Here is a 288,358-nt window from a genome sequence, read left to right as displayed (position 1 = left end):
ACTCATAGGTACAGAATTTTTTTTTTTTTGTTATGAGAACTTTTACGATCTATTCTCTTAGCAACTTTCAAATAAGCAAAACAGGATTGTTAACTGTAGTTCCAGGCTGCACATGACATCCCAAGGAATTATTTATTTTATACCTGTGTGGTCATGTTTTTTGATAATGTTCCCTGTTCACTGATAGATCACCCAATACTAACCTTTGTTCAGATATCAACTTATTGCCTAAAAGAGAAGAAAATAGAGGCAGAATACAATTGAATAACTTACCCAGGTCACGTAGCTAATAAGTGGTTTAAATGAGGATTGATCCCATTGCTGTGACCTCAGGGTCTGTGTTGTCAACCACCATGCCATGTCGACTCAGTTTACCTGGCTGCACCTCTCCCTAGGCATCTGTCAGCTTGAAGAAACTTGGGGAATGGTGTTCTGCCTGTTTCGAGCATGTCCTGAGTTGAATTTCACGACTGGAGAAACATGGTGTTTGTTCTCCCATAGTGACACCCAGAAGCTGTGCTTTTGGAGGGACCTCTGCTCAGTGTTCACCACCAGCAGGAACTTCCAGGTGTTGGATTTGGACAACTGTACCTTTGATGAGGCCTCGCAGACCATCCTCTGTAAAGCGCTGGCTCAGCCCATTTGCAGACTCCAAAAACTGGTGTAAGTTAGATGTCAATCTGTTCTTTAAAGCAGAGTTTCATTCTCTCTACTCTGGCTTTAAAAAAATTTACATAAGTAGAGTTGGTATACAGTATCATATTAGTGCCAGGTATACAATATAGTGATTCAATGTTTCTATACCTTATAGTGTGATCGCTTCACTAATTCTAGTAATCATTTGTCACCATGAAAACTTAACACAATATTATTGATTATGTTCCCTTTCTCCTTTTCACCTGCCCTCCACCCCTTCTCATCTGGCAACCACCAGTTTGTTCTGTGTATCTATGAGTCTGTTTCTGTTTTGTTCGTTTGTTAATTTTGTTCTTTAGATTCCACATATACGTGAAATCATATGCTATGTTTTTTCTTTCTGACTTATTTCCCTCAGCATAATACCCTCTAGGTCCATCTATGTTGTCGCAAATGGCAAGATTTCCTTTTTAATGGCTGAGTAATATTCTGTTATATATATGTACCACCTCATCTTTATCCATTTGCCAATTGATGGACACTTAGGTTGCTTCCATATCTTGGCTATTGTAAATAATGCTACAGTGAACATAAAGGTGCATATATATTTTCAAATTAGTGCTTCATTTTCTTTGGATAAATACCCAGAAGTGCAATTGCTAGGTTCTATTTCTAATTTATCTGGAGAAACTACAAACTGTTTTTCATAGTGGCTGCACCAATTTGTAGTTCCACCAACAGTGTATGAAGGTTCCCTTTTCTCCACATCCTCACTATCACGGGTTGTTTGTTGATTTATTGATGATAGCCATTCTGACAGATGTGAGGTGATATCTCACTGTGGTTTTAATTTGCATTTCTCTGGTGGTTAGGGATGAACATCTTTTCATATGTCTATTGGCCATCTGTATGTCCTCTTTGAAAAAATGCCTATTCAAGTCATCTGCCCATTTTTCGATTGGATTGTTTATTTTTTTTTGTTATTGAGTTGTATCAGTTCCTTATATATTTTAGATGTCAACCCTTTATCTGATGTATCATTGGTGAATATCTTCTCCCACTCAGTAGGCTCTCTTTTTCATTGATTTCCTTTGCTGTGCCCAAACTTTTTATTTTTATATTTCTAGTATGTTATTTCTTTGAATATGTACAAATATTTTAATAAACTAAAATATTCAATGAACAAGTAAGAATGACTAGAAATAAGAGTAATGTTAGGTTCTTTTCCAGAAATAATAAGCCATCACTTTTTCATAAGCCTTAATTTCCTCATATTTTCCCCTTTTGTAATTTTTTAAAAATTAAATTTATTTAAAAAATTTTTCAATTATAGTTGATATTCAATATTAAGCTTTTTGGCTTGATAAATCAATGTGTCAACACAGAGCTACAATCTAATATGTCAAAAGTGAACTCAGAAAGCATTACGTGATACAAATTTGTAGGAAAAACAAAATATATTGCTTGCTTCTACATGTGGTCACAAGAACTGTATGTGCCGTCTTGTTGGATCCGTTCACCTGTGTGCAGCTGATTAGCTAGGAATCTTCAAGGTCACCCTGACATGAAGAAAGCTTAAGTTTTGTTTAAGATTAGCACCCACATTTGGGGAAAATCGAGGTCACACTTGGATTTAGAGACTGTGCGTATTTTGGTCCAGCGGTACATTCAAACAAATGTGGCCTCTATTGTGGTTTTTGCCTAATGAATGTTTAAAAAAAATTTTTAGAATTTATTTTTCAATTGCAGTTGACATTCAATATTATGTTAGTTTCAGGTGTACAGCATAGTGGTTAGACATTTATATAATTTATGAAGTGATCACTCTGATTAGTACTTACCTGGCACCATCTATAGTTATAATATTATTGACTATATTCTCTGTGCTGTAATTACATCCCCAAGACTATTTTGTAACTGCCAATTTGTACTTCTTTATCCCTCCCCCTTTGTCACCCAGTCCCCCAACCCCCCTCCCAATCTGTAAATCATCAAAGTGTTCTCTGTATCTATGAGTCTGTCTCTGTTTTGTTTGTTCATTTATTTTATTCTTGAGATTCCACATGTAAATGAGATCACATGGTGTTTGTCTTCCTTTGCTTGAGTTATTTCCCACTAACACTTCATCTTAGTTTGTCTCCTTTCCCTGAGGTTGTTGATCCTTCACTGGTGATGAGTCTTGATTGCACATTCACTCAGTGGTCATCTTCTCACCCTACTGTCCACTGACTCAGGACCTCTTGCTGGCCTGGAGTCCGAGTCCTTTGCAGCTGCCTGCCCTGTGAATCACAGTGTTTTCAGTGGCAAAGTCCTTGGGGGGCCTGACCTTGCTGTCCTGATGCCCTCATTTCTCAGAGATCTCTGGCTATCAAGGGCATTCCCTGTCTTTCTATGGTAGCACTTCTCCTTGTTAGCAGGCTCAGCCTATCTCATCCTGACTGTGACTGACCCTGTCCCTTTGTTCCCTCAATATCTGGGCTGGAAGTGCCATGGATGTTGCCCACACAATTAGGGGGCCCCTCTGCCCGGAATGGCCACAATGCTTCCAGGCTGCCACTTTCTCGTCAGTTCATTCTCCTCTATTTTTTCTTTCTTCCTATTCATAATTCCCACTGTGGTGTTTGAACATGGCAGAACATTTACTTGTTTTAGTCTCTGTCATTTCTCAAAGTTGATTGGTTGGGGAGAAGTCAGGGTGTGCTCAAGTCTGCTGTCATGACACTGAGAGTCACAGATTGTGTGGCATGTATTTATAAATCATGTAAATAATAAATATATAAATAAGATAGAAAAATAGAAATACATAAAAGCATATAGAAATATATGAGTATATATAAATATAAATATAAGCACATATAAATATATAAATTCATAAGAGTATAATTGCGGAAATCACTTTATAAATTATATAACTGTCTAACCACTATGCTGTACATCTGAAACTAATATAAAATAACATTGAATATCAACTCTAATTGAAAAATAAAAATTAAAGTATATAAAATATATAAATATAAAAATTATATATAAATATATAATTTCTAAAAATCTTTTTCAAATCCCTTCTCCTTTTTCTCCCAATCCCCCAATCCCGATTTCATCTGGCAACCATCGGTTTGTTCTCTGTGAGTCTGTTTCTGCCTTGTTCATTTGTTCATTTTATTTTTTAGTTTCCACATTTAAGTGAGATCATACACTATTTGTCTTTCTCTGTCTGAGAAAGACAAATAGTGTATGATCTCACTTAAATTTCTCTGTCTGAATTATTTCACTTAGCATAAAACTCTCTAGTTCCATCCATGTTGTAGGAAATATCAGGATTTCATTGTATATACGTGCCACATCTTCTTTATCCACTTTTCTATTGTTGAGCACTTAGGTTGCTTCCATATCTTGGATATTGTGTAAATAGCACTGCAGTGAACATAGGGGTGCATATGTCTTTTTGAATTAGTGTTTTGGTTTTCTTTGGATAAATACTCATAAGTGATTTGGTTTTCTTTGGATAAATACCCATAAGTGAATTGATGGGTCATAAGGTAGTTCTATTTTTAATTTTTTGAGGAACCTCCATACTGTTTTCCATAGATGCTGCGCCAATTTATATTCCTACCAACAGTGCACAAGGGTTCCCTTTTCTCCACGTTGGTTCTTTTTTTGGTAACACAGTCTTGCTTGGAGCATTAATTCAACTTTGTACATCTCTGCTGAATGTGAGGCACTGTGCTAGCTTAGGGATGCACAGAGGCACAAATATGGTGCTGAGAGGTCTCTGTCCTGGTGCTGAGAATTCAATACAATGAATTTGAGAGATGACTTTGGGTCCCCTCCATTATAGAGTGAGAAGTGGTGGGTAGAATAGGAAGGACTAGGAAACAGGAGAGATCCATGCCATGGAGCCTCTGAGCTTGTCAGGTGTCTGAAGATCCCAAAGAAAAATAATTTATAGGCAAGAGTAACCAGAGATCTAAAAACAGCTTCATAAGCCTCTGCAGGGATGTAGGAAGAATTTGGTACAAAGTACCTTGCTTTGTGCTTAGGCTTCATCACATAGGTTCCAATATCTCATCTCTTGTAGGTATAATTTTGCTTCCAGCCTTGGGAATGGTCTTGACTTCTTCAAGGCTGTTCTTCACAACCCTCATCTGAAATACCTGAACCTGCATGGCACCAGCCTCTCCCCCGTAGAAGTCCGGCAGCTGTGTGAGATGCTGAAACACCCTATGTGCAATGTAGAGCAGCTGATGTAAGTCTTGGGGTTGTCTGTGATGAGTGACAGTGGACTTGGCATTTGAGTAGGCCCATTTCCTTTCCCGTGTCAGCCTTTGTCTCCCAGATTTCCCCTAATGTCCATCTGAGCATCTGCAGACCACCTAGTAAGGTGGGGATGGATTCTAATGGGCAAGGCGTTCTGTCAGCAGAGTTGTCCCATTGGTCCCTTCTGTGTTACTCAGTTGACTGACTTCTCATGGACACCTAACCTGACTCTTCTTGCTTCTGCCTTTGACCAACCATGCCCAAAACACAACTCCAAATACTTCCTCTTGGAGATATTCCTATAAAGGTAAAATGAGAAAGCATATCAATGACCACAATTGTGATTGTCTAATCTGCCTGATGGCAAAATATGGTCCAAAGAGAAAGTGGTTAGTTGGCCCCCAAATTCTTTCTTCCTCTTAAAAGTTACCCAGGGTGACCCCACCATGGCTGGGTGATTTCTGGACAGGCTCAATCCATTTTTTTTTTTTTTTTTTTTTGCTGAAAGAACAAACGGAAGTAATAGAGGTAGGAATAAACAAAACCAACTTATTAAACTCGCCAAGAAAACATGCTCTTCTCTCTCTTGGCTTAGCGCCTCTTTTTTGCAGGAACGATCACAAATACAATGGTTGGATTCACACATATCCAGTTAGCTGCACCCATCAAGATGCATCAGGAGAAGGAGGAGGGTTCCTTGCATAAGAGTTGCTTGAACATTTAGGAGGGTTCCTTGCATAAGAGTTTGCTTGAACATTGCTGTGAATCCTAGTCATTGTTCAGAGAATTTCCACATCACCACAATTTCCTCTGTTCTAGCTTTCTCTATTCAGAGGGAACTTACAGAATTCCTGAATATTTTGCCCCACTTCATGTTATGCCATTTGCATAGGGTTTTATATGTTATATGTTAGCTTCAGAATAGGGTAACAGAGCTAGGAAACCAGGAGTCAATTGTAGACGTTTTATACCTGGAAGGTTTGCCTCTTTGGGGCTGTACTCTTGAGTCCTGTTTGGTATTGGGGTGAGAGGGCCTCAAAATCTGGGTCTCTCTAGCCAGTAGTTCTCAATGGACAGTAGTTTTGTGCCTTGGGAGACGTCAGTGTCCAAAGACATTTTTGATGATTACAATTGCATGGGGAGCATGCTACAGGCATCTAGTGGGGGGAGACCAAGGGTGCTGCTCAGCTTCCTGCAACAGCCAGCCCCAAAAGTCAGCAGCACAGAAAGTGAGAGACCTGCTCTAGCCTGTGAGATGCTCTTTTAAGCTGCATTAGGGCTTAGACCGGGGGTTTTTCAACCTCAGAACTATTGACGAGTAATCAGATGATCAGACTGATTGAGTTCCCAGATAATGCTTTGTTGTGGAGGGCTGTCCACAACATTGTAGGGTGTTGAGCTGCATCCCTGGCCTCCACCCACTGGATGCTAGGAGCACCCTGCTCCCCAGCCACGACCACCACAAATGTCTCCACACACTGACAAATGTCCTCTCGAGGTCAGCAGTCACCCCTGTTGAGAACCACTGGCTCAGACATTTTCCTAACTTCAGTGAAAAGCAATCAAAGATTAATTTTGTTTGTGCTTTTGAAAAGTGTGGAACATAGACATTGGATTGGCAGGTGTGAGATTAGAAACTGGGGTGTGGTCCACAGCCAAAAAAATTTTTTTTTCAGTTACAGTTGACATACAATATTATATTAGTTTCAGGTGTATAGCATAGTGCTTAGACATTTATATAATTTATGAATTGATCACCCAGATTAGTTTAGTACTCACCTGGCACCATACACAGTTATTATAATATTATTGACCATATTCCTTGTGCTGTACTTTACCTCTCTGTGACTGTTTTGTAACTGCCAATTTGTACTTCTTCATCCCTTCCCCTTTGTCATCCAGCCCCTCAAGTCCCCTCCTATCTGGCAACCATCAGTTTGTTCTTAGCGTCTATGAGTCTGTCTCTGTTTGCCAACTTAGCACAAGCCATTGGATACCTCTGCTCATGTCCCTCAACACATGTCTAATATGCAGGTTGGGCAAGTGCAACATCACAGTTGAAGCCTGCAGAGAGATCACCTCTGTCCTGGTCTGCAACCAGAGGCTCAAGCTCCTCTCCTTGATAGAAAACCCCGTGATGAATGACGGTGTGATGTTACTATGTAATGCCCTGAAGCACCCACACTGTGCCCTGGAGACACTGCTGTAAGTCGGCGGGAGGGGTGGGTGTGTGCTCGTGGACCCCTCAGCTATCAGGACAACCACATGCTCATGGGGAAGGCTGAGAAGGTGGAGTGTGCACACGAGAGACAGTGTTAAATCAAGCAGAGAGATTCAGTGCCTTAAATTGGGAGCAGGTACAAGAACACCTAAGCCTGTGGAAGCAGATGAGTTGTCTGGGAGCAAAATTTCTGTTTGTGTGTACATGCATGTGTATGTACATATGCATCATACACAGGCACCATGGAATTTAAAATAGAACAGAGTGAGGATGCTAACTGTCACTGAGATGACTTTTCAGACTGTAAAAGAAATTCAGCAGTACAATAAATACCAGGAACATTAAATACTAAAACCAAACTATTTCAAAAAGAAAGAAAAGGGAAAAAACTCCCAAAACTTCAAGCTATAAAAATTAGTATGAAGCATCTTTGGAGGTACAAAAGAAGTGACATACTGGAAGATAAAAAATTTAGCTATTAACTGACATTATACAATAAATAGAATTAGAGAGGAGTCTCCAACCCCCGGGCTGCATACTGGTACTATCCGTGGCTTGTTAAAAATCCAGGCCGCACTACAAGAGGTGAGTGGTGGGCCAGCGAGTGAAACTTCATCTGTATTTGCAGCTGCTCCCCAGTGCTAACATCAATGCCTCCGCTCCACCAGGCATTGAACATCAGGCATTAGATTCTCATAGGACCACCAGTCCCTGGTGCCAAAAAGGTTAGGGACCGCTGAATTATACTGTATGCAATGACTGGTAATTAAAGAGTTGTGTTTATCAAAAGAGCTCTTTAAAATACATCATTTAACATTATTTTCTTTTACTCTTAAATCTTTATTCATTGAAAGAAAGATTACCAAAGATGCAAGAATGTTTAGTCATTTTTAATTTTTAATTTATATTTATTTTTAAAGAATGTCACTAGTAATTTAAAAAGCAAAAATGTTCAACAAAACACACTTTTTAACAAATGTGTACAATTTTAAGATAGCCTTCACTTGGCCTGGATTCTGCAAAATGGGCAAATTTATGCTATGGTTGAAGTTTTAATTTGTTGGTTTTTTTTGCAAGGTAAGTTGGTATATAAACCAAAATGAAATATCTGTTAATAGTAAACCTCAGCACTTCAAATAAAATTTTTTTGATGCAAAATGGTAATTTAGTATAATTTAAAATGGCGGGAAGTGAAAGAATACATGTGGAAATATTCAGAGAATGTGTGATCATAGCATAGTGAGCCTTTGGAGATTACAGCATGCAACCATTAAAGTACTGACAAATCTTCGAAATATTGGAAAATGCTTATTTTATTGAGAAAAGTATAAATTAAGTGCTTATTGTTTGATCTCAAAAATGAGAACACTAGAAGGGAAGACCCATCGCAAGTGAGTAGTGTTTGCTTATCAAGGACTTGTGTATTCTTCCTGTAAGATGTCACATTCATGGGTGTTCCTGAAGGGTAATGGGCAGATAAGTGGAGTGAGCAAGGGCTGGGTGAGGATGACAGTGAGCTGGACACTGCCTGCCCCACCCAAGAGGAAATTTCTGTTCCCTTCTCCTGTGTGACCATCTGCTGTGAAATTCCAGGTGTCTGGCTTATCTGGTGGTAGCTGGAAAGCATAGAATTCCATGTGAAATCTCTTAATTAAACATGATGTCAACTAAACCAGCTACATTCAAGGTGTCATATTCAGTTGTTGGCTACCAGGTAGAGAAACTTCTCTCTTATGCCTCCCCTTATTTTTCAAATTTCCAATACCGTGTATACAAGCACCAAAACCACAAATATTGTTAATTTTTAAATAATAGTTAAAGAACATAATTTTTAAGTAATATTTTTGAAAGAAAAATTATGTTAAATAGGATGTCATCTAGCACATTCCACCAAATAAATAAGCACACTGTGTGCTTGGACAAAGGATGACTTTGTCCAAGGTTGTCCAGCTGGTGACGTTCTGACGTGGATCTGAGATTCTGTTTCTCAGTTTGGGACACCATATTACACGTTCTTGCTTCTGTATTTCCACAGGTGTTACGCATTTTAATTCTCTTATTTTTTTCAAGTGACTTTGGAGTATGAAGAATGACAAAGTTTTTGCATGTGGTTTTATGAAAATATTACCATATAGAATTTAAGCAGGCTGACAGATTAAGTGTGTATGTCCTTTTCTCTGCAGGTTAACATACTGTTGCCTCAACTCTGTTGCTTGTGACTACATATCTCAAGCACTTTTGTGTAACAAATCCCTGTCCCTTCTCGATCTGGGGTCCAACTTCCTGGAAGACGATGGAGTGATGTCTCTATGTGAAACATTGAAGCACCCAACCTGCAACTTACAGCAGCTATGGTAGGTCTGGCTATGATTTGCTTGAATGTCAGGGTTTTTTTCTGGGTATTGTCATCCTGCAAGGGAAATGGGACGGGAGAAAAGCAGGGAGTCTGCTGAAAAAAATGAGGCTAAATGTTGGCTCCGCCTGATACTTCTAGGAAGGTCCAGCAGTGCATTGATGTTTGTGTGTCTTAAAGGACTTTTCATAACTTTTGGGACCTGCTACTCTGTAGAACAGTCTCTGGCCTCAGGAAGACTGGAAATAGAGTTCCCTGTTCTCTTGACTAGACTAGCTAGATGAACTTGTGAAGATGCCTTACCTCTCCTGGAATGGAGATTGAGGATAATTATATTCCCCACCTCAAAAAACTGAGGCAGCTAGCGGGAGTAAGGCACATACAGAATTATTATCAGTGACTTGCCTATAGCAAGCACTCGGTAAACGGTGGTAGGAGACACAACAGGAGGATCATTCATTCCCCCTAGTAGGTACTGGGAACTCTTCTGGGTAGATGAGATAAATTGGTAAATGAACTGCTCCATGGATGTTGGTTTTATGGAGTGTCATATATGTACATAGATACACGTACACATAGATGCGTGCACACATGCGTGAGTGAGGTTGCAAGTATGTGTGTATAAGTGTATATATCGTAGTTTCTCAATTTTAGCACTATTGACATTTTGGCCCAGATCATTCTTTGGTTAGGGGGCTCTGTCTTGTGCCTGGTAGGGTGTTTAGCAGCATCCCTGGATTCTACCCAGTGTGGCAACTAAAAATGTCTCCAGGCATTGCCTAATGTGCCCTGCTTGAGAACCACAAATACGCATACCCACACCACACAAATTATCTGATATATATGTGTGTGTGTATATATGTGCCTATATATGTCTGTGACCATATACATATGTCAAACTTATGCACAGGTGTGTATGTATACACATATATATGTGCATGTGTATACAGACACATGTTAGTGGTAAGAAGTACTGTGGGGAATCATGAGCTTAAATGTAGGAGAGTGATTGAGGACATGATATTATATAAAATATAAAGGGAAGTCCTCACCAAAAGGTGACATTTGTGCAGACATTTGAAGGTAGTGAGAGGTAGCCCTGCTGGTATTTGGGCCAGGAGCATTCCAACCAGTGGAAACAATAAGGGCAGAGGCCCTGGGATGGGGAGAACACACAGGGTAGGAGGATTACAGGGAGCCCAGGGTGTTGGGCTGAGAAGGAGGAACTGAGAAGTTGTTGGATCTTTCCTACCATCATCTTCATTATCATCAGTCACCACCACCACCATCACCATCATCATCACCATCATCACCACCACTAACATCATCATCACAATCATCATCAATCATCATCACCATCATCCTCATCATCTCAGAAGTACTTGGGAATTTTGTTCTTCATATCAATAAATCAAATAAGGTAGGCCATTAAGCATTCAATCTCATGACTATATCTATTTGTGTGTATTTTTACCGCAGGTTGGCAGGTTGTTACCTCACTCCTGTTTGCTGTAAGGACCTCTCTGTTGTTCTTAGTAGCAATGAAAAACTAAAGACCCTGAAACTAGGGGACAATAAAATACAAGATTCTGGTGTCAAACAGTTATGTGAAGCTTTGAAGCACCCTAACTGTAAACTAGAGAATCTTGGGTGAGTGTCCACAGATTATCTTTATGGGAAGGCTTTCCTATTTCAAGAATATAAAAATCTGAAGGATTAATGGGACTGAAGGGGAGCGGTTTAAAAGCCAGGGTGTCTGGAGCAATTTGATAAGTAAAATGCTGTCCTGTAAGACCAGGGTTCTCAACTTTGGGACTATTGACATTTGGACTGGGTGGTTCTTTGCTGTGATGGGGAGCAGGGACTGACCTGTGCATTGTAAATGTTTATCTGCATCCCTGGCCTCTTTCTACCCATGAGATGCTGGTAGCACTCTCCAGTAGTGTCAAACATCTCCAGACATTGTCACATGTCCCCCAGGAAATACAGTGGCCCCAGTTGAGAACCACTGCTCTAGAACATAAAGTCTCCTCAGAGGCATGGAATTGGTATCTCACAATGGTGTGCCATCCAGCCCACCCAAAGCTGGGGATGGCTTCTCATATGTTTCCTTATTGCAGGCTGGAAATATGTCAGCTCACCTCTGCCTGTTGTAAGGACCTGGCCTCAGCTCTCACTGTCTGCAAATCACTGAGAGGCCTGAACCTGGACTGGAATAGCTTGGACCATGATGGGTTGGTGGTGCTGTGTGAAGCCTTGAGCCACCCAGACTGTGCCCTGCAGCTGCTTGGGTGAGTGGTGAGGGACCTCAGAGTGAGGTTAATTTACAATAGATAGGTTTGCCTAGCCTCCATATGATCGACATGTGGGCTACAGAGTTCTTTGCTGTGAGTGGCTGTCCTGTGCATTGAAGGATGTTGAGTGGCGTCCCTGGCTTCCACCTGTACATTATGTGACCGTAGCACCTCCTTCCAATCATGATGATCAAAAATGGAAACTTTAAAGTTGCTGAGAGACTAGATCTTAATTGTTTTCACCATGAAAAAGAAATTATAATTAAGAGACATGATGGAGGTCATTGTATTGCAATACACGGATGTGTCAAACAAACACATTGTACACCTTAAATTTATACAACGTTATATGTCAATCACATCTCAACAAAAAAATTAAAGAACAGCTATCACACTTATTCCCTGAAATAAAAAAAATGTCTTCAGATATTGTCAAATGTCTCTTGAGAGGCTTGGTTGCCCCAGGTGAGAACCACTTGTTTACCAGCAACACCATTTTCTACTTACATTGCCCATAAATATGTAATCCCAGCTCTGAGGTGGGAGGGATTCTATAAAGAGTTGAGTGGAACATTGACCCAAAGTACATTCCTGGCACAGTTGCAGTTAATATTGTTCTAAACATTGTATTTGCATTGTCAAATATTTGTATATATTTGATACCTGTAGAATGAATATTTGAATACCTTTTAGATGCCAGGCCCCTGGCTGACATGCTGAGGGTGAACAAAATGGTTCATGTTCCCATTCCTCACATTCCTGTTCTATAGGAAAGACTCATGCTTTCTCTCCACTTTCAATGCAATTCTTCCAGTTGTTTCTAAGAAAGAATGGAGAGGAAAGTATAGGCATTGTGCTGAATAGAGACCAAATATTTCTATCTTCCCAGACTGGACAAATCTGCATTTGATGAGGAATCTCAGCTGCTGTTGACAGCCATGGAAGACAGAAGTCCTCACCTGACCATTTTACATCAACCCTGGGGCAAGGATGAGTACATGATCAAAGGTGTTCTCCTCTGATGGGGGATATCCTGAAGTAATCTTCTCACAATGGTTGTTTACCCTCCTGGCATATCCTGTCCTATGAATTAATTGTCCATCATGGCAGTAGGGACTGTGATGTCATAGCTACTCCTTCAAAATGATCATGGAATATGACTCAGTATGCATGTCTGTGCCTAAGACCTCCGTCCCCATCTCTAAAATCCCCATCCTACCTTGTAATACTTAGAACAATTGCATTAAAGGGATAGATGCTTTGGAAATCATGACTTTATTATCTTACTGGATGTCCTGGAATATAGGAGCTTAGGTTTGAAGGAACCACAGTCCTCTGAAACTTCTGACTTAGAAGCAATGCTAAGAATGTGTCTATTGATTTTAGGTTTTATTGTTAGTGCTACTCCTAACATCCCCCCAAATTTTCCATTTTTAGTTTGTCAAAATTTGTCCATTGGTTATTAATATTATAGAAATTTCAGGTGTACAACCTTATAATTTGATATCTATATACTCTATTAATAATCTAGAAACTAGATGCAATGTCTAGTTTCCTTCTGTCACCATATGTTTGACCCCCTTTATCAAATTTGCCTTCTCCCCACCCACTTCCCCTCTGGTAACCACCATTCTATTATCTGTATCTATGAGTTTGTTTTTGTTTTACTGGTTCATTTGTTACTTTTTTGTTTTATATTTCACATATGAGTGAAGTCGTAAGGTTTTTGTCTCTTTCCATCTGACTTATTTCACTTAGTATGATATTCTCAAGATCCATCTATGTTCTAATAAATGGCAATTTTTTTGATATCTGAATAATATTCCATCATGTGTGTGTATGTGCATATATGTATGTCTTCTTTATCCAGTCATTCGTCGATGACACTTAGATTGTTTCCATGTCTTGGCTATTGTAAATAAAGGTGCAATGAAAATAGGGGTGCATGTAATTTTATGAATTAGTATTTTCATATTTTTTTTTAGTATCCAGACATGGAATTTCTGGTTCATGTGGTAGTTCTATTTTTGATTTTTTGAGAAACCTCCATATAGTTCTCCGTAGTAGCTGTACCAATTTGCAATCCCACCAACAGTGCATGAGATTTCCTTTTTCTCCACGTCCTCACCAACATTTATTTGTTGATTTGTTGAAGACAGCCATTCTGACAAGTGTGAGGTGATATCTCATTGTGGTTTTGATTTGCATTTCTCTGATGATTAATGATGATGAACATCTTTTTCTATGTCGGTTGACCATTTGTATGTCCTCTTTGGAGAAATGTCAATTCAGACTCTGCCCATTTTTTAATTTGGATTTGTTTTGATATTGAGTTGTACATATTTTAAAATATATTTTGGCTATTAACTCCTTATTGAACATATCATTTGGAAATATTTTCTCCCATTCAGTAGGTTGCCTCTTCATCTTGTAGATGGTTTCCTTTGCTGTGCAAAAACCTTTTAGTTTTATGTAGTTACAGTTGTTTGTTTTTGCTTTTGTTGCCCTTGCCCAAAGAGACATATCTAAAAAACTATTGCTAGGGTCGGGCCTGGTTAGTACTTGGGTGGGAGACCACCTAGGAGGACTAGGTGCTGTAGGCGTAAAAAAAATATATTGCTAAAGCTAATATCAGAGAGTTTACTGCCTATGTTTTCTTCTAGGAGTTTTATGGTTTCAGGTCTTACGTTTAAGTTTTTAATCCATTCTGAGTTTATTTTTGTATATGGTATAAGAAAATGGTCTACTTTTATTATTTTTTTGCATGTATCTGTCCAGTTTTTTCAATAACATATATTGGAGAGACTATCTTTACTCTATTGTATATTCTTGCCTCATTTGTCATAGATTAAATGACCATATAATTATGGATTATTTCTGGGCTATTTTGATCCATTGATCCATGTGTCTGTTTTTATGCCAGCACCATGCTGTTTTGATTACAACAGCTTTTATTTTTTTTTGAGAATTTTTATATGAGTTTATTTGAGCCAAACTGATGACCTATGTATGCCAGGGACCAAGATCTCAAATGCTTCTGAGAATAACAGTTTTGCAATTTTTTGATTACTATGTATAGTATAGAATCAGGGAGCATGACACCTTCAGCTTTGTTCTTCTTTCTCAAGCTTGCTTTAGATATTCAGGATATTTTTGTGGTTCCATACTGATTTTAGAATTTTTTGCCATCTGCAAATAGTGAAAATTTTACTTCTTCCTTTCCAATTTGGTTACCTTTAATTTCTCTTTTCTGATGGCTGTGGCTAGGACTTCTAATAATATGTTCAATAAGAGTAGTTAGAGTGAGCATCCTTGTCTTGTTTCTAACCTTAGAGAAAAAGTTTTCAGCTTTTCACCATTGAATATGATGTTAGCTGTGTATTTTAGCTATAGTTATTTTTCCATGTTTCCACCTTCGATCTTTATGTTATAATTGTGTTTAATACCCCATTCTGAAATAGATTTGCAATTTCTTGCTTCGGTCTGTCTGTCACCTTACTCAAAGTTTTGTACACTTTTGTCTTTTAGCTTCAGGTAGAATAGTTCCTTTTAATGTTTCTTGTAATGCAGGTCCTGTGGTGGTAAATTTCCTAGCTTTTGTTTGTCTAGGAAAGCCTTATTTCTCCTTCATAGCTAAAGGATAGCTGCTAAATTATTATTATTGGCTTGTGGGTTTTTTTCCAATATTTTGAATGTATTATTCCACTTTCTCCTGGCCTATATGTTTTTTTACTGATAACCTTATTTGTAGATTACTGTCTTTTTCCTTGCTGGCTGCCTTGAGAATTCTTTCTTTCTTATTAACATTTTCCCTTTTTTTTTTTTTTCCTTACTTTCAGTCTGTGTGTGTCTTTCAATCTGAAGTGGGTCTCTTATGGGCAGCATATGTAAGGGTCTTGTTTTCTTATTCATTCAGCCACCCTATATCTTTTGATTGAAGCATTTAACTCATTTACACTTAGTGATTATTGGCAGGTACAGAGTTATTGCCATTTTATCATTCATATTTGTGTTATTTTTTACCCCTTCTTTTTAAGAAATCTCTTTAACAGTTCTTGATTTTAACAGTTCTTGATTTTAACAGTTCTTGATTTTAACAGTTCTTGATTTTAGCTTTTTCTTGTTTGGGATATCATTAACTTTTGACAGCTTTAATATGTGTCTTGGAGAAGGACTTTTTGTGTCAAGATAATAGCTTTAAGTTAGCTTTTTGCACTCGAATGTCTAATTCCTTCCCTAGGTTTGGGTAGTTCTTGTCAATTATTTCTTTGAGTAGGCTCTCTGTTCCCATCTCCTCCTCTTCTCCTTCCAGGAATCCATATCCTTATTTTGTTCTTTCTAATGGAGTCCGATAGTTAGAATTATTTAATGTATTTTTAAACTCTCAGTTCTCTTTTTTTGTTCTACTTGGGTCATTTCTAGATTTCTATCTTCAAGCTCACTAATTCTGTCTTTCATCTGGCCTGTTTCATTTCCAGTGCTTTCTGAAGTTTTCTTCATCTCATTTATTGAGTTCTTCAGCTCCAGAATTTGATTCTCTCCTAGTTTCCATCTCTTTGGTAAAGTACTCCTTCTGTTCACTTATTTTATTTCTGAGCTCATTGAACTGCCTTTCGAAGTTTTCTTGTATTTCAGCGAGTTTTATTCATGACAGCAATCTTGAATTCTGTCATTTAGATTACACTCTTCCATGACTTTGAGTTTGGTGTCATTTTCTTTCTCTGTTACCATGTTACCTTGGTTGTTCATGGTACTTGATGGATCATTCTTCTCCTACGCATTTGAAGTAGTGAACTCTTTTCCTGTTTAGATGCCATTTTTATCTTAACACTTTAGCAGGTTGGTAAGTAGAGGCATTTCTCTCATTTTCCAGTAGATTTAGCTCAGTTTTTGTTTTCTCTCACCTGCTGTACTTGCTCCTCTGGGAGTTGTGTGGGGGAGGTTGTCACTGTGATCATGGAAATTGATGTCTGGGTAATTGGGATGGTGGGTATCCCTGCTGTGTCTGTGTTACCTCAGTGTCTTGGGGCACCACAATCATGGTGGGGGGATGTGGCAGGTGGGGAGGAGCTGGGTTCACAAGCTCGCAGTGCTGCTTCCTTGTTTCTTATGGCCAACTGCACTGCTGTGCTATAGCAGGTGGCCTCAGACACATTTCCACAGCAGTGGGATTGGGGGGATGGAGAGAGATTCTTGGGCACTGACCTTGCTTCTGCCCTTCTTACCCTCCAGTGGACCATAGTGTGGGGGCTGCACCCCAACTCCTCCGCTGCTACTGCATTAGTTGGAGCTGCAGTGGCCACCAACCTGCATCTGAGGACACTATCCCTGTCCTTCCCCTGTCTGGCCTTTCCTACACATTCCAATAGTCCTGCTTTCAGATATCCCGATGAGTGAATCTCTCAGGTGTGTTTGTGTGTTGAGCAGAGGAACCTGTGTTGCATTTATAGATGCCTGATTTGTTGTAAATGTAAGGGGAGACAGAATGGGGTCCTCTCACTCCATCATGATGCTGACATCACCCTCCCAAATTTAGATTCGAACTGTTTTCTGACCTAATTAAAAAATATATCTTCAATCTCCACTTATTCTTTAGCTTATACTACTCTAATGATGTTTTAAACATTCAGTATTATCCTTTAATTATTATCAGTTTAATTCAATGTTTTATTTTTCAAATATACTTAAATATCTCACTGTCATAATTAAACATTGCTTGGTTCTCCATTGCCTGTATGATAAATTATTCCTGCCTTACTGATCCTATATAAAAATTTATTTTTGAGTATAATTTCAACATTTTTAAATTAAACTTTAGTTTTTGGGCAGTTTTAGGCTGACAGCAGAGTTGAGAGAAAGGCACTGAGATTTATTTCCTATGTACCCTCTGTCCCTACACAAGCCCCTAGTTGATCTGAACAATTAATATATCTTAATCAGGGTCCTGTCCTATTGGTGCTGTCATCATTGTTGCCCTGGAACACTTACTCTAAAAATAGTACTAACTGCAAATAATATAGACTCTCTGAATCAGTCTCGATAAACAACGAATTGAATGACTTACCATACTTAACATTCCTATGATTCAAGGTCATCTTTTCATCAATTTGTGAATTTTTAAAATATATTGCTCAATTTTCTATTTGTTTTTTGGCTTTTTCTTTGATTTTAAAGCATTCTGATGCCATTCCTCTTTCTGTCTTATGTTTTACTTTCTCCTGAATTCTGTCTGTATGTCAGGAATTCTTCACAGGGAACACCCTCAAAGGACAGCTAGTTGGTTGTCCAATGAGGGACAAGGGAGCAGGGTCCTGAGGGTGATTAGAAAGCATATCACCATCTCCTGCAGCATCATGTGGACATCAGGGATACCCAGGGATTCTGAGGTGGGTTAGACGAGCTTCCAATGAGATGTTCTCCAGGCTTAAAAGAACTTGGCACTGTGAGTAACAAGAATTATAGCATTTAAATCAAGGGAGAGACAAGATGACAGATCAAATGGAGATGTTCAGTAAGAGCCAATCTTGGGTGTCAGCCAGATTTTGGAAACACAAGGGCATTGAAGACAGTGCCATTTGTGAATATTGTATAATTGCCTAATAAGCAGTGTAAATGGAATGCTTGACCCAGCCTTGAGTTTCAGATCTACCACAGATTATAGCTTCAACTCTGAGCTTAGCTTCTTCCACGGGGAACATAGAAAACTTCTGCTGCCTGTGGTTCACTTGCTCACTGGGGCCTTCTCATTAATTGCAAAACTTAATAAAGTCTCCATTAATCCCCAGAAGGGGCCGGTAGTGATTAGCAGTGGGGATAAAGTTTGCTTCTCACTGAAGATGCCCCAGCCTCTCCATGCAGACTGTGTCACTAAAGCTCTGGGTGATGTGATAATGGTATCTGTGGAGAGATCAGGTCCAGGAACCCTGTCCCTATAACTATGGCCTTGGCTACCCTGGGCTGATCTCGACTGACACTTCATTGCACAAACTCTGGAGCAAAGACCAGCCAGGTGAGGTTGTCCTTATGTCCTGTCTTGGGGCAGACATCAGGAGAGGAAGAGTCTCTTTAGGAGAGGTCTCAGAACTGGGTTTGTGCAGCACCACTGGGCAGGATGGGTGCTAACCCCATCTGGGTCTGAGTAGCCCCTCTGTGCTCTGGCTGGGCTGGTGGATGGGGAGCTTGTGCTGGAAACCATCACTGGGTGAGACCCTAGTGGTGGGATTCACTGCAAATCTGTGTACCCTATAGTTTCCAATAATTGGAGAACAAAGCATTGAGGTCCCTTTGGAATCTGAGCTAGGCCTTGGATGCCCAGTGCCATGATATCCTCAAGCAGGTGTGCGACAGTTTTCTAATTTTCTCAAACTTGACAGATTGTTAGGCTTGGAGTTGAATACAAGTGGAAACCTGGTGTACAGAGTTTGGATTGCAACTTCAAAATCCTGACATATAAAATGAGGTCCCTTAACACACACGTACAGAAAGATATTCACAGAGAAGAATAGTCTGTGGTGTAATGATGTGATATAATGACCATTTTTTTTTCCCTTTCTGAAATCCTGCGGTGGGATGCATTGGTCTCAGTATCCCTCCAAAGATTTTGTGGGTCATTATTTTGTATTATGTGTATGTTGTTTTGTAGATGTGAGGCAGCAAGGGAGAGAAAAAAATGTTAGCGAGATGACTTCTATTTCATTGTCAAGTCTCAGAAATAGTTTGGTGGAACATACCTGATCTCTTCTTCTCATTTTATGTTTTAATATCCTTTCCTCATATCCCAGGTGGTGATAGATAATCAAAACAAGGAAATGAGTGGTATCTACCATCAACCGTAGTCTCTGCTATGACTACTACTGCTGCCTCTGTGATGTCATTGAGAACAACTTTGTTTGGTCATTGTGACCAACGGTTAATGTGAAAAGCACACTGTGTGTTCACACCAGGCTTTGGACCTAAGCTCTGTATTAGTGCCTACTTTACTTTTTAAAAAGAGAAAGCAGAGGCACAGAGTGGTAAGCAAAATTCCCCAGAGTGGACTAAACTATTACATGTGTGACTTGATACAGAGTGAGAGCTGTCTAGTGCATAGGCTGGAATTTTAACAACCTACCTCATGGCTTTCACCCATGGTCCTGTTATCATACCATATTACAATGAGGAAAACAAGGTTTTGAGAACTTAAGGGAGAGGAGTTCTAATGTTCCACTCCAGTGAGTGGGGAGTTAAGAAAAAGAATAGATCTGGTGATTTCCAAGCTGAGAGTTATCAGCTTATATGTTCATGGTGCTACTTCCTGTGTTCTCTGCATATGGTGGACCCAATTTTCCCAAAGAGAAAGGAATTTTGGTAATTCCAGGCTTATTGTTTCAAACTTACATTCCCTCTCCTGTACCTGTCAGTGGCTTCAGAGTCCTACAGGAATAATAAAGATGATTGCCTCTGGGAGACATGACCCGTTTAACCAGAATATGTCACTCTTTGTGTTGTTTCTGACAGAACCTTGTCATTCGCTCATGAGAGCTTTGATGAGACTTTACTGTGATACCACATGAGCTTCGGGTGTTTTGGAGCTGAGACAGCTAGCCCAACACTTGTTTATGAAATCCAGAGCTTAGTAAGGAGTCAGATAAGACACAGGAGCCCCAAAGAAAATGAAGATGTAGGACAGTCTGCTGTGCCATGGGTGTGACAATCATTTTTTTCATGTGAACTGAGGCAGGTGGAGGCCACTCAGAAAAAGCTCTATAGAACTTCACTTCTCAGTGAGTTTAAACAATAATTAAATGTTCTGGTCCTTGGGGAGTTTATTCTCTATACTGAGTAGAATATCAAAAGATATTTTAGGATCATCTTTTATATTTAGAAAACTACTTTTGTTAATTTTTTATTTATTTCAGTCAGAGTTGATATTCAATATTATATTGGATTCAGGTAAACAGCATTGATGTTAGACATTTATATAACTTATAAGTGATCACTCTGAGTATTCTAGTCCCTACCTGGCACCATACATAGTTATTACAATATTATTAACTATGTTCTTGGTGCTTCACTTTATATCCGTGTGACTATTTTGTAACTGCCAATTTGCATTTCTTAATGCAGTCACCATTCTTACCCAACACCCCCTGCTGATGGACCTAGAAGATTACTGATTTTTTTCCTGGAAGGTATTTTATATCCAGTCACGCTGATGAAGAACATTGAATTCTCAAAGTTGACAATTGATTCCCTTGCAATTCTAATGAGTCAGATAATATTATACTTTGAACATTAGTTTGTATTTTTTTTCATTTTATAATGTTACAATAAATTGTGATGACAGATAATTCTTATTTCTAAGAGGAGTATGGTGTACCTGTCTCACTGATTCACTTAAAGTACATATTTATTTGATACCCTTTATGTGTTCATCATAGTTTTGACTGACAGGCATTGTCCTAAGTTCAAAGTACCTTACATTCTGTTGGGGAGTCAGAATGTCAAAATTAATACAAACAAATACAGAGCAATAACAGTAAAATGTGAAGTTGGTTCCAGGTGTGTGTTCTCCAGGTTAAATCTCTCCTGTGGAAGATGACACAGTCTTCCTCTTCAGGAGAAGAGCAGGCCCAGACTCCTTTCTCAAGGTCACATTGCTGAGAAGCACCCCTGCCCACACTTGCAGACCTGTTCTCTAATCCAGGCCACTCAAAAGCCCTCACCATGTCTTCTCAGAAGAGTGCTCTAAGGACCACGGGGGAGGTGGCTCTGAAAACCATCTTCCTTCTGCAGGTGGGGATTGGGGCTCTGGCCAATGTCACTCTCTTCTGCCATAATGTGTCCCCACTCTTGGCCACAGTCAGAGGCCGACACACATGATTCTCAACCACATGGCGCTGGCCAATCTCTTGGTGCTTCTGTCCACTGCGATTCCCCACACAATGGCAGCTTTTGTGGTGAGGAACCCCCTATCCAGTCTTGGGTATAAGCTTGCCTATTACATACACTGGGTGGCTCACAGCACCATCCTGTGCTCCACCTGTGTCCTGAATATCTACCAGTTCTTCATGCTTGCCCCTGGGAAAGTGGGCTGGCTGAAGCTCTGAGGAGGAGTCCTCAAGGTCATTGGTCCTTCCTGCTGCATCTGGTGTTCAGTGTCTTAATGAATGTTTATATTCTCATGATATTAAATGGTCCACAGGATATAGGAAATGATACTGATGCCCAAGGGAATTGGTTCTGTTTGGGCTTGAATCCCAGTGCTGACATCATCATCTTGTGCTCCATCTCTGATGCCATGTTCATTGGCCTCATGATCTGGTCCAGTGGCTCCATTATGCTTCTCCTGCACTGACACCAACAGAGAGTGCAGCCAGTGGCCACAACAGATGCCTCCCGGAGAACAGAGCCACCCACACCATCCAGATGCTGGTAGTCACCTTCGTCACCTTCTACATGCTGAATTCTGGGTTTCCATTGTATATCACTGCCTTCTTGGATTTCTGTCTGTGGTTGATGCAGACCACTCATGCTGTGGTTTCATGTTTCCCACTTTTAGCCCCTTTCTACTGGTCCTTAGGGATCCTCAAGCCCCCAGGTCTGCTCTTGAGTTGTTGACCTCACAGTTGAAATGCTAAATATGTAGAAGACAGCTTCAATAATAATTGTCGTTACTCTATTCAGTAATCATTTACTCAGCACCATTTTTTTTGAGATAGACATGACATGTAACATATTTATTCTAGATATATAACATTGTGGTTCAATATTTATGTATATTACACAATGGTCATCGCAGTAAGTCAACATTCATTACCACATTCAGTTACAAAAAATTTTTTTCTTTGATGAGAACTTTTAAGATCTACTCTTTTAGCAACTTTCAAATATATGATGCACTATTATTAACTAAAGTCACCAGGCTGTATATCACATCCCGAGGGCTCATTGACTTATAACTAGAAGTTTTACCTTTGGCTGTTTGTACTCAGTACCAACCTTTTCCATAAAATCCAATGATCCTAGGTTGATTTAATGCTGATGCTGCATTGGGAGATCTGAAAGTCACTCCATCAAATGATCATCTCAAAAAAGATACATACAATCATTGAGGAAACCAGTTTCTCCCTTGATCAGTGTAGCTTTCTGAGAGAATTCTCCTTCCTTCAGGAATATTTAAAGTATTTCTACAAAATTTCTCTTAATGTGGGTATGGGTGATACCTGGCATACACTGGCACATATCTCAATATTGAGGAGATTTGCTTTCAAGGACAAAGATAAGAAACTTGGCAGATGGAAGATATTTTTCTACGTTATTTTGTGTCTTTATCTCATTTGCACTTCTCCAATATCATGTAGAGTTACTCAGAAAACTGAGGTCATCCCCTAGGTAGCTTTCCCTTTAAGCCTGGATTTTCTTTACATGCTTGACCCTCTGGAAGCTTTATTGATTGGGTGGGTGAAGTCAAATGAAGAAGGGGTTTGGGACTCTGGCCAATGTCACTCTCTTCTACCATAATGTGTCTCTACTCTTGCTTGGCCACAGCCAGAGGCCAACGCACATGATTCTCACCCACATGGCACTGGCCAATCTCTTGGTGCTTCTGTCCACTGTGATTCCCCACATGCTGGCAGCTTTGTGGTGGGGAACCCCCTGTCCAGTCTTGGGTATAAGCTTGTTATATTTACTCAGTTTCTACTGTCTTTTGGCAGTAGAAGCTGCCATATTTGTCACTTGAATGTTTACTTTTTATCATTGAAATATGGAAACTGGGGACTTAGTTTTCTATTTGTCCAATTGGCTTTTTATTTTCTTTATTTCTGCTGCACTTTGGGATAGTCTGCTATTTGTAATATTCCATTTAAAAAATTAATAGTGTGGAGGTATAACTGTTTTTATTGATTGTTGCAGCCAGAGTCTTATATTCTGGTTAGAACTACTGTTGCTGGTGGGAATGCATCATGCTCCAAAAACCAGTTTATTAATTTCTCAAGAGAACAAAAACCTAACCCAATTAAACATATGTTAGCATATGATCTAGTAGTTGTTCTCCTGAGCTTTTGTCTCAGAGAAATTAAAATACATGTCCACATAAATATCTGTACACAATTGTGAATAGCAGATTTATTTGTCATAGCAAAAAAATAAAAATGTAAATACTCCAAATGTGTCTTTCTTTGCATTCTTATCTTTTTAAAATTTTATAAAATGTATGTATTTGGGTCACAATGGTTAATAACTATATAAGTTTCAGGTGTACAACTTTATAATATGACATCTTTAAAGTCCATTGTGTGCTCCTACCCCAAGTCTAGTCTCCTTCCGTGACCATGTATTTGACTCCCTTTATCCATTTCCTCCCCCACCTCCTCCTTTCCTTCTGGTCACCACTAAACTGTTGTCTCTGTCTATGAGCTTGTATATTTTTTGTGTGCTTGTTCATTTGTTACTTTCAGTTTTATATCCCACATGTGAGTGAAATCACATGGTTCTCAACTTTTTCTGTCTGACTTTTCTTGCTTAGCATGATAATTTCAAGATTCATCGAAGTTGCCACAAATGGCAATATTTCATCTTTTCTTATGGCTGAATAATATTCTATTGTATATATGTACCACCTCTTCTTTATCTAATCATCTATCAAAGGACACATTGGTTGTGCCCATGTCTTGGCCACCGTGAATAATGCTGCTGTGAACATCAGGGTGCATATATCTTTACAAATAAATGTTTTCAATTTTTTTGGGTAGATACCCAGAAGAGGAATTACTGGGTCATGTGGTAATTCTAGTCTTAGTTTCTTGAGGAAGCTCCATATTATTTTCCATAGTGGCTGAACCAATTTACATTCCCGCTAGCAGTGTATGAGGGTTCTTTTTTCCCCCACAACCTTTCCAACACTTGTTATTATTTGTCCTGTCAATGACAGCCATTCTAACAGGTGCGAGGTGGTATCTCATTGGGGTTTTGATTTGCATTTCCCTAATAGCTAGTGAAGTTGAGCATCTTTTCATATATCCGTTGGCTGTTTGTACTTCTTGGGAGAAGAGTCTGTTCAGATCTTCTGCCCATTTTTTAATTGGATTGTTTGTTTTTAGTTGTTGAGCTGTATGAGTTTTTATATATTTTCATTTGCCAGTATCTCATTCTATTCAGTTGGCTGCTTTTTGTTTTGTTGATGGTTTCTTTTGCTGTGCAGAAGCTTTTTAGCTTGATGTAGTCCCATTAATTTATTATTATTATTTTTACTTCCCTTGCCTTTGGGGTCAAGTTCACAAAAACCCCTCTGAGACCAAGGTCCATAAATTTAGAGCCTATGGCTTCTTCTGTGTATTTTATTGTTTTGAGACTTATATTCAAGTGTTTAATGTGTTTTGAGTTAATTTTTGTATATGGTATCAGACAGCAGTCTATATTATAATATTCTTTACTATATTAGTCTCAGGTGTACAACATACTGATTCGACATTAATGTATTTTTCGAAGCGATCACCAAGCAACATCTGTCACCATGCAGAGTTATCACACTATTATTAACTATATTCCCCTTCACCTATCACACTATTATTAACTATATCCCTCTACCCCTGTCCCCTCAGGCAACCATCAGTTTGTTCTTTGTTCCTGTGAGTCTGTTTTTGTTTTCTTTGCTTGGCCTTTTTCATTTCTTGCGGTACTTTGAATATATCATCCTGTTCTCTTGTGGCCTACGAGGCTTCTGCCGACAGTTCACTGATAGTTGTATTGGGGTTCCCTTTGAATGTAACAGGTCGCTTTTGTCCCGCTACCATCAACATTCTCTTTGTCTACGACTTTTGACACTTTGATTATCATGTGTCCTTTGAGCATTCTAAGATAGGCAGAGCAGAAGCTAGTCCCTTGGGAAGCTTGTAGAGAAGTGAAAATGCTAATTATGTCATCTGGTGCTTCCTTCCCCAGAGAAAAGTCAGGAGCTGGAGTTTCTGTGCTGGGCTGGAGATAGGGTCTGTGGTGAGTGTCAGACTCTTGTTCAAGCCACTGTTTTGTTCTCTGCACTCCCAAGGGAATAGCATGTATACCAGGCTCCATCAGTTTTCTGGGCAGGAGAGAGAAGCCAGTCCCTTGAGTGAAACTTGGAAAAGCTGGGATGCTAGTTGCATGGTCTAGATCTTTTGCGGTCGGGGAGAGGCTGGGCATCCTTTCCAATTGTGTTTTGCTGTACCAAGGGTGGAGATTATGGCAAGAAGGTGTGTCTGCTCTCCCTACTAGTTCTGCTGTGGCTGGTGTCACACTCAGCTGTGTGCAGCAAACTAGCCACTAGTTTCTGGATTTCTTGTAGAGAGAATTGACATGTGTGCTACTGTCGAATCACTGTGAATGAGAGTCCAGGATGAAGCCCCATATGTTCCCGATGTCACCCCTCAGTGGATTTTAAATAATAAAATGGATTCATAAGATTCTGTACACTCAGTATTTTGAGGTGTCGATACACAGGAAGTTGCAAAATGAGCACAGGTCTCATGTGTCCTTCACCAAGTTTCTTCCAAAGTTTCATCTTACCTAAGTCTAGTGCAATGTCAAGGCCAGAAAATTGACAGCAGTACTAGGTGTGTGTATAGATCTGTGCTATTTGACTCCAGGTGTATATTCATGTAAGCGATCGCATTCAAGGTGAAAAATATACTTTATTGCCAGAAAGATCTCTCTTGTGCTCCTATTCTCTATTTATACCCAAACCTCCACCCCACAGTCATAATCCCTGACAGTGACAATTCTGTTCTCCATCTCTACACATTTATTATAACATTTTTATGGTATGTTTTTATCATGGTATGTGACACATGGGCAACAGTGTGGCCACCAGCTGTCATTCATGTATGGGTTGTTTCTGAATCCACAGAACTCTGAGGTGGGGACTGTCCTTACTGGGACCAGGTCAACCTTGGTCTCCTGTGGACTTGAACAAAGTCACACAGAGACCAACAGGCAATGCCCACATGAGAACACAGACTTCCTTAATTCCACATGCTGGCCTTTACATTATTCTCTGTGGCTTCTCAGCGATGTAGGGATTCATGAGAGACCTTACAAAGGGCTCGGATCTTTAAGGCACTGCCCCAGTGGACACTCCTTGTAACATCCTGAATAAATGATTGGTACCTTCAAACATCCTTTGTGGTGTTTGTCATCTATAATGTCAGGAGGCCCTTCTCCAAAGCTGGACGGGTTTTGTTGTTGCAAAAACCTTTCTCTGATTTACAGAAAATATCTGAGTGCATATTCACATCATAGTCTTTGTTGGATCTCCAAGAAATTGTTTATGGGAGAAGCCCTTCTGCTACACAACTCCTTTTTGGGGGTCAAATGACTGCATGACTAAGGCTAACTTTTTTGAAGTTAATTTCCAGGATTCCCTAAGTTTTGTGTTCAGCAAGTGAGAGATGAGACATTTATTGTTTAGCCTACAGCAACTGAGATAGGAGAACAGGCAGGTCTGCTCCCTCCACTGGAAGCTACATGGGGGTGGGGCAGGGGCTTGGCTGCTTCTAGAGCTGCATTATAGGCTTCACAGAGATTTGTAAGATAATAACTGCTCTCAAAGTGTGGCCTGTAACTTAAGGGATGTCATAGGCAGATCTACCTGCCTGACTGCACAATTCCTAATTTGTTTCACTTTTTCTTTGTAAAAATTAAAAAAAATTAAAATTACTGTTGACATTCAGTATTATTTAATATTAGTTTTATATCAGTTTCAGGTGTACAACAGAGTCGCCAGACATTTATATAATTTACAAAGTGATCTCGTAATTAGTCCCCAACTGGCACCACACATAGTTATTACAATATTATTGACTATATTCCTTGTGCTGTATTTCACATCCCCATGACTTTTTTTTTATGGCTGAGTAATATTTCATTGTATATATGTACCACATCTTCTCTATCCATTCGTCTGTTAATGGAAACTTAGGTTGCCTCCATATCTTGGCTATTGTAAATAGTGCTGCAGTGAACATAGGAGTGCACATATCTTTTTGAATTAGTGTTTTGGTTTTCTGTGGATAAAAACCCAGAAGTGGAATTGCTGGGTCATTAGTTATATTTTTAATGTTTTGAGGAATAAGACAATTTTAAATTGCATATAGGACTCACTGGCCTGGAACAATGATTCTCAGAGTTGAGTGCATATGAGTTCCCCAAGGATCTTGTTTAAATGCAGATTCTTGGCCCTGGCATGGGGCTGGCCTGTGAGTCTGGATTTGTGATAAGAGTAAGGCAGATAGTTGCATTGATTTTTTTAGGGAGCACGTGGTTAGACCTAATTGAAGATGGCACTGGGCCAGCTAAGTACCTGTGTCCAGCCCCAATCTGGCCACTGATTGAGCACATATATCTTGAGTTTAGTTCTGAGTCTGGAATTGGGGGCAACAGCATTAGTCCTGCCTGCCTCCTGCAGTGGCGTGGGTCACCCCAAGACCATGTGTGCTAATGCTGTAGACGTGAGGGGGTACTGATGAGGGGGTGATGCAGTGACCATTCTTGCACAAATAGGTGATTGGAGGGAGCCACCTGTAGTGCAGTGGCTCCCTGTCTCTCAGGACCTGTCCCAGAGCAGGTGAGGTGCCTCAAAGGCGAATTGTCGAGTAGTGTTCTGAATAACTTACCTATTCTCAAAGGTATCTCAATTCATGTGAGGAGCCGAGGAGCACCACGCACCACACCCCAGTGTCCATCTGAACTGGAGGGAGGAACACCAATCCCAGACAGAGCCACCTTCCTGGGGTGCAAGGACCCAAACAAACTGATTCAGTCCCAAGGGCTAGAAATAAAGGCAAGGGTGACATGCTTGGACGTGACCTGTACAGATGTGTACATCACCAGGTGCCAGTGTGTTTGCTTGATAAGGAGAATTTGCCTTTATTCATGTGAGATTGAGGTCAAACCTTCAAATGAATGTGCAGGAAAACTGGAGCCATGCAGCCAATGACCACTCTGAAGAGCTTGGATTTTGCAACATGCACATTTCAAAGAGACCTGACTGGTGACTCTTCATTGATGTCAACAGGTCTGTCTCCTTCGGCCAGACTGCAGTTTCTCCAGAAAGCATTACTCTGAGGGTGTTCTAGAATACTTGTGAGAAGATTATTCTAAGGGACTGTTCTGCATCAACCAAAGGCAGGAGATGGAGTCCATTCAAAACCGAGAACCATGGCTGTGTGAAGATGTCTCCTTTAGAGTTTAGAAGGTACTGAAACTGAACATAGAAGAATGGATTACGTCACAAGTGGTCCATCCTGGGGATCAAACCATGCTAGTCTGATTGATTTCACAAGGTGACTGAGAATGACAAAGGTGTTCATGGTTCTGGCCTCTTTGTGAGGTGTGAGGGGCTTGGTCTTCCCAAGGGATGTTTCCCTAATACGTGTGACCTGTCCCAACAAAAACAAGGTGTCTTTAAACGAAGACTTTGTGAACCAGGTTTGCATCCTGTCCTTTGAATGACAAGATGATTGTTATGTAATCTCAGGCCCTGGGAGTCCTTTCTCTCCGGCTTCTTTTGGTGGGTGCGTCATCTGTTACCCCAATAATAAATCAAATGCTTGTGACCAAGTGAGTGAGGAACAAAAAATCATCTGAGTTCTTCAATTTGTTTTCTGTTCTATGTTTTGTTCTATGATACAACTTTATGAATCTGATAAAACAGTAGGAAAATTCAAGTTGGAAAATATGACTCAGGCTTTAGAAGTAAACCCAGGCACTTCTTAAATGTGGCAGAATTTTCATTCACATCAACTCTATAGTGCCATATTGAATTCTCCTGGCATAAGGAGAAAAGCGATGGCACCAAAGAAAAAATACATTTGATGGTATAGTATCTTATGTAGGTAGTTAGTAGCTGCATGAATCCCTGCTTTTCCTCACTAGGTTCCTACTTAGGTAGTTAGTAGCCTGACTCCCTGCCTGCCCTCATTAGATTTCTATTTAAGTAGTTAATCTGCCTGCCTCCCTGCCTGCCCTCACTAGGTTCCGACTCAGGTAGTTACTAGTCTGTTTGCCTCCCTGCCTGCCCTTACTAGGTTCCTCACTAGGAGGCAGGCAGACTACTAACTAAGTAGGAACCTAGTGAGGGCAGGCAGGCAGGAGACTAACTACCTACGTAGGAACCTAGTGAGGGCAGGCAGGCAGGAGACTAACTACCTACGTAGGAATCTAGTGAGGGCAGGCAGGCTATTAACTACCTAAGTAGGGATCTAGTAAAGGCAAGCAGGGAGTCATGCAGGCCACTAACTTTGTGGAAACTCATCGAGGGACTGTGAGACAGAACAGGTTAGTGGAGATGGGCTCTAGAAAGGACCACTTTTTATTTTCACATGCATGCACGAACGCACACATGCACACACGCACACAACCATCGCAGGAACTACACAGTTATCCAAACTAGGAAGGAAAGCAGAAAGTCATGGAATAATGAATGGTCTGTGACAACTTATCCACAGAAGTAAGATGCCAAAGAGAAGGGCAAATTTTTGTCAGTCTTGAATATAAACATGATTTTTTTTTAAGCAATTACATTTACCAAGCAGAAGTTCAACTCAGGGATATAAGAAGTCATGGAAAGATGATTAGACAACAAAAGAGATTGAATAATATAGAAATAAAGAATATGTGATCATTTAGGCATGTAAAAAATGTCTTTCACATATCGATTCTCTGAATAAAAATTAATAGGATGAGAATGAGATTATCTCTGCCTTCCCACTAAACCCTATGACATTGGGAAAAATTTTTAAAATAAGTTTTGATTTTTTATGTTCCTTTTTTTCAACTTTACTTTTTAAATTAAATTTATTGGGGTGATATTGGTTAATAAAGTTATATAGGTTTCCAGTGTACAATTCCATAAGACATCATCTGTATGTTGCATTGTGTCTTCACCCCCCAGTCTAGTCTCCTTCTGTCACCATATATTTCATCCCTGGAAAATTTAAAACTATTGAGTCACAGACTTACTCCTTTTTAAAAAATGCAGAGATGGTCATATCTTTGACATTACTCTGATTATCATCCCAAAATGTAAAATGAGAGGTCTAGGTCCCACTCACCAGTGCATGTATTCATCAAGATCCTTTGACATTCTTTGAACGGGGAACCTTTGTGATAAACAATTAAGTGATATAATGACATCTCTTTGATTTTTTGTAATACAGACTATGGCGAAATGTGAAGTCATGAGGTGTGGTCCATTATGGTTCACACCAAGATGTGGACTCATGGGGACCTGGAGTAATTTGGAACAGTTTGGACCCAACTATCCTACCCTATGGAGTTGATCCATAACACTCTTAAGCAACCAGTGTGTTCCCGGGTGTGCCATAAAGAGGGCAACCACATTTTTTATGTTCCATTAACATTATGGAAAAGATGTTTTATGGATTGAGTATCAAGTGTTCTTTAATCTTACATGGGCCATCACAATCTTGGCCAAAGATTTCATAGTATTGGCTCTCAGTTCTCCTCTCACTGCACACTTTCACAGTGATGCTCACAGTTTTTAGCTGAAAATGACATTGGAAAGTTGAAGAATCCAAAATCGATTATCCCCAGGCTGGGCGCTTCCTGTGCTTTGGTTTTCTAAGTATAACTTAGACTCCTAGTATTTTTTCATTAGGGAGTCCCATGAACTAAGTCCCCATGCATAAAGCCCAAATCACCTCCCTTACCCCAACACCTGCTCCTTCTTCTGGAGTCAGGAAATAAATCCAGCTCTTATCAGATTAATGTGGGAGTTGTCTTCACCTCTTCTGAACTCTCCAAGGCTTATAGAGTGCATGCTCTATCAATGTCTCACATCAGTCACCTCCAGTTTAATCCATCTTCTCACTTCTGATCTAAATATGGAAAGATTAATGTGGCATGTCCTGTTTTTGAGGTTCTGATTTTCATAGAAGGAAAAAGTCTTATCTTTTTTCATATTCGTTCCATGACTGATCATATTTACTTTGATTGATTTGATTAATATATGCAACATCTGTATTCCAGATACTGAAGTCTGTTGTTAATCTTCAGTATCAGGCACTTAAGCTACTGTGTCCTGAAAGGCAAACTGGAAATTATTATGTGAGAAATAATATTATACTATTGTTTTAATTTTGATGTACTTGATTATTGTAATATTGAACAATTGCCATTATATAAATTCATGACTGCCATTCTCCTGTTTGAAAACAGTGTCTTAGAGTTTTAATCTTTTTTCTTATTTACTTGAGGAAAATTTTCATAATTTCATAAATTAAAGGCAAATAATATTTTTATTGTTTGTTAGTATAATCATAGAACATTCTCCTTTACTTTCCAGAATTTAGAAAAATATTAATTTTATTGTTCTAGCTTTTTTCTCTTAGTTTATTATCAGTTATTTCACCCATTTCACATGAGGATTGAATTAGATAAAGCATATAAAACCCTTGAAAAAATACTATATATGTTTTAAGTGCTAGGCAGATGTCACCTGTTATTATTTGTCATCAGAGAGAATATCATCATCATCATCATCATCATCATCATCATCATCATCATCATTACTATTATATTCTAGTCTCTGTAGGAAGACATTTTCTGCATGAAATACATGAAGTCTTCCTATTAAGAGAGGCCTCACCTGAAGAACCTGCACAGGTATGCATAGGTGCATTTCCTCACACATACACACTCTCCTTCCCTGGCCTGGGACAGCTCTATATGACATCATCTCTCACCACAAGCTCTTCCCAGGCAAAGCACAAGACTCTATGGTGGTCTAAATGCAATGTACTGGGAGCCCCTTAAACAACAGTTGACTAGGCACCTTGACACAGTCCTGGCAGAGTGAGGTGTGGTCTCCTGAAGCTCAGAAAGAGCAGATCTTAAGAGTGGGAGTCAAGGTATGTGGAGCTTGACAGAGAGTCAAGACTTGAACAAGCCTTGAGAAATGAAAAAGGGAACATGTAACTGGATGAGGGATGGGGGTGAGCCATGGGAGAACAGTCAGTCAGTGTTTTCCAGTGGAAGAAAATTAGATTCTCTCTTGGAGAGATGCCCTTGAGTCTCTCTGAAGGTCAGTGGCACTGCTAGAGCCTCACTGAGTTCCTGCCCCTCACTTGCCTGGACCTGTGTGGCCTTGCCTCCCTCAAGCCCTCCTGGTGGGGTGTTTCTGGTACAGTAAGGGGAGATCCCAGTAATGTCTGATGCATCACACGAAAAGGTGTCCTGATACCCTAGCTTCAGCTCTGTCTTGCTGAAGGCTGGAAAGAGCACTACTCTTGTCCCAACCTTATAGTGAAAAATGAACTGGGCTAGCTTCAAATTCCATTTTTGGGGGGAACTCATCAGGGACCTAGGGGTGCAGAATAAACAGCTCACCTAAAATCGGAGGAGAGACTGTGCCTGAAGGGAAGAGGGGACATGAACATGTACTCCTCTAGGTGGACACAACTGGATACCTGCTAGGGGAGTCACACTGGAGTAGCTGTCACTCTGCCAGCGAAGGCAGAGTACAGGCTGGGGGCAGTGTGAAAACCCTGAGGGCTTCAGACGTTGACCAAGTGTGCACCCAGGTTCAGGCACATTCTCCATGAATCCTACCAAACACCCATGGAAAAGATCTTAGAGTTGTCACAACAAATGCTATTGGTTCCTAAATTACACATGGGGGTGAGTTTTTCTCTCCAAAGATAGGAGGCATTTGTTTCCTTTGACCTTTAAATATTCCCAGTTGGTGTCTGGATTCATTGTCTGAGAAGTCCAGTGACCTCATAGAGGAGAAAAACCCCTAAAACTATGAGGGTGATTTTTTTCACTTTAAAGACAAAGAGTCACTCTCTTAATAACGGGAAGTCAAAACTCCAAACTGTCCTTGGCTCTCTCTTTCAAGAATGCCAACTGACATATTTGAAATAATGGGGACTAATCACACACTTCAATTTTGTCAACATTAAGATGGAAAAATATCAAGTAAATATCTCATGCTTTTGTTGGTTTCCATTCATAGTAGGTACAGAAAAATACCTGTGTGTCTCCACCAGCAGTTGGTTTTATAGAAAGCACCATGGCAGGGTGGAAAAGCTTTGAACCCATACAACTGAGTTTGGCTTCCTCTTTTTTCATGAACATGCTGCATATTCTTGTATTAAAGATTTAACTTTGTTCCAAGTCATTCATAAGGTTGCAGTATAGGTAAATGCTGTGCCTGCCTCCTCCAATGACCACATCAAAATTGCACCTAAATTATAGAATAATCACCCTTTAGAACCACCAGAAGACTAGCTGAACAGAAGTCTTATAACTAAGGATATAAAGAGGGAGCCACCGGTAGGAATGGGTGGAGATGCAGAATGGGCATGTCCCACATCCATGTGTAGCAATTAAGAATCAGGAGGTATACCTCAGCTGCAGAAGTGACCCCATGAGGAACGAGGAGTCCCAGCCTAGGGTTCCAGTGCTAGGAAGAGGAGTCATAACTTCTGGCTATGAAAACCAGTGGCGATGACAGCTGAGTGAGCAGGAGGGCTTCTGGAGTATCAGGCTTCCTCCTGAGGGGACCGTGCACAGACTCATTGGCTCACAGGCTCACTCTCTCTGAGCTTGAGTGCAGGGGAAGCAGATGGAAAAGTTCCAGGAACATATGGGGAGGACAAGGGCTGGAGGAGAAGGAGGCAGGGCAATTCCCTCTAGGGGCAGAAGTGCTGAAAAGTGCCATTGTTCCTCTGTTGAGCCCTCCTCTCACCCAGCTGGAAGATATAGGTGGGAACCAAATATGATTCTCCATTAACCTGGCTAACACTGTTCTCCTCACTCTAGTGATTCCCTGAGGTCCCACTCCACCTAACTTGGCACCTAACTTGTACTTCTTCCATAGTCTTTTTCACACTAGAATGCCTTCACACATACTGTGGGCTTTCCTAAAATCTCCCAGAGGCCCGCAAACTCCCAACAAGCTGGCATCAGCATGCCCCGTACTTCTTGCTGAGTGACCCCAAGCCTGACACAAGCAGTGACCAGTCTCAACTTGCATTGTAACCCCCATCAGGTGGCCCCACATCTGGCATAAGCAGTGGCCAATGTCAGCTTGGAACATAGCTTCAACTAAGTGGCAACAAGCCTAGTACAAGTAGCAGCCAGCCTCGGTCCATAGCATAGCCTCTCCCAAGCACCTCCAAGTACAGCACAAGTGGCAACCAACCATAGTCAAATTTGTGCTAAGCTGGGCACAAATGGCAGCTGATCTTGGTCTGCACTGCAGCCCCTCCCAAGAGGCTCTAGAATTAATGCATCTGGTGGTCAGTTTCAGACCACACCTGAGCACCACCCAACCAGCTCCACAAATGACACACCCACGGGTGGACTTGGCTGGCATCACCAGAGCTGCACTAAAATGACTCCTGCTTCAGGGAGTCAGCCCCCACACAATAGCTTGTCCACTATAGTCATGGCCAGCCTTCATGGCCAGTCAGCCTGAGAGTCAATTCTACCCACAAAAGTTCTCAATAAAATATTGGCAAACTGAATTGAACAGCATATTAAAAGGATCATACGCCATGATCAAGTGGGATTTATGTCTGGGATGCAAGGATAGTTCAACATAAACCAATCAATGTGATTGATAGAAAGATTAAGAACCACACGACAATCTCAACAGATGTATTTTTATATACCAATAATGAACTATTACAAAGAGAAATTAAGAAAACCATCCCATTTACAATTGAAGCAAAAAGAAAAAAATACCTAGGAATAAATTTAACCAAGAAGGTAAAAGACCCAAAAAACTATAGGGCATTGAAGAAAGAACTAACAAGAGACACAAATAAATGGAAGGATATACCATGGTTATGGATATGAATAATTAATATTATTAAAATTTCCATACTACTCAAAGCAATTTACATATTCAATACAAGCCCTGTCAAAATACCAATGGCACTTTTTACAGAACTAGAACAAATAATCCTAATTTATATGGAACAACAAAGACCCCCAAATACCCAAAGTAATCTTGAGAAATAACAAAGTTGGAGGTAACACACTACCTGATATGAACTATACTACAAAGCTATAGTAATTAAAATGGCATGGTAGTGGCATAAAAACAGACACATTGATCAATGAAACAAAAAAGAGAGCCCAGAAATAAACTCACACCTATATGGTCAATTAATCTATGATGAAGAAGGCAAGAATATACAATGGGGTAAAGACAGTCTCTTCAATAAACGGTCTTGGGAAAACTGAACAGATTCATGCAAAAAACTGAAACTAGACCACCTTACACCATATATAAAAATAAACTAAAAATAGATTAAAAACTTAAATGTAAGACTCGAAACCATAAAACTCCTAGAAGAAAACATAGGCAGTAAACTCTCTGACATCACTCTTAGTAATAATTTTTTGGATATGTCTCCTTCGGTAAGGAAAACAAAAGAAAAAATGAACAAATGGGGCTATATCAAAATAAAGAGTTTTTGCACAGCAAAGGAAACCAACAAAACAAAAAGACAATCTACTGAATGGGAGAAGATATTTATCAATGATAAGTTTTATATTTTATATATTTAAAATATATAAGAAACATATAAATCTTAACACCAAGTAAACAAACTGATTAAAAATTGGGTAGAGGACCTGAATAGACATGTCTCCAAATACGACATACAGATGAGCAATAGATATATGAAAAGATGCCCAATGTCACTAATCATCAGAGAAATGCAAATTAAAACAACATTGAGATACCATCTCTCATCAGTCAGAATGGCTACCATCAAAAATTAAAAAAAACAAGTGCTGGTGAAGATTTGGAGAAAAGAAAACCCTTGTACACTATTGGGATTGCAAATTGGTGGAGCCACTATGGAAAACAGTCTGGTTCCTCAAAAACTTAAAAATAGATCTACCTTATGACCCAGCAATTCTACTTCTGGGTATTTATCCAAAGAAATCCAAAACACTAATTCCAAAAGATAAATGCATCCTTATTTCTTAAAAAAATTTTTTTTTATTATGATGACATTGGTTAATGAAATCTAGTAAGTTTCAAGTGTACAATTAAACAGTAAGGCATATATATTGCATTGTGTGTTCCCATATTTAGATTTTTGTCTGTCACCACATATTTGACTCACTTTACCTTGTCTACTTCCGTCATCCCCCTTACCCTCTGGTAACCACTAGTCTATAGTCCATGTCCATGAGCCTCTGTTTGTTTGTCATGTTCATTTGTTGCTTTTTGGTTTATATCCCACATAGCCCACATATTATGTGGTTTTCAACTTTTTCTGTCTGGCTTATTTCGCTTAGCATGATTATCTAAAGGTTTATCCATGTTGTCACAAATGACAGTATTTCATCTCTTCTTATGGCTGAATAATATTCCATTGTATATATGTATCACAGCTTCTTTATTCAATTATCTATTGTAGGACACTTCGGTCGCTTCCATGTCCTGTCCACTGTGAATAATGCTGCTATGAACATCAGTGTGTGAATATCTTTTCGGATATGGATTTTCAAGTCTTTGGGGGTAAATACCCAGTAGAGGGATCGCTGGATCATATGGTAGGTCAGTTCTTAGTTATTTGAGGAAGCTCCATACTGTTTTCCATAGTGTCTGCTCTAATTTTGATTGTTTCTTTCCTTCTGCTGACATTAGGCTTCATTTGTTCTTCCTTTTCTAGTTTTTTAAGATGAAGTGTTGGGTTGTTTATTTAGGCTTGTTCTTATTTTTGGAGATAGGCCTGTAATGATATGAACTTTCCTCTCATGACTGCTTTTGCCATGTCCTAAAAGTTTCGATATGTTGCACTATCATTATCATTTGTTTCTATGTATCACTTGATCTCTCTTTTTTATTTCTTCTCTGATCCAGTCATTCTTCAATAGCATGTTGTTTAATCTCCATGTATTTGTGGTTCTTCCTGATTTCTTTTTGCAGTTGATTTCCAGTTTTAAAGCATTATGATCAGAGAATGTGGTTGGTATAATTTCAAACCTCTCATATTTGTTGAGGCTACCTCTGTGTCCAGTATGTGGTCAATCCTTGAGAATGTTCCATGCGCACTAGAGAAGAATGTATAAGCAGCTGTTTTGGGATGAAAGGCTCTGTAAATGTCAATTATGTCCAGTTGGTCTAATGTGTCATTTAAGGATGTTATTTCCTGATTGAGTTTCTGTTTGGATGATCTGTCCATATCTGACAGTGGGTATTTAGGTCCCCTACTATGATAGTGTTTTGGTCTGTTTCTCCCTTTAGTTCTGTTAGTAATTGCCTTACATATTTCAGAGCTCTGTGATAGGGAGCATAGATATTAATGTGTTATGTCTTCTTGGTGTGTGATTCCTTTTATCATTATGAAGTGTTCCTCAGTATCTTTCTTTACCTTTTTTATTTTGAAGTCTATTTCATCTGATATTAGTACTGCTACTCCTGCTTTTCTCTGAATGCCATTTGACATAGCATTTTCTACTCTTGCACTTTGAGTCTATATTTGTCTTTGGAGCTGAGATGTGTCTCCTGGAGGCAGCATATGGTAGGGTTTAATTTTTTGATCCAATCTGCAACTCTGTGCCTTTCTATTGGTGAGTTCAGTCCATTTACATTTAGGATGATTATTGAAATGTGAGGTTTTCCTATAGCTATTTTATCTTTTGTTTTCTGGTAGCTTGGTGTTTCCATTGCTTCCTTGTCCTTGTGTGTCTGTTCTTTGTATTTTGGTTGGGTTTTGTGGGCTTTCCCTCTGGTACTTCTTGTTTTATGTTATATACTTCAGTTCTGAATCTTTGGTGTGTAGTTACCATTACAAATATGTAGAGGATAGTTATATATATATATAGTAGTCCATTTTCTTCCACATGTGCCTTATCTCCATTTCCCTTTGTGAATTTGGATCTTTGAGTCCTCCCCTTTTCAGTCATTGTTGTCTCAGTTTGTCCCTATGTGTCCTGAATGTTCATTATAATCTTGCTATAGCAAATTTCTCCTTACTGTTTAAGCTTATAATGCCCTGTTCCCAGTAAGGGTTGCACTCCTCTGCTTTTATCTGCCTCCTAGTCACCTTACTTCTAGTTATGTATTTTTTTTGTCATTTCTTTCTAGGTAGGCTAACTCCTTTCAGTATTTCCTGTAGTGCAGGCCTTGTAGTGAAGAATTCCCTCAGTTTTTATATGTCTGGAAAGGTCTTTATGTCTCCTTCATATCTAAAGGAGAGCTTAGCTGGATACATTATTCTTGCCTGGTAATTCCTTTCATTTAATAGCTTCAGTATTTGATTCCACTCCTTTCTGGCTTGTAAGGTTTGTGCTGAGAAGTCTAATGATAACCTAATGGGTTTTCCTTTATGGGTTACCATCTCCTTTACTCTGGCTGTCCTGAGAATTCTGTCTTTGTCATTTACTTTTGATAATTTTAATACAATGTGTCTTGGTGAAGGCCTTTTTGGGTTGAGATAATTGGGTGTTCTGTTGACTTCTTGAATTCCAAGCTCCAGCTCATTCCTTAGATTTGGGAAATTCTCAACTATTTGTCTGAAAATGCTCTCTAATTCCTGCTCCTTTTCCTCACCTTCAGTAATGCCCATTATTCTTATGTTTCCTCTCCTGATGGTATCAGCTAGTTCTTGTATTTCTCTTTCATTATTTTTCATTCTTTGGGTTCTCTCTTCTTCGTTCTGATTTATTTCTAATTTTCTGTCTTAGATGTCACTGATCCTTTCCTCCACTGATCCTTTTTTCCATTTGGTCGACTCTATTTCCCAAGCTTGCTATTTCATATTTCATCTCTTGCAGTGTGTTCTTTATCTCCAGAAGTTCCATTTGGTTCCTTTTAAGGTTTTCAATCTCCTTGCTAAAGAACTCATTCTGCTCATCCAATTGTTATTTTCAATTCTTGAAATTGTTGACACGGGTTGTTTTGGATCTCATTGAGCCTTTTCAGAAGTACCATCCTGAATTCTCTGTCATTTCAGTCACATATTTCTATATTTTAAGCTTATTTTATGGAGATTTTTCTCTTTCTTTCTGAGCTGCCTTGTCACCTTGGTTGTTCATGGTGTTTAATGGACTATTTATCCACCTGGGCATTAATGGAAGTATTAATTCAGCTTTTTTTTTTCCAGAAAGAAGATTTGTTATATAAAGGTCTCTTTAGCCTGTTGCTAAGATGATATTTTTCATTTGGTTTCCAGTAGGTGGTGTCTAAGCCTCTTGGATCCCTGCTTTATATAAAGTCTTAATAATGCCTTTTTTTCCCTTATAAATATTCAATCACACTTGCTACCCTCAGTCTCAGTCCATGTCAGTTTAAGTGACAGTTTCAGTAGCATTTGCTTAGATTCCCTTGGGTCCCCATGCTGTTTGATCTTGGAGGATATGAGGGGAGGGGCTCTCTGGGTTGGTGGTTGAGGGATGGGGATTGTGGCTCAACTTCGCATCTTGCAACAGCGGCAGGTAATAATCGACTGTTGCTTCTCTGCTTTCCCTACTTCTCTGCTTTCTGCCCTGATCCCTGGGCTCTGCTGTGGGGTGGAGCTCACAGCTCTCTCAGGCAGGGCTGTTCAGAGAACCCGTGGCACCTTTTCCCGTGCCCCTCCTTCTGCAAGGTGCTCCAGCTGCGAGAAGCAGCTTCGTTATTGCTCCCAGTCTGCTGCCCAACTCCCATGGTTCTGATCTGTGTTAGCTCTTATTTGCAGATCCCTCACTCAGATGAGCTTGTGTGCCGGTTGGGTGTTTTTCATTGAGTTTTAGATTTAAAAGATATAAAAGGAATCCAAATAGGAAATGAAGAAGTCAAACTGTCACTATTCGAGGATGACATGATTCTCTATATAGAAAACTCTAAGGCCTCCACAAGAACACTACTAGAAATGATAAGCAAATGCAGTAAAGTTTCTGGATACAAAATCAATGTTAAAAAACCTATAGCATTCCTATACTCTAATAATGAAGTGTCAGAAAAATAAGTGGAAAATATAATTCCTTTTGCAATTGCAACAAGAAGAATAAAATACTTAGGAATAAAAAAAGAAATAAAATACCTAGGAATAAATCTAACAAAACATGTGAAGGACCTGTATCATGAAAACTATAAGACTCTATGAAAAGAAATTGAAGAAGATACAAATAAATGGAAAGATATCCCCTGTTCTTGGATTGGAAGAATCAACTTTGTTAAAGTGACCTTATTACCTAAAGCATTATACAGATTTAACACAATCCTCATCAAAATTCCATCCACATTTTTAAAGAAATAGAACAAAAAATCATCAGATTTGTATGGAAGCACAAAAGATCTCAAATTGTCAAAACCATCCTGAGAAAAATGAACGAGGCTGGAGGCATCACTCTGCCTAACTTAAATTATATAGCAAAGTGACAATATTCAAAATGGCATTGTATTGGCAGAAAAACAGGCACACCGACCAGTGGAACAGAATCGAGAGTCTAGAAATAAGCCCATGTTTATATGGGCAAATAATTTTTGACAAAATGCCAAAAACATACAGTGGATAAAGGAAAGCCACCTTCAAAAGAATGAAACTAGACTGTTGTCTATCACCATACACCAAAATTAACTCAGAATGGATTAAAGACCTGAATATAAGACCCAAAACAATAAATTGCACAGAAGAAAACACAGTAACTAAATTTGAGGACCTTGGACTTAAAGAGGATTTTATAAATTTGACATCAAAGGCAAGGGAAGTAAAAGCAAAGATAAATGAATGGGACTACATCAAACTAAAAAGCTTTTGCACCGCAGTAGAAACCATCAACAAGGTAAAGAGACAACCGTCTGAATGGGAAAATATATTTGTAAGCAATGCCTCTGATAAGGGCCTAATATCCAGTATATACAAAGAACTCATACAACTCAATAACAAAAAACAAACAATCCAATCAAAAAATGGGCAGAGGACCTGAACAGACATTTCTCCCAAGAAGACATGCAAATGGCCAGCAAACATATGAAAAGATGCTCATCATCGCTAGCTATTAGGGAAATGCAAGTCAAAACCACAATGAGATACCATCTCATACCTGTTAGAATAGCTGTTATCAACAAGACAAGTAATAACAAATGTTAGAGAGGATGCGGAGAAAAAGGAGCCCTCATATACTGCTAGTGAGACTGCAAAATGGTGCAGCCACTATGGAAAACAGTATGGAGATTCCTCAAAAAACTAAGAACTGATCTACCGTATGATCTAGCAATCCTTCTACTGGATACTTACTCCAAAGACTCAAAAATATCTGAAAAGATATTTGCACACCGATGTTCATAGCAGCACTTTCATAGTGGACAGAACATGGAAGCAACCAAAGTGTCCTACAATAGATGATTGGCTAAAGAAGCTGTGGTATATATATATATAAATAAATAAATATATATATATATAGAGGTATATATATATATGTGGTGTGTGTGTGTATATATATATATATATATATATATATATATATATATATATATATTCAATAGAATATTATTCAGCCATAAGAAGAGATGAAATACTGCCATTTGTGATAACATGGATGGGCCTTTAGATAATCATGCTAAGTGAAATAAGCCGGACAGAGAAAGTTGAAAACCACATGATAGGTGGGATATGTGGGATATAAACCAAAAAGAAACAAAGAAACATGACAAACAAACAGAGGTTCATGGATACAGGCAATAGACCAGTGGTTACCAGAGGGTGGGTGGGAAGGGGGAAGTAGATGGGGTAAAAGGGCTCAAATGTGTCATGACAGAAAAAAATCTAACTATGGGTGGTGAACACTAATGTGTATAATATATATATGTCTTACTGTTTAATTATACACTTGAAACTTACTAAATTTCGTTAACCAATGTCACTGTAATAAAAAAATAAAAAAAGAAAGGCTTTGAAACAAATTAAAAATAAATAAATGACAAGATAGATATTAAGTAAGTTATCTTACTTTGCACTTCAAGGAACTAGAAAAAGAACTAAGCTCAAAGCTCGCAGAAGGAAGGAAATAAAGATCAGAGCAGAAATATATCAAATAGAGAATATGAAAACACTAAAAAAAAAATCAAAACTAAGAGTTCTTTTTTGAAAAGATAGACAAACTCAACAAACCCTTATGTAGACTAAGAAATAAAGAGAAGACTCAATATCAGAAATGAAAAAGGAGACCTTACGATGAATGCCTCACATAAAAAGGATCATAAGAGACTATTGTGAACAATTATATGCCAATGAATTGGATAACCTAAAAGAATGAATAAATTACAAGACACACATAAACTACCAAGATAGAGTCAAGAAGAAATAGAAAGCCTAAACGAACCAATAATAAATAAGGAGATTGAATCAGTAATCAAAAACTTCTCAAGAAAGAAAATTTCGAAACCAGATGGCTTAACAGATGAATTGTGCCAAACATTCAAAGAAGAATCAAAATCAATTTTTCTTACACTTCCAAAAAATAAAAGAGAGGGAATACTTCCATATTCATTTTATGATGTCAACATCATCCTGACACTAAAGTCAGTTGAGACACCACAAGAAAATAAAACCACAGGCCAATATTTCTAATGAACACAGATGCAAAAATTCTCAATAAAATACTAGCAAACTGAATTGAACAACATATTTAAAGGCTCATACACCATGACCAAGTGGGATTTATTTCTGGGATGCAAGGTTGGTTAAATATAAACTAATGAATGTGATAGATTGAAAATCACAATATTGTCTCAAAAGACGCAGAAAAAATCTTTTTGCAAAATTCAATAACCATTCACGATTAAAAACTCTCAAACAACTGAGTACAGAAAAACTTAGAACAACAAAATTAAGGCCACATATGAAAATCCCACAGCTAATATCATAATCAGTGGTTACTGAAAGCTTTTCCTCTTAGATCTGGTACAAGGTAAAGATGCCCACTCTCACCACTTCTATTCAACATGGTATTGAAAGTCCTAGCCAGAACAATTGGACAAGAAAAATAAGAGGCATTTAAACTGGAAAAGAAGTAAAATTATCTATTGGCAAATGACATGGTCACATATGTAGAAAACCCTGAAGATGCAAAACCAACAACAATTCTATACACAATCAATCAACTTCTTATAAAGGAAATTAACAAAACAACTCCATTTACAATAACAACAAAAAGAATAAAATACTTAGAAATAAACTTAACCAAAGAAATGAAAGATTTGTACACTGAAAATTACAAAATATTGATGAAGGAAGTTAAAGAAAACAGGTAAATGGAAAGACATTCTGTGCTCATTGATTGGAAGAATTACAACTGTTAAAATGTCCATACTGCCCAAAGTGATCTACAGATGCATTGCAATCTGTATCAAAAAGACCTCGAATAGCCCAAAGTAATCTTAAGAACAAAGCTGAAGGCCTCATACTTCCTCATTTCAAAACACTTACAAAGCTACAGTAATCAAAACAGTATGCTACTGGCTATTAAAAGAGATATGGAAACAGAAAAGAAAGGCCAGAAATAAATCCAGACATATGTGGTCAACTAACCTTCCACAAGGGTGTCAGGAATGGGAAAAAGATAGGCTCTTCAATAAATGGTATTGGGAAAACTAGACATTCACAGTAAGAATGAAATTGGACCCTTATCTCACACCACATACAACTTTAAATGGTTTAAAGACTTAAATGTAAGGTCAGAAACTCTAAAACTACAAGAAGAAGACACAAGGAAAATGGTATTGGTCTTGGTAATGATTTTTTTTTGGATGTGATATCAAAAACACAATCTACAAAAGCAAAAAAAAAAAAGAACAAGTGGGACTGCATCAAACAAAAAAGCTTCTGCACAGCAAAGGAAACCATCAACAAAGTGAAAAGGCAACCTACAGAATGGGAGAGAATATTTGCAAGCCATACATCTGATAAAGGGTTAAATCCAAAATACATAAGGAACTCCTACAACTCAGTAGCAAAAAACAAAACAAAACAAAACAAACCCAAATAACCTAATTAACAAATGAGCTAAGGAACTGAATAGACATTTTTCAAAAGATGACGTACAGATGGCCAACGGGTACATGAAAAGGTGCTCAACATCACTAATAATCAGGGAAATACATATCAAAATGACAAGGAGGTATCAATTCACACCTGTTAGGATGGCTATTATTTAAAAAATCATAAGAGATAAGTGCAGAAAAGGGAACCCCCATGCATCATTGGTGGGAATGTAAATTGGTTCAGTTACTACGGAAAACAGTACTTGTACTCCAGAAAAAAGATTTTCATCCCCTAATTACTGCATAACTACTCAACTTAATTGTCCACTTTTACTTCTGAGTCTATCTTAGATACAGTAGCTCCAAATGCTTAGAAATAGGGTACTGTAAATATGGTGTCAGAGCTGGAAAAGTTATTCAAGGATGCCCAATGTCAAGCTCCCTCCTTTGAAAGAAATAATAAAAGGGAGAAGATTTTCTGAGATCACACATACGTCACATTGCTCTGCAGCTTAGGGGGAAGTCACCCTTCACCCTATAGGACACTCTGGTGAATTTGGGAGCAGAGAAGTGTAAGAGAAGGGAACAAATACCAGTAGAGGCATAAGCAAATCAGGGATGGAAGTTGACATAGAAATACAAAGGAAAGAAGGAAAGATAACAATTTCTTTTCACGGGACACCTTGGGATACTCTTGATAACTCCATCTAGACAAAAGAATGAAAGGATTATGAGTCTCCAATTCAATTTCTTACTTCACATTGCCCTTTGATAAACAGAAACTTTTTCTCAATGCAATTTGACTTTTTATTACTTCATATAATGCTTTCATTACTCTTGTGGACAGTGTAGAAACTTTTATAAAGTCATTGACTTGATCAAGTCACAAAACAAATACAAATGAGAAACCATAACTCTGATTTTCCTGCATCCCAGCCATGGTCATGATTTATGTCAAATACATTTTAGGTAGAACATGACTGAGGGAGTTGCTGAGAAACTGTAGTAGACTTCTTCACCAGTCTAAACTTTTTCTGGGCATGTGGCGAGAGATTAGATGCCAAGTCAGGTTGGGCACCATTGGAATTGACTGAGGAAGACTTAGATGACCAAGCTTACTGCTGACTTCTCTGCCTTCCTTTTTAGCCCAAGATTGAGAAATGAAGACCAGTTTGGTATTTTTCTTTTTTACAGTCAGTAGTAGCTTCATGGTTTCTACATCCATATCATTTATTTGAAGCCTGAGGAAAATACAGAGGGAGAATTCTGTGAATACTACATATTGTATTTTGACTTTGTGGCATCAACGACTCATTCCCCATATGTTAATCTTTGGGTATTCTTGGGAGTCTCTCACGTGACCTCTGAGGAAAAAGGAAAATCTGGTCTAGATTGAAAACCCTCATTCTTAAAGTAGACAGAGCGGTCTCCATTAAGCATTGATGAGGCAAGAATTCCACTTGGAGTACAGATTCAAGTCAACATGAACTACATAGGTACTGTGCAACTCAATGCTCAATACTTAACATGCACATGCAATTATATCCTCACAACAGATGATACCATGAGTGATTTTACAGACTACAACACCAAAGGTCAAAGTTTTTAACTAAAATATGTTTACATGGTTAATGTATAGAGGGCCACTTATCCAGAGACCATGATCATCACATTGTACCCAATTTCTTCAAATCAAAGAGGGGGATTCAGAGTCACTTTTGTTTCCTTTGTGCCCTCTCTGCATGTGAACATTTCAGTTAGCGTGTAGATACAGATACCATTACAATCTGAAATATATTTATTTCTCCAATTTACTTTTATTGAGCACCCAGGTTGTAAGGTATAACATTGAAGTGGGGAATACTTGTCATCATGGAACTTACATTTTAGTGAAAGGAGATGGACAATAGGAAGAATAAATACTTATGTCTATGAGGATTAAGATCCAAAGCACATAAAGAACCCATACGACTCAATAGCAAAAACAAAACAAAACAAAAAAACTCGGTTAAAAAATGGGCAAAGGACCAAAACAGACATTTTCCCAAAGAAGATATTAAAATTTCCAACAAATACATGAAAAGGTACTCGACATCACCAATCATCAAGAAAATGCAAATCAAGGAGAAAGAAAAAAGGGACATAAATGATAGAGGCTTTGTTCATTCCTCCTGTGACCAAATCAAAGTTGTGACAGAAACACAGAGCAAACAGCAAGGAAAGTTGACTGGGATCTAGATAAACAGAAGCACTACAAGTAGGGAGAAAAATAATTAATCAGCCTACAGTGGTAGAAGGTAGGAGGGGTGGCTAAGTGGGACAGAGACTATGGCAGCAGCAGCTGGCAGCTGCAGACACCTCTTAACGGGGCTGTGTCTGTGAGCAGACTTTTGCAGCGACAGATCTGCTCACTCTGAGCACCAGTGCTGGGTTAGTTGCACAGGGGGCACCAGGGACTTCCAAGAGAGACTCTGAGTTGTCGGAGTGAGGGCCGGAGGTGAGGCTGTCTTCCAGGCAGAAGTGCCAGAGGTGTCCATTGTTCCTCTGGTGAGCCCACCTCCCTCCCAGTGTGAGGGTGTATAGATGAACTCAATGAGAATTTTAACAAAGAGATCAAAAAACCCATAAAAAATGGAAATGGAAACTATAAAAGGGAGCCAGTCAGAACAAAGAACACATCTGAGATGAAGAGTATATTAGATAGAATAAACAGAGTGGATAAAGAAGAGGGTTGAACCACCGATATACAGGATGGGGAAGATATTCAATAGAATGGCAAGAAAAAAGCAGCCAAGACTATAATAATAACTTAAGGATCTATGGGACACTATTAAATGTAAAAATATCTGTGTCATAGGAATATTGGAAGAAAAACAAGATGTTGAGAACTATTTGAAGAAATAATGATGGAAAACTTTCCTAACCTGGTGAAGGAAACAGACATAAAATCCCATGAAGCTCAGAGAGCCCCCCAAACTAGGAACCCAAAGAGGCCCACACCAAAACACATCATAATTCAAATGCCAAATGTTAAATACAAAGAGAGAATCTTAAAAGCAGCAAGAGAAAAGTGGTTAGTTACCTACAAGGGAGCACCCATAAGAATGGCAGGTGATTTCTCAAAAGAAACTATGCAGGACAGAAGGGCTTGATACATAATATTCAATGTGCTGAAAACCCAGGATGTACAACCAAGAATACCTTATCCAGAAAAACTATCATTTGGAGTCAAAAGACAGATAAAGAGCTTCCAAGACAAAATAAGCTAAAAGAATTTATCGATGCCAAGTTAGTATTACAGGAAATGTTGGAGGGACTTCTTTAAGAAGAAAAAACATGTATCGAAAACAAGAATAAAAATGGTAATAACTACATTTCTATCAACAAGTATCTCAAATGGAAAAGAATTAAGTGCTCCAACAAAAAGATAGAGTGGCTGAATGGATAAGAAAACAAGAGCCCTACATATGCTGCCTACAAGAGACTCACTTCAGATTAAAAGACACACACAGACTAAAAGGAAGAGGATAGAAAAAGATATTGCCTTGATGGACCTAGATAGTATTGTGCTGAATGAAATAAGGCATGTGGAGAAAGACAAATATCACATTATTTCACATACATGTGGCGTCGAAGGAAAAAAATAAATAACAGCAATAACAGAAACAGAAATAAACATAGATACAGAGAATATTTTGAGGGCTACTAGATAGGATGGGGGTTGTGGGAATGGTGAAAAAGGAGATTAAGAAGTACAAATGGATAGTTGCAGAATAGACATGGAGATGTTGAGTGTAGCATGGGGAAGATGGTTAATGTTGTAATAAATATGTAAAGGGGAAGAAGGGTATTAGGTTTAGTGGGGTGATTGTGAGTTATGTGGATCTCTGATCAGTATGCTCAACTGAAACTGGTATATTATCATATGCCAACTATAATTGAAAAAAAAACCTCATTGAATTGTACAATATAAATACGAGCAACTAATTGTCTATTATATTTCAATAAAACTGGAAAAAATGTAAATTGAAACAAAAAAGAAAATGCAAATCAAAACCACACAAAGTATCTCACAGCTGTCAGAATGGCAGTTATCAAAAAGACAAGTGGTAACTTCTGTGCACTGTCAGTGGGAATGGATTTTGGTGCAGTCACCAAATCTGTGGTAATTTGTTACACAGCAATAGTCACCAAATACAGAAAGGCAGAGGATTTTTGCTCTATGAGAAAGCATTGGATGGCCCAGGATTTAAAGCTACACAATGACATCCTGAAAATGGACTCCCCCCTGCCCTTTTCTAGTAATAAAAGATACATCCAAGCAGGAGAAAGTAGGAAGATGGGATTAAAAATATCGTATATTTAAGTATTTCCTATGCTAAGCATGACAAGTCATACCAACTGTCACTTTTTACTCAGCATCGACTGGGTCCTCTGGTCTAAATACCCTATGGATATTTTTAACATTCCAACAGAGACCATTCTTATTCTTTTAGGTATTTGAAGCTGGAAACATTTGTCATCATCTTGCATGTCTGTCTTGGACCACCCATCTCAACATGGAATTGTCCCCATCACCAAGGAAGATAAGAGTCCAACTTACCCAACTGTCTGGAGTATACAATCTGGGTGTCCCAAGCCCTCTAGAAGTTTCACAATTCCCTCATCACCCAACTTATTTCCAAGCAGATTGAGTTTTTTCAGAGTTTTGCTGCTCTTAAGAACGGAGGTGAGAGATGCACAGCAGGCACTGGTTAACATACACTCTTCCAGCCTGTAGTAATGAGATGCACAGTGATATTGGGCCTCATCCTTGGAGAGGCATGGCAGGTAGAGCACATGGGTGTGAACTCTTTTACCAAATATCTGCACAAGTTCTTGACAAAATAACCTGCCAACCCATAGAGCAGCCTTTCAAACACCAGATCGTTACGTCTGAGAGTTTTCATTTCTCAACCCACTTCCTTTTATCCCTTAAGTTTTTCCAAACTCCAAACAAGGAGCTTCCCTCCACCCCCAGAGACCTACCCAATGTTCTCTAACTTGCAGCTGGGATGTTTCAAAGCATTACACAGCACCTCCATTCCTGAATCCCCTATATTGTTGCTCCCGAGCTCCAGGCTCCTGAAGTTTGGATTATTAATCATAGCTGAAGCAATATGTTGACAGACATCATTGGTAAAAAAGCAACCAGAAAGCCTGCAGAAGAGAAATATGAGATGGAATCACGACCACCTTTCTCAAAGGTTCGATATCATAAAGTGATAAATATTCTTGTACCTCTCTCATGATGTCCATGAACAGGGGACTCATTGTGGGGACAAGAGCAATATTGTTTATAGAAAACTTATATCAGCAGTATTCAAGGTTGTTAGTCATATTAACTCACACAGTAGTCACAGGGCTCTTGTCATCCTGATTTTACAAACAGGAAAGCCAAAGCCAGAACACTAAGTGTTGTCTAAAGACACAGATGACATTTTTAATCCATGTTTTTGTGACACTGAGCTTGAGCTCCAAAGAGTTATTTTAGGCAATCACTTCCATTGTTCATTTTTCTGCCTTCCCGTACTCATGTCAAAAACCAATGTCACTGAGAAGAACTGAACATATCATTTTTATAACTAAGAGCATATCACATGGCTCTTCCTCTCACTCAGAGGAAGTCCTTACAATTGCTCATATGCTCCTTTGTGATCTGCCACTTCATGTCCCTTCTTCCACATTGTCTATTACTGCAGTTCTCCTCACTGCCTCACCACATTGGCCTTCTTAATATACCTTGAGCAAAGCAGGCTGTTCCCATGTTAGCGCCTCTACTCTGGCTATTTATTTTGCTTGAAGACACCCCTCTGTTGATCTGTATGACCGTCTCTTAATTCCTCCAAGTTTTTGCTCAAATTTCCTTGACACCAAGGGTTACGTTGACTGACTTTGCTTAAGATGGCCACACTCCACCATTAGCACTCCTGAACACATATGCTGATCTACTTTAACAAAATTTTAAAAATTTCATAGCAATTTTTACTATCTGATGCAAGAGTTGACAACTCTTTCCTATGAAGGGCCAAATAATATTTTACGCTGTATGGACCACACAGCTTCTGTCACAATAACTAAACTTTGCCATGGTAGCACAAATGCAATTATAGACAACATGTAAGTGAATGGTTGTATTCTAATAAAACTATATTTACAAAAACGAGCAGAGGGGGCAGATTAGGCCCCTGGGCCACAGTTTGCTGGTCCCTGGTCTAACACAATGCATGGTTTACTTATGTTTTGTTTGTTTTCTATCTCCTCAAGCCAACACAAAATCCATTAGGAAATGGATATTTGTTTTGTTTACTGAGGTATCCCAACCACCTACAAGAGTCATAAAATAGTGACATTATGGCCCCTGACTCCTGCACTAGATCACTTAATAGACGTGTCAGAAAATAACCAAAACTATGGCCTAGGACTGATCTTAAATTTCTTTCTGCTTTGCAGTTATAATCTAAATCCATGGTTCTATCTAATTTGGTGTGACCAATACACATTCAGTCATTGTTTGTTGAATACTTGGAGACTGAAGCAGATACCGGGAAATCCAGTTTATTCATTCAATAGTTATGGAGCATCGAAGGCTTGCCAACTACTGTTGTAATTTTAAAATAAAGATAACATATATCTGTTATCTTTATTTTAAACTTAGAGGGATGGGAATTATGATGAACAATGCAGGGTTTTATTGGCCCTGTGACAGCTCCAACATAGGTTAGGGTAGGCAATAGAAGAAATAGAAAGTTATAGTAAAGGTGCCTTTGGAAGGGTGACAGAAGAGAGCTTGGAATCTATAGCAGACTACAGCCTATGAGCCAAATTGGGCCAACTTACTGCCCTTATAAATAAAGTTTTTTGGAATGCAGCCATATCCACTCATTTATGTATTATCCATGGCTGCTATTGAGGTATAACAGCTAGGTTGAGTAGTTGTGACAGAGACCACATAATCCACAGCCCAAGATATTTACCATCTAACTCATAACAGACAAAGTGTACAGCATTGAGTCAATTTACCTCAAACTACTGAGCACAAAGTAAAGGCCAAAGCAAGAAAAAATGAGAGTTATTTTCCCCCAGAATTTTCTGTTATCCTCAACCTGCCTATCCCCACAAAATTAGATAGAACCTTGGATTTAAATTATAAGTGCAAGGCAGAAAGAAATTCGAGATAAACGCCATATACCATAGTGTTGGTTATGTTATGATACAAACCTATGAAGGACTTGGTTCAGGAGGCTCACAGGCCACGGTGTTACTGCTTTATGAACAGGAGATGGTCTAGCTTTCTCATATTTATGAGCCAAAAAAAAGAAAAACACATTCGAGATGGAACATTTTCAAAGAACTACTTCAAAGTCAATAACTCTAAAGAATAAACAAAATTTAAAAACTTTTCAGACAAACGACAGCTCAGCATCTCTGGAGGAATATGAAAAAGTTGTCTGTTTAGCATCATGGAGGACAAACACTCAGAAGGCTGGAGAAGGCTATTAATTATTTCATCCTGGAAATTTTGGTCAAAGGCCATCCCAATCCAACTGAGTTAGCTTCACAGAGAGGCATAGTATTATTGGCCCATATTAGTGGCTCAGGCATGACCACCTCCCCCAGCTGTACTCCCAACATACCCCTTTTCCAATGTCTATTTCTCAATAAAGATGCCCTCACTAAAGCCTGCTTCAAAAGATGTTGCCTTCCCCACAAATATGTAAGCCAGGTCAGAGCTGAGTCTCTGGATGCCCTCCTTCTGCAGCACCTCCCCATGGCATGTCCAGCTGGGCCTGGCCCAGGAACACCTCTCCATGTGACGAATGACAATCTAAGGGATTTTGCAGATTCTGCTACTTCTCAGCTAAAAGATTTTGCCAGAAAAAATCTTACCCTGCTCTTATGCTGCATACTGTAGAGAGCACACATTCTCACATCCCTTATATAACACTTGTCATCCCTGACACCACTGTCAATGACTTTTCTCATTTCTGTTGCCAACACCACCCAAAACCCTTACATGGTAGCAACAGTCATCCAAGAAAGCCATGGCAAGACTTACTCCAGCTCCTGTAATTGACAGGTTGGAAACAGTAAGGGCAGAGTTAGAACCAATACTTCATGATTCTGTAGGTAATTTGCACTCAGATCTAGATGTTTAAGAGTCTTGCTGAACATGAGGGCTCTCCCAAGGGAGCTGCAACAGTTTTTAGTGAGACAACAGAAGAGTAGCCTGCGTGGAATTACAAGGGAAAAAAAAGCACTGAGTCAATAACACAGTTTAACTGTGTGAAAGAGGATCATATCTGACCATCTGTCCCAAATCCACACATGTCTCTATGCCTTCTGCTGGATAGCCCAGATCTCTATCCATAAATTTCTTCCTGGGAAGAAAAATTTGAAAGACCTGAAATAGTACAGAGAGGGAGACATGGGGCTGGATAATATAGAATGGGGCATGAAAAAAATCAAACTCCTACTAATTGGATAACCCTATAGAAATTACTTCTACAACTTGGTATCCTCATTGTTCGATATATTTGGTTACATTTAATCCACCTATTCTTTACAGTTTTTAAATTGCATTATTCTAAAAGGGTGACTTTGCTGCTTACAACATAGGAACTGTGGAAATTTTTGAAAACAGAGGAAAGGTAAACACAGAAGGCATTCCTAATGCCTTTTGGTCCTAGATTTGAAATGCACTTTGTAGTATACACAGTTTAAATTTTAATTTTCTCCCATTAATCAGAAGTTTACTCATTTCCAACCTGGATCTCTAGCTTCTATGTAAAAAAAAAAAAAGGTTTTTGTTCTCACATGAGAAAAAGGCATGCAAAACACATCCTAGGGATTGAATCTAGTTATCTGCTTGTTTTGTACAGCTATCAGCTAAGAATGGTATTTATGCTTTCAAATGATTGAAAAAAATTTAAAGAAAAATGTTTCATATCTAAGTGCCCTTCAACGAATGATTGGATAAAGAGGTGGTGGTATATACATACAATGGAATATTACTCAGCCATAAGAAAAGATGAAATACTACCATTTGTGACAAAATAAATGGATCTTGAGGTAATCATGTTAAGTGAAATAAGTCAGACAGAATAAGTTGAGAAACATATGTTTTCACTCATTTGTGGGATATTAAATTGAAAGCAAAAAACCAACAAGACAAACAGACTCATGAGAAGGTACATTTTTAATGCATTGCTTTTATTACACTTAAAAATGTACTGGGCTACTTAGTCTCTTTTGTTTCCTTTAGTATTTTTGTAGTTTTATGCCTTACTTTTGCCATATTTTCCCCATCTTTTGCCATGTCTCAACCATGTGAGATAGTCTGCTTTTCTAGCAACTTTTCCAGAACAGAGAAAAAGATTCTCTTATGTAATTGGAACAAATAAGAAACATAGACACAGCCCATCGTCTGCCAACCTGAAAGAAGTAGAAATTAGAAAACAGAAGTCCCTATTTCAAGGCAATCTAGCACCATACCTTCTTCTTTCCTTGGCATTCTTCCTTGTGCTCTCAATAACATCACATCCCACGAGACATCAATCATAGTTACTTATTGTTAAAGTAACTATAAATTTCCTGTTCTTATCAAGTCAGTTGCTATGGCCCAGATATGTTTGGAACCTACCTGGCACCATATTTAACTCTCTCCCCAAAGACAGAAGATTGAGAGTGTTGTGACTCCATCCCATGACAGCGAGATGCAAGCTGAGAAAAGCTACATATATTTTTGCCAACATTGTGGTGAAAATTGGTTGCCCAACAAGAATAATAACACAGATACTCCAAGAAGTGCAAACTAAAAGACAAACAAACAAAAATAGTGAAATACCAAAAAAAAAAAGTATGATAACTCAGACCTGGCTGACTCTAAATACCATGTTTTCAGCCACTATACTTTCTCTCTCATTATGTTTTGACCACAAGCTTGGACATTAATGCTCAGGACCAAACTTCTACATAATGGGCTTATCTAAGCTGGCTTACACCAGTGACTCAAGACCACAGTCTGGATGGAGCAAAGCATCACATAGGATTTTCACCCCATTGTTCTTCAGTGGGTTTTTGGATAGGGTCAGTTTCTTCAGCTTGCTGCTGATGAGGAGAGAGGCGATTTCTTTACATGCATGAGTTTCCAAGTCACATTTCATCAAGCTATGAGAAAAATACACAGAGATAAAATGAGGCTGCCCAGTTTCCCAGGTCATCCCACTTTTAAGGAAAACTAACTACAAACAAGTGAGAGGTCACCTACTTAAAATGGGCAATGAATGGATCCTCCTGAATCTAAATCTTGCCCTGTGCCAGTTCTCAAAGTTCACACTTGGGTAAGTTTGAAGATATGCATGGGCGGTTGGTTCTTCCCCCTCTTGCAACGTCTTCACATGGCATCCATGGCTGTGCTTCAGAACTCAATAGCAGGGATCAAGTAATTCACCTGATCAGGACACTCAGCTTACCATCACATTTCAAGCGACTTTCAGTGTTTTCTCCTATATAGCCTATAATGACCTGCGTAATCTGGCTCTCAACTACCTTACTGGCTTTGTCTAATTTTCTACTCATTGCTCATACTATGCCATCTGCCTGTCTCCTCACTCTTTCTTAGGTTCTCCAAGCATATTCATATGTTGGCTCTCATGCTCCTGCTGTCATTTCTGATTAACATGCTTCCTCCACATATCTGTGTGGTTCTCTCTCACTTCCTTTAGCTTGTCACTCAAAGTTCACTTCTTTAGTGAGGACTTTGCTGACCATCATATAGTCAACTAACCAATACTGTCTACCATATTTTAGGCATTATGCTAGGTTCCTAGGATACAATAAAGAAACAGAGGAAATATGATGGAATTCTGGAGGGCGTAAATAAAGAAATGACCAATTGTGTAATGTGTCTCGTAAGTGGTCAGTTCTATTTAAAAAAAAAAAAAGGGATAAATTGTAGAGAAAGGAAAGGAGATGTTCAACTTTTATATGAAGTAGTTAGTGAGAGAAGTACCAACTAATAAAGTGGCATCTGAGCAGAAATGTGAGAGATGTGGTGGCATGCTCTGAATCTCTAGGGAAGAGAATTTATGGTGGAGGAAAGGAGTAGGCTTGGTGGTTCAAAGGGTAAGTGAATAGAACATGAGTGGAAGACATGTCATAGTGTTAACCAGGGCCACCCATGGTGAAATGATGGGTTTTATTTTGAGTGAGAGTGGAAGCCATTTAAGTTTGGAGATCAAAGGGCAGAATCATGGCAAGATCTGACTTAAATTGAAAACTAAAGTTTCCCTTCTACTTTTTTTTCATGTATCAGGCAAAGGTGGGGACAGAGACAACAGACAGCAGGGTACTGGAATAGCTAAGGTGAGAGATGACCATGGCTTGGTTACCATGCAGAGCAGCAAATGAAGGAGCAAAGTAGTCAGGTGGATCCATTCTGATTGTCTACCTACCTAATTTGTCTAAACCACGCCACTAGAAAATCTATATCTGAAATGCCCATAAGATATCAAAGTAGAGACATTGAGAAGTTTGTTAGGTACAAGGCTGAAACCAGAAGAAATATACGGCTGTAAACAGACATCTAGGATGCTATAATGCCATGGAATGGAATGAGCATAGAGATAGAATGAGCATAGAGATAATACGTTTAGGATGAGCACAGAGAGCATAGAGATAGCATAGAGATAGAATGAACACATAGATAGAATGAGCATAGAGATAGAATGAGCATAGAGATAATATGTTTAGGATGACTTTGAAACATCCTAATGATGTCGTGGATCAACTTTTTCAATTGTATATTTTATAAAATCAAAATAAAGTGTTTATGATGGGAATTTAGCATGAGCGGAGATATTCTGTGAATAGAAAACACACAGTGGATTTTGAAGACTCAACGCTCCCCCCAACACCCACACAAAGAAGGTAAAATGTCACTAATAGTTTTTTATATCAATTACATGTTGATATAATTTGATATATTAGGTTAAGGTATATTATTGAAATTAATTTTGCCTGTTTCCTTCTACCCTTTTTTTTTTTTAAAATGTGGCTACTCAAAGATTTCAAATTATCTTTGTGGCTTGCATAATATTTCTATCAGGCAGACTCTTAGCTTTGACCAGGCTGGTCTATACCCAAGAATGGGCAGAGAGGGTTGAGATCATTAGAGAACTATAAGTAAAGGGAATACAAAGTCACGTTAGAGAAAAGACCATCCACACAGAAATTGAAAGCACTCAGAATGACAGGAATAATGCTAGTGGAAGAGAAATGAGCCATGTGCTAAAAATCTTCAAGGAACATGGCATCCAGAAGTAGCAGGTAGTGTCACTCATGCACATTGACACCCAGTTCTTCCCTTCATACACAATGAATGTTCAGCTGAGCAGTGACTCACCTCAGGTGCTGTATGCTGCACATTGAACTTTCTAAGACCTCATGCAGAAGTGAAAACATCTTTAAAGAAATAGGCATACAATTCAGACTCAAAAAAGTAAGGTTCTGGTTATAAACAATAGCCTTGAATACGTCTTCAAATGTGGTGCCAACTGAGAGATAGGTCAACCTGCAGAAGATAAAATAGTGGAGGGGGGGCATTACACTCCAGTTTCCACAGAGTGTGCACACCTTCTCTGCAATTTTTTCTACCTGCCCTACTTCATTCCAGAACAGAGTCTGAGTGTTGACTATTTCTTTACACAGGACTCTCAATCTTAGATTCCCAGTCAGGTCAAATGACCTCTGCTAATCCCCAAATCAGGCTGCTGACTTGGAAATAATTCTCTGGGTCTTTACCTCATTGATCTTCCTCTAAGAGGTACCCATGAGTGATGCTGAGAAATCACACCCACCCCCATGCAAAACTGAGCCATGCTTCTATCTCTCGAGAGCAAAGATCATGACATGCTCATGGCTAATAGATCCACAGGATCTGGTGCGCATTAATAATTCAAAATTTTACTGAAGAAAAAATGTTGTCCCAGAGTCTCTAAGCACCTATCCTGAAGGAGAATACCCCTTCCCCAAGAGAAGAATGCCACAAATCAGGCAGATCCTGTCAGCTCTACCTCCAAAATAAATGCAGAATTAGATTATTTCTCTCCATCTCAACCTCTACCACCTATATGGGCCACCATTTTCTCTCTCCCAGATCCTCATAAGAGCCTTTTAATTAGTGTTTCTCCTTAAACCTTCCTCCCGTGAGCTTGCATCTATCCACAAGGATGCTGTTACACACAAGATCTTGCTCGTCTGCTCAAAGCTTTGAAATGGGTTTTCACTTAGAAAATCCAGCATCTTGAATGGACAACATGGCTCTTCAAGAATGTCGGTCACCACCTTTCTAAGGGCCATATGGAGAGAAGAGTTAGGAACCCACGATGGCCCCCCTGGGCCCACTGGTGGACTTGAGACTTCCAGGGAGGAAAGCTAATTATCTTTGAAGCAATTTGAAGTTAGTCATCTTTGAAGCAACTTGCTTTCTTTGTCCTCCTTTGCAATTAGGTGACAAGATGAACAGGTTAATGAGAGGCAAGCAGAAGTGACACAAAAATAGAGCTCTGGAAAGGCTCCATAAAGGAAGCTCCAAAGCCAAGAGGTGTCCCTTTCCCTCTCCTCCCCCTTTTTCCTGCCTGGAAGGGATCATAATTGCTGGGGTTTCAATAGTCGTCATGGCCCAAAGTCATGTTGATCGAGGAAGCATTAAAGATGGCTGAGAAAAAGTACAAAGGGATTTAGTTCAAGATGAATCTGAAAGCATATCTGTCATGGGCTTCTGACCTCCAGACTTTTCATGTGAGTGGAAAATTAAGCTTTGTTATGCTTAGGCCATTTTGGGGGTAGGTGTGGAAGGAGGTGGTTCTGTTGTATGTGGACGAACATAATGCAGAGTGTTATAGCTTCTACTTTTCACTGGGACAACTTGCATCAATTATCTTTTCCTGAAAAAATTATCATGAAATTCGGAGATCCTCAGCCCTCCTCCCACCTTCCCTGCTTTAGGTACATGCATCAGAATTACTTTTATCACATGGGGTTATTATTTTCTTGTAATGCTCTCCCCCAGAGAAGGTAGCACTATTATTTCCAGAGGGATCTCCAAGGTAGGGTTTGAGATATTACCTACTTGAGTGTTCGAAGTTGACAGCTGGGATGTCTCAGGGCTTTACACAGAACCCTTTCTGAGGTATCATCAAGTTCGCTGTTACAAATTTCCAGCTCCTGGAGGTTCTCTCTGGTGTGAAGTAGATTGCAGATGTCTCTCCAGTAAACAAGGCTCTTCATTTTACTACATGGAAGAAAAATGTAATTCTTCAGCCATTTGGAAGATAATACATTTATTAAAATACCTTTTGAGGACCAGACTCAATATAAGGCAGGAAGAAATAAAGTTCGGCCAAGTGTGAAATGCAACACTCAGACTCACAAAAGTAGTTGGTGAGTTTGTAGATGGGCAAAACACAATGTATTGAGTGTAGTGCCTTTGACTGAGAAGATGTGACTCTTAAGAAATATTAGTATTGATGGTAAACGTTGAATGGTCTGTGCTATTATGAATGTCTCTAAGCAATCTGCAAGAATTATTTCAGTTAATCCACACAACAGGTCTGAAAAACTAAGGTTAAACTGGTGGTTCTCAATTAGGGGCCATTTTTGACATTTGGCAAGGTCCAAAGACTGGGGGAGGAGATAAAGTTCTAATGGTGTCTAATATATGTGGGTGGGTGTCTACAAAACAGCTTAAAATTATTTGCACAGGACAGCAAAGAATTATCTGGCCCCAATGTCAACCCAGAAACCTTGAATTAAACTGAAGCAGAGAGATTTGAGACAAGATTGGACATAAAGTTCTGTATGGTCTTCGGTTTTGGTCTTGTGATGGTAAATAAGCAGTAGAACTATGGGCAGGTCTTAGGGATATAGGAAATACAAAAAATGTTAAGACTCACCCAGAAGTTAGCATCACATTAGGCTTCTTGTTTTCAAAGATGCATTGAATACTCAACCTAAGTTTCTGTAGAAAATGGCAGCACTTCAGACAATATGATGAAGCCATCAGATCTCTGTTGTTTTGAATGTAAACACTGGCTTCTGAAAAAGAATCCATGACTTGTTTCACAAATTCTTCCTCCTGATTCTCAAAGAGGCAATGAAACAAAGGTGTGTGGTGTTCCATGGCTTTTGAATTATTACCAAAACATTTCATTTTCTGTAGAAAGTATTGCCTGAGCTCTCCTGTCAATAAGTGACAGCCAAAGGATGTCTCAAGAATATTTCTTCTCTTCTCATTAAGAAGACCAAAAATGGAAGTAGTTATTGGACTAAAATCATTGTATCTTTCCCTTCTTTCTTTATATCTTTTACTGGCCGAGGGGATTGGGCACTTGGTTAATACCATCATGTATGCTATAGCTGCACAAAACTCCTGGATTTTCAAGTGTATAAATGTGTAATGATCTTTATGGTTACTGCTTGGCAAAAGTATCTTGAGGGTCTGCAATGTGGACACATCAGCACGAGTGAGCCCAACACATCTGAGGTCCTTCTCGCTAAAATGCAGTGTGTCATGGGACAGTCCTTCTAAAGCCAATGAACACAGACGTTCCAGTAGGACTAGGGGGTACTGATTAGCAGGAACTCCAGCCTCAAATGTCAGTGTATGGGCAAGAAAATGGGCATATATATCTGTGAGTGTTTGGCAGAAGTGTTGCAAATCATCCTCCATGTCCATCTGCCAATTGAGGGCAACGCAAGTGACCCAGCATAAGATGGGGACTTGGCACAGGTCCATGAACATTTCATTCTCTTGTACAAGCTTGAAGGCTGTCGTAGCCCTGTGACTGTCCTTGAAGAAGAAGGTAAAATACTTCTGCCTCATTTCATTGGAGAACTGCAGGGTCATAAACTTGTCTGTCGTCTTCATTAGTGCTCTTACAGCAGCCTCACAATCTGGCCTTGATGAGATGAGGAAGGAGCACCCTGGAGCCATCTTTCTCATCAGCAAACTGGCGAGCAGTTCCCATCCTGGCACCTGCTGCCTGCTGTCACCGCACAGAGCAGATTCGTTCATGTTGAGGTTGACTTCTATGTTGTCCAGGTCCTCGAGAATAAAGAGGACCTTCTGGGGATCAGAGAGGATATCTGCAATGGGAGCTTGGCCTTTGGGCCAGCCCTTGGAGATCAGATCCACCAAGCTGCTATTGGCCATCTGATTGATTTCCTGAGAAGTGAGGTAAATGACATATGAGATGACATCCTTCCAAATCTTGCCATCTGCCCACTCTGACACTGCCATTTCAATAGCCATTGTTTTCCCAGCTGCTTTCTCTCCCACCAGAAACACATTCAAGTCCTTTGGAGACACAGTGGTTGTAGGGTTATATGCAACATCAAGTTGGTTGAGAATTTCTATGATCATTCCTCTACAGAATTCATTATGAACATCCTTATGAAGGCACCTCCCCCACTGAAGTAAGAAAGTTTTCTTTACAAGGACTTTGTGTGTTTCTCTGTTACCTGTTGGTGAGTACAAGGCAGAAGAAAGGCAGAACATAGATAAAAATTCAAGATACAAACAAACAAACAAATTCACCCAGAGTCTCTACTTATTAGCAACACAGCTATATTTACCATCACATTGTTTTAGAAGACTGCATAGACCCAGGTTTCATCAATAGAATTAAATAATGTAAAATTCGCCCAGACAATAGTATTTGTAGGTACCTTTTCCCATCACTTGTGGATCCCTCAACATCTTCCCTCTCATGGGTCTTGGCATCTGAAACACCTTATTTCTTTTTCTGTTTGTGGTTCCACAATATGTTATACAGCCTTTAGTTATAACACATTATTTTACATCAAATTTTTTCTTTGAGGGAATGATTCTTGAGATCAGAGACTGTTTCTAGTCTGTATGTGGCTCACAGCAGCTATTACATCAACCGTTAATTATACGTTAATCTTTTCTCTGTTTTCTTGGTCACACGCATTATTACCTTATTCCTGATCATTTAGTGAGTCACAAGGTAAAGTGATATATGGACTAAACTTTACATCTTTATCATAGAGGCATTTCCATTTCTCCTGAGAATATATAAGGGTACACACTCACTATAATAAGAAAACATCAGATTAAAAAGAAAAACATTTAAAGTGATCACAGAGCTGTGGATATAAAAATGAATCTAAATAAATGAATTTCTAGAGAAAGATGAGCTCCTCCTTGGTAAGCAGACACCTAAAGGTGATTTTATTTCTGGAGCAATGGTGGACACAAGAGGAAGGAGAATTTTGTTGGAGTAAAAGTCAATTGCACCAGGGCTGATGTGGCAGACTGCAGTGTTACAGATGTGGCTCTCCCCAGATGAAATATCTCCAATGGATAGAGAGGCCTGATACCACCCTCAGCTGACTAAACGGCTTCCAGGTCCTGACCCAGCTCATCTGAGCCTAAACACCCTGGTAGAAGAAAGTACAAATCTTTTCAGGGATAAATTATGTTTCTTTTTCTACTGTTTTTATAGACAATGTTTGGCATGCCATAAAAAAATTGAGATTTAAAGACGCAGGAAACCATATGGTTCTTGTCCTTTTCCACTGACTTATTTCACTTAGCATGGTACTTAAGATCACATCTAATTAAAACCCTTAAAATCCCAGAGGGAAAAAGAAAACCATGATTCATCATCAAGAAGGAAAAAAAGTGATACAACACACTCACCTATGACCTAGGTTTTGGAATTAAGAATTCAAGATTTTATAATAATTTTCTTATGTAATAAAAATTATATTGCATGCATTATGGATTATATATAAATACTAGTTCTTGGAGGAAAAAAGCCAATATGAGTGAATAGAGAGAATCTTAGCAGAAAAAGGGAAACCACAGAAGGAATCAAATGGAAGCACTATAACTAAAACACACAATATTTGGAATGAAGAATTCATTGGAATGGCTTAACAGAAGATGGCACACAGCAGAAGAAAAGATTGGGGAACACCAACATGGAATTTGTCTCTATCCTGATTTAAGTGCACACACATACACACACACAAAAAGATCAACAAACTCCATAAACCATCAGCGTACAGTGGCACAAAAGCAAGGAATATGAGTATAAAATACATATAATTACAGTTCCAGAAGACGGTGTAAGAGGACAACTACAGAAAAGATATGAGAGACTAACTAATGACTTAGAAGTTACAGATGTTGAAAGATATTCAAGTTACCATTATCATGTGTCCTGGCTCCCTTTCACCATGGTGCCCTCCAGGTGAACTTCCTTATGTGATGGCTCAGGGTACCACACACACCTCCCCCAAGTGAAGGTGGAGACCCACCACCTTGGAAGTCAGGGGGTCACTTCTGCTGTACCCTATTATCCCAAATAGTCAACGCCCCCTGTGCTATAGGGAGAAGTGACACGAATGCCACCTCTCAGTGGCAGGAATGTCAAGACCTTGCAGACATTTAAAAACTGTCACAGCCTGCTCTAGCCACTACTTAATTCCTCCTGTGTGTACTCCTCACTCACCCCCAATGTACATACAAAAAGTCTCATTTTTACAGTACTGGGCTTGAGGTCCAGGGTTGCATCTACACAGGTCCAGGCATAGATGAGGTTCAGATTCAGATCCTATTTCTCTGAGGACCAATGAGTTAAAAGACAGTGTATCCACCTGCCCCAAACCCAACATCAAACAGTGACATGAGGATGGGACAATCAAAATAGATACTCTTACTCAAAAAGGAGAGCAAGGGTGGGAAGTAGACAGGAATAATTTGTCTGTAGCAATTCTGAAATACAGCCTGATGTCTTTCCAGTTTTGCTATTAGGACCCAATGTTACTTCTTGGTTCTCTATGGTTCTTGCTTCCAGCCACTGAGATCTCCATTCTGCCCAGAATCATCCTTCCCTTCCCATGAATATTCTCTATATTTGCATCTTATTGACTCTTAGACTATTGCCTGCTCATAGAAGTTTAGGGGTACACAAGTCTCTTTCATTTCAGATTGCCTCTGTTCCTTCCAGTCCAAGTTGATTTTTTTTAAAAAAACTTGTGGCTTTCTTATATATCAGTTTATAACCCATTTTATTACACAAAAGCCATGTCCACAGTTTTTAGAGACAAGCTTTTCTCTCCTCTGCGAGGCTGCTGGTGGACAACAGTCCTCAAAATGATAGAGTCTCTGCTATTAATAGAGAGGGTTGTGGGCTTAAACATGAGATAAACATGAAACCTGCAGGTATGCCTTCAGGATGCTTAACCCTTTTCCTGTTTAGAGAAAAAAATGCAGCTCTCTGCCAGCGTTAATTTAACATCATGCATAGGAATGCTACATTTTCTAGGATTTGACATTTTCAGCAATTGTGAATTACTATATTTTGTAAATGGAAATATCACTACTAAAAACAGAATATTATAAATAGAATGATGTCATTTGTTTCCAAAGACTATTAATATACCAGAATGATGCTAATAATAATAATAATAATAATAATAATAATAATAATAATAATAAAAGCAAGATATTTTATGGCAACCTTTGCGGGTAAATTTATGACTATAATCCATGAGTTATCTTGGGGTAAATGCTGCAGCTGCAGGTGCCACCAGCAAGTATTCTCAGGGCAAATGGAAAATGGGTTAAAACCTCTGTAGCTGATTTAAAGCACTCATCAGGCATGACCTTAAATTTCTCCCAAGTTTTAATAAGGAGTTTTAGCATTACATCCTGAATTTGATCTTTTCCCAAAGCCCTTTCATGAACATCCTCTGTGGTCAGCAAAACCTATCTGAGAAATCGTATTTCCTCTAAAACTTAACAGTTTGTTCTTTAGTTCATGTATCTATTCTCTTTAATCATGAGCAGAAGAAATGAGGTCACATTTTTATTCTTCCAGAAACATCCTCATCTTCAAGGTCATAATGTACATTTCCTACCACACATTACTTGAGGCAACCAGCTTGCTAAGCATTCCACCACTGTATAGGAAGTAGTCTGTCCCTCCATATTTCAATAACATCTCTCTCTTACTTGCATTTATGTAAGCCATCACTGAAAGCTTTATTGAAAACTTCCGCAGGGTTCATCACATCCTCCTAACAATTTCATCTCCAATTCAGTGTTACATGTTCTAGTTTCTTTCTTTAATGGCAGCAGTCTATTTATCTTACACACACACACACACACACACACACACACACACACGTTCAAAATGTATTAAAGAATTAAATGTAAGAACTGAAACTGTAAAATTGGTGAACAGAAACATATGAGAAATGCTTCTTGACATCATTCTTGACAATGATTTATTGAATATGACACCAAAAGCAAAGACTGACAACTGAGACATCAACCCAAAAAGCTTTTGCATATCAAATGAAACAATTGACAAAATGAAAAGGCAGCCTTCAAAATAGGAGAAAATATTTGCAAACCACCTACTGATAAGGGTTAACATATAAAATACAGAACTCATACAACTCAATAGCAAAAAACAAATAACTTAATTAAAAAAAGGGTAGAGGACTTGAATAGACATGTTTCCAAAGATGACATACAAATGGCCAACAGGTATGTAAAAAAATGTTTAACATCACTAGTCATTAGGAAAATGCAAATCAAAACCACAATTAAATGTCATTTCACACCTCTTATGAGAGCTATTATTTAAAAAAAAAGTGAAAGGTAACTGTGTTGGTGAGTATGTGAACAAATTGGAACCCTTGTGCACTGTTGGTGGGACCATAAATGGGTGCAGCCACTATGCAAAACAGTATGAAGTTTCCTCAAAAAATTAAAAATAGAGCTGCCATATGATCTAGCAATTCTACTGAGAATATATTGGAAAGAATTAAAGCCAGGGTTTCATAGAGATATCTGTACCCCTAAGTTCATTGCAGCATTATTTACAATAGCCAAGATATGAAAACAATCTAAATTTCCATAAACTAATGGGTAGAGAAAAAGTGGCATATACCTGCATCGGAAGATTATTCAGCCTTAAAGAAGAAAATTCTATTGTATGTTACAACATAATGAGCACTGAAGGCATTATGCTAGGAGAGAAATAAGCCAGCCACAGTGGGACAGACACCTCATGTAAGTAGAATCATACAATATGTAAAATAGTCAAACTCATAGAAGCAGAGATTAGAATGGTGGTTGCCAGAGGATGGGGGGAGGGGAAACAGAATAGTTGCTTATCAGATATAAAATTTCAAGATGGATATAAAATTTGCAAAATGAATAAGTTCTAGAGATCTGTTGTACAATACACTATACTTAATAGTACTACTGTTTTACACATTAAAAATTTGTTAGAAGGGTAGATCTCATGTTAAGTGTTCTCATCATAATAAAACATAGATAGATAAAAGATAGTTCTAAGGGGAAAAAAAGAAAATGACAGGACAATTACAAAACATAAAAATAAAGAAAAAAATTACCAGGAATTGATTCTGAAAAGAAACACAAGGAAATAAAATGAGCTTCCCACCATTTCTTCAAACTGCTTAAATAGAGTTAACTTACAAAATCCAACATTTAAAATAGTGACCTAAATTGATATGGGATATTGTGGAACTAAGGAAACTAACAAACGAGATCACATGATTACAGATTTAATCAATATTAGAAATGAGGACATGACTGGCAGGTAAATGTAGACTATATAAAAAATGTCTAAACAAATGAGAAACAGCCTTTGAAGAAAAAGATATTAGTATATAAGGATCATTTATCTCCTCAAAATAGGGCATATGAACAAAGATAAAATGTTAGAGAAAAAAATCCTTGCAAGTAAGGACTGAATGTATAAATATGGATGATAAAACTTAAAAAAAGAGAAAATGATCAACACTGAGGCACATTCCTATTAAGGTCCCAAACTTCAAAGAAAAAGGAGAAATGTGAGGATTCAGTAGGAAGAAAGTGTACGAAAAAGGAAAATGACCTGTAACATGTTTTTCTATGATTTCTCCAGAAAGGTTTGATGCCAGAGAAATAGATGCAATTCTACAATAAGGAGCAGCTGAAGAGTTGTCTGTCCAGTCAAGGTGTCATTTGTATATTCAAATGGCTTTAAACATAAAATGACATCAGGGAATCAAGAACCCACAAATTCTTGGGGATAAAGTTGAGAGAAGTATCCATGGAGTCTGGTCAACTACAACAATGAAATGAGCCCTTCGCCTGGGCAGGGACAGGGTACGCAAAGGGTTAAGCACAGGTTACAATGCAGAATTGAATTCAAACACGAAGATGCCTACAATGGCCACCAAGAGTCAACATTACGAACTTTGGCAGTATAAATTCTACATGAGCAAGGCAAAGGTTGGGAAGGAAAAACAGAAAATGTCTTTCAGAGCAAGGTGTGAATCCACACTTTAAGGTCTAATCAAGAATTGTAGCCTGATGAGTCATTTCACTATGTATACGTATATCAGGTCATTGTGTTGTATATCTTAAATATAAACAATTTTTGTCATTATATCATAAAGCTAGGAAAAACAGAAGGCATACAAGTTTGAACAACTTAATATCTTATAACTTTTTTCTTCAGATTTAGAAGGAACTTTTAAAGACTGAACTCTTTGTTCATTACTAAAAAAAAGATCTGTAGTATAATTTCTTCAGTTCCATATTAGTTTACTTCTGAAGTTAAATATTTTAGTAAAGATTTTTATTTAGCAGTCACATTGCCAGCATGCTACTATGATTACCTAAATTGATGTTTAGAGGTAAAATATTAATCCTAGTGATATTTTGAAGGTATAGCTTGGAAAATTATTTTTTGATATATTTTTGTTCCCTGACATTTTAAGTAGTGAGCTTATATAATTTCATTTTAAATGATGTAAAAACAAAGTCACAGTTATGCAAGATGAATCAGTTCTAGAGATCCTCTATAATGCACGGTGCCCGAAGCCAATGACGCTGTGTTGTACACTTAAAAGTTTGTTAAGATTCAGGAGATTTTGGAGAAACATGGAGGAGTGAGAGATGTCCCCAGATCTCTCCCCTTGAAACGACAATAAGCTAAACATTTAAAACTCAACAAAAACACCTAAACTGCCCACCAGCACGTCTAAGCGTGGGATCTGCGCATAAGAGCTACTACAGGTCAGAACCCCGGGTGTTAGGTGGTAGAGTGGAGAAAATAAAGAAGCTACCTCTTGCAGCCGGAGCTCCCTGCAGGAGAAGGGGGAGGGGAGTAGGTGCAGCAGGTTCCTTGAACAGCCCTGCCTGGGAGTGTTGTGACTTTCACGTGGACAGTGGCAGGGCCCAGTCATGAAGGCAGAAAGCAGAGAATCGGGATGGCAGAGAAACAACAGTTGATATTTACCAGCCATAGTTGCAAAAGCAAGGCTGAGCTGCAGTCCCCAACCCACTACCCCCAACCCAGAGGGCCTCTCCCCCGATACCCTCCGAAACCAAACACCGCGGAGCCCCAGGAGAATCTGAGCAAATGCTACCAAAACTGTCGCTAACACTGACAAAACTGAGCCTGAAAGTACTGAGCATAATTAAACAATCATAAGAAAGAAAAAGCATTGATAAGATTTATATAAAGCAGGGATCCAAGAGGCTTAGATGCCTTAGACCTACTGGAAAACAAAAGAGAAGTGCCTTCTTTGCAACAGGCTTAAGAGAGACCTTTATATAACAAATCTTTGTGGAAAAAAAAAGAGCTAAATACACTTCCATTAATGCTCAGGCAGAGAAATAGTTCATTAAACACCCTGAACAACCAAGGTGACAAGGCAGCTCAGAAAGAAAAAGAAAAATCTCCAGAAAATAAGCTTACAGACATAGAAATATACAACTTAAATGACAGAATTCAAATGGTACTTCTGAAAAACTCAGTAAGTTCTGAAACAAATCATACTAACACTTTCAGGAATTGAAAAAACAACTAGATGAGCAGAGCAAGGAGACTGAAACCCTCAAAAAGAACCAAATAGAACCTCTGGAGATAAAAAACACACTGCAAGAGTTGAAATATGAAATAGCAAGCTTGAGAAAGTGAACCGACTAAATGGAGGAAAGGATCAGTGATAGTGAAGACAGAAATCTAGAAATAAATCAGAAGGAAGAAGAGAGAACCCAAAGAATGAAAAATAATGAAAGAAATACAAGAGCTAGCTGATAACATCAGGAGAGGAAACATAAGAATAATGGACATTCTCAAAGGCGAGGAAAAGGAGCAGGGACTACAAAGCATTTTCAGACAAATAGTGGAAGAGAATTTCCCAAATCTAAGGAATGAGCTGGAGCTTGGAATTCAAGAAGTCAACAGAACACTCAATTATCTCAACCCAAAAGGCCTTTTCCAAGACACATTGTATTAAATTTATCAAAAATAAATGACAGACAGAATTCTCAGGACAGCCAGAGAAAAGAAGATGGTAACCCATAAAGGAAAACCCATTAGATTATCATTGGACTTCTCAGGACAAACCTTACAAGCCAAGAAGGAGTGGAATCAAATACTGAAGCTATTAAATGAAAGGAATTACCAGGCAAGAATAATGTATCCAGCTAAGCTCTCCTTTAGATATGAAGGAGACATAAAGACCTTTCCAGACATACAAAAAATTGAGGGAATTCTCCACTACGAGGCCTGCACTACAGAAATACTGAAAGAGGTCAGCTCACTTAAATGAAATGACGACAACAGCAACAACAAAAACATAATTAGGAGTAAAGTGTCTATCAGGCAAATAGAAACAGTGCAACCCTTACTAAGAACAGGACATTATAAACTTAAACAATAAGAATAGAATTGCTATAGCAAGATAGTAATGAACATACAGCATACATAGAGACAAAATGAGACAACAATGACTGAAAAGGGGAGGATTCAAAGATCCAAATTCGCAAAGGGGAATGAAGATAAAGCATGTGCCGAAGAAAATGAATGACTGTATATATATAACTATCCTTTCCATATTTGTAATGGTAACCACACACCAAAGATTCAGAACTGAAGTATATAGCATAAAACAAGAAGAACCAGAGGGAAAACCCACAAGAGCTAACCAATATAAAGAAAAGAGAAACACAAGGACAAGGAAGCAATGGAAGTATCAAGTTACCAGAAAGCAAAAGATAAAATGGTTATAAGAAGACCTCATATTTCAATAATCGTGCTAAATGTAGATGGACTGAACTCACCAATAAAAAGGCACAAAGTTTCAGAAAGGATTAAAAAACAAAACCCAATCATATGTTGCCTCTAGGAGACATATCTCAGCTCTAAAGACAAATATAGACTCAAAGTGTAAGGGTGGGAAATGATATTTCAAGAAAATGGCATTCAGAGAAAAGCAGGAGTGGTACTAATATCAGATGAAATAGACTTCAAAATAAAAAAGGCAAAGAAAGATACTAAAGGACAGTTCATAATGATAAAAGGAATCACACACCAAGACATAAGACTCATTAATATCTATGCTCCCTATCACAGAGCCCTGAAATATGTAAGGCAATTACTAACAGAACTAAAGGGAGAAACAGACCAAAACACTATCGTAGTAGGGGACCTAAATACCCCACTGTCAGATATGGACAGATCATCCAAACAGAAACTCAATCAGGAAATAACATCCTTAAATGACACATTAGACCAACTGGACATAATTGACATTTACAGAGCCTTTCATCCCAAAACAGCTGCTTATACATTCTTCTCTAGTGCGCATGGAACATTCTCAAGGATTGACCACATACTGGACACAGAGGTAGCCTCAACAAATATGAGAGGTTTGAAATCATACCAACCACATTCTCTGATCATAATGCTTTAAAACTGGAAATCAACTGCAAAAAGAAATCAGGAAGAACCACAAATACATGGAGATTAAACAACATGCTATTGAAGAATGACTGGGTCAGAGAAGAAATAAAAAGAGAGATCAAGTGATACATAGAAACGAATTATAATGATAGTACAACATATCAAAACTTTTAGGACATGGCAAAATCAGTCATAAGAGGAAGTTCATGTCATTACAGGCCTATCTCCAAAAACAAAAGCGAGCCCAAATAAACAACCTAATGCTTCATCTTAAAAAACTAGAAAGGAAGAACAAATGAAGCCTAAAGTCAGCAGAAGGAAAGAAATAATCAAAAGTAGAGCAGACATTAATGAAATTGAAAACAAACAAACAAAAAAAATAGAAAAAATAAATTCAATAAAGAACTGGTTCTTTGAGCAGGTTAATAAAATTGGCAAACCCCTGGCTAGACTCACTAAGGGAAAAAGAGAAAGGACACAAATAAACAAAGTCAGAGATGAAAGAAAAGAAATTATGACAGACATTGCAGAAAGACAAGGGATCATACAAGAATACTATGAAAAAGTATATAACACCAAATTTAATAACCTAGAAGAAATGAACCAGTACTTAGAAAAATACAACCTTCCAAGACTGAATCAAGAGGAACTGGAAAATATGAATAGATCAATCATCAGTATGGAAATTGAATCAATCATTAAAAACCTACCAAAAAGTAAAAGTTCAGGACCAGATGACTTCACCAGTGAATTCTACCAAACATTCAAAGATTTAATATCTATTCTCCTCAAAATCTTCCAAAAAATCAAAAAGGAGGCAATACTTCCCAACTCATTTTATGAGGTCTATATCACTCTAATACCAAAATCTGGTAAAGATAACACACACACAAAAAAAACTATAGACCAATATCTCTCATGAACACAGATGCAAAGATCCTTAATAAGATTCTAGCAAACCGAATACAGCAACATATTGAAAAAATTATGCACTACAATCAAGTGGGCTTCATCCCAGAGGCATAGGGATGGTTCAACATACACAAATCGATTAATGTGATACACCACATAAACCAATTAAAAAATAAGAATCATATGATCATATCAATAGATGCAGAAAATGCCTTCGACAAGATACAACATCGATTTATGATCAAAACACCAAATTTGGTATAGAAGGAAAGTACCTTAACATAATATAGGCCATCTATGACAAACTCTCAGCCAATATTATACTGAATGATGAAAAACTAAAAACCTTGCCTCTAAGATCAAGAGGGAACAAGACAAGGCTGTCCAATATCGCCACTGTTATTCAATATAACGTTAGAGATCCTAGCGAGTGCAATCAGATGAGAGAAAGATATAAAAGGCATCGAAATAGGAAACAAAGAAGTCAAACTGTCACTATTTGCAGATGACATGATTCTCTATATAAAAAACCCTAAAGACTCCACAAGAACACTACTAGAAACAATAAGCAAATACAGTAAAGTTTCTGGATACAAAATCAGTGTTCAAAATTCCATAGCGTTCCTATACTCTAATAATGAAGTGTCAGAAAAAGAAGTTGGAAATATAATTCCTTTTGCAATTGCAACAAAAAGAATAAAATACCTAGGAATAAATTTAATGAAACACGTGAAGGACCTGTATAATAAAAACTGTAAGACCCTATGAAAAGAAATCGAAGAAGATACAAAGAAATGGAAAGATATCCCCTGTTCTTGGATTGGAAGAATCAACATAGTTAAAATGACCATATTACCTAAAGCATTAAACAGATTTAATGCAATCCCCATCAAAATCCCATCGGCATTTTTAAAGAAATAGAACAACAAATCATCAGATTTGTATGGAAGCACAAAAGACCCCAAACTGCTAAAGCCATCCTGAGAAAAAAGAATGAGGTTGGAGGCATCACTCTGCCTGACTTCAAATTATACTACAAAGTGACAGTAATCAAAACAGCTTGGTGTTGGCTGAAAAACAGACACACAGACCGGTGGAACAGAATCGAGAGTCCAGAAGTAAACCCATATTTATATGGGCAAATAATTTTTGACAAAAAAGCCAAAAACATACAGTGGAGAAAGAAAAGCCTCTTCAATAAATGGTGCTGGGAAACCTGGAAAGCCACCTGCAAAAGAATGAAACTAGACTGTTGTCTATCACCACACAGCAAAATTAACTGAAAATGGATAAGGACCTGAATATAAAACCTGAAACAATAAAATGCATAGAAGAAAACATAGGATCTAAACTCAAGGACTTTAGACTTAAAGAGTTTATGCATTTGACCTCAAAAGCAAGGGAAGTAAAACTCAAATGAATGAATGGGACTACATCAAACTAAAAAGCTTCTGCTCAGGAAAAGAAATTGTAAACAAGGTAAAGAGACAACCCTCTGAATGGGAAAATGTATTTGCAAGCAATGCTTCCAATAAGTGCCTAATATCTAAAATGTACAAGGAATCATACAACTCAGTAACAATAAAAAACAAACAATCTAATAAAAAAATGGGCTGAGAACCTGAATAGACACTTCTCCCTTGAGGACATACAAATGGCCAACAAATATTTGAAAAGATGCTCAACATCACTATTAGGGAAATGCAAATCAAAACCACAATGAGATACCATCTCACACATGTTAGAATAGCTATCATCAACAGGACAGGTAATAACAAATGTTGGAAAGGATGCAGAGGAAAAGGAACCCTCATATACTGCTGATGGGATTGCAAATTGGTATAGCCACTATGGAAAACAGTATGGAGGTTCCTCAAAAAGCTAACAGTTGACCTACCATATGATCCAGCAATCCCTCTACTGGATATTTACCCCAAAGACTCGAAAACCCATATCAGAAAAGATATTTGTACACCGATGTTCATAGTAGCATTATTCACAGTGGCCAGGACATGGAAGCAACTAAAGTGTCCTACGATAGATGATTGGCTAAAGAAGCTGTGGTACATATATACAATGGAATATTACTCAGCCATAAAAAGAGATAAAATACTGCCATTTGTGATAACATAGATGGACCTTTAGATAATCATGCTATGCGAAATAAGCCAGACAGAAAAAGTTGAAAACCACATGATATCACCTATATGTTGGATATAAACCTAAAAGCAACAAATGAACAGGACAAACAAACAGACTCATGGACAGGCTATAGACTAGTGGTTACCAGAGGGAAGGGGGAACTGGGAGAGGGGAGGTAGACAGTGTAAAGGGGGTCAAATATGTGGTGACAGAAGGAAATCTAACTATGGGAGGTGAACATACAGTGTAAATATATATATGCCTTACTGTTAAAGTGTATAGCTGAAACTTATTGAATTTTGTTAACCAATGTCATCATTAAAATTATATAAATATAAATATATATAAATATATATATACATATATATGTGTGTGTGTGTGTATATATATATATATGCATATATATATACATACATAAAGTTTGTTAGGAGGGTAGATCATGTGAAGTGTTTCCATGGGAGCAGGGGCTAGAGATGGGGAAAGAGGGAGAGAGAGAATGAGACAAAAGCGGGTGGAGAGAAAGGGTCGGGGGGAGGTGGGAAGAGGAACAGAGGAAGGGTGAGAGAGAGATGGAGGTGGAGAGAAGGGCACACAAGGAAACTTTTGGAGGTGATGGGTGTGATTATTACCTTTATGTGATGATGATTTCACGTGATGTGTGTATACATCATCAAATTGTATACAAGTATACTCTTACAAAAGTATAGTTTTGTATATCAATCATACCCTAATAAAGCTGCTTTTTTTAAGGCTCTCTCACAGTTAGCTATGTACCAAGAGTAGCAGGGTTGAAGTCCATTCTAGACCACTTGGTGTCTGTGATGCCACTGCAGGTATCTAAGGCGAAGCATGCAGGTAGCCTCTCAGATTTTGTTTCTCTCTCTACTACGGGCCCTTGCCAGGAAGCAGCTGGTATGAGGCCTTGTTTTTGAGGCTCAGTGTTCTCACCATCCATCCTGCAGTGGGCTTGTGACCTCACCCACAGTGTAATGTAGTGTATGGATCTGAACAAATTACAAAGATGAGCAATGGACTCTTTCCATGAGAACAGAGGGGTCAGATATTACAGTAGACTGGGTCCCCTGACTCATCGAGGGGGAAAGTGGGTCTTCTACTTATGTGAAGCTTTTATATATTGGAACTCCATTCCTTCTATTAAAACTACTCTCCTACATAAATATATTGAAATAAACTCATACATACAGTGCAATATACAGATGAATTATTGAATTGTGTACTTGAACCTATATAATTTTATTAACCAGTGCCACTCTTAAATTTAATAAAGGATAAATTTTGTACTAAATATAAAGATGTTTAATAAATTCCATCTTGAAACATAAATAAAAACTTTGAAAGAATGCCTATGAAAATTGAGCAGTTGATACCTATTGGGAAGAAGACCCAGGAAGAAGAAGATTTAATATGTTTTTAACCTTATTTGAAAGTTTTTAAAAAGATTTTAGTAACATTTTATTTAGCACATATACTCAAGATACTATCATTTCAACATGTAATCAATATAAAAATTATCGAGGTACTTACATTTTTTTCTTTTTTAAAAATTCAAGTGTATTTGGCATACCATATTAGTCTCAGGTGTACAACACAGTGATGTGACATTAATATATCTTACGATGTGCTCACCACACTATGTCTAGTAACCATTTGTCTCTGTGCAGTTTTCACACTATTATAGATTATATTCTCCTTCACATTTTCACTCATCCCTCCATCCCCTCCCCTCTGGCAACCATTGCTTTGTTCTTCATTTCTATGAGTCTGCTTTTTATATTTATTGGGGTGACACTGGTTAATAAAATTATATGGGTTTCGAGTGTACAATTCTATAATTCATCATCTGTATATTGCACTGTGTGCTCACCACCCAAAATTGAATCTCCTTCCATCGCCATATATTTGACCCCCTTAACCCTTTGTTTGTTCATTGGTTTGATTTTTTAATTGTGAAAATTTGGTAGATAAGAATGAGTTAAAAAAATGAAATCTGTAGTATGACTCCATTTGAGTTTATTTGTATCTGCCTACCTGCCTAGAAAATTCCTGAAGAATATACTGTTAACCTTGGATATAGCTCAGCATGGAATGATTTCATGGACTTTTTTGTATTTTAATTTGTATTCTCTTTATATTCCTTACTGTATGTTAGTTTATTTTTTCTGACTATAAATATATGTTCAAGGAGATGTGAAACAGATGTTGAAGTAATTTTCAGCTTTTAAATAAGATGGGTGACTGAAATGTCATAACCGAGTTTCTCTATTGCTTTCCAGGTTCTACCACACAGATCTGGCAGTCACCCCTTATTTTGTACCAGAGGTTTAAAGCTGGCAGCACAAAATCTTGACCTGGCCTATAAAATGATTATGCTTGAATTATAAGCTATTTTATTTTCATCTGAATGTTTGTCAACAATTAAGTGTTAAAAGATACACTCAATGTTGCAGATCTCTGATTTCTCCTTTCACATCAGAAGGTCTGGTGAACCTTCTGGGGCCCAAATTATCATCAAAACTTGGCAGCCATTTATCAATGAATGCTCAGTAATTTATTTGGGGCTAAGACTAGAGACAATCTGAAATCTTTCTCCTGTAAGACTAGTTGTGATTGTCTGGAAGGTAACAAGGGCTAAAGGACAGTAGTAAACATGAAGACAGGCTCAATCTAAAACTGGCAACTCTTGCAGCTTTGCATTGCCTGGCTTGATGGTCCCTCTAAATACTCGAGTCTTTCCAGATGGATGTAGAGCACCCAAGAGATGGAAAAGATATAAGATTCTGACTTAGAGCCAGCTACATTTGGCTTAGGGTCTTAGCACTGCTACCTAAGGGACTTTGGACTAGATTCATGATGTTGGTAATTTCTAAGCCTTTCAGATACTCCATTTCTTTCTATTGGAATAAATAATTGCATCTGTTTAGAGATGTTTAGAGATGCCCAAAGGAGCCAATGAACACGATATGCTCAGCAGAGTATGTTCTATGTTAATTCTCCATAACCTTTGCACAGAGGCCCACAGATTTCTATGGCTAGATATTACAATTCTATGACAAAGCGCCATGCTTGCAATCTACTCTAGCTAAAGTGCTTTCTTTGGGTGGGTCTAATCCATTAGCGGGCTACCTTCATTAGAGTCAGTTGGCATCATGAAAGAAAACATGGGTAGAATCAGAAGGTCATGACAGGACAAGACCCATATCCAAGCCATTGCTGTTCCTTCGGTGGCTTCCAGACCTGAAGACTGGCTCTTTGGGCAATGGAGAAGTCACTCACCAAAACAATCAGGCTTACAGAAAACTGCTCCCACCCCCGACTCACACCCACTACTCATGGCTTCACCTAGCATTGATCTTCTCACAGAGATTGTCACGGTTGATCTTGTGGAAGATGCTGTACATTATATTCCAGATGTGCTGCACTTCATAAGAGACTGTCAACAGGTCAACTAGGTCTGGTCTGGTTTTCCTTAGGTCCAGCCTTGGGATCGGTGGGAGTCCAATCTCCACACATGCTTGTCCAAGATGATTCTTCAAACTCTGAAATTCCCTTTTGTTGAGTTTCTCCAGATACCACAGCAGATCAAAGTCAAGAGAACCTGATTCAGCCATCTTGCATTGTCTCCAGTGGGGTCAGGCTTGGGAAGAATCTTGAGGACCAAGGAATATGGGATCTAGAAAATAAAGAGAATCATATCACATGGTAATACCAATTCATTTGAAGTTGACATAGTAAGACATTTCCTGATATAGGCTGCTTTTTGATAGTCTGTTAAAAGGAGATCTGAATTCTTTCCTTTTGGCAAAGTGACCTTGACATTTGACCTCAGTAAACACCTGAGTTGAGATCAAAGTGGAATATCAGTTGTGTTAAAAGGCAACATTCTCATTGTAAAAAATACTCCAATTAGTAAATAGGGTTTAGATTTTGAGAATTGAGTGTCATATAAAATCTTTCGAGAGAAGGTAGATTCTCTAGTACAGGGATTCTTTTGTAACTGAGTGTCACCTAGAATAGCCCATGAAAAAGGCAACTTATGTGTGTGTGTGCTATATACATGTGTCTACATGTGGTGCCAGTTAAACACTTGATAAAAGTGGCATCATGAATGTGCATTGAAAGGTATGCCAAGATAATCGTGTCTGATTGTTTACATATGAGGAAAATGCAAGCCTTACATCACTCCACATACAAACTGCAGATAAAAAAAATGAGGTCATTGTATGTTTTGAAGAAAATATGATTGGAACTTAATTAAATCAGGAATATATCACATCTTATTTTTGAAATTAATTATTTTTATGGTGATTGGTTAATGAAATCCAGTAGGCTTCAGGTGTACAATTTAACAGTAAGGCATATGTATATATATATCCTTGTTGTCGCAAATGGCAGTATTTCATCTCTTCTTATGGCTGAGTAATATTCCATTATATATATGTACCACAGCTTCTTTAGCCAATCACCTATCGAAGGACACTTCGGTTGCTTCCATGTCCTGGCCACTGTGAATAATGCTGCTATGAATATTGGTGTGCAAATATCTTTTTGGATTTGAGTTTTGAATTCTTTGGGGTAAATACCCAGTAGAGGAATTGCCGAATCATATGGTAGATCAATTGTTAGCTCTTTGAGGAACCTCCATACTGTTTTCCATAGTGACTGTACACTTTGCAGTCTCACCAGCAGTGTATGAGAGTTCCTTTTCCTCTGCATCCTCTCCAAAATCTGTTATTACCTCTCCTATTGATAACAGCTATTCTAACATGTGTGAGATGGTATCTCATTGTGGTTTTAACTTGCATTTCCCTAGTAGCTAGCGATGATGAGCATCTTTCATTTGTTTGTTGGCCATTTGTATGTTTTCTTGGGAAAAGTGTCTGTTCAAGTCCTCTGCCCATTTTTTGATTGGATCATTTTTGTTGTTGTTGTTGTTGTTATTGTGTCGTATGAGTTCTTTGTAAATTTTGGATATTAGGCCCTCATCGGAGACATTGCTTGCAAATATATTTTCCCATTTGGACGGCAGTCTTTTTACCTTATTGACAGTTTCTTTTGCTGTGCCAAAGCTTTTCAGTTTGATGTAGTCCCATTCATTTACCTTTACTTTTACTTCCCTTGCCTTTGATGTCAAATTCATAAAATCCTCTTTAAGTCCAAGGTCCCTGACTTTAGTTCCTATGTTTTCTTCTATGCATTTTATTGTTTCAGGTTTTATATTCAGGTCCTTATCCATTTTCAGTTAATTTTGCTGTGTGGTGATAGACAACAGTCTAGTTTCATTCTTTTGCAGGTGGCTTTCCAGGTTTCTCATCACCATTTATTGAGGCTTTTCTTTCTCCACTGTATGTTTTTGGCTTTTTTGTCAAAAATTATTTGCCCATATAAATATGGGTTTACTTCTGGACTCTCGATTCTGTTCCACCGGTCTGTGTGTCTGTTTTTCAGCCAACACCAAGCTGTTTTGATTACTGTCACTTTGTAGTATAATTTGAAGTCAGGCAGAGTGATGCCTCCAACCTCATTCTTTTTTCTCAGGATGGCTTTAGCAGTTTGGGGTCTTTTGTGCTTCCATACAAATCTGATGATTTGTTGTTCTATTTCTTTAAAAATGCCGATGGGATTTTGATGGGGATTGCATTAAATCTGTTTAATGCTTTAGGTAATATGGTCATTTTAACTATGTTGATTCTTCCAATCCAAGAACAGGGGATATCTTTCCATTTCTTTGTATCTTCTTCGATTTCTTTTCATAGGGTCTTACAGTTTTTATTATACAGGTCCTTCACGTGTTTCATTAAATTTATTCCTAGGTATTTTATTCTTTTTGTTGCAATTGCAAAAGGAATTATATTTCCAACTTCTTTTTCTGACACTTCATTATTAGAGTATAGGAACGCTATGGAATTTTGAACACTGATTTTGTATCCAGAAACTTTACTGTATTTGCTTATTGTTTCTAGTAGTGTTCTTGTGGAGTCTTTAGGGTTTTTTATATAGAGAATCATGTCATCTGCAAATAGTGACAGTTTGACTTCTTTGTTTCCTATTTCGATGCCTTTTATATCTTTCTCTCATCTGATTGCACTCGCTAGGATCTCTAACGTTATATTGAATAACAGTGGCGATATTGGACAGCCTTGTCTTGTTCCCTCTTGATCTTAGAGGCAAGGTTTTTAGTTTTTCATCATTCAGTATAATATTGGCTGAGAGTTTGTCATAGATGGCCTATATTATGTTAAGGTACTTTCCTTCTATACCAAATTTGGTGTTTTGATCATAAATCGATGTTGTATCTTGTCGAAGGCATTTTCTGCATCTATTGATATGATCATATGATTCTTATTTTTTAATTGGTTTATGTGGTGTATCACATTAATCGATTTGTGTATGTTGAACCATCCCTATGCCTCTGGGATGAAGCCCACTTGATTGTAGTGCATAATTTTTTCAATATGTTGCTGTATTCGGTTTGCTAGAATCTTATTAAGGATCTTTGCATCTGTGTTCATGAGAGATATTGGTCTATAGTTTTTTTTGTGTGTGTGTTATCTTTACCAGATTTTGGTATTAGAGTGATATAGACCTCATAAAATGAGTTGGGAAGTATTGCCTCCTTTTTGATTTTTTGGAAGATTTTGAGGAGAATAGATATTAAATCTTTGAATGTTTGGTAGAATTCACTGGTGAAGTCATCTGGTCCTGAACTTTTACTTTTTGGTAGGTTTTTAATGATTGATTCAATTTCCATACTGATGATTGATCTATTCATATTTTCCAGTTCCTCTTGATTCAGTCTTGGAAGGTTGTATTTTTCTAAGTACTGGTTCATTTCTTCTAGGTTATTAAATTTGGTGTTATATACTTTTTCATAGTATTCTTGTATGATCCCTTGTCTTTCTGCAATGTCTGTCATAATTTCTTTTCTTTCATCTCTGACTTTGTTTATTTGTGTCCTTTCTCTTTTTCCCTTAGTGAGTCTAGCCAGGGGTTTGCCAATTTTATTAACCTGCTCAAAGAACCAGTTCTTTATTGAATTTATTTTTTCTATTTTTTTTGTTTGTTTGTTTTCAATTTCATTAATGTCTGCTCTACTTTTGATTATTTCTTTCCTTCTGCTGACTTTAGGCTTCATTTGTTCTTCCTTTCTAGTTTTTTAAGATGAAGCATTAGGTTGTTTATTTGGGCTCGCTTTTGTTTTTGGAGATAGGCCTGTAATGACATGAACTTCCTCTTATGACTGATTTTGCCATGTCCTAAAAGTTTTGATATGTTGTACTATCATTATAATTCGTTTCTATGTATCACTTGATCTCTCTTTTTATTTCTTCTCTGACCCAGTCATTCTTCAATAGCATGTTGTTTAATCTCCATGTATTTGTGGTTCTTCCTGATTTCTTTTTGCAGTTGATTTCCAGTTTTAAAGCATTATGATCAGAGAATGTGGTTGGTATGATTTCAAACCTCTCATATTTGTTGAGGCTACCTCTGTGTCCAGTATGTGGTCAATCCTTGAGAATGTTCCATGCGCACTAGAGAAGAATGTATAAGCAGCTGTTTTGGGATGAAAGGCTCTGTAAATGTCAATTATGTCCAGTTGGTCTAATGTGTCATTTAAGGATGTTATTTCCATATTGATTTTCTGTTTGGATGATCTGTCCACATCCAACAGTGGAGTATTTAGGTCCTGTACTATGATAGTGTTTTGGTCTGTTTCTCTCTTTAGTTCTGTTAGTTCTGTTAGTAATTGCTTTACATATTTCAGGGCTCCCTGATTGGGAGCATAGATATTAATAAGTGTTATGTCTTCTTGGTGCATGATTCCCTTTATCATTTTGAAGTGTCCCTCAGTATCGTTGTTTATCTTTTTTATTTCGAAGTCTATTTTGTCTGATATTAGTACCGCTACTCCCGCTTTTCTCTGAATACCATTTACTTGAAATGTCATTTTCCACCCTTTCACTTTGAGTCTATATTTGTCTTTGGAGCTGAGATGTGTCTCCTGGAGGCAGCATATGGTAGGGTTTTGATTTTTGATCCATTCTGCAACTCTGTGCCTTTTTATTGGGGAGTTCAGTCCTTTTACATCTAGGGTGATTATTGAAATACGAAGTCTTCTTATAGCCATTTTATCTTTTGTTTTCTGGTAGCTCAGTGTTTCCATTGCTTCCTTGTCCTTGCGTTTCTGTTTTCTTTATTTTGGTTGGCTTTTGTGGGCTTTGCCTCTGGTTCTTCTTGTTTTGTGTGATATACTTCAGTTCTGAATCTTTGGTGTGTGGTTACCACTACGAATATGTAAAGGATAGTTATATATTTGCAGTCATCCATTTTCTTCTGTGCGTGCCTTATCTCCATTCCCCTTTGCGAATTTGGATCTTTGAATCCTCCCTTTTTCAGTCATTGTTATCTCAATTTGTCCCTAGGTATGCTGAAGGTTCATTACTATCTTGTTATAACAATTCTCTTCTTATTATTTAAGCTTATAATGCCCTGTTCTTTGTAAGGGTTGCACTCCTCTGCTTCTATTTGCCTGATAGTCACTTTACTCCTAATTATGTATTTTTTTTTTGTCATTTTGTTTTAGGTGAGCTGACCCCTTTCAGTTTCCTGTAGTGCTGGCCTCGTAGTGGAGAATTCCCTCAATTTTTGTATGTCTGGAAAGGTCTTAATTTCTCCTTCATATCTAAAGGAGAGTTTAGCTGGATACGTTATTCTAGGCTGGTAGTTCCTTTCACTTAATAGTTTAAATATATGATTCCATTCCTTTCTGGCTTGTAAGGTCTACTCTGAGAAGTCCTAGGATAATCTAATGGGTTTTCCTTTATAAGTTACCGTTTTCTTCTCCCTGGATGCCCTGAGAATTCTGTCTTTGTCATTGATTTTTGATAATTTTAATGCAATGTGTCTTGGTGAAGGCCTTTTTGGGTTGAGATAATTGGGTGTTCTGTTGACTTCTTGAATTCCAAGCTCCAGCTCATTCCTTAGATTTGGGAAATTCTTGTCAACTATTTGTCTGAAAATGCTTTGTAGTCCCTGCTCCTCTTCCTCGCCTTTGAGAATGCCCATTATTCTTATGCTTCCTCTCCTGACGGTATCCGCTAGTTCTTTTATTTTCTTTCATTATTTTTCATTCTTCGGTCTCTCTCTTCTTCTGATTTATTTCTAGATTTCTGTCTTTGATATCACTGATCATTTCCTCCATTTGGTCGACTCTATTTCCCAAGCTTGCGATTTCATTTTTCATTTCTTTGCAGTGTGTGTGTGCGTGTGTGTTTTTAATCCCCAGAAGATCTATTCTGTTCTTTTTGAAGGTTTCAATCTCATTGCTCTGAACATCTAGGTGTTTTTTCAATTCCTGAAATTGTTGATATGACTCGTTTCAGAACTCACTGAGTTTTTTCAGAAGTACCATCCTGAATTCTCTGTCATTTAAATTGCATATTTCTAGTGTACAGCCATTCTACCCTGAACAAGCCCGATCACGTCTGATCTTGGAAGCTAAGCAGGGTGGGCCTGGTTAGTACTTGGATGGGAGACCACCTAGGAAGACCAGGTGCTGTAGGCGTAATAAACAAACAAACTAATAAATAAATAAAAGGATTGTGAGTTGACAAGGTCCTTGCAACCTGTGAGGTCAACCAAGGGTTGCTTTGCCTAAAAATAAATAAATAAATAAATAAATAAATAAATAAATAAATAAATAAATAAAATTGCATATTTCTATGTCTATAAGCTTATTTTCTGGAGATTTTTCTCTTTCTTTCTGAGATGCCTTGTCACCTTGTTTGTTCGTGGTGTTTAATGGACTATTTCTCCATCTAGGCTTTAATGGAAGTTTATTCTGCTGTTTTTCCAGAATGATTTATTATAGAAATGTCTGTCTTTAGCCTGCTGCAAAGAAAGTGCTTTTCTTTTGGTTTCCAGTAGGTGGCATCTAAGCCTCTTGGATCCCTGCTTTATATAAAGCTTTAAAAATGCCTTTTTATTTTCTGATAGATATTTAGTCACGCTTGCTACCCTCAGTTTCAGTCTCTGTCAGTGTCAGCGACAGTCTTGGCAGCGTTTGCTCAGGTTCCCCTGGGGCTCCGTGGTGATTGGTCTTGGAGGGTATGGGAGTTAGGGGCTGCAGCTCAGCCTCGGTTTTGCAACAGTGGCCAGTAAAAATCAACTGTTGTTTCTCTGCAGTCCTGTCCCACTCCTCTGTTTTCTGCCTGATGACTGGGCCCTGCCGCCAGTTCCGTGGAGCTCACAGCTTTCCTAGGCTTGGCTGTTCAGGGAACTCACCGCAGCTTCTCTCCTCCCCCTCCTCCTGCAGGGAGGTCCAGAGGCTGTGAGAGGCAGCTTCTTTGTTTCTCCTAGTCCACCGCTGCACACCCAGGGTTCTGACCTGTGGAAGCTCTTATGTGCAGATCCCACGCTCAGACGTGCTGGTGTGCAGTTTAGGTGTTTTTTGTTGAGTTTTAGATGTTCAGCTTATTGTTGTTACAAGGGGAGAGATCTGGGGACATCTCTCACTCTGCCATGTTTTTCTGATCATTCTGAGTCTTTGGAGTTCGTACTCTGTTTTCTCAGATGGCAGCTTCATAGCCCAGTACCTAAATGAGAGGACTTGCGACGAAGATGAATGACGTTTAATTCCCTAACAGTTTCTCAACAACTTGGATCTAGTTTTCTCAGGGATAAAATAATAAACTCCACCCTAGGGAGACTGGAAGGAAGGACATTTCTATTTAAAACAAGGAAGAATTTCCTCCTCTCTGAGATCCAGATCTCACTGGAGAGGAGGCGACAGTGGCAGAGAAGGCCCAGTGGCGCCATACTGGTGGAACTTGTGGGAAATCTTTCCTCTGGAAATTGCCAGTGAATTTGGAGCTAGGAGACAATAAATTAATACCTGGCACATGTCCTGACACTCACAGTTTCTCTCTCTATGGAATACAAGGATACTATTTACATGTTCACCTAGCAGGTTTTTGTGGTAAATAAAGTGAAATGGTATATGTGAACTGTTTTAGAGAAGATGCAAATGTCGAAATAGGATTAACAATTATTTGGCTTTGAGAATGCTATTCCTTGGTTTCAGGCTCTCTGATGCTAACTTTGTTGACTTTTCTCAGGCTCTAGGCTACTTGAAGTTTTTCCTTTGTTCAGGCTCCATCTCCTCTCTGATTTATTTGCTGAAGTACAGTCCCTTGGTGGCTGATAAGGTGGGCTCTTCTATATTCTCCTTTAGCATCCAGGCAGTCTTTTTTAGGAACTGGCCTCTGTTACTTCAGCTTCTTTATTTTCTAGTTTTATTGTGATATAATTTATGTACAATAAAATTCACCTATTTAAGTCTTCAGTTTAAAGAGTTTGTTAATTACATACAGTCCTATAACCACCACTGCAATCAAGACATAGAACATTTCCTTGACCCTCCAAAAAGCTTCCCTGGCCCCAGCTACTTTCCATAGCTCGCATTAGATCCTTGCATTTTTCCACTTTCAGTGCACACCGAGGCTCACTTTCTGGGCTGGTTACCACATTCCTTTTTTCTGAGAAACATTTCTGTTTTCATCTACTTTGCAGAATAGAAGTAACCAACAGATTTAGAGCTCAATGATTAACAAATCTTTTCCTTGCTCAACTAAAAGGTCCAACTTAAGTTTTTCCTTAGTCATTTTAACTCTGCCCTCCAAGTGTGGCAATCTTTAGTGATTTTGTTATGTTTTTTAATGCCTAAAGGAGACCTCTTAGGGTAACAGCCATCCACTCTTCTCCAGAAACAGCCCCTGTACTTGTGGTGGGGGTAGGAGAAATGAAATGGCAAGTCTGGGGAACAGTGCACTCTACCCCCTCCCCCAAATACATATTTCAGCCAGAGTTTATTGGACCGTCTGACCCAAGCTGAGCCAACTAGATTCTCTTCCCTGGGTAATTGAAATGTACATTATGGGGGCACAGAGATTGTCACTGGAGTGTGTGGCACTAATGGCAGGATCCTGGAGACAATCTCAGGACTCCTGTTGTTGAAGTCCCCAGAACTGTCCCCATTGTTCCATTCCTTCCCATCCCATGAACTTCCTCTTTTTTCTTGTTAACCAGTTTATATCTGTTTTGTGCAACTTGAGATATTTTACTAAACTGGAACCTATAGTAACTGATATAATTACTTCCAAAAGGTAGAATGGAATTGTTCTCTTACTGGCTGCTGGAAACCTATTCCCAAGAGCTATCAAGGGTGGTAATGTAAAATAGCTTACTTGGCAAAGCTTCTTCTTGTACTGGGAAGTCTTATACCCAGACGATCCCCTTCCTCTTCCTGAACACAGGTCTGGCACTTTCCTTCTAGCCAGTCTTAAGCCTTTCCTCTATACGTGCTATTATTTTCCTTCACATTTGATGATCCTCCCTCACTTTTCTAATGTCCATGAACAAAATCCAATGTTTCCTGTTATTTCTATACTTACCAAAATGTTTCTCACAAATTTATTATTGGAACACATCTTTTATGTTCATAGACATATTACTATAGAGGACAGACCTTCCTGAGATTGCTGATGTATAATTTCAAAAGTTTAAATTCTTGGCTGCATGTATCAAAACTTACTCAAAAATTTTTTCATTAAGAACAAGATTAACAGATTTTCAACAGGTTTTTCTCCTCTTGAGAGCCCCTCTAAAACGTAAGAGCTGCTTAGCATTGCTCCTGATACAATCGAGTTGAGGTGAAATGACCATAAACAATAGGAAAAGATCACACGAATGGTAGAAGCGCTTAGGTGGTTGCTTTGCATCAGTCCTAGAGTTTATGCTGGCTGCTCTCACTCGGAAGTAAGGGGCAAGCACTTGAGAAAGATGGAATGGGAAAGCCGAAAACTTTCTATTATGGGTTGAATTGTTTCTCGCACACCACCCAAATTCTTATGTTGAAGTCCTAACTCCTGGTACCTCACAATGTGAGCATACTTAAGAGAGGGTCTTTACAGAAGCAATCGAGTTAACATAAAATAATTAAGGTGTAACCTGTCTTACTCAGTTTGGACCGCTATTACAGAACCATCAGACACTGAGTGGTTTAAATAGCAAACATTTATTTCTTACAGTTCTAGAGTCTGGGAAGTCCAAGATCAAGGTGCCAGCAGATTTTGTCTGGTGAAGGCCTGCTTCTTGGTTCATAGATGGCCATCCTCTCACTATGTCCTTACATGGTAAAAGGGATAAAACTCTCTGGAGTCTCTTTTATAAGGGCACTAATCCCTTTTATGAGGGCTTTGCTTTCATGGTCAAAGGCTCCACCTCCAAATACTGTCACATTAGGGATTAGGTTTCAACATTTTGGAGGGACACAAACATTCGGCCTACAGCACATCTTAATCCAACATAGCTGATGTCCTTACAAAAAGGGGAAATATGGACACAGAGACACATCTAGAGGGAAGATGATGGGAAGAGGCATACGGAGAAGAAAGCAATCTACAAGGAGACAGGCTTGGAACAGATCTTCCCTCACAGCCCACAGAAGGAACCAAATGTCAGCTGTTAGAAAACAGAACTGCAATCATTCATCTGAACATAAAGCTGAACACTTTTTGGTTTATTTGACACTACTAAGGCATGAGATATAATTTGCTCTCTCCTTCATATAAGATGTTCCTAGTAACCCATCAGCTGAGCATGGACTGTAATGTATTAGACCTTCCTATTCTAAGGGAATTCAAGTAAATCCTCAACCAGGCTCCAGGAAAGCTTTCCTTCCCATTATGATGGCTAATTTATGTGCCAATCTGGGCCAATGGGATATGCTGATATTTGGTCATTTTTCTGGGCATTTCTGTGAGGGTGTTTTTGGATAGGATGAATGTTTAAATCAGTAAACTGAGTAAAGCAGACTGCTTTTCACAATGTGGGTAGGCCTCACCCAATTAAATGAAGGCATGACCCCCACCCCATCCCACCTATATCTGTATCTCCTGCTGGTTCTGTTTCTTTAGAGGACTGTAATACACTTGTTCTCCCTTATGTAGCCAGCAATTTATTCTCATCATATAAATTTACTCAACAACCTTTGTAAAATTAGCACTGTGAATTTTGTGAAAATTACTCCATGCCCAAATCCTTTCAGAAATGGTCTGGGTTTAAGAAATAAAACATAAATATCAAATAAAGACGAGGTTAAGAAGAAAAATCCTATTTGGAATGCACTTGTTTTGAAAAAAGAATACTGACAAGCCGATTTGACAATTCAGCAATTTCTTTATACAAATGAAAACTAGCAGACCAAAATATGTCTTTTGTAAATGATGACCTTCTCCGGACCAATACTCACTGTTCTGAAACTTGAAAACGAAAACAACCCCTTTAAAATATAAATCCAAGAAGTTTAAAGGTTTATGTTCATGATAGACTGCTTTCACTGTATTTTTTATTTTAATTTCCTTGGTGCTTTATAATTGCTTGTTTACTATCTTTTATTTAAAGCTGATTTATCATCATTAAAATTACTGTTTCTCAGATCTGTTATTAAAATGTTATCTTAAAAATAAAAACCCTAATTCTGATATAATGTTTGATTTTGGAAATATTTTTTTCCACTCTGGTTTATTTTTTCAACTTTATGCACCTTACAGGTAACCTAAAACTAAACTAAACTAAACTACCTGAATACAATTCAGAGTTGGAGAATTGGGTAAAATGGATCACTACAAATGATTCTATATGAATTTTTGAATAAGAATGTAATGAATTATTTGTTTCTCCTTGGGCAGTTTTCAGAAGAATAGAGATATCATGTAATAGTCAGGCAATTTCTGCACTTTGGCTGAAAACCTTGGGATTTTAGTTTAGCATTAATAAATAATAATAAAATTTTATTTTATTTTATTTATTTATTTTTACAGTAGAAAAGAAAAGTTTTATTAGAAGGGAAAGTGGGGAAGTGGGCCTGAGCAAGAGAAATGTGGCTCAAAAGGCCGATAACAAAATTTTAAAAGGTACATGCCATCTCAGTTGGTTCTACAGCCTCGTATTAACATTTTAATTTTTATTTATTCTTTTATCATGCTAAGTGATTTGGTTTTATTTTTATATTATGGTACATTGTTGTATTTCTTTCCTCTCTTCTCTGTTCACAAACTGATTATAAATGCTATTGGGTAAGATATGAATGATCAGCCCTATAATGCACATTTATGGAGTTTGTACTTAGCTAGAAGTGGCCAATAGATTATAGAAAAATATCCGTGAATTTTTTAAAAAGTTGTAATAGTGTAAGACTGCAATAAATTGAAGGATTATACAAGAGCCAAATTAACTGCATAAATTTAATCCTAGCAATATCTATAGCTTTTTTTCCCTATTGCAGATAAGACTACAGTATATTTGAATGCCTAGAGAAAAATTCTGATTAAATAACTATTATAACTTTTTCCAGATCTCTACAAAATTGCTTTTTCTATAAATATGTTCTTCAAAATCAGCAAAACCATACATTTTGGAGCCATTCCAAGTAGTTAAGGAGCTTGAGGCTCTTCTGTCTCTTGAGAAAGGAATAGTTTCAGAACCTCTTCTTTCCGCATGTGGATTTTGAGTCAGAAGATCTGAAGTCTCAGTCTGCCACTGTTTAGTGGTGTGAAATATTGGGGCTATAATTTAACCGCTCAGTCTTCATGAAAAAAAAAAAGGAATAAAAAAAAATCTATCTCAGGAGTGACGTCAGAAACCTGGCAGAGTGAGAGACATCCCCAGATGTCTCCCCTTGAAACAACAATAAGCTGAACATCTAAAACTCCACAAAAAACAACCAAATTGCACACCAGCATGTCTGAGCATGGGATCTGCACATAAGAGCTACCACAGGTCAGAACTCCAGGAGTTAAGCAGTAGAATGGGAGAAACTAAGAAGCTGCTTGTTGTAGCTAGAGCTCCCTGTAAGAGGAGGGGGAGGGAGAAGGTGGGGTGGGTCATTTGAACAGCCCTGCCTGAGAGAGCTGTGAGCTCCACGCGGCTGGTGACAGTGCCCAGGGATTAGGGCAAAAAGCAGAGAAATGGGAACGGCAGAGAAGTGGTGATAGCAGAGAAGCAACAGTTGATTATTAATAGTTGCGGTTGCAAAATGCAATGCTGAGCCATGGTCTCCATTCCTCAAACAAGAGGGCCCCTCCTCCCATATCCTCCAAGACCCAACACTGCAGAGCCCCAGTGGAATCTGAGCAAATGCTACTAAAACTGTTGCTAACACTGATGGTGACTGAAACAGAGGGTAGCGAGTGTGCCTAAATATCTATCAGAAAATGAAAAGGCATTTTTAAGGCTTTATATAAAGCAGAGATCTCAGAGGCTAAGACACCACTTACTGGAAACCAAAGAAAAGCGCCTTCTTTGCAGCAGTCTAAAGAGAGACCTTTACATAATAAATCTTCTTTCTGGAAAAAGAGCAGAATACATTTCCATTAATGCCCAGGTGGAGAAAGAGTCCATTAAACACCATGAACAAACAAGGTGACAAGGCATCTCAGAAAGAAAGAGAAAAATCTCCAGAAAATAAGCTTACAGACATAGAAATATGCAACTTAATTGACAGAGAATTCAAGATGGTACTTCTGAAAAAACTCAGTGAGTTCTGAAACGAGTCATATCAACAATTTCAGGAATTGAAAAAACACCTAGATGTTCAGAGCAATGAGATTGAAACCTTCAAAAAGAACAGAATAGATCTTCTGGGGATTAAAAACACACACGCACACACACACTGCAAAGAAATGAAAAATGAAATCGCAAGCTTGGGAAATAGAGTCGACCAAATGGAGGAAATGATCAGTGATATCAAAGACAGAAATCTAGAAATAAATCAGAAGAAGAGAGAGACCGAAGAATGAAAAATAATGAAAGAAAATAAAAGAACTAGCGGATACCGTCAGGAGAGGAAGCATAAGAATAATGGGCATTCTCAAAGGCGAGGAAGAGGAGCAGGGACTACAAAGCATTTTCAGACAAATAGTTGACAAGAATTTCCCAAATCTAAGGAATGAGCTGGAGCTTGGAATTCAAGAAGTCAACAGAACACCCAATTATCTCAACCCAAAAAGGCCTTCACCAAGACACATTGTATTAAAATTATCAAAAATCGATGACAAAGAAAGAATTCTCAGGACAGCCAGAGAGAAGAAAATGGTAACTTATAAAGGAAAACCCATTAGGTTATCATTGGACTTCTCAGCACAAACGTTACAAGCCAGAAAGGAATGGAATCAAATATTCAAACTATTAAATGAAAAGGATTACCAGTCTAGAATAATGTATCCAGCTAAGCTCTCCTTTAGATATGAAGAAGAAATAAAGACCTTTCCAGACATACAAAAATTGAGAGAACTCTCCACTACGAGGCCTGCACTACAGAAAATACTGAAAAGGTTAAGCTCACCTAAAACAAAATGACCAAAAAAAAAAAAAACATAATTAAGAGTAAAATGACTATCAGGCAAATAGAAAACAGAGGAGTGCAATCTCTACTAAGAACAGGGCATTATAAGCTTAAATAATAAGAAGTGAATTGTTATAACAAGATAATATTGAATGTTCAGCATATATAGGGACAAATTGAGATAACAATGACTGAAAAGGGTAGGATTCAAAGATCCCAATTTGAAAAGGGGAATGGAGATAAGGCACACACAGAAGAAAATGGATGACTGTATATGTATAACTATCCTTTATATTCGTAATGGTAACCTCGTCCCAGAGATTCAGAACTGAAGTCTATAACATAAAACAAGAAGAACCAGAGGCAAAATCCACAAAAGCCACCAATGTAAAAAAAAAAAAAAACAAAAAACAAAAAACACGGAAACACAAGGGTAAGAAAGCAATGGAAACACCGAGCTACCAGAAAGCAAAAGATAAAATGGCTATAAGAAGACCTCATATTTCAATAATCACCCTAAACGAAAATGGACTGAACTCACCAATAAAAAGGCACAGAGTTGCTGATTGGATCAAGAAACAAAACCCAACCATATGCTGCCTCCAGAAGACACATCTCGGCTCCAAAGGCAAATATAGATTCAAAGTCAAAGGGTGGAAAATGATATTTCCAGCAAATGGCATTCAGAGAAAAGCGGGAGTAGTGGTACTAATATCAGATGAAATGGACTTCAAAATAAAAAAGGTAAAGAAAGATACTGAGGGACACTACATAATGATAAAGAGAATCATGCACCAAGAAGACATAACACATTATTATCTATGCTCCTAATCAGGGAGCCCCGAAATATATAAAGCAATTGCTCACAGAACTAAAGAGAGAAACAGACCAAAACACTATCATAGAAGGGGTCCTAAATACCCTACTGTCGGATATGGACAGACCATCCAAACAGAAAATCAATAAGGAAATAACATCCTTAAATGACACATTAGTCCAACTGGACATAAATGACATTTACAGAGCCTTTCATCCCAAAACAGTTGCTTATACATTCTTCTCTAGTGCACATGGAACATTCTCAAGAATCCACCACATACTGGTACACAGAGGTAGCCTCAACAAATATAATTCTCTGATCATAATGCTTTGAAGCTAGAGATTAACTGCAAAAAGAAATCAGGAAGAACCACGAATACATGGAGATTATACAATATGCTACTGAAGAATGACTGGGTCAGAGAAGAAATAAAAAGAGGGATCAAGAGATACATGGAAACGAATGATAATGATAGTACAACACATCAAAACTTTTGGGACACGGCAAAAGCAGTCATAAGAGGAAAGGTCATCTCACTACAGGCCTACCTCCAAAAACAAGAACGAGCCCAAATAAACGACCTAATGCTTCATCTTTAAAAAACTAGAAAAGGAAGAACAAATGAAGGCTAAAGTCAGCAGAAGGAAAGAAATAATCAAAATTAGAGCAGAAATAAATGAAATTGAAAACAAACAAAAAATGTGTAGAAAAAATAAATGCAACGAAGAGCGGGATCTTTGAGGAGGTTAATAAAATTGACAAACCTCTGGCTAGACTCACTAAAGAAAAAAGAGAAAGGATACAAATAAACAAAATCAAGGATGAAAGAGGGGAAATTACGACTGATATCACAGAAATACAAAGGATCATACAAGAATACTATGAAAAAATATATAACACCAAATTTAATAACCTAGAAGAAATGGACCAGTACTTAGAAAAATACAACCTTCCTTGACTGAATTAAGAAGAACTGGAAAATCTAAATAGACTGATCAGCAGTATGAAAATTGAAACTATCATCAAAAACCTACCAAAAAGTAAAAGTTCAGGACCAGACGGCTTCACCAGTGAATTCTACCAAACATTCAAAGAAGATTTAATACCTATTCTCCTCAAACTCTTCCAAAAAATTGAAGAGGAGGCAATACTTCCTAACTCATTTTTATGAGGCCAATATTACTCTGATACCAAAACCTGGTAAAGATAACACACAAAAAAAGAAAACTACAGACCAATATCTCTCATGAACACAGATGCAAAAATCCTAAATAAGATACTAGCGAACCAAATACAGCAACATATTTAAAAGATTATACACACGATCAAATGGGCTTCATCCCAGGGGCACAGGGATGGTTCAACATATGCAAATCGATTAATGTGATATACCACATAAGCAAATTGAAAATTAAGAATCATGTGATCATCTCAAAAGATGCAGAAAAAGACTTCAACAGGATATAGCATTCATTTATGATCAAAATGCTTAACAAAATCAGTATAGAAGGAAAGTACCTTGACATAATAAAGGCCATCTATGACAAACCCTCAGCCAACATTAGACTTAATGGTGAAAAACTAAAAACCTTCCCTCTAGGATCAGGAACAAGGCAAGACTGTCCACTATCACCACTGTTATTCAATATAACGTTGGTGGTTCTAGCGAGTGCAATCAGACAAGAGAAAGATATAAAAGGCATCCAGACAGGAAACGAAGAAGTCAGACTGTCACTATTTGCAGAAGACATGATTCTCTATATAGAAAACCCTAAAGACTGCACAAGAACACTACTAGAAACAATAATCAAATACAATAAAGTTTCTGGATACAAAATCAATGTTCAAAAATCCATAGCATTCCTGTACTGTAATAAGGAAGTGTCAGAAAAAGAAGTGGAAAAAATAATTCCTTTCGCGATTACAACAAAAAGAATAAAATACCTAGGAATAAATCTAACGAAACATGTGAAGGACCTATATAATGAAAACTATAAGACCCTATTAAAAGAAATTGAAGAAGATACAATGAAATGGAAAGATATTCCATGTTCTTGGATTGGAAGAATCAACATAGTTAAAATGATCATATTATCTAAAGCATTATACAGATTTAATGCAATCCCCATCAAAATCCCATTGGCAGTTTTTAAAGAAATCGAATGAAAAAATAATCAGATTAGTATGGAAGCACGAAAGACCCAGAATTGCCAAAGCCATCCTGAGAAAAAACAACGAGGCTAGAGGCATCACTCTACCCAACTTCAAACTATACTACAAAGCGACAATAATCAAAACGGCATGATTTGTAGAAAAACAGACACATAGACCAGTGGAACAAAATCAAGAGTTTAGAAATTAACCCATATTTATATGGGCAAATAATTTTCGACAAAAAAGCCAAAAACATACAGTGGAGAAAGGAGAATCTCTTCAATAAATGGTGCTGGGAAAACTGGAAAGCCACCTGCAAAAGAATGAAACTAGACTGTTGTCTATCACCACATACCAAAATTAACTCAAAATGAATTAAGTACCTGAATATAAGATCTGAAACAATAAAATGCATAGAAGAAAACATAGGAAGTAAACTCAAGGACCTTGGATTTTTTAATTTGACCTCAAAGGTAAGGGAAGTAAAAGTTAAAATAAATTAATAGGACTAAATCAAACTAAAAAGCTTCTGCTCAGCTAAAGAAACCATCAACAAGGTAAAGAGACAACCATCCGAATGGAAAATATATGTGCAAGCAACACCTCTGATAAGGGCCTAATATCCAAAATATACAAAGAACTCATACGACTCAATAACAAGAACAAAAAAACAAATGATCCAATCAAAAAATGAGCAGAGGACCTGAACAGATACTTCTCCCTAGAGGACATACAAATGACCAACAAATACATGAAAAGATGCTCAACATCGTTAGCTGTTAGGGAAATGCAAATCAAAACCACAATGAGATCTCATCTCACACCTGTTAGAATAGCTATAATCAACAGGACAAGTAATAACAAACGCTGGAGAGGATGTGGAGAAGTAGGAACCCTCATACACTGCTGGTGGGACTGCAAATCGGTACAGCCACTATGGAAAACAGTATGGAGGTTCCTCAAAAAACCGAGAATTGATCTACCATATGATCTTCCAGTCCCCCTATTGGATATTTACCCAAGACTTGAAAACTCAAAACGAAAATATATTTGCACACCGATGTTCATAGCAGCATTATTCACAGGTGGCCAGGACATGGAAGCAAGCGAAGTGTCCTAAGATAGATGATGGTACATTTACATGATGGAATATTACTCAGCCATAAGAGATGAAATACTGCCATTTATGATGACATGGATGGACTTCGAGATAATCATGCTAAGCAAAATAAGCCAGAGTTAAAAATCACATGCTATTACTTATATGTGGGATATAAACCTAAAAGCAACAAATAGGACAAACAAAGAGAGACTCGTGGATATGGACAATAGGATAGTGGTCACCAGACGGTAGGGGGGCAGGGGTAGGGAGGAGGTAGATGGTGTAAAAGGGGTCAAATATGTGGTGACAGAAAGAAATCTAACTATGGGAGGTGAACACTCAATGTAAATATATATGTGCCTTATTGTTAAAATGTACCGCTGAAACTTACTGGATTTTGTTTACTAATGTCACCATAAAAAGTAAATTAATTTAAAAATTAAATAAAATAATATAAAATGGGAAAAATCTATCTCAGAGAGCTACTGAGAAGATTCAGCGTAATAATACATGTTATGATGTTTTAGAGCAGAGGTCCTCATCCCTGCCTGTTAAGTACCAGGCTGCACAGCAGGAGGTAATGGCGGGTGAGTGAATGAAGCTTCATTTGTGTTTGGAACTGCTCCCCAGCCGCTAGCCCACTGCCTTAGCTCCACCTCAGATCATCAGGCATTAGATTCTCATAGGTACATCGGTCCTTGGTGCCAAAGATGTTGAGGATCTAGCCTAAGCTGGTGAAATGGTCGTTGCAGACTCCAAAGGCTTCACAATTTTTCCTAATGTAGGCATCAACTCCTTCAGGATGTTGGAATTTAAAAAAAAGTCAAATAACATTGAAATGTATGAAGTAAAAATCTCCCCACACCATTCCCAAAGTAACTAATACTATGAGCAACTACAGATAACATTTGGGTAGGTGTGTTTCATATGTCTGGAAAAGCACCAATTGTCTTATTGCTTCTGGAGGTTTTTATGATAACGTTTAGATTCTACTCTGTGGTTTGTTTACCATTTGCCTATGAAGGCATTTTTCTTTCCTAGCTGTTAGTTCTGGAAAGAAGTTACATTATTATGAATGTTGCTTTTGTTTTACCCAGGGTAGACTACCTGAATATAATTTTTTATGTATTTCTAAATATATACTTACACATTTTGGATCTTTTCACTTATCCCTTTTAATCATATGACTGAATGAAGAACTGGAAATCAGATTTACTATTTGGACTGGTGTTTCAATGTCAAGTGACACAATGCTTGTACTTATTTCCACTAGTCGTTAGAATTCTTACTCTGGAAACTCAGTCTGATGTTTTTCCAATCTATAGATTGTGTCATTTATGAATTTAGATTTTATGTATTATATTTTCCTTAAAGCCAGAACGACTATGCTTTGTACATTTTGAGCTCTGTCAAAAAGAATCAGTGAGGGAGGTGGCAGGAGGTGGGCACCAGAGTCGCCGAGTATACTGATAGAAAGCATTTCTTCAAAGTAGTGTTGTGGGTAGAGTTAGATCTTTCCCTCCCATGAAAGTTAAGAGATGGGAAAACACTTGTATTAATAGCCATGGTAGGTGTAAAAAAAGATGTGACAAGACTCCGGTAAGCCCAAACGTACCACGTCTATAAAGAAAGTTATCTGAGAATTTTGCAGAGTAATAACAAGAAAAAGCTGGACTTATTACTAAGGTTTCTCCGCTCCTTCAAGTTGCAAGGGTAGCTGCCCTCTCAGTGTCTAGAACAGTACTTGGTGCATAGTGGGCATTGCGGAACTACTAAAGAACCACAAAGAGTCAAAATGCAAAATGCCAAAATATCAAAGCTCTCAACACAATTAGCAGTTCTCCCAGTGTTTATGTCTAATAGAAGCACTTCTTTTTCCCTACTGGTAAAGGGCAAAAAAAGGATTCTGCTCTGAAAGGCAGTTCCGAGTGCAGGGTCTAAGGTCAAAAACTGGTGCAACCACCTCCCACCCTACAGAAATGCAAGGACAAACCTCGGGACCTGGTGTCCCAGACACGCGCTATGCCCACTGCTCAGGCTCAGGCGCGGGCGGGGCTGAGGCGGGCAGAGGCAGGCGGCGATTGGCTGGGTACGGGAAGCTCCACCCCTCGTCGCGCCAGGGGTCACGTAGCCGTCTGCGCGGGCGAGCAGAGTTGGCGAGACTCTTTAGTACTGTGCTGCTCCGGCGGAAGTTGGGACAGTCGCAGTTGCGTTGAGGACCTTGGGTTAGACGCCTATCCCGTTTCTTGCGTACACAGGCTGGAGTTTCCATCCGGCGAGTGAGAGAGGTGGCAGGAGAGTTGTACACAGGGGTTACCCGACTTGCTGCTTTGCGCTCCTGCACGCCGGGAGTCGGTCTTCCCGTGACTCCGCCGGACAGCCGCCGGGTGGGGGTGAGTGGGTTTGGGAACGGTCGCGGGAGCCGGGCGGGGCGGGCGGCGAGGCGCGGGCTGCCCCTTTGGCGTGGTTGGTTTTGGCGCGCTCCGCATCTGCGCTCCCTATTGGCTGCTGTCGCCGCCGTCCGCCAGGCGCGCGCGGTTGGAGAGCATAGCGTCCCCTGCTGGTCAGTGTCCAGCGGGCTGTGCGGTCGGAGGTGTGCGGGGTCAATCCCGCGCACCTGGCTGTCGCCGAGTCGGAACGTCCTCTCTCCTAACACCAGTGACTGGCGGTCTTGGGGGTTTGCTCGCTGGGCTTGTGGAGAAGGCCATTGAATCCTGGTGTCCTATTGAAAAACGCTACCGCAGTGGGTGACACCGGTTTCCTTGCGTATCAGCATTTCCTTTGTACCAAGGCCTGTGCTAGCGTTTTGAATCTCGTTTAAAAGAACTGTAGAATAAAAGGGCGCAAGGTTGCCGACAGGAGTGTGACAAAATGTGAGGAATTGGACTTACCTTGATAAGTGGGTTTCAACTTTGTAATCATGACGTACAGAAAACACATTTTACATCGCAATTTAGGACGCGGCCATCCAGCTAAATGAGAAATTTCTCGAAGAGAACTTATTCCCCACAGGCACGCACTCTGCTGTTTTCCATTTTCACTTACATTTTTCTAAACAGTTTTTATGACCCTCTGAATGATTTCGTGGTCCCGGGCCGCGACTCGCTGTTTGAAAAACATCGCCTTGCTCACCTGAGTGAGTCCCGACTAGCATTTGCTTCACATAGAATAGAAAATAGAGTGTATCATACAAGTAGATTGTTTCCTCTCAAACTTTTTTGCTTTTGTGTATGCGTCATGGCACAATGTAAAATGTGCATAAGACGGGTCATAGTCAAAGTTTGAAAGCCTCTGCACTGCGTAAAAGGCATGGCCACAGAAATCGGAGAGATCAATTTCTGACGCAGATGTGGCTTAGGCTTCAAACGTTGGCTCCCTCTTCCTTGCTTCAGTATCTCAGTGGTTAAACATTTCCTACAAATGTAGGTTCTTAATCATTTGATCAGATATTGAATGTCTATATTTTTGCTGGTTACCAAAGCCAGTTTTATCATAGCTTAAATCTGCCTTTGAAACAACAGAGTTAGGATACTATTCTTTGGGACAAACTCGGGCATACCCAGGTATGTTTTTGCTTTTCCTGGTGACCATTTCTCAGATCTTTGAGAGTCCCGAATTTAATCCAGGACATCGTCATGTTTTCTAAATTTGTTTAGAATATACATTTTTTAACTTTTGCAACAAGAATTTTCCAATCAAAATTATTATTGTGTATATATATAAAATATAGATATCAAGAGTCACTAATTTTAGCCACTGTAGTCATTGATAGGGCTGAGTTTCGGGACAGTGAGAAAAGATAATTCCACCATATGACTTTTATGATTGTAAGTACTTTGAACAACAACAAAAATCTACACTCCACCTTCAGGTGCAAGCCATATTCTGTTTTTGAATTACTGTTTTGTGCTTCACCAGGTATATAATGAATCCCAGTATGAAGCAGAAACAAGAAGGAATCCATGAGAATGTAAAGGTATGTTATAGAACCACTTTAATCTGTTGTAAGAATCACGTGGTTAGAAGTATTTTGAGTTATTTTAGCTAAATTTAACCTGGCTTTAGTTTCTATAAATTTTGAATTACTTAATTTTTAGCCAGAGGACAAGTAATAATAGAGAACTTTAAAATAACTAATCATAATTGAATATTAAATTTTCTGATCCATGAACGTAGGATGCCTTCCTATTTATTTAGGTCGTCCTTAATTTCAACAATGAATTTTCATTTTCAGAGTATTGAGTTTTATACTCCTTTTGTTAATTTTTTTCCCAAATATTTTATTTCTAGTGCTATTATAGATGGAATTGTTTCTTTAATTAAATTTTTGGTGTGCTCATTATTACTGTATAGAAACACAATTGATTTTCGTATTTTGTTGAATCCTGCAACCTCACTGAACTTATTAGTTCTTAATAGTTTTTAGTAGACTCTTTAGGATTTTTTATACACAAGATTATTATTGCTTTCTTTCTACTCTTACATTTCACATTTATTAAAATCCTTTGTATCTTCAGAATTAGTGTCTTTGACCAGACATTTTACATTATGTTGCACATATTTCCAGAGTACCTTATACTCATTACCATCCAACCTGCTTGTTTTGCAACACTTTTGAATCTGTATATGATACTGTCACTGGAAGTCTTATCCCAAATATTTATTCTTATAACAATAAGAACAGTTTGTTTAGTTTTGAAATTGTAATTGTGACTTCCTCTGCTCTTAAGGTTCTAAATGAATTTATAAATTAGTTAGGTTCTACCATACAACTTAGACTGTAGGGTTCCTGGGAACAAGACTGCATGTTAAGAAAAACTACCAGTTTGCAGATTTAAATTAAATAGAGTAAGTAAAAGTCTTTCATAAGTGATAGCAGGTGCTATTTGATAGATTTGTTTTCTCTGCCTTGTATTCATTACTTAGTATCCTCCTTACATTATCAATGCAAAGTATTATTCAGGAAAAATAATTTGTGAATTTGGGTCTGTCAGCTTCCTTTAAAATGATGACATCTTCCCACTGTGCTCTGTGCATGTGTGTTTAAACTTTATATTATGGAAATTTGGCCAATCTTATTTTCATCTACATCTCCATTCACTCCCCCTTATCCCCACCTAATTATTTTGAAGTAAATCCTGCATGAATGATTTATATAATAATTTCAGCAGATGCTTACATTTTAAGGAAAGTCTAATGTTTAGTAGCTAGAGTAAAATTATTTGGGACATAAAAGGACCTGGATTCTTTTGGTTTGGTTCTACCTTCAAAACCATGGCCTTGAGTGAGTTATTTAGCATCTCAGCTTCAATTTACTCATCTGTAAAATGAGGGAATTGGACTAAAACTAGATCTGTAAGCATGAATTTTAGGAGTTCATGGATTCCTTGCCAATTACATGCACACTTCTGTGTGTGCTCTTGTGTGTTTTTTCCAGAAAGGTCACAGAATCTCAACTTGTTTTCTAAAGAGATTAAGACCCATTAACATATAAGAACTCTTGGCTTTAAAAAGTCTTGTTCAGTGCATAATCTTTATAAGGAAAATGATAATAGCAGTATTACATTTTGGGGGATGGATGCTATAAAGCTTACATTATAAAAGTTAAATCTTGGAAATTGTTTTTTTTTTTGTGATGGTAATTTAGCTGGATTCTTTGACCATTATTAAAGCAAGCACTTAAATGTATTAACACCTATTAAGAGTCCAAAGTTACATTTTTTCCTCTTTGTCTGGAGACTGTTGACTAATCTATAATCTAAATTACATCTGAAACATTGGTGTAATATTTGTTCTCACAGTAGCTGGCATTTGTTCTTCAATTAAATAGTGAGATAATCAGCAGTAGAAACTTTACCGTGGGAAAGGTGAATTCTTGTCATGTGAAGTACAGTGTGGAATCAGTAACTTTCTCACGCTGCTTTGGTATTGTGTTCTTTTTAACCTTGTTTGAGTATTTGCCATTGTTTGCTGTCCCTTGGTGGCAGTATAACTAATGAGTTTTTGCAAAAGTAGAGAGCACTGTCATATCAGGTAATATACAGGAAGGTATTTACATATTATAAGAAAGGTAGTAGTTTTTCCCCAAAACAATAGCTTGGGCATTTTACAGTATTTAGTATGCCTCAAGCACTGACATTTTTAGCTGTCTCCTATTGAATGGGCTTCAAGTAAAACTGCTTCTACAGTCAGGTAACGGGTATGTGTGTGCAGGGGGGGTCCGATTACATGAGTATTGGGTTCTTGAAAATTATATTCCTTTGGTAAATACATATAAATGTGTTAGGAGATAGTCATTATTTAAAGGAAGTCTGAGATGAATCCTTTTGATTAGGTGAAGAAGTATTTTGCAGTGTAAATAATTAACCTTTTTCTCAATTTACCTCTTTTGTGAGTTTTCTACCATGAATATATAATATTTGGTAAATTTGTAGTTGCTGTGTGGAAGATCCTTTTAAGAGGGAATAAAAATATTCCTGTTGTACTGGAATTTCATCATAGGGTTTGAAGTATTAGAGTGTTAAATTTTTATTGTATTTTTATTTTAGCTAGATACGAGTTGTTGGCAGAATGACTAGGAAAAGCATATATTGTAATAGAGGGACAAAAGCTACTTGTTTGTGTCAAGTTTGGCCTATATTATCATTCCTAGCATTTCTTCAGATTTTATTATACTTTCAGGTAAATAAGGTTGCTAGTTTTGATTAAACCATTGTTTAACAGACCAAATATTAGTGTTTCTGTTTTCTAAATTACAATAGGACTAAGATAGTAAATTCATATAACATTTAGTAACCAGATAATGAATTGTCTTGACTTTTAGAATAGTCCTGTCCCGAGAAGAACTCTGAAGATGATTCAGCCTTCTGCAGATGGATCTCTTGTTGGAAGAGAAAACGAAGTATGTACTTTTGAGTGAGAATGAGGTAGAGGTGATATTACCTTTACATTAAAAACATTTGCAAGATTTTCTTGGTTAGAAATATCTAAATCATTGAAATTTGGAAACAGTTTATGAATAGCAATTGAATATTCCCCACAGAAGTGTTTTTTGTTTTAATTCTTCAATTGAGGAAGTTCAAAATTTGTATGAATACCTATAGAACTGAGATGATGTCATAAGTTATGAATTAACTTACAGTAGTACTGTTGGGTGTTTTGAGAATAAAATGCTAGATTCCTTCATTTCTGTATGCAAATGATGAAGTCATGGATGAAAGTGTCCAGACTTTTGCAGGTGGAAAATATTGCCTTTCTATCATACTAAATTATTTAAGCAATAAAAATAATTTTAGTTATGCCTTTGACCCGAATCTAATCCAAAATACTCGCTGAAAATAAAATTCCTAAAATATTTAAATTTTGGTAGAGTTTTAAATTATGTGATTTAAAAATATCCAAAGATATCAAAAAAATATAGCTGTGAGTACTCCACTCTTAATACATAAATGACAAAACCACTTTATTTCTTAACAAATTTGTCATTTAAAAATTTCTGCGTATTTATATTTTGCTTCTACATTGTCTTTGATTTTTTTCTTCTAATACTGTAATTTCTGCCTTTAACCAGTGGCTCCTTCCTCTTTCCTAAATTTCCCTCTTTTCTTTGGACTCTATAATGATGCATGCCTTACTGTGGTAGTTCTAAACATACATTCTTCAGAAGTGGTTTGCCTGCTCTAGTTTCCAAATCCACTCAGCTTTCTTGTTATTAAGTCAAAATAAATGAGATTGATGTGTATATTTCCATTATAGTTGGTTAAAGGCTTGTCCAAAATGAAACGCAGGAGTGACCAGTTACCATCTAAGACTTCCAACTCTGGAGTTGCTGTTGTCCCAGAACATAGTGAAAATAAAAATCTTGGAGGAGTTACTCAAGAAGCATTTGATCTTATGATTACAGGTATGAAAATATACACATATAATTTTTATCTTAGAACTTTAATTGTAATAAAGGTAAATATTAGTATATGTTATGAATTTTTCCCACAGCCTCTTAATCTAGACATGCTATTGGACAGTTTCATGTTTTTGATAATTTAATTTTTCTTATGGTTGTTGTACATATACAAACTGTAAGCTTGGACAAATGTACTGTTTGGTAAGATCAAATATGAATGAAATATTAAAGAAAATGATAGTGATTAATGTGGCATCTCTGATATTGGATTGCCTTAAGGGTTTATAACAGCGGTTCCCAACCTTTTTGGCACCAGGTACCGGTGCTCCTATGAGAATCTAATGTCTGATGATCTGAGCTGAAGCTGAGGCAATGATGCTAGTGGTGGGGAATGGCTGCAAATACAGATGAAACTTCTCTCGCTCATGTGGCCTGGTTCCTAACAGGCCATGGACTGGTACCTGTCCGTGGCCTGGGGTTGGAGACCCCTGGTTTACAGGACTTGGAAACAGGGTTTACAGGACTTGGAAACAGTCTTTTCAGAAGAAAAATGTCTAGAGACTGATTTTGAAGAGAGGAATTTGAATGTACCAGGAGAATATGAAGTAAGGGAACCAGTAGAAACATGACTGAAGTAAAGGAGGTGACGATGAAAAGCATTATGCCCGTAATGGAAATACTAGTTTTTAATGGAATAGCAGTGGGCATCAAAAGAGGAAGCTAGTGATGGTTTTTAAGCATTATGGAAGATTATTGGATATTATCAATGAAAATAGTTGACTTAGAGAAGTTCATTGACTTAGGGTCATAGTGACATTTGGGCTCATTTTGAGTTGCCTAGAGGACAGTAAAGAAAAAGATAAGTAGACAGGGTTTTATTAGGCAAATTAGGAAAGGTTGGCTGCATAGAAATAAAGAAGCTATTTAGTAATATAGAAGCTATTCGTGGAATAAACAATAGTTTTATGACACTCATCTGACTTGGTTAAAATTACAAAGATTGGTGGAAAACACACCAAATACAGAAACAACTCAACTGTATATCATATTGCCAATATAACTACACAAATGAAAAAAATTAATACATATAACTTGAACACAAAACTCTTGATTATAGACTCTCAGTGGAATATATTGAAATTCTCAAAATGTTGGAAAAAATAAAGTAGACAAAAATGGATTTGGATTTCTAACTTTAATGTTTTTAAAATGGGTATTACCAAGTAATATGGATAGTACTAAGATTATAAATTTTTTAAATGGAAAAAATTATTGGGTTTTTACAGCAGCACGTAATAAATAGTAGTCGTTTTCAAAGTTACATGTAAAACTATTTATTTTAGAAAATCCATCCCCTCAGTATTGGAAAGAATTGGCAGAACAACGAAGGAAGGCTCTCTACGAAGCACTAAAGGAAAATGAGAAAGTATGTACTGAATATAATTTATGGCATTTTTTTTTAACATTTCAGTATTCCGTCTGCTGCTTAGCATATTTGGTTAGAGCAATATAAACTAGTTTTAATTTTGGCCTAAGAAAAGTTTTATTAGAAAGATGACTCTGATGGCAGCACAGTTTACAATAGCCAAGATATGGAAGCAACCTAAATGCCCATCAACAGATGATTGGATAAAGAAGTTATGGTTCATATTTACAATGGAATATTACTCAGCCATTAAAAAAAACGAAATCCTACCATTTGCAACGACATGGATGGACCTAGAAGTTATTATGCTGAGTGGAATAAATCAAGACAGAGAAAGATAAGTACCATATGATTTCACTTATCTGTGGAATCTAAGGAACAAAAAGAACAAACTAATCAAAAACAGACTCAAATATAGAGGACAGTCTGGTGATGGCCAGAGGAGAGGGTGATTGGGGGGCTGGGAGAATGGGGTGAAGGGTTAAAGAAGTATAAATTAGTAGGTGATGGCTGGTCACGGGGATGCAGAGCACAGCATAGGGAATGCAGTTAGCATTAATGTATTGGCTAGGTGAATGGCCAGAAGAGAGAAGGAGCAATTAGGGGAATCGTTTTATAAACTATATAAATGTCTAACCAATGTACTGTATACTTGAAACTAATAAAATTTTTAAAAAAGTGACTCTGTTACCAAAATTATTATACAAAAAGCCTATTGTTATTGAGTGCCAGATAGCACCTTTGTTAGGAACTTGGAGCTAAACATATCCATTAGTTATCTACTTGGAGGCATATAATTTGGTTTATAGCTTAGCAAATCTATGAAATATTGAACTTTATTTATGTCATATAGCTTCATAAAGAAATCGAACAAAAGGACAATGAAATTGCCTGCCTAAAAAAGGAGAATAAAGAATTGGCAGAAGTAGCTGAACATGTACAGTATATGGCAGAGGTCATAGAGGTATGTATTTAACTTTCACCTGAATCAAAATCGTCTATTTTTCTATAATACTGAGGCAGTGTGATCTGTGTTTGGGCTCTAGAATCACGTTTCCTGACTTGGAGTCTCAGCTCCCTGCCTGGCACTGTTAAGTTTGTTGAGTCAAGCAGGTTATTTGTCCTGTCAGGACTTCATTTTCCTCATGTATAAAATGGGAGAAATAGAAGCTATTTCATAGATTTGTTATGAGAATAATGAGTTATAATAGATGAAAGTTGAGAGAAGTGCCTGCACATATAGTAAGAGTCCGATCACTTTTAAATATTTTATTATTAGTATATTAAGAACATCTCTTTTCTTATAGAGAGATAAAAATTAACATCTGAAAATACGTAGAATATTATTGTTTTATAGTTGACAAATTTTTAGATATTTTTTAACTTTAATGCCAGTGTGACATTACTGTTATTTATAAGTGTTAATTGGTACACTAAATAAATTTGGTGGTCTTATCTGACTTTTTAAAATTTGGAAGTAGCTAATGTGTTTGACTGTTACTTTACCAGTGTTAGCCTGAAACATCGGTCTTAAACTTATTCGGGTTTACATAAAATCATCTTGCTGATGGGATGAAAGATTTTCAAATCAGAACTTGTATTGAATTGCTTATATTTTAGAGCTGTGACAATTAATGTTTGAGGTTTTCATTTGAAAGTGTATTAATAGCTGTGTTAACTGCTGTGAAAGTATTGATTCATTGCAGATTGGAAATTAGGAAGCCTGATCCTTCTCTGCAGATAGCTAAGTACTGATTTCATTTGTATTCTGAAAGCATGTCAGCACTTTAAAAAATGAACAAATTATTAAGTCCTCTGACTGCTGAAATATGACTTGGTTGTAAGTTAGTTTAATTGAGAGACATGAAAAGAACTTCATTACAATATCGAGGGTCAGTTATATAAGCATACCAATAAATGGACTTGAGTTTTAAATTTTTTACAATCAATTATTGTTTATTTAAAAGAGACTGAAAGGTGAACCTCTGGATAACTTTGAATCACCGGATAGTCAGGAATTTGATTCTGAAGAAGAAGATGGAGAGCATTCTACAGTGGAAGACTCAGAAATTGGTACATGTGCTGAAGAAATTGTATCATCCTCTACAGACGTGAAACCATGTATATGAAATTCATTGATATTTGATTCTTGAGAAATATACTGCCAAAGTTTACCTCTACTATAGTTCTTTGTAGCAGAGCAAATATATAATGCAGCTGTGAAATCAAACTTCCTTGTTTGAATTCTTGGATCCTATTATTGTATTAAAATACAAATACTATGTATTTTTAATCTTATGATGTTTTCTGTAAATAGCATTTTCTCAGATCTCAGACATAACTTGTGTAAATGATAAATAAACTTTAGTCTCCTATTGAGCATTGTGTTTCTCTTGGAAGAATGAAGTCTAAGGAGTCTATTTAGAAAATTTGTCTATTTCTGTGGTTTTATAGTTTTCTTTCTATTCCTCTGTTATTTTGGAGGAAACAAGGAGCAAATGAATTATCCCTCTTTAAACCGAAATAGTTGAGTTTTTATTCCCAAATCTGGTTTTACCTCAAGCTCATTATGGGTACTGTTGATTTCCAGACCCCCATAACCAGGTATTCTTCCTAAGTAGTTTTGGTAATGGATTGTGAGAATCTCGTTTCAAAACTCTCAAGTGAATCTGATTAGCCAAGTAAAAGCTTGACTCTCAAGTGAATCTGAAAAGACAAAGGGAAATTGTTTGCAAAGTATACAGCATTGGGGTTGAATGTTTTGTGAGAAAATACCTTTGTAAATTGGCACTAGAGGACAATGTCAGGTGTTAAAGGCTTTAGGCAAGTTACTTTTCTTAAAGAATTTAATTTTCTTATTTCTAATATTGAGATAAAATCTACCTCAGTGTTATTGTGAGGATTAAACCCTTTCCTATGGTGTCCGAACCAAATGCTTAAAAAAATAAAAGCTATTAATCTACAGAAACATTGTTCAATAAAACTTTGAGATGTTGGAAATATCTGTGTTGTCCAGCATGATAACCAGTTACCTAGAATATGTGGCTGTGGAACACTGAAAAGTGGCTAGTGCGAATGAGGAACTGAACTCTTAGTTTATATTTAAATAGCCACATGAGGTTAGTGGCTGCTGTATTAAAGCAGCTCTGTGTTTTAGGTATGGGCTTTTGGCCTAAAAATAGAATTGAAGACAAATTTTATGTATTTTTTACTATAATAAAAAATAATTTGAAGAATTAATGTAGGTTTGGGGGAGAGAGAAATCAGCTGAGAGACTGATGGAATGAGTAAGAAAGAGGAGAGCTAAGTAAAATAGGATAACTTGGCAAATAGGAAATATTTCTAGAAAATGCCAAAAGTGGATTACCAGGATTTGGTGGGGAGCAAAAGAGGGGTGGAATTGAAGAGAAATTTTAAATATAAGAGTTAAAGCTTTTAATCTTCTAGAAGAAAAATACAGGAAAAAAAAATTTAGTGACCTTGGATTTGGCAAAGTTTTCTCAAGTAGTACACAAGAAGCATGAATTAGAATTATTTCAGTAAATTGAGTTTCATAAAATTCAAAAACTTCTCTTTGAAAGGCTTTTAAGGGAATGAAAAGACAAGCCACAGGCTGGGAGAAAATATTTGCAAAACATTCAACAAAGGATTTGTATCTATAAAGAGCTCTTACAACTCAATAAGTAGACAACCTAATTTTTAAAGTTGGCGAGAGGTTTGGACGCTTCACCAATGGGTAGCAAATAAGCACATGAAAAGATGTCAACATCATTAGTCATTGGGAAAGTGCAAATTAAATCGGCAATGAAGTACTTCTGAGTACCTAACAATGGCTACAGTTTGAAAAAAACAATGAGCATACAAGTGTCAAGTGTGTGAAACGGCGCTTCAATGCTTGTGGCAATGTTAAATACTATCAATGCTATAGAAATGTTCATCAGTTTCTTAAAAGTTAGCAGACATTCCCTATTACCCAGCCATTCTACTCCTAGGTATTTACCTGAGAGGAATGAAAGCATACATCCATCTACATGAAGATTTGTCTGCAAATTTTCATAGTTTAATTTGTAATAGCCAAAATGTCCATCAGCAAATGAATGGATGAAAGAATTGTTTACATTAGAATATTGCTCAGCAATAAAAAGTAATTGGTGCACACAACATGATATTGAGCAAGAGAAAGCAGGTAAGTGTACCTACTATATGTTTTCATTTAAATAAAATTGTAAAACTTCAAACTAGTTTGAGAAAGCAGAGTAGATGCCTGTGGATCTTGGGGTGATTTTGGAGATGGATTTCACTAGGAAACGGGTGATGGATGTTTCTAGCCCCTGGGAACTGTGACCCTAGTTGATGGAGAATTTGGAAAAATTTCCTTAGATTCTGATTTTCAGCTAAATATCAAATGTTAGTCTCATGTGCAATAAGATCATGTTTCATAGCCAGAAAACCTCAGCCAAAGGCAGGGCAACTGGAAGGCCAGCACTGAAATAAGGCTGAAAAGATACACGTAAGGCACCACTGTCTCCTCCAGCTGGTGGCTGTGGGTTGGGTTAGATTTTGGCATTTCTAGATGCCTTGACTTAATGTCCTCTAATAACCCCTAAATGCACGGTTGCTCCTCACAGTTCTATAGGTAACATATCTTCCCATAAATTCCCATTTTATGAACTTAATTTTCATGAGGTAATTTTAAACAGCGGTGCTTATCATTAAGTTTGGTTATTGCAGTAACTGGAAATATTTATGGAAATTTTAAAATACCTAAAAGAAAACACCGAAGAATAATATACTGACTTTTATTATTTGTTTTCCCGAATCGCAGTGGTGCAGACAGCTGCATCATGAAACTGGATTTAGAGAAGTTAATTCCTGTGAAAACCAATTAGGAAATACAGTACCTCGGCAAAATTCTCAGGCCATCCAGACCAGTTCTCACTAGCTAGCATCTGCAGTTGGTGTTTTAAAGTTGTGCGGTTTTTAAGCTCCTGCATGCAAGACAGGTTATTGCATGTCATGACAGAGAGGACGTAGCAAGTCCAAAATTTAACCATGCGGTTGCTGTTGATTTCACTTTTGGTGGTAGACTCAAGTTTGTTATCAAAAAACCCAATGAGAATGGGAATAAACTGCAGATGTTTGGCTCTTTTTTGATTGACAGGGTTTAAGTAACACCAACATGCTACACTCTGGAGGAGCTGGATTCTTGTTTTTGGTGCCATCTCGTGATCTTGCAGCAAGTGAGCTACTTCTTTCATGTACTCAGCTGCAAATTTCCCAGCAGTTGGTCCTCCTGTAAAACAAGTATTTGCGTTTCCAGAAGTAATTGGTATATCTAGTAGCTAGTGACATGGTATGCTTATTGTGTTCGGATTCTTGTTGCTGTATATTGACACGTGGAATACTTGGAGTTTCCTCTTTTCCCCACCCTGTGTGCTACTGTGAGAATGAGAAAATATGTGTTGATAAGTAAGGAGTGATATGAAAAGCCCTGGAAGGTCCCTGTCTGCCAATTTCCTTTAATCAGGCACCCAAGAGTCTGTACTTCAAGGTGAAGGAAACCTGACTTGTGTTCACCTAGCAAACCTTCCCTCATGGTTTCTTTCCTGGTTCTCTATCTTCAGTACTTGAAAAAATATCAGCACTAGAGCAAGCAAAGAGAAAACCCAAAGGCTGAGCTGCAAAGCTGGGTCTAATGTGAGTAAGAAAGGCTTTTCATGAGTCCATTGCTTTGCCATTCTCTCCTGTTTTTACACATTTCTCAACACAACTCCTGCAGATCTGGGACCAACATGGCCTTACAAGTTTTTCCTTGTTTTTGGTTACTGACCCAGCCTGTCCTAGACTACTTTTATCATATACCTGAACCCCAGATCTTCCTAGTTCAAATCTCAAACTCTGAGAAGGTAGGAGCCAAGAAGGCATTTGATAAAGACTATTTAGATGGTGAGGATTAGCTGACATTGTTGCTAGGTTCTAGCCACTGGAGTTTTGACCTAGATTGGATTTCTCTTACTTGTACTGGCACTCCATAAAAGTACTGTGATCCCAAGGATGTTGAAGCTTTAGCTGGAGCCTGGGCACAAGCCCTTTCCTCCACTACAACTAAGGCTAAATAATATCAAGATAAAGCATTTTGACCCTTTTATAATATAGGCTAGTTCTTCTCACAAATGGGGAATACAGCTATGTAAGGAACCAAGCCTGCCTGGTGCGGTGGGTGCCATTTACCTTTCCTTCATGTGGGGGTTCTGAGTTTCCTCTCTCCTTATCTCTGTGCCAGTGGCTCACAACCGTTCTGGCACCTAGAAAACAGTAAATTTTTTCTCTCATGGATACCACTCTGAAAGATTTAGTCTATCAAACCACATCTAAATATCTTTTTCTCATAAAAAAAAAAATCCATCTATGACACAGCTACCAGTAAGAGCTTCTAATTAGATGTATTGTTGAGGGCTACCTATAAAATTTCATTACATATCCTGAAATTTATTAGGAAAAAAAGGGCGAGTTTGGACTTGACAGTGGGAAGTGCTTAAATGTGTGTTTAAATGGTTACCACTTAGTTTTCTGGCAAGTACACATTGCTTTTCACTGATGCATGTATTTGCTTTCCTGGAATTGTTTTAGAAGCATTAAGTTCTTATTGATTTTTCTAAGCTATTTTCTCTGTATTTTTACAAGATAAAAAATCAAGTAGTTTTACTCTGTTGGAATCATCACTAGGTTAGAATTATATAACACAGTAAAGATTCTTTGACTTATGATAATGAGGACTTTGATAGGCACCTTTAGTATATATTTTTAATAGAATTGGGAGGACACTTAATAACTTATTTGATGGACACATTCTTTTAAAACCTGAAATCCTTGAGGAAAAAATAATTAGTAATTGGCGGTACAAATACAAAACTAATAATTTAGGCAAAGAAAAGTTATTGGAATTTTAAGATGAGCTATGAAGATCACTAACTTACAATGTTATATAACAAGCAAAAGGATTTTGAACACTTATTTTAGCACAGCTGGTTAAGTCGGTACCTGTGAAGGCCAGCAGTCCAATCCTGTAGGCAGCTTGTGCCCTCTTCTCAAGGGCTAGAGATTTGTCCTTCAACATTTGGCCAAGTACCACAATTTTTTCTTTGTGGAAAATATTCTCATTCTGCGGGATATGGTTTTCCTCTTTCTTCTTAATGAAAAAGCCCTTAACAGTGACACTCCAGAAGCTCTGGAGGGACTTATACAGCCCCACAAAACACTGATATACCTGAGTCCAAAATTGCACATAATAAACACGGGCCTTGGCCATTGTGTAAAAGGCCAGTGGTGCTTCAGTTACACAGCTGGCAATAACAGAACAGTCAAGAACTATGGAATGCATCACTTAGCAACACAACGGAATGGAATACAGAAATCAGGAATCAATCTATGCTTGGGATTTGGGCTTGGAACACACACAAATAAATGATGCTGCTTTTTACCCTTAAGGAGCTCACAGTCTTTTTCTCCAATGAGCTTTACAAAAAAATCTGAGGAGTAAATATCCTCATTTATAGATGAAGGAATTTCAACATAAAAATAAATTCAAGTTGAGAATGAGGTGTAATGTGTATATACCAACTCAAGAAAGGTATGTGAAAAAAAGCGGACTCTACATGAGACTAGTAATTCAAAAATAATTTTTATTTTAACTTACATGATTGAAACAGTGAATACAAATGCCACAAAACTAAGCACCCCTTCAAACAAAAAATAAAATGCACAAGTGAATACAAAAGATAATGGAGTTATTCATGCAATATTCAAAAAATAAAAAACCAAACCAAAAACTGTAACATTTATGATTTGATTTTCTATAAAAAGAACCATTTCAACCATTTAACATAGACTACAGACTATGCATACTAACTATAGACTGTACAATGTACTTTTAAAATGAAGGATATATTTATATAATATTTATAAATATACAAATATATATACACATAATTTCACAGTTAAAAGGACTATTTGCCAGGAAACCTGACAACTTTAAAATGAAATGAGTTGTTTTTAAAGGTCTTGCTAAAATGTAAATATTTAAAATGCTATCTAAATGGTATTTTGTACAAACACATCCAGAATACAGTTAATATTCCACAGTTTAAGTTATACTCACATGTATTCTTTTGCTATTTTGGCATATCCTACCTCGTATATTCTTAAGAGGAAGAAAAATTATTTAATAGAAGCTACTGAGTGGTCTTGTACTTTGTTTAATGGACTTGCTACCTTGATTTCCGCAATAACAGGCGCTGTTAACCGTTTGGCTAAGGGATCCTCTCAGTGGGAAGTGCTTTCTCAGGGCAGTAACCATTCCTCAGGGCAGGTTTCTTCCTAACCTCCTGGTAGCTTTTATAGAAGCAAGGACCACTTTTAATGTCCCTCTGCTCCCACTCCATTAGGATTCTTCCAACTTCTGAGAGTTATTCCACCTCAAAGAGCATCCCAGCTTTCTGAATCCATGACTTTTGGTTTTGATTAGTTTCAGCAGCAAAATACCTCAATTGTAAAAGTATAAAAAAAGGCTCTTAAAAAAAAAAAAAGCTTAAGCTTTGCGTGTTGTTTTTTTTAAAAATGTATATGGATATAATCTTATTAAGGTAGTTTGTAGTCATCTGCCTGTCTTTTTATCATAATGAAAACATGCTTTTTGAATTTTCACAATGAAGAAGAGAAATAGCGGAGGTTTGAAAAAAATGAAAGAAAAAAACATTTAACTCTTACAATGTGTCATTTTACCAGGTTCTGCAGGCAAACTTTTATTTGAAGAAATTATATTTTGTGCTTTGCATTTAAGGTAAAATTAGGTAGCTTAGGGGGCCACTCAACCCTGAGAGCACGACAGAGAAAAACTGCAAGGCATATGATATTTATCAAAGTATCACAGGACTGTTTCAAGCTCATAGAAGAACTTCCAAAAAAGTACAAAGATGGCTATTTTAAAATTCCATATATATTTGATATGACAGACTCATTAAGCATGGTCAGACGCAATGAATGATGTAATCTGTTAGTCACAAGAAGCCCTATTGTACTGGCCAAAGGAAAAGCAGGTGGATGCTGTGAAACTTACCGTTAATTCTTTCTACAACATGTTAGATTTCCAGACAACCTGAACAGAACTCTTTAAATTTTAAAGACATTCCAGCTAAATCACAGCACCCTCTTGATTAATAGGGCCACTAATTAAGACAGCTGTTAGGCAGAGCCAACTGGTAATTAAAAGGCTGTGGCCACTTCAGTTCCATGACGACCTCCAACTTTAACACAGTCTCGAGGAAATTTGTCCAATTGTTCATATGCCAGTCGCCCATCTTCTCCTGGATACACAACAAGAAAAATGAATGCCAATTTGAACTTAACTTTTTTATTCATCACTCAGGATAATAAATTAATACCAGTTGTTTAGGTATGGACTGCTATTTTTTTGCTAACGTTAGCTTCAGGTAAGGAAAAGTCATCTTCAGTTATTCTTAATTATGTCGTTTCTAGGTAATGTTTAGAAAAACCAAGAACTTTTGAGCTAATGCCAGAGAGTAAGAGAATGCCAGGGTGTGAAACAAAGTAGAAGTCCTATGGGCATGTGAGGTTGATGATTTCACATAATAGATTTATTCTTTTGAAAATCATATGTATTATATTTTAAGTGCATTAGGAATTTCAGTATGGCTAGTCCTTAACTTCAGTGCATTGAACTTTTACCTAAGTTTTACTTCTATACATTACATATTGGTACATGTTAAATTATCTTTCATAAAAGTCAAGATTAGGCTTTCGAACTTCAGCTAAAAAGTTACTCTTTGCCATGTAAACATGTGGTGATGACATCTACCACCAACAGCTGGTTCAGTTTGTCGGCACCATCCTGAACAGCCAACGTGTATTTGTAAATTATTTGAATATTTTGTTCCATTTTCCTGTTTAAAATATTAGAAAAAATGGGAAAATGAAGTATAGACAACTAGTGATAAGAAATGGGCTTTTATGCATTGAATACAAGTGAGAAAAAGATGGAAATAGTTGTGTCCAATCAGAAATTGTGGGAAAAAAAGATTCATGAAATGCTGGAATGATATTGATATTAGTGGGTTTTAGAAAAGGAATGTAATCACGGATTTTATAATCTTATTGTAGTTTCTAGGAATAGAAGCCTTCCAATAAACTGAAAGTCTGTTTGAAAGAATCACTTAGGATACTTTTACAAGTCCCAGAGCTGAGGTATATCTCACGCCAACGAGAGCAAAATCTTTGGAAGTGGAACCAGGCCTGAGTATATATATATTTTAGGCCTGAGTATATTTTAAAGCTCCCCTGGTGATTCAGCCATGAATCGGTGAGGTGAGAGAGCATGGAGGCTGGGCGTGGGCAGCCACGTGTGTGAAGAGCTCAGGACAAGAAGGTATGTGATCGCTCCTGTAGATGCTGCTGTCTGTGCAGCTGAAGTGACTGGGCACATTCGGCAGGGCTCAAACTTTCTTTGGTTCTACTGGAAGTAGACACATGACTGGCTGCGCTTTACAAACATCTGGCTTACCTTCGCTGTTATTTCAGAATACGAAGGAAAGAAAGAAGCTAAAACTAATGATACCCTAGGCACATTTATAGGGAATTAAATAATTTCTATGCCGGAAACAGCCATAAGGAATAACTGTTTTATCCTTTAAACAAACATATGCTGGCTAAGATTTCTGTGCCTGGAACATTATATTCACTAGCAGAAAGGAGCCTTATTAAACTGATAACGTAAGAAAGAACAACTAACAATGAATATGATTTTCATGATGATGATAAATGCCAGGAGAGTCTCCCTTATGTTGTTAAGCTACTAGAGTCAAAGTAGAGCACCCTTTTTCCAATTAGTATTATTGACTGGATAGAATTGAGGACTTCTAGGAGTATAGTTTTTACATTTTAAGAGTATGTTGTAGTAGTAAAATTATTTATAATAAATATTTTTATTTTTTATGTGGAGTTTTGAAAGCCTCTCTCTACCCTCCCAACTCCCCAGAAGAATAAAAGTATGAAACCTGTGAAGCACGAACCTTTAGAAAATGAAGTGGAGGGGAAGGTTTATTTGGATATTTCAGAATAAAATAAATACTTCAATCTTTCCTTTGGTGTCAGGGCTCAGGTGGGATAGGCCAGGGGACGATCAGGTTAGCCTGAGAGTCGGTGAGGCTGTGACAGCTGGGGGACTGTGGCCTCTTAGGGAACCTCAGCCTATCATAGTCCTCCGGGTGGTGCAAACCCCACCCCGGACTCCTGACTATGGTTTGACTTCTATGTTCTTGACTCCAAATAGTGCACAGACCAATGAAGCATCTAGAATGGCTCCACAGAGCAGCCCTCACCCTCAGCAGTCATACAACAGGAGCTGGAGTGAGATGGAGGTTGATCAGTTCCTCATTCTGTGTGTGTGTGTGTGTGTTTTTGTGCGTGTGCACACAGGTAGCCATGAGGGAAAATTGCTAAAACAACACACATGAAACTTCTGACGGTTCCCTTTGGGAGTGAAAAGTAAACACATAAAAAAATTCTCACCAAGAGACAAGAGGGTTTCCGAGGCCACATTTCTGATTTCTTCAGTGTCGGACTGACACAGTGTCACCAGCATTTTAATGCTTTCAGTAGCCTACAGGGAGAAAAGAGTTAAAATCATGTTCTGACATTTATGTCTGGGGTTGCATGAGACTTAGCATTTCAGAGCTGGTGGGGACTTTAAAACCATCTTATCCAGGGCTTCCTACACCTAGCTGAGAGTCAGGAGCTCTTGTAAAGTACAGATTCCTGGCTGCCACTCCGAGATGTACTGTATGAGAATTTCCTGAGTTGCAGCCCAGAATTCAGACTTGTTAGATCTCCAGTGATCAGCTAAGTCCCTCATTTCATGGAGAACTGCAGGCCTAGAGAAGGGGGTGACGCGCTTGCTTTTCCAGAACAGAATCCACTTCTCATTGTTCTTTCCACTGTAACTCACTGCTTCTAAAAGAGCTCTAACTTAAGAATTCCTAATATTTAGCTTATATGCCAAACGAGAGGAGGAGAACAGAGGTCAACGATGGGAGTCCAACTATTTGTTTACTGAGTGCTCTATGAACCAGACAGTTCACAAGGTGTGGGGGGTTCAGCGATGGACAAGACCCAGCCCTGGCCCCCGGGGAGTTTCCAGTCTAGAGGAGAGACAGAGTTAAACGAGGAAAATAATTACTACAATGAATGATAGGCTGAGTTGGAGTGTGAGAGAAGAACGCGACTGGGAAACAAGCTGGTCTGATCAGGGAAGTCTTCATGGAGGAAGTAACATCTTAGAGGAGTTCGCCATGTTTGCGCATGTGGGAGGGGTGTGCGTGTGCGTCTGTGTGTGTGTGTTTGGGGGTGTGGAGAAGGAAACAAATTCTAGGCAAGGGGATTAGTTTATGACAGCCCAAATCAAGGAGGGCCTGATGAGCCATTAAGGGTTTTGGACTTATTCAAAGGTCATGGAAAGTCATACAAGAGTTTGAGGTTGGATTTGTATTTTATTATGAGCATTCTAGCTGCAGTGAAGAAGACGGACTAACGGGAGTTTAGGCTCTAACAAGGCAGAGATATTGGTAGAAAGGATGCTCAAATCCAGGCGAACACAGTGGGGATAAAGAGCGGCCAGAATTAGGCTGTTATGGAAGTGGGACCGGCAGGACGGTAAGGCTGGTTGGATGTGGAGGATGAGGGTGAGGGAGGGTCATGATGGCCCCTAGGTTTCTGGCACGAGCTGCTTGGTGGTGGTTGTACCATCCACTAAGACAGAGAAGATTGGAGGCAGGGGTGAGATGGGTGAAATTTGAGGTGACTTTCTAGTGGGGATGTCCAGCAGCAAGCAGGATAATAGACAGGACAGGAAGACCTGGACGGGAAATGCTGGGAGTCATTAGCATATAGATGGTAGTGGAAGACCCAGGAGTAGACGTTACCAGGGAAAATGTGGAGGGGGAAGGGGGCCTGGCAGTGTCTCCAGCAACACCACCATTTAGGGCAAGTCCCAGAAGGGAGCCTGCCTGCTGCAAAACCAAAGATTCTTGCTGAGATTTTGAGTTGATAATGGGTAACAAATTATGATTTTCTCTTTTTGGAAGAAAGCTAGGCCTATGGAGTGGTAGTGGCAGTGCTGGGTGCCCAAACATGACGAATTGGAGTGAGCAGCATGTGTAGATCCTGGGTTATTCCAACCCAATGAGACAGATGGGGACCTGACATCGGAGGGCCACTTTGATCTCTCCAGATTGTTTCCGGTTTGACGATAGAAAAGAAAAATGTGAGGTGTCTGCTTGTTATCATTAATCAAAAAAAGTTTTCCCCTGACAAGTTAATTAGAGTTGACTGGTTTGGGTGGATGACATCCTGAATCTGCTCTGTGCTGCACAGAGCCCCGCTGTGAGCTGGGGGCTGGGGACAGCTTAGTAAGAGGACCCTTATTCAGCCCAAAGGATCCTATCCTCTAGGAGAAAGGGATTAAATCAGTGCTGCCAGACTTGGGATATGCTAGAGTTTAAAATTGTAGCTTTTACTATAACCTTTGCAGCACGTAAATCCACAAAACAGATCACTGTCTCCTCATGTCTTGCTTTACCTTGTGTATCACAGCCATCATCACTGAGATGTCACTGTATGTCAGAGAGCACCCAAATAAATAGCAATCACTGTGGGCTTTTATTGGCCACCAAAAGGTAAATTTTTGACCAAGTAACAAGGACAAAATTTCCCAGGGCTGTTTTTCTTCGCAAGTCATTAGCTTTTTCTTTTGAAGTGTTAATCCCTTTCTTCACTTCCTGACAGGCCTGCAGAACCCTGCCCCTTGTCCCATGCACCCATCCAAGATTTTAGCAAGCTCTGAGGTGTGGCTTTCTCATTCTTTTCTCAAGAGTGATTAGTCTTTTTTTTTTTTTTTTTGTGATTAAAGTACGTCAAACATTAAATCTTGACCACTGTAACATAAACTCGTTAATGCTGGGAATTTTCATGCCTTCTTTTTTCATTTATATTTTAGCTCTCTCACCAACACCTCCCTTTGACACAGTTAAGATTGTGAGCTGCTTAATAAAAACAGTTCATGGGGAAGGATCTGGAAATTTATTGGCACAATGAATTTTAGAATTTCTTTGCAAATTTTCTGGGTCCCTGTTATTTTTTGTACACAGTAAAAAATGGTGAAATCACCATATCCTCTCTTTTTTGGCTTAGGATATACTTTTCTAGTACTGACCCAGAGGCAAACTAATTTCTGTGGGCTATTCAAAAACATAACTGTTTTCCAAAACATTTATACTTTAACAAAATAAAGTCACATTTAGTGGCAGTTTAAAGAATAAAGGACCCCAGACTTTATTGCAAAACTTCAGTGCAAAACTCTGAGGTAGGAAACTCTGCTGAAACAGGCAGTTCCACAAACGGAAGGGAAGCCGTTTCTGTACTTGGCTTAGTTTTGCTCAAAGCTGAACTGGAGGGGCTTTGAGGCTGGGCGTTACCTCCAGGCTTTTCAGGGCCAGGCAGGCTGCCTTCTGGAGATGGAGGTCTGTCCTTGTTAGTGCTTCACAGTAATAGAGCAAGGCCTGAAAGAGAAGGAAGGACACCATGAAGACATTTTGATTAGTTTGTAGTTTTACAGGTAGATAATCATTTTTACTGCCTGAGATGAACTACAGATAAAACAAGATATTCTTGCACTACCTTCAGTGCCAAAAAAAAAAATCATTAAAATTCATGTTTATTAAAAGAGCAGTCTCTTTATTCAATACATTGATCCTTTATTGTCTACCAGGTCACATGCTTTGGGGTATACGAAGCTGGAAGATGAAATGTTGCAGGATACTCGAGCTGGTGCCGGCACCGGCTCGGCAGATTCACATCCAAAAGTTGAGCCCCCATCGCAGTGGGGCTTTTTCTTTTATACACGTCTTATGCTTCCTCATAGTGAAGTGTATTCTGCTTGGTTGGTGGGCTGTAAGGGGAGTGACCAATCAGGGCCAGTGGTCTGTGCCATGTCAGCTGTGACACTGAACAGTCCCCTTACCTATTATGGGACGGAAAGTGAACGACCTTCAACCATTATAGAAAATGGTCAGCTCGGCCTCTGCACGCACACATATTTTATGAGTAGTCTGGGGTCAAGTCATCTGACAGCAAAGTTATGAGTCTGGCTTTCAACAGACCCTAGGGTCTAGTAGGAATGCGAAGATTGTTTAGAAGGACCTGTGGAGAGCAACATATTAGCTCCACAAGAAAGCTGCAAGATGCTGAGTCAGTCATGTGGAGGAGAGTCCTTCACCCTGGAGGCCAAAATCCAGCTGATGGTAAGTGTGCAAAAGGCCGAGCAGAATGGGACATTTATTATTATTATGTTCATAATAGTCCCAAAGCAGAAACAACCCAAGAGTTCATCAGCTGATAAATGTGATCTGCTCCTACAATGCAATATTATTTGGCATAAAAAGAAATGCACTGATACATGCTACAACATGGATGACCCTTGCTGAGTGACATCATGCTGAGTGAAAGAGCAAGACGTAAAGGCCACATATTATGTGATTCCATTCATAAGAAACGTCCAGAACAGGTGAGGCTAGAACAGGCAAATCCACAGAGACACAGCAGAGTAGTGGTTGCCAGGAACTGGAGGGAGGAGGCAATGGAAATGACTGCGGGCGGGGACAGGATTTCTTTTGGGGGTGATGAAAATGTTCCGGAATTGGATAGTGGTGATGATTTGTGAATATACTAAAAACCACTGGGTTATATACTTTAAAGGGTGAATGTAAATATTTTATGGTATGTGAATTATATCACCTCTTTTTTCAGTGGGGATGATGGTAGCTAGCCCACAGAACAGACTTTTGAGCTACTTCCACTAAAGTATCAGAACTTTATTAAGAAAGAACAATGTGAAGTTCACGTTTTTTGGGTCAAAAGGGCATTAGCATGGGATGTCTTCTCTGAGTACGCAATGCCCCAATACAGCCTGCTTAGGTTATGCCTTAGGAAACTTACGCTCCTCTTGCAGTCGACATTTGACCTTTCCAAGAACAGGAAGGAGCCAGCTGTAATTTTCCTGAGCTTATCTGAGGGTTGGTGTGAGTTTTTAGAATGGCTGTTCAAACTGTAAAGGGCTCCCTGCAGACCAACCGCCCTGCTTGGACTGGGCCCCAATGTGCATGATTTTTAGATGCCTGTTACTCCTGGATGGCTGTTGAATTAAAGTCAAGGGAGAGATAAATTACCTCTTCCCTAGTGATAGGAGTGATGGTTTTAAAATGAAAAATATTCTAACTCGCTGACCCAACAATCTGATGATTTGACTCCAGACTACCCATGAAATATATGTGTGTAAATACACACACATGTATGTTCACCAGAACATATTTCAGAGTTAGAAACTACACAAATGCCCATGAATATGGAATAATAAAATAAATTATAGGATATGCATACACTGAAAAGCCAATAATCCATCAAAGAGAATGAAGTAGATCAATATGCTCTGACATGTAAAATAACCATGATATATTACATTTAAAAAAAATATGGTACACAACAGAACAGTATGGTCTCATTTAAAAAAAAATAATTACATGTTAACATATATTTAGAAAAAACCTGGAAGAAGTATACACTAAGTTATTAATAGTTGAATCTGGGGGGCTGCACTCATGGGCACTTAATCATCACAGTATATTTTTGAGGTTTAAATCACTTTGCAGAGTATATATCACTAATAAGCAGAAGAAAAATTATTTTTATAAAATAAAAATGGCAAAATATTAATGGTAAATTGCAGAAAATTAAGCAAGTTTTGGGCTTGATGGCCATGAGTTTGTGTGCTACCTTTTCCCGGAAATGCTCGTTTCCTGCGGCTGCCACCAGGTAAAGCCTCACGGCCTCGCTGACTCCATCGTCCTCCCCGGTTAAGAGCAGGGCCAGAGCCCTGAGCACGTCCTGCTGGGCTGGGAGGCTGCCGGGTGCCAGGCCGCTCAGGGCCCGAAGCAGTTTTCCGTCTCTCAGTGATTGCAGAGTCTGCACTATGGAAACTGAAGTGAGAATAAAAGAGCATTCGCCTTCCGACAGTAAAGCAACGAGCTCGTTAAAAAAAAGTAAATAAGACTCAGATATATACATAATAACAGAGCCAAGTACATAGGAAAAATTAGCATGATAAAGGGGATGTTTCCAATTAGAACAGCACAGATTGTTTAGATAACTACATTAAGGAGAATGGCAAATTATAGGAGAAAAAGGCGAAGGTGGATCTCCATGGCATAACTGCTACTAAAATGACTTATAGATGAATTAAATAGTCAGATGTAAAAATATATAGTGAGGAAGATACAAGTGAACACTTTTTACAGTCCTCCTGATGGAGCAAACTCTGTTGCCCCTTTGCCTTTTATTCACACCCGTTTGGCAAAACCCTAACCCTGAGTGACCCCCGCTCTGCGTTCTGTCTGCACTCAGGTAACTGCGCCCTGATGGAATCCAGTTAGTTGGTTGGAAAATGATAAAAAAAATATATAGGGTTTTGAATCGCATTTGGACAAACTGACTTAAGTATTCCATGACTAAGGACTGTATGCTAATCCCTAACTAGATATCCAGCATGGGCGTCCATGAGCCACAAAAACATTAGGATAAGAGTGTGTCTGGTCAGCACAGATGGGAAAATATAAGAAAATATTCATGTTCTATCAATGGAACAGCATCCTGTACACAATAGACAAGTTTGTGAATTAGAGATTATTTTTTTTTTTGCTTTAATTTCCTATTTTTGCTGCTGTGGTTGTTCTGGTAATTTCACTGCTTTTAAATAAATACCCTAATAAAAAGTCTCAAGATATGTAAACAGCTAAATAAATAATGGGAAACAACCAAAATGTTCAATAATCAAATACATTAGTATATATTCAAGTGCAGAGATACTGTACAACTAAAATAAATATTTCAAAGAATTAATAACATGGGATATAATGTCATTCTATAATGTGTAATCACAATTTTGAAATTTAAAACCCAGGCACACTCAACTGAAAAGTACATTAAAATTTTAAAAGTAGGAGAATGGGTGACTTGAACTTTTTCTTTTATATTTCTCTATGTTTTCTGAAATTTTTATAATGAGAGCCTTTTCCTCTTATAAGGAAAGGAAGAAAGACATGCAAAAGGTTCAGGTTTTTTCTATTTTATTTTTCATTCCTACTAATAAATGAGTAGTTCCTTCCAGGGGCCCTGTAAGAAGAAGCTTAGAGACATTAACTGCCACAGATGTAAAGTGAGTAATTTAGAAATTCGCTCAGAAAATTGATTTAGACTGACAAATTTAGAATCAAGAAGTGAAGGATATAATAAAGTGAGGCCCTCTGCTCCTACGCCAGGGTCTCTCGCCTCAGCATTCTCATTCTCCTGCTCGCCAGCATTTGTATTCTTTGGGGCTATGTTCAGGCTGCTGCGACACTGGGTGGAGGAAAATGTCTTCTTCTCACTGTCATGCCACCCACTGGGCAGGAAATGTTGCAGGGCTTAATGTTTTGGAAGGAGAAGGGCTGAGCCTGGGTGTGGGCCAGACACATTGCTGCTGCCAAGGTGCTGAGCCAAACCGTCTGGTCCCAAACAACACAGCTTGCTCCTCCTGTCCCCTTCACCTGCACTATCGGGCCGCAGAGGATTCACAGAGCCCACACTTGGGAACCAGAAACGGCCCCTCACTGCCTGGCTCTACTCCCAAAGAGGTTTTAACTCATGGCAGATACTGATTTTATTTCTAATATGTGAAGTGTCCCATAAGAAGGCAGTAACGAGCTCCGTCGCTGCGCCCCCACATTGGTGCCCGTTCTCCTCATTCCCTGGACATGCGGCCTAGCTCTGGTTTTCTGTCCTTCCCTCCTTCCCCTTCTCAACGTGTGCCCCCACTTGCTCTCTTTGGAACCAGATTTCTGCTTATTATTATGAAAGCACCACCAAAATGGTAACATAAAATAGTACTGCCTGTAGGCTTGATCCCACAAATGGTGAACACATTGATGACCGAAAGAAATTACAGTGAGTCTTTTTACCAGCTTCCTGGTAATGGTACACCCTGCTGGATGGTCTCAGTAAATCCCTGGTTCATTGGCAAAAGGCTTACTAAGGTGAAAGGTCCAGAAGTTGTTTAACAGGCAAATCTCAGCCCAGCTATTGACTTGGCAAGAAAAAAGTTACCATCACTAAAAACTGTGACAAAAAAAGACCAGAGATAACTTCAAATTGAGCCACCGCAAAGTGTGACCAAAGAACACATCCCACCTTGCTTGGCCAGCTGGTTCAGGTAACTCTCCAGGTCGCTCACACCGTGGCTGGTGAAGTAACTATAATACTGGAAAACAGTGATGACCTCTGAGGACAGGCTGGAGGAAAGCAAAGGCTCAGCCCGGTCCAGGATTTGGGACACCAAGGTTCGAAACACTATTTGTAAAGAGAAGATACAAAGCAGCTTTTAAGAAACATGAGCATTCATTCATTCATTCATTCATTCATCTTTTTATTGTAGAATAGGATAGAGTGAAGCATGCAAGTGAACTAATCCTCAGGGAACAGCCAGGTGACTTCTGCATACCTATACACTGCGTAACTACCATTTAGATCGAGATACAGGACATAGCTGGCACCCTAGCAGGTTCTCTTGTGCCTCTTCCTATAGCTACTCGCCTACCCCCACCATAGGCCACCAATAATCTGATTTCTGTCAACAGAAGTTTGCCTGTTTCTGAACTTCATTTAAATAGAATTATACAGTATGCACTTTCGGTATCTGATTCCTTTTACTCATCAAAATATCTGTGAGATTCATCCAAAGCGTTGCCTGTAGCAGTGATTTATTTTTTTAAAAAAATTGCTGTGTAGGAGTCCAGTCAAGACAGTGGGAATAAAGGTATATCCAAAGGGTATACCTTGTGGTCATGAAGGGAGAGGAGGGGCAAGAGTTGCTTCAGTCTGAATGTACTGCCCCTTTACATGCATCTCAGAAGGTCACCTGCTTCTGGCAGGACCGGCAGGAGGGATGCACAGGAAGAGCCACCAGGCTGTGGTATACCCTACTGTATGAATATATTACAATTTATCCATTGTCTTGAGCATGTGAGTTGTTTCTGGTTTTTGGCTTTTGTCTGTAAAGCTGATATGAACCTTCTAATACATGTCTTGTTTTTTGTGAGTATAAGCACACATTTCTCTTGATATATTTAGGAGTGGAATTGCTGGATCGGAGGGAAGGAGTATATTTAGTGTTAGTAGAAATGCCTAACAGTTTTTCCAAAGTGTTTATACCATTTGACACCCTTGTATTGCTGACATACTTTAGTAGCAATACAAAAATACAGTGCCTTTAAAAGTCACTTCTGATGTTCTGAGTTATGACATGTTCAATGTCTTTCTGTTCTGAGATCTTACTGAGTAGGTGATGGCTCTCTGGAGGGTAAGCTGTTTTTCACGGGTAGCTGTGGGAGAAGAGGCAGGGGGAACCTTACTGGTGCTCGCTCTTGCACCCCAGGACAGAAATGCTTTCCTCCCCTCCGTATTGTTGTTCTCTACCTGGGTCTGCAAGTCCTGGATAGTCTCTGTTGACACTTCCGGCAAAGCTGGCTTCCAGCTGCTTAATCACTCTGTCAGCTGAGCTGTGATAGACACCAACTGGGCTGCAGCACTTGGTCCAGAATGACAGCAAAGACATCTTTTTGTGGAATTCTGGAATGGCTAGAGAAGAAGGGCACCAAACCCAATGAAGCAGATGGAGGGACGTACCTGGGTGCAGGTGGGGCAGGTGTCCCCAGGGCCTTTTTTTTTTAAGACTGTTAGTTGGCAGGTGGTCTAAAAGATAAAGAAGTCATTTTGAGGAACTCTGCAGCCTGTTTGCTTTCGGTGAGAGAGAACCAGCAGCTCTGCTCTTGGGAGATGCTCTAGTCATCTCATCTCCTGTAACTTTACAGCAAACAAACCACAGGATCAGAGAATCAAACCTCAGAAGGTTTTTCTGAAAGGGATGGAGCAGAACCATAGGTGGCTGCGGGAGGTTTTCTCCTATCTAGTGGCCTTCAGACTGAGATGATTGATGGGCCTTGCGCCAGGGAGCTCAGGGTCAATATTCCACCCTCACCCTCATGTGGTTGTGGTCATGAAGGGCCTGGGAGAGGAGGGGCAAGAGTTGCTTCAGTCTGAATGTACTGCCCCTTTACATGCATCTCAGAAGGTCACCTGCTTCTGGCAGGACCGGCAGGAGGGATGCACAGGAAGAGCCACCAGGCATTTAGACTTAATCAGAGATAACCCAGGAGAATCTAGTGTCCCGCTGTTCCCACTAAACAGCCGAACAGCCGATGTGAAAAAAGACATAAATTCTTGTCTTTATAAAAGAGCCCTGTCACCAGACCACACAATTCAAAGGCATCTTCCCCATGTCAAGTCCTCCACCTAAAACTCTCTGACTCAGGAATCCTCATAAAGGCCTGTGAATCCATGTATTTCTATGTTTTCCCCATAGGGTTTTGGGGCATCTTTTTGTTTGTTTGTTTGTTTGTTTGTTTGCGGGGAGGGAGCATCTTGCACTTGACAGTCGGCCACTATGGGAGTTATCTTAGCCGGCTCCATGGCATGAGAACAATACTGATCATATGTTCCAACACAGAACCACACGAGCAGAAACAGTCTGTGAAACTGCCTAGGAGGTGATGCTAGTGCTGCTTGTATACATTTTGGGGGTGGAGGCCCCTGTAGAAAAAGCGATATATCTGGTTTGACTCCGAAGGCTGAAGCGGGGTGTTAATGAGAGCCACTGGTGTGGAGACATCTCCCTACTCTATGGTCCAAGAATGCTTTTCTGCTATCGATACTGACAAAATAGCGAACAGACACAGCAGAGGTGTGGGCCAGTGGGCTCACCGTTGGCATGAGTGGTGGTGTCATGCACAGGGGCTTACCTTCCACAACAGAACTGATGTTTCCTGTGTTCTCGTCACTGACCGCTGAGAGTTTCTCCATCACCTGAATTTGCCTAGAAAGCTTCTCTAAGAGATTTCTTGCCACAAAAGGGGTTTTGCTTGAGAAAACAATTTGCTGATAAAACAAACAAAACCACCATTTCAATTACGTTCTTGTCAACAGTGCTTTCCCTCCCCAACAGCGTCCTCCCTACATGCAGTGGTGATGCTGAGTAAACTCATACAGCGTTTCTGTTACATGAACATGTAACTGTCCATGCTGGTTACAACAGCTGAGGAAATTAGACACGTGTTTTGTTGCTTTAAACTTTTTTCATGCCGTTTAAATTCTGGAATGTTCTCTGTAGTGAGCTTCAAGGTTATTGTACATTCACAAATTCTCTGAAATGAGGAGGGCATATTTAGGTTGCATACCAGTATGTAAACAGAAAAAGATTTATTTTACACATGTAGTAATTTTTCATAGCATGGGTTTATTTCATTGTTTTCAAACTGAAAATTAGGAGCATGGTGTATAATAGACATAATTATAATCAAGCTATCTCATTTTAATTGATGAGTGCTTATTAGGGAGCAGGTGCTGGTAAGAGCCTTAAACTTAGATCAGCTCACACTATTTCTCACGACAACCCAATGAGGTGGGTATCCCATTTTACTGATGAGGAAACTGAGGTCCAGAGAGGTTAAGTAACCTCTTCGAGGACACATAAATAGTAAGTGATTTTACTTGTGTGCAGTTCACAAGAATGAGGAAGGGCCTGACAGAGGAAAGGACAGAAGGCATCTGCTGTCTGAAGGTTCTAGATTTTTCTGTGTCCTGGTTACCTGGTAGGCATGAATGTGGGATGCAGACCTGTACTACCAACCTGTACCATCTAAAGCCTTTGGACTCTAAAACAAATAGAATTTTCAAATGTAAAAGTCTAGTTCAGCAAATACATTACAAATAAATTACTTTATTTTAAACTTAATTATAGCTATTAAAAAATGCCCATTTTTCTCTCTGCAATTATATACTAAATGAATAAATAAACTCACTGATTCAGAAGTAAGTGTGAGTTACAAATCAATTTTTTAAAATTTATTTCTTTTAATTAGTTTCAAGTATACAGTACATTGGTTAGACATTTATATAGTTCGTAAAACGATCCATCCCCACAATTGCTCCCTCTTTCCCCTGACCCTCCACCTAGACAAAGTATTAAGGCTAATTGCATTCCCTATGCTGTGCTCTGCATCCTTGTGACCGTCCATCTGCTACTAATTTGTACTTCTTTATCCCTTTACCCCATTCTCCCAGCCCCCCAAACCCCTTTCCCCTCTGTCCATCACCAAATTATCCACTATATCTGTTAGTTTGTTTTTGATTAGTTTGTTCTTTTTATTCCTTAGATTCCGCATATAAGTGAAATCATATAGTGTTTATCTTTCTCTGACTTAAATACCTTCTAGGTCCATCAAAGCAATATCTTTTTCCATCCCCTTCCTTTTAGTCTGTGAGTGTCTTTTAATCTGAAGTGAGTCTTTTGTATTTTTTCTTAAAGAAGTCCCTCCAACATTTCTTGTAATACTGGCTTGGTGGTGATAAATTCCTTTAGCTTATTTTTGTGTGGGAAGCTCTTTATCTGTCCTTCAACTCTAAATGATAGCTTTGCTGGATAAAGGATACTTTATCCTTTATCCTGGGTCTTCATCCTGTTGAATACTTTTTGCCAAGCCCTTCTGTCCTGCATAGTTTCTTTTGAGAAATCAGCTGCCAGTCTTATAAGTATTCCCTTATCTGTTTTTCTCTTGCTGCTTTTAATATTCTTTCTTTGTATTTAACCTTTGGCATTTTAATTATGATGTGTCTTGGTGTGGGCCTCTTTGGATCCCTGATTTTTAGAATTCTCTGAGCTTCCTGGATTTTATGTCCATTTCCTTCACCAGATTAGGGAAGTTTTCCATCATTATTTCTTCAAACAGCTGTTCAACATCTTTATTTTCTTCAGTTACACCGATCAGAAGGATATTAGGACCCTTAATAGTGTCCCATATGCTCCTTAAATTATTTTTATAGTCTTGGCATCTTATCCCTTGCCATTCTGCTTGTGTGTCTTTGGCTTTCCTGTCCTTTTGATCCTTTTCTTTATTCACTTTGTTTATTCCATTTAATATACTTCTCATCTCAGGTAATGTGTTCTTCATTTCAGACTGGTTCCCTTTTATAATTTCCATTTCCATTTTTGAGTGTTTTATCTCTTTGTTGAAGTTCTCTACAGTTCTCAAAAGTTCATTGAGCATCTTTATAACCAGTGTTTTGAACTCTGCATCTGTTAGATTACTTGACTCCATTATATCTGGATCTCTGTTCTGTTCTCTCATATGGCTTCTGCTTCTTTGTCTTCCCATTTGACTGTCTTTCTGTGTCTGTTTCTATGTACTAAGCAAAGCTCCTAAGTCTTCCGGTCTTATTAGTGCAGATTTGTGACGTAGGTGTCCAGTGGCACAGTTCTGAGAGGGATTCAGCTGCAGGCCAAACTTAGCCCAAGCCTCTACACCTCTAGGGCCACCTGTTAAGATTCAGCAAGCCATCAACAGATGCTGTGCTTACAGTTGCCTCAAAAGGCCACACTAGAAACCGAGGCCAGCTGCCTCCAGTGTGAGTCTAGGTGCTGCTCAGCAAGGAGCACCTGACTCACTGAGGCTATACCTGGATGTGGCTTGGGTGTGTGGGGGGGCAAGTTGGAGGAGGCGGGGTTTCAGGAAATCCTCTGGGCAGCTTGACCTCCGTTTTTCAGTTTGATGATGTCTCGGCTATGGTGGTGCTGTGTCCATGCACTGGTATGGGGGGGCGGTGGGGGGATGGCGCTCAACAAGGAACGATGGATACTGCCGGCACTGCTGTACAGAGTGAATCTTGCCTTGGCCCCCACTCCAACAATGTCTCCCTGTAAGTCCCTGGTGCCTCCTTCAGAGCAAGCGAAAATTTGCTCACGGACGCGGCCCCTTTAAGAGGCGTCTGCTGCTGCCGCAGCCTCTGTCTCACTCAGCTGCTGGGGACCGGGCAGCCCTGTGTCCTCTCCCCTGCCTACCTTCTGCCATTGCATTGTATTTCTCCCTATTTGTATGGCTTGTCCATCTAGATCCCAGGTGATTTTTTCTTGCTGCTGCTCCTTGTTTCCGTCACAACTTTGATTTGGTCGCCAAGGGATGAACAGAGCCTCTATCATCTATGCCATTTTTTTCGGTCTCTCTAGAAATCAATTTTTTAATCCTCACTCCTTCATTCTATGTATTTACATTACCTCTTTTGTTTTTCTAGTGGCGATTTTAACCACAAAAGAATCGAATTCTTATTATCATGGACTTATCATAGGGAGAAACATTGGACTGAATATTGCATGCCAATTAGTCTTTGGGAGAAAACATTCACCCCTTCATGGAAGACAGTCCTCTTATGTCTCACAAAATAAAGGACTTTACCTCTAAAAGGTGAACAGGTGGTTTGCTAAGCACAGAATCAGACTCAACAAGAACAAAGAGCTGTAAAAACCATCTCATTCAAATGACTAGTGAATAGAGAATAGCTCTAAGTAAATAACAATCTTTGCCCATTTGGGTCAGAAAAAAAATGGCACCTTTGGCCTGATTAGTTGTCAGTATTATGGCTTGTAAATCCAAGAGTCAACAAAAGAGATCAACTGGGGTGTTGGCCAACCAAGTGGCAAGAATTGTAACTGCCAACCAATTTCCCACAGCACATCAGTGGCCTGAAGCCACTTTGGGGTTCTTTATTCATGGAGGAGAAGCACATTCTTCATTGCATCATGAGTGTATTACCGAAGAAGCAGCAGTGCCCCACTTCTGGCCTTCCTGGGGCCCCTTCCTCCTCACCCTGCCTCTTGCCTTCCAGTTTGCCCATGCTCTTTGGAACACAATCCTCCTCTTTTTGTACCCTTCCTGATCATCCCATCCCCCTGCAACCATTATTCATTTACTTTTGCATTCTTTCCTGTTCCTCACAGGTCTAAGCAAGGTGGTTAAAGGACAAGATTGGGAGAAGACAAGCAACCAGGCAAGGAGGAAGCAGTTAAGCAAATGCTCAGGGGAAAACGCTTCGTTCAAGATTACTGAAAACCTTCACGCAACAAAAGAATTTCAAAATATTTTGCACCACTGTTGCAAAATCTTAAGTGGTAAGCAGGTTGAAATGGGAAGAAAAATAAGCTTCATGGTGTCTCAGAATGAGAGCTAACTGGTGATCATAATGACCTATAGAAGTGTTCTTTCCTGTTGCTAAGAAGTACTTATTCAAGATTTGGGAAACCATGGTTCTATTCTGCAGCATTTTGCTGTTAGCTATTCAGGTGGTAGAAAACTCATGTGACATGTTCATATTAACATATGTTCAGTAATACTGACTTTCAAAGTCCATTTGTTGAAGGCAGAATGTAAATTCCTTTTTTAATTAATCACATTATTCCCATCTGTTATCAAATGATTTGAAAGTGAGAGCTAACCATATTTTGCCTACTTTCTTGTGAGGTCTGGAGATCTAGGTTTTAAGATGGGAAATCCAGGGTGGAGGGAGGATGGGTGCATCCATCAGAGTTTTGAGTTGGCTGGAATCAAAGCAGGACTGTTTTCTGATTTCTGAATTCTAATGACAAAACTAAAAAAGGAAGCGTACTTTCTTGGTGCATAAACAACTTGGGCTCTAACCCACAAATGCAGTCATCAATCCTACCTGAACGAGTTGGGTGCAGTACTGTAGGTGCCTGACGATGGTGATGTCCAGGCTTTCATTTCCCGTGGTGAGTGGGAGAGGGCTGCCTGCCACACTAGTCCCGACTCCTGTGTCCTCAGTCAGCGCCTCGCTAAGATGCCCCCTGGCCTCTGGGTGTACCGATCTGTAACTGTTGAAGCAGGAAGGTGAGCAAAACATTAATGATTTCTTTCTGTGTGAAAACCACAGGTCAACAGAATATGGCTCACATAAAGCCTCCAATTGTCAGCAACCCCCACTGACAATTTTGAAAAACCAAAATACCTTTCAAAAAACTGCTTAAATTCAGCCTGGTCGCCAATTTGCCTAACTTTATAAGATCATGCAAACAAATCGCTTCCGGAGTTCCCTGTTTGCTTCTCTAGCACAATGAGCCCTTTGGAATGTCGCTCGCCAAGAAGTCTTTGAAACTTGCTCTCACGCTGCACTTGCACTTTCCTGCTCTGCCGATGGGGTGATCTGACAGATTTTCTGGGATTAAACTGTATTCCATACTGGTGGTTTTCCCAGAGCAGTACCATTAAGAAATAATCTGCCAAGGCTTTTTCCTGGCCTCAGATCTACTGCCACTTGAAGAGAAGGAAAAAAGAAAGCCGCCAAGAAGAGACATGATGTTCTAGCGACAAAAGCTAAAAGGGCACTTGAATCTTTAGAGCACAGCTTAGTTTTGCCATGCAGGCTTCGTTCAAACCCCACTGCTGAACTGTCTAAAGTTATGTCACGGTGGGCACTTACATTTCCAAATAAATCTGTTGCATCTACTGTCTAATTCTTTTATTCTTGAAATGAATGTGTGTGCTAGCGAGGGAGTTGTCTCATTTCACACATGGGAGGACAGAATTGCAGAGACGTAAGCAGAGCATCCGGGTTCACAAGCTGAGCAGCTTCTGGCTTCTAGTCTCAAATGTCTCAGTCTCCACAACTTAAAAAGATCACGCATTGGAGCTTAGAAGCATTGGATGCTCTACTCTGATTCACATTTGCCCCCAAAGAGAAAACACCCTGGATTCTGGCAGGCAACACATGGTGGTCAACACATATTTAAAACACAAGCACACTGATTGTTAACTAGGTTTCTGTTCTACATGTTGATGTTTCCAGTACACACACACACACACACACACACACACACACACACTCACACTTGATTTAAACATCAAAACTGATTTTCTGTTTACATGCTCTCTTTAATCCTGAAGACATGAGAACCTAACAGTGGAATTTATCTCCTTAAATCTCTAAATTCACACTTCATAATAGAAATGTTGGCTATTTGCTTAAGATTAATACCGATGATGTTTGATGATTCTGGTTCACCTTACACATTATGTGTAATAGAAATGCTGGGAATTCAAGAATTATATTTTGTGATTTACATTATATAGTAAATTATTCAATTATCAATGAAAAGAAATGTAATGTATATCAATAGAATGTTAAAATATATATGGACAAATAATGTTTTTAAGTATAGTATGAAACCCCCCAAAAATAATAATAAAAAAATAGAACACAAGCACATTTTTCACAATTTCCCCTAATACCTCTGATGATATATAGTAAGATTGATCGGATATATTTAATATCAATGTTATGCAAATGTACAAAAGCTATGATGTTTTTGTTGTTAGAATGCTTCTTACAGCAAGAAGAAAGTTTAGGCTGACTTGATCCGTCATGTAGTAGTTTAAAATAACAAGTTATACAGAAAAATTTTCGGTTTAAGAAGCATTTTACAGATTCGATTAAGTCAGAAAAATCTCAGTGTGGAGTATAGAAGTATAACTTAAATCATTACAATTAATTTAATAAATTTTCTTTGCTATGCCCTGAATTTGCTCTAGGGATAAATTCTATTTCCCACTTTTTCTTTTTGAAGAATAAACCCTCCAGGGTCAACAAAACCGAAACTACTACGGCTGCCCGCGGGGGTAAGGGGGGTAGGGCTGGGGCCGGGGGGCAGGGTTTTGTGTAACTTGGAAACCTGTTTATATGACATGTCGAGGTAAGATGGCTGGGAAATCTACCCTTTCCTTGGGGAAAGCGGTTGTGTATTTTTTGCAGCAACCGATGGAGGTGAGTATGTTCCCCTGGGCTTGTTTTGCTTCCCCTGAAGTTATAAAATAGACCCCAGGCCCTAGCTCTATCAACAGTGGTTTAGGTACAAGGAAGCCTGATAAAGAAGGTGACAATGTTTCACTTTCATCCTCCCTTCCCACTGACCCACTCCAGCCCCATCCCAGCGATGGCCACACTCTCCACTTGGAGGGCTGCAGATCCAGTGGTAGTTGTAATCATCCTTTCTTACATTCTAAGGGCAATATGCATCAGGGGGCTTAAACCTGGCTTTGAGATGTGCATCCATGAGATGAATCTACTGCTAAGACCCACTGGGCTGAAGGGAATGAGAGGTAAAGGGGTGGGGACAGAAAGGTGTAAGGAAAGAAAGAGATTAAAAATAGATGCAAACCAAGGCTTACCTATTTTTCTCAGTCTCAGTGTCTGAAAATACTGAGTCGGCACCTCCTCCAACAGTACAAACCTCATCACCATCCTCCTCCTCGTCAAAATCAGAGGTGTTCAGGAAATCAAAGCTTTCTAAAGCACTCTCAACTGTAAGACTTAAGCTGGAAGACCTGCTGCGGCTTCCTGTGGGCTTGCACTGAAAAGGCAGAAGGCACCAAGGAGACCATCAAACACCCAGAAGGAGGAGACGCAAGACACCCAATCTGAGAGTGACACCTTCTTTGTTTCAAGCTTTTATTTTTTTATTTTTTGTTGGCATTAAAAAGGACACATTTTAAATCTTCATATTAAAAAAAGAAGTACAACCATGGATAAAATAAAATAACACAACATGTAGGATTTGTTCCAAAATAATCCAGAAGGAAGTAAGCAGGTAGCAGGATAGACGGAACGAGATTGGCTACGAGCTGGGCATGGTGGAAGCTGGGGTGGGGGTTGGAGGGCACATGGGTATCTATTATATATTCGCTCTACTTCTGTTTGAAATTTTTATAATAAAAAAGTAAAAAATATATATATTACAACCAAGAAGCCTTGGGAAACAAAATTGCCACACTCCCTCTGCCTCGTGCTCTACACCAAGTAAAATACAACCAGCAGACAAATTGAGACTCATGGAGTCAGTGACGAATAATAATCAATTTCTAATTCTAAGTGGCGCCATCTTCAGTGTGCTGTGATGGGAGCTAGCTAGCCAAGGCACCTGTTCTAAAAAATTAAGAAAATAAATCTCAGAAACAGAAAACTGCTCAAATTTACCTAACCCACACTCCCTAGGTAAGTAGCCTTAAATACTAATTTTACATTTCCAGCTTATAATTTTTCTTTGAGCATCAAGGAGAAAATGAATGGCACGGGCACAATACGAAGTAGCCCTGCTTTCTCTGCCTTTGAAGAAACAAGTTTCGTCACTTCCCTGGCTGGGCCCCGGAACTACGGGAACAAATCCATTCTATGGCCTGAAGAAATCTGTATCACTGGACACACACAGAGACATTACAAACAATAACGTCCGTTGCTACGGGCACAGAGGTGGAGAGAAGTACTCCCAAATACTCAAGGGCATGCTGGGGTGGACTGAACGGGACAAGTCCTGCAAGTTAGAAGAACTAAATGTCCTCCATCCAGTTAGGTGGCACTCCTTGCTGACTTCTTAACACAAGGTAGGAAGGGCCTTGCAGGGGTCTGTCTCTGACATTCAAGATGACACAAAAGCACACGGTCTTTTAAATCAGAGTTGTTCATTCACCCTCAGAGATCTCCGTCCAAGATGCAGCATCATTTAGTTTCTGATCCTCAAGATGTTTAGCATCCTAGGAATGTGAAGGGGGAAAAAAAGAGAAAGCTTTGTCCAGCTGATGCTTTAATGCTGGCCAGAGACAAAGCCACTTGCCCCTGATCTAAATTCTGATGCCCTTTCCAACCTCAGAGGGAGAGAAGGAGCCAGTCCTCACTCAATTAATTTCTAGGGTTTTCTTTCCTAAGCTATATGCAGAACTTGATTGTGCGTAGTATGGATGTGTTTATATATTCATCACAACAAAGAAAGTAGCTGTTAAGGATTTTAGTAGCAGGATAGTTTTGGAACAACGGCAGATTGAAATAACACTCTGGAGAGAAATTTATGACCACCAGGTTTTTTTATAAGACTAAACACTTGCTTAGTGTTTCCTGGTGGACTGAGCTGCTTATCAGAAACTTAGGTGCCTGGAAATGGGAGCCGCCATCACCACTGGCTTTCTCTAGGGTGTCTGCTTTAGCTGAGGTCCATGGTGTCTTAGCCGACTGGTCAATGGTGCAGAGAAAACTTGTTGAGGGGATAAAAAATGCTCTCACTGGAATACTAGACAAACAGACTCCATGCATGAGCCTTAAGTTGACGTTTTTCAGTTATGTTTTATAGAGAGCAGATTCAGAGTGTTCTTCCCTGCTTCTCAGAGGCTATGCCTGTAGCTGACTCTAACTCATGAGCATTCAAGGATCTGGGGAGTCAGCATGAATTATCATCTGCCCTGGGCACGACTCCCTTTCAGAGCCAGCCCAGTATGACCAAGAGGGATAAGATGGTCAAAAAAGCCTTGGAAATGTACCTTCAGATGGCATTAAGAGGGCTACATTTTAAAACACTCATACAAAGGGATGCAACAGACTTCTGTAGCTGACTCTCAGCTTGCCACTGGCGTTTTATTTTCGAGTCTATTTTCTAGACCAGTTCCCCAAAGAATGGCTCTTTCAAGAAAAAGGATCCTAGCTGTCTTCTCTATGGCAATATAAATCAGAGTGGAAAAGCAAAGAATACAAGAAGTGGTGGGGGATTCGATACAAAAATTCAAGTTCCGTATCCTTGTGCAGTGTTTTTTAAAATTGTGGGGTTAAGAGATGCTTGTGGCTCTCACATCGGGGCTGCGAACTCTGACTTTAAGAGAATGGGTTTCCTGCTTTCCCAATACCCCATGAGGGATGCTAAGCAATAACCCCCCAATGAGATTATGGTGATCAAAGTGCCACCGTTTCATATCTGGAATTAGAACAATTAACTCTGGGACTGAAGGAGTTTAGGTATTCTTTAGAGCTGTTCGTTCGACTCCTAATCATGTTAGTTAAAATCTATCATCAGGAAAATAAAAATTGATATGTGTTACCGGTGTTAATCAGTGCCATTTAAATGGTTCTTATCTACTGATCTTGTGATGAGACAGGATAAAAAAATTAAGATATGCTATTTCAAATAGAATGCTTGCTTAAGACACTCTCCCCAAACCTAACCCAATGTTTCTGAAAAGGTACTCACTTTTAGAATATCGTCCAAATGCATGACTTCTTGGTTCAGATCCTGAAACTCCTTATACTGCTCTTTATGTGGTTCCAATGCAAGGAAAAGCCCATGAAAGGCATCCTCTAAGCTGCCGTCTAGAAAGGATCGACAGCCTTCGGATTCTCCACTGACAGACCCCTCGAAGAGCAGCTTTTCCGTGGCTGCCGGCACCTCGGCTGAGGTGAGCCTCTTGACTAGCTGCTTTGTGATGTTGCCTTCAAAAGTGTCCAGTTCCACAGGCTTGAGCTCAGAGGCCTCATCAGACTCTTGCATAAGTGCCACTGTGACGTCCTTCTCAAGGAATAGGCGCTCGGCAGAGGCACCTGTGGACGCCCGGTGGGCCTCTGCTTTTCTGGACCCCTCTGTGTCTTCCTGCAGGTGAGGCTTTGGCCCTTGGCTGCCTCCCGAGGAGGTCCTGGAACACGCTGAGCTGGAGTCATCTGTGCCCTCATTCTGGGAGGACAGGCTGCCACGGTGCAGCTTCGCAGGGGTGATGGTGACTTCTGGATTTGCTGAGCATGTGCTGGAGAGAGAGCCAGCTGGGCTGGGGACAAGGGCACAGTCCCCATCTGGCAGGTCGCTGAAGCTGAGAGACAGTGGCATTTTTTGCTCGGCCACCTTTCCCTGCTCGAAGATGTCATCAGGTAGATTAGACTGTGGACAAAAGACTTCATGTTATTATTTTAAAAACAAATGAGGCATCTGGCATGGTTTACTTCCAGATAAAATATAAGGCAATTAAAATAATAAAAAAAGAACTTTATAATAGTAGCACTTTATTTGTTGATTTTGTATATGTGTGTGTGTGTGAGTCTGGGAAAGGAAAACAAGCCCTTAAAAACTATTTCTGTGTTGAATCTAGGTGAAAGTCCATTGCACTATTCCTAGGTTTGACATTTTCTCAAAAGAAGAGGTTGGAGCCAGCGGAACGATGACTATTCCCTAAGTCCCAGGATCTCACACTATTTGTCAGCCATAGTTATGAATAATAACACTACCTTTTTTCTTTTTTTTGGCATCTATCTTAAAAGACTCCAACATTCACGCTATTTCACTCAAAAGATGAGATACTTTCTTCTACTTAGGTTCTCATAAATTATTGTTTGAAAATCTTGACCCACATGTCCCAAGCTCTTGAAAATGTTTATTAATTTAGTAACCATGCCACAGATAATTTAAGGTCAGAAATACATTTGCATCACTTCTATAGAAAGAGAAAAAGACTGATACACTAAACATCTATCTTCTAGCACTGCAAATCCCAGAGCTTTCAGGATGTCTGGAAGCCCGAGGGCTCCGTCGAGCCACCCTGGGTCAGGTATGCTCTGTGACTCAGGGAGCAGAACTCAGAAGAGAGAGATGAGAAATATCCAGGTAGCCAAGACAATTCGATTATGTAGGCGCAATTTCTAAGCCATGTTTCCTCACACTATGGTCTGTGTATAGTGTCTTAAGTGCTGAATATTGCTTTGTGGGAAAAGTTTTCTAGTTATTTGAGATCAACTCCTTCAAAATGGATAATCTCTCTTGGATTCAAGATTTGATTTTTAAAGTAAATGGTAAGTGTGTAATTTTATTATACATAAAGCAATGAATGATCATAATAGTGCTGGGAATATTAAAAATGTCATAGCAAGTGAAACGGGTTGCAGATAGAAAGACAAGGCTCTGTCTTCCTCCGGCAGTGTCGCTGGTCCCATCACTGCTGGATCTGGAGCCACTAGAGCCCAACACTGCAGTCAGGTCACTCCCAGCTGTTCAGTCTCGTCTGGTTGGAAGGTGATTAACTTTAGCCACAGGAGGAGTAAGAGCACGTCATTAGGGCATTCAAGTAACCTCTTGGGCTCAGCTTCCTTGCTTCTAAAACTGAGAGTGTTTTCCTCTAGTAGTTACTATTGAACCGTGCTCCTCAGCGTCCTGGGGGGCGGGCTGTGGCAAGGGGTTCCAAGGATTCTCCTCAGGAGCTGCCAAAGGTGTGGGGTCCCAGGTCCTCTCCTCTCCATCCCCACTTTTACTTCCATTCTCCCTCCTTGATTGTACTCTCCCCCACATGGCTGCCATGGCCCCAGAAAAGATAAAAGGAGGACTCTGGGGGAAGGAGTTCCTGAACCTCCTCTGGGAGGCAGGCACCCCTTAGCATCTCACTGAACGCTGGAGTCCTCCAGTGGTCCTGCCCAGCCTGGTCTCATCTTCAGCACATACATGTCGTGGTGGCTCTGAGGGAGGTGGGGGGCACTAGCTCTGGTGGGGAAGCTGGGAAGTCAAGGTTCTTATTCAAATTCCAAAGTCCTCCCCAGTATATCCCTTGGGTCTCATGTTCCCAACTCACTTTGCACCTTCTCAAGGGGCACCTGTTGAGTTAGAAGTTGAGATGACAGCTTGAGGGGTGGGCCTATAAACAGCTACGGCATGTTTTAACTGAGATGTGATATAATGAGGTAAGAACCAGCAAGGGGGGCAGTGCCTGGGAGAGAGGTGATCCCGGAACCCAACCTTGGAGCGTAGGGAGATACAGGCCAGGAGCAGGGGAGGGGGGGAGTGCATTCTAGAAGGAGCTGTGTGTGTGCAAAGTGTGTGTGCAAGGACAGGAGGTCCCGAGAGGGACATGGGAAAGGCTGCTTTGAGGACACTGGTGTTCATGCAAAAGGCTGCAGGAACCTTCAGTTTTTCCTTACTCTTATTTAAACTATGCTGTTAAAACCTCTACCAGCTCCCTTCCACAACCCCGCCACTTGTAGCATATGAGCAAAAACTATACATGTTAGTCTGAAAGCTGTGGATACAACTGGTCAGCTGGGCTGGTTTTTGATACTTGTTTTCGTGTATATTTCCATCATTACAGACATGACAGGTCTCCTGTCTGATTCGATTTAGAAACTCAACCACCATAACATTAATCATTTTATTTATTTAATTAATGAGTAATAGGCAATTATTATTATTAATCTCTGGATATTCAAAGATTATTTTCATATATCTGTAAAGAGCAGATTATTCTATGTGTGCATATGGTGTGTGTGTGTGTGTTCTCTTGTGACATAATGTATGCCACATATAATGTAGGTTACCTATTGCATTCCTGACAGTGAATTGAAGAGTTTCTTTTACTAAGTTAGCATACACTACAATAAACTAAGACAAAGAACCTCTTTGAATAAAAACAGCTCTAGTAAAATTGGTTTAAATCCTTCTGAGTTCTTCAAATGCCATTTTTGAAAGCAAAAACTGTGCATAAAGACTGATATCAGTGATAAACTAGTTTATCTTGTGAAATAAAATCTTCTTTGACCTTAAGTGTAATTGTAGTTTTTAAAAATGAAAATCTTGTTACCATGGATATCTTTGCCACAGTGGAGAAAAATCACAGCATGAAATTAGGGATCATTGGAAGAGAAGAACAAGAGGCTTCTCCTACTGAGCTGCATGCAAGACCAAGTTTCCCAGCCCAGGGACAGGACAGTGGACACCAACCCGGGGGGCAAGACAGGGAAGAAGGTAAAATGGGAGACATGCCAGGGCACACATGCCACAGGCCCCGGAAGCCACATCAAGCAGGCAAGACACCCACACTCACATAAAACTCTAGCACGGTCTTGGGTCTCAGCCTGAGGGAGGGCAGGTCACTGGAAGAGTGGCTGCGGTGCAGCTTGGCAAAGTAAGTGTCTTGCAAGGCACTCAAGACAGACAGCCGCCGGGGCTTGTCTGGTGAAGGGAGCAACCATCTCTTCAGAAGTCAAAGCAAGCGGGGAGGGCGTTAGTGGAAAGCATCAGGTTACCACGTTGCGTTAGCTTTTAAGCAAGCGTTTCGATTAGAACATCCACTGCTTTAAAAGGCTGATGATCTTAAAGAATGATCAGAGAAGCCTATGTGTTATTACTGAAGCAATAGGCGAAGTAGGTGAGGGAGAGGAAAGACAGAGGTTCACCACCCGTGCGCATGCGGCCAAAGGCATTTTGGAGTGCACCTTCCTTGGTCACTGCTTGACTGGGGTGAACTTTAAGAATAACGTTATTAGGAGTTATGGAGAATCTCTAGTGTTGTATGTCAAGCATTGCAAATATGGGCGCAAGCACCGCCTTAAGCTCATGTCTCTACTCCAGAAATCCCATTGAACTTACGAAGAAAGAGTGATCTTTGAAGGTGGGCGTTTCCGGGGTGCCCTGGCTGTATATGGACATCCTCCTCTGGAGGGCTGCCGCCTTGTTCCCAGTGCCCGAGGATGCGGTCATGTCCTCCACGTCGAATGGGCTGGAAAACAACAGGTCCCAGTGAAGACACGTTGTGAAAGTCACCTACAGTCACCGGACCGCAGGCCAGGAAAGCACCTCATTTTACTAAAGCAAACTTTAACCAGTGGGAACTGGCCAAGTTGGTTTGTTAGAAAATAAACCAAGAGAAAAGAAAGTAGAGCAGAAAACTGAGTCTAAGACCCACCCAGGGAACCACAGGTTATCATTGTGGCTTTAAGCACATTTTATCTATCTACCTAGTATGTCTTTTTCTCATCAGCATTAGAAACATAAACATATTAGTACCTGCCCCAACACAGACATTGAAAAAGTCTGTAAAAATTCTTTGAGCTTAATGGGCATAGACGCTTCAACAAGAGATTATTAACAATAGATTATTGTTCAGTTGTAAAGAAAACACTCAAAAATAGAGTCCCGTTCATTTTAGTTGACACAGTCTCTTGCGTGATTGAGAGGAGAGAAGCAGTCTGTCCACACGGACGCCACTTATCGTCATGCCATCTGGTCCATCCAGCGAGACGAAGCTGCGTTTGAGATACCCATGAGTACAAATTAGGAAGAGGGCTGGGCAAAAAGTGCTGACGCTGATTCAGTGACAAGGCACCAGGGCCTCCTCTGTGTCCTGCCCTGACCCTCCGTATTGTACAGGAGGCCCTGGATGCGAACACACAACACATCACAGTGACCTGGTGACACAGCCATGGCATAATACCACGTGTAAGCGGCGTGTGTGTTTAGTAATGCGGCATGACCTTCCTTGCGGGGTGACGTGGAAAACCACTTTTTAAGTTCATCGGTTTGACAAAATGTATTTTCTGTTCTTTGGAAGAATTCTATTTCAGTAAATAGAGTGTGGAGGGACTAAAGATATTCAAAATTTCCCAGAGTAGTGAAGGGTACAGGAGACGAAAACATAAGCAACTAAAATACTACGTCGAGAATCAGGATGTTTCTAAAGTCAAAATACCTCATATTGGACAGTTATTTTCTTCTAAATCAGTTTATTTGAGAGACATATTTCCTCATACATATTTAAAGGCAGAGAAAGAGGGAAGGAGGCAGAATAAAATATTATAAAATGGGATATAGAAGAGGAGAATAGTGCTAAGACAGAGGCTTCTCTCATGTTAGCTTGTGTGAACCTCACAGCAGAGCTTGTTAAAAAGATTCCTGGGCCCTGAGCAATGCTGACACAGTATGTTTGGGGTGGAGCCTGAGAGCCAGCTTCTGGAACAAGTTCCCTGGATATTCCGATGGTCTGTGTACCATCTTTGAACAGCACTAGCCCATAGCATATATTTCTATATGATAAAATTGAAAAGAGGAACTTACTACCAAGCGATTTCCAGGTTCAGTTTGACGGTGCCAAGGTCATTGATGTCAACAGCCAGCACTTGAGGCCGGGCTGCAAACAGCTCTTTGGTCTCACAGGTCACGCTGCCGACCAGGAGGTGGGTTGCCAGCCCTTTGACCTCTGTGACCTTGTCAAAGAGTGAGAAGGAGAGGCGTTAGAGGACAGCAAAAGGGACAGATAGGGCACTCTTTTTCTTCCTAGCCAGTTCAGACATCTCTTTCAGAATCACAGCTAACATCAGAGGTGGGTATTTCCAAAGCCCAGCTGACACTGGCTTTGCCCGCTCTGACACAAGAGAGGCCGTCTTCACCACATACTTGTGGTGCAGAGAGGAGTCTCTGGGACGAGGGGGTGGCAGGTGGAAGTTATGAGCAAAGGTTCCTGCCAGCGGGATCATCCAGCTGTGGCACCAGGAGACAGCAGACGGCAATGACAGTACTGTACCTTGATGGAGATCAGTCCAGCGATCAGGGGCAGGAACACCATTTCCTCTCCGTCCCAGCTCTGCTTGCCATTCACTTCTATTTTGCCTTTCAGTTTCCACCTCTGCCGGCCATACTTCATGAAAATCTGGGAAGAGATAAATGGCACATGATCCGCCGCCTCCCTTCCTGACTAAACACTGAGATCGGAGGGCAAGCAAAAGCAGCAGCTGCCTCCGCCTGCTTCTCCACCGTCTTCACTCCACTCCCTTAGTGTCCACCCTTCCAAATCTCCTGTGAGCTGGCGTGTGAAGCAGATGAGGAGACGGGAATAGACTTCAAAAGGGGGAGAGCTCTGTGTCGGAGGCGGGGATGTGGAGTGCTTTCTTCAGTAAAGGGCATCGCACCGTGCCCCTCTGCTCACTCTTGTTGCAATTCCTCCTCGAAGGCACCAGAGCACAAGACCACAGCATCCCGTCCTTGTTATCGTATCCCCCACACACCATCTCTATGTGCTGTAAATACTAACTGTTAACTGTCCTGTACCCATCGATGTAAAAATGTTTCTCCACTTTGCTTTTGACCCAGTCCTAGAGATCTCCTCTTTGCTTTCTCCCACCTTCTTAGTCTCTCACGAGTGAATTTCATGAGACTGTCCTTATGTCTCCTCCTCTGATTCTAACATGCGAAATAAGCGGCAGAACTGCTGTTCTCCAGAGCACTGTCTCAGTCCGTTGAGATCTTGCTGCCGGGCATGACCTCAAATATTTGGCTCAAAGAAAACCACTTATAAAACTTTTCTATAAGTTTGGCAGGTCTTTTGTTGACACATTCTTAGAAGAAGAATGGGTGAAGGGTCATGATGCTTATACATTACTCTAAAATGGTTCAGCAAAGTAACAACAACAACACAGCAAATATGGCATTATGTTAAAAATCGGTGAGTCTAGACGAAAGGTCTCGCATCAATCTCCAAACTTTCTTACTGGCTTAATTTTTTTTCAAAATAACAAATGTAAAAAGAGGAAAGATAATTTAAGACCTGAAATACCGACAGCTGACCCCTCCCTCTCCAGATTTCAATTCCAACGCCCAGCCTGATGCAGCACTTACCTCATACTGATCTCCAGGACAGAGGCGAGCGAAGCCGGCCAGACCTGCAAGCAAGCGATCGGGCGTGAGGTGCCGAGCACATTCCCCCTCCTCCCAAGCCCATACCGGCACATCCACATCGATAAAACTCCCAAGCCCGTACGCCTCCGATTTCGTGAACTCATGCAGTAATCTGGGGGCCTGTCTGTGGGAACAGCTATTGTTGGAATTCCATCCACCACCGCTGGGAGGACACTCCCGGATGAGGGGCGGAAAGAGGGTCTTTCTGTGGCAGACGTCTGTGCAGCGGGGACTAGAACTGCATGTACCTGTGGCCGGTTTAAGATCCAAGCAGATTCCAGGATCACAGAATTAGGGCCAGAAAGAGATATTAATTTATTTACCCAACATATTCCCTTGTAAGTCAACTGCTCTCTTGTTTTTCTTTCTGTGCCAAGATTTGTGATTTCTAATAAGTGCCTCCCACTTGAGTTAATATTCCGTGTATGTATTCCCCTGGCCTCTCCCCAATTCACTCATTTCTCTGTTTTTCTCATCCTATTTATCCAGCATAATAATACTAGCACCTACTGTGTCAGGAAATCACTGAAGGTGAATTATCATTACACAAAACTAGTGATTAAGAAAACAGAATCCAACCAACCATCCAAACAACAACCACCTGAATCCCCAAAATGAAGGTGGGGCTTCTCTACTGCACCAAGCGGCAAGTCGTTCCTAACGGGACATGGTCATTTTGAGACCTGGTGTGACATCCAGAGCAGCAGAAAACACACATCTTGTTAGACTATATGGCCACTATCCTGGGACATCTCAGGGACTCTAAGTTCATGGTTTTTTTCTTTCTATAGACAGTTATTGAGAGCTCGCAGTATGTGAACATCTATGCTTTGGTGGTAATAGTCTGGAAATTCAGAGAGACTTTACCAGTACCCACAATCTGGAGCAAAATATGGTTAAAGCCCATAGGAATGAAACAGACAAGGACCTGTAGGCAGTAAGGTGGAGTTAAATCTAAAGTTAATTTCTTTTTAATCTATCAGCTAGCCTACTTTAGATCATTTATCTAACGCCAGTTTCTTCACCTTTCAAATAGGGATAACAATGTCCACCTCATAGATTGTTTGTAAGGACAATAGACAGCGTTGGCACATAGTAGGTACTTAATCGGTGATGATAATTAGATATCCAGGAGTGTGATGATACTATTTATTGAGCACATGTCATTTACAGTTCATTTAAAAAATGTAATCGATATGAAAAAATATAGCAAACTGACACATGAGAGGGAGGACAGCAGTAGAGAGACAGTAAAAAGAGATCTTTACTTTTTTCTATATTTTGAATTTTTTAAGACTGTTACTTGTATAATGAAAACAAAGCAAAGGAGCTCTATTTCAGTTAATGTAGGATAGTTTCACAGAGGAAGAGAGGATTTAAACAATAGAATTTCACCTCTGGGAAATGAAGGCATGGGCGAGAAGACACCTCCAGGCAGAGTGAATGGCGTGTATTCATTCAACAATATTTCCTTAAGGCCTACTGTGTGTCAAGGATGGATAAAGTTGTAGGGAGGAAGGCATGTGAGTCACACGCATGCAATGAAAGCAGGGGACTAAGTTGTTAGTAGAGGTTTATCAGTAATCTCAGCTTTATGGTAATAAGCTGATTTCTTGCCAATCACAAGGCAAAGCCCTTTATCCTAATAGGGACCGGAAGACAAAGTTTTAATCAAGGAATAAAACAAATTTAATAAAAATGGGCCAAAACTTTTGCACTTTTCATTTTCTGGTGAAAAGAACCCATTACATTTTATGATAAAAAATTCTAGTTCAGAATTCAGTACAAATCTTTAGAGTGAGCTTTTAATAAAAGACAGTATTTATAATGTAATATGTATTAAGAAAAAAGGGAGAGAGGACACAAAACTTTACGTAGAATATGACCTCCACTACATAAAAATGTATCCACAGAAAAAGAAGTCTAGAGAAACATACCAAACTGCTAAAAATAATTATCTCTGAAAGGGATTATGGAGAAAGTTAAATGTTTGATATTAAATAGTATTTTTTATTTGATTTTTTTTTCAAATAACGTGCATTTATTTTGGAAGAAAAAAGACATGAAAAATATCACACACGTTGGCAGGCAGCATCCACACAGAAAAAAGGCTGGTTGGATATTCATGACAGTTTTAACAAATGTTAGCACTTAATGGAGTGATTATGTATGGTTTTAGTTCTTGGTATGTTTCTTAGTATTTTAAAAAATGAGAAGGTACCACTTTAAAAAAGTTAAAACAGAGAACTGGGAAGATCAAAACAATCCTTCTCTTTTCCTACAGCTGGCCTAAGAGGAAATAATTTTGATTAGCTGGTACGAAAGCAGTCCCGTGGTTCTCAGATTCCTCACGCATAAGCCTCCTCCAGCTGCCACTTGTGACCTTTGAGTACTTTGTTTTTTATATTAGTTTCCACAAAATTTTTCTCACTTAAAGCTGATGCAGATGATGTCACACAATGTGTTTTGCCTTCTATGAAGAGCCCTGTTAAGTTGTGAGACTGTGGGATGAGTGAATCGGTTTTCCACCTGTCAGACAGACATTGCCAGGGTTAAGGTGATGGCAAAGCTCCAGGGAGGCTTGGAAAAGTACTTGCTGTTGCCACTACCTGCCAACAGATGGCAGTAGTCCATCAGCTCGTCAGGCCTCCCAGCAAGGGGGCCTGTCCATCTAGAACCAGTTTTCACTAATGATTAGAACATAACAAGCCACTTAAAAAGATCTACTGCAATAAGAGCAGAATTAGTGAAGCCGATTTTCACTAGTTATTTGCTGGAGGATTTAGGTTTTTTTTTAATACTTATGAAAGAAAATATAATTGATTGGTTTTCCAATAAAATCCAAAGTGCTCTTTAAAAACCTCTGCAAATTAGTTCATGATTCATCTGTTGCCTATCCACCTGTGCAGTGACAACAGAAACCTGGTGAAAACAAACAACAAAAACTGACCTGGTATCAGTGCTGGATAAAGGGGAGTGAAGGGGAAAATCCTTTGAAGCTTTACCTTTTTTCCTTTCAAAATTACCAGACATTTCATATCTGAAGAACTTATCCGAATGAGAAAAGTACTTGGAAGTGACATTTTTGGGCATCTCGGCCCATGTTGATAAAGCAAACTTCCTTGGAATTGCTTTAGTGGTGTCACACTGATACCCTGATTATAACAATAACGTAGCAGATGGCGACAGCAAGGCCGAAACAGTTCTGGTGCTCTGCTTCCTGAACTTCCATCTGCTCGTGTAAGTCACGTGCGATACTGGGTGCAGAACTGAAACTAACGCTGGGGCAGTTACAGTTACAGCCTAGTGTCCTTTAAACCTGGCCGGGTTTCTTTCCAACTCTGGTCTGAGGCCTGCTGGGATTCTCACAGTTGGGAACAGCTTAATGTTTCTCAGTTTTGTGATTACTGTGTCCACGCCAAAGACCGTCGTGGGGGATGGGCATGGGGAGGTGGTGGGGATGAGGGGACTTTTGTTTTCCTGGTGCATCTTCCTGTAGCTTTTGAATGTTTTACCCCAAACACTTATCACAGATGAAACAGCTCCTCCACTCTTTGTTTGGAAGGCCCAGATGCAACAGTGTGCAGATGACATCACTGCCCACCTTTTCTGCCTATGCTCAGGGACCTTCCTGCCAGAATAACACTTCTCATTTTTCCTAGTTCTATAATGATTTTCCTTTCCAAGGTTGCACTTTCTACTCCAAGGAAAACAGCCTTGTAGCTGAATAAGCCAGGAGCTTCCGTTACAGGCCTTACTGGTTTATTAACCAGGAATAAATAATGCAGATATATGAGGGAAGATAGTTCTTCCCTCTCTGGAGGCCTGACTTGCCCTGACGGCTGTCGGGGCCAGCACAGACTTTTGGATATATACACTCCCGGAACTTAATTTGAACTAAGTAATAATTGGGAGAAGAACCAGTTTTCCCTAAGAGATCGCATCTTTTAACCTCCATCCTGGTCAACAGTTCATGGGTCTGATGCTCCTTATTTAGCCTGGCATTTGAGGCTCTTCAAAATCTGGTCCTAATTCTCCGCATTCTTCTCCCAACAAACCTTCAGGCTCACCAGACTCCCTGTCACTTCTGGATGTGCTGTTCCCTCTTTGGTGAATGCTCTTCCAGTCCTGTTCATCTGACAGAACAGTCCCTCTCATTCTAACTCAAAGGTTGCATTTGGAAGCCTTCCTCCCCCTAGACAGATGTGTGGCACCCCTCCATCCTCTCCACCTCCCCACAAGCTTCCACAGCAATCTGGTCACACTGTTGGCTCAGTAGGTCACTTGTTCCACTGAATTAGAAGGCACTAACTCAAACACCCATTTTCCCCAGTAGACTGTGTGGGACTCAAGGACAAGGACGATCAATCAGGATGCAGCCTAGTGCTTGGCCAAGAGCAGGAGCTCGGTAAGTGCTTGATCAATTGTCTTTATCACATTACCTCCCTCTCCTCTCAACAAAAACATGTGTTGGGGAAGGGCACAAACGGAAGTGTGGAGGGTGTGGCAGGAGGAAGTTGGGTTACCAGGTTTGAGAATGTTATGAAATATCTTCAGTTTATGTCAATATATATGTCAGGGTGGCTATTTTTACCAGAGTGAATAACAGTACGAAAGTAGCTAATTGCGAAGATGTACGATTTCTCGGCAGTGCGAGAGATCTTTCCTTTAACGAGACAAAGGAAGGTTTCCATAGGGGTGTCAGCCTGGAAAGCCTTCACAAATGTAGTTTCTGAGTTTTTGTGTTAGATTAGGGAAGTGGAAGTGAGTTAAATGTATAATGAAAAGGGAGAATTCATTTCAGGCCCAGCCGCCAGCCTAGAAGTTCCAGATCTGGTGGGCAGGGGCTCGCTCTGCTGCTGCCCCACCCCAGGTGCCTGCGTGCTAGGTGGAAGAAGACCCTGCCATAGGCGAGACCATCCTCTGAGCAGCAGTTCCTTGTGTCTGCTCAGCTCTGTTAGGACTTCCGTCCTGACACGGAGCTCCGACGGGGTGTACTAGGAGCCAAGGGCCCTGGAATTCAGTTTCAAATCTGACTCCAACTTATGGTGTGACTTCTTGGGCACATCACTGAATGCCCATTTCCCATCGATAGAATGGGAAACGTATCACCCCACCCCAAACTGATGTGTTTGATAACAGTGAGAATCAGATATGGGGGAAATGTGGCAGGTAGTCTTTGTGTCAACAGTGAGAAGACGTGCGTGATCTGAGTTGCCCTTGGAGTCCAGGCTCTGTGACTGTGGGTTTGCATGGATAGGGCCTGGGTGTCGGGGGCAGGAGAGGAAACACTGATTTAGGGCACTTGTTTTCCAGATTCGGGCTGCTGATAGAATCATCCAGAGAGTCAAAAAATATATATATATTCCAGGGCCCCTGCCCCAAGATGTGCTGGGAAAAAGGCAGGGCCTGAGTGGTTTTAGAATGACTGTCTTGGGCGAGGACCTGAACTGCAGAGAATGTACCTAAAAAACAAAAAAAGTGCAAATGCCGACCTTGGTGATTAAGTGCTGAGATTTAACCCTGAATAACAAACTGGTTCACTATCTGATCTGCTAAAGAGCAGAATGTACCATCTGGGGGCTGAGAGTCAAGGTTGTTTTGTTCTAGGTCTACTTATTCAGAACAGCTGTCGTGCAGAGTACTTGACAGAACCATTTTCCTCCAGAGTTAGATGACTCATTCAAAAATGAAGCTTTCCTGTTGAGTACTTCTTAGAAAAAAAAAAAAGTCCCCCTTCTCTGCTCTCTTAATTGCAAAAAGTAGACAAGAGGGTGATTAAACCCCCACTAGCAACTGAGGGATTAAGCTGCTAAGAAACCTCAGAATAAGATATGCACGAGCACCAGCCCTTTTTGCTGCTGTCAAGTGGGCTAAAACTCAGAATAAAAATGCACTTGCTATGATGACTGTTTATTTGACAGCCCTGGTTGGCCACTGAGTTGTAAATCTGACAACACCTGGGTGACGCTCCATCTTCTAAAATGAGAGTTTTAGCAAGATGCTTTGGTATAAATTAATAATGCTTCCAGATCGGAACTTTCTAGAGTAAACACCAAAAGGGCCCGGGGAAAAAGAAGAAAATGTACTGTCCTGTGGGTGTTTAACAGGAAAATTGGTAGGTAGTTTACAGGGAATATGGAGCATAAAGGAACAATTTAAATGCCACCATGAAGGGGCCGACAGACAAGTGTAGAAAGTGGGATGTTCTGTACGACAACCGTTTCTACAAGTCTACAGCAGGAAAGAAACAGGGCGGGGTCTGTTTCAGATGAAAGCAAATCTAAAAGATACACCTAATGACCAATTACGATGCATGGGCCCTGTTTGGAGGCTGTTTGAGCAAACCAACTGCACAAAGCATTTTTGAGACAACTGGGGGAATTTGGTAATGAAGTGCATTAATAACAAAGACCTATTCATTTTTATCAGATGTGATATGTGGTAATACTCAGTGTCATGGTTCTGTATGAAGATGTCCCTGTTCTTTAAGCGATGCGTCTTGAAGTAAATGGGGTCTTTTTGTTTTATCAAAAAGACTTCTATTTCTTCAAAGGAAAAACAGAACAGATGAAGCAAATATGGCAAAATCTTGCTAATTATTAAATCTAGGTGATGGGCTTATGAGGGGTCATTGTAAAATTCTCTTCACTTTTGTGTATGTTTGAGATTCTGTCATAAATTTATAAGTGTATAGGCAAGTCCAGGACAAGCAGGCTCTGGAGCATCAATAAATTACCACAGGTGGGGAGGGTTGAGAGTGGGTGGTACAGAGTCTTTGCAAGGAAAATAAAAATAGCGTGTGCTCCCAAGCTTCCAGGAGCTCTGCAAGGGATGGTTCCTTACTCTCTTTGATGGGGAAAAGAATACCTTTCATCTTGATGGAGAACTCCCCCAGCAGACTCTCTAGCTCCGCTTCAATGGTGCACATATTCTGTGAAGGGTACAGGAGACAGGCATTAGAGTTAGGCTTCTTTCACACAAGAGCTCAAAGCACATGACGTTCTAACAGCCTGAACAACATTTACCTGTTTGCAATGAGCTACACAGCACTGCCTGTGAAGCACTGACAAAATGTTTAACCTAGATGTAAGCAAGTCTTCTAGTGTACAGGAAATTCAGAGCATAGAACAAGTTACATTATATGATAAAGAGATGAATCTAGAATGTGGAATATTCTATAAGATCTGTCCTGGATTCTACGAAAAAGCAGTATCATGGAAAAATTTCAGATGAGACTAAAGAGACAACCAAATGAAATGTGTTAACTTGGATTACTTCCTGATTTGAAAAACAAGTAAATTATCTGAAATTGTTATGAGACAAATAGGAGAAATTTGAAATATTTAGGGGAGTGGAATGACATCTACCAGTTACTGTCAGATGACTCAGCCAAAATAGAAGAAAAAAATGAGCTTATGAGAGAGAGGGAAAGCGAATGTGGCAAAATGTTACCAATTGTTAAGCCTATGTGAAAGTATATGGTGTTAATTCAATATACTAGTCTTGACTTTTCTGTAGGTTTGAAATTTCTCTTAATAAAAATTTGGGTCAAAAAAGAGCCCAGGGGCTCGATTCTACTCAAAGCGCATGAGGCAGAGTCCCTGCTGTAACGCCACAGGACCGCAGCATGATTGCTGGGTCTGACCAGACGCCTCGCCTCACTCCAGCGTGGAACGGTAGAGGAAGAAGGAGCGACACCATCCATGCTTGTGATTAGATATGTAACTAGTCCCACCCTACTTCCTCAGTAGCTGAGGACCTGAACAGAGCAATCAGATAGAAATCGAAAGGAAAAGTGCAGTGCCAGGGGCTGTCCCAGTGAGGTCCCCAGCCCAGCCCTGGGGGCAGCATCTGCAGGCTTCTCCCACAGTAGTCAGCTGGGGGCTAAGCACAGCCAGCTCTGTGAGCACTGACAGATACTGCTTCCACTTGAATTTTATTTGCTGAGGATTTCAGGATTAATTTGTAAGGCTAGAGGTTCTAATTCTTATTTGTTTCTCTGCTCTGCTTCAAATGATCTCTCTCCTGAAAGCTCTTAGTACCTCACCTAGCTTAGCAAAGATGGGGGAAATTCCTGAAGTCTGAACTCTGTGCAGCTTGAAAGCTTTGAAAACAAAATCTCAGTATGTAAATCAATTTTCCTCCTCAGAGCATTGGGTGAGTCTCTGTGAAAAAAAAAGCATGACAGTTTCCAAAAATAACAATGTTATCATGCATGTCAAGATTGCTACCAGTGTCTTTGAAAAATGGGGGGGAAGGAGAGGGTAGCTAGTTTAACAGTTGAGGACATCTGTGGTCAGAATTTCCTTCTGTCCTACTCACACAGCCATTGATGAATACTGCTGCACCTGCAAAGGCACCCAGAGCATTCTGCCTGAAAGTCCGTCTTTTGTGATAAAATCCTGGCTTTTTTATGTGAAGGTACAAAAATCACTGGATGTCAAGCAAGCTATGAAGCTACAGAAGTCCTGGACTTCTTCACTAAGGCTGCCCTTACTCTCGCCGATATACATTCTACATTTTCGAATTTGTGAGCAAAGTCTGAGGCCATGCTTGGCTCTTGACCAAGGTTGGGTGCTTCTGAAATGACCTGCAAATGTCCTAGGACGGGCAGCTCTTACAGGCGGCGGGCCAGTTATCTGCTTGGGGACTGTGAACAGCTTCTATAATTGGCAATTGCTCTTTTGATTTCGGAGACATGTAGAAATGAAGTCTCATGAACTAGGGCTGCTTCTAAGCCAGAGGTTCTCAATCTTTGGGTCCATCAACTTGAGAAAATCACATTATTTCCACTAACCTCTAAAATTTAACATGTCCATGTGTCATGAAGGTAGAAAACAAGCCACAGCAGTATTACTAGTACCTGTGACTTTGACACTGACAGAAATGACATATATGTTCATGTCACATCATTTTTTGCACATATCTTGAAAAATCATTGATCTTTTTCACTCCTCTGAATTTCGCAATTTCAAATAACTAGTGCCACTGCTAGATCTTATCATTTAATTTGATATGTTAATAAAACAGAAGCATAGTAGTATATCATGATACATTTGATTTTTATATCTTGATTACTGATAATATTGAAATAATTATATTTCAATATTTGTTTCTTTTGAATTCCTATGTGTTTTATTTTCTGCATTTAAAAAGCATTATTCTGTAAGAGGTGCTTAGGTAAGAAGCCCAGTTTTAGACCACGAAAAGAGACACACTTGGTGTAGGCAATATGCAGGGCTGGAGTGTATATACGAAGCAATTCTGTATGAGTCATCCAAGAGCCTCCCCGCCCCCACTCACGCCCCCACCCCTGCCCCCTGACGCCAAGCCCAGGGCTGAGGCAGATGCCCAGCTCTGGGAATTGTCCAGCAGACCCCCATCAGGCCGATGATTTCACTCATGAAATTTGACCTCTGAACAGCGACTCATGGGATGATGAGAAGTGCTGCTTTAATAATTCAGTCGTTTCATCAAAGACAATAGTATCGGGTGACGCTGGGAGAAGCAAAGGCCTCCCTGTGTCATGTGTTTGGACCCAGGAGACAGTATTAACCAGGACAGCTCAGTGTTCTTTGTCTCTTCTCCTTTAAGACAGAAGGGAAATTTCTTAACAATAAACTAATTGTAGGCAGGACGGTTAGTGACACCCGACATCCAGGGTGATCTTAACCACACCGTCTGTTCAACTTCTAGGGATAAAGCTCGATGAGACTATATACCAGAGAATTTGGAAGTACATTTAAATGATAAAAACCAGGGCACTGTGACTTCAGTCATTCACTGAAATTTTCGACAAGCATTTGTACTCCTCTTGTGCAGAGACTGCACAGGGCGGTGGGGGGCACGTGCAGAACTTTGAGGCTTGGTCAGTGAATGGCTTCATAGCGACTAACATCTCGTGGTTTTACAAGTGCGTGAACAGGCTTATTATAAGGCACCAAGGACGACTGCCCGACAGGTGACTCTCAGGGACTGACAAAGGCATATCCTCTGGTGTCCGGTGAAAGCTCTAAGAAAAATACAACCTATGAACCACCCAAGAGTCATTTTAAACAATTCTACTGACAGCCTCAAAAAAAAAAAAAGAAAAACAAATAGTAAAATGTATCTCTCTGAAGAGTAGAATGAGGTCACAGTTTGCCTTTCCTTGTTCCTGGCAGTTACCCACATTCGGAGCAGTCCAGATGGGGCCAGGCAGCTGAGCAGGTGAGCGCATACCTCTGTGTACTCTTTGTAGCTCCGGTGGACCTCTGAGAGACTCTCCCGGGCGGCCTTGCTGGCAGGGGACATTGCGAAGGCTTGCTTCATTTTGTTGGCACCATCTTGGAGGCGTCTTTGGATACAATAAGCTTCATAGAGCTCATCGACCTGCCAGGATCAAACAGGAAACACAAGGGAGGTAAGTCATGATCACACTTGAAAGAAGCTGCACAGGTCACTGTTAAGTGCTGAAGACATTCTCTTCTTGACCTCAATGAGGAGACTCTTGGAGAAGAGTCGTCTGTTCAGGCAGAGACCTATCTCTTTTGTTTTAGCCACTATGATCCATTTTCCACTTCAAAACAGATTTTGCTCTGAGCCTTCTTTTCCAATTACATAAGATGAAAATGAACTGAACTCGGGTGGATTGTGTGAGACAAGTATGGGAGCCTCCGATATAAGCAACACACACTGGAAGAGTTTATACAGTTTCACACCAAGGTGAAAACATAGTATATGAACCTATTATCACTGTATTTTAAGAGATAGTGTCACAAAGTGATATTTAAACATCCAGATTTAGCCTGAAAGAACTTCAGGCTATTTACCAAAAATGATTTTTGTGACGTTTTGCTTGGCTCAACAATAAAGAGAAAGTGAAATTAGGTTACTCTTACAATTAAGGTGAGGCGCAACTGTCGAAACTTATCAAACTGAACACTTAAGAACTGTGATAGTTTTTGCATGTAAATTATAACACAATTTAAAAAATAGATAGAAGCAATAGAAATGAACACTTTCCCTGTTATACCTCTACACTTATGCTTCTAAACAATCATATACCCTTTGCAAATGATGACTGATCACACTCTGTAGAAGTCTGATTATCACTTAATGTTTCTCAAGCAGTGATTCTTGATCGACCAACATATTTTGACACCCAGGAGACATTTGGCAATATCTGGAGACATTTTTCAGTGTCACAGCTGGGAGGCGCTACTGGCATTTAGTAGGTAGAGGCCGGGGATGCTGCTAAACTTCTATAATGCAGAGGATGGTCCCCCAACAACAAAGAATCATCTCTAAATATCAATAGTGCTGAAGCTGAGAAAACTTGTTCTAAAGTTATTCTCGATGGTGTTTATCTCTGCAGTCTTGTACTGTCATCAGTTATCAAAGCACTTGCCGTAGTTAACCATAGGAATTTTCAGGCAGATAAAAAGGACAACATCGCCAAGCATTAGCGGAAGCAGTTGAAACCCATGACTTCTGGGAGGCAGTTACCTACCTAGAACTACATGAAATTTTCATTTCAATACAAAATTTGTTTCCTCAAAAAGGAGGCTTAAACTGTAAAATCCAGAAGAAGGTGTGGATAAAGCTTGCATTGGAGAGGTTAAGATTTCCTTTTTGTCCTGAAGGCAAATTTTTGGCTGCTCACTGAATAGCATCACTACTACCTGTCAGAGCTGGATAATTTCCCATCGTTGCTTCCTCTATACAGATGATGACTGTACTTAGCTTAGAATATGAACATTAAGAGACTGAAAATTATTCTCTTGGTTAAAGGGTTCTTTGTTGCTCTTTAGTTCAACAATTCATTCCACTTTGCTGAGAGGAACTGCCAAACCAGGGAAAGAGGCTCGCCTTTGGGGTCGATGGATTTGTCTCTGATTAAGAGGATGGTCTAAGGCTCAAGTGGTGGCATATCCACTGATAATAGCTTTCGGTTGGTGATTGGCATAGAGGGTGGTTTTTATACTTTGAAACTAAGCTAAGATTCACCTGGTGAGCTTGTTAATGCTGGTGCTCAGACTCTGCTCTGAGATGCTGATTCAGTGGGTTAGGGCTGGGCCCAAAATCTGAAATTTTAAATAAACATTGCAAATTTTTCTGATGTGGGAGGTGCCCCACAAAACTTTTAGAAACACAAAAGGTGATATCTCTTTTGGTGCCTGCTAGACAGTGTCACCTCTATGGTGTGGCAGGCTGACCCTGCCTGACCATTTCCTGCTGGAACGAGTTAGTTCCTGACTGCAACCCCCATCCCAGGACTCTGTGGCTGACGTGGCAATCCAAAAACCCGCTTAAACGATTAAGCGGGTTTCCTTATAGTTTGGCGGTCAAATAATGTTCTCCTTATGTTCTACTTTTCCTTATATGGAATATCTATAGCTGTGTGGGAATGTGGAAGTACAAGGCTGTATGAAACTGCTCACTATGTTACAATCACGGCTCAGCTTTTGGATAAAAATCTGCTGAGCCAGTGCCGGCATCAATAAACACTGTTTCTTGCTTATAGCCTCAGTGTCCCATCTCTCTGTTCGAGAATCCTGCAACAATGGTTTCCTAGGAGATGGTCCTCAACACTCTGTCCACCACTGAAGATGCCAGAGTCTCTGAGATAATAATCCCCTCAACAAGGAAACTGTTCTCTCCACCACTGCTTTAGCCCTAAAGACTTCGTATATTGCTTTGCATTTAAAGAAAAGTTTAATCTTTATTTTCATTAAATATTAACCTATCTTAGCCAATGGAGTTAAACTTTAGGATAAAGGATAACTATGCATATATCTGAGCAGACACTGGCCCATCTTTAGGCAAGCATCTGGGTTACCTAAAAGTCAGCAGTGGCTCTCATCAAATAAATTAACTGATTCATTCAATTAAATATAATTTGTTAGGCATCGTGTATATATGGTGCTGCAAAGACAGTGCTAACAACCTTTAATAACCACTGGGATTGCCATATCTAACAATGATTAACACAGATGGATAAATACTGACTTTGTTTTCTTACTGTTTTTCAAACTAAACAGAGTAACTTGTCAAAGCTTGCCTGCCACATAAATACCTTCTAATGGATGTCATTGTTTTATTTATTGGGTTTAGCAGAAACAGGAGAAATTTCAGATTTGCCTAAGTAACAGGTATCTTTCAAAATGGGAATGTAGCATATACATACGAAATCATCACAGAATTTTAAAAGGAAAGGATCATCGAGATTGAATATATTCACCTTCCGGCCCCACTTCACAGAGTGCAAACCCAAGGTCCACATAGATGGTATAGCCCAGTAAATACATGGCAGAGCTGGGACTAGAACCTAAGGCTTCTGACTCCCAGTGGAGAGATCTGCTAAACCCTCCAGTCTCTCCACTTGGAAGAGAGGCTGATTAGTGTGAATGGGAACAGGAATTGTGACTGGTGTGATTTAGCTGCTCCCGAAGGGGAACTTTTTCTAGCTTGTACCAGTATCTCCTGTGTTCAAAATAAGGGGTGATAGTCTTGCTCCTCACTAGGCTTGCTGGACCATCCATGAGCTATCTGTGGGTCTCAAGGCTGGATGTCAGGGACCCTGACAAACTGGGGCATGTCCAGTGGGGCACTGCAGATGAAAAGGTACCTGGAAGCTATGCCACATGAAGAAGAGAAGGAATTAAGAACTTGAGAAAGATTTAAGGAAGTACTGACAGCTGTCTTTAAGTGCTTTAAAAGCCTTCGTGGAGACATTTATGGGGTACCATGTTGCTTGTGGACCAGACTGTGAAGTTAGGGAAGCATGACATTTTTTTGTAGAGTCAGTGTGGTTCAGTCTTATCTCTCACCAGACCATCCCAAGATGGTCGGCCCTCCACCAGGCATGCCGTGCACTACTGTGTGGGGAGTTCTCAGTCACTGTTATCGAAGTGAAGTAGAGTCATAGCTGTGCCAGATTACTAGGCTCCCCAATCTCATTTATTCAGCATCTTTACTGCCTGTTGGAAGACTTAATTGCTAACCAGCTTAGAACTCAATTCGATAACAAATTCTCCATAGACCAGATGCTATGCTCCAGCCAAAGATGTATTAATCAGTGAGAAAGAACTGAAAAACAGAGGCGAAGACAACAGGAAGTTCCATTACCTTACTAATGTGAAACTCCAGGCGTCTCATGTATCTTTCAATCGTTTTAATTTGCTGGAATTAAAAGAAGAAGTTTGAAAAAGTACAGCCATTTACAGTTCAATTGACCTAGATGTGTGAGAGTACCTTTATCATCTCATACTCAAAAATATGCTACCAGAAAAGGTTAAATATTTCCCTTCTCTTCCTATCTTTGTTGCTATTTTAGAGATTTCTAGCATCGATTTGAAAAGTATTTTTTAAAAATATTGAATAAGTATTCTGAGAGATGAACTTGAGTTAGTTGTTGGAACCTTATGTTTTGTATCAAAGGAGGCCTATCAAATGGGATGCACTGGATTTCTGGCAGGACAATATTATATTGGAGTGTAAGTAAATTCCTTCATAATAACATATTTCATCAGCTCGAAGATGAACTTTTTTCCTTCCACATTTTAGTGTCTCTGAAATTGAGGTGCATTTTACAATTGCTACTGCCTGTGCATGCTCAAAGATAATCACAGTTGTTTATGTGTCATCTCTTCATTTGAGTTATAAATATTATTATTACATGCATTAAATTTAATTATCCTTTCAAATGCCTGCAAACAGATTATACTGTGATTCAGCATTAAAGGTATTGTATATAGAGAAAGGCATGGAAAGAGACGGCATCATATATAACTAAGAAAAAAATTACATTTAGTAGGACTAAAAGAGTTTTGTCACTAAATATAAAACACAAATTTTAAGTGAAAAGAAAGAACTAAAGAACTGTGTCATAGTTTAATTGGAATCATGTTTTTCTTAGTGGCACATAAAAGAACGGTTTGTTTTCCAATCAAAGATGTCTTGATTTGATGATATATGACAGTTAATAATTAGAGAGAAGACAGGGAAGGATGTCCAAGCACTTGCAAAGTTCTTAAACTTCTCAGTACACTGAGAAACCTTACAACAAGGTGGCATTTTTACGAAAGTGACCTTAAACACGTTATTGGATCTGTAGATCATAGTACTTATTCATCAAACTCATTAGATAAAAGCTTGAACTTTCCTGAGATTAGAAAAATCATTAGTTCTCTAGGATCTTACTGTACCTAAGAGGGGGGCACTGGTCAAGGACACAGGGTATCTTTATTATTATTTTGTAGTAATTATCCCAATGCAGAACAATAACTTACCTTGTCTAGGTCATACAGCACACCCTAAAATAAAAAAAAAGGAATATCTAGATTAAAACATGTGTTCTTCAAAATTGTTACTGATATTAACAGAGAAATTTAGTCTGTATTTCTGCATGGTCAGTGAAATAATGATCAGTTTCGTAAAGTTCTCCTGGGTCCTTTGACATGTAAAGCTCCCGGTTATTTTAAATACCAGTAAAAGTACTTTTAAGAGTCCCTATTTATTTATACCCCATGTCTCTGGAATTCCACCGAGTCCTCTCTGCCCCTTGGGAGCACTAAGTCTTTCATAGCTTTGAGCTCTCCTTTCTTATACGTTGAGGGGCAGGCACATATACATTCGTGTTCATTCTTTAATTTTTAAAAAATAACTGGTATAACCATAAAATGTAGCAATGATATGTGTGTTAAAAACTACTTGCCTTCCTGTTTAAACATGTAAAATTGGTATTCAAGAAGAGTCCTTGAGGGTGGTAATACGCTTTTCACAAAATGTTTTTAAAGCAAGTTCATTTCCACAGTAGAATTGTGCTCACAGTACCACAGTAGAATTGGTACACTATTCCCACATCCCCCAAGGAAAGGCTTTTTGTGGAATATGCTAGATCCTAGTGGAAGCCTCTCCTACCACTTGCTATTATTCTCCAAGGAACAACACTGGCTGCCATTGAAGTGCTCAAGGGCATTCAAAAACTTTGAAGGCCATTTGGCAGGAGTTCCATGTAGAGGGGGGCCTTTATACTCTAACATTGTTCGAATGTAAAACCCTTAACTTCTATGAAGGTTGTAACCTCTAGGCTTTGAAAAGAACAGCAGTGTGCATGTTAGCCCATCTATCTATGGAAAGCTATACCTCCTGGGTATATGTAGACCCTCCCTGGGCTTTCTGATGCCCTGAAACATTAAGGTGTGTTATCATTTAGAACTGAACAAAATCATTTAAAATAGTGTATAAATTAGAAACACCTCCCTAACCAGACAAGTTGTCACAATTCATTAGAATAGAAGAAATTTGCAAGCACCTCAAACAATACAATGTGTAGTTGAACTGGCTCAAGGACTTCGCCAGCTTCTCCTAACAGTTACCTCTTGAGCTTCCCTTCCTTCTCCCATATCACTACCTTTTAATGTTTAAACTATCAGAGATAACAGTTCTGGATTCCAAATTATGTACTCATAATATGCTAGGGAAATTCCAACTTTTCATTTCCTTTTGTTATTCAAGGGAGGGAGTGATAAGGAGTGTGTTTTTTCTGATTATAAAGTTGATTTGTATAAACGTGCTTAGAAAATACTTAAATGTTTTAAGTATAAAGCATTAAAATACACAGCAGGAAGCAGATAGTACTTCACCCCTTGGATCTGCTCTTCTTGACGGTTCTTCCTCATTCCCATCCCCATCTAGTAGGAGAAGATACTTAGCCAAAAAAAAAAAAAATCATGTTAACATTCTGATGATTGGATGGTACCTACCAGGCGAGAGTTTCTTTTCATATCTTTTAATTGAGCTGTCAACTTGTCTAACTCTGTCTGGTGACCCTCCAGATATTCACTGCAAAGACAAGACAAGGTGTAATCATTAACTCTGTCAAGTGGAATCTGGTGATGTTGCCCTTCTGAAGGGGGATTAAGAGTCCGAACCTTGCTCTGTGGAGGGCAGAGTTGGGGAGAAGAGATGCTGTATTTCCCCAATCTCTCAACATTTTGAAAGCTTTAGCAATTGTATCTGACACTATCCAGCTGGTCAAACAGGAGAACACCTATGAGGCTGGAAGCCCAGAACAGAAGAACCAGTGGGGAAGGAAAGGCCAGACGACTATGGAGTCTGCCCTGGGCCTAGGCCCACAGAACTCTGTCTAGTTTAATATAATACCGACTGTAGATGTGTCATGACACATTGGGGAAGTTTTATTCTGGGTAAACAGTCCCTATAATATACTTGTGAAGGTTTCACAATCCTTCTTCAGCAGTCTTTTAAATAGACCTGCCTGCCCACCATGGTTTAAGCAGAAGGCAATGCCATACAGGTTTCCATACAAACACTACTATTTCAAGTCTCCTGCAATGTCACAGACACCAAGTAGAAACCCAACACATTTCACATTTTCTGGACTTTTTAAAGGCTTCCTTGATGATGGTGCAAGAATAAAATATCTAGTACAGAAACAGACATTTAGAAACGATCTCATAAGATTTCTTTTACCCGTCCCACCTCCCCAACATTTTAGAAAAGAAGAATGTTCAGTGCATTGTTAGTTTGATATTCTTACTTGAGTCCACTTTTCAAGGCCCTGTAGACCTCTTCCACTCTGTTAGGCTGAGGCTCTTTGGGAGGGCTGTTGTTTTTGTGTCCTAAATTGTGCATTTTCTTCAGTTTGGCCTGTGGCTTCTTGAGAGCAGAGGAATTTTCAATGAAGGAGTTACATCTATGGAAAGAGAAAAGAAAAGCAGAAATTTTGAGTCTAGGGCATCTAAAAAGATTTGACAAAATAAATGCCTTTTAATCATCTTGTGTTTGTATTTGTGTGTTTTGGGAAAGGTATATTAATAGATCTGAGCCATCCTACATTTAGTTTCTTGGTATTAGATTAAACTGCTGAAATCTGGAAGTTTTGCTGGGCAGAGGCTTCCCCAAGTCTAAGAAGGTAACGTGCTTCAGGTAACGTGCGCTCTGAGTGAAAACGTATCTTGCCATTGAAGTCAAGGACAAACTCTCCCAGGTGGAAATAATGAGCAGGCAAAAGGATATAAAGCAACTAAAAATATATGCAAATGAATACTTTTTTGATAACGGGCCATAAGCATGACAAATGGCTAATTTCTTATACTGTTAAAGTAAAGAAAAACACATAGAGTTGGACTGACAGCTTTTTCTTAAGCTTTATTTTTAATGCTGTAAATTATGTGTAGATATAACATAAAACTCAACATCTCTGTTTGGCAGAAGGCAGCCAGCAGTGGTGAGATGTGATACCTGATGATACCAAACTACTGATCTGACTAGGAGACCAAGAGGTCAAACCACTCTCTGACTCAGCTATCAACTATGACCTCTGAGTTGTCGGGTATGTGTTGTGCACCTTCCAGGTTAATTATTAGTTATTTTCTTCTGCTATCACTACGTGCATCATAGTGGACAATGCAGGTCAAAGCACATTAGGCCCCTCAGAGCATAAGACCTTTGTAATGTTAGAAAAACTGAAGACAAACTTTACCCCATGTTACCTATTTCACTACCTATGATTTCTTTCTTAGTTCTTCTAAGTCTTATTTTAGATGAGAAGAAATTCCAGGGAAACTACAAGACTAACTTTCCCATGTCTGAATGACATCTGCTCCCTGGGAGTCCATCTGCAAAGGCAGACTTTATACACTGCGTAACTTCATACCAAGCAGTCTCCCAAATCGGGATGCAATGAAAACGTGCTTCAAAAAGGGGTGGAATTTCAAACTGTATTACAAAGCTATTGCAATTAAAATAGTATAGCAGTGGCATAAAAACAGACACATAGCTCAATGGAACAGAACTGAGAGCCCAGAAGTAAATCTACGCAGATGTGGTCAATTACCACAATGGCGCCAGGAATATACAATGAGGAAGGATAGTCTCTTCAGTAAATGGCGTTGGGAAAACTGTTACTAAAGAATGAAGATTGCAAAAGAATAAAGCTTGGCTACTATCTTACACCATACGCAAAGATTAAATCAAAATTAAAGACTTGCACATAAGACCTGAAACCATAAGACTCCTAAAAGAAAACAAAGGCGGTAAACTGCTTGACACAGGTCTTGGCGATGATTTTTTTTGAATCTGACACCAAAAGTAAAAGCAACAAAAGCAAAAATAAACAAGTGGGACTACATCAAACTAAAAAGCTTCTGCACAGCAAAGAAAAACCATCAACGAAATAAAAAGGCAACCTATTGAATGGGAGAAAATATTTGCAAATCATGTACCTGATAAGGAGTTTATATCCATAATACATAATGAGCTCATACAACTCAATAGCAAAAAAGCAAACAATTTGATTAAAAAAGGGTAGACGACCTCAGTAGACATTTTCTCAAAGAAAACACAGAGATGGCCAACAGGTACATAAAAAGGTGCTCAACATCACTAATTGTCAGGGAAATGCAAACCAAAACCAAAGTGAGATAACCACCTCCCACCTGTTAGAATGGCCATTATCTTAAAGACAAGGAGTAACAAGTGTTGGAAAGGATGTGGAGAATAAGAAAACCCTTGTGTACTGTTGGTGGGAATATAAATTGGTACAGCCATTATGGAAAATAGTATGGCGATTCCTCAAAAAATTAAAAAGAGAACTCCCATATGAGCCAGGATTCCCACTTCTGGGTATTTGTTCAAAAATGAAAACAGTAACTTGAAGATCTAGGCACTATGTTCACTGCAGCATTGTTTAAACCAGCCAAGATATGTAAGCAACCTAAATGTCCATCAATGGATGAATAGATAAAGAAACTGTGGTGTGTATATACAATGAAACATGATTCAGCCATAAACAGAATGAAATCTTGCCATTTGTGACAACATGGATGAACCTTGAGGGCATTATACGAAGTGAGATAAGTCAGAGAAAGGCAAATACCTGTGATCTCTTATACAGGGAATCTAAACAAAACAAAAAACCTCAGAAACTCATAGATACGAAGAACAGACTGGTGGCTGCCAGAGGTGGGGGTGGGCAGTGGGCTAAATGGGTGAAGGAGGTCAAAAGGAAAAAAGAAAAAAAAAGGTAGCAATTCAAACAAGTAAGAAAAGGACAAGCATGTACGGTGTTGCAAAGGATATATAAAAAAAGCCTCTATCGTTCTCTAAGAAAAAATGCAAATATCCACCTCTGAAATAGGCAACAGACATGCCTTAACTGGTCATTCCCAAAATAAATACAAAGGAAAAAAGCTTATGAAAGGACATTTAACCTTATTAGAGATGACAAGATACTAGAAAAGATTTTTAGAAAATGCTTGGTTATCAATAAATGTGTGGAAAAAGCAAATCTGTTGTTGCTGGTTAGAGGATAAATGGGTTCTAATATGTGGAGGCACTTTGACAATACTTATCAAAAGACCTAAAAAAAAAGGTGGGGGATTAGGGGTAGGGGTAGGAAGAGCTATCCACATATATTGGTAGCTTATCCTAAGTCTTCAGCCATCTTTTTTGTAGGAGGAGTTCTAAATGATAGAAAAGAAACCACAGAACTTCATTTTGGTATATTACATCCTTTTCATCAAAGAGATTAAAATAACATGTGCGTGTGTTGACAAGGCCGCCTGCACACACTGATCCTCTTTATAGTGTTAAGGCTCACATCCTTCTCAAGCTGCATCCCAGGAAAGACCCACACACGACTTGCCTGGATCGCCGCTCCTGAAGGCCGCTGAACCCCGCGAATGACTGGCTTCTAATGATGCCATTGGGCCCTCCCGGGGAGGAGGACTGGGATCCTACCAACATGATTTCTGGGAGTCGGGCTGGTAGTCCTGAAAGACAGGGGCAAGATAATGGCAAATTATAGGCAGGTTCAGACAAAACACACTGAGCTTGTCAACAATGAGAAAAAGTGTGGCACGAGGTCAGATGAGGTGAGTCATGAGGCCGTTAGATGCTTGTAAAGCTTCTTTCTGCCACGTTCTTCCTAAGCCAAAGGGTTCAGCTCTCAGGTGAAGAAGAAAAGATACCTACCTCCTGAGATATAAATAAAAATAAGTTACACACAATTATCAGTCATGTTAGGACCCCTTCAGGGATTAAAAAAAAAGGTTCGACCATGCCTTCAAAAAACATGAAAACTTTTTAATATTTGCTTCCATTCAACAACAGCAAAAACAAAGAAATAGGCCAAGTCAAAGTTTCAGCCAGGTCCTGCATCGCAATGAAAACACAGTCAGGTCGTAGGGTACAATTCTACACTTAGAAGTCATAAAACTAAAAACATGAGGTTTCTTTAGAGATGAACTTACTTAAACTTTTTCTCCCTTTCTCTGCCCTTATGTATCCTTGGAAAGATAGATCATGTCGCTATTGTGGCAGTGGAAAATAAGAAGAGAGCTCTCACGAATGCAGTGATAATCTAGGTTAAAAACCCCAGAGAAGAGACAAGAAAGGAAAATGCAGCAAAAAGCGTACCCCAGTTCAGTCACTTGCTCTCTTCCCTAAAATCTTAACACGACTGACCAAGATACACTATCAAACACAACTTCAGCTGGACAGAAGCCCCAGGTTATTTCCCCTAGAGTAGTGGTCCCCAATCTTTTTGGCACTGGGGACTGGTGCTCCTATGAGAATCTAATGCCTGATGATCTGAGGTGGAGCTGAGGCTGTGATGCTAGTGCTGGGGAGTGGCTACAAATACAGGTATGTTTTGCTGGCTAGCCCACCACTCACCTCCTGCTGTGAGGCCCGGTTCCTAACAGGCCATGGACTGGTACCAGTCCTTGGCCCGGGGGTTGGGAACCCCTGCTCTAGGGGACTGCCCTAGGAAGAGTCAGAGCACATACCATTGTCTTGGCAGGTGACCTCAGTCCAGAGAAGGGGAGGGCTTGCAGGAGAAAGGGGAGGCAGCTACAGTCCAGATTGAAGACTTCCAAAGTGATCAGACAGCACGTTGGTGAGTTCAAAGGGCATCAACAATTGCCCTTTAAAGACCCAGCCAGCAAGAAAAGCTGAGAAACGACAGCAGCAGAATTCTGGTAGTCCATCCGGAAGCGATGAAGAGCCACCTTCACTAGACCCCACTCAAAGCTATTCAAAGTGGCTCTGCAAAGGGAGGAGGTCCGAGTGAGTCCTTTCCCAGAGAGGACAAGTGGCCTCCTTCCCCATGCCGCTGCAGGGCTTTAAGTCCCCTCCCTCCCTTCTCACTTCCCTCCCCACTCCCTCCAGAAGAAAGCAGCTCTGAGGTTTCTATGCATTCTTGTAGGGGACAGGTGCTGACTCACTGGCCATAGGCGACAGGCTTGCTCTTTCCTCTGGGTAGGACAGGAATCCCACCCCATCCAGTGTGGATAGGGTAGGAGTGTGGGGAGGAAGGGTAGCTTAAGTTTTGGAGCATTCTCTAGAAGTTTTAAGGTAATAAAGTAGAAGTATGTACATGCAGTAAAATTATTATCCAGTGTGGGTGGGGGGCGGGTGGGAATGGCAAGATAAAAATGCAGTTGCAAATAAGGCTCTCTGGTTACTTCTCCCCACTCCCAAACCTCAAAAATAACCACAATTCACTTAAATCTTTAGTGAGGTTCTCCTAAATGCTCTGCTGCTTACTAAAGGAAAATACTTATATTTGTGCCTTGCTATCTTTGTGTCGCATGCAAACTTGTAATATCAAGAAAACACCATAGTTCATATTCTTTCTGTGCTCAATAATTATATAACCAAAACCTGACATTAAAGTCTCAATTTGGAAAATTTTATTAGTATTGTATCTCACTTTCTACGTTATTGTTCAATAGGTCTACTACATATTGGAACTCTTCGATCACAGGAAAGACAAAATATTTGAAATATTTTAACTGTATGATTGTCTTGAATTTCTAGAAAACATATTTTTTAAATCAAAAGCTTTTTTCCCCCCCCTCTAATCCATTGGATCACTAGTTTCGACTCCATCAGTGGGTACTGATGACCAGCTCCCACTCCCAGGCATTCTGATTTAATTACTATGGAATTTGACCTGGCTATTGGGATTTCTAAAAGATCTCCAGGTGATTCTGATGCTCAGCAAAGAAAAAAAATGATGCTGAGTTGGTTGACACTTTTAAACTTTAGGTAAAATAATCTGCTACAATTTCTCAAATCCAACTTTTAAAATATCCTATTCTGTCGTAAATAAGCCTGTTTTTGCAAAGTTTAATGTTTTGTTAAATTATTCAAACACGAGAGAGTAAAACACATGAGCCAGATTGTGCAATAATTTTTCTTCTTTTTCTGTAATAGGTAAGAAAGCTTCTTGAGAACAAAACAAAAGTCAGTCCTGGATTCTAAGATTGTAAAATGCTTTGGGGTGAGTAAAACCTCAGAAGCTTTTCATTATTTACACGTTGAATGGATGACCACTAGGAACGTGTCTGGGTAAGCGTTTTTAATGTTCTGTTTTCTTTTTGGTCTTAGAAATGATGATTATCAGTCAGGAAAGAATTTGGAGAAGAGCTGGTTTACGCTGAGATCTCTATCCTGCTGTCAACTGCCCTAAAGGCTGACGCAGGGCCCAAAGAGAGTCATAAAACAAGTGTGCAAGCCCGCTCCCCATGGGAAGTTAGGGTCTTGGAGAAAGGAAGGAGTAGGCTGGGATGGAGTAGAGCTCAGGTATCAGGGACAAGAGCATATAAAACACCTCCCCACCTCTAACTCTGAAATGGGGGAGGGGAGTACTTTGCTGCTAGTCCTCCAGCTTCCTCAGCCCTTCCCCAGTTCCAAGTTCTTTTGCAACATTCTGTGATCATCTTTTTGAGGACTCCACTCCCACCTCTTGGCACCCTAAGTCTTCAGGCAGCTCCCTGGCTTCCTAGAAGCCCCACAGACCTGATCTTTACTCATCTTCCAGCAAAACCTCCACGGAAGCCACAATACTCATTTTCAAGCTTTAAGGACTTAGAACCAGTTACCCCCACCAGATTCATTTGCATTTTAATTGCAGATGCTCTTTGGGACCAAAAGCCTTCACCTAAAGAAAGGACTACAGCTCCTCTTCCCGTAAGTAAGTGGCCTGAGATGTCCTTCAAAAACTGTTCCCTATTTACTTGACCCAGAAAACCTCACGAAATCACACAAATCAAGAGGTTCAAATCTTTGTGCTCACTTTAAGAACACTTGTGTAACTGCCCAGGCCATCAAGAGTATGTATATCTGAAAATCCACCAAGTATCTGAAGGATGTCACTTTACAGAAGCAATGTGTGCCATTCTGTCATTACAACGGTGGAGTTGGTCAGTGTGCCCAGGCCAAACAATGGGGCTGGACACAGGGTCGGTGGCTTAAAAAGAATGCTGAATTTTTGCTGCACATGCTTAAAAATGCAGAGAGTAGTGCTGAACTTAAGGGTTTAGATGTAGATTCTCTGGTCACTTCTGGTCGCTGAGCACATCCAGGTGAATCAAGCTCCCAAGATGTGGCACAGAACTTAGAGAGCTCGTGGGTGGGTTAACCCCTCCTACATGAGCTCTCCCTGCCACACTGAGATGATCCTTACTGAAAAAGAGCAAATTGTTCCTAAACCAGAAGAGGAAGTTGCACAGAAGAAAAAGATATCCCAGAAGAAAACTGAAGAAACAAAAACTTATGGCCCAGGAGTAAATTTAGCATCAAAAAATGCTAATAAAAGTAAAAACATAAACAAATAAATAAAGAAAGGACTACAGTAGAACTGCAGTATCTCTGGTGGTAGAGGGCGTGTAAGGTGGTACCCGAAGTTTGCAGGACAATTTGGCAATATCAATTTAAAATGTAAAAGATTATTGATTCTTTAAGGCATCACAGCTACTCTTTGGTATATCCTGTAGAGTTAAACTCAAGTTCACAAAGGCACACAGAGGGATGTTCATGACAGGCAACATTATAGGGAAAGTGGAAATGATACATTAATTGTTACAGAAATGGCTAATACATTATGACATAACCATGGGATAGAATAGTGTGTAGCAGTTAAAAATAATATGCCCATATAGAAAGACCCCCAGGACAAACTACAAACAAAACAGAGTACGATGTCAACATGTTTAAAAAAAAAAAAATATATATATATATATATATACACACATGGTCCATGAATAGAAAAGTTCTAAAAGTATACACTGACAGACTCTCTGCAGAGATGGGAATGAGTGGTGGTAAAAATGTATTCATTTTTACTAAAGAAATGTATTTATGTATTATTTGTATGATGCAAAATTATTTTTTGAAATTGCAATCATATGGAGTTGTCCAGAATTGGGACTGGGGAGGAGAGAGAGCTTACAAACAAGATCATATAAGTCTGTTGGGTAACCACAGTATTTATAAAGTTTTTATAAGTCTTGCAGAGGAGAAATAAGATTTCTAAGATATAATGTATTGGGTTTTATAAGCTCTGATTATACCAGAACAATTCTGAAGTCCTTATGAGTTCTGAGCTTTGTACTGACTTCTTTATTTTCATCTGCAAAACTTCAGACGAAAGATCTTGGATGGATCTTGAGATTATCATGTTAAGCAAAATAAGTCAGATAGAAAGGTTGAGAACCATGTGATTTTACTTGTATGTGAAATATAAAACTGAAAGCAACAAACTAATAAGACAAACAAATAGAGATTCATGGACACAGACAATAGTTTAGTGGTTACCATAGGGAAAGAGGGAGAGGTAGATAAGGGTGAAGGGGGTCAAATATATGATGACAGAAGGAAATTTGACTTTGGGTGGTGGACACACAATGCAATATACATATGACGTATTATTGAATTGCACACTTGAAACCTATATAATTTTACAAACCAATAAAATTAATTTAAAAAAATATCATGCTAAGCGAAATAAGTCAGATGGAAAAAGCCAAGAACCATATGATTTCACTCATATATGGGATATAAAACTGAAAGCAACAAATGAATGAACAAGACAAACAAAAACTCACAGACACAGACAACAGTATGGTGGTTGTGAGAGGGAAAGGAGGGTCGGGGGAGGCAGAAGAAGGTAAAGGGGGTCAAATGTATGGTGACGGAAGGAGACCTGACTTTGGGTGGTGAACACACAATGAGATAAAAAATCTTTTAGAGAGATGACTGTACTCCCGGGAGTATGCACCGTGCCCAACATGTTGCTAAGGCTCCCCAGATGCTGCATCTGCAAATCAAAAAATTCCACATAAAACAACAAATTCTTCTTTGGATGTGCTACTTGAAACTGCCGGGGCTCTGAAAAATGTTTCCTGTCTCCAAATGATTGACTCCTTACCTGGTCTTTCTGAAAATGCCAGCAAGACTAACCTTTGTTTTTATGCATAAAGTCCTAGAAAGGTTTTCAGTCTTAAGCAAACGGTGGAGCTGCTCTGGTTTGTTCCTCACTTTGCCTTGTCCCAGGAGGCCCCGGCTATCCCACCAGGCATCCACCCCACCCAGCCACTCTCACGACCCATGGGAAGAAGGGAATCTTTCTGGGAAAGTCCCAAGCACCTTGACTAAGAGATGAACAAACTGTTTCGGAGCTGAGCCTCTTTGTACAGAAGCGAGAAAGCCACAGTTGTTTTTCTTCTTGATTCTTCTTCCTATAGTGAAAACCGCTGCTTTCTTCCCTGCTCTGCAGTGCTAGGATGCAACTAAACATGTGCCAGGGTCTTTTGAAATTAGAACAAGCATAGAATTTTACATATTCTGTATAACATGGTAACACAGGACCTGACCTGAAGCTCTTGATTCTGTTTAAATGAGAAGGTAGCTCTTCAAAACAATAGGCAGGTTTTGGAGAAGAGCCCCGAGCCTGGAGAGCAGAGTCTGGAGATGGGGCTGACAACATGAGATCGAGGGATCCAGAGCTCCCCTTTTACCCACCGGATCTCATGCACTGTTTGGACCAGAAATAAAAGGTGCAACATGAGTGCAATTCAGAGGGGGAAGCAGCCAGCTACCTGGAGAATCTAGCAATAAGATGACGTAAGAATAAATGAATGAGTAGTAGAAGTCAACCTCGGAGGGTTACTGGCAGGATGGGTGATAAAAGTCATTGTCACAGAGTAGACACAGGCAGCAGGCCATAAAGTGCAGCCCATGGAAATGCTGCCTGTACAGGTAGTAAAAGTGGAAGAAAAATGTTTGGAAAGTTCCGTCTAGGTGACGGTTCTATTTCCCGTTATATATTATACAAACTGGTATCCTGGCTTATGCTTTCCTGTGAGTTGGCTTAGCCTGAGTGATCAAGCCTGTCTCCCCAAATTTGAACAACTCCTATAGGGGACCCATAAGGTTAGGTGTGCTAAGAAAAGGGCCCAGTGACAGGCCGACCTCCTTCAACACCTGTCAGGCACGAATCTTCAAACTGACTGGTGCAGAGTGGAAGTGCTGAAGGCATCAATTAACCTAGAAAGTAACTGGACAAACCATCTAGTCAGCTAGAAGGAATGCCAGTACTGATTGTTAGAGCTAAGTACCCTGAAATCGGAATCATTAGATTATTTTTAGTTTATCCAAGCATAAAAGCATTCTTCTGTATTAGGAAATTACAGAAAAGTAGAAAGAAGGCAGGGCAGGGAGGGGAAGAGAAGAACCATACTGTTTCTGTCACCCAAAGACACCACCACGATAATTTTGGTACATATCACTGTCTTCAATTCTTTCCTTCCCATTTAAAACATGATAATTTTGAGCATGTTGCATGCTAAATTTTGTATCCTGCTTTTTCCATTAGATTCTTTTTTTAGAGCTATGCTGAGGGGTTTATAAATTAGCTTTTTTCTTAAGCTATTTTTAAAAGGGTATTTAGGTCTCTCCCAGATTCCATGTGCTCCTCTGGATAATAAAAGAAAATCCAACCAGCCCACATCAGATATGCTTTCGATTTCTGATGTTAAGATGTGGCCAAAGGCAAGGTGAACCACTGAGAGGATGGTACGAAGGTTTCTCTTTAGGAAACGAGGGAGCATATCCGCATGTGTACAGACTTGAGTTGCAGGACTCAAACACCATGAATTTAAAAACAACACAATAGCTGGACATCATTGCCCTAACTCCTGTAGAGTAAGGTTTTTATGGTGTTTTCCTCTTTTTACTTAACCAAATCCTCTAAGAAAAATAAGGAATTCTGGACGATCCCTGTCAATGATAAAAAATATAAGAGACATCTGTGATTTTTGAATAAAGATAGTAAGGATATCTTAGTTCTTGCTAAAGCTTTTCTCATGAGGGGAGAATGTTGACTTAAAAACCAATAGTTGCCATAGTTACAAAGCTATGCTACTCCCACAAGTTAGACTGAGACCAACCGTGTGAGATAAGGCAATGACCAGTAGGTAAACTGGCAGGCTGCTGGGGTGACGTGCTGGCAAAAATAAAAAATTCTATAATCAATTCAAGTGCTTCTGATGCCAAGGATAAGAGCTGGCAGAGGAGCATGACAGAACCCCCTTTTTTTGGTGGAGTGTGTGTTAGAAGTGTTCTAAAACTTTGCAATAATGATTGCACAGCTGTATACATTTACTAAAACTAAAACTGTACACTTAAGATTAGCACATTTTATGGTAGGTGAATTTTACACCAATAAAGCTATTAAAATCACTATCAATTTCTAGAAAGAGTCATCATTCCTTCTGCAAGAGTGAGTGCCAAGAAATTGGGACTTGAAAAGGAAAAGCTGAATCAGTAAGCAACTACCTGAGAGTTAAATGCTTTTGTGACTTGATCCTTTCCCCCAGTGAGGCCACGTGAGATGCAGGACGCCAGCCCTGCTTCGCTTTCTGAGTCATTTCTTCCAGCCTCGTTTGTGTTCCTTCACTGTCCTCTCCTGTCAGTGCCATCCTGTTTATGCTCCCCACAACTTGGTCGATAGTAGAAGTATAATTCAGTTGTCTGATAGAGACATGTGGGCCAGATGTAAATAGCCTGCTAGGCTACATGACCATTTAAGATGAATCCTAAAAATAGGTGTCTGCTTATTATATGGTTGCAAGGTACCTATTACAGAACAGTTGACTAATCTTTAAAAAAAAGTAGATGTACTCAAGTCATTGGCTATTTTTTTTATGTACTGCTTTAAAATAAGTCAAGGCAATGCTAATATTTGCTTTTCAGTTGTCAACATTGTTTGCTAACCAAATGATAAATGCACACATGATACCTAACACTGATTGACAAAGACAAGTAATGTGCATGGATGAAAAAATTTATAGTACAACTCAATACAGCCTTGCTCCTCTCAAGGAAATAGAAGAACCAAGATGGCCTTTTGGGCAAATACTAAACTTGCTGAACCTCCACTTGGTATCTGTAGAATGAGAGTAGCATTTCCTCCCCATTTTAACAGACACACATTGTAAGGTTCAACTGAGATCAAATCATTATTCAACCCTACCATCACAAGGCCACTTGGACATTTTCTAACCTGACTTCCCATCAACCCCATGGATGGCAGGACTTCTGCTGAAAAACATACATGAAATAAAGAAATGCTTTACAAAAGGTAAAGTGCTTGAGAAACACAAAGATTGTAGTAATGAAGATTTAGGTTCAACTAACTTAGAAGTAAAGGAAGAAACTCATTTTCAGATCTCTGGAGACTGATATAGATGGTTCTCTTTCCACACTTCCTAAGACTCCACCAATCAACACATAATTATTAGGTATATATTATATGCTTGACATTAGCAGGATGCTACATGCAGTCCAAGATCCAAAGGGAACCAAAGACTAATCCCTGCTTTAAACAGTTGTAATAATTTCATTAACGAAGATGATATGACTGTACCTAAGCAGATGGGAGACAATTTGTGATGTGAGAAATAATAGAGAGACATTTTAAGTGGTACCTATTCCTCAGTGCTCCAAGGAAAGCAGCAGAGAGGACAGGAATGTGGACTCTCGAGTCAGACAAACCTAGGCTCCATTTGGGTTCCATCATCTACAGCTGTTTGAACTTATGCACATTACTTAACTTCTCCGAATCCCCATCTCCTCATTTTACTGCAGAGGATTTTTGTGAGGTGCAAATGAGATAATACACACAATGCCTGGCATGCTGTAAGTTAGCTTTGAATAATAATTTAGAATAATAGAATTCTCTAAAAAGAGAAGAAAAACGAGACAGGAGAAGCCAGAAAGTTTTAAAGAAGAAGAAAAAATTGGCTACATCCAGAAGAATGGGTGTGATCTGAACAGGTCAAATTGAGAGAAGTGGGAAACTTGCATCTTTTTAAAGATAGCAATTTTTAGATAATTAAAAATCTGAACTCCTTTAAACACTGATAAGGACTAAAACATAGGTACTTTGAGAACCCAGTTCAAAAGTCGATTTAAAAAAAAAATACTTGATTTTGAAATAATTTGAAGCTTACAAAAAAGTTGCAAGAAAGTATAAAAAGCTCTCATTTATCCTTGACCCAGGTTCACCGTTTGTTGACATTTGTCACATTTTACTTTGTCATCTTCCCTTATTATTTAATAGTATGCATATTATTTTCTGAATCATCTGAAAGCAATTTGCATAATCACTTATGTATACATATTTGCTCTTCCTCTTTAAGCAATTTGCAAATATGATGCAAATTTACTCTTAAACTCATCAATGTGTATTTCCTAAGTACATGGGTATTCATCTACATAACCTCAATACAATTACCACTATTGGGAAATTTAACATCAATACTATTTTCTCATGCACAGACCTTATTCAAATTTCATCAGTTGTCTCAATCATGTTCTGTATCTTGTCTCTCTGCCCCATTCTAGGAGCTCCTGCCACACGTCTTTAGTCTCATTTATCTGCAACGGTTCCTTGGCCTTTCACAGCACGACATTTTTATAGAGTACAGATCAGCTATTTTATAGAGTGATCCTTGGTCTAGGTTTGTCTGATGCTGTCTCGTAATGAGATTCATGCCATGCATTTTTGGCAGTGACGTCGCATAAGTGCCATTATTGTCCTTTTCAAGGCATTGCATCGGAAGACACAAGCAGTCACTTGGTTACATCACTGGTGATGTTAACTTTCCTCACTTGGTTAAGGTGCTGTTGGCCAGTTTCTCCCTTGGAAAGTTACCATTTTTGCCTTTCTAATTGATATGTGGTTGGTAAGAAAGTACTTTGAAGCTATGCAAATATCTTGTTTCTTTAATCCAGGAGTTTTAGCATCTGTTGATGATTCTTGCCCAAATCGATTATTACTATGATGGTGGCAAAATGCTACTCTTTGAAAACAATCATTTTTTTCTATTTTAAGAAAGCTTTTCTCAATCCTTTTATTTTTTTGTTTATTTCTTTATTGTCAGGATTGTCAGGTGGACTCATAGATTCTTATTTTATACAATGGGTTTAATCCCTTACTATCATTTGCTGCAAAAGCCAACTGTTTCTTTTTCTTTTTTAAAAAAATTTTAAATTTAAATCAGTAATTTTTGAATAGGTGACATATCCTTTGGTATACAGAAGTAGTACACATATAAAATGATAATTCAAAATGTCAAAAGTGTACAGTAGGTGACAATGGCACTTTACTTCAGTGATATTTTTCCCAAGAACTCTTAACCCCAGTCCAGTCATGAGAAAAGCATTGGACCGACTCAAAGTGAGGGAGATTCTACAAGATATCAGACCAGGACTCCTCAAAACTGTCCAGGTGATCAAAAACAAAGAAAGAGGAGCCTAAGGAGACATGACTGAATGCAATGTGGTACCCTGGATGGGATTCTGGGGCAAAGAAAGGACATTAGGTAAAAACTATGGAAACCTGAATGAAGTATAGACTTTAGTTAATAATAATATATCAGTACTGGCTCATTAGTTATATTAATGTAAGACCTTAACAATAGGGGAAACTGGGTTGGGAGTATGTGGGAACTCTCAACTGTCTGCAACTTTTCTGTAGACCTAAATGATTCTAAAATAAAACACTGATTTTTAGAAAAGTGTAGAGTGTATGGCGTGTCCCTCCTACCCTTTCCCCAAGCTGCAGAGTTCTCTTTCCCAGAGGAATCAGTGAGGGTCTCATGTATTGCTCTGTCTTTAAAGAAGGCCTTTAAACCCAAATACTTAATTACCTATCTGTTCTCATAACTCATCACTTTATAGGAAGGAAATGAGGATGTTCTCATTAGGAATTGAGTTCCACAGCATCTTAGAAATAATTACAAGCTCATCTGTATTCAGAGCTTCAAAGTAACCAAATGCCTTCTTCTCTCGGAATGTAGCCCGATCTCTGCTCCCTTCAGGGATGCGCGCCTGCTCCAAAGCCCTTTTAACCCCTGAACATCGAGTTCCAACCTTCCGCCAAACCCTCCTGGATTCATCAGTGATGCTGCCTTTCTTGTCCTAAGTAACCAGATCCACTCCTTGTCAGTGACCATGATTCCAGAGTGTCACTTGTCCGAGAATTATAAAATAAAGACTTTTATTGGTTTTCCATCATCCACACCCTCTGCACGTATATATCCTTCATAGTGGCCACCTTGGAGTGTGGCCAAGGAACCGTCCACACCAAATTCATCTGGGATATGGTTTAACAATGCAGACACTGAACTCACCAGACCAACTAATGCAGACCTGTGGGAGCAAGACTCACACATGTGGTGTTAAACAAGAAGCGCATGAAAGCATAAGAACTTCTGCAGGACCAGTAGTTTCCAAAATAGATTCGCAAAGCATCCCAGAGATCTGTGGCTAGGGCAGGGATGGCCCTCCATTTATTTGAACAGTTGTTTTATAGCTTATACTTGTCCACAAAATTCCATTTGTACAAAAAGACTGAACACTTTGGAAACCATCGCCTTTGCTGCTGTGAGTCTAGGCCAGGTCTGTCATCATTTGTGCGGTTCCTAGAATACATGCCATATATGGACGGAGATGAGGCGAAGCTAGAGGTGGAGGGAGACGCCATTTTGGGACACCACCAAGGCAAGCCAGGCACCTCCCTGGGCACCAAAGCTTGTGCCTTGTGCTTGTTGAGACAGCTGGGGGCTCCAGGGCCTTTTGTAACAGAGGCCGAAAGCCCAGGACACTGAGGAGCTATGTTTCTCCATGGACAGCTTGAGGCTGAGGTCCTCCTTCTGGCCACAAGCTCAGGAATCTGGCCAGTGTACTCTCATGAATGGAGTTTGAAGAGAAGCTTGACAATGTAATCACAGAGGTGTCTGCAGTCCAATATGACCTGGGTCAGTGGGGCAAGGTGGCACTGCCCAGGTGTCGTCACTGACACGGACCGGGACATGTCCAGAGAGTAGAACAATTTGGAAGAGGTTAAGTTCACACTTCAGGTAGTCGAACATTGCCACTGTTAGAATGGAAGAAGTTGTTAATGTCACTCTCACCAGCCTCATCCAGCTGCCCGTCACTCATCTGAAGGTTGCCAGGGAACCCGGGATTTTTGGTGTGGTATTCCATCTTTTTTCTCAGCAGTTCGAGGTAAATGCTGGAAGCTGTCCACATCCCTCAGGTGGCCCCACATCCAGCTCATGTCACTCAACCCGTTTTTGTATTTCAGAGAGTCTTTCAGGACATTTGGACGTCCATCTCCAGGAGTTTGTGGAACAGGCGGCAGAACTTCCAGCAGAGCACAGCATTGCTGCAGAGGGGCAGCCAGTTGGCAACTGTCCGAGAGGTCTGCGCCCCTTTCTCATGATGGGTGCCCAGCACGAACGTTCTGGTGTTTTTCCGTTACAGTCACTTGATGCTGCCAGTCATCTTGCTCACATCCATGACCGAGGCTATAGGGCACCCCCCATTCCTCAAGATCTCGCTTCCCCCAAATGCTGCCCTGATGGTGCCATGCTGCGGGGAGGATGGCCGGCAAGGCCCCAGTGGACCAGGGAAAGTGGCGGCAGCGGAGGCAGGACCCAGGCTGGACCCGAAGAAGGAAGCAGGGAGTGGGAGGAGAAGCGGGGAGCAGACGCCAACTGTTTCTTGAAGTATTTTCTGAGCAGCTCAGCAGAGGGGTCTTGCCTTTTGGACTAGAAAATTTTGCATTTCTGGTGGGAATTAAATTTTGCATTTCTGGTGGGGAGTCACTTGTATTACAATTATTTTCCTGAACTTCTCATCTCTTTAATCAAGCTACCAACTTCTTGAGGGTAGGCACCACCTGTCTGTACCAATGTCTCTGATTCTTAGTACCCCATAGGATAGGGAAGCATTGGTTCTGAAGCACCCAAGTCACCAGTCAGTCTTGCCTAAGCTCCAATTTTTCCTGTCAATAAAATGAGGATATGAATACCTAAGTCTCCTGTTATAAGAGAAAATGAGGTAACATATGGAAAGGCCTTAGTGTGGGGTAATAGTCTTTCCTATTAACTAGAACTCCACTTTGAAGCTGTATCTGACTTTCGTCAATCAAATGGAATACACTAATTACAAACCACACACACATACACAGGTGAAGAGACATACAAATAAAGAAATCTGCTCTCCTCTTTCTCTCTCTTTTATTCTCCCTCCAAACAATGGCAGCAGAGCATGGTGAAGCTATTTTAAGGGTCTGGCTGAATCATTTGAGGAGTAAAGAAAAAAATGTTAATAGCACGTCTACTCACTGGGACAGTCAGTTGTAGGAGCTTCTAGATAATTGACACCATTTCAGCCTGGGGAAATGAAAACTCTGTTTTTTCTTCCATTCTGGTGGATTAAATAAATACAGGGAGTAGCAGCTGGCCTCGCGATAATTAGAAGAGGGATGATTCAGGACATAAAACTTGCTAAATCTCATGAGAGGTTGAGTGGATTTTGACTAACGTCACATTCATTTTAAAATGCGAAGTCTAGAATACTCATAGACCTTCATTTAGTGTAAAATGAAGTGTATCAAAAACAAGACCAACTGTTTCCTGGTTTGAAGGAAAAAACATTTTGCACTTCAATGAAGGTTGATGCTATTAGCAATAATAAGCAAATTTACATATATTTTTTAAACCCTGCAAAACCCATGAAATAAAAAGAGAAAAATCTCTTGGGAACAGGGTCCTCATAGACAGATTGGCTGATGCTGCTGAGAGAAAAATACACCCACTATAAACCTTCATTTTTTGATCACCAGATTAAAAAACAACCCTCCGTTATAGAAGAAAATAGCCCCGTGCCTAGCGTTACCAACCCCTCAGGCATTCCTGCATGCAGCCTGTTTACCCCTAGAGCTTGGTGACTCATTTCTAGCTAATGGTGATTGTTGCTCTTTATTTCAAACTAGCATCAAAATGATACTGACATCTTCTACTGCTATTTGATTTTATCGAAATTACCATTTTTATAAGCTCTTATTTTTTGTTTTCATTAGAAATGAGACACATCTCTGGAAATTCTAAACAGAAAACCCATTAGGTTCTGGGGGAATGTACCCGACGGTGTGCTGGGAGTATAATGACGCACCATGTACTTGTTCCCTTGCCTAGCACATGTGACTGACACTGGCATTCATGAATGGGCATGAGAGTCAGGTAGAACATGGAACTGAGCCTCATAAATAAAGCTGCATAGTGCATTTCAGCTCAGAGAAAGGATAAGAAGTTATCTCAAAGCTTTTCCAATATGGCCTACATATTCAAACTAGTACATATTTCATATGGTCAATTTATTTCTGCCCATCCAAACAAATAAATTGAATTGATGGAGGACTGACTGACAATTATGTGATAACGAACATAGCTAAAAATATGGGTTTGATTATGGTCACATGATCATGGCCTTCGTTTGAGCTGAGAGGTTACAGTTAAGCCCCCGCAACACAAAGGTAACACAATGGACTTAAAACTAATGCAGTCTTTTCAAACTCGAGTTACAATCGTCATTTTATTCCTGCTGTTATGGCAACACTTTTAAAAGCAGCATTTCAAATGTTTAGCATTCAGGCATCTTATTATAGACTTGAAAATAATACACAAGGGTATGAAGTGCTGCTCCGAGGGACTTTAAAAGGGGCCTGGTGCTCATAAAGAGATGCAGTTTGAACACCTGGCCTCCTCTGCTCTGGTCCCTAGAGCTCCCTAACTTGCTTTTTTCTACCAAAAAAAAAAAAAAAAGTAGTGAGGGCTCATCCAAGGGAGAAAAACTTAAATAATTCATGTGGGAAGATACGAATTATTATTCAGTGTCTATCCTGTGGTTGCATTGTGAACGAGACCTTCTTTCACGACCTTATGTATTTCGTTCTCTTGATTACAGCCTGCGTCATACAGTTTTTAGGTCTGTAAATGATGGCGTGTCCAGATTGACTTCAATTGCTTATTGTTAGGTATCGGAATGATTCACTTATGCAACTCGAATTTTATAGAACGATTTCTCATAACACACACTTATTATGAAAATTAATTGCTGATAAAGGGATATTCGTGTTGGAGTGAATCTGTTACATGAATCAGTGACCTGTTGTGTTTGTACTACAGTGTGATAAAAGTGTAGAAACGTTTGGTAAGGTATGTTATATTTTTAAAGCAACATACAAATAGATGTTTTTGCTGAAGAGATGAGCTAGCTGAATGTTGGCACTTTCTAGTCATTAGTCATTACTTACTGATGGAGAGAAATTTATGTGTTGTGTTTAATTCTTTCTGCCTTGCAGCGAATTTTTCTGATAATTTCACCTTTTTCTTACCAAATCTGTGGCATTTTGTATGAAGTCATATGAATTATTACTAAACAAAGTATAGCTGATAAAAAGAAAAACGAGGAAGAAAACTATAACAAACAGATTTGTTTCAGAAGAACCCAGTGTCAAAAAATTATTCTAGGATTCTAACAGAGTGAGGCTGTGTATGCAAGTGCCATCAAATGCCAGCAGTTACAAAGTTGAATGGCTTCCCAGAGGCCTGTACACATGTTCTCTGCGTGGTAATTTTAGCAAATTAAATTGCTATAATAGGGGTAGTGGTTTCATTACTGGTCCTTGCTGCTGCATACCAAGAAGGTGGCCATATGAATAACATCTGCTGAGTTATTTTTGGTTGCCAAAAGCAAATAATTTACAATCAGAATGCAAAGTAGTTATGTATAGCTATGTGCAAATACCTGGATTATTAACCAAGCAGAATTATGTTCTTTTTTATGGTACACTCAGGGTAGTAAATTAACTTCCACTCTTAGCTGTATCTATGACCCTTTCCTCCATTCACTGTCCTTAGCCAATTTACTGTGGGGAGCCAGATCCATTTTTATAGAGTAGGAAAATGAGGGGTTGGGAAGGTTTTTCCCAGGACTACCTGTGTCCCCTAACTCACCCTCAATCACCTCCCTCTCACAAGCTTTAAACCCTGTTTTCTCCTAGGCCATTCCCTATGATTGCTCAGAATTTACATTCAGAATTCTGGGTCACACCAGAATTGTTTGAAGGGCTACTTTTTGCTTTATGAGACTCAAATCTTACTCTGCAATGCTTGGCCTTCTTCTGGCCCTTGTCTTTTAATTTTTTTCTCTGGTTCACTGATGAGAAAGTGGGTTATCATTCACTTTCTAGGGTTTTTACCCACTGTCTCTAACCACCCCATTCCATCAGCCTGGGCGAAGTTAGAAACAATACAGTGAGAGCCTATGATTCTTTGGACAAGCCTGGGAGAAATAAAGCAGGTCACAACAGATCTTCTTTGAACAGATCTCCACAGGGCCTCAGACTCCTTACTGATCAATAATTTATTCACGGCAAAAAAGGGAGGCGAAGGACAAGATGGGATTCAAGAGACGTACCAACCAGATGCAATGTGTGGACCCTGTTTTGATTATGATGACAAACCAACTGACAAAAGAGTCATGTTTGAGACACTTGGGACATTTTAACACGGACTAGATATTAGATGATACTAAGGATATATTGCTCATTTTGTTAGGTATGAAATGGAATTAGGATTATGTAAGAAAATGTCTATACTTTAGACATGCATACTGAAGCGTGTAGGATTGAAATGACGTAAGGTTTAGATTTGCCTCAAAATGCTTCAACGACAATAACAAAAGGAATATAAAAAGCAAGTGTGGCAAATATTTGCTCTATTTATGTGTATCTCTGAATAGTTTAATAATTTATTGGATGCCTGCTAGCCCAGTGCTGATCAAAGAAGGCAATACCAAATAGCCTATGGGAGTCGGGATACTCATCTAGCATAAAGCAGGCAAATGTAATCTTGGGGACAGTAATTCTTAACCTTTCCTCCTTTGTGGAGCACTTTAAAACACACTGAATGTTAGAATGGAGAATGCAGGACAAATGCAATACACGAAGTCTCTTCAGATCTCGGCGCAGATAAAGATGAGGTCACCGAGAAGAGAAATTTGTCTATTTTGTCTAGGAGGAGGAGGTATTGTTTGGCCTTTTCGTTTGGTGGGTCTACCCTGTCCCACTTCAAGGCAAACAAGAAGCCTATATTTTGACCACATTGGCTTTGATCAGGGAGCCTCCGATTTTGCCTCTTCCTCTGACTTGTAGGAAGACGCTTGTGAGAATATTTTGAGACTTTCATTATAGACAAGGGGACAGAGAGGTCTACGGCTGCCAGGACTCGTAGAAACAAATGCATACCTTGAGCAAACTGGCAGCGTTGAGCTAGGCAACATTAGCCCATGCAAAAATGAAAAGATGACATAATCCCAGTGTAAGAAAGTTAGGCGTTCTAGCCTTCTCCACCATATGGAGCTTCCAAAGAATTTAGTACCCGGTGCTCAATTTAGAAGAATTTAGAATAGGTGACCCTTTGGAAATCAAAATAAATAGTGGTAGCTACACAGCTGCTTGTCTCTCTAGTTCGCTCAGAGGTCTCAAAGAAACAACTTTATTGGTGAGAGTAATACATTTCATGTTTGCAGATTCCTATGTTCCAAATACACTGACATTTACTCTATATCCAGATAGCGACCTTGTTAGGTAGGACATTTAACATGATTCCTGTTGTGCAGATTAGGAAACTGATCTACAGGCAACTGTTCTAAGAAGATCGTTGGTAGAGCTGGAATGACAGTCAGAGAGTTTCTACCTCCCAGATATAGTCTTGCTTCTCCCTATCTTCACATTCCTTTGGCTGAGAAAGCAGAATTCCTTCCTTTGCCTGTTTTGTAATGTGACTTCCCGTCAATCTGGAGTAGAGGGTCAGCAGTTCTCAGAATGCCCTATGGCCCCACAAACATCATCAGTCAGAACCGATCGGGTGCTCAGATGGTTCAGGAAGAACTGATGGTTATCTCAACATCATGTCCCTGCTTTTTATTTTCTTATTCCGTAACCATTCCCTACAATGAGGTCTCATTATGGGTTAATAACACAATATAACGATAACAGTATTTTAGAGTCAACAAAATTAAATGGGTAATCTTTGCTGTTCAGGGGTAATGCCCTGTACTTTATTCTCTTGTGGTTAAATCCAGAAAGTCATGCCTGCTGCTAGGAACTGGGTCATTGGGTTCATTTGAAGATATCTACTGCACTAAAGTAAATATTCAACCTACATCCCAGCCTCTGCACCTTCCTATTGACATAACTATCAAAAACCTCTAGAAAGAGCCTAATATAGTACAACATCTAATTTAGAGAGTCTCAAACCTGGATGCATACTAGAATTACCTGGATAGCTTTTTAAAAATGTCATTGTCTTAGTTTTATCCTGAGCGATTTCGATTTAATTGATCTGGGGTGGTGCCTGGGAAGAGGCATTTTAAAAAATCTTCCCAGGGTTTAAATATTTTCTATACACACAGTATATAGTAATCATTGATCACATCTGCCTTCCATTCTTTCAGCATGTAAAAAAGTAAGGCATTCACGTTCTCTAGTGGCCTGATTCCAATTCCAACACAAAAAATGGGATAAAATTGTATCTCTTATTTAATGCCAAACAAACAAACAAACAAAAAGAATAGTTCTGGGAATCTTAGAATTTAAAAGAAAAACTTTTCCACTCTTGGGAAGACTTAAGAGTAACCACATGTCAGGATCGGCCCTCGTGGTCACCTACTCTACTGTTCCGATGCTGTGCTGACAAGGCCTTCCCCTCTCGGGGCTGTTGAGATGGCAGAATTCAGCCTGCCTGCACCACTTTAGAGATGTAGCCTGGACACGTTGTTTAACCTCTCCAGACCTCAGTTACCTCATCTGTAAAATGGGATAATAAAAGGACCAACTCACAGGTTGCTGTGAAAATTAAATAGATTAACGAACACAAAGTGCTTAGAATAGTAAATAAGCATTCACGTTTTTACTGTAACAGTGATGAAGCTGTATCAATCACTAAGTCCAGTTTAATAAGGTCTATATTGAGATTACTGGTGGTACATCTATCAGCGGAGAAAAGCTTTAAAGGAGGTTGATTTCATGAGTTTTATAATTGACCTAGGTACTCATTTATAAGGACTGTGCATTCCTCAACCCTCTTGAAAGGTGAAAGTGAACTGAGCTAGTCTTCAGTTATAGAGACTATACAATCTGCAGAGGGGGTGAAAAGTAGTTGACTTTCCTATTTAAAAATTACAGTGAGTACTATATATGGTACAGAGTCCAAGGATGTTTTCCCACTAAGCAGGCATTTTTAAGAGTTGATTTTCTATGGTATGACCTGTCAGCTTTTCAATGGACACCCTCCAGACAATCAGTTGCTTTGAACGTTTTAATTTTTGGAGGATGTCATTTATACTGTATGTTTCTTAAACCTCATTGCAAGACTGCAGAATTGAAAGTGCAGAGAACATTGAATGTGGGTGTTGAGTACAAGGAAATAGGATGAGCAGAATTCAAAATGTGAGCTAGGCAATGTCTTTCAAAAATGACATGAATTCACATCAGAATGTCTTTTGATCCCCAGGAGGGATAGAATTTTTCTCTGTCAGATACATCATTTAACAGGATGGGTCTATTATTTCCAAGTTGGCAGTGTGGGTGTACCAGCCCCAAGAGCAGACACGCTCCAACTGTTCAGTCTGGGGTCTTCAGGGTGATGAGAAAGGGGCAACGGCGTGGACAGGCGGCTGGACACAGCTAGTCACTGTGCTGCTACCCTTCTGCTGCCCTCTGGACTACACTGTGTGCCACGATTAATATTTACAGCAAGAAAGGGCCGTATCTGATTACCGGTTATGTTTCTGTTACTACTTCCAGAGTCTAGGGAAATGGTTTAACTGAGAGCATTTGTCTTAGTAAATGAGGGTACACGTAAACTTTACATTTGTATATGTCACATATTTTCTGAAACTATTTCATGCTGTCACAGCACTACTTAATAGAGGATCTTAAATTACATAGAATCTTAGAGATTGTCACAGCCAGTGTCTTTGGAAGGGATAGAGAGAAGCAGCAAGCAAGAACAAGGAAGCAGCAGAGTCCAGAAGCCCACACACACCTGTGCACACACAGACACATCAAGTTGTGTGAGTATAGTTAGAAAATGGGTCTGCAGTCAAACAATTGGTGTAAATCTCCTCTTTGGAAAAATGACCCCTGCTCAGCTTCCTCTTCTGTAAAAGGGGGTCACAACAATCATAACATTTACATCTTAAAGTAATTGTGAGGATTAAGGGACATCATGTCTGTGAAGCACAGCCAGGCACAAAATATGTACTCAGTAAAACTGATGCCTATTATCATCGTCATCATCAAGGTCAAGAATAAGAAGAGAAATGGCCTTATTAAACAGCAAAAGTTTAATGTTTTTATGCTCTGCTCTATTTTGCTAATTAAGTTGCTCTCGATGGAACCTAAAATCTCAAGTGATAAATTCTGGCCTGGTGGTAAGATAATTAGGAAGTCATAACCCAGTTGTCTAAGCTGGGCTCCCTGTGAGGGGTGGGGGCAAGGCTCCCCCTGCTGACACTGTCCGAAGACAAAATCTGATCATGGCATGTAACTTTGCTTAGAAAAACCGATCATTTTTTTTCTCCAAAAAAAGAGCAACTGAGGGCCAAATATCCATGCTTCTTTTTCTCTTCATTAAATTTCCTTTGATGGCTCCTTTTGGATCCTTAGAACTTGATGGAGGGATAAGGAAACAAGAGCGAAGCTCAAGACACAAGGTGTTGCCTTTTGAACTTCACTGCAATGCTTTGTTAGCTCAATTTCACTTCCTCTGTGTAAGTTCCCACATAAGACATTTCTAAGTTATTGCTAGGGTGATTCCTCTGAGGAAATGCTGTACTTTGTATGTCCATCTTTCTGGTAGCAATAACTTAAGTGATAACCTACAATGTCCAGCAAAAGGGAAGTTGAGAACAAAACTTGCTGCTCAATTGTAGCATGAACGCAATGCTTTAAAGTTAGAACACTGACTTTTTCCAGTTCCTCCTTTTCATATTTATTCTCGTTTTCAATTTAACATTATTGTAACCTGTCCCAAACTTTTGCAAAGTCATAGAATATAATTTTTTAACAAACTTTTTACCAAGTCTTACTCTTCTTTCAACTACCACATATGAGTTCAAAGAAGCCTGACCAGCTATCAATTGTTTGATAAAAGTCATGAAGATATTTCAATGTCCAATGTCCATGCTTTGCCTGGTAATTCATTCCAGCTGCTTGTCTTAATATTTGGAAGCCACTGAATCACAATGGTTCAAGAACAATGTGGAAACTAGTTGCTCTTACTATAAATCCCCCATAAATCTTGATAAAAGAAATAACCATCATTCCCACTGAGTTTTTCCCATAAACAAAATTATAGTCAAGCTAACACAGGGCTCATGAAGATCATTTCTCTTGCACTGATTTGAAAAATGGGCACTTCTGGAAAAGATCGAACAGGAGCTAAGTCAGTGAATCAAAGCAATTGTTCTGGACATTATATTCAAACCTAGTCAGTCCAAATCTGAGAACTCTATTTGTGATGCAAATCCAAGAAAAAAAAAACTTCTGTTCAACAAACCAGTGCAATTCTGCATATCAGACACATTGGTTACCACTTTCAATCATTCTCAAAAGAGAGAAAGGTAAAGCATGCATGGATTAACCAGACCCAACAGGGTTCTTGTTTCTTCAACTGCAGGTCATTGTCCTGCATAATTCTCCTCATAAACTAAGACTACATGAATTAACAATGATCTTGTTTTCTATATTCAGTAATTAAGACAAAATTGATCAAGGGATACTCGACATCTGAGTACGGATTAGATAGTAGTCCTTATAAAGGGAACAATGATTCTTTTCCTTCTCTCGCTTGCTTTTTCTCCACCCCCTTCCCCTTTTGTGGGGTTGTTCAAATCTCTAGGACATCGTGAGGGACAGCAGTGAGGGAGGAGAAGCCTTGGCATCGTTTGGCAGGATGCACTGCTTCCTCAGAGGAAAGAGACCATTTCATTTCCCCACCACAGGCCACCACAGGGCACCTTTGCAGACACACTGCTTCTTAGCAGGAATAATGAACCTTCTAGCTGGATGATGTAAAAAAGCTTCTCGGTGATTATAATAGAGTCCTGAAGAGCCTCATTAATGCCCTGATATCAACTGAGAACCTCAGCTTGAAAGCTGCATGGACAGTCTGAGTAGTGAGTTGCTAAACCAGGTGACCTGGCTGCAACCAGCTGGGTTATATGAGAGAATTCGGGCTTGGTGAACATGCTATTCACTGGCAGTTGCTGTGGGAACTCTGAATTTGGGGTCTTTGTGCATTTACATCCACAGCCATTGCTCGGATTCTGATGCCAGGTAGCTCAGGTTTAAAATTGAGTTCTCACCCTATTAATTTTGCTGGGCCTGTGTTCTCTCACCTATAAATTGGAGATAATAATTATCTGGGGTTATTATGAGGATTCAATGAATTAACACATGTGCCTGGAACATTGGAAATGCCATTAAATGATAATTATTAGTAGTATTATCGTATTAAAAATTTTTATTTAGATTGGATATTTTACCATGAAAGAGGAATTTTATGTCAACATGTAATATGACAAACATGTACATACATCGTAATTCAGAATTTGCACTTATTTTTAAAAACTGCAATGGCTTCAGACGCCCCTTTGCCCAGGAGTGCCTTGCCTCTGGACCTACATTCAGAATCGTGTGATTCAGTGAAAGGATGACACAGGGAAGGTCCTTTTTGCCAAATGTAGAGTCTATGTGCAGGTCTAGTTGGGTTGATTTCCCCTCAGTTAGATAGTGAGACTAGTTACTTAAATGAAAAACTACACATTCCTTCATTTTTTTCCAGTACCTCTAGCTTGATAACTGTATATTCACATATGAAAACACCTTGAGCTAAAATATAGTCCCTTAGGCCTCTTCTTGCTTTGGCTATTTTCTTCCCTTGGTGGGGAAGGAGCTATTTTGCAATGATCAGAGAGCCAAAAAAGTTACATCTGGAAAATATCTTAATATGAAGAAACACACTTTGAGGATCTAAAAAAAAAATCAAAACCAAAAACAAAAACAAAAAATCTTGAAAAAGAAACACCACATGTCATTTCTATCCTATTTTAGGCCAAAGACTGTTATGAAAAAATTCAAAGGGCAAACTTTTTGGGGGATGTCATGGGAGCCTGAAAAGGGATCAGTTCTTGACCTTTCTTATCATACAGGCAGGTTTCTACTTGCAAAATACAGTATCCAATAGAGAGCATCAGTCAGGTAATAAGAAAAAATAGACTTCAGGCTTCCAATGAATTTGGCTTCAATAGGCCATATTTTGGTGACTGAAGGCAGTAGGCAGGCAGAACAAATCACTCGTCCTCTCCAGCTTCACATTGTTTTTGCTGCAGAGGCTACTTGAGTGACATCCTGGGGTGCGCAAGAACACCTCCAAGCTAACCTCTTATACAGCTTAGCACCGTGATCTTGGACATGTCAGCTAACTCTTTTGTTTTATTTAACTCTTTTGTTAAACCAGAGACAGTAATGCTAGTCTTGCCTGTGGCTTAAGTGAAACAATAGATGTGAATGTTGTTGAAAACTAAAAAAAATTCACAAACATAAAGTACTATCACTTATGTGTTATTATATGTATTATTATCAAGGGGACCTTGAACTTGAACTTCGGGAATAGCAAACTTTAGATATCAGGGAAAGAGGCATGTGCAGAAAAAGAAGTGGTAGGAAAAGCCTGCTGGGAAGACGGACGGCCAGCATGGTTCCCTGTGTTTCAGGGGCCAGATCACTGTGTGTGAGTCCAGGTACTGTTTCATCACTTTTTCTCTGTCTCCTAGGTGGGTCTCCAATTTGAGGACATCCCTCAAAAGGAAGGCTTGCAGCACCTCTACCTGCCACATTGAGGCAGCTCTCCTTTGAAAAGAAGTTATTCTTGCCTATTCACATGTTGGGTTGACAGTTTGAAACTCCTCCTCAAAGCTACCAATTCCACTTTTCTCCCCCAGCAGACAAACTCACATGTGTGACGGTTTGCTTCCAGGTTACATTTACAGAGGTTCTCAGGGCCGATTTTCCACAGGAGGAGAAGGTGGGCTTAGATTTGGTTATTCTACCACTGACAACCATCCTGCAACTTATCCGATGGTGAAGAAATTCGATAGAAATAACACAGGACAGTGGTTTTAGTTGACGTTTTTTCTGCATTTGACCTTGTGGACGAATTTTCCAGTTATTTATTACTGTGTGAGAAATCACCCCAAATGTAGTGCCTAAACAACGGCAGGGAGTCAGGACTCAACAAGAGCTCTGGGGCACAGTCTGGACTCTGGGGCACAGTCTGGGCTCAGGTCCCCTACAGGCAGATGGTGGCTGGAGCGGTGGGGACTGGAGGAGCCGGAGGTCTGGCCAGGTGTCTTCTCCTCTTCTTGTCATCTCAGGCCTCTCCGTGTGGTCAGCTAGTTTGGGCTTCCTCACAGCATGGCAGCCTTGGGATAGTCGGCCAGCTTCCATGGCAGCAGATGTCTTCCAGATCTAGTGTTCCAGCCAATAAGGGACATAAGCTGAGTTATGATTTAGCCTTTGATATCTTATTCGCTATTGGTCAACAGAGTTGCAAATTTGAGGGGAGAGAAAATAAACCTCATTTCTCAATCAGAAGAGTATCAGAGTCATTTTGTAGGAAGAGCATGTTGATGAGAGACACTGTTGAGGCCGTCTTTGGAAAATCTCACCTGCCATATGGACCGACTGTAAATAGTTAAGAGTTAAGCTGTAGAAAGCCAATATTCATCCCCGATGCTGTGACTGATGTACAATCTCTCCTTAACACCATCCTGCGAGGAATCTCTAACAGACCAGAGAGCAACTTTGAATGTGGTAAAACAGGTAACTATTCTGATGACTTAATAACATTTGTTAAACTTCCTAAAAATCTCAGCATCTACTTCTGTTCTGCCATATGCTGCCGTCCTTCAGAAAAGGAGAGATAAGACTGCCATCCACTTCCACCTGTGGCTCCCCAGGCAGATGTGCTGCATATATATAACTGGTACTCACAACACTCCAGTCCCTTCAAAGGTGTCTTCCTGTACTGAAGCCAGGAAGCTGAAAGCAACATTTCCCAGAATCCTCTGCAGCTAGGGTTCCACAGGTGATAAAGGGGGTCTCCACCAGATGCATTTGCATAGGATTTGAAGGCAGAAGTGATGGGGAGGCTGTGGGTATTAATTTCCAATGGCTGCTGTAACAAATCACTACACATTTAGCTGAAGATGACACACACTTATCACTTTACAGTGTGGGAGGTCAGAAGTTTGCCAGGGGTCTCACTGGCTAAACTAAAGATGTCAGCAGCACTGAGTTCCCTTTTGCAGGCTTCAGGGGAGACCTGTTTCCTTGCTTTTTTATCTTCTAAAGGCCACCCATACTCCTCTCCTATGATCCCTTGCTCCATCTTCAAAGCCAGCAATGTTGTGTCCGTTTGACCTTTCTTCTATAGTCACAAGACCTGTAGCGGGAAAGGTTTTCTGCTTTAAGGACCAATGTACATAGACAAGGCCCCCCTGGAGAATCCAGGTTAGTCTCAAGGAGCTTGACTTCATCCCATCTACAAAGGTGACATGTTCACAGGTTCCAGGGATTAGGATGAGGACATCTTTGTGAGTTGGGGCACATTAACTAGCCTACTGTGCTATGTTTCTATTTCTTCCGTTGTCACTGCTGGCAAGCATTTTCATGGACTGTCTGGTTTTCTGTGATGGCTTCCTGGAAGGATGTTCCCTGACCATGGCAGTGGCAGCCTCATTCAGGAGCTAGTAGCTTCTCAAATCAGCATGCAGCTTCTTGATCATTGATCAGGCAGTGACTCCATCGGTGGCCCAGTTTTACAATGTGACTTTCAAAGTTGTTCTGGAAAGCCTGACCAAGAGTGCATTTCCTCAGCTTTCCTGACCCAACCATTCTGTAAGCCATTTTATCATATATCCTCTGCAAAGTGGGTTCTGCTGCTTGCAGTAGAGCCCCAATACATGTTCTCAGAGCTATATCCCTGTGTGTGTCCATGTCTCTCTTTTCTAAGCTCCACTTATTTCGGAGGATGGAGCATCACCGAGACAACACTAAATTAGATTAGAATATGGGAAGATGTGGACCACTTCAAAGTAGTTAAAATGCTATAAATAACCTTACAAACTAAGACTATGGCATTGTCATTTAAGGGTTACCAGCAGGCAGCTATCCTGGAGACCTCATTTAGCGTAGTTGACCTTGAACCTCTGTGTAGCAACAAGGCACCTACTGTATGTCATATTAATTTAGAAGGTAGAGTGTTGCAGTGCAGGCCAAGGCCAGGTCACTCCAGGCTTCATATGCAGCACAAAGTGGAGAGATCAAATGCTATACTGGAACAACCTCTTAGGAGATGTACTAGCTCCAGGAAACTGTCACTGAATTTATTCCTTCAATTAGAAGAAGGAAAAAAAGCATGTGTTCTTTGTGTTCATCTGTGTTGCTTTTGTATTTGCACGGTACCCTCCCCCCTTCCTGCTCTTGCCTCCCTTCCACAAGTCCTCCTATTGGACAAGGACAGAAAGAGACAAGCTTGAGAATGGCGTCATTGTTCCTCAGTGCCTTCCTGAACAATTTTTTTGAGAAGGAAGAGATCACTTCTAGGGCTAGAGGTGAAGGCCAATAGCATTAAACTCCAATGAAATGATGTATATAAGAAAGAGTTACAGAACATCGCTCTTCTGTACTCAGGTTGTTTTTTGGTACGGTCATTGCCAGCCTTGTGTTATCATCATCATTATTAATAGCCTGATATTATAATTGGTCCCTTCTGACCTTCCTTGCCAGCATGCCTCTTCACTGTCCTGAACTTTCTTACCTTCAGTCTTGATTTGAAATCTCAGTCACAAGCCGTTAGTTAATATTTGATGCCTGCTATTTGCTAAGCAGCACGTAAGCCCTGAGGATATAGGAACAAACAAAATAGACCCTCCTCTGTGTCTTCAGGGAGTTCACAATCTTCCTTGTCTTCTTGGTTGGAAAGTCCTCCTTTTTTCCTCCTATCTATTTGTATGTAATCTTATAATAGGCACATAAATGAAATCTTAACTGACTACTCCAATCAAAGCCTTCTTCTCTCTGTGACCTCCTATAGCCCTTCTTTCTAGGGTGACTGAGCGTCTAATTTATCATCCAAACCAAAACGCTGCTGAGTGAAAGGGGGTGCTATTAATAAGAATGCTGCAATGACAGATGTGTCCAGGGCAAACCAAGCACACCGTCCACTGCGACTGGGTTGCTCCTGCTTCTCTGCCAGACTGTGCACTCCCTAGAAGGTATAACCAGTATCTTACACTTTTCTATTGAATGAATTACTTCACTCTGGCCAGATCCCAGAATAGTTGCTCAGTAAACACATGCTTAAGTTGAAAAGAATTAGTATTCCCTTAAATTACATAACACTGAAGACTTGGACTTCCAATCCATCTCAGAAATAAACGTGATCGTTAATCAGTTTATTATATTTTAGAATGCTGACCAGTGTGGAAAACATCCCCTTTGTCCGAGACTGTTCCTTCTTGGCCTGACAGCTCGTTTCTATCTTATGGAACACAATATAGGACTATTATGCCTCATTTGCTTTCACTGTTGAAAAAAATCTAATATCTTTTTAAATTAGTGTAATGAATGAGTGAAGATATTTATCCCCTCCATACAGTGTCCTGTGAAGGACACACAATAGATGTGTCCAGGGTTTCCTTGGAGGGAGGATAACCTGTATCGGGCCATGTGTAAAATGGTAGAGTTTTTCTAAGTAGCCTGCCACACTCCAAGAAAAACTCTACTATTTTTAGGGAACATTTCCGACCAAAGTGGGATGAGTATACTGTGCCCCCACCCCCTCAGAGAGGAAAAGAAGGAGAGATGAAGGGGGAGGGGCGTGTGGGGGTTTCACTATTTCAGGAGACATGTGTCTAGTGCTTCTGCTCAGCTGAATCAACTCGGAGGCTTCCCTGTGTACAATGGCGAGGTTTTCATTTTCAGGGGGAAAATGTTATGCTGAGAAACCACCTATAAGGATATGATTTCGGAAGTGGAGCAAAATGGAGCCAAAGGAGGGTACCCTCCAGATGAAAAGGCACACGCTCATCATCGTTTCCTTTCTGCATAGCTTTTTTCTAATCATCGCATTGTGGAGTATTTGCATGACAACTGCTTTATGACACCATTCCGCATCTCGATTTGTCTTTGGGGAACCAGTTATGTGCTGCTGGCCTGTCTGTCCCTCCTCTCCCCACCCCCAGCCTCAATTTCCATCTTCACTCTGTTTTCAGCTGGTATTCTTTTCTGGTTGAACAGCCACAGACACAAGCTGTCTATATCCCCCAGCTCATGGAGTTCAGCTTGGCGGATGAAAATAACCCCCGGAAGGGAGCTGTTCATAAACAGCGGCCCTGCTCACAGCCACCAGCGCAGGTGAAGCCTGAGTGAAAAGGCAAGTCTGCCATTGCCCCGGGAGCACCCACTGTGCATAAAATGAGCTTTCACTTCCACCACCACTTCCCCCCAAGAAAAGCAAGAAACTGGTTTTAGACTTCTGACTTCTTTTCGGAATGAAAACAAGACAGTTTTTAATCCACTCCCAACCTATGAATGCAATGAACAGTAAAATAACACTAGTTTGCAAACTCTTCAACCCAAGGAAACATTATTTGTCCCATGGGACCACTTAATATGAAATGTGCAAGCTGCACTGCTTACTCCACAACTGCCTTTGTCTGTATTTCTTGACACCGAGAAGTGAGCCAATATCTGTGAATTAAGCCAATATGTAAGAGAAGTGACTTGGTTACATTTAGAAGTGGGCATGTGGTTGGTATCACAGCTGGCTGTGGGGTTTTACCACAGGAGGTATGTTTCTATTTAGTGACCTCGGATTAAGGGGAGGACACCAGGCGGTCATCAGCAGGGCTCCAAGTCAATGGATGTCACTACTAAAGAGAATTTCGATGTGAGTTTACCTATAGATATAAATACCATATCTATAGATATAAATACTATCTCCTTCTCAGCCTCCTTGGTTTTTCCAGGTCACCCTTGAAAGGGAATGAATGGGTCCCTTTTCTGCTAGAAATAATTTTACTTTGCAGTCAACAGAAGGAAGAAGAGCCATTTCTGGAACTTGTGTTCGGGTACTCAGAATTCTATGCAAGTCCCTAGTGCATGCTTTCAATTTTATTAAAAAATACTCGCTCCAGTTTGGTGTTTCTTTATATTTATGCTGAAGATAAAATATTCAGAGCAAAATCTCACATTGGAGTGTCAGAGGAAGAGAGAAGCGACATCAACTGGGGTCTTTTGAAAATCAACATATGTGGCATGTTTTCACTAAACAGTCTCCAGTGTTCAGGTTTTCAGATGTTTGGGTGCAACAGACTTTTGGACAGACAAATGTATCACCTTCCTGGGGGAGAGCTATGACTTGGCGGGATCTCCACTAGATCCCAACTGAAGGGGGAGCCAGGCCAGGAGGCTGACCCTGAGGTCTGGGCTGGGAGGAAGTGGTTAAGGGAGGGAGGCCCATTTCCGTTGCCTCCTGTTACTCTGAGTAGACACACCCCCACATTTGTTCCTAAAGAAGGACTCTAGCTACTGGCCACTTCCTAATTAACCGCTGGAGAATAGCCTGAGGATGCGGGTTCTTGGAACGCTCCAGTTCACACCCTGCTCCAGTGATGAACACAGTTGGATGGAAACACAATGGTGGGTGTTAGTGGGCAAACTCGGAGGCTGGTCCTGAAAGGCTGGAGGTGGGAGGGAAGAGGGGTAGGAATACTGGGGTGGGGTGGAAAGGAGAGGAACATTCTCAGAGCCAGATCAACCTGATAGAAAAAAATAAAGAGAAATGACTGTGTGTCAGATAACAAAGGAGTGAATGCTCACACCAGATGCCCAGTTTCACAGACAGGGCCAAGTACAATTTCTTTAGGAATGAGCCATGTGCATGGATATGAGCATGCTAGAAGTGGGGAGCAGGGAAGAAAGATGACCCCAACGTTTTCTAAGATAATCCTGACTGTTCTGTTCCCCCAACCAAAAGCTTATACATTTCCATTCCCTCACTCCAGTAACGCTGTAGGGATCTCCAGGGTAAGAACCTGTGATGCTGCCAATCTCCTGTCTGTACCTCCCCCTTCCCCGCAACACAATTAGCCTGGTTTTCTCACTTGCTCTCCTGCTCCTGAGGGAGCTGTCACTTCACACCAGGGACCTGCACAGCCTTCTGCCGCCTTAACACCTGAATAGCTTCCCCCAATCTAATGTCGAAGAGCACCCACTCCCTTATAAAATGAGTCTCGCTCTCTGCTCCCCACTGCCCTGGGGGAGGGGAGAGGAGGTTGTGGTCTCGCAGGGATAGAATTGCAGCTGCTTCCTCTCTCCAGACCCCTCCCCAGCCACGGAAACTCCCGCGGTGGTGCTCCCGTCCTCAGGTGCATCACTCCTCCCCCACCTTTCCAGACACAGGTCAGCATCGGTGCAACACATTCTCCTTGCCCCTCATCCAAATTCTCGTCCTCCCCACCCCCACCTCCAATTTGGGATTCAGACACGTGGGGAAGAGGCTGGTTCATGGCCAAGCTCAGTCTCGGTTAAGACCAGGAGCCCGCTATCCCAGCGCTGAGTCCAGCTCCCCACAGGCACGGAGAGTAAGGGAGGTCATTCAATGGCAGCCGGCCCCCCAGGACCCCGGCCCTAGGTCGCTTGTGTATCCACTCCCAAGGCACTGATCTAGGGGTCCTGCCCGTCCCCAGCCCGAGTATTGTCCCGAGCTCCTCACCATTGTCTCGGCGGGTCTCCTCACTCTCTGGGGCACCTCAGTTCTCCCCAGTCCCCCTACTCTCCCGGGCACCCTCAGATCTGCCCAGTCCTCCCACTTTCCCGGGCACGTCAGTTCTGTCTGAAAAAGTGCGCGCGCCCCTTCCTCTCGGCAACTTCGCGTCTCCCGGGTGGGGTCAGACACCCGAGCCCCCGCGGCGCGGGAAGCCCAGGACGCCCCAGTCCCCGCAGCTTCCAACGTGCAGCGAACGCTCGCCACGCAGACCTGCCGGGTTGTGAGCAAAATCAGGAGCAAAAAGGAAGGCATAAAACGGTGCACGTACCTAAAGACGATCGCTCTTCGTCATGACAGGGACACTTGGGGCTCTGGCGTGTAAGAGCCTCTGACCCAGTGCAGTGCCCGCACCTTCGGCTTCGCAAACAGCCCGAGCTCGCCCTCGGGGTACAGGGTCGGAGGGCCGCCGGGGCAGTTGGGTCCTCGCGCGCGGGCTCCAGCGCCAGCTGCGCGCGGTGAAGGTGCGGCGCAGCACCAAGCCGGCGCGCGGGGAGCGGGGAGCGGGGAGCGTGCGCGCGCGGGGGCGGGGAGCGCGCGGGCGGAGGCGTCACGGTGCGGGGCGGGCCGCGCCGCCTGACAGCTGCTGGAGCCCCGCTCACAAGGCTACGCTCGGTGTCCGCCTGCGGCTGCTCGTGGGCGCCCGTCTCCCACGCACTGGCCGGGGTCGCAGCCTTGGAGTCGTCAGGGGAACATGCGCCAGGGAGAGCGCCCTGCAGGAGAGGGCAGGGACCCCGGCAGCCAAGGAGAGGCCCTTTCAGCTGACCTTCTGGGATCTGGAATAGAGGCTGTGCATGGAAGCGGTGCGCGGGGCGGCAGCGGAGGAGTGTGTGTGGTCTGTGGTGTGTGTGCTGTGTGTGCGAGCGAACGCGGTGTGTGTGTGGCGGGGGGGAGGGAGTCGGTTGCCCAGGGAAAGCCTTTCTGGGGAGTCTGGGTGGGCAGAGAGATCGCATCCTGATGGGGAGAAACAGTTGCTTTTATTTATTTTGTTTTGGTGCATTCGAACTACACATAAAGATTTCCTTTAGGAAAACGTGGACCTGTCTGACAGACAAAAACATTCCATAGGAAGAGTCTTTTGGAGTAGAAATGGTATGAGACTGGTGTCTATAAGGACCTAGAAACAAAGTCCTTAAACAGAGGTCCCTGTGCTTCAGTTTCCTTGTCTGTGAAGCCACCACAATGACTATATTGGGTGTTTAGAATGCGTTAAATAAAATGATACTGCAAGGGTACCTCCTCCCCAGCAACTGGGATTCGGTGAATTTGGGAGAGAATCAGTGAGCTTAGACACTGACCGAAAGGGAACAAACATCCTAGGATGTCAACATGGGAAACACCCGCATCCAGTGGCGACAAGAAGACTGCATCCTCGGGCCTGGAGTATGAGCGGCTACAACCAGAGCCTAATCAAGCCTGTCACAACCCACCTAAGGATGCAGGAGCACAGTGTGCTCCACGTGCTGGTCACCGTGTCTCCGCCTTAGACTGCCAGGAGCAGCCTAAGCACTGAGGGCCTTGACAATCTGAGCCCTTCATCACAGCTGAGTTGTTCCAGACACCCAGCTCCCTCTGCCCTTCTCCCAACTTACAAAATAGTTTCTGACAGCACTCAGTGTCCCTTCAGAGGAGAGAATGTATTGACTACATGATAGGAACATTCCAGTCTGTCCGGCAAATTCTCCTTTCTATGTTTTCAATATTAGTATTCTGGTCAATAGATGCATCATCCCTGGTGAGTTCAGTTGACATGAGCCAACCCTTACGATGCTGAACACTACAGTTTATTAACTACTTATAGCCTATATTCTGGAGCAGATACTTTACAAACATTGTATCATTTGTTCCTGACTATAAAACTGCAATAGGCATCATTACTCCCATTTCATGGATAGAAAAATGAGATTCAAGAGTTAACGTGACTGTCCAAGGTGACACCATTTAATCAACTTTAGGTACACGTGCAAAAACTGGGTTTTGGCACCCGCTAAACACGGGCCATGGTGGCCCTGCTATACTATCATAGATCTTTACTGTTCTCTGTAGTAGTCTGGACCCAAGTTCATCCCTGTTGTATTCTCATGGATACTTGACAGTTGAGCCAGGCTTTGCAGTATTTCTTTACCTTCTTTCTCACTTCTTTTTACCTGTGGAATAGTCCATAACACCCACCTTCCAACTCCACCACCTTTCTGATAAGAAATGAGACTGTTGTAATTGTCATTCAAAACTTAAGAGAGGGAAGAGGCAGAGGATGAAAAGAAGCAATACAGATGGCATGAGGTGCTTTATAGACACTACTTCACTTAAGCCTTTTCTATTACTGCCTGCATTTGAAAGATAAGAAAACTGATGATCTGAGAGACTGGGTAAGTAACTTGCTCTTGATCACAAAGGTGAAGCTGTTATTCAAAGTCAGAGCTGGTTTAAAAATTTAATGCTCTTTTTACTATAGTACTTTCCACTCCATACCCCAATTTCCTCTTTTGGGTATCTTGCTGAGGGTTGAGTGTAAATGTGGGCGGAAGGGTATGTACATACTGAACTAGAGGCCAGGGGACCAAGAGACACATGGAGTGGATGCTGCCTTTAGATTTCACTTGAGGTTGCTTCGCTCTGCATTCTAGCTTTGGGACTGAAGCTCTGAGAGGGAACGAATAGGGTACAGTAACCTGCATCCCCCTGACCTACTTTCTCCCTTGGGAAGGGAGCATAGCCTGCGGAACATGGAAGGTGAAGGCCCATTACAAGGCCCACTTTTCTTGCTGGATTGGAAGCTCCTGATGATGAGACCTGTCTTGGGTGACTTGTAGGCCCATAGTTCCTAGCACAGACTCTTCCTAGAAATCAGGTGCATGCATAAGGGCAGCACAGCTCTACACAACCAGGACAAATCTTTATTGGATTATCTGATCCCAATCTCAGAGAAGTTAAGCGATGTGCCCAAGGTTATATAACCAAATAAAGAGTCTGCACCAGAACCAAGGTCTCCTGGTGCTTAGTCCAAAGGTCTTCATGCTGCCTCTCAAATCCCTTCCCTTGCTGTATTCACTGAAGTCCTCATTCTTGGGTGGTTAATTTCTCCCTGTCTCCACCCTCTTGGTTAGAATGCTATTTACTTCCTACTGGGTCTATTGCTGAAGTAGGAGTATTCTATCTCAAAACTTCAGTGATCAAACATTCAGAGATTTCTTGCCCGAGCCCTTGTAATCTCATCCAGGGAAACAGTGAAGCCCAGAGTTTGTCAGGCACTAGGGATGGGGATATTACAGAAAACTCTGCTAGTGAGAAACTTCACTCTTTCACGCCATTGGAAAGATATGGTTTTTCCAAAGGAGAAACAGTTTAACACAAGTGTCTCCCCACTCCTGCTCATGTGTTAATCTTAACTGAAAACACCCCTAGATACAAATGAGAGCTATTATTTCAACACGCTATTATTTCAACTCAGGTGCCAGGCAATCTGCTAAGGGAAGAAGATTCAGAGGTAAACATGAGAGTCATGGAACCCATCTTGTGGAGCCTGGCAGTGAGGATGGCTGTAAATAACTGAGGTGGGTGTTATGAAAGAGAAAGTCCTATGGGTGCTATGGGAACTGTGATTATTTTTGCTACATAAAACAGGGTGATTGAACTTCAGTAGCACTGAACATGGTTTCTTTCCACAACTGAATTTTATCTTGCTCTTCTCTCATGGGCATTTTCAAAGCCAGTTTTGCGTTAGGGATCAGAATTGGCCATTCCAGCCTGATTGTTCTTTGCGCCATTGATCAATCCTAGTAAATACACAATTCATCAGAAGAAAGCAGGCGAGCATCCAGGATGCAACCAATTTAGTGCCCTGATATACAGCTTCAGATATATTTCATAAAGCATTCAGAATATACCTAAAGACTCATAATGAAATGAAGTTGATGCTCTAATTGGAAGATCCTCGAGATTTGGATTCAGCAACCCTTATCCATTTATATTTCTACATATTCTTTCTTCCTATGGTGCTGGTGCATTCTAGCTGTTACTCCTGGTCTAGTTGACTAGTCCTGAAGAGAGGTAGCCAGGTAATCTCTCTTCATAACTATGATACTTAATATCCATGTGGATAGCATATCTAACACCTCGATTTTGAATCCTTCTCTACTTTTATGACCTTTCTCTATAGATATTGGCCACCCCAAAGCAGGGCCAAATCATGGCTTGGAATGTTGCCCGTTCTAAGACTCTCCAACTCCTTTCTCATACTATTGCTCTTCACCCTTCACCTGCTCACATCTACTAATTATTTGCTGCTCTGAGCAATCTCTATTTCTTGTTATTTTTAATTTCATCATTTATGAAGTGCATGAAGAATCATTCTGGGAAGGAGTTTAAAACAGATTTTCAAGTCACCCTCCTTTCCAGTCTAAATCAGTCTAAAGAGCACACGGATAGTTCTGGGGCAGTTGTATCTGACCACACTTTGGGAGACACTGGTCTGGATAAGGGCCAAACAGGTGTCCAGCCACCCTTGGTGGTGAGGTTCCAAAAGCCTTTGCAGCTGCACCCCACCACTCTGCAATGCTGGCCTTAAGCTCGTCCTACTGTGCTTTTTTCCGGGAAACAACCCTGGAAAGGGCCTTGGACTTGGATTTGAGCTATTTGGGTTCAATTTTGCTTCTGCCCATAGAAAACTTAGGCCTGTCTGATCTCAGAAGCTAAGCAGGATCAGGCCTGGTTAGTACCTGGATGGTAGACTACTTAGGAAGACTGGGTGCTGGAGGCATAAAAGAAAAGAAAAAGGAAAAAAAGAAAACTCAGGGCAAATCCCGACCTTTGCGATCTCAGTGTTCACTTCTGTCAAATGAAGGATTTGGACAGTTTGATCACTGAACTTCCTTTTGGCTCTCACACTTGACAATTCCTGCTTCTACCTTTTTGCTCGGGGCTTTTCAACTGTCTGGAAAGTCTCTGCTGAGAATTGTCCATCACTTTTTCTCCTACTTCTGATGTTTGTCTTTAAAAATCCTCCCTGGCCTATAAAGCCCTGTTCAAATGCTACCTCCTTCGTGACACCTTCCTCGACCCTCCTGTAAGCACTGTGTCCTCTGAATATAGACCCAATCTCGTACCTTCCTTCTCTCATAGCTCTTTGGTGCTTCTCCTCATTAGTTTATAAGTTCCTTGATGTTGGGAGCTACGCTTAATGCAGTATTTTAACCTCTATAATAATGAGTGTAGAGGATAGTTAATAAATATTGACTAGATGAGGAATGAGAGTATAAATGCCCCTACTGGCTTCTGTCACCTTTTCTCCTGGAAAAAGAGCATAACAAGCCTGCATTTACTGCCATCACCTACAGGAGTATGTTCTCACCTGACCAATGTCAGCTAGGTCTTGCTTAGGGCTTTCTGAACCGATGGGAGCAAGACCCCATTTTCCTTTGTCTGGTACCGATGACAAGGTCCTCCAGGGAGTGGCCATTTCAGGCTGTTGTTTCTCTACCATTGTCACATTTATCTGCTTGTACAATGGGAAACTTGTGTGGCCAGTACCCTTCACATTTTAGTCTGTCCCAAGAATGAATGAACCCCACTCCACCCCAACTCTAGCTTCTGCACCAAGTGACGTGGAGGCGCATGGCTAGAAGATAGTCAGCAAAATGTTCAGCGCTGATGGGAAATAAAATATGGCCTAAATGTAGCAAACAATTCCCTTCTATCCAGAAATGTGATTTGAATTTCTCATACATCATTATTAAATCACATGTAGAGATCATTTTTTGCAATAATATAATTTAGAACAGCAGTTTCCAACTTTTTGGTCTCCAGACCCCATTACACAATAACATAATCTTGACTGGCCATTTTATATTTTATATGTTTTTACATATAAACATGTTTATGTATATATGTATATGTATGTGTATATGTATATGTATGTGTGTATATATATATATATATGTATGTGTTATATATATAAAAAAATATAATCTAGACTAAACTCCTTTATATTTTAAAAATCATTGAGGACCTTGGGTACCTCCTGCAAGAATACTGGGAAACCTCAGGGGTCCTCAGAGCACATTCCTAAAGCTCTTAACCTCTTAAGGCTGAAAGTAAACAGTATACATTTAATTCAATAAATATTATCACACAAAGATATTATAATAAATATAAAATAATTTAAAATGAATGTAGAAGTGATGAGAAACTATCAATATATGTGTAAACTATGCTAGGTACTTGATATGGAGGCTTTTTTTTAAGGTTCTAAATTGATTTTCCCTTTATGACAAATCTCTTCCCTTCTCTCTCATTAGCAGAGGAAACATAAAATGTTTATGTTATGTTCTCTGAGCTGATTTATGTTCTCTGTAATGTTCTCTGAGCTGATTTATTCATATTGTGTCCCCAGGCACAACGTGGTCCCTGGCTTGCAGGATACCCATGTTGCCCCTTCCTGTCCACTCGCCACCTTTCTCTCTCCTACTGTCTGCCCTGGGGACTCCCCTGTTGGGACCACATCAAAAGTTGCCCTGACCTGTGGTGTTCATCTGGGTTTGGCCAATGGGGAGCCCCAATCAGAGACAGGAAAAAGGAAAGAAGTGAGGTGATTAATTAATCCCCTGGCTCCTCCCTGTGAGGTTACATTCGGCTATCTGTCCTTTCATGGGAGCTGACTGCTCCCCTCCAGGCTCCCTCTCTACGCAACTCTCCTTGCAGTTTCTAGCAGCCTCTTCCTCTCCCATCTGTTGGACCCAGCAATGGCGCTGGGCCTACTATGCCCTCTGGCTCCCCACGTACCACTTGCACCTTTGTAAGTCATTTCTTTGTAAATAAACCTTCCTTGAATTATTCTAATTTGAAGGAGCCATCAGGTTTCTGATGGTGCTCTGACTGGTACACATTAATAATTGCCTATTGGTTTTTGAAAAAATTTTAAATATCTGCTTTTATCCAGTTATTCATACTTTTTAAATATTTTTCTTTAGGTAACTCCTTTAATTATTTTCATTACCTTTTAATTTCAAGCCAGAGCTGTTGTTGTACAGAATCTGTTTAATTCCTTTCTTTCTTACTGCCCCCAACTATGTAAAAATCTTTCCAAAAGATGTTCCCTCCCTAATTCAGAAAGTCAAGGCCATTACTACAGAAGGTGATTTTGAGAGGAATTTCAGGCCCAGAAGCCGTATTACTTAAAACTTTGTGGCTGGCTGTTAATCTTCACAGTCTTCACAAACATTATTTTGGAGTCATTCACATCTGAAATAGGTCTCAGTGAGGTTAAATGAGCTGTCACTATTATTCAAGCAAAGCTAGAGAGAGCTACAGAGAACATCAAGGCAGCTTGAAACACCGGGAAAAAATTCTGAGGCCGTAACTGAGATTCCTTCTGCCTGTTCTCTCTGTTGTTCTGCTTCAGCCCTTGGATTCCTGCTTCTGGGCTATGAATCCAGCTGCATGTTTAGAAAGCTAGTGCCTCCTCTGTGACGCCTGGAAACTATTAGATATCTTTGCTGGCTTCAGGGTCTAGTGCCTCTTTGCTTCCTATATCAACCTTTCACAGTCTGCACTCTCTACCCCCAACCTATGTTTTATGTGAAGTCGGTAGACTGGATACTAGATCATCCCTGTGGGCCGCACAGTTTCACTCTAAAGAGGTGAAAGTGGAAACCTGACCCTACCCACAGCCTGGTCAGCTCACAAAGCCCTCTGGTAGCAGGAGCCGGGCTCTGTTTCCCCTCTTCCCTTTTCTACTCACAGTCCTTCTCCCCAGCGGCTCTGGATGGGAGCTATGAGAAAGGGACAGAGAGTTGTCACCCTCCATAATTAGCCAGACAGGCAGGGCTGCAATATCACCACGTGACAGTGCTCTTGCACCTAATACATTATTCATGCTCCCCCCAAGTCATCCGTTGTCATGTTCAAAATAGGTTATTCACACTGAGGCTGCTGGAGGTGAAAATTTCACAGCAATGGCAACAAATGCAAGTGCTTTGTTTAAGCAAATCTCCAAAGAGAGTGGCCTCTCCAAGCAATCCCATTAAATATCTTTCACTGAATCTCCATTATGTTTTCATAGCAGCAGCAGGAAGAGGCTGTGAAAGCTGTCTGCTACCAGCATCAGGGCTGAAGGACAGATGGCCTTATCTGTTTCACTGACCCTCCCTCAGAGAACCTCAAGGGGCTACTTGAGGAAGATAAACTGAACATCTGCGCTCAAATATTCTCTGTACCCAAGACAGTTGCCAAGTCAGAATGAGGATATCACCACTGGGCACTGGCCTTTCTGAGAAGGGCCTCTCAGTCCGGGGTGCGGCATTCAAAAAGGAATTCAAGTTCAATAGCTGGAGGCCGCGTGCCCTTGTGTTTTAGATCCTAATTCACAGACACGTAGACTCTTCGCCACTTAGAGTACACAAGCCTTCTCGATGGCACTAACATCCAACTCAAGTGCCTAGTAGAATGCAAATATTTGACTGGCTGTTTCAGTGTTTCGAGAGTTACTGGCATGTTAATATGTTCTTTTAATGGTTTTGAGGATACAAAAGACTATCTTACAGGAGGAAGAACAATTTTCCCTAGGATTAGAATGAAGAGAGGTGATTGAACACATCACTTGGGGGATCTAAGTTAAAATATGAACAAATGTGCTGACTGCTAGCTCTTGACTCTTGAGTGCATCTGTGAGTGAGGGAGGCCGATACATCTCCCCACGGACGAGAAAAAAGAGATGGAGTTTAGCAAAGGTATTGACCCCTTGCCTACGTTCTGTGAGGACTAAAAACCTCTTCAGGTTTCTTCCAGCTGAGAGGCTATGGATGTACAGCCTTGGAGCAAAAGAGCAAGACATACAAGCATTTTAACTTGGTGAGCACAGCACCAAAGACGGGAAGCCACATGAAGATGGAGAGCTCGTGGATGCATTTCCACAATTATCATGCTTATCATAATAGTGCTCCCAAAGATATCAAGCTCTCTCCTTCAAATACTCATCTCTAAGAAGCTTGCCCAGATTATCCAACCCTCCCCTCTGATCTTTTCTTTCATCTCCCTTCAGTGCTTCTGAGAAGTTTGCACTGCATTCGTGAACTCCTGGCTTGATGGAACAGCCCATATAGGTTATATAGCCCAATCCCTATAAGCCGGAGATATATCTCTAGATAATTTTCCCTTATGTATATGGTGCTTTATCGTCAACATTTCAACAGGTACTTCCTGAGTGCCCACTATTCAGGTTACTTGGAGTAGGACTTCATGAAGTCATCCACTATTTATGGCTGCACTACAGACTTAACTATACCAAGGTGGACTCCTGTTTCCCCACAGCTGTGGTACTTCTCCCTGTCCCAAACCGCCTCCTCCAGCAGCCTTCCTCATCTCAGCGAAGAACAGCATCACCCTTCCTGATGCTCAGGCCAAGTCTCTGGAGTCTTGGCCTCAGTGACTCTTTGCCCCTCACCTCAAGAATCTAATCAGTGTCAAGTCTGGTGACGTCTCCACCAGTACTGGATTATTGCAGTACTGTCCTATCTGGCCTCCCTGCTTTTGCCCTTTATGCTCCATCTTTATTTCCAAGACAACAGTCAGAATGATCCTTTGGAAAAGCAAGTCAGATGATGTCACTTTGCTCAACACCCACCAGTGCTCCCATAGAACAAACATTTAAATCCTTACAACAGCCTGTAAGGCTTTACAAGCTCTGGAACCCCAGAAACCTCTCAGAGCTCATCTTCTACAGCTCTCTGCTGTGCTGACATTGTGCTGCTCTCACACTGGCCTTTTCGCTTTTTCTGGAACATTCTCCTGCAGACATCCAGGTCAGACCTGCAGCTCCTTGAAGCCTCTGGGCATTTAACAGTAAAGCCTTCCCTGACCACTGTGCTCTATCATCTCACCCTGCACTTAATTTTTCTCTTTAACACTTTTCTATCTGACACATCACACTTTTACTTGTTTGGCTACTGTCTGTCTCCTTCCACTGCAATATAACTTCACAAGGGCTAGAGCTTTGTTATTTCACTGCTGATCCCAAGAGCTGAACAGAACTGAATATAGTCAATAATATTGTAGTTACTATGTATGCTGTCACATGGATACTGGATTTATCAGGGTGATCACTTTATAAGTTATATTAATGTCTAATCACTATGTTATACACATGAAGCTAATATAATATTGTATGCCAACTGTAATTGAAAAATAAAAAAATTTTAAATACAAAATAAAACATATGAAAAATAAAAGAACTCTGTAAAGTGGTGCTGGGGGAAGCAGTAACTATTGTGTGTTTACTGCAAGTATTTACCCAGAAAGTTGGTTTTGTATACTGTTAAAAATCCTGTTAAAGATCTTATTCTGTTCCTCCAGCATTCCTGACCAAGGTAAGGGGATTCTTTCCAACAGCAAACTGCCATAACGTATGTTATTCTTTAATAGTTAATGAATTTTCAGAGGGAGACCAGATTGGTGAAAGCAATAAAACATGGGTAGGAAATAACATACTTATTCTGTGCCAAGCAATGGGGTTATGCTGAGACCTGCCTTGGTCACATGATAGAGATCACATTTGTTAATTCATGAGCCAATTGTACCTCTATGTTCTCAGGAAAGCATTTGAAATGAGCAGTCTCAATAGCTGTGCTCTTATCAGCTTGTGTCTTTGTTAATCACAGGGCAGGAGCAGAAAGGGGGGAATTGTATAGACTTGGGAGGCTGGGACAGCTGAGAAAATCCCAGTTAAATAATAGCTGACATTTATAGAGTAAGCCCTTAATGGTTTTCCATTATCTCATTATCTCCTTTAACTTTATAGTAACTTTTCTGAGGAGGTGACCACCATCATCATTTTCATCATGTCACCATCACCATCCTCACTATCAGCACTGTTATTATCACCACCGCCACCACCACCATCACCATCATCTTCATCACATCACCATCACCAACACCCTATCGTTATCACCATCACCACCACCACTACCACTCCATTCTCATAAGCATCACCATAATTGTCATCATCTCCATGTAGAAGATGGAAAGTGAATCTTCTGAAAAGTTAGGTAACTTGCCTAAAGTCAAATTACTAATAAGTTGAACTAGGTCTTTTGAGTCCAAAATTTTTTGTTCTTTCTACTATGCCACCTTCTCTCAGTTTGGAAGTCTGAATGGTAAAAATCAAAGATTTAAAAACAACAGAAGCTTTAGAATTTTTGTATACAAAGTGCTTAGTATAGTACTGTGGCCAGATGAGGGTTTGGCCCTTCGTCAGATGCTGTTTGCACAGCAAGCATATATTTTTTTACTCAGATAGTAGAGTGCAGATCATTCAAAATAGCATCATTTTCTGAAAAAGCTTTTTATCATGCTTTATTTTAAGATTTAATTTAAAAAAAAATTTTTTTTTAGGCGAGGCAGCCCTTGGTTGACCTCACAGATTGCAAGGACCTTGTCAGCTTACAATCCCTTATTTTTTATTTTTTACGCCTATAGCACCTGGTCTTCCTAGGTGGTCTCCCATCTAAGTACTAACCAGGCCTGACCCTGCTTAGCTTCCGAGATCAGACAGTATCAGGCTTATAAAGAGTGGCATGGCTGTAGACTATATTAAGATTTAAATTTCGAATTTATTTTTTAGTTTTTAGAGATGCTAATGGAGATTAATAGGAGATTGAGGCATACCCCACCCCAAAGATATCCTTGGTACCCCACAGCCTATAAACCAGATGTTGAAGGAGAAAACTTCGTTTTTTTCTAACATTGCAGTCATGTAATTTATCCAAAAGTGGTTAATAGCGCCTTCCACAAATCATTCCTGCACATTTGATTCTTTGACATATTGTTCTTCAAATACCATTTTATCAATTCATTGTGCTGTTATAAATAGGAAGAAAAATCCCACCATAAAAAATGTTTTCATATCTACTCCCTCTCAGAGTATCTTAAATGCTGATTTATAGAGGAAAAAAATAATTATATTCAACTGCTCAGCCAGCTGACTCCGTTTGTGATCTGAAAGTCTAGTTATCTTCTCCATGTTTCTTCGCTCATTCTTACACTGAAAGGACAGTTTTAGACTGAAGTCAAGAGGGAGAAGGGACCAGCTGGTCTTCCCCCTTGCTGTTTGAATTGTATGATATATATTTAAACATTTAACTCCCAATGATCCAAAAACTTAGAGGGAACAATCGTAGTGAAAAGATGGCCCCATAACTTCATCATTTTCCAGAAGGTAGCAATTTGTTCTTTCTCTTTATTTGATTTAGAAACGATTATTTCCTAGAGTTAAACTGCATAATACAGCAGATAAATACCCTCAAGATCTTTCTTATGTTTATTAGGTTACCTGTTAATGAAAATCTTTACAAATCTTGACACACTGCTTTCTCTCTCCCTCAGTTGGGAAAACAAACACCTCACCCCTCCAAAAGTTCACATTTTCCTCACTTGTACATTTTAAGGCCCAAAATTTTTACTTTGTATCTATCATTGTAAGTTGAAGCATGAAAAAACATAAAATATAGAAAGTCCACATGTGAAAGAATGATGATCATATAAATTATTAATTTGCTTTTTGGAGTAAAACTGGTTGTTATACCTGCCTTTTGATTGTCTTACCAGCATAGGTCAAAATCTTTCTCTTAAAAATACCTAAAAACAATTAAGTAGATTGTTCTTTTATTCCTGAAGAGAAATTCTAGATGACTGATGAAATATGCTCTCTCTACACAACACAAAGTGAAGTGGTTTTTCAGCTTAAACAACCTGGCTTGGCTATTGACAAGAATCAAACATTTCAGATTCTGGACAAACCTTCCTTCATTTTGGATGTACTTATGCTATAGAATCATCAGCTAGTCAGCTGGGCACATCCACATTCCAACCCTCCCCGCCACTCCGATATTAGCCCCCAGTACAGCTGGGAACACACTGAATGTTGAGAAAGTAAACGAATGTTCAGTATCCCACTAGCGTCTGCATTTATGGTTTCACTTTCTTCTTTCTATTTTTACTTGCTAATTAGTACTAGTCACTATTGTTTTATTCCTTTCTAACTCTTCTCTGCCTTTCTTCTGGTACTTGAAATAGTCATTTCAATTTGACTCAGCTAATACCTTTTCCTTCTTTAAAATCTCTTCTGAAATCAACTGCATTGTAAACATCTTTGTTAAACATCACAGCTGTTTGGCAAATAATTAATAGGCAAAATTTAGCCATCCAAAAATAAATGAGAAGTTGAATAAGCTGACACTTGCTAAGCACAATAGAACATGTGAGGTGTGGTTAACTGAATAAATCATATCTCCTTAAATGAATATGTTGACTTGAGTAAGTGAAATGACTTCTATCAAGGAGGAAAGGCAATACTTCAAATTTCTTTCTCTGTTTTGGTCATAACAACTACCTATTTCTTTTTCTGTAAAAAAATTGTTTTGCCCCACATACAGTGGATATGTATTTACTTTTACTTTTCAACTCAAGTCCTATAGAAAACATACTCAAGTATGTCACATACCATTCCTAAAAAGACTTTGCTGGCTGTTCATAGACATATTAAATAAACATTTTAAATTATTTATTTGTAATATTGAGCCCCTTTTGGCTTTGGCCTGATCTAAATAGGTCACTGTGAGGTCACCAGAGGCCATAAATCTGGGTGGATTGGTGGCTAAGAGCCCACATAGCTTTAGTGCAATGTGCTATTTTAGTTTGTGTCCCTGAAATGACACCATCTCTTTGGCACCAGCCAAAGAAGGCTTCCTAGGCATGTATGGGAAGCGACTGTTTCGCAGTAATCCAAGGCAGAGGTCACACAGGCATGAATTACTGTGTGTGTGGCGGGGGAGGGGGCGGGGGAGGGTCTGTGTCTCTCAGACCCTGTGATGAAGAAAGCAGAGAAAATGATTCCCAATCAAAGCATTTATCCAGGAGTCCAGGGGGTAGAAATTGATCTAAGCAACTTTGGCAAACTGTGAAAGCAGAGTAGTCAACTCTTTTCAATCCAGGAACCAGGGTAGCCTCTTGCTGCTTCTAGTCTAATTTTGTTACTTGGGTCCACTTGAGACCCCAGATATGGATGTTTTTGAGAAAAGTTCAACATAGATAAATAACAATTTTTATATCCATATGATGTAAAATGTAGCATAATCAAGCAAGAAGCTCCATCTTTCTCTAGCCAAAGTGCACACACTTTTAATACTTTTTCCAGAGGATATGACTTAATCAGTCTGAACTTTCAGGATTTATTGCTTTTATATATAAGCTTAATTTAATCTTATCCTTCTTTCTTTCTTTTTTCTTTTAATTTTGGCAAGGGCAAATGCAATTCAGAAAACAACATCAAATTATACCAGACTACAACAGATTGCATAATTGTTTACCTATTTTTAAAAAACCTACCTTGGCCTCATAAACAGTCTACACAGAAAGACAGAAAGTGGGCATCTACTTTACTTACAATTCTTTTTTTTTTTTTTTTTGATAAATCTTGCAATTGCTCTCTCTGAGTTGAAATTCCCTTTGAAAAAGAAAAATTGCTAATTTACTTGGCTTGGGGAAAGGAGAGGGTTTTGGTTCAGAGTGAGTAGCATTTTTTCCAAACACCTGTTGGTCTCTTTAAGAGCAACAAGCAGCTGACGATTGAGGGGACTTCTTTTTGCCAGTTCATTTCATCTGCGAGAGTTCTCCTTTGAGAAGGTTGAAACGACTTTCCTAGACACAGTGATCCAGGGTAGAAGACGTGTTCTCATGCTAGACTGTACTACAGCTCGGGAGAACATTCAAAGATCTGGTAAAGCTGTGCAGTTTCCTGTGGTCTTGCTAGAAGAGAGATCTTAAAAGGCATGTGAATGTCCGGGGGGTATATGAGACTGTGAACTTGGGGTGTTTTAATAATTTTAATCATTGCACATGACAACAGATTACTGAACAGTCCTGAAAATGGAGGCAGCGAGGACATATGGTTCTAAGGGAAGAAGTAATTGCAGCTTTAATCTCTTAGGCCAAGGAGTAATTTTGGCCTCCAGACTAACAACTGACCACCACCTGGGGAACCGTTTCTTCTCACACAGGAATTCTGTTCTGTTCTTAATAGCTGACCAAGGGCTTTTTTTCTTTTTTCTATTATTATTATCATCATCATAATTATTATAATTATCATTACTATTATTATCCATCCAGCTATTTCAACAAACAGATACCAGACTAGCTGTCAAGAAGGCATATGACAAAACAGATGAAAGCTCTTTAATTTGATAAGTTTGAAACAACAATGGGAAAGGAGCCTCTAATTCTAGCTTACTGTTTTTTCAAGACCTTGGTAATCAAATCAATCATTTCCCTGAGAAAGAATAAAGTGTACCTAATAGTAACCATTTTCTAACCGACATGATGATGTTGGTGTTGTTTGGAAAGCAAACCTGAGGGAGGGGTGGTGGCAGGTGGTGGTGGTGGTGGTGGTGGTGGTGGTGGTGGTGGTGGTGGTGGTGTGTGTGTGTGTGTGTGTGTGTTCACATGTGAGAGGGGGCAGGGGAGGAAGGCAGGGAGGGAGGAGGCGTAAATATTGGGGTTTCTGGTGGGTAAATGGATGACTGAATGCTGGCTCTCCCTCTCTCTCTAACCATATACAACTCTCTCCTACAACAAAAGCAAAGTTACGCAGCAATCCTTTTTCATTCTGTGAACCTTAACATTTTCTTTAACCGCAGAAAACAATAGCTGAAGCAAACAGGATCTCAGAAGGCAGTTAAAAATTATGTTGTGAGCATGACTCATTTGGTTCCTCCCCAGAGCTTTATGTGGTCCATAAATCTAAATGTATTTATTTTTACTTCTAACCAAATGGACCTAAATTCTAAATCTGTTCCTTTAGGTGAAAATGGTCCTTTAAGAATGTGTCCATTGCAAGGAAATATGGTTGCCTTAGAAACAAGCTCCTGGGCATTTTCCTTCCTTTATGTTAAAGGAAACTCACTGTACCAAAAGCTTTCAGCTTTTTAGGCATATGCTAAATGAGCTGAAAGCATGGATGACACCTAGAGCGAGCATTAATTCCTCTAGGTAGACGCAATCACTGTGCAGAAAGGATTAAGTAAGAATGCTGGAGGTTGAACAATGAGATTTTAGAGAATGTATACTCAAGCCTCTTGTTTTCAGTGATGAAGCCCAAAGAGGTTGAATGACTGTGCGAGATCCTACAGCCATGTAACAGCTGGTTCGAGGCTACGGTCCAGGCTGCTAACTTCTCCAGGGCTGTTTCCACCCCATTAGACCTCTGAAAAGTTGTTTCTGAACTGAAGCTTTATAAATAAGTCCTAGTTTGAATATACTAGGTTAACTAGACATGAAAAAACTGTGCTGAATCTCCGTTATACTTCACTTTCCAACCTATTCTATAAAACCATTTTTGTGACTACATAATAGGAATTAATATTTGTTGAGGGCTTACCATGTTCAAGGTAAAGCACTTTCCCTGTAACAACATTTAATCCACATGCTTCCCTGTGAGATTTGGACTCCATTTTATAGGTGAGTAAACTGAGGCACAGAGAGGTTAAGTAACCTGCTCAAAGTCACAGAGTGAATTAAACGGCAAAGCCTAGGCAGTACAACGCCAGACATGAAACTCTTGACTGCCACCCCACACAGAGCTTGCCTAGAATGAAGCACCCCTGGACAAGCTTTCATATGAACCGTCAAACGTAAGCCACGACTCTGAAAACCTAATACAAAAACAGGGATGTTGGATGTACAAGGATTCTCTAATTTTTGAAGATTAAGATAATCAGTCCGGAAAGAATACATCACGTCACATGTGAAGTGCAATGCAAATTATTAGGAATCTATTATGAAGTTAATCTGTACAACCCATCAGGTCTTGCTGTCCCATGTCACCACTGAGGAAACTCAGGTTTAGTTTAGCAAGTTAAATAACTTGCTTAAGTGCTTAGGTAGTACGAAGCAAAATGAGAATTTGAATTTGAATCTTGTCTGTCTCCCAACTTGACTCTTCACCATGCCTGCTGAAGTTGAAACAATCACCATAATACTCATCATGAATGCTCAGGACACCCAGGCTCAACAAGTCTACTCAGTTGTGGTCTGACCTCTGCAGGGTGGGGCGCACACAATCCATAATGCGAGCATCATCAGTTTATAGGTGGCGCTCTTTAGCACCCTCGCCAGAATTAAAAGAGAAAAACCCCTCTGGGGAAGGAAATGTGGCTTGGGCATTTTGGAGGCCCTAGTTGTGAACATTTTTTAAGTCAAGAAGGGAGTAAATATCTAAATATTTTTAACCAGAGAAAACACCTTCAAGCAGAAGTAGAAGCAGAACAACAGAGCTAAGTCAAACTTCAGGTGGTTCTAAATACCCGTCATCGGAGTAAAGCAACAGACTGAGAATTTCGCAAACAGCAATGAAGCCCAAGTAGATTGTCTTCAAACTGATTTAAATTGTGATAAAAACCCAAATTATGGTTTTAAATATTTCTAAAGCTAGAACAAAGTAGTAGAAAGACAGATATCAAAATGTTAAAAGTAGTTTCATCCTAGAAGATTAGATTGCAAGAAGTCTTATAATGCTATACTCTTCAAATTTTCTTCAATGAACTTGTATTACTTGGGTAATCTCCCCAAATTTACTAGTTCTCCTTAAAAATTATTTGATAGAGTTTAAAAAAAAATTACTAGATACAGCTTCTTATGGAAAACAACTGAATTATGAGGTAGGTCCCTGAGTCCAGATTACTGTTTATTCAGACAGTTTCAAATTCTAAAAAAACTCTTGCTGTGGGCCAATTTCATAGGCAGCATTTGAAGGAGACAGATGTAGATTACTAGATTAGCCATTTAAAACTGCAACCCTTAGAGCCAGTTTTCACTCTACCGGTCTACCTGTGGAAGAGCAGTGAACTAAGAAGGAAAACCAGGTGGTGCTGGTGGGCGTCAGAAGCTAGCTCAGCCGCAGCACTCCCACCTGGGGGAAAAGGAAAAGAGAGAGGCAGGGAGAGCTGGGGTCTGAGGAGGAGTGAGAGAGATGTAAAGGGGGAGACATGGGCACTATAGATCAAAGTAATAGGTTTCCGTGGGGGACCACTCCGACCCATCTGTCCATTTGCTACCCTAGCAACCCTCCTGTGCGCGTCCCTTACGGTGCTAGACAATAACACAGAAGAGGAATAAGGAAAGATTTAGTACTATATTCTAACCTAAACTCAACCTTTATTTAGTCATGACAAAAAAAAAAAAAAAAAAGTATATGGGGGAACCATTCCACTCCCTTGACCCTCTCTCTGCCTTATATTCCTTGGGTGCCTAGATTGAGATCTGCCACCACCATTTCATCCAAAATGCATCCAAAGTCCTCAAGTCATTGCCCCAAACTGGCAAAAGTTTCCAGTAGTGTCAGCGCTTAACAAAGCAGAACAGAATGGCTCCTGCCAGAAACGTGTTTACCTTCACCAAAAACATCATCCTCTTCATCGACCAAGAGCTCCTTGGGGTCCAGAGACTGCATCTTGGGTAGGGCAGGCGCCGTGCGGCAGTGGCAGCGGCTTCCAGTTGCAGCCCGGGCCAGCCCAGAAGCAGCCCCTGCGGTCCCAGCTGCTACACTGCCCCCAGGGCGGTTTCCTTCCCCGGTTGCCTAAACCCTGGGGAGGGCAGCTTCCGCCTCTGCCCTGAGAAGGCAGCTTCATTCATATGAATGGGCTTCAGGAGCCTTTTGAATTGTGCATTCCAGGTGGGATTGTTCTCACCACTGAGAAGGAATTTTTCTGGAAGGGGGCTGCAGATCTGGTGGGATCCAAACAGATATCGCTCAAAGGCTGAGTGCAATGAATTGTTTTAAAGTTACAACTTTCAAATTATTTTAAAGAGGAAAGTGGGCTTTTAGCTTTCTTATGAATCTGAACACAATGGGTCGTGTCGAAAGAGGGGGGCCGTTCACATTTCTCCTATCTTGGTTTAGCTTCAGTGACAGTTCATCTGAAAGAACGGCAAGCCGCTCTGCTAACCCAGTGTCAGCACTGGGAGAGACAGAGCTTTCATTTCACTCAGTCATAGTTACCTTTTTCCCTTAAAGCCTCTTGCATTTGAGGATTAGAAACTTGACAACACTTAAACCAAATTTAACACACATCTAGGCTCTTACTGGCTCAGTTAAATCTATGGCCAATAAATAGATAACTAATTTGGCTCAAATAACTTCCATTTCACAACATTTACTCAGTTGGATTCTTCAGACTTCATCACGAGAGGAGAAAGCTGCAAACATAATTCAACAGGCAGAGGAAGGAGTAGCCACTGAGTTTCCGTGAGTACTTGGGCGGGCGTCGCTGTACCCAGCTGCCCCAGGTGTGCTGAGCTCTGCATGGCTGTTGAAACACAAATCTCCGAGTAATGCTGCAGCTTCGTTTGGAGGTTTCCCGGCGCTCTCTGTTGTGTTGTAGACCTCTCAGGCAGCCGGGAGCTCGGAAAACGCAAGTGGAGATGGTGGTAGGGAGCCGTTGACCCAAGATGTTTACTTCTGGTGACTTTATTTACTGAGTAGGTTTTAAAAAATATATGTTAATATGTTTTAAACATATTTTCTTTATTTTTTAGAGCAGGTTTAGGTTCACAGCAAAATTGAGTGGAAGGTGCAGAGGTTTCGCATATACCCCCAACCCCCACACAGGCAGAGCCTCCCCCGTTAGCAGCATCCCCGTCAGAGTGGCACATCTGTTACAACCGATAAACCTACATTACACGTCATTATCACCCAGAGTCCATACTTTAACTTAAGGTTCACTCTTGGTGTTGTACACTCTATGTGTTTTGACAACTATATGATGACACGTATCTACTATTATAGTATCATAAAAAGTAGTTTTAATGCCCTAAAAATCCTGTTCTCTGCCTATTCATCTGACCCCAAACCCCTGGCAACCACTGATCTTATTGTCTCCATAGTTTTGCCTTTTCTAGAATGTCATATATTTGGAATTATAGAGAAGGTAGACTTTTCAGATTAGCATCTTTCACTTAGTAATATGTATTTATGGTTCCAGCATGTCTTTTCATGACTTGAAAACTAGTTCCTTTTTAAAGCTGAATAACATTCCATTGTTTGGATGTACACAGTTTATTTATCCATTCTCCTACTGAAGGACATCTGAGTTGCTTCCAAGTTTTGGCAATTACAAATAAAGCTGCCATAAACATCTGTGTGCAATTTTTTGTGTGACATAAGTTTTCAACTCCTTTGGGCCAATACCAAGCAGCACAGTTGCTAGGTCGTGTCCTAGGAGTATGTTAGGTTTTGTAAGAAACCACCAAGCTGTCTTTCAAAGTACCATTTTGCATTCCCACCAGCAATGATAGAGAGTTCCTGTTGCTCCACATCCTTGCCAGCATTTAGTGTTGTCAGTGTTCTGGATTTTGGACATTCCAATAGGTTTATGGTGGTGTCTCATTGTATTAGCGAGAGCTTTCCAAGAGCCTCCTGGTTCTACTCTCTAAGCTAAGAACCTGTCCCCTCCTCCTTTACCTGCACCCTAGAATCTACACCTGCTTCTTCCAGGGGAGAGTATGAAAAAAGGGCCTGGAGAAGTCCAACCATGGGAAAGTACCACCCCAGAGGCATTCCAGTCATTCAGTCATGAAGAGCTACCTGAGCCCCAGCAGTGTCCCTCCTGTTCTGGCCTCTGTGGGGTTCCAGAGAGTGTGCAGCCCGGGGCCTGCTGGAACCTCCAGTCCCCCTCAGCCATGGCTGCAACCATCTTTAGGGGGCAGAGTTTGGAAACATGGGGGTGTTTTGGGTTGCACGACTGGGAGTATTAGTGGTGTTTTAATGTCTTGGACTCCTCCCTGCAACTCATGTGACAATGGCTCAAGAGGAAGAACTGTTCAGCCCCAAGTGCCAATAGTGCCCCTCACCTACTTGAGAAATTCTGGGAGTCTTCCCCTAGATCTCCTTTGCTTCTCTCTTTCTGACTCTCCCCCCATGCACTCAAGTGGTATTTCAAAATTTACACTGAACTATGTAAATTAAATTCATTAAAATGGGCCTGAATTGTAAGATGGTGCAGCCACTATGGACTACAGTAGAGAGGTTCTTCAAAATTGAAAATAGAACTACCACATTATCCAGCAATCCCACTTCTGGGCACATATCCAAAAGAATTTTTAAAAAGATTTTTAATTGATACTTGCAATGTCTTGTTCATTGCAGCATTATCCACAGTAATCAAGATGTGGAAGCAATCCAAATGTTCACAATGGATGAATGAATAAAGAAAAGGTGGTGTATATATACAATGGAATATTAATCAGTCTTAAAAAAGAAAGAAATCCTGTCATATGCTATAACATGGGTGAGCCTTGAAGACATTGTGCTAAATGAAATAAGCCAATCACAAAAAGACAAATACTGTAGGATTCCCTTTATATAACGTATCTAAAGTAGTCAAACACATAGAAACAGAAAGCGGAAAGGTGGTTGTGGGGGGCTGAGAGTTGTTCAGTGGGCATAGAGTTTCAGTCAGGCAAGATAAAGTTCTAGAGATCAGCTGTTCAACAATGTGCATATAGTTAACAATACCATACTGTATAGACTTAAAAATTAAGAGCTTAAATTTATGTTATGTGTTTTTTATCATATACAAAAAAAATGGGCCAAATGTAGGAAGTCCAGATGTGGACTGGAGTGCATATGCTGTGGCTGGGATGAGAGGACGGTGTCAGTTTTAGTCATTACTGCGTTCTCACTTATTGTCCTGTGTCCTTGATCTTCACAACCCCATGAGATGGATGCTATTATCTCATTTTATAGATGAAACAATGGACTCTGAGGGATTAAATAACTTTTCTGACAGCACATAGCTAGTGAGTGGCAGATTGGACCTAACGCCAGAGCTCAGACCATTGCTTCTCATCGAACTGGTTTATGGAGCTACTGCAGGTCATCTGGGTCACCGCAGCATCCCAGTGGCTCTTGCGGATGTGCAGCCCTTTCATTCTTCCCCATGTCAGAACCATCAGGTTACCATATTAATCCTGAGGTCCCCAGCCACTTCACTTCAGCAAATTAGTATAATCTTTCTAGGACTATTTCCTTATCTTTAAATGGAAAAAAATACATATATCTTTTAGTTATGGGTTGAATTGTTGAATTTCCAATTCATATGTTGAAGTCCTAACCCCCAGCACCTCAAAATGTGGCCTAATTTGGAAATAAGGTGATGGCAGATATAACTGCTTAAGATGAGATCATACTTGGGTCCAGCATGCCCCTAATCCAATGTGACTTGTACTTATAAATAGGGAAGATTTGGACACATGGAGAATACCATGTGAAGATGAAGACAGAGATCTAGGAGCCAAGGAATGCCAAAGACTGCCAGCAAGCCACCATAAAGAGGAGAGGCTGGAACAGATCCCCTTTCACTGACTCAGAAGGAACTAACCCTGCTGACACCTTGGTCTTGGACTTCTAGCCTCTAGAACTGTGAGACAATACATTTCAGTTATTTAAGCCATCTAGTTTTGGAGTACTTTGTCATGGCAGCTCTAGCAAACTAATACACTTTCTCCTCTGGCTTGCTCTGAGGATTAAATAGGATACTTTATGTAAAGGAATTGACACAGTGCATGGCTCACTGTATATACCAAGTTGTAATTATCTAACCTAATCTCTTATAGGGCAGCTTGGGCCATTTCTCTGATTGAAGCCTCAGTGGGGACAGAGAATGAGCAGTCACCATGTTCTGTAAAAAATCTCAATAACTCTTGGTAAGTCCCTTAGTCTTCTCTTCTCTAACCTAGATATTCTAAAAACATAGCTAACAATCTCAAATGGCAAATCACAAGTGCCACCGAGAATGAACGTTTTAAAAGCAGGGATATAAAACACATGGCCCTTGCTCTCCAAAGTTCACCATCACCTTAGAGAGATAAGGCACATATATGCACAATGTGTGAGCTAAGAAGGAAAATTAATGAACTACAAGTGAATGCATCAATATGGAAAAATTTTAAAAACATAATATTGACTAAAAATGTGTCCTAAAATATAAATAGTGTGATTCTAATTTTATAAATGCCAAAAATAAGCAAAATGAAAAAATATATAAGCAACAGCTAACACTTACATAGTGCCAGGCATAGTTCTAAGTGCCTCGATTCACTTAATTCTCATAGCAACGCTATGAGTGAGATAGGTATAATTATGACCTCCATTTTGGTTTAAGGCCTAAGGGGTAAAATGACTCACTCAAGATCATGCATCCAATAAGTGGCAGAGCTGACATTTGACTTAAGCCTCAGAGTCTACATTCAATTACTGTTACACTGTCTCTCATATATGTAAAGCATAAAGGGATCCTGAGCTATTTGCAGCTCCCCCACTGTAGGTATTCCAAGACTCTCTTCATGTGGCTTATTTGTCCTTTCAACTTGGGAACTAAATCTCACCTTTAAGGCCTTGATCTAAGGGCTACCACCTCCATGAAGCCTTTTTGATATCCCCAGGTAGAAATACTTGCCCTTCTCCCTTGATGCACTTGTTTATTTATGTATTTATTTCATCTCTGTCCTTCTCAAGGGCGGGGACCATTTCTTCTTAAACTTTGTATCTCTAGTCACCTAGGATAGTACCAGGAAGAAAGTCCTTAATCAACGCACGTTTTTTAAACGAGTAAGTAATGACTAAATGAATAGCTGAAAACTCTAGTGTGAATCGAATATGAGAGAGCACGAATTCTTAAGAATTAGTCCTAGAATTTATATGGCGATCTGTTTTCTATAGAATTTGTAGGAACAAAGCTTTCCTTTATTCTTTCAATCTTTAACTTCGGCCTGCAAATTAAACTGACAAAAGACAACTTAACAGGAGAAAAGGTATACAAATTTTATTAACATTTTTATATGCATGGGAGCTTCACAGAAAAGAAGTGAAAATCCCAAAGAAGTTGTTAGATTCAGGGGCTATATACCATTTTAACAAAAAGTGGTAAATTGTGGGGAAGTGACTAGATGAAGGTGAACAGAGGTTTGGGCTCCTAAGGGTGGTAAATAGTAGGAAGGTAACCAGGAAATGTAGGATAGATAAAGGTTGTTTAATAAGATTTGTTATGCAGCCTCATCTTCTCCATGTGTTGTCTCCAGGGATAAAAGTGGTTTTCAGTGATGAAGAGTCAATCTCCTCTTCCTGGTATAGGAGAGGAGAGCACCTGTGCAAAAGGAAATTTATACCCTGCTTTTAGGCAGAAAAGGAGAGAACAAACAGTTCTCCTATGTCTCCTGTTCCTCAGCTGCCTTCAGCTAAAAATAATCCTAATATCAATGTAGCATATTTTGGGGTAGAGTATGCTGACCCTCTTCAAATCCACACAAGAAAAGATAGACTAAAGCTGGGGAAATTCAGTTCTGGGAGCAAGGCAAGTGAATGAGGTGATGTTAAGGAGTATAGGCTATAAAGAGTAGTTTGACTAAGCAGTAAGAGGTGAGTCTGCATCAATGATCAAAGGACGTTGCTTTTTCAGTGACAAAGGCAAACAGCTCTGATAATTGGATTTGGGGAAGAGAACAAAAGTAAGGATTAACCAGTAAGAGATAACTATTTTGATCAAAGGCTGATTTGTGACAATCTGGGCTTATTATCAACAGAACTTCAAGATCAAAAACACAGGAACATAGCAAAGCTTTTATACTGTAGACAGTTGATACCCACTTTGTGCTGTACCAGGTGTGCAAATTTTAGACATGCAAGGCCTAGTCCTTGCTTTGAGAAATCTTATTCATCCATTCCTGTGTTCATTCATTCATTCATTCATCCATCCATCCATCTTTCCATTTGAAAAATAATAAAGAAAGCCTACTATATTTCAAGCACTTTGGGAAACATTTAAGTAAATATATGAGTGACTGTACATGTGTTGTGTTGAACAATCAAAAATCAACACAGTATTATTCTATTGTGGTATGAGAATTTAGGTTATAATGATCAGCTATTTATTTGTTTGAACATTTCTCCCTGGTTTGCTATTTTGAAAAAAAATTACCATCTGTGGAGCGCTTCGGGGAGGAAGTGACACCAGTGGGCAAATATCATCATCCAACATGGGCTTTCATTCCACTAGAGGAAGAGCTTCACCATCTCTCTGTACCCACTGCTGGAGAATTTCCCACTCCCTCCAGAAAGTGTTTTTAAATGTTTAATTTTTAGATACAAAAACTTCAGAGCAGGAAAAAGAATCTGAAATAGTTAGGAGTAAAATATCCAGAAACAGAAAGAAGAACAAAATAGGAGAGAGGAATTGAAACTGTGAGGAGTGGTTGAAATCAAGAAAAAAAAAGAAGGTAAAAAAACCTTACAGAACCAGAAAGAATCATGTCTTTGAGTAACTTTGCCCGTAAAAATGTACATAAAATGTATCTAACCACAAAATGCCAGGACCAGGCTGCCGGGACTAAAGGCACATACTTTTTTTATAGTGTCCCTAGTTTCATGTTGCAAAGAAGAAATACCTCCCTCATGGGATGACAGCCTTCTCAGAGATTTTGGAAGTCTTCCTGCTCACCTCCCCCAGTTTTAGGGGTATCTCTTGACTGTAGCAGCCACACTCAGGGTCACTTTAAGTGCTAGGGAAGAATGCAGGACAATATAGTCCTCTTCAGTAGGACTAAAGACAATGAGAGGAGCTGTCCAGTGAACGAAACTGCTGTCCACTGTGGAAAGGAGGGAAAAGAGCCCAGCAAAAATAGTCTCCATGGCAAAACTTGCACCGTGTATGGTTTGCAAGGTTTTAGATTTGGGCTAAGCATGTGATTGCTAGGAGTGGTTAACCTGCAACTAGTGACTTTTTTTTAATGGTGCAAAAGGCATTGGTTCTGGGATTTGATAGAACAAAATTTCAATCTTGGCTTTGCTACTACCCAGCTCTTTTTAAAAAATTAACTTATTCTTAATTCTTTAAAGTCACCACATATTTGACCCCTTTCCCCCCATCTTACCTCCCCCCTACCTTCTGGTAACCACTAGTCTATTGTCCATGTCCATGAGTCTCTGTTTGTTTGTCCTGTTCATTTGTTGCTTTTAGATTTATATCTCACATATAAGTGATATAATGTGATTTTCAACTTTTTCTATCTGGCTTATTTTGCTTAGCATGATTATCTTGAAGTCCATCCATGTTGTCACAATTGGCGGTATTTCATCTCTTCTTATGGCTGAGTAATATTCCACTGTATATATGTACCGCAGCTTCTCTATCCAATCATCTACTGTAAGACACTTTGGGTGCTTCCATGTCCTGGCCACCGTGAATAATGCTGCTATGAACATTGGTGTGCAAGCATCTTTTCAGATACGAGTTTTTAATTCCTTGGAGTAAATATCCAGTAGAGGGATTGCTGTTACTACCCGGCTCTTTGACTGAAGTTGTTGAATCTGCCTCAGAATCTATAAAATGGAATAAAAATAACCTGTAGTTTAGCCCTCTCTTCTCAAGCTGCTCCAAATTAAAATACGGTCTGTATCAGTACCTTGTGCTGGTGATACAAACACAACTTCAAGATCCAGTCCCTGGCCTATACTCTATGTTCTCAAACAGAAAGGCTCTCCAGTATAGAAATCTCGTGACTTCCACTGATAATAAAAATTACTTCCCAGAGTTTTGGTGACATGGACTGAGATGGCAATCCTTCCTTGTGGCCTTATCATCCTCTTTAGAATAGTTGCCAGAGACCACTGTGCAGTGGCCTTCCTTCCTCTTTTTAACCTCAGGACCAATTTTTTTTTTTGGTGTGAGAGCTACAGAAAGCAAAAAAAGCAGTCAGGGAAGAAAACTTTGAGAAGATAGGAAGAAACAGAATTTCATGTCTGTTGAGAGATTTGGGGGAGACTTTAGGGAGAATGACAACACTCCCTCCAAGTCTATGATTCTACACTCAAGAGGTTATCTCTGTGCACAGAACGGAGGCCAGATGAAAAGGTATAATTTTCTCAACTTTGAAAGCAAGGCGTACCGCTTACCATCTTAAATCTTATGATGGGAGATTGCTCTGTGGTATATAAACCGCTGAATGTCAAACTAAGGGATAATATGAAATATTGTTGTTGAAAAAATAAATGACATTAAAAGATTGGCACTTAACTCACTGGCAAATCACAGGTTTTCCAATTCTTTCTTTTCAAAGACTTAAAAGAGGATCTTATTGAGTTGTTAGTGATAGATCAGTAAGCATAATTTATGTAATTTTTGGCATATTGTTGAGAAAAAGTTCAAAGAATCAACTGGGACATCAGAAAAAAAATGGTGAAGTAAGGACCTTTAAAACTCTCTCTTTAATAAAAGCAGTAAGAAACACTGGAAAAATTTTTTGAGTATCAATTTTTTTAGAACTTTGGAAATTAAACAAAGACTTGCTGTAATATAGGGAAATTTTATTTAAAAAAATAACACTTGAATTTGCATAAGAATAGTGAGTTTTGTGGCATTTTTAATTGCCCTATTTTCATCTCCTCCTCCCCAGCTCTGTGGTAGTTTTGAAAACCAAGAGCCTGTAATCACAGTGAAAACTATCAGACTGCAGTCATTGGAGTGGTAGGAGGATAGAGTTTGAACTTCTTCAAAGCCCCATTCCCAGAAAATTGATATGATTTGATCTGTCTGTTGATTCTTTGGAGGACCCCATTTGCAAGGCTGTCTTTCTTTAACCTGACTCAGATTTACCTACTGTAGGCCACATTTTCCCTAGGCCTGCTTATCAAAAGCAGTCAGAGGCAACAGGTGAACAATGAAGCAGCATGAGGCAGTGGTAAAAATTGGGGGCAAACAATAGGTGAACTAAACTCTTAAAAAGAAAAAGCTGGGGAAAGAGATGGCTATAGGGGGCTTTGTAATGCTCTGAAGGCCAAACATATGTAGGGCTGTTTGCATGCCCAGAGCTGTGTACATGCCTAGGAAATTCCTGAGAAGGCCATAAACTCTCAACTCTGGCTGATCTTGAGGCAGAGTTATAAAGTGTTTATCTGAGTGTTGAAGCCATGTCCTAGCTTACACAGAGAACTTCTTGGCAAAGACTAAGTCTTACTGTTCTAAGTATCTAAAGAAATTGCTGTCCAACATCAGCTGACCACTAAGCAACTAAGCAGAGATTTCAGGGGCCATACATGACAAAGAATACAGGCTTTACAGAACTAGTTCAGAAAAGTCACTAAGCAACAACAAAAAACCCAGGGGGGTGGGTAGAATCTGATTTCCAGAGTTCCCTTGTAATATTATTGAAATTGTCCGGCTTTCAATAAAAAATTATGAGAAATGCAAAGAAACAAGAAAGCATGACCCATACACACAAAAAACCAAAGCAAAACAAAAAAGTTAATAGAAACTTTTCCTGAGGAATCCCAGATGTTGCACTTACTAGGGCAAAGACTTTAAATCATGTATTTAAAATAGTCAAAGAACTAAAGGAAACTAAATATGAGAACAATGTCACAAAAATAGAGAATACCAAGAAGACCAAAAGTATGATTGAGGAACAAAAGGAAAAAGAATTAAGAAAAATGATTAGAACTTCAGAGGACTGTGAGGCACCATTGAGCATACCAGTATTCATATATATAATGAAGAAGGAGAAGCGAGAGAAAAGGTGACAAAAAAAATTTGAAAAATAATGGCCCAAAACTCCCAGATTTGATTAAAAGCATTAATCAATACATCCAAGAAGCTCAATAAATCCTAAATAAGATCAACTCAAAGAAATCCATACCTATACACATCATAATCAAACTGTCAAAAGCCAAAAACAAAGAATCTTAAAGCAGAAACAGAAACAACTCACCATGTACAAGAGATTTTTAATAAGACGAAAGTGATTCTCGCTAGAAACCTTGGAAGGCAAAAGTCAGAGGATAACATATTTGAAGTCCTGAATGAAAAAATTGTCAGCCAAGAATTCTATATCTGGCAAGACTAACCTTCAGGAATGAAGGAGAAATGAGTACATTTCCAGGTATACAAAAGCTGAGGAATTTCATTTATATTAGACATATAATATAGAACCTGCTTTATAAGAAATGCTAATGGAAGTCTCTCAGGTTTAACGAAAGGACCTGAGGCATTAACTTGAAGCCATAAAAAAAGATAAAGATCATTGGCAAAGGTAATTGCATTGGTAAATATAAAAGATGGTATGAATATATTTTTTGTTTATAACTTTCCCCCCATGTTATTTAAAAGACAACTGCATAAAGCAATAATTACAAATCTGTGTTGATGGGCATGCAGCATATAAAAATGTAATTTGTATGACTATAACGGCAGAAAGAATGAGGGAGTGAGTATACAAGATTAAAGTTTTTATATACTATTGAAATTTAGGTGGTTTTTAATTTAAATTAGACTGTCACAAATTAAGATGTTCATTATAATTCCCAGAACATTAACTAAGAAAATAAATAAAAAATACAGTAAAAGAAATGACAAGGAAATTAAAATTGTACACTAGAGAACATCTATTTAACACAAAAAATTGGGTAACACTGCTATAACAAAATTCTTTATTAACATTTATTTATGTGAACTTGGCTTCTTAGTGCTTATATCTATAGAAAAAAACCATAAGAATATATAACTAAATTCTTTTTCACTATGGGAAAAGTAATATTCATTCATGGATAAATGACCTGATTGAAAAAAGTCAACTTTGTCCATCTCATTAAGAGATAGATACATTTCCAATCAAATTTTTATTTCATGTTGGAAGATGGTCATTATCAATAATAGATTTATGTTGTTTTGATCAATTGTGTACCAATAAGTGTAATGATAACTCTATCCAGACAAAAATTTTAATACGTAGAACCATTTAGTCATGAGAAAATTATACATATATGTACACACACATACTTTTTCTAACAACAAAATGTGATAGAATGATCAAAAAAGACTTTCAAGTATGAAAATACATTATAAGAAGGGAAATTGTCCCAAACTTGATCTGAAATACATCTTTGTGGTGTGGTGGGATTAGCCAGCACCTTTGGGAATGTATCTAGCCCAATAAAATGTACTATCAATTTTCTGACAGATTTTAATGAGATAAGACTTCTTCTGGAATATCAATTTATTGTATTCACCAAACTTAAAGTCTTACACTGAGCCTAATGATCTTAAAATAAGAAATTCTTTTTTAAAAAAAGTCTGATATATTCATGATTATCTAAATATCTTTTTTCCTCCAATTAAATGTCTCTATCAATAGAGAATAGTTATGGTAATTCAGTAATTTTTCTTTTGTGACAGTATGAAATTTAACTTTGACAATTTATCTGAGAAGCTGCCTTAACAGTTAAGATAAAATTCTTTTGGGGAAGATGGGATGGAAATATAAATTCAACAAGAAAAAGAGATGATATAAAACATTTCCAAATCTCAAAGAGCATGTTCAAGTATGTTTTTTACATGGACAATGGAAATATGTATGGCGATATATATTAGGGCAGACCCCACGTTAAGCAGAGCAGACTGCTGTGGGCCCTGTAGGCCAGGAACTACGATCAGGAGTGCCTAGGAAACACCTGGATCTGGGGACCCATGCCATCTGGGCATTGCAGAGAGAAAGCCAGTAGCTCCATCCCTTTGCATGTACTAGCTTTGTGGGTTGTGACCCATTTATTTCCCAAGTTCTTCTTAGTCTCAGAATTTCTTCTAGGAAAGATCAGTGAAATTAAGAATTTGAAATTTGGGACTTATGTTCTGATTTTGGCCAAATGTTTTTAAAAACTATTCCCAGCATGGCCTTTCTTTAACATATATGTTTTGGTGACCTCTGATTATACAGAGGACAGAAAAATAATTTGGGGGAAACAGGTCTTTAAAAGACTACATTCAAAAAGGAAAGAAAGAAGGAAGACAGGAAGGAAGGGAGAGAGAAGGAGGGAGGGAGGACGAGGGGGAGGGAGGAGAAAGGAAGGAAAGCATGAGGGAAGGGCAGAATATTTCTCTTTTGGAAGGAAAACACTTCTAGATTACATCTTTTTTTGAAAGGTTCTGTGGAAGGATATCCAGAGACACTCCACGATTTGAAATTTCAGCCCTCCTGGAAATTTAAAAATTCGGCTCTAGGTGCTGTCTGAATGCTGCCAGGTAGAGGTGGGCCCTAGATAAGCCCTTAACACCTTAAACTCTCATTCCCAGTTCCTGGTTCACCTTAGATAAGCTTCACACCTGTTTTATCAGGTGCCCAGCAGGACCTAAATGCATTTGAGTCCATTTTTATGAAGAAAGTGAATTATGGACTAAGAAATCACTATTCCTTCTTTGTTTCCTGGCAGGTTGGATCCTGAAGATTGCTTCCTTCTTTAATGTTTTGTTTTGAAGTGTAAATAACATTAAGAGGATCAGTGAAGACTAAAGCCTGGAGAAAAGAAAAGATAATGCTATGTGTCCTATGTACTGACTTAGGGCACCGTCCTGCCTGGGAGGGACTAAGGGCCCATAGTTTCCTGATTCCGGCTTTCCAATATTCCCAATTTATCAACTTGACAGTGGTTTTAAGCTTTTTATCTTCGAAGAACTGGAGCAGCAAAAGCTGCTTCCATCCTTGAAAACAGCGTGGCCGACATATCACCAAGCTGGTAGAGAAGGAGGGCGGCCCAACTCTGCTCTGATGCTTTACACTTCAGTGAGCAACCTTGAACTTCAGCAGAAAAAGGGAGCTACCCTTTCCTCTCTCCCCTTTAACTAAAAGAAAAAGCTAGTGAAGGAGAGGAGGGGAGGGCAAAAGGGAGGGAAGGGAGAAAGAAAGGAAGGAAAGGGAAGAGAAGAAAAGAAAGAGAAAAGGAAAATAAAAAAGGTGTTGCCTTGATTCTAAACACAATATTTGACCATAGAGATAACCTGGGAGTGGTGAGGCGATGAGCTCGGCTTCCTCTCCAGGGGAACTCTCTTTGTCTCTCTCCAATCATTGCACATGGGAATTTGTAGTTATTAATCAATCTGAATATTTAAAAATAATTTCCCCCTTTAAGTGTGAGCTGTGTTGCCCATGGAGAAACTTTGTTATTGCCAATAGATCATTAGTTTGAGGCACTAGGCTCCCCTCCTCTCTTTTCTCCATCATGCTCCCTCTGGTCCCTGTTCTCTGATTTCCCCCCAGCAGACAGGTGTAAAAACAATCTGTGGTTTGTTTCATCTCTGCACAGCCATGTCAGTCTCTTCTACTTACCTCTTCAAAACAGAATCTTTTTTTTTTTTCTTAGAACTATATCTGGTGTGATAACAGATTGAAAAGTGTCACCCATCCTCATTGAGACCACAAACAGAGCTGAAGCAGTGAACCAGACTCGTAAACAAGGGTGTGGACCCAAGAATGTGCTGGGCCAAGGTGGAGGTAGAATTCAAGAAGGAAAACACACTGCAACTTCAAGTGGGAGGTAAGCAGAAAGCAGCCAGCCCCCTTCCCCAAAAGGGAATCAAAATATAAAACTCAAACCTCATTAAACTATCATGAGGTTGAAGGTTTTAAAAGTCATTTGTACTGCAGATTTTAGAGACTTTCTCCATTACCCTGAGGGACCCAAGAGTTATAAACCCCAATCCTTCAAAGTCTGACATGAAAGTACAGGGTAGAGGGGAAGGTACAGGGGAAAAAGTGGGGAAGTATGAGATACATCTTTCAGCCTCTGCCAAGGAAGGGTCTCAGTGCTTCCTGGGATACCCTGACCATCGGGTTTTGGGAAATGTTTTGGTTGGGCCAGCTTTCTGCGGGTTCTCAGTTTCACCAGCAAATAAGCAAGCAAATTTGGAGAAACTGAGTTGGGGTAAATTATGGTGAGAGGGTTGTCATGGTCTTGGCAGAAGCCAAAAGTGGTATAAATCTCAACTTCCCTTCTTCTAATGTCATGGAAACCCACAGCGGTGATGGGGCAGAAGCTCACTAACCCCACCCCCCAAGTGAAAGAGAGGCCCCAGAGATCAGAAACTGCTCAGCAAGAGTTCAGGAGGCCAGGACTCCTTTTCTCAGGAAAGGCCCACGGGGTACCAGACCAGCCCTGGAAGGGGTAACCTTTGGAGAAATGTGAGAAAAACAGGTGAATTATGTTCTTAGAAAATTTCATCCAATGTTTTAACTAAGTACAAAAAAAGGGGAGGTGTTGAGTACTGTGTGCGGGTGGGGTGGGGCGGAGAAGGGGCAGTTCTGCTTATTCACTCCTCAACATAGGTATAACCTTTTGCACAAAACTGCAAATGCGACCAGCTGTCTGTGGCACCCACGTGGTTCTGTTGTCATTTATAGAATGGTATAAAAACCTGAGTGCTAGTATGGGGCAGGGTGCTGTGCAGAGCACTGAATGTTCCAGGAATAGCACCTAGTAGTGTTTCTTTCACCAGGCGGGATCTAGTAAAAGCTTTATGCAAAAATAATATGCTATTAGTGATTATAAATATTATCGGATTAAAATAATTTTGTTACATTCCTGCTTGGACCAGGTAAGTCTATGAAGGGGAAAAGTTGATAATGCTTGTCTTCAAAACAAGGATCTTCTTCTTTCCTCCCTCTCTCTTCACCAACAATCCTTTCCTTGCTCTCAGGAAAATTGGGGACCTAGCATAGGGAGCCCTTGCGCACCCCTACGATCTCATGGTTTTCTTTGTGATGATATTAATACCAATAAAGGCTCATTTTTCCTAAAAAATCGAGACGTGCGTGTCATTCATTCTTCCGAGTTCTTAATGAGGCAAGAAAAGGAGTTCAGCGTGACTGTCTTCACTTTATTGATGAGGAGATTAAGGACAAAGTAGGTGAACAGGCAGTAAGGCATAGGTGAGCAAGTCTCCAGAGCAAACCGAAATGCTTTCTAAGAGTGAGTAATTCAAGACTGTGGAAACCCATGCCAGGGAAGTTCTTACAGGAACTGCTGATCAACTCCATTTAAATGAAAAAAAATATATATTTATGTAAAAAAAAAATAAGCCCCAAGTGCACATATCTGAGAGGCAAAAGGGACAGGTTGGGTGAGTAGGGTTTGCTGTATGGAGGGGACTGAGTCCCCAAACCTTTTATTTTCTGCACTGACTTCTGCAGTCTCCTAGACCACAGCTCAGGCTCTGGGATCCAGGTTAAGTTTATTGGTTTTTAAGTTAGTCTGTTTTGCTAGACATTTTCTCATGTAAATTAACCAGCTAACCCTTGAGTTTTGCAGTTGAATAGGTATATTTCTATAAAGTTCTCTACCAACTACTGGAGTAGAGGTCTTCCAATTTTATTGACAAAGATATGACTTCCAAATAGGAATTCCGAAAAGTAATAAACATTTCTCTGCCACTTTGTCCCAGGCTTCTGCCACTATAGTTATTTTCCTCTCCTCTTTTTGATGCACTAAAAGAAAACTACATAAAAGACTCTTAATAGATACATTAAAAACTGGTATAAAAGAAATTTCATGGTAGGGAACATTATGAAGTTTTGGTAAAAAAAAAAAAGTTCATAAGTTGCTTCTTCCATTTCCGGGATAAGGTTTTCATTGCTCTACCTAGTTCACAGAATGCTGAGCTTTAGTGGTAATATTTAGTTCCCTTTTCTTCCTACTCACTGGGATAAGATGGCATATGGGAACGGAACTAGTGGTTAGAGATAACTTTGCCACAAAAGGACTCCACCCCTGCTTACCTTCCGCTGGATCTAGTAGTAAATATGTAGTGAATGGTGAACGCTGGGCTTCCTGTGGTCTGCAGCTTGCATTGCCACACCACCGTCTCCAGTGGAATGAACAAAATACAAAATTTACACCCCTTTTGAAATATGATGAAGCAACAAAGAATTCAGAAACGGAATGACAACATTTTCTGTACTATATTGCACTCTTTTGCACAATATGTAAGAACACAGTGTGAGAAACCTACAAAAAAAGGAAACAGAACAATTGAGGTTGCTGGCCAGGCAGGCTGCAAGGTGAAGGGCAGAATATTAAATAATCCACCTAGCCAACATCCTGTCATGGCTGTTATTTCTGTCTTCAAGCCTCTAAACTCTCCACTCTTTCATTGTTCTTTCCATCCGTCTATACATCCATTTAACATTTATTGGGCACCCTGTCATTCTAGTTGCTGGGAGTACAGACTGTCAGTGGTATGCTGGTGATGGTTAAACAACTGACTCTTGGGTGGGGTTGCTGATATGCGATGTGTGTTGATTTCATAGTGCAGTACTACCGCCATGGCTGATTGCAAGTTACCAACATGATATCACTGAACACAAAATTGGAAAGAGATACCTTTGAGTAGCACACCATTATATAATGTTTCCACCATACAGATACAATAGATGCAAACGACCTCACGTGCACAGGTCATAGTTAAATGTGGTAATTAGGAAGTGATAAGTTTTGAGTATTAAGTTTGTTATCCATATAATTTATTTAATTGTACATTTATATAATTTAATTTTAAGTTATGGGTGTTTTAACAATCAGCTCACAACACTTCTGAAAATTTAACAATTGGCCCTTGTAAGCAGATATGAGTTGGCTCCAGCACACACTGGACAGAGCCAAATAACATATGCTGTCTGCTTTATGAAAGTTTTTATCTAGAAAAGAAGATGTATACATATGTAAATAAGTAGACACTGTGTAGTGGCTATTATGTGGATAATCTCCATTTTTTAGATGAAGAAACTGAGGCCCAGGGAAGCTAAGTAACCTGTTCAAAGTTACTTAACAGTAAGTGGTAGAATTGGGGCACAGACCTGGGTAGCCTGCCTGCACACACTAGGTGCTTCACAGCTCATCTCAAGAGCTCTTAACTTAAAGAGAACATCTTCCCGTGGCGATAAATCTCACTCCCTGTGCCATGCTACAGAGTTCTCCCACACTCAGGGTTAGACAAATATTGAGTTTTGTTTTCTTGTGGTTCTTTTAAGATTTTCTCTTTCATTAATAGTTGCATGTGGAATTACTTTTATGCTGTGAGCAGATTCTCACTTCAGCTTTTTCCAAATGGTTTACCAATGATCTAAGCTGTATTTATTGAATAATTGCTACCTTTGTTTTGTCTTCTATTTTCTCTTGCCTTCTGTAGAAAACTTGTTTCATTTAGTGTCCACCACCACTCCTGGATTTTGAAAATATGTGATACCTTTGAGTTATTTGCGCATTTATTTGATTAATTGATGTGTATGTTCATTCAATACCATTTATAGAGGATGCGACTGTGAATAACATTAAAAAAAATCTCTTGGAGCTTACAGGTAGAGATGTATACAACACTTTATAAAAAAAACTCTTATATTGCACTTATCATGTGCCAGGCACTGTTCTTTGTGATTTATGAATATTATTTCGTTAAATCCTTACAGCAAGCCTATAAAGTAGGTATTATTTTTATCTCCATTTTTCATATGGGGAAATGAAGCATGGAGAGGTAAGTAACTTGCCAAAAGTCACTAAGCTAGTAAGTGGGGAGTTGAGGAAAGTTAATAGGTAATTCCAATTGAATGCAATAAATGTTATTGATCATAGGAAAAATATAGTGTTCTGTGGGAGCTCTTAGCAAGGGCACTTGATGGGACCACGGGATGGAGAAAGTGTTTTGGAGGGAATGATGTCCTGAGGATTACTAAAAACCCAGAAAAAGTAGGCTGAACATAGACTGGTGGAGGGAACTGGGAGTGGAGAGTGGGAAGCAGGAGTGGAAAAGTGTAAGCTGGGGAAAGCAGTAGTACAAAGGCCTAGAAAAGAGAGGAAGAGAATGTTAAGTACTAGAAGCCGAAAGAAATGAAGTGTGGTTGGAACAGAGGATGGGAGAGGGAGGGTGGGAAGTGAAAGTCTTAGATTTGGAAGGGTCAACAGAAGCCCATCATCTTATGAGCCAAATTAAGAAATGTTAACTGTAGTTTAAATACAAGAGGAGACATTGGAAGGTTTTAAGCACAAGATAGATTATTCTAGCTGCTGGGTGGAGGATGGATATCAAGGGGACAAGTATGTGGGCAGAGCAGACTGCTAGAGGGGCTCTCACAGTGAGCTGGGTGAGAAATGATGTTGCCATTAGAGCAGTAGAAATGGGACAGAGAGATACAGGTGGGTTCAGGTGTTCCTTTGAAGGAGTATGTTTGGACAGAAGGTGAAAAGAAGGTGAGTCACTGATTATGGCCTGGCTCTTGGCTTCAGTAATACTTCTCCTGTATTACCATCTACGGCTTTGATAAAAATGTGGGTAATAAATAGACGAGACTTGATATGCAGAAGAGAAAAGGTAACTAGCATATGGTCTAATCATAACATTCCTATGACTTCCTCCTTCCCCACTCATGAAACCTTCATGAGGGAGGTCTGCAAAGTTTGTCAATATGGCAAGTGCTAAGAGTATTATCTCTGGTAGTGGGATTAGGCACAATTTAAAAAAAATTTGGGGAGGGGGTAATTTACTGAGATATTTTATTCCCCATAAAATTCATTCATTTAAAACAGTTTAGTGGGTTTTAGTATATTCAGAGTTGTGCAACCATTACCACATCTAATTTTGGAACATACTCAATACTTCAAAAAGAAACCCTTTACTCATTAGTAGTCACTCCCTTTTCTAATTTCCTCACCGCACCCCAGCCCCGGGCAGCCAATAATCTACTTTCTGTCTCTGGATTTGTCTCTTCCAGACATTTCATATAAATAACATCAAATAACATGCAGTCTTTCGTGGCTTGCTTCTTTCACTTATGTTTTCAGGGCCCATTATTAAAGCGTGTAACAGTATGTCATTCCTTTAAATGGTTGAATAATATTTCATTGTATGAGTATACCATATTTTGTTTATTCATTTATCTGTTAACAGAATTTGGGTGTACTTTCTGGCTAGTATGAATAATGCTGCCATGAGCACACATGTACAAGTGTTTGTGTGGACATATGTTTTCCGAAGCTGCTGCACCATTTTATGCTCCCACCAGCAATGTATGAGGGTTTCAATGTCTCTACATCCTGTTAACACTTATTTTTGTCTGTCTTTTTCCACTTTAGCCATCCTAATGGGTAAAATAATATCTCATTGTACTTTTGGTTTTCATTTCTCTAATGATTAATGATATTGAGCACTTTTTCATGTGCTTATTGGCCATTTGTATATCTTTTTGGGGGTAAATGTCTATACAAATATTACACCCATTTAAAAATTGGGTTATTTATCTTTTTAAGATTTCTTTATATATAGTGGATAGCAGCCCCTTATCAGATATGTGATTTGCAAATATTTTCTCCCATTCTGTGGATTATATTTTCTTAAATATGTCCTTTGATACACAACACCATTTTTTTTTTTTTTAGGCGAGGCAACTCTTGGTTGACCTCACAGATTGCAAGGACTTTGTCAGCTTACGATCCCTTATTTTTAAATTTTTTATGCCTATAGCACTTGGTCTTCCTAGGTGGTCTCCCATCCAAGTACTAACCAGGCCTGACCCTGCTTAGCTTCTGAGATCAGACGGGATTGGGCTTGTTCAGGGTAGCATGGCTGTAGACTAACGCAGAAATTTTTGATGAAATTCTATCTATCTATCTATCTATCTATCTATCTATCTATCTATCTATCTATCTATCTATCGTTACTTGTGCTTTATAAGAAACCACCGTTTAACCCAATATAATGAAATTTACTCCTATGCCTTTTGTTAGGAATTTTATAGTTTCAGCTCTTATATTTAGGTTATGATCCATTTTGAGTTAATTTTTACATATGGTGTAAGGAAGAGGTCCATGCCACCCTGAACATGCCGATCCCGTCTGATCTCGGAAGCTAAGCAGGGTTGGGCCTGGTTAGTATTTGGATGGGAGACCACCTAGGAAGACCAAGTGCTATAGACACACACAAAAATAAATAAATAAAAATAAAGCCCCTTAAAAATAGCTATCAATTTCCTCAAGGACTTTATGTGTTAGATAGGTGGGTGAGGTTACTGTCATGCTGGGGTGGGAAATACACATCATTTAGCTACATATGTTATTTGATCGTAATATCAATTTTTAACATCTTTTAAAGGTTTATGAAGAAGTACATATGTTTGGTATTACACATTTGCTAAATGATACTTTAAAAATACTTAAATCCTTCTGATAATGTTGTTGGTGGAATTGCTGACTGTATCAGTCTATTTTGAGAGTACTGTGGTGGCATGTAACATACTGTTAATAGTTTTATCCAGTAATACTTTTAGGAAAATAACCTAAGGAAATAATCTAAGAGGAGGAAAAAATACATACAAAGATGTGTTATTTATAACAGGCAAAAATGGAAAAATATCACAATGCCTAAGGACCAGGAGATGGATAAACAAACTATGTTTTACAGTGATATGTTATAGAACCCCAAATAATAACTATGGTTATTGTAGTGTGGTATGGTAATATGTACAAATGCATAGACTAAAAAATGTTGAAGTAAGCAAAACAGAATTTGCATAGACACCTTAATTGAAAATGGTCTAAGGATGAATGTATGCTGAGTAACTAAAAATTAATTTAGCATAATATTAATATCCATTAGATCTATTTCTGCAGCAAAAAAAGCCTGCTTAGAAGTAAAAGGGAAGTTAAAATAAACTCTTTCTGAAAGTCCAAATAATCACCTTCATATTTCTTCAACATATCTCCTTTTTAAGTTATTTCCTGATTCATTGAATCCTTATTTTAATATCTAGAAAAAATGAATCAACACTTGGAAGGAAGAAATTAAAGATTTCTCAGAATTTAGCTATTAAATCTATTATTCCTGAGAAGTGTAAGAAATGCCTTAATGAAGCATTATTTCTCCGATGCTTAATGAGTTACACTGAGAATGTGTCTGCATATAATTTGCAGGAAGAAAGAGTGAACTTTCGGTTTCGGGTATAGGGTGGGGGTGTATTAATTTCCTGGGGCTGCTGTAACAAAGTACCACAAACTGAGTGGCTTAAAACAACAGATATTTATTCTTTCACAGTTCTGAGGCTAGAAGTCTGAAATCAAGGTGTCAAGAGGACTATGAGGGAGAATCTGTTCCATTCTTCTTCCTAGCTTCTGGTGACTGCCACCAATCCTTGACATTCCTTGGCTTGTAGACACATCTTTTCAATCTTTGCCTCTGTCTTCACATGGCATTCTCCCTGTGTCTCTGTGTCTTTTTATGAGGATACCGTTCATATTAGATTACAGGCCCACCCTACCCCAGTATGACCTCATTTAATTTAACTAGTCACGTTTATAATAACCTTATTTCCAAATGTAGTCACACTCTTAGGTACTGCATGTTCGGATTTCAATATATATATTTTTTGGGGGGACATAATTCAACCTGTGACATGTGGCCTTGGAGTTAATTTAATTAGTGTACTGTTCAGATTCATTCCAGAATTTTCTCCGAGTAAAATCTAGGCTGCCCATGACAAGAGGATCCTCCAGGAAAAGCGGTTGGAAATGGGGGAGTGGTCTCATGAAAGTGAGATGGATTGCTGTAATAGACTGCTGACCATTTCCCCTGAGAGGGTGGGCTCACTTCTGGCTGATTGTGGAAGTAATGATTAAGCCCAATGGGTGAAGACAGATGAGGGCCATTGTGGCAGAAGCTCTCTTTCCTTGATTTATGTTACCACATGGAGGAACACACATTAGAGAGAGATGCTCCTGTCCTCATCACTCCCTCAATCTCCGCAGTGGAGGAAGAATGACTTAGCTGATTAGGAAATTTGGAAGATGGCTCTGAGCATGCTCTGAAAAGCCTCTTCCTCTCCTCTTTGGAGCCAGCCGCTTGCTGTTCTCTGTTCTCCACACTAAATTACGCAGGGGCAATGCCCCCTGGGGGTGGCCACTGGTTGTCCAGTGCTGCTCATGGCTGGGCGGGTAAGTATACCTAACCCTGGGAGATCAGGAGAAGGGGCAGTGGTGAGAATAGGGGATATTTTGTCCATTTCTAGCTGCTATTGTGCTTGTTTATCAATCACCAAACGTTTAAAGAGTGTCTACTCTGGACAAGGCACAATCCTAGCCCTTGCAGAGAACACAAAGACCCATAGGGCAAACACAGTCCATCTTCAAAGGATTTACAGTCTTGTTGGAGAAACAAGGTATGTAAAAAAGACAACTTACAATACAAGACTGGATGTGCTCAGTGCCAGTGAGTTTATAGGCAGTTAAAGTGCAATAAAAATTTAGAGGAGAAAGGGAACACTTTGAACTGATAAGAAATTAAGGGGATACTTGCTGGAGAAGGGAGTATTCCAGGCCAGGGGTGCAATGTCTGAAGTTAGGGTGTTCATGATATTTTAGCAAGCAATCTGAGCAACCTTTAAGGAGTCCCCGCTGTATGAAAAAGCAGGAGATGAGGTGGATGCAGTATAAGTGGATTGCTGTCAAGAGGGCAGCTTGGAAGCCAACCGCATACACTGGAATTCCAGCTCGGACTCACTCACGTGCTCTGGGGCGAGTCGCATACCCTCTGCAAGGCTCAGTTTCCCTATCTGTGTGCTGAGCACTGTCATAGACACTGAAGATACAGCAGTAAGTCAAGTCCTTATTTGTTTTGTGCTTACCGTAGGGCACAGGCACTGTTCTAAGCACTTTATAAATGTTAACATATTTAATTCATGGAGTAACCAGTGAGATAGGTACTTTATTACCCTCATTTGACAAATGAAGAAAGTGGGGTCCAGAGAGGCTAAGCATCTTCTGAAAGTCTCACAGCTAGTAAGTCAAAGAGACAGGATGCACACCCAACCATCATGGTCCAGGACCCATGCTCTGAACCATTGTGCTAACTGACATTTGAGGTGTGGCAGTAGGATATGTGATTGCATAGTCTGGTAATGACCTTGAGCATCAGAGTAAGGAAAATAAGAATATCTTCCAACTGCAATTCTTTTCAGTTTATTGCTTTGCTGCTTGAACACATTGTTTGAATTTAAAATTATAGCTTCCATGTGGCCATTGAAGGCCTTGCAGGAGAGATAAGTAAAAAACTATTTTAAGATTTTTCTTCTTGTGACAGAAATTATGGTTTGAAGAGGAGAGAGTTTGGAGGTCAGAGAGATTAATTAGAAGGGTATGATAAGACCCAGATGTAGGGCAGGGGCAGTGGTAATGAAAAGGAAGGGGCAGATTTGAAAGACACTATTAACGGAAGAATATCAGCTTCAGTTAAAAAGGCTTAATACACTAGACTATCCCAATATTAAAGCTATGGATATAGAAAGCTGTGGTTTTTAAAGGACTCTGCAATTAGTGATTAATTAATTCACCTATTGTGCTGAAGGTACAGTTATCATTGAAAGGAGGCAGTTGATCTCCAGGATGCATCCTTTTCATAGTCTATGGATGCATCATAGTCTATCTTTTTATTTGGTTTTCATGGTAATAGGTATTTCCTGGGTGACGTGGGAGAAAAGAAACTTCATGTTTGTTTTCTGTAGTAGGTTTGAACTTTTAGGTGCTTAAAGAATAGCATTTGAAAAAGGGTACCTTATGACTAAAAGGGTACCTTATGATTGTAGATTGGTATATGTAAAAAGGTGATATAAATCTTCTGTCCATATCACTTCTATGAAAATCTCCTAATTTAGAGAATGACGTATGTCTGCTAATCTTCAAGAATGATATTATAAAGTCAATAGTTACATTGCTTGAGTCTTACCTAGGTAGGCCATGAACATCTTTGGGAGGCTATTATTCTGCCCACCATAGAGGGAGAAGTCTTTAGGTCACTTGATCCAATTAAGATGGTGAATGCTTTTACAAATTATTGACAGATCAATAATTTTTAAAAAATATTTTGTTATAAAATAAAACATAAAGAAAAACAGCAAAACAAATCTATAGTTAATGAATTATTGTAAAGCAAACACTATTGTAACTTCCATCTAAGTCTAGAAGTTCAATATTGACAGCCACTGCAGAAGCACCTCCACGTGCCCATCCCTTTCCCAATTAGTAACTTTCAAAATTAGTTATTGCATGGTAGACACAACTCTGGTTAAATGAATCTCCACTGTCTCGCAAGGGTTTCAAACCCTAGCAATTAGTAGGATCTTTGGTTATCGCATGCGAATGAACTGAGTATCTTGGCACATACAAAATCAACTGCAGTAGGAAACTAAATGCCTCATGTAGAGAAACGGAATGGGATTGGGTGAAAAATATAAAAGAGAGCATCTTTCTTCTTCTTTCTTTGGCTCTGGTCCAGTTTCTTCTTTTTCGCTCTAGAGAAGGAGCAGAAACTGTGCTTCTGATAGGAAGCTCTCTTTGCTTTAAATATGATGCTCAAGATCTCAATCTGAGACCCCAGAAGCATTCATCAGCACATAGAATTTGATGGGCAGTTTGACATCGAGGTCTCTACAGGACCGAAGCTAATGTATCTTACAAAGCTTCTTATATAACAATAACAATAATAATGTAACTCGGGTGCATATGTAATTAACTGAGGGATTCTTTCTGGGAATAAAACATTCAGTGAAGTAATTTCTTGGGGTATTGGAAGCATTTTTCATATCTGAAATAAGTAACCACTGAGGAAATCACAGACCAGATTTGCATAGAGTTTTTTAGTCTCATCATCCTTATTAATATGGTATTAAGTTCACAAAATCACCTAACCCTAGCCCAAAATGTTTTGTATAATGCTGTGTTTTGGATGCTTGTATCAGACAGCTGGGATGCCATGTGTTTGGATCCTGGCTTGTAGGGAAATTACACCTTTGATGATTATAAAATTGGGCTTGATTGAGTTAATCACTGTAATCACTAGCATTGTGCAGATATGCAACTGGGAGATTTTTCACTTGAACAATTATGAATAGTGAAGTCACGTGACACTGGAGGCTCACCCCTGCGTGTATTTCTGTCTGAATGGATAGGAGGATGGAGAGCAAGCATGATCCCAGGGCACAGTACTGCCAGGTGAACCCACATCATGCAGCTAGGGAAAGAAAAGTTCAAGTAACGAGCTTCATGAAGTCACTGTGCAATACCTGCTCTCTGTGGACTTGGCCATGGCAAAGAATTTGTATATAATTAAATATATTGTTAAGTCATTATCCCTCAAAGGGATTAAGAGGCAGAGCATCTGGCACATGGTAGGAGCTCCATAGACATTAATTTCTCTATGATAAATCCTTTGCAGGAGGTGGTGGGGGAGGCCCGGAGCTGTGGGGGTGGAGCTACTTCAGACCAGCATCCTCCTTGTAACTACCTATTATCCTAAACACCCTGGAGGTGGGCTGCAGGGGGCAAGAGTGCCTTCCTCCCTCCATCTTCTACCTGTTAATTCACGTTGCTGATCAAACGAAGAAGTGTCTCCCTATTGAGAAGTGGGACAAAATTAGGGGCACAAGTCAATCTTTGAGGAAGGCTTTGAAGAAAGCCGGAGAGCCTAAGCCATTTTCATCATTATCGAATATCAGAGCTCTGGCTGGGGCAGGAGCAGGCTGCTTGGGAAGTTGGCTCATTTTCTGAGTGTTCTGGGGATGTGAATTGGAAGGAGGCTATGCGGGGAGTGCAGAAGTGAGAAACAAGAAGAGAGAAAGATTTGGGGTAATTTTGGTCAAATATATTGTCCAAGTGCAGAATAAAGAACAAAAACATCTTGTCCATTGTTACACACAGAATCACAATGTGGTTGAAGGAAGGAGGACGTTGGAGACCAATGCTCCAACTTCTTTATTTTGCTCTTGAGGGAACTGAGACCTGGTAAGAGGGATCAAGATCATACCATGGTGAGAAGTCAGGTAGTCCTTGTGATGCAGGTCACCTGACGCATCCTGTGCACATTTCCCAGGTGACACACTGTGCTTACAAATCCATTTATAACAACTAATTGGCCTTTCTTCCAACTGGCATAAAGCTGCCATTAGGGCAGAAGTACTGGCAGAAGTCATTGTTTCTTTGTTGAGCCCTCTCTGGCATGCAGACATAGGTGAAACCATGTCTGAGTCTCCATCAACCTCATTAACACCCCGGTGATTTCCTGAGACCCTGCCTCACCCAACTTGCGGGCCCACCCAAGCTGCTTCCAGTGGCTTTTCCATACAAATAGCCTATCTTGGCTCATGTGGCTGACTTTTCTAAAATCTCTCAAAGGTTCACAAAACTCAAACAAGCAGCATTTGCCTTGATATGCACCATACCTCTTGCTGAGCAGCTTCAAGCCTGGCATTAGTGGCAGCCAGCCTTGGTTTGTGGCTTGGCCTCTTGAGGGACTCTAAGTCCAGCACAGATGATGGCCATCTACGAATTGCCTGGTGACTCATGCCAGGTGGTCTCGGGCAGGGCACAGGCTGCAGCTGAACTTGGCCTGCCATGGGGCTCCTCCTGGGAGGCCCTGGGTCCCATATACATGGTGGTCAGCTTCACGCTGAGCTGGACCAACACCCAGGGCTGTATTCAAGGACAACACACCCAAAGGGCAGATTGGGCAGGCACCAGAGCCCTGCTAAGTGAATCCTACTCTATGGGGATAGCCCCTGCACAATAGCTTCTTCAGTGTAGTCACAGCCAGTCCTCACAACCGAGCATCCCATTGATGTGCAAACAGAAACCAAGGCTCAACTACAACAAATGGTACACACGACCCATGCAAGGGACACACATGGAGCACCTGACTCAGGTGACTAGGGAGACTGCGCCACTGGGTCTCACAGGACACCTACTACATAAGGCCACTTTACCAAGACCGGAAGACATAGCAGCTCTACCTAATACATAGAAACAAACACAGGGAGGCAGCCAAAATGGAGAGACAAAAAAATATGTTCCTAATGAAAGAACACAACAAAGCTCCAGAAAAAGAACTGAACAAAATTGGAGACAAATGACCTACCAGATGTAGAGTTCAAAAACACTGGTTATAAGGATGCTCAATGAACTTAGGGGAAGAGTAGATGAACTCAGTAAGAACTTTAACAAAGAGATAGAAAACAAAAAAGAACCATTCAGAAATGAAGAAAACAATAACTGAAATGAAGAGTACATTGGAAAATCGACAGTAAATTAGATGAAGCAGAGGATCGAATTAGTGATTTAAAAGATTAGGTAGCGAAAAACAGCCAATCAGAACAACAAGAAAAAAGAATCCAAGAAAATGTGAATGGTTTAAGGGGCCTCTGGGACAATATCAAGCATACCAACATTCACATCATAGGGGAAAAGAGAGAGAGAGAAAGAAATTGAAAACCTATATGAAGAAATAATGACAGAAAACTTCCCTAACCTGGTGAAGGAAATGGATATAGGAGGTGCAGAGAGTCCCAAATAAGATAAACCCAGTGAGGCAGGCCCACACCAAGATGCGCCAAAGGTTAAAGACAAAGACAGAATCTTAAAAAGGCAAGAAAAAACCAGTCAGTTACCTCCAAGGGAGCTCCCATAAGACTGTCAGCTGATTTCTCAATAGAAACTTTGCAGGCCAGATGGGATTGGCAGGAAATATTCAAAGTGATGAAGAGCAAGGACCTATAACCAAGACTACTATCCTCAGCAAAGTATCATTTAGAGTTGAAGGACAGATAAAGAGCTTCCTAGACAAGAATATGCTAAAGGAATTCATCACCACCAAACCAGTATTACAAGAAATGTTAGAGGGACTTCTTTAAGAAAAAGAAACAGAAGAAAAAGACAAAACAAACGAACAAACGAACGAACAATAAAATGGCAACAACTGCATATTTATCATGTTACTTTAAATGTAAATGGATTAAATGCTTCAGTCAAAAGACATAGATGGTGGCTGAATGGATAAGAAAACAAGACCCTCACATATGCTGCCCACAAGAGACTTGCTTCAGACTGTAAGACACACAGACTAAAATTTAAAGTTTGGAAAAAGTAGACTTTAAAATAAATCCTATAACAAGAGACAGAAAAAGACCCAGTAATCCCACTTTTCGGTACTTATTTGAAGAAACCCAAAACACTACTTCGAAGGGACATGTGCATCCATATGTTCATTGCAGCATTATTTACAATAGCCAAGATATGGAGGCAACCTAGGTGTCCATCAATGAATGAATGGATAAAGAAGAGGTGGCACTCAGCCACAAAAAAGGATGAAATCTTGCCATCTGTATCATATGGATGAACTTAAAGGGTATTGTGTTGAGTGGAGTAAGTTAGACAGAGAAAGACAAATGCCATATGATTTTATTTACATGTGGGATCCAAAGAACAAAATAAACAAACAAAACAGGAACAAAGTCACAGATAGAGAATATTTTGATGGTTGCCAGATGGGGAGGAGTTGGCATGTGGGTAAAAAGGGGACAGACTTAAGTGAAGTACAAGTTGCTAGTTACAAAATAGTCATGGGGATGTAAAGTATAGCATAAGGAATATAGTCAATGATATTGTAATAACTACATATGGTGTCAGATGAATTTATTGGGGTGATCACTTCGCAAGTTATATAAATATCTAATCACTACGTTATACACCTGAAACTAATATAATACTGTATGCCAACTGTAATGGAAAAATTAAAAAAATATTTAAAAAAGAAGAATCTCAGTCTATAACAAACCTTTCTGCTCTCCACTGTACCAGTGGTTCTCAGCTGGGTCAATTTTGCTCCCCAGGGGACATTTGGCAATATCTGGAGACATTTTTCATGATTAAAAATGAGGATGGGAAATGATGGTTGCTACTGGCATCTTGTAGGTGGAGAGAAGGAATACTGCTAAACAGAGTCATGTTCAGCAAGCCATTGGCAAGCATTTTTAGGCTATCTCCATGGACAAGACGGAGACATATGTGCTGGATATGGGGGTGGAGCTGGTTATGACTAACTAGCCAGATGCCTACCAGGCAGCAAGTTCAGCAATCTGCTCTGGCTCCCTCCTATCGCTGGCTCTTTCAGCATTTTAATCAATAGTTTAGAACGGGTATTTTGTTAATTTATTTTTGGCAGAATTATTTTTCTCCTTGCGCGTTGTTAAGAGAAAGCCCCATACATAAAATTAGATGAAAGCAGACTTGTTTTGATTGAAGGGTCGGGTGACATTGGGGAGGGTGTCCTTCATCTTCTGAAGTAGCTGTGGGACTTTTAGGAGTCTGTGGTTTGAAAACCAAGCTAGGTAGAACCACAGGGGCCACACTCGCCAGATCTGCAGATCAGAGTGCTGGGAAGCAGTGACTCCACTGCCATGGGCACAAGCTCCTAAACTGTAGGAGGCAATATGGTGAACTGCCTAAGAACTTGGCCTTTAAAGTCAGAAAATATGGGTATGACTTTGAGTAAGTTCATTGACTGTGCCAAGTCTCATATGCTTCAACTATAAAATGAATATAGTAATTGTACCTACCTCATAGAGTATTTGTGAGATTCAAATGGAATAATAATAAACATAGAGCTTTTGTTATATTTTATAATAATAATTATTATTATTATCATTAATTATCTTTACTTGAGAGTACCAAATTCAGCAGGAAGACATTTAATAGGGTAAAGAAACAATTCTATATTCAAATTCTACAAAGATAGGCAGAAATACATAGAGTTCATTAGTAGTTTATGTAAGAAAAAAATGTAGGCTTTTTAGATGACAATGAAACTCAATGTAAAAGGCAACTACATGATAGCAACAATAACAAAAAATATTAATGCAATCTTAAACTGCATAATTTAGAAAATTTCTATCTTACTTGATCCTGATCAGTTCACCACTCCCATCCTGGGAGTTACACTCTCATAGAAAAATAAGGGAATTGGGTCACTTAGAAAAGGTTGGTGAAGGCCCTATCTAGGAGCCACATGGTTGAGGAACAGTGGAGGAATCATGATATTTATCTTGAAGAAGAAGACAGAGCAGGGTGATAGGATTGAGACTGTCAGATATCTGGGTAGGCTTCAGGGCTTCTATAATGGTGCAGACGGCAGAACTAGATGGTGAGTGCTTCAGAGAGTTCGCTATAAGCTCAGTATAAGAAAGAATGCTCCGGAAATAAAGTTCTCTGTCCAGCAGTACAATGAACTGCCTTGGTAATAAATTTCCTATCACTGAATGTGTGCGTAAATTCACAGAGCATATTACAGAAGGAGCTCATGGGTGGTTAGATGAGATAATTTTTAAAAGACCTTTCAACCTTGAAGACTCTATGTTCTACTAATAAATTCTGAAATGCTGAATAATGACTGTATTTTATGGGTGGAGACAGGGATAGGATCTCTTTATATAAAACATCTGTTAATGTGAATCCAGGACCAGGACCTATGCCAGAAGTGGGCTTGCTCAGCTGCTGAGGGGCATAGGTATATTTCAGCTCCTTTGACTGTTTTAAGACACATATTTGAGAAAAAGTAATGTAATGTGAGGAAGGAAGGAAGGAAGGAAGGAAGGAAGGAAGGAAGGAAGGAAGGAAGGAAGGAAGGAAGGAAGGAAGGAAGGAAGAAAGGAATGAAGGAAGGAAAGAGAAGGAAGGAGGAAGACAGAGAGGCATCTGACAGAATATATTCATTTGATTTGAATAGACATTTCCTCAAATAAGATATTTAAATAGCCAATTAGCACATGAAAAGATGCTCAACATCATTATTCATCAGAGAAATGAAAATCAAAACTACAATGAAATACCACTTCACACCCACTAGGATGGATATATCAAAAAGACAGATAATAACAAGTGTTGAGTAGGATGTGGGGAAATTGGGACCCTCATACATTGCTGGTGGGGAGGTACAATGGTGCAGCAGCTGTGGGAAACAGTTTGTCAGTTCCTCAAAAGTTAACATATGACCCAGCAATTCTATTCTTAGCTATGTACTCAAGAGAAATAAAAAACGTATGTCTACACAAAAACTTGTACACAAATGTTCATAGCAGCATTGTTAACAATAGCCCCAAAATGGAAACAACTCAAATGTACATCAACTGATGAATGGATAAATATAATGTAGTATATTCATGTATTGCAAGAGTATTTGACATTGAAAGATAATGAAGTACTGGTACCTGCTTTAGCATGGATGGACCTTCAAAAAATTATTGGAAGTTAAAGAAATCAATCAAAAAAGACTACATTTTGCATAATTCAATTGATATAAAATGTCCAGAATCAACTAATCCATAGAGATAGAAAGTAGATTAGTGTTGCCAGGGGCTGGGAGAATGGGGAAATAAATAGTGACTGCTAATGGGTATGGGGTTTCTTTATGGAGTGATGAAAAATACTCTAAAATTGATTGTGGTGATTTCTGTACACTCGATATACTAAAAATCGTTAAACTGTATACTTGAAATTGGTGAATTGTATGCTATGCCAGTTATACCTCAAAAAGCTGTTATATATGTATGTATATTTCCAAATGAATATATATGAATTTGAATATTCATTTGACAATTCTGCAAAACTACTAACTTTTAACTGTAATAGTCCAACTAAACATAAAGAATTTAAAAATCTTTATGGCAAGTATTAACAGAGAATGGGAAATATTCTTTAATAAAGAACTCTTCCAAGTAAAATAAATATAAATAACAAAGAAAAAGATGAATGACACAGTAACAAACTGGGTAAAAGATACAATGTGCTAGAGAAGTACAGTTAAACAGTAAACTCAGAAAAGCATGAAACTCAGTATAGCTAAAGAAATACTAGTGTATGGGTGCGTGGTGCTGTCTTACTGGAGCATGAATTTTCAATATGCTAAAAAAATTTCAAAAATACTTATCCCTGTTGATAATTTTACACCTGGAATGTAATGAGGAAACAATATCAGAATATATACAAACATACCATTCTAGCATTATTTAAAAGGCAAAAAAATTGCTGACAACCAAATCTATGATAATAAGGAAATAATTACATACATTTGGCACATTCATATGTTGAAATGTTATGCAACCATTTAAATACTCACAATGTTAAGATAGAGAAAAAACTTGGTACATGTATAGTATGATATCGATTTTGTGGAAAATAAGCCATATATGTAGAAAAAATATACCAAAGGATGGACGGATTCAATGTTTCCTATTTTTTGCTTGAAACATCTCTAAACATTCCAAAAGGTCAACAATAAACATGTATTTTTTTCTCGTATTTAAAAAAAAATCATGATAAAGATAAATGTCTAATTTAAAACAAAGAAATTTGGGACATGAGGCAACCACTTTAATCCTTAACAGCAAGGTCCATCTAGAGCATTAGAGGAAATGGAGACCAAATATTTACCTCTAAAACTAAAGCATAGTAGTTTCACATTTTATTTTTCATATACTCAGGGGAATCATATATAATAAATACCTTCTAGTTTTGACAAAAATCTTAATGCTGGAAGGAAATAGTGACGACTGGCCACCACAGGCATGTCAGAGGGTACCTATTGAAAGGCCGCCTTGATTTTTTTGGTGGTTTCAAACATCTCCTTGTTTGAAAGCCTAATTATTCCGCATGTAAATGTTTTGAGAACTAAAGCATCAACATTTCAAGAAAAGTCACAAGTGTTTATTTAACTGCCTACAAAGCTTCCCTTCCTACCTCCAAATTTAATCTGAAGTTGTATTATCAACAGTGGATTTTGGGGAACCAGACTGAATATCAGTCAAAACTCCATAAACATGTGGATAAGCTGAGGGCAGCCCTGCCTGTTTATTTTGAAATGAATCCATGAAGGGAAAGCAGCTCACCTTGTTCACTGTGAAATTTGAAGCTTCTTTGCAACTGCCAGAGTTACGTTTAGGTATCTCATTAGGAAAAGTAAGAAAACCTCTAAAGTGAAAAATGCTTTCAACACAACTGTATTGCCCAAATATAAATCTAGTGTGAATGGGTCGTTCCCCCTCTATGTGTGCTCTGTTTTCTGGGCCAGTTTATTGCAGTTTCAGGTCTACTTTTATTAAGCTGCAGGCTATCACCTGTATGGTTTTACGCACATCCCTTTACTTCATTGAGCCTGAATTTCCTCATTTTCAATTTCAAATGTTAAAATTGCATAATTCACTGAAACCATCACTTTTATTCATACACATGAAAAATACATAATATTCTAAATAACTAGTTTAGAACCAAAGTCTTATTTATACCAAAGATCTTCTCTGAAGATAGAAATCAATTGGCTCAACCAAATGGCCATGGAAAAATGTCCTCTTCCCTCTCCAACCAATATACACCTCTACACCAGAGAGCACAATTTCTGAAGTCCTGTCTTTAGAGATTTGTTGTTTAGGAATAAGTTTGATGATTTTCTTTTTGTCACTGACGCTTCATGGTGAGTGACAGCCAGGTTCATGTGCTCCAGGGTCAGATGGCCTGGATGTAAATCCTAAATTCCACTTATTATGTGTGATGTTGGCAGGCTTTTGATGGCTCTATCCTTTGGTGTTCTCATCCATAAAATAGGGCCCATATCAGGACCTTTTTCAAGGTGGGTATAAGAATTAAACAGGATGACATGTGTAAATTCTCGATAAATGTTTATCGTTATTTCCTCTGGTGGGAGAATTTCCTAGCAATGTGAGCATCTCATGGAAAGATGCAAAAAAGCCCTATGATGAAATGCTGACATAAACCTCACCTACTGGACACGTTTGCTTAGGCCTGAAGTATATATTTTTGGATAGGGGTTTAATATGATTTTCTTTATTTCATGAACTAGTTTCTTCCCATCACCAACTCCCTTTAAATTGGCCTTTCAACATTTTCTGTTCTTCCTTATGGAAAAATTACAAATGACGGGCTTAATTGTCCTCTTTTAGCCGTCCTGTGACTCATCCATGGGTGGGCCAGATCCTCTCTCTGCTTCACTTAAATTGGGTCTAATCTGGGTGAACCAAAAACCACAGAAGGAACCTGCAATGGTGAGCTAGTTATTTGCAAAGATATAAATTAGGTTTTTTTTGCTGATTTCTTAGCCCTAACGTGACATTCTTTTTTGTGCTTTAAAAGTCACACTGCATGTCTACCGTCCTATGAGCGGGAGCTTGCCCCTGTCCTAGTCATTCCCCATGCCACATTAGCTAGCCCACACTGCCAGATACAGGGAGCTTCCTATTTTGCAAAGATCCCGATGAGATTAATGTAAATTGAATTTTATTCTTCTTTCTGTAACCAACTATTTGGTGTGGAAAAAAAAGTTATTTCTGTAGTTTGTTGGGAAGCTTCCAGTTCTGCTTTGCTGGGGAAGGGAAAGGCCAATTCTCAAGACTTCCTCCACACCATGTCGGGATCCAGAGTCAAAGGAATGGTCCATCTGTCATTTGTATGAATAGTTTTCATTTGAAAAATTACGAGCCTACTTTGAGTAATGGTAGCAAGTTAGTGATATAGCATGGCGATTTAATGCACAGATTTTAAAATGGACAGATCTGGGTTCAAACTTCTAATTAGCCACTTAATAGCTCTGTGAGTTATTATTCTCTTAGCTACCCTTTCTGCAGGGTGGGGAAAGAAATACATCCCTGTTAGAAACTGAATGAAGTTATGTATCTGGCACATGGTAGGAACAGAATAAATGGTAGTAAACATTATTGCCACTGGTTGGCTAGTGACCGTGTTTTTAACCATTAAATATAGCACTGGAAGTAGGAGAGCAGGTGGGAGAATAGACTAGAAAGAACTACATCCTCAGGTTAAATCCCTCTGCCAGGACACATTGGAGAAAACTAGACAAGCTCCTTGGTTTTGAATATTAATGCAATCCCAAACTTCTCTTTGCTATGCCACCGGTTCAGCATTGTTGATCTAGAGCCACTGAGAAGCTGCTGTGAATCTCAATAGACACTGTGAATTACTTTGAATTACTCTCTCACCAGCCTTGCCCAGGTTCCAAAATTTGCAAAGCAAGTAGAGTGTTTCCTAATTTATCTGGTGCAGCAGTATGAGTTGAGCCGACTATAGCGGGAATGCTTTCTCGAACACCTATACACCTTCTAAGTGTACCAAGAGTGAGCAAAATCAGGACACCTAGTCACCCTAGTCATGTTGTTGTGTGACCCAACAACATAAGGTTTTACAAATATACGCATTTTTATATATGTGAATTTAAAAAAAAAAATTGTGTACTTCCCCAAGGTGAATAGAAAGTCATGGTTAAGCTGTGATTTTCCTTCCCTTTCCTCTCTCGTTATAACCACAGGTACAAGTACGGTTTGCGAATTAGGGAAACAGTTGGTCCTCACACCTATAGAGTAAAAGGAGAATGAGGAGTGGTGAGCACACATAGCTCCTCCACAACTCTCAACTCGTCAATCCGCAGGCACACATGGGATGAAGGCAAGGAAATCATGGAGCCATGCGGACTGTGGGCATGGGTGCCTCACTTCGTTCTCCTAGTCACCTCCCTGCCCCCTACACTGCAGAGGCTTCCTTTGGTGTGCGGGAGCTGAGATTGGTCAGAATGGGAGTGGAGAAGCAGAGTGAGCTGGGCCGAACCAAGGAGGGGGAGGGAGAGCGTTCTTTCTCTGGTCCTCTGAATGAACACATTCATTCATTGTCCCAGGCATCTCTCTCAAATTCCTCTGCTTCTCTTCTCAGTGGGATAACTTTCTCCACCTCAGTATGAGATACAAAAACAGGGGTGGGTCTCAAATAGTTGGAATTCTTTTCTATTTCCCACTGCTTTTGCTCTCCTCCATTTGAACAAAGGACGTAGAGTTTGGATGAAAACCAGTGGGGCTACAAAGAATTTTATCTTGGATAAAGCTTTCAATGGCTGCTTTCTATGTCCCTGAGAGCTTAAAGTTGCCCCATGGGTAAGTAGAAAGCACTTATCAACCCAAACAAATATTTTCCCAGGTCTCCTTTCCCCGTGGAGCCCCACTGGATTCTAAAACGAAAACAGTCAGCATAAATTCTTGCTTACCCTGCACACTTTTTTCCTTCAATGCAGAAGGAATTTTGAATGTAGGAAGGAAGGAGATAAGGTTGAATGAGACAACGGATGAGACATAATGGAGGGAAAGGCTTGTTTTCTCCACCCCTGGGTTACATTTCTGTGCCTCTGGCCCCACACTAACCAGTTGGGCCCTCACTGAGCTCGTTTTGGTTTCAGAATTGTAGTGTGAATCTACTGAGTAGGCCCAGGGTCTCCTGGCCAGCCCCTCAACCCTAGCTCAGCTTTGCCTCACCTGTAACCTAGTATGCCTCCTTAGCTTTGTGTCACCTGCAACCTAGTATGTCTCCTTAGTGGATAATACCACAGACCTGGAGCCATATTGCCTCCAACACTTTCTAACTGCACAACCTTGAGCAAGTTGCTTAACTTCACCGTGCCACAGTTCTGCCATCTGTAAAATAGAGGTTATAGTAGCATCTGCTTCACGAGGTTGTTGAAAGGATTCAATGAAGTAATATTTGTAAAGGCTTAGAAGGTTTTCTGACACCTGTTAAATGCTCAACAAGTGTTCATTATTATCCTTTAAGCCCAAGGCAGCATAGAGAGGAAGGGACTCACGTTGTCCCTTGGTGCTACTGAAACAGAGTTTGGCAGAATTTACCCTAGACATGGCCTCTAGGGCTGGGCCCCAATTGTCTTACTTATGAGGAATGAACTGATGAAAAATGACCCTAATCCAGAGTATTTACCTTACTATTATCCTTTCAAAGGTTAATAATATCTTCGCAATCTCTGACTTCTAAAAACTCTTTCTTTTTTCCCTTCCTTTCTTCCTTCCTTTCTTCCTTCCTTTTTTACTTTCTCTTCTTTCTTCCTCTTTCTTTCTTTCTTTCTTTCTTTCTTTCTTTCCAACAACAACAACTTTCTTTCTTTCAACAACAACAACTTTCTTTCTACTTTTCTTTCTTTTCTTTCAACAACAACTAACAAACAACAATAACAACTTTCTTTTCTTTTAACATATCTTTCTCTCTCTCTCTTTTCATCTTCGTATTATTCATTCCTTCCTTCCTTCCTTCATTCCTTCCTTCTTCCTTCCTTCCTTCCTTCCTTCTTTCCTTCAGCTATTATTCCTTCCTTCCTTCCTATTCCTTCCTTCCTTCCTTCCTTCCTTTTCTCTCTCTCTCTCTCTCTGTAATAAAAGAAAGACACATTTGTAGTAAAAAATCCATATAATTCTAAAATATAGAAAGTGAAAATCAAAGCCATTCCTCCACCACACCATTTTCCAAAGACTGTTAACAGGTTTTGGCTTTGTTCAAAAATAAATAAATAAAATAAAAAGAGTAATAGTTTTGTTTGGTTGTTGCTACTTCCAAGATCCAAATGCTTTTAGTTCTATTGTCTATTCCTGCAGAATGAATTATTCAGTAGTTAGTGTGACTAACATTGCCAATGTGAACAAAACTAATTTAGGGTTTTTTTTAAAAGTTCCATTTCTAAATGACTCAACTTGCCTTGTTATTATTGTCCTCGTAAGATTCATAGCCGATTAGTGTTGCATTATGTTAATCGCATTTCTGAGATCAAGTGAGCTAATCATATATTTAAGACTAAACATTTATTTTGTAAAAAAAGAAAAAACTTTTAGTGTCTAAATTTCTTTCGACGTTAAAGAACATTTGATCTTAATCACTTGCTTACTGTGTGAATTCCCAAGAACACATAAAATGGGCACACTACGGACCTAATAGTGTGAAATGTCTTCATTCAAAACTAGCTAAAATATTGTTGCAAATTGTTAATTACTCATAATTTTCTAATCTATAAAATTTGAATATTTTGTAACAGTTTCTATCTTACTATTTCCAGGATTTATTAAAACACAATAGACAATTAGTTGCTCATATTTACATTGTACAATTCAATGAGTTTTTTTTCCATTGTAGTTGACATACAATAATATATTCATTTTAGTTGTACAATATAGTGATTAGAGATCGATATAACTCACAAAGTGATCACCCCACTAAATCTAGTAATTCTTTTTCCCTTTACATATTTATTACAACATTGTTAACTACTTTCTGTACATCTCCATGTCTATTTTGTCACTACCCATTTGTACCTCTTAATCCCTTTGCCTTTTTTTTGTCCCCCCAACCCCCTCCCATCTAGTATCCCTCTAAATATTCTCTGTATCTATGAGTTTATTTCTGCTTTTGTCATTGTTGTTGTTGATTTTGTTCTTTAGATTCCACATGTATGTGAAATCATGCAATATTTGTCTTTCTCTATCCAACCCATTTCATTCAGCGCAATTCACTCTAGGTCTATCAAGGCAATATCTTTTTCCATCCCTACCTTTTAGTCTGTGTGTGTCTTTTAATCTGAAGTCTCTTGTAGGCAGCATTTGTAGGGGTCTTGTTTTCTTATCCACTCAGCCACTCTATCTTTTGGTTGGAGCACTTAATTCTTTTCCATTTGAGGTACTTGTCGACAGGAATGTTGTTATTACCATTCTTTATTCATGTTTTTGATACATGTTTTTCTTCTTAAAGAAATCTCTCCAACATTTTCTGTAATACTGGCTTGGTGGTGATAAATTCCCTTAGCTTATTTTTCTCTGGGAAACTCTTTATCTGTCCTTCATCTCTAAATGATAGCTTTAAAGTATTCTTGGTTGTAGATCCTGGGTTTTCATCATGTCAAATATTTTGTGCCAAGGCCCTCTGTCCTGCAAAGTTCCTTTTGAGAAATCAGTTGTCAGTCTTATGGGTGCTCCTTGTAGATAACTACCTGCTTTTCTCTTACTGCTTTTAAGTTTCTCTCTTTGTATTTAAACTTTGGCATTTTAATTATGTTATGTCTTGGCATGGGCCTCTTTGGGTCCCTCTTTCTTGGGACTCTCTGAGCTTCCTTGGGTTGTATGTCTATTTCCTTCACCAGGTTAGGAAAGTTTTCCATCATTATTTCTTCAAATGGCTGTTCAACTTCTCATTTTCCTTCAAGTACCCTTATGACATGGATAATTTTACCCTTAATTAAGTCCCATAGGCTCCTTAAATTATTATTTTAGTCTTGGCTTCTTTTTTCTTGCCATTCTGATTGAGTGTCCTTGGCTTCCTCATTCTCTATATCGATGGTTTGATCCTCCTTTTATTCACTGTTTATTCCCCCTAATAATCTTTGTTTAAAAATTTTATTTATTTATTTATTTATTTATTTATTTATTTATTTATTTATTTATTCTTTAATGTCACCACATATTTGACTCCTTTTACTCCATCTACCTCCCTCCCCTCCCCCTCTGGTAACCACTAGTCTATTGTCCATGTCCATTGGTCTCTGTTTGTCTGTCCTGTTCGTTTGTTGCTTTTAGTTTTATATCCCACATATAAGTGACATCATGTGGTTTTCAACTTTTTCTGGCTGGCTTATTTCGCTTAGCATGATTATCTCAAGGTCCATCCATGTTTTCACAAATGGCAGTATTTCATCTCTTCTTATGGCTGAATAATATTCCATTGTATATATGTACCACAGCTTCTTCATTCAATCATCTATCATAAGACATTTCAGTTGCTTCCATGTCCTGGCCACCGTGAATAATGCTGCTATGAACATTGGTGTGCAAATATCTTTTCGGATATGAGTTTTCAAGTCTTTGGGGTAAATATCCAGTAGAGGGTCATATGGTAGATCAATTCTTAGTTTTTCGAGGAACCTCCATACTGTTTTTCTTAGTGGCTGTACCAATTTGCAGTCCCCCCAGCAGTGTAAAGGGTTCCTTTTTCTCCGCATCCTCTCCAACATTTGTTATTACTTGTCCTGTTGATAACAGCCATTCTAACAGGTGTGAGATGACATCTTATTGTGGTTTTGATTTGTATTTCCTAATAGCTAGCGATGTTGAACATCTTTTCATATGTTTTTTGGCCATTTGTATGTATTCTTGGGAGATGTATCCATTCAAGTCCTCTGCCCATTTTTTGATTGGGTCGTTTGTTTTTTTGTTGTTATTGAGTTGTATGAGTTCTTTGCATATTTTGGATATTAGGCCCTTATCAGAGGCGTTACTTGCAAATATATTTTCCCATTCGAATGTTTGTCTCTTACCTTGTTGATGGTTACTTTTTCTGTACAGAAGCTTTTTAGTTTGATTTAGTCTCATTCATTTATTTTTGCTTTTACTTCCCTTGCTTTTGACGTCAAATTCATAAAATCCTCTTTAAGTCCAAGGCCCTTGAGTTCAGTTCCTATGTTTTCTTCTATGCATTTTATCATTTCAGGTCTTATATTCAAGTCTTTAATCCATTTTGAGTTAATTTGGTGTGTGGCGATAGACAACAGTTTAGTTTCATTCTTTTGCAGATGGCTTTCCAGTTTCCCACCACCATTTATTGAAGAGGCTTTCCTTTCTCCACTGTATGTTTTTGGCTTTTTTGTTGAAAATTATTTGCCCATATAAATATGGGTTTAATTCTGGCCTCCCAATTCTGTTCCATTGGTCTGTGTGTCTATTTTTCTGCCAATACCATGTCATTTTGATTATTGTAGCTTTGTAGTATAATTTGAAGTCAGGCAGAGTGATGCCTCCAACTTCATTCTTTTTTTTCAGAATGGCTTTGGCAATTCTGGGTCTTTTGTGCTTCCATAAAAATCTGATGATTTTTTTTTGTTCTATTTCTTTAAAAAATGCCAATGAGATTTTGATGGGGCTTGCATTAAATTTGTATAATGCTTTAGGTAATAAGGTCACTTTAACTATGTTAATTCTTCCAACCCAAGAACACGAAATATCTTTCCATTTCTTTGCATTTTCTTCAATTTCTTTTAATAAGGTCTTATAGTTCTCATTATATAGGTCCTTCACATGTTTCATTAGATTTATTCCTAGGCATTTTATTCTTTTTGTTGCAATTCAAAAGGAATTATTTTCTCCACTTATTTTTCTGACAATTTATTGTTAGAGTATAGGAATGCTATGGATTTTTGAACATTGAATTTGTATCCAGAAACTTTACTGTATTTGCTTATTGTTTCTTGTGGAGTCTTTAAGGTTTTTTATATAGAGAATCATGTCATCCACAAATAGTGACAGTATGACTTCTTCATTTCCTATTTGGATGCCTTTTATATCTTTCTCTTGCCTGATTGCACTCACTAGGACCTCCAATGTTATACTGAATAACAGTGGTGATAGTGGACAGCCTTGCCTTGTCCTGATCTTAGAGGGAAGATTTTTAGTTTTTTTATCATTAAATATAATGTTAGCTGAGGGTTTGTCATATATGGCCTTTATTATGTTAAGGTATCTTTCTTCTATACTTATTTTGTTAACTGATCATAAATGGATGCTTGTAATATACTCTTAATCTCAGATAATGTGTTCTTCATTTCTGACTGGCTCTCTTTTATAATTTCCATTTTCATTTTTATGTTTTTTATCTCTTTTTTGGAGTTCTCACTGAGTTCATCTACACTTCCCCTAAGTTTATTGAGTATCTTTATAACCAGTGTTTTGAACTCTGCATCTGTTACATTGCTTGACTCCATTATTCCTGGATCTCTGTTCTGTTCTCTCATGTAGTTTCTGCTTCTTTGTCTTGCCATTTTGGTTGCCTTTCTGTGTCTGTTTCTATGTACCTAGCAAAGCTTCTAAGTCTCCCAGTCTTATTAGTGTGGCTTTGTGTGGTAGGTGTCCAGTGGCACAGTCCTGAGAGGGGTTCAGCTGCAGGCCAAATTTAGCCCCATCCTGTGCCCCTCTGGGGCCACCTGTTAAGATTCAGCAAACAATTCACAGATGCTGTGCTTATAGTTGCCTCAAGAAACCACATCAGCAACTGAGGTCATCTGCCACCAGTGTGAATCTTGGTGCTGCTCAGCAGGGAGCACCAGATTCCAGAGGACATACCTGGATGTGGCTTTGGTGGGACTGTAAGTTAAGGGAAGCAGAGTTTCAGTGAATCTTCTGTTATCCAGTTTGATGATGTCTCAGCTATGGCAGTGCTGGCTTCTCACACTAGGAGAAAGGAGGGTTCAACAGGGGAGCAATGGGTACCACTGGCACTTCTACCCAGGAGAGAGCCTCACCTCTGGTCCCCGCTCCAACAACTCAGTGTACCCCTGAAGGTCTCTGGTGACCCCAGTGCAGCCTACCCAGCAGTGGTACTCAGCGAGCAAGTATGTCATGGCAAAAGTCCAGTTGCGGTCACGGCCCCTTTAAGAGGTGTCTGCAGCTGCTGCAGCCCCTGTCCCACTCAGCCACTTGGGGTAGGGCAGTCTCATGTCTTGGCTCCCTCCTATCTTCTACTGTCGCAGGGTGATTCCTTATTTCTCTCCTTAGTTGTAGTGCTTCTGTTTATCTGGACCTCAGGTGACTCTCTTTGCTGTTTGCTCCGTGTTTCTGTACAACTTTGATTTGGTCACAAGAGGTAATGAACAAAGACTCCAACATCTACACCATTTTTTCCCCATTCCTAACAGTTCCTATCTTAAAGAGTTAATTGTGAGGATGAAATGGGACAATACATTTAAGACACTTGGCATTGTGTCTTCCCTAATAGCAAATGCTCAATAAAATATAAACTTCAATTATCATTGTTTTTACATAAAGTCATCCATGATTTAGGAAATAAAACCAGCCCCAGGTCTTAGCTCAGAGACTGTTTGTAGTAATAGAGGAAAAGAGGGCACTGCGGCCTTTGCCCTGGTGCCCCAACACAGCTGCCTGATGGAGGCTCCTTGGGCGCCCTGTGCATCCCATTGCTGCGTGAGGGTGGCAGTGGGAGCCATGGAAGCTCTGCCAGCCACTCTGAGCACAGCTCTGAATGAAATGAAAGAGCACAGGGCTTGGCGTCCTCTCCTCGGGAAGTGTTCCCTGTGCATGACATATGTGACTGGCTTTCTTTGTTGTCTACAATTCCATACTAAAAAGATCTTAATGTTTTTCCAGTTGGAACTGGAGGATTGACTAAAACTCACGAGAAAACACCACTACTTGAGCTGTTATTATCCCTGTAGTATTTCAAGCAGTGGACACGTGAATCTTCAACTCAGTAAACATGACTGTGCTGGTTTAAAGAGATAGAAGGCAGCTTTGCTGGGAGAAAAGGGGTCAGTTACTGCTTAGAATTCAAGAGCTCCCTCTCTTCTGACACTGCCAGAAAATGGCCAGGAACAGCAGTTGTAAATACACGAGATTTTGAAAGAGGTGGAACCAGGGGTTTTACAGAACAAGTGATTTCAAAACAAAACACTAAAATTAAAGAGAAGGCTATAAGTGAGAAAAATCTCTTGACAAGAGCAAGTTGCTGACTGGCCATGAACATCTCAGTAGGAGCACATTGTCCCAAGAACTCCTAACTGATAGATTATAAACCTGAGAACAGAAGGCAGTTACTGAGGACATCAAGCTGGCTCATGCACCTCCAGCTCTAAGTGTTCATCATGTGATGAAAGGGCCATTGACAAGATGACTTTGTGTCCCCACACCAGTACCCCACCACACATCCATTAGAGACAATCTGCGAATGAGAAGCAGAGAATTTCAAGACCACAAGAATCCTGGCTAACATAAATCAGTCACTGTCATGAGCCCTAGATAAAGAAGTGTCTAGACAAATGGGGGTAAGTGTAGAGAACTACCTGCAGACTAGTCTTATTCATAGTAAGTCACTCTGGGCGAATTCTATTCTCATGTTTTAGAGCTATGGTTAATAGAATCAATGACAGAATCAATATTCAAAGGATGTAGAAAGATTGGAATAGTGTTCCATAAACAAGGTAAACTATAACCTGCTATAGATTACCGAGTCCTGCATTTAAGTTCCAGATGTCAATTGCAGGGACAGAGGTTGGGAAAAATTTTGATAGTAGTTCAATGCGATAAAGACCTAGGGAAGCACTGTCCAAAACTTCTTCCACACAATTCTCTTTTCGGAGAGTCACAGTGTGCATTGTGTGATATCAATTCATATTTTCCTGAGTACTTATTAATACTGGGCATTTTTGTAAGGCCTTCATGTATACTTACTCATTTAATTCTCATAACTATTATGATTATTCCAGTTTACCTATGGGGAAACTGAAGCACAGAGTTATTAAGTATCTTGCCCAAGGTCACAAAGCTGGTAGAACTGGGATTTAAACTACTGTCCATGCTCTTCACTATGTCACAATGCCTCTCAGAGGACTTGTAAATAAAGAAATTGGTTAACTTTGAATTAGAATTTCACATACTTGTGTGAGCACCAAATACTTTTTTAAATAAGGCATTGCAATTATATCTAGTAGGTTGGTGTTTCTTGAAACAGCAATTTGGGAACTAGTGCTAAGAAGGTAAGTTAACTCTAAGGAAGACCAACGAAATGGTATAGTTGCCAAAAAAACAGAAATAATGTGTGGCAATAGAAAAAGTATTTTGTCCAAGAGATGCAGTTGTCATACTGTGTGCTCTGTGCTTGCCTGGCCTCACTTGGAGCACTCCGTTCAGGGCTAGACATCATGTTTTCTCATGAATCAAAGACAACCAAGAGCGACGATAGACATCACTGTCATATGAGGGACAGCTGACGCTGCTGGGGTGAGATCTGAGAGGGGATGAAGAAAGATATGATTATCTTCAAATATTTGAAGGGCTTCTGTATATTCTTTTAGAGGATCGAGGTGGGATCAATAAGTAAAAACTACAAAGAGGCAAATTTCCACTTAGAATAAAGGACAGTGTTCTAGAATATCACAGACTGTTTGTGAAGTCTTGAATCCTTGACTTCTGGCTGAGCAGGGGTCAAGGCTGGCTGGCACAGCCAGGGAACAGCTGTGGCATGATGGAAAGAGTGTGCTCAGAGGATCATGCTCAAGTTCCGGCTGTGCTCCTTCTAGCTACGGGACTTACATTCCAGCCAGTCTGTTTTCTCTGCAGTCAAATAGAGGTGAGAACACATATTTCACAAGGTGAGTTTAGGGTAGAAAGAGGTTTAATGATGGAGTGGCTGATGGGTGGTGGGAAATTGCCTTGATGCAAAGGAAGCCTCAAGTTTATACCACCAGACAAACTGTCCTGGAGGCCATGGAACAGAGAGGCTCCCGGACCAAAGTAAAAGGCTCAAATTACATATTTGATTAAATCATTTAAAATGCACAAAATGCTGCAAAGGGAAATAAGATGGAGTCCATCAATATGCTTATAACAGGGTTACCAGCACGGTGGAAGGACAGTACCATATAAAGCTTGGGGTATGCAATATTCATGAAACAAAGACTGACACCAAACTGTCAACAAACTGATTTTGTCCCCAGGTACAAATAAATGCCTTTGCCGTGTGGTGGCAAATGTAGCTTAAACATTATGGGATGAATCAGAAGGCCCTGGAGATTTGTCAAAGTCCTCACTATTCATGGTATTACACCTAAATAGAAGATTCTACCCTTCTCCATACTGATAATGATTAATTTAATAAATTCACCAGAACTATACTGTCTTATCATCAACAGAGGACCTTAATCAAACCAGATATAGCTCAAAGTGTTTCTGTACCAGATTGTAAATCAATTTATTAGACAAAACATCCTATTCATTCGTAAAATGTCATACAACAATGATATTTTGTGCTCTCATTTTCTTACCTGTGCATTTGTAAAATATCCCCAAGTAACCAGTGTCTCAAATTTTTCATTTGAAAGAGCCATAAGAAATTTATGGCTCATCTTAGTCAATGAAAAATAATTATCCTTAACCATGGACAGAGAGTCAGAAACATAATTTCTCATAAGATGGGACGAAAGACCAATTTAGCTTCTGGTGAATATGATAGGTATTTCTAAGGGAGATTAATAAAAAACGAAATTTCTATGGACGTTTTTTCACCAACTGAAAAACACACCATACTAGAGCTCTTCACCTATCTCTCTTTAATTTGATCTTTTTTTCATAGTTAGTGAATTCAGGGGTCCCAGCCCTTACACAATGTAGTTCTTTGACCATGGTGACTCACTAACTTGGTAGTATGGTCTGAATTTTTTTGTACCTCCTAATTCATACATTGAAACCTAATCCCCAATGTGGTGGTATTAGGAGATGGGGCCTTTGAGAGGTGCTAAGATTAAGGGATTAATGCCCTTATAAAAGAGACCTTGGGGAAATCCCTCACTTCTTTTCCCACTTGAGGACAGGAAGATGCCACCTATGAACCAGGATCTGGGCTTCACCAGTCACCAAATCTGCCTGTGCCTTGATCTTACACTTCCAGCCTGCAGAACTGTGAGAAATAAGTTTCTTTTGTTTACAAACCACCCAGTCTATGGGATTCTGTTATAGCAGCATGAATGGACTAAGACAGTTTTCTTTGAAAAAAATGTTTTCAGATGATAAAAGCAATAGAACATTAGGAAAACAAACACAATGAAACTCTATAATTCCATCTCCAGCACAAAACTGCTGTACGTTTTATATAGTCCCTTCCATCCTCACTTAAAAATATTTCTGTTAAACAAAGATGAGAGCTAATTATAGAAAAATGAGATATCACAGAAAATCATAAAAGGAAAACAATTAGAATAATCTCTAATCCCTTCACCCGGTGGTAAATATAGTTAACATCTATAAATACAGTTTTTCTTTTTCCCTCCATATACCAACATATATTTTTAAGTAGATTATTTCTCAATGCTCTTATGCCTCTGTTCTTCCTTCATTTATTTGTTCATTCATTCCATAAACATTTTTTGAGCACCTAGTACTACATACCAGCCAACACTTTATTGTGGTTAAAAGAACCTACAAAATTGCAATAGCCCCTCATAATTCTCACAATCCTTATAGCTCAAAGGAGAAGATAGATCTTAAACAAATAATTACTAATTTTTCTTTGAGGAATACATTGTATTTGTCTATACCTTATAGCTTCATCTCCCTTTCAAATCTCTCCTGCTTGCCCCTACAAATTCCAGTCTCCCCCTATTTTTTGTTCATTAGTAAGCCATCATCAGAATTCAAGTGAGAAGTGCCCTGGGACTCCCCATTCCTTCCTGCACATTTGCCGCCATGTCCTCCCAGCATAGGTGAGTCACAAGCTTGGAGGCAGCTGCTGAATGGCCTCACAAAAGCTTATGATAACACTTACAAGAACTCTTGAAAGTTCGGAGGATTCTACCCACAGGAAGGAGAGGTATTTGGAACAGGAGGTCAGATAGAGTTGTGGGATGTAGCTCAATTATCTGAGAAGCTGGCTGAGATAGAGGGAACATTCATTCTCCTTTCTGGCTTGTAGGTAGCACTTTGCTTTGGTGAAAAACAAACAAATTTTTCCCTGGCTGAAAGCCTTAAGGAACTGGAACTCAAATGCTGTGTGGTCTGCTGCTCTGTGCCTGGTGGCTGTGAAACAGGAGAATGAAAGTCTCAGCTCCAGGTTCTGAGGGAGACTTTTGTTTAGCCAGAAACTGGGTAGAGTTCTCTGTAGGCAAAGGCCTGGGGCAATTATTTGATTAACTTCACTCAAGTTTCCACTGTTTTGGCTGAGGAGACATGTTTTTTTTTTTGTTTTTTTTTTTTTTTGTTTTTAAATGTCCTCCTAACACTGCTGAGGAAAATGGCCAATAACTTAAAAATTTCAATAGATGAAGACAAGACTATTAAATACAACATGCCACAAACAGAGGATGTTCCATGTTTGCAAGGTAAGCTGAGCCTTACAGTCCACCTGAGTCATGGTTTGCACCCGCAAGGATGTCATTTATTTGATAACATTTGTCTTTCCCTCTGGGTTGAAGGACTAAACGCAGAAGACCTTCTGACTCATGTTTGCATCATCAGAACTGACACAGTGCCTGGTCCAGTAGGCACCCAGGACTGTGACAAATTCTTACTTGATAAACTGTGAGTGTGACATACTGAAAAATGTTAGCATTAACGGAGTGGTTTTCCCTTATGCATGTAAGAAATGAGGTATGATCAGATAAAATTTTACTTTATTCCAAAGCGTTATTTTTATAATTATTTTATCATTCCCTTTTTGTCTCTCTAAAAGCCCTCTGCTTTATAAACTTATTTCTCTTCCATACAGATTTTATCCATTGCCCCTTTTTCCCTGCCCACACCTCTCTCCCTTCTCGGTGATGCTGGCACTCATGGCGTCAACTATGACTCCTCTGTCCATGACTCCTAAATCTGCATCTGTGCCCAGGCTCTTCTGGGCCCTGGACCTGTTCTGCCAACTACCATGTTGCCCAGAATGAGCTGGACTCCTGTGCCACTCCACGGGAGGAAAGCCAGAGTGAGAGTTGCCCCAAGCCCTCATCTCTGTTGAGGTTTGACTGCTTCACGAGGCTGGCCATTTTAATTCCTGAATAGAACCTATTTTTGTAACTAAAAGTGACTAGAGGATATGTCTGAGAATGACCGGAAAAGTCATGCGCGGCTGCCTAAGCTTTATCTGGAAACAAAAAAGAATCCCTACCACTACTTCCAATAAAGCCCAAAGGGACAGTGGGAGAAAATAAAGTTGCATGCAAGCCTCACTCTGGCTTGCTTGACATACCTGTCCCATCTTGGCTATTCTTCATCAATCTTGGCCCAAGTCCTGCCTGCCCCACTGCCTGTCCTCTCCTCCCGTGCCAGCTTGCAGACCGAGGCAGCAACTTCCTGCACTACTTGGTCTCTCTGTCTTCATCTCTCCCTCTTCTGGTCCACCTTCACTACTGTGGCCATCACAATCCATCATGGCTCTCAATAATCCTGTCACCAATAGCTCAAAACTTCCCGGTAGCTCTCCCAGTCTCCAGTGGAGAATGAGGTTTTAGCTGCTTTGTGTGGCCTTGAGGGTCCTTCAGAAACCCTGCTTCCTGTCACTCATACCATGTACCTTGTCCTCTAGCCACTAGGACTGTTTGCCACTCTTTGAACGTATCACATACCCCAGTTGCTTTGCTCTTACTCTTCCCTGAGTCATCTCCTATCCTGTCCCATCACACCCCTTCTTCGTGAAAGTCCTATATCTTCCTTTGATGACCCAAAGGAAGTGTCAGCTCTTCTGTAGGCCCTGGCCAAGCTTCCCAGACAGAGCTGAACTCTCTCCCCCTCCTCTGGGCCCCATCAGCACTCCGTTCATTCCCAGCAGAGGGCACTGTGCTCACTGCTGGCATACCGGGGAAGATGGGACATGAGTTGTCCTGAGGACCTTAGTCTATGGGACACTGACAAGCAGAGGCACGATGACGGCAATAGTGACAGTGGTGGGCACTCAAACGTGACCTGGCTTATGCTATACATTTATAACACAGAATTATAAGATAACCAAGCACACATCTCCTCTGCCAAGTGATAAGCTGCTGGTCTGAGAAATGCTAGGGTCACCTCCTCTGGGACAGTGCATCACACATAGCAGGCACTTCATGAGGATCAGTTTAATAGCAGTAAAAGATAATAATTCCACCTGTAATTTGTGTAATGATTTATAGGCATCAAAATACTCTTCCTGTGCTCATTTAATTTATTGTTCCAGGACAATGGTTCTCAGGCTTGGCCGCTTTTATTTTATTTATTTTATAACTTTAAAAATTTATTTGATTATATTATATACATTTTTTTCTTTTACTTTTTAAAAATTATTTTGTATTAATTTCAGGTATACAGTACAATGGTTAGACATTTACATAATTTATAAAGCGATCCCCTGATTACGCTAGCACCCATCTGACACTACACACAACTATTACAACATACACTACATTCTTCATACTGTACTCTACATCCCCAAGACTATTTTGTAGCTACTAACTTGTACTTTATTCTTTCACCTTTTTCACCCAGCCCCCTTGCCCTCTGGTAATCACCACTTTGTTCTCTGTATCTGTGAGTCTGTTTTCATTTAGTTCATTTATTTTTGTTCCATAGATTCTGCATATAAGAGAAATCACATGGTATTTATCTCTCTCTGTTTGACTTATTTCACTCAGCAGGTTTGGCTGGTTTTAAAAAACACTATTGCCCATGTCCCACCCCCAGAGATTCCGATGTAATTACTTTGGTGAGGGCTCAGGAATCGTATTTTTTTTAAAAAAAAAAAGTCTTAAAAAACAAACAAGCAAACAAACACCAGACTTCTCAGCAATTCTACCATGCAGTGCGGATGGAGAAGCACAGCTCTGCACAGTCCAGGGAGCATTGCCTCCACCTGGTGCACGGGGATACCGAAGCAGGGAGAGCTTGACTTGCTGGAGCTCACGCAGCTTCCTGAGATGGAATCAGGACACTTCAAGTCGGCTCTGGTCACATTCGCCTCAGGGAAGGCAGCAAAAGCAGTGAATGGAGCTCTGATTAATGTGCAGGGTCTTGCTGTGGCATCCTGCTGATCTTGCTTAGAAAGCACAAGAGATGCTGGTCTCCTGGGGGCGAGCACACCATTAGCGGTAGGGAGCCCAAAGGCAAGTGCAGCTCACTGGGGCCAGTGCCAAAAACAAAGAGGCCTGCTTCCTTCCTTCTGGTAGGGCAGGCAAAACACAGCATTCTCTACCCCGTCTTTGCCTGCCAATCTTTATCTTGATTAATGGTTTCTCTGAATTCACTTGCCTTCTTCCAGTGACTCAGTCCTAGATACTCCATCCCGAAATGTAATTTGGTTAATTAAACAAAAGGAGTCTTTCAGAAGTCATCTTAAGACTCCAAACAACAAATTTCCCCCAAAACATTCACTTCTGTCAGATTCCAAGGTTCATGAAAATACCGAAGAATTAGAGGAAATATTCCTCAATTTTAACTTTGAATTCTATTCAAAACCATGAAACTAAAAGAAGAGTAAGAAATCATAAAACTAGTTACCACTCAGACAGCCCCCAGGTTATGAATAAGTTGTATTTTAAAAGTTTGTCAACCAGCTCGGAATGCATAATACTTTCCCACAGAAACCATGTTTTAGACAGTGGTAATGTTCTCAAGGTCTCTCATAAAGTCTGTTCAACTCATGAGATAACAAGGAGTATTAACAGAATGAAGAATTCCAGAGATTCTCCATGATTATTTTTTGGGAGGAAAACAAAGTAAGAAAAAAAAAAAAACTTTCTGTGGAGGTTGGGTGGGGGAGAGTACCTAATTATCCCTAAGCCAATAAAAGACTAAGGGGATACAACCTTTGCTGTCCTAGGTGGCATGGAAGTGCCAACAGAAATGGTGGTTACACGATTTAATATTTCATGTTAGGAACTGAGTGCACACACGTATGTGAGTATGCACTCACATCACACATGTGTGTACACACATGTATATGTATGTATACGCACACAAAACACACATTTGTACATGTATGTATTCATGCATATATATATTTACATATGCACACACAGATTTAGGAGTCAAAAGGATCTCAGAGAAGAGCAGTTTCCCAGGATCCAGTCTTTGAATCTTTGAGGAGATTCTGGGAATGAAACAGGGATGACTAGTGCTCCGCGCATCACAGCCACAGTACTTTAGATCTTTTGTATGAACTCTCGATTATATCACATAGTCATAGAGCTACCTTTTAATCATCTCTCCTGCAAAATAAAAATTTTTCAACTTTGGTTAACCTATGTTACACTATAATGCATAAGGTTAATTGTATCGTATCTGTACCACATTGAGAATCCAAGCAAAGCTTTTAGGACAGGATCCACATGCACATCACATTTTCATATTTTCATATGTTCTTTAATAAAGCACAGGATGGAGTGTAAGTCAAGCAAAACAAGTTTTACCTATTAATACCAGATTGCACGCCCCAACTCATACCATATATAAAAATCATCTCGAATTGGACCGTAGACCTAAATGTTAAAACAAAAACTGTAACACTCTTAGAAGAAAACATACAAGTGATTCTTCATGACCTGTAATTAGGTAATGGTTTCTTAGATATGACACTGAAAGCATAAATGACAAGAGAAAAAGCAGAGAAATTGGACTTTATCAAAGTTAAAAACTTTGTGCTTCAATGGACATTATTAAAAAAATGAGAAGAAGACTCTACTGAATGGGAGAAAATATTTGCAAATCATATATTTGACAAGAAACTTCTGTCCAGAATATATAGAGGACTCTTAAAACTAATAATAAAGACAAAAACCCCCTCAATTTTAAAAATGGGATAAAAGTTTGAATACATAGTTCTCCAAAGAAGATATACAAATGGCCAATACAGACATGAAAAGATGCTCAAAGTCATACATCATTAGGGAAGTGCAAATCAAAACCATGATGAGACAGTAGTTCACACCCACCAGGATGACTAAACTGAAAAAGACAGACAATAACAAGTGTAGTGAGGATGTGGAGAAACTGGAAGTCTTAAACCTTGCCGGTGGGAATATGAAATGGTGTGGCCACCGACACCATTTGGTAGTTTCTCAAAAAGTCAAATATAGAATTATCACATGATCCAGGATTCCACTCCCAGGTATATACGTACTCAAGAGAGATGAAAACATGTACACACAAAAACTTATACACAAATATTCATTAGCAGCATTTTTCATAATAGCCAAAAAGTAGAAACAACTCAAATGTCCGTCACCTGAAAACGATGTGGGGCATCCACGCAATGACATGTGGTTTGGCCCTGAAAAGGAAGTGCTGCCACACGCTACAACATGGGTGACCTTTGGAAACATCATGCTAAGTGAAAGGAGTCAGACATGAAAGGCCACACAGTGTACGACTCCATTTATAAGAAATGTCCAGAATAAGCAGATTAATGGCTGCCAAGGGCTAGGGGAAGGGGTGGGAGAAATGGGGAATGACTGCTATTGGGAAGGAGTTTTTTGGGGGGAGGGGGTGGTGACAAAAATATTCTTTAATTAATGAGAGAAAAAAGTGGCGTAGATGATAGAGGCTCTGTTCATCCCTCTGGCGACCATATCAAAGTTGTGACAGAAACAAGGAACGAATGAAAAGGAAAAATTGCCTGGGATCTTGATAAATAAGCCATACAACTAGGGAGAAATCTGAGAAATCTAAGAAATATCCCTGCAACGGCAGAAGGTAGGATGGGGCGAGGACGTGAGGCTGCCCAGTCCCTAGCGGCTGAGTGAGATGGAGGCCATCACAGAGGCAGCTGCAGATGCCTCTTAAAGGGGCCATGTCCACGAGCGGACTTCCTTGGTGATCGACCTGCTCACTCTGAGCACCAGTGCTGGTTCGGCTGCGCAGGGAGCATCAGGGACTTACAGGGGGACACTGAGTTGTTGGTGTGAGGGCCAGAGGTGAGACTCACTCTGTACAGAAGTGATGGCGGTATCCATTGTTCCTCTATTGAGCCATCCCCCCTCCTAGTGTGTGGACTCAGCACCACCACAGCAGAGACATCATCAAACTGGGTAACAGAGGTGACTATTCCCAGAGGATTCCCTGAAAGTCCATTTCCCCTAACCCCAGGCCCCATGCAAGCCATATCCAGGTGTGTCCTCGCTTAGTCAGGTACCCCTTGCTGAGCAGCACCTACACTCACACTGGTGGCAGCTGGCCTTGGTTTCTGGTGTGGCCTTTCGAGGCAACTTTAAGCACAGCTTCTGTGGATTGCTTGCTGAATCTTAACAAGTGGCCCTGGAGGGGCACAGTCTGGGGCTAAACTTGGCCTGTAGCTGAACTCCTCTCAGGACTGTGCCACTGGACACCTACCACACAAAGCCACACTAATAAGACTGGGAGACTTAAGAGCTTTGCTTAGTACATAGAAACAGACATAGAAAGGCAGCCAAAATGCGACGACAAAGAAACAGAAAACACAGGAGAGAACAGAACAGAGATCCAGAAATAATGGAGTCAAGCAATCTAACAGATGCAGAGTTCAAAACACTGGTTATAAAGATGCTCAATAAACCTAGGGGAAGTGTAGATGAATTCAGTGAAAACTTCAACAAAGAGATAAAAAAAAAAAGGAAATGGAAATTATAAAAGGGAAACAGTCAGAAGTGAAGAACACATTATCTGAGATGAGAAGTATATTAAATGGAATAAACAAAGTGAATAAAGATGAGGATCCAATGACCTATACAGAGGATGGGAAAGCCTAGAACACTCAATCAGAATGGCAAGAAAAAAGAAGCCAAGACTAAAATAATAATTTAAGGAGCCTATGGGACACTATTAAAGGTAAAAATATCCATGTCATAGGGGTACCTGAAGGAAAACAAGAAGTTGAACAGCTATTTGAAGAAATAATGATGGAAAACTTTCCTAACCTGGTGAAGGAAATAGACATACAACCCAAGGAAGCTCAGAGAGTCCCAAGAAAGAGGGACCCAAAGAGGCCCATGCCAAGACATAACATAATTAAAATGCCAGTTTAAATACAAAGAGAGAAACTTAAAAGCAGTAAGAGAAAAGCAGGTAGTTATCTACAAGGAGCACCCATAAGACTGACAGCTGATTTCTCAAAAGGAACTTTGCAGGACAGAGGGCCTTGGCACAAAATATTTGACATGATGAAAACCCAGGATCTACAACCAAAAATACTTTAAAGCTATCATTTAGAGATGAAGGACAGATAAAGAGTTTCCCAGAGAAAAATAAGCTAAGGGAATTTATCACCACCAAGCCAGTATTACAGAAAATGTTGGAGAGATTTCTTTAAGAAGAAAAACATGTATCAAAAACATGAATAAAGAATGGTAATAACAACATTCCTGTCGACAAGTACCTCAAATGGAAAAGAATTAAGTGCTCCAACCAAAAGATAGAGTGGCTGAGTGGATAAGAAAACAAGACCCCTACAAATGCTGCCTACAAGAGACTTCAGATTAAAAGACACACACAGACTAAAAGGTAGGGATGGAAAAAGATATTGCCTTGATAGACCTAGAGTGAATTGCGCTGAATGAAATGGGTTGGATAGAGAAAGACAAATATTGCATGATTTCACATACATGTGGAATCTAAAGAACAAAATCAACAACAACAACAACAACAACAACGACACAAGCGGAAATAAACTCATAGATGCAGAGGGATACTAGATGGGAGGGGTTTGGGGGGACAAAAAAAGGCAAAGGAATTAAGAGGTACAAATAGATAGTTATAGAATAGACATGGAGATGTAGAGTGTAGCATGGGGAAGATGGTTAATAATGTAATAAATATGTAAAGGGAAGTGGGGTACTAGATTTAGTGGGGTGATCACTTCGTGAGTTATGTGGATCTTTGATCACTATGCTATACACCTGAAACTGGCACGTTATTGTATGTCAACTATCATTAAAAAAAATCTCATTGAATTGTACAATGTAAATACAAGCAACTAATTGTCTATTATATTTCAATAAAGACAAAATCTTCAATTAGGTGGGGATGACTGTACAACTGTGTGAATGTGCTAAAATCACAGAACTGTCCACTTTAAAAGGGCAAAATTTGTGGTATGTAAAATGTACCTCAATATAGCTATTTAAAAAAAAATCAGAATAAACAATCCCTGAGTCATTAGAGGGGGAGGTCCAGGACCACCAGTTATTCTCTTATCAGCAGAGGGTGAGCTGATTAAGTACCACTCCATTGTCAGTCACTGGAAAGCTTTGATTTATTTCTCTTTTGTCCCAGAGAGGTGAGCATCTGCAGAATGCTCTCTCGCTCAGAGTGAGGTAGGTGTTCATTAAAATACATAAGTATAGCATCCCACTTACTGAATATCTGTCATCTATGGAAACCAAATTTAAAAAAAAAAAATCTAACTCACTTGTATAGGCCAAGTTCGGATTGATTTTCTTTTTTCTCTCTCCTTTAAAAAATATCATTAAGTAATTATAGATCCACAAAAGAAAGTTCTAACTTTCAAATGGATAATACTCATGTCATGTTCTCTGAAAACTGTGATTTTCTTTTCTTGGAACATTGGTTCTTCAATGGTGGTCCGAAGATAGCAGGTGGCCCTTGACTAGCCAGTAGGTCAAGCGTCTGCAATGACCCTTTCAAGAGGGCAGGGCATGGAGGATGAATGAGGCCTCGGGGGTGGGGTGGGGTGATGGAGTGGGGAGAAACTGCCTTGCCTAAAGGAGTAGCCATTTTAGCACTAGGAGACTGTTACCAGGAGGTAATAGAAGCTGGAAATTTGGATTTTTAAAATGTAAAATCTTTATTTTTAATTTGGTACCCAAATTAAAAAAACAAAATCTAACTCACTTGTGTAGGCCAAACAAAGCACTCGTGGGCTGAGTTCCAACCGTCACAGACCACAAGTCTGTGACCCATGCTACAGGTATTCTCTGCACTGGTTCTTTTGTACAATTAACATCAAAATTTCAAGTCAGAAAATGAGTGTTGAAATGGTACTTGGAGTTCCTCTAGTTCAACCTTCCATTCTGTGTTAAATTCTTTCCACAACAGATGGTTGACTCTGACTTTAAGTAAGGTAATAATTCAAGCCAGAAATCGCAGTTTCTTTGTTGGTTTCTTATAAAAAATTATGTGGTGTGGATAGGGTACCGAGGTGGAGGTCAAGGTGGGCTGAGGGGAGCAGGCCTAAGATATGGATAGGGCTGTAAGGACTTCAGTGTTGATTTTTTGGAGGATGATTTTCTTTTATAGCTAACCCTAGTATTTTTCAACCCTAATTCAAGCTTATGTTTTTCAGAATCCTGTTTCATAGTGAAACAGGATTTTAGATCTCAGAACTATTGTTCTCTGACTCCTTCATTTTATAGATGATGGAACTGAGATCCATCATCTTGCTGAACAAAAGACATGTCAGACCTTTGTGACCGAATCCTTTTGTAGTTAATATTTCTTTCAATGGGTCAAGCTGCACCTCATAACTAAAATCCAAACAGAACTATGATCACTTTGAAAATTTCTATAGCCTTTTGTATCTGACTCTCTCTACAGCACTCACCTTTTGAGATAAATGAAGATTTTTTTTTTAAAAAAAGCTGGTATTTATTTGACTTTCTGAGCTGGCTTAATGAAATAATGAGATAAGTTATCTATATTAAAAGCCAGCTAGAAATTACTCATGATTCTGAAGGTTGTAATGAACCACAGATATTCCCCACACCCCATTTCACTAGTTCCCATCTTCATAATAAAACCCTTTTGAGAGCTGCTGGTAAGTGCTGAATAATCAGTTTGTGTTTCCCTTCCTTTATTCGCCCTCTCCAAGAGATTTGGCAGGTATCGGCAAGGATGAGGACGAGAAATGAAGGTCTCAAAGAGCCCCCAAATTTAGTCAACCCATCCCTAAATAATTGAAAAAATTGTGTGTAATTTGGCACAAAATACTATGAGTTGAATTCTCTTGGTCACTAGGGACGAGGAAAAACAGGGCTCAGCAAGTATGTGAGAGAAGCCTGTGGGATCATGCCCTTGGCTTGCATTGTTGGTTTTTTTTCTTGGTACAGCACCTACACACAAATTTGACAAGCCAAAATAGGAATAAGAACACAGGCAGTAACAATGACCTCTTATTAAATGCAGAGATAGTTATGAGTCACATTAAAAGACAACAAAAGCCTCAGTTCCGGTCATTGTCAAGATTTTTCGCTGCATTTATTCTTGCTCCTTCTCTATAATTATACACAGTTGCCCCCAAAATACTGAAATGAGAGACTGCAATAGGATTACTTCAGCAGGGGAGCAGAGCCTTTGAGCTTCATCATTCATGTTAGCCAAATGCCAAATCTCAGCCTGCCTCTCCTCTAAATGCAGTCAGGAACCTTCTAAACCTTTTGTGTGAATCCAGGAGGGAAAATTGTCTGGCAAATTCTGACAAGCATCTCTTCAAGAGTACATTTATACTGCTAAGAAGCACAGGCCAACTGCTGCTGGGTTGTCATGGCAACAGACATACACACCATTTACACCTCAGCTTCTGCAATGAGCACAAAATGACAAAACCTTCCTGACAGGATGGGATGGAAAGTTAAGAGATGCCTCACCTATGCAGCCTCATGAAATGGTGTTTTCTTCTTCTGAGGGGCTCTTGCGGGCATGCTGCCCTCTTCGATCGCTCGATCGCTCGATCGCGTCATATTTAAAACCCACTGGGAAATTCACAGGATCTCCTCCCTGCGATATGTAAACTTCAGGACAATTCAGCCAGTCACTTTTACTAAATTCTCCTTTCCTTTTAAAACCCTGTTTACTAATCGATGCCAAACAGTATTACAGTAATTGGGAGGGAAAGAAAGCGACTCTCTTTCTTAATTCTCCCAGAAATACACTTCACTAGTTTTCCATGGAGGTTTTGTGGGGCAATCATATACCCGAGGGAGAGCTGGAAAAGAAGGAGGAGGGCTTTCGTAGGCATAGGTAGAGAGCTTAATCATGGTTCGAAAGCTTTGTCTTGAACGTGCTGTTCTAAAAATAAACAATAAATAACTATTCACTCTGGTACTTCCCAAGGCAAAGGGCATCAACAATAGAACAAAATGAAATCAACCCACAATGATGAAACATTTAGACCGAGTGGAAGCTGGATCCCTGCAGGTACATCTCAGGGATGAAAGGTGAAGAATGAGGGTGGGCTGTGTACCTACCATTAGTTTTGAAGGGAAACCACGGGAGCTCTATTTATGAGAAGTAAAATTAGCTGTATGTTCCATTTTCATGACATTTGTTATTCAATAAGCATTCCACAGCATGACTTAATTGCCTCTGAAACACTTCAGAGAGAGAGAGATGGAAGGAAAATAAAGTGATTGCTAAGTGATAAAATAGTCATGAATCTGGGAACATTCGGTAACCAAAGATGAATTGAGCATCCTGAGCAACACATAAAGGTTCCATGTCTCTTGATGATGAAGTTCGCTTGCCTGATTCATCACTTTTTTCCTTCCTATAATTATCAAGTAAGTTCTGACCTTAAAATGTCAAACTATCTCCCTTCATTCTGCTTTGATATCTTGCATTAACAAATATTTACTAATTACAATTAAAAAAAATTTTTTTAATTAAAAAAATTAAACAATTCCAGGAAGAAAATCTGGGATAAAGATTCCCTCTTCTTGGGGATTCACCTTCTAGTGTTACCCTTAGACATGGAAGATTGACAAGCTATAGGGGGAAAAAAAACTAAAGAAATTAGCCTGGCTTTCCTAGAGCTTTCAAACTGACATCCAGGCAGCTGGCAGACATTTTGGGGGCCTAGGGGTTGGCACAGTGTTAAAAAAAATGATGTAAGTGACTTTTAGGCAGAACAAAAGCTCTGTAGTTTGCCACAGTCCTCCCCGTTTTATAATGTCTTATACTGAGACTGCCCACTTACTTATGTTGCCTGCTCAGAGGCTTTGAGTTCACAGTCAGGTATGCATTTGCTGATGCTCTTCAGCTTTTCTTCTCTTTGGTGCACATATAAATTAAGTTCTTTCTTTAAGACTTCACTCGGGGCTCCCTCTTCCTGTCCATTGATCTTACCTGGCCATGTCTATTGCCTCATCCCGTGCCCTTGGTTCCAGGTCTTACTTGTTCTCTGATTTGGTCATGACACCAAATAGTAACCAAACAGTAAATCCTGGAGTTTGTCATTTGCTTTTCTTGTATTTTAACCCAGGAGCGTGGGGGTTGTGGTGTGAGAGCCCCATAAACCCAGGTCGGTTCGGCGATGGATGGGAGCAAAGGAACCAGCGGAGTGAAGGATTGTGGCTGCTGGCACAGCCCCATGGGTTTGCACTGATCTCAAAACAGAAAACTAAAATCACTGTAAAGTATTTAGAGCTCCTCATGACTGGAATAGTTCTTTTGTGAGTGAAGATTGATATTTTGGTTATTAGAATAGATAAAATACATGTTTCTGCTTAAAATCTGTAAGTAATAGGGTTGTCACCAAGTAGGATGAGCATATACATACAAGTAATTTCATAATATTACCTTGGGAAGCCCTGGGATTCGTTTAAGAATTTGTAACTATATCGGTTTCCCATGGCTGCTATAACAAATATCACAAACTTGACGTTTTCTAGTTTTTAGAGGCTACTTGCACTCCTTGGCTTATGGCCTTATCCTCCATCTTCAAAGCCAGCATCTTCAATCTTTCTCTGAGCCCCCAACCTCCCTTTATAATGACCCTTACAATTACATGGGGCCCACCCAGATAGTTAGAATCATCTCCCTATTTTAAGATTAGTTGATTAGCAACATTAATTCCATCTGCAACTTTAATTCCACTTTGCCATGTAATCTCATTTATTCACAGTTCCAGGGATTGGAGTAAACTTCTTTTTGGTGGGTGGGGGACATTATCCTGACTACCACCATGATGAAATGTAAGAGCCCAACACACAAGAAAGTGACTGGTTTCCCTGGAGCAGGTGAGGAAGCTACCATATAACTCTGTTTTAAAACAGTTACATTCTATTTACCGGTATTCTAAAATTGTTTATAGAGTTAAGGAGCCTTTGACAAGGAGCTGTCACAGTGGAGTAGCATCATCTGGTTTTAAAAATGAAGATCAATAATTTTTCAAGGAAGAGGATGATTCATTAAGTTAGAAGTGTGTTGCCAGAACAACCACTGATTTAAAAAAAGCTAAAATTTCAAATATCAAGGTATGTCCCCTCCTCTGCCATCCAGTTCTCTCTCTCTCTCTCTCTCTCTCTCTCTCACACACACACACATACACACACACACACACATTTAAGTTTGTATTACACAACTTCTGAACCATTTATGAAGGAAACCCAAAGAAATTAGGACCACTCCATCTTTCATTCTCAATCTTCCTGGTTAAGCACTCATTTCTTGCTGCAATTCATGTAAAACACACATACTACTGTATTTGGGTAGACCAAACTTATTTAATCTCCAATCCGGGGTAGAGAACAGTGGGGGTAAGGGTTTTCCACATAGAAAGTGGGGATGGCAGACCAAGAAAAGGAAGATGAATATATATCTATAGCATTCAAGAAATTTTATGTGGTTGCAAGAAATTATATCAAAAGGGCCAGAAAGTTGTAGAACAGGAGGAAAGTAAACGTACAACCATTTTTTTTTGAGAAACCAAAGCTTTGTGGGAAATCTTGACTTTATGGGGAGGGAGGGATAAAAGAGGATGGGAAAGTATGTCTGTTTATTTCCTGATCCCCTCCCCTCTGCTCCCCTTATTCCTAAATTTGGGCTTTGTGACTCCATTACTGGAGGATATTTATTTAATGGTTGATTTTGCTCTGCTGGGGACTTCCTTTTTCTTACGTCATTTTGTAACACACGCCAACTCTCTCACCCTCCTTTTCTTTTCCTGAAAAAAAAAAAAATATAATTGCATAAAGACTTATTTGTACTGAAAAAAAAATCAAGGTGCAGACACAAGTATGTGGTGGTGCCTACTTTTTGCTTTTTCTCTGCAGACCACCAGGTGGAGGACAATTATAATTAACTTAGCCAGAAGAGCTATTGCTTGTAGAAAAAAACCCAAAAAACAAAACAAAAACCAAACAATAACAGCAAAAACCCTCATCTTGGCAAGAAAGATAATAATGGCGAGAAGAACTCAGATTTGTGGAATGCCAAGTCAGGGATGCACTTCATACCCTTTTTGATCCTATTGTTTCTCTCTGTGGACATATACTGAACATCTATCAAGAAGCAAACATTGCTAACTACAAGGTTACAAAGAGAAGTAAAGCTATAATTGTCCCCAAGAAGCTCCTAATCTAATAGGAAGAAGTGTTGTTTAATTACTGTACAGTGTGAAATAAAGCCGTTAAATAGACATAAATCCTGGGGAAATCTCAAAAGTAAGAGAAAGCTAGATGTTTTCCTTAAGAAAAAAAGTTTAGTTGAATAATTTTTGATAACTATTGTGTTTAGTGATAAGGGCCCATAACTGAATTTATGTTTGCCAACAAAAGTTAAAAGTTGATTGTTATATAAAAATTACTTTAATAGAAAAATAATATGAGTGGATAACATGTTATATTCTTGCTTCTTTCTATTAAAGCTGGAAGAACTCTTTCATGCTGGGTTTAGAAAAACAACAAAGTGGTGCCATCTGGTGGTTACTACCCAAAGTGCTTGAATTAGCCTTGCAGTTTCAAATACAATGTGATCTTGACTAGCTCAAGAATGCTCCTCATTAATGCTTTACATTAAAGTAGCAAACTCTTATATGGTCTCAGAAAATCAGAAGCAGAAAAAACATTTAAAATTCTGACTGAAACAAACCCTGTAATATCCAGAATAATCTACTACCAAAAAAGAGTTTGTATATAAAAGTCATTGAATAATATTAAATTCCCATCATATAATAAATGAGAATTTATTATTTTATTAATATTTCTCCTTTTTTTTTTAAGAAAAGCAGGGATCCTTAAACACAGAACTTTTCTTTATCAGTTGTTTGATTACACTGCATGCCCCTCCCCATCCCCCATCTCCAGCATTTTAGCCAACAAATACTATTTATTTGTTGAAAATTTGTCCTGTAGAGTTTTCCACATTCTGGTTTGGCTGATGACTCCTCTATGGTGTTGTTTAACTTGTTCCTCTATTCCTTATATTTCCTACAAACTGTAGTAAGATCTAGATTAGATGAGATCTTGATCAGATTCCAGTTCAATTTTTTAAAAATTAAATTTATTGAGGCGACATCGGTTAATAAAATTATGTTTCAAGTATATAATTCTATAATATATCATCTGTATATTGAATTGTGTATTCACCATCTAAAGTCAAATTTCCTTCTGTCACCATATGTTTGATCCCCTTTACCCTTATCACCTTCCCCCTTCCCCCTTTCCCTCTGGTAACCGCTAAACTGTTTTGTTTGTTTGTTTGTGTCTATGAGATCATGAGTTTTTGTTTGTTTGTTTGTCTTGTTCATTTGTTGCTTTCAGTTTTATATCTCACATATGAGTGAAATCATATGATTCTCAACTTTTTCTGCCTGATGTATTTTGCTTAACATGATAATTTCAAGATCCTATGTTGTCGCAAAAGACAGTCTTTCATCTTTTCTTATGGCTGGATAGTACTCCATTGTATATATGCATCACCTCTTCTGTATCCAATCATCAATCAAAGGGCACTTCAGTTGCTTTCATGCCTTGGCCACCGTGAATAATGCTGCAATGAACACAGGGGTGCATATGTCTTTATGGATAAACGTTTTCACATTTTGGGGGTAAATACCCAGAAGAAGGATTGTGGGTCGTATGAGTGGTGATTCTATCTTAGTTTTTTTGAAGAACCTCCCTCCTGTTTTTCATAATGGCTGTACCAATTTACATTCCTACCAGCAGTATATGAGGGTCCCTTTCCCCCACAACCTCTCCAACACTTGTCATTACTTGTGTTGTTGATGATAGCCATTCTATCCAGTTCAATTATTATAGTTTTTTGATAAAACTACTTTTGGTGATGCTGTCTACTTCCCATTCATCAAGTCCTGAGGCACAGATGTCTGATTATTCCATTTTAGTGATGTGAAGATTGGTTGATGGATTCATGCAATGTCAGTCAGATCCCTGCACTATGAAATTCTCCAATTCTTTTTACTGAGAGTTTGGACAGCCATTGATGATTATTGTCTCCATCCATTATTTCACGAGGCTTGCAAAGGAATGATTTTATAAATTCTATTATCCTTTCTGCATTCTTTAGCTAGGATTCCCTCATAATCTGTTTAGTTAGCTTGAGATAGAGTTCATACATGGAAGAAAGGACAAACATGTGATTTATCTCTTTTAAAAAGTATTTAGAATAATTGGTGTTCTAGCAACCTCCAAAGGTGACAAATGATGTTTCCTTTGTGTTTTATTATGAATTTATAGATTTTTATGTATTTCGACTGATGGCAGGCATTTTTCATTTTGATGCCCAAATTGTCCCACCTTTGACCAATGTGTGTATTTTTAACATAAATACTTAAATATGTAGCAAAGTCGTTAAGGAAAAAAGGCACACTCCTGCACTCTCAGGACAAACTGTTACCACTTTCAAGGAAGGCAATTTGGCAGTATGTTTCAGAAGCCTTAAAAATATTTATACCCTTTGATCTATACCCTAGTATCACACCAGAAGAAATCTTTTCTATGAAAATAATAAGAAATGTGGATAATAATTGTACGAAGATATAAATTCTAATGAATAATTAGAAAGCAATATCAACAGGCTTTGATACATTTGGATGATGAAATGTTACATCTCCCATATTAAAAATCCTGTTTTGGAAGAATTTTTATTACCATGAGGTCTTTAAAAATGACAGGAACAGATAACGAAGTTCATCCTGTCCCCTCTCCCCTAACTCCCAGCAATAGTTGTGCCTTAAAGAAAGGAAAAGTAAAAGATCTTCTGAATTTAAACCAAATTTCTGAGAACGAAATTTTCTTTAAAAACTCTTTTCAGAATGTAATTGATCTAAATAAAACATAGTCATTTTTATTATTATTAATAGTTAGAACTAATAAATCAATTCAGCAAAGTTTCAGGACACAAAACCAATATACAAAAATCTGTTGCATTTCTATATATTAATAATGAATTACCAGAAAGAAATTAAGAAAGCAATCCCATTTATAATTGCATTAAAAATACTTCAGAATAAATTTATCTAAGGACATGAAAGACTTAGATACTGAAAACTATAAGATGTTAATGAAAGAAATTGAAGAAGACACAATAAGTGGAAAGGTATCCCGTGATCATGGATTGAAAGAATTAATATTGTTAAAATGTCCATACTGCCCAAAGCAATCTTCAGATTCAGTGCAATCCTTATCAAAATACCAATAGCATTTTTCACAGAATTAGAACAAACAAATGTAAAATTTGCATTTAACCACGAAACACCCTGAATCACCACAGCAATTTTGAGAAAGAAAAACAAAGCTGGAGGCATCAAGATCCCTGATTTCAAACTATATTACAAAGCTATAGTAATTAAAATAATATGGTGTTGGCGTAAAAACGGACATATAGATCGATGGAACAAAATAGAGAGCCCAGAAATGAACTCACACACATGTGGTCAATTAATTTATGACAAAGAAACCAAGAAAATACAATGGGGAAAATACAGTTTCTTCAATAAATGATGTTGGGAAAACTAAACAGCCACATGCAAAAAAATGAAACTGGAGCATTAACTTAAAAATTAACTCAAAATAGATGAAAGACTTTAATGTAAGACCTGAAACCATAAAACCCCTAGAAGAAAACATAGGTGGTATCTGGATGTTAGTATGCTTTTATTAGATATTTATATAGATATGCGTTTGCCACATGTATAAAGCAGAGCCAAGTTTCATTATTTGAGGTCTTGCTAATTCAGATTTATGATAATTCACATGAAGACAGGCTAAAGTGTACCTTTGCTTAGCAGATAAATAAAGGCCCAAAGGGCAGATTGAAGAGATTCATCCTCTAACGGTCAATATGTAAACAATGAGACACTAATTATACATTCTTGTTTATTTTTAAAAACAAGAAGCCTGAGAATTTCTAGAAGGGAATACTTTTGTTACTCTGTTTAGAGTTGTTGTACATTTTTCTTTTCTTAATATGTACATTTTTTAAAGAGAAAATTAATGTATACTTTTTAAGAAATATCTCGTATACATTTAGATTATGAATTTTCCTGCAATATCTTTGAATTGGTAGCTGTGCACTGTATAGTGGAGATGACAGTGCTCTTAAATGTAAAACCATGACGATTTTAGGAGAGTAAATGGAGGAAAAACCCTGAATGTGGAGCAGGAATGCCCTGAAAGAAAGGTGGCAGGACGCCTGGAGGAAATACATAACACGGTGTTCTCTGGTGGGGGCAGAGGGCGAGGAGACACGGCCATGTGTCCCTGTTTTGCCCAGCCCCTCCGTGGCTGCTGAAGTCGGGTCAGGGTCTGTCTGCACACATCTGGGGCACCACAGGTCCTGGCGCAGTGGTGCCAAAAGGAACCCCTTAAGCAGATGACACTTTTTGCACCTGCAAGTCTCCTTTAATTAAGTTTTCAAGTGTTAAAACAAAAAAGAACCCATTAAGAAATTCCTGACAACTTATATTTTTAAAATTAAAAAAATCGAGTTTGAAAGGTACACTCTAACGTGCTAGACTAAGAACAGAGAGATTTGCGTAGTTCTGCAAGCTGACAATATTTTCACGTGCATTATCTTAATGCTCATGACTCTTGTAAGGTGTGTGTGTGTACATAAATATACACGTTCTGTTATGCAGTTAAACAATTTCTTGGATCTTGATATTTCGGAAGAACTGGTGCTCACCTAGTGGGTTGTGTTTAGATTAACACGTCTCAAGGTGGTTTCTATCCCCTAAGACTGTTCTTCCCAGCAACTTAATACATTAGTTTAATGTTGCTGAGAAAATTTGCTATTTTGGTAATTTTCTGCTTCCAACCAGAGACTGAGTTATTACTCTAGTGAATAACTTCTGGGCTCTTAAAATCTGTCTACAAACCATCAAGTTGAGAGCGGAAGGCTTCAGAACCCGTCACCAAGCTCTTAATGCTCTAACTCTTTGCCGTCCCCATTCTTTTTATTTTTATTAGCTGCATTTGCATTTTTTCTTCTTCTCCTTCCCTCTTCCCCCCACACCCTCTCTTTTGTCCATCCATGGCTGGAGACAGCTGACATATCTATCCGGATCAATGTGCGTACAAAGAGCACTTTCTCAATCAACAGAACCTCCTTGAATTATTCAAAGTCGCTCTTGTCTCGAGTTTCCCATCCTTTTTTCTCTGACGGTGTTAGCTGGAATGGGGCACTCGATGGCACTCCCAGTATCATTCGACCAGGAAGGAGGACGGTCAGGCTTCTATGGAAGCAGTTATTCTTCCAGATGATGAGAAAATAGGTAATGCTACGTTTGAATTATTATATCAATAATTTTTATGTCAGTGTGAATAGTAGGGCCTCTAACACAAAACAGTCGAATTCCTTGCGATTGGCAGAAGTGCAGTAAAAAAGATGTGAAGCTGGGGAGAGACTGAGGTTCCAGGGTGGCCACCTGCCATCTGGGTCGAGGCTGTTCATGGACCACTTTAGCAGGTGGCTAGACTGGGCCTGGGAGAATCTGTCACCTGCAGATTATAGAGAATGTTCTGAGTCTTCTTTCTTCTTCTTTTTTTTATGCTTAGGGTGACCCACTACCTTGCCTTCTTCCCAAATCTTTAAGCTTAAAGCTTTAAAGGGGATAGAAACCAAGAGAGGATTTCTTCAGGTGTAGACAGACCAGAGAAACCCAGCCGGAAGCAGCGGCTGTGGCCCAAGGCATCTGACATTAGGGAACAAGTCTGATAAAGTCAGAATGGCAGTAAGATCCCACAGCAGCCAGGTGGGAAAGGCGGCCCATGGCATGTGCTGTGGTCTAGGGCATCTGGGTGTCTGTATCCATGGAGCCATATGGCTTCCCCAAGACAGAGCATAATCCCAGAGGGAGGAGCCTGGGGGGAAATGTGAGTCGTCCAGGCCCAACACTGAGTCTGCCCACCTTGCTAGATAACAGGGAAGTTAGGCAGAAAGCCAATAGTAAACTGGGCTGCTCTGTAAGCTGATGCTGGTCCCAAGCAGGGACCGTGCTCCGACCAAGGCTGCTGGAAAGGGTGCCTACACACTTGCCTTCCACAGGCCCCTTGGGCCCCCACTGGCCCTTGGCCTCAGCTGCATCTGGAGACACAAAGGTTTTTAGAAGAAACTCCCAGATGTTTCTATGAACCAGAGTGCCCCCCAAAGCCGTGTGGGGTAAGAAGTAAATGGCTGGGTCCTCACCTCCTTGTGTAGGATGGTCAGCCCAGGATGGCCACAGACAGGACAGTCCCCTTCAAAACCACAGCTGCGCTCCCAACCATGGTCTGGGGTGGTCTGTGGAACCCGGACGCCTGCCTACACGTTGCAGTTAACACCACCCTGGGTCAGGAGAATGCCGGGGAACAGAATGAGATGAAAAAGTGACATTAGGCAGCATCCCTAATCTCAAACGTATCAGCTTTGTCACTGTTGTCTTTTCGGGGATAGAGAGAACTAGTTTCTATCCCTCTGATTGGGGTCCACAGGAGGTGTCACCTGCTGCCTCCTCCATCCAAGCTCCACCTAGACACAGAGTTAAGCCTTTCAAGGAGCTGAAGCAGTAGGTTCCACTTGGGCCATGTCACCTGGAAATATTTATTTGTACACAAAGCAGCCTGGGGATGTGCTATGAGGGAGGACATTCACCCCAGCTCCACAAAAAGATAGGATGGAGTGTACTTCTGGGGCTAGGGTGGTTTTTCCTGGCGTAGCTGGGTTGCTCCTGCCTGGTGTGAAGCAGGCTGGTGGATACAGGGTGATGTTAGAGGCTGAGAAGGAGCTACCTTCTCCAGTAGCATTTCCCCTAGCCCCAAAGCATGGTGGTAGTTCTGGTCACCCCTTTACACTGTTCTAAATGTCACTGTTATCACTTCTAATCTCTCAGATCCCAAGAGATACCACTGCTGTGTGCCAGGCACTGTGCAAGGCCTGGCACTTGACGTTCTGTATGTTTGAATGCCCCCAATAACACTGTTAGTTTGCTGTCATTATAACAACCATTTTAAGGCCAGAAAAGTGGACATTCAGGGAGGTGGAGTGACTTGCCCACAAGCCAATAGCTAAGAAGTTGTAGAAGTAGGATTTGAAGCCAAATCTCCATTTTTTCAAAGTGTATACACTTTCCAGGTTTTCTTTCCTTTAACCTAACAGCAGATCAAAGGAAAGAAAGGGTCACAGGGCACCCTCTTATCTGTGACCCCCCCTCACTGCCATGCCCTGCCTGACCCTGCCATCTGCATGCAGAAAGTCCAGGCTCCTGCTGAGCTATTGCTCTGTCTCTCTCAGTCCTACAATCCCAATTCTGCCAACAGCCACTGAGCTCAGAAGAAGACCCTTATCCCCGGGGAAGATCACAGTTCTGGCTGACGCCCAGGCTGCAGTAACAGGAGACCCCAAACAGAAGACACAGCTAATTCACACCCAGCCTCCTGGCCCATGGAAACTTTGAGATAATAAATGCCTGTTGTTTTTAAGACAGGAAGCTTGTGGTAACTTGCTATGAAGCAATAGAAAACAAATACAGGTTTCAACTGTTGAGGCAATTCTAATTGATTAGTGATAGCAGCACTGTATTGGAAGGGATCCCGAGGCTGGGCCTGGCCTTCTTGGGCGAGAACAATATGGAGAGAACTGTGGTTGATTGGCAATGTCTGCCTGGGTATGGAAATGGGAAGTAGTGGCATGCGTGTCTCCTGCTGCCATTCAAGGTCTCTTGGTGTATTTGAGGAAAAAAAAACGGTAATTTTCTTATTTTTCTCAATGACAGTATAGCCCCAGGGAGCAGCAATGTCAGAGGAGATGCTGACCTGTGAGGAAAGCCTCAGAGAAAGAGGTCACCAAAGACAGATTTTAGCAATTGCCAAGCAGTGTCTAAGGACACCCTCGCAGGCTGGTGTTTGCAGTGAGACGCTTCTCCCTTGACCCTTCCCCTCCTCAGTGTCTTCACTCTTTTCCACTTCCCACTGCCTCTAATTCTCTGCCTTGAAACACATGCAAACAAATACAAACAAACAACGTCACTTGAAAACAGTTACTATTTCAGACTCATGCAGACTCCAATACAGCAGGGCTCTTGACTGTCCTGGAGGAATGTCAGAATCCTTCCTCTTTTGCCGAAGAGGTCAGGACTAGCCTGCTTAATGTTAAGCTTGGATTAAACATTGATTAACACGACATTGTTTCATATTAAAACCATAAAGAAATCGTATTGCAGTACCCAGATGGTAGTCTCATAGTTTAAGTAAAATCTCTATAATGAAATAGGTGACTCTCCCCTTAAGTTCTTGTTCTTAGAGGGTAAGATAACTCCCCATCAGTAGGCAGCACCACGGATCACACTGCCTTCTTCCTCAGTGACATCCCACAGCAGAGGTGTTGTCTTTAATCTGTGGGGCCATGACTATTTTCCTATAGACACAGAATGAGGTGTCACAAAACTAGACCTTGAACTCAAGGTAGGCACAACAGAAAGAAGCAGATCAATATAAAGGTGAAGACTCAGAAAATTACTAATGGATTCATCAATTACATTAAAGAAGTATTTTGCTGGGTGCAATTCCTGGTATGCGGCCTGTCATTTGGAATCCAACCAGCCCAGCGTGGCCTCCTAAGCTCGTAGACTGTGACTATTTATGGTGTTTACTATTTATGTTCGTAAATCACTCATTTATCTTAATTGAACTGTCTTCACCAGAGGCTTGTAACACATAAGAAGGACTCACCTACATACGACTAGCCTTAAATAACGCCGGGAGACGGGCTCTAGTGAGAGCACCACCAGCACTTCACCCGGGCTTAATGGCCCACAGCAGTCACGCTTTGCAACGGAGCATACGTTGGTTCTTCCAGTATTTAAACTTTAAGGCATTACCTACCAATATTTAAAGTGGAGAGCTTTCATTTAGAAATTACCATGTTGTTGTTGTCATTGTCATTTGCTTTTCTTGCAAAGTTGAGGACCGTGGCAAACTGCTGGACACTCATTTCTCATGAAAACAATCTGATAGCATTGCATGGCGGGTGCTCTCCTGTGGCGGGACAAGGCTTTCCCAGCTACCACAGTCTCTCCCACTCCCCGTCGCATCCCAGACAGAGGCCAAATGTCAATTATAATTTATCGTCATGGTTTCACTGTTGTTTTTCTCATGACAGAGATAAGAGGAAAGTGGGCTATTCCTTACCACCATGAAAACCGCCCTTTCACTCATTTACCTCAGGGACCTGGTGCCTCCAAGGATTTGACTTTGCTGACATCTGAGGTAAATACACCTTTCCAGCAACACACACACACACACACACACACATACACATTATCGACACACGCACGCACACACTATGTTACTTATTGGTGGGTAACAGTTGTTACGCGTGCTTGGAGTGCTTTTATTTTCTCAGATTACTTTCTCACTAAAATCTCCCTTTGGTTAGAGTTCCCTTCCACTCAAGGGGAACTTCTGTGTGAGTCTGATAATTTAAGAGACATATGACTGGTTCCCTTTAAAGAGAACGTGACCCCCTAAGCCCAGAGCTTCTCCAGTTCTAGCTCCAGAACTGATTCCTGTGGACCCAGACATTGCATCTCCCCCTGTAACAAACCAAAGTTTGAATTCCCACAACTCCTTGACTAGTACAAAAACTTATTTGTATTTCTCGTCCAGGGAGAATGAAAAGAGGCCCTCTCTTGCTTGCTACTTGAAACACAGTATATTTAGTTACCTCTAATTAAGAGAGAACTATAGGAGGGAGAGAGAAGGAGAGAGAAAAGTGGATGAAAAGGAAGGCAAGACAGTTGGAAGAGGGACCGTGGGGGAGTGCAGGGGGCTTGGAGCGGATGTGCAGGAGGGCACACAGGAGGGTGTGGGCGGCTGGGGAAGGAGGGCAGGGCGGGGGAGTGGGCACACGCGGCACTCATGACACTCACGGTTGAGCTGCCTCCTCCGGATCCTGTCCCTCCATGGCCTGTTTCTGATCCAGTGTAATCGCGAAGGTAACACCATGGTCCCAGAGTGGGTCTAAGACCTTCTCATGACAAGTGAACAAAGGCTCCCAGCAATACAGGAAGTCGAGGCCAGATGTATAAAAGTTAAAAAGAAAACAACCTTCTTCTCTCTCTCTCTTTTTTTTATATCCCAGGCTTCTGTTGGCTTCTTTTATCTTGTAACTTTCTTTTCCTTCCCTTCCCTGAGCTCCCAACCTGCCCGAAGGCAGCTGCAGGCTGGGCAGCCTCCCGTGCCATGTTTTATGCATGAAGATGATGGGGCGGTAATTTATCCTGTGTCTGCCCCACGTCACAGGAGCTGCCTGCACAATGGCTGGGGGTGGCAGGGGTAGGGGGTGGCGGGGGGGAAGGTGTATCTGTCTGCACTGAAGAATGGCCTGAAACGAGAACCCGCTCTGCAGGCAGGATTGAAGATGGGAGTGGCTGCCAGGAACATGGGGCAGGTAGGCTGGGGCTGAAATCAGGGCAGCAATCCTCACATTCTAGGGAACATGATTTATTTACTGCTGGGTCCCTAGCACCCAGGATAATGCCTGGCACTGGGTAGATGAACAATACATGTCTGTGGAATAAATGAATGGTTCAGTAAAAACCACATGGTCCTTTACATGTTCACCTGCTCAGTTCCCTGTCTTCACATATGCTTATTTCAACCTTCTCATCCATCCCATTGTCCACACTTTTCTCTCCACCCACCCATTCATGCTTCGCAATCTCATCTGTGAAGCTTTCCTGAACCCACACTGGTGCACCTGCACCCCTCACACTCATCTGGCCCGTTCCTGGATGGTCCTATTTTATCAGAGCTTTTGTTTGTTTTAATGTGCACGTCCAAATAGTGAGTAAGCTTTTTGGTGGCAGCAACGGTGCATTCCTCTCCCCGGGCTGCTGCGTATAGTGGTTTGCACAGGTGGCATCAAGGGATGACTGGGGTAGCTTTAGTCTACCTCCCCAAACTTCCATCAGCCCCTCCTCAGACCACCCCAAATAAGTATACAGCCTAATGAAATTCATGGTATTGGCTCAGTACATATGGCCTTTAGGTTCTGCACCTTCCCAAGCGGACGGCTGTCTTGAAGCCCCTCGTGTAGCCTTTCTAGAGCTGTGCCTGCGAGAGGAAGCTCCGTCTATTGATTGCTTACTTGGTTCCAAGCTCTTCCCTCTGCAATGTCAGATCGCTCCAGGCACCGAGCAGTTATCAATCAGGCCTTAGGAATTGTCTTGCCAAGTGGTTGAAGCTGGAAAACGTGAGGCTCAAGTTACCAAATTTAGCCCAAGATAATCCATAACTTTGCTGAAGGCAGAGAAGCTCTGTCATCTATTTTTGTGTCTCTCATGGTGCCACAGCACTGGAGGAAACTGCGAGGATGAGGGGCCATGCTCCCTCTGTCACCTACTTTCGCTATTCGGCTCTTGAAAGGCAATGCCTGCAATGAACTTGGCCTTCTTTCTTCCTCACTAAACCACATATCTCCCCAAGCCTCAGTTGCATGAGTCACTGCTCTTCTGATGCACCTAATTCACAGGAGCCAACAAGAGACAGTGGGGGAGGGGGCAGAAAGTACAGTCAGGTCTAAAATGAGAGGCAGCTGAAAAGGGCGTTTCCTCTTCTATCATGAATTTAAATACAAATCTCGCCAGTTCACTCACTACGATCATGGAGAGACTCCAGGGTGGAGGATGGGACGAGAAGCAGAGCACACGCCGCCATCTTCTCTTCTTGTTCTTTTCCATAAGATTGGAGATGCTCAGACCCCTGGCTCATATTTTCTGGTTTCCTTTTCCGACTTTTCGAGCTGCATCTTTTCTTCTATCAAGTACACACTCCTAAATGCCTGGAATAAATTGTGGCGTGTTATTCTCCCGAGGAGCATTTTCATCTGTGTTAAGTGTAGAATACTTTTCTTTGGGCCCATGTTGCTATTAAATTTTCGTAAGCTGCAGAATTTCATGGCATAACACAGATTCTGCTAGGAGCAATGTGTTAGAAAGAATATGAGAAGAAGCATAATTATGTGATTCTTTCTTTCAACTCATTTTCAATAAATGGAAGCTAGATGTTTGATTTAGGAGAAAGAGCACCAGCAGGTCAGTTTCTACTTTAAAACCATCCTGAGGAGAAACAGACCTTCCACTACTCAGAGGAGAATGCAAACCGCTGAGCTCAGACACACTGTGCTACTTTTAAAGAAAGGCATTAAGGAAAACTTAGTATTATTCTAA

General features: G+C 39.8%; 6 protein-coding genes, 2 long non-coding RNA genes and 6 pseudogenes across 15 annotated transcripts in view; 8 read left to right on the top strand and 6 right to left on the bottom strand.

Annotated features, from left to right (window-relative positions):
* Positions 1–13,445, top strand: part of NLRP9 (NLR family pyrin domain containing 9) — a 30,111-nt gene extending 16,666 nt beyond the window's left edge. The window contains exons 4-10 of the mRNA XM_039857189.1: positions 502–663; positions 4,715–4,882; positions 6,928–7,098; positions 9,298–9,468; positions 10,947–11,117; positions 11,588–11,758; positions 12,651–13,445. Of these exons, the coding sequence (XP_039713123.1) occupies positions 502–663; positions 4,715–4,882; positions 6,928–7,098; positions 9,298–9,468; positions 10,947–11,117; positions 11,588–11,758; positions 12,651–12,783 (1,147 nt within the window). The 3' untranslated portion in view covers positions 12,784–13,445. The remainder of the gene's footprint in view (positions 1–501; positions 664–4,714; positions 4,883–6,927; positions 7,099–9,297; positions 9,469–10,946; positions 11,118–11,587; positions 11,759–12,650) is intronic.
* An 8,021-nt stretch (positions 13,446–21,466) lies between these two features.
* Positions 21,467–22,380, top strand: LOC120598368 (vomeronasal type-1 receptor 1-like; annotated as a pseudogene).
* Positions 22,381–45,755: 23,375 nt separating this feature from the next.
* On the bottom strand, positions 45,756–77,370 carry NLRP11 (NLR family pyrin domain containing 11). Its single transcript, XM_039857157.1, has 10 exons — positions 77,003–77,370; positions 59,729–61,201; positions 58,906–59,067; positions 57,178–57,345; positions 54,774–54,941; positions 52,831–53,001; positions 49,761–49,931; positions 49,336–49,506; positions 45,852–45,973; positions 45,756–45,766 (listed from the first exon to the last, which is right to left on the bottom strand). Exons 1-10 carry the CDS (start codon positions 77,269–77,271, stop codon positions 45,756–45,758), a joined length of 2,886 nt encoding a protein of 961 aa, XP_039713091.1. The 5' UTR covers positions 77,272–77,370.
* Positions 77,371–83,107: 5,737 nt separating this feature from the next.
* Positions 83,108–83,225, top strand: LOC120598408 (uncharacterized; annotated as a pseudogene).
* Positions 83,226–86,178: 2,953 nt separating this feature from the next.
* On the bottom strand, positions 86,179–98,777 carry LOC120598366 (uncharacterized). Its single transcript, XM_039857156.1, has 3 exons — positions 98,700–98,777; positions 97,134–97,862; positions 86,179–87,181 (listed from the first exon to the last, which is right to left on the bottom strand). The coding sequence occupies exons 1-2, from the start codon at positions 98,775–98,777 to the stop codon at positions 97,161–97,163; spliced, it is 780 nt and encodes a 259-aa protein (XP_039713090.1). The 3' UTR covers positions 86,179–87,181; positions 97,134–97,160.
* Positions 97,256–106,845, top strand: GMNN (geminin DNA replication inhibitor). Of its 2 annotated transcripts, none has more exons than XM_039857153.1 (7): positions 97,256–97,365; positions 99,059–99,116; positions 101,964–102,041; positions 102,896–103,043; positions 104,384–104,466; positions 105,320–105,430; positions 106,434–106,845. In XM_039857153.1, exons 2-7 carry the CDS (start codon positions 99,066–99,068, stop codon positions 106,593–106,595), a joined length of 633 nt encoding a protein of 210 aa, XP_039713087.1. In that variant the 5' UTR covers positions 97,256–97,365; positions 99,059–99,065; the 3' UTR covers positions 106,596–106,845. The 2 variants fall into 2 exon arrangements, with proteins under 2 accessions (XP_039713087.1, XP_039713088.1); XM_039857154.1 differs by having other exon boundaries at positions 97,326–97,533.
* Positions 106,846–108,856: 2,011 nt separating this feature from the next.
* Positions 108,857–113,033, bottom strand: ARMH2 (armadillo like helical domain containing 2). Its single transcript, XM_039857155.1, has 2 exons — positions 111,508–113,033; positions 108,857–109,759 (listed from the first exon to the last, which is right to left on the bottom strand). The coding sequence occupies exons 1-2, from the start codon at positions 111,845–111,847 to the stop codon at positions 109,332–109,334; spliced, it is 768 nt and encodes a 255-aa protein (XP_039713089.1). The 5' UTR covers positions 111,848–113,033; the 3' UTR covers positions 108,857–109,331.
* Positions 113,034–113,080: 47 nt separating this feature from the next.
* On the bottom strand, positions 113,081–286,344 carry RIPOR2 (RHO family interacting cell polarization regulator 2). 7 transcript variants are annotated; one of them, XM_039857152.1, is made up of 23 exons: positions 196,193–196,411; positions 164,463–164,589; positions 161,355–161,510; positions 160,558–160,636; positions 159,082–159,105; positions 157,919–157,972; positions 154,031–154,180; positions 150,677–150,740; positions 143,747–143,790; positions 142,656–142,781; positions 142,190–142,338; positions 140,726–140,855; positions 140,181–140,330; positions 136,583–137,260; positions 133,746–133,927; positions 131,227–131,395; positions 126,477–126,612; positions 125,095–125,256; positions 123,811–123,969; positions 121,363–121,565; positions 119,010–119,093; positions 116,050–116,140; positions 113,081–113,828 (listed from the first exon to the last, which is right to left on the bottom strand). In XM_039857152.1, exons 2-23 carry the CDS (start codon positions 164,561–164,563, stop codon positions 113,728–113,730), a joined length of 3,192 nt encoding a protein of 1,063 aa, XP_039713086.1. In that variant the 5' UTR covers positions 164,564–164,589; positions 196,193–196,411; the 3' UTR covers positions 113,081–113,727. The 7 variants fall into 7 exon arrangements, with proteins under 7 accessions (XP_039713086.1, XP_039713080.1, XP_039713081.1 ...); XM_039857146.1 differs by lacking the exon at positions 140,181–140,330 and having other exon boundaries at positions 196,193–196,409; XM_039857147.1 differs by lacking the exons at positions 140,181–140,330; positions 196,193–196,411 and adding an exon at positions 286,058–286,344 and having other exon boundaries at positions 113,199–113,828.
* Positions 153,704–162,395, top strand: LOC120598364 (uncharacterized). Its single transcript, XR_005651584.1, has 3 exons — positions 153,704–153,770; positions 153,973–154,211; positions 162,032–162,395. It is a non-coding gene; the product is annotated as an uncharacterized LOC120598364 (long non-coding RNA).
* On the top strand, positions 167,925–168,428 carry LOC120598360 (60S ribosomal protein L17-like; annotated as a pseudogene).
* On the top strand, positions 196,487–218,633 carry LOC120598363 (uncharacterized). Its single transcript, XR_005651583.1, has 3 exons — positions 196,487–196,724; positions 199,373–199,475; positions 218,578–218,633. It is a non-coding gene; the product is annotated as an uncharacterized LOC120598363 (long non-coding RNA).
* On the bottom strand, positions 207,382–207,500 carry LOC120598415 (uncharacterized; annotated as a pseudogene).
* On the bottom strand, positions 234,279–234,397 carry LOC120598407 (uncharacterized; annotated as a pseudogene).
* LOC120598417 (uncharacterized) lies at positions 234,622–234,739 on the top strand (annotated as a pseudogene).
* Positions 286,345–288,358: the final 2,014 nt, after the last annotated feature.

The sequence above is a fragment of the Pteropus medius genome, unplaced genomic scaffold, assembly GCF_902729225.1.
Source record: "Pteropus medius unplaced genomic scaffold, Ma_sr-lr_union100, whole genome shotgun sequence".
Taxonomy (NCBI): Eukaryota; Metazoa; Chordata; class Mammalia; order Chiroptera; family Pteropodidae; genus Pteropus; species Pteropus medius.
The sequence above is the reverse complement of the archived record's forward strand: the minus strand, read 5'-3'. Positions and strand labels throughout refer to the sequence as shown.

Bases quoted from the DNA above. Each gene is read 5' to 3' on its own strand.
- GMNN (XM_039857153.1), top strand. From the start codon at position 99,066: ATGAATCCCAGTATGAAGCAGAAACAAGAAGGAATCCATGAGAATGTA. The intron at 102,042-102,895 runs GTATGTACTTTT...TTTCCATTATAG, and splicing joins TTGTTGGAAGAGAAAACGAA to TTGGTTAAAGGCTTGTCCAA. The intron at 104,467-105,319 runs GTATGTACTGAA...TATGTCATATAG, and splicing joins CACTAAAGGAAAATGAGAAA to CTTCATAAAGAAATCGAACA.
- NLRP11 (XM_039857157.1), bottom strand. From the start codon at position 77,271: ATGGCTGAATCAGGTTCTCTTGACTTTGATCTGCTGTGGTATCTGGAG. The intron at 53,002-54,773 runs GTAAGCCAGCTT...AATTCCACGCAG, and splicing joins TGTGGTCTTGAGTCACTGGT to GCTACTCTTCTGTTGTCTCA. The intron at 49,932-52,830 runs GTAAGTCTTGCC...TCTCTTCTGCAG, and splicing joins TGTCAATTACAGGAGCTGGA to GCTTTCTGGTTGCTTTTTTA.
- RIPOR2 (XM_039857152.1), bottom strand. From the start codon at position 164,563: ATGTTGGTAGGATCCCAGTCCTCCTCCCCGGGAGGGCCCAATGGCATC. The intron at 131,396-133,745 runs GTAAGCCTTGGT...CTGCTTCAACAG, and splicing joins ACTGAGACTGAGAAAAATAG to TTACAGATCGGTACACCCAG. The intron at 116,141-119,009 runs GTAACGCCCAGC...TTCTCCCTGTAG, and splicing joins TGGCCCTGAAAAGCCTGGAG to GCTACTGAAAGCATTAAAAT.
- LOC120598366 (XM_039857156.1), bottom strand. From the start codon at position 98,777: ATGACGATGTCCTGGATTAAATTCGGGACTCTCAAAGATCTGAGAAAT. The intron at 97,863-98,699 runs GTATGCCCGAGT...GTTTTTCAATAG, and splicing joins AAAAGCAAAAACATACCTGG to GACACCAGGATTCAATGGCC.
- ARMH2 (XM_039857155.1), bottom strand. From the start codon at position 111,847: ATGCATTCCATAGTTCTTGACTGTTCTGTTATTGCCAGCTGTGTAACT. The intron at 109,760-111,507 runs GTACCGACTTAA...CTTGTTTTACAG, and splicing joins TGGACTGCTGGCCTTCACAG to GAGGACCAACTGCTGGGAAA.